Source organism: Patagioenas fasciata, chromosome 17, assembly GCF_037038585.1.
Source record: "Patagioenas fasciata isolate bPatFas1 chromosome 17, bPatFas1.hap1, whole genome shotgun sequence".
In the NCBI taxonomy this organism is placed as follows: Eukaryota; Metazoa; Chordata; class Aves; order Columbiformes; family Columbidae; genus Patagioenas; species Patagioenas fasciata.
The window spans coordinates 4,554,744-4,823,450 of NC_092536.1; the positions used below are offsets into that span (position 1 = coordinate 4,554,744).

The following is a 268,707-nucleotide window of genomic DNA, read 5'->3' on the forward strand; positions in this document are numbered from 1 at the left end:
CAGGGCTGTCTTCATGTGTACAAGAAGGGGAAGCAATGCTTGCTGGAGGTTTTTTTTTAACCTATATTTGCTCTCAGGAGCTCTGCTGTGTGTATTCTCTTCCCTGAGGGCTTTTTCCTCCTGAGGCTGCTCATCACCAGGAGGTGGGCAGGCAGTGGAAGCTGGGTGCCGGGAAGTTCCCTGTGTGCAAACACAGAAGAGTCCCTGTTGTCACCCGGATTGATCTTTAACGTGTTCCTATCTCAGAATAAGGTGTGTGTATCACAAACCCCAACATCTTTCCATCACAAAATGGAAACAAACCCACGAAAGACTAGACTCATCATGACCCTAAGTCCTGCTGCTGCCTGCCCTTTTGACACTTCTTACAAAACCCATCTGTGACTCCTCCATCTCAACTGTTAATTGCCCATAGGCCTTGAAAGCCAACAGCTTTGTTTTCCATCAGGGTAAATGAGGAACTGCATGTCAAGAACCCGCTCACTATCACAGCGGAGATGCAGCACATGGTACAGGTGAATTCCCCAACTCCCAGCCCTCCAGGGCTGAGGGGGATTTATCTGAGCCCTGACAATCCTGCACCAGGAAAACTACGGATCTGCAGATGTTGCCGGACTGTTCTGTCTGGGGATGGCAGCCTTCTCTTCTCAAGAGTGATTCAGTGAATGCTCAGGTCATGTTTTGAGGATCTCTGGGCTTCAGGGTGAGCTTTTGAGCACTTTGCCTAAGGGCTGAGCCGCAGAGGTCCTGAGAATCTCTTGCAAAGGAAGCCACACAACCACCTCTGCGTTAGGGCTAATGCTGGCTCTCGAGTTTTCTCTTTACTGCGCAGACCAAGCTTGGTCATCCAACACGTGGCTCTAACCTGTTTAATATCCCTGCCTTTTCTGAAGCTGCCCCATCTTCTTGGAAAAGTGGGAAGGGCTCTTCAAAAAAGACATGTGGCTGATGTTGAAGGGTGCCAACTGTATCAGTAGACAAAACGACAGTAACTGAGTGGCTCCACATGCAGAGGCTGCCTACAGAAGCTAAATATACTCCGTCTCACAACATCAGTGAGTGCTTGCTGTAGGAGCTTGCAGAAATGAGCATAAGGCAGATGTCAGAAGTGCTTTAGTGGTGCAGTTGTGTCACTTTGGGCATCAGACTGTCCGCAGTTGCTGTTTCTGTCTCACCCAGGCATGCGCTTACACTCTCGTTCTGACTCCTTGGTCATTCCTTCCTGACCTCAGCCCTTTGAAGTCTGATGCTCTGTTGTCAGCCTGTCTGTCCTGCTGCTCCCAAACGCTTGTGGCAAAGTCTGAGTCTCTTGCAAGCGCATGTGAGGAGAACACCGGCTCGACACAGCTTTGCATAAGCCTGTGTCTCCCTATTTCAGGTGTGTACCCTGTGTGCATGGACTCCAGCTCTCCAGGTAAGCTGAGTCTGCAGGGCCGTGCCCCCATGGGAAGAACAACTCCCTTCTTTTTTTCAGATTGCTCTTCCCATGACGTGAATTGGGACAGACAATCTGACTCAGCATCTTCGAGCTTCCGAGGAAATCTGTTTCCAAGGAAGACACTTTCGTGTAGCTATTTACATATTCAGAAGGTGAAAGAAAAGATGTGCATGAGAGAGAAAACCACAGGGAGTGGCCCTGTTTAAGTGGTTTGTGTCAACCACTGGAAACGGTGATGCCTAAGCCCTCAGGATGTAAACGTCTTCCTGCTTGTAGTGGTTTGCTGACCCTACCTGGGAAGGTCAGCAGATGTTGCTCCTGCCCTGGGGATGAGCCCGTCCCCAGCCAGTGATCCTGGTGCTCCATCCAAGTGTCTCTGTTACCAGCTCAGCCGCGTTTCGGTGCTGTGGTCGAGTCTGAGCTGGTGCTGATTGTGAACCGTGAGAAGGAGTAAACCCAGCCCAGACTCTGAAGCTGTGATGCAGAAGCTGCAAGAATTCAGCCATCAGAGGTGGGAGCTGCTTAGAAAACAATTTACCCACTGGTGGATCCAAATGAGAAACCGCTTGGGGTCTTAAGAAACAAAATCGCTGTGAGTAGAAATGGACAGGGAAGGAGGACGTGTGCTGTTTCTAATATCTTTAATAAGGACCAGAAACAACTAGTTAATTTGCTGTTTAATAAAAGGCTAGGTTTTCAGTGCAAAAATATTGTAAAAAAGAATGGCGTAGTAGAACAAGAATCCAGCAATATTAGTCTCATTTAATCTCATTTTAATTAAATTCCAGGTTTTATCCAAGTATAATGACAGAAAAATGAGTAAAACCATTCACCTACTAGGCAGCAAATACATAATTCTTCCCTTTCAGTATTAAAATATAAAAGCTAAAAATCTGAATAAATACATATAAACTATATAATCACTTAAATTTATAAAAAGAAATGTATTACATATATTCATAAATACGATTCGCTAGCAAAGAGAGAAGTACAAAATCAGTCTACTAACAACTTTTCTTTTGAAAACTAATTACTAGAGAAAAATATAAATGACATTGAAGTGACTGAAATCACACTTCCCTGTTTGCTTATTTATATAATGATTGGTTAATTAAATCACCCTGAGTTACATCGGTCCATCCTTTTTATATGCTGTTGCAAATAAAATGGTATAAATAGTTTTATAATAAATACAATCAATAACTTAAGGCGTTCATCCTTTAAATATTAAATTAGACTAGATGATATGTTATAATATGTAGAATAGAAAGTACATTATCGGTGGTGTTCCTGGCATCACACTGATCACAGAACTACTGGTAGGTCACATTTTGCCAAGTTTCTCATATCTTACAGTTACTTTTTCATCCTGGCGTATCACATTCCTGCTGAAGAGTAAATTTCTCTCATCTTTTGCATAACTTGTTCGTATTTCTGTAGAACTCTCCAGATGTACGTCTGCTTCCCCGCCGTGCCCATGCTCTGCACCCGACTCTGATCCACCTCCTTGTTCTGGCAGCTGTAGAGTGCAGCTCCTTCACTCACCGTCACGTTTAGCTGCTTGATATTTGCATCGACAGACGAAGTTAAATTCTTACCACACATTAATTCTATATTGCTTCTTACATTTTGCAAAACGTTGTAAAAAATGTGGAAAACGCAGCAATCTGCCTCAAAAGCTGGGCATTCGGGTATTCTCTCCACCATCTCTCTGGCCCGGGAGTTGGCTGTTAGCCAGCTCGCCGTTTGGGGTGCCACGGAGATACACGCGTTCTGTAGGGGAGGAAGAGGACAGAGCATTATTAATGTTTTGGTTTGCATCTTTCCTGGTAGTTGCTTCATGTTTGGATGTCTGGGTACATACACACACCTGCCTTTCAGTTTGTGTGTGCTTGGGGGTTTTTGTTGTTATTCAGTAGCTCTACTAACACCTACAATTCTTTTATCGAGCAGGTATTGCATGCTATCTGTGGCTGTAATTGTGCAGAACTTACTATCTTAATAGCCTGTTTAGCTTTTTTGGCATATGGGTAAAATTTACTTATGCAAGAGATTTGCTTTGCAGTGAAGTGGTTTTCATCTGTTTCAGCAGAGGTGGTTTTGATATCAAGAATGAATTCTGGTGAACTGTTTACATTGATTTTTATCAATGAGCTATTAGGAACGCGTTCCCAGTAATTGATATTCATCTGAACCGTTGACACTTGGGTTCAGTGCACGTTTTACCATCTCCAAGGAACGGATGTGCTGAGTAAGATTTTCGGCAGGAGTGCTCCTGACTGCTCTAGTGCCAGGATCAGACCAAAGACCAAGGCAATTCTCTCTGTGTTTCTAGTGTTTCATCCAAAAAGATGCCAGCGTCAAGCCCAGTGTGACTCAGGAGACCCAGAAGGAGCAACACAGTTAATTTAGAGGATCACATCTCGCAGCTGATTGAGGTGAAGCTGCCCCAGCTTTCCCCAGCTGTCTTAGACATTGCTCCAACTCCATCCTACATAATGCAATGTAAGTGCTTTCCTTCATGTATGGAATACAGAGGAGAGACCCAAATATTTCTTATAATCTTTCCAGTGTTTTATAATAATTCAAGAGATTTCTCCACAGACATAGACACAGCAAATGCGAATTGTATACTTACATAGTTTTTAAACAACGTAGTTGCTTTCGTTTCTATTATTGATGCTAATGACTTTATGCTGGTAGTAAAATGCTTCTGGCTGTGTCCTGTAGTAGTTTTGCTTTCTTCTGAGATGGCCGTTGGTGCCAAGGAGCCCAAAGGAACCAGTGAACAGAAGAGGAAGATTGCAAACCTGTTGATCTCTGCGTTCAAATGAAGAGCGGGGAAAAAAGAATACAATGATCATTCTCAAGCACCTACATCATTTTTGCAAAACTTCCTCATTTTGTGCAACGTGCTGAATTTCTAAAGTGTATAGATGTTAAATAACTGACCCTAGTGATGACCATCCACCAATGCACCCCTACAACCCGTACCAAGGCTGAGTCTCACCCACCTGTGTGGCGTCTCATGGCGGGCTGGGAGAGCAGTGGACTTGGCTGAAGCCTCGCTGGATGTGGGTGCTCAAGCTGCTGGTTGCCTGGAGTGCTGGAGATGCGGATGGCCAAACTGCGTTTAAGTACTGTGGAGTTGTGCGTCAGTGGCTCCTCCATGGGTTTTTCTGTGGGTGATAGTTTGGGGTTTTTTTCTTTTTTAAAAGATTACATCAAAAGTTGGTTCAAGTGCATCTTCACTGATAGTGATCTAGGTACAGTTTCAAACTGACAGATGGTGTCCTGTGTCATCTAGTTGACTAGTTCAGGATGCTTGGCTTGGCCATCCTATCTAAATCCTTGGGATCTCCAAAATGTAGGATTTAGAACAGAAGCTGTGTTGTGTTGTTTTAGAAAAAGATGGTTGGAACATGCAAGCACATTCTTGATGTCCAGGATCCCACCTCCCCATCTCTATCGCCCTTCTCTCTAACTCTCCTGAGGCTGTTTTCTATTTCCAATACCTAAGTGCAGGAAATTCTTACAGAGAAAAATCGTTCCTGGGATTGATGAGTACGTGGCTGCGATCAGACCACCTGCAGAACTACCGATAGTTTAGGACGGAAAGGAGGGCAGAGGAAACCCCTATGAACATAGCACTGTGGAAATGCAGAGTGACACATACACACTCTGTGATAAAAGATACACCTGGAAGGTAGTCAGAGATTCAGAGATGAATGCATATCAAGTCACCAGAAAACTGTCAAGGAACAACAGCTTGGTGTCAAAATAACCAGTTCTGTTTTCTATGTGAAATAATCTCTGAAAATAAAAAGCTTGGTGTGCGCGTGAACTCCTCTGAAGTGCCTGAGACTGGCACAATGACTGATGCCCAAGGCTTGGAATGGGAAGGGACATTTTCCCTGTGCCATGTTGTACTCAGGTCCCACCAGCCTCTAACTTCATGCCTCGGTTGTTTGCTTGAAGCCGCAATAATGGAGATTCACAAGCTGAAGGTGGTTCTGCTATGTGCTGCGAGGGAGCCCCGGGCAGCCAAGCAGAGAGGTGCAGCCATCCCAAGGGGATTCACTTCTACTTGCACGACCCGTGTTCCCAGATGTGCCAAATAATGCAAAGCAAAATGAGTTATCAGGGGCTGCAGCGTCAGGCAGCAGATAGAACAGCAGAGTGCTGGAGGAGAACCAGAAAAGAACACCTCTGGCAGATGTTATTTGAGGTTTTTATTATTGTTTGGGGGTAAATGGAGAGAGATGTTTCTCTGTGAAGGATTTTCCTTAGAAACATCCCTGCAAAGACAGTGATGGGTACAGATGGCTCCTTACAGGCAGAAGGGTGGACAGACAAGCACTCACAGCCAGTCTTCCCCAAGGGCAGGGAACATCTCTGTGCAGCACCAGTGGCAATAGGGCCCACTTATTTGTAGCAAGAAAGAAAAACGGCGTTCTTACAGCTTGGCTCTTCCACGAAACACGATTTAACCACTGTCAGTGCTTTTGCATAGATTTTTGGAAGATTTGACTTCATTTTCTACTGAGAATAGCGGTTTGCCTGGTTATTCCATTCCAGGGCATGCCGGTGTCTCTTGGTACGTACGTGCTCTACACATCCTTTCCAATCTGAACACAGCTGTGATAAGCTGCTGAGCTGATAAGGTTGCATATTGGCATCTGTCCTATAAAACCTGACTCAAGAGGAAGGTCAGCTTTCCACCACGTAATTAATTTAGTGAAGTTTTGCTGACACAGGCTGCTCTGTAGGCTTCCTAAAACCGAATTTGTAGCCATTGCCTCAACACCTATGGCTGGAAAAAGCAAATAAACCTCAGAGTGTGGAGACCTGAATCTGACCTGAGACAGAGCTGAGGCTCATCTACTTTTTCCAAGTGTAAGAGCCGGTATTTTTATCTGTGAACTTTGTTTTCCGATGGCCTTGTGCTGATGCGGTGGTAGCAAGTGAGTGAACAGCAGTGCTTTTACAGCAAACTGATAACCTGACTGCTTCCTCCCCGAAACCTGAGTGACACTCAGGATGTAGATGAGTGAAATGCCAAATGCCATGTCACAGGCCCTTGGCCAGGGGACAGGGCTGACACTGCACCCTGAAAACGCTGCACAAGGCCGCCCGCTCTTTCCATGGTGGGGGACAGCCCCCAGCCCCCAGGGTGAGATCTGAAAAAGCTGGGGATTTATTCCCAGCCTGAGGAGCTCGGTGCTGTCCCAGGCTCGCTCCACAGCTCTGAGTGCAGAGCCTGGTCCCCAGGGCACCCGCGCTGGTCCCCAAGGCATCCGCGTCCCTGCCATCTCCTAGCGACAGGGACGCTGCCACAGAGCCAGGGAATTCCCTGCTGGCCTGGGCTTGAATGGCAGGATATGGCCACCGCAGCTTCTCTGCTGCTTTTCAGGAGCACCTGGGGTGCCTGGGACTGCGGGACTTCCCCTGCGGCTTTGGCAGCTGGGTAGGCGACGCAGGCGACACAGCCGTTGGGGGGTCTGCAGGGCTGTCACTGTCTCTCCTCTCTCCCTCTCTGCAGAACAAGTCTCGCTTTGATGCATGCACGAGGCGCCACGGAGGGCGGCTGGGGCTGGGGACACAGCCCACAGGGCAGGAGGAGGCTGTGCCGCTGGGCGAGGAGAGCCCCGAGGCGCTGGTGGGGCTGCTGAGGGACCCGCGCAGCCCCTGGGCTCTGCCACCAGACTGCAGCCCCCAGGAGCAGCACCTGCGGGAAACAGCCGTGCTGACCCCTCAGATCGTCTGCGCCTCCAGTATCTTCCAGATCTTCAGGTCCCTGCGGATCACTGGCAAGGGAGTAAGTGCAGCTGCTGGGGCCCATAAAGCCACCAATCTCCAGGTCAGGAAACCGTGCCATAGAATCATAGAATCATTTTGGTTGGAAGAGACCCTTAAGATCATCGAGTCCAACCATAACCTAACTCTGGCACTAACCCATGTCCTTAAGAGCCTCATCTATGCGTCTTTTGACCACTTCCAGGGGTGGTGACTCCACCACTGTCCTGGGCAGCCTGTTCTAATGCCCGACAGCCCTTTCTGGAATAAATGTTTCCTAATATCCAACCTGAACCTTCCCTGGCGCAACGCGAGGTCACTTCCTCTCATCCTGTCACTTGCTACTCAGGAGAAGAGACCAACACCCTGCCTTCCTGCTGAGAAGGAAAACATCTTGGGAGAAGGACACCTTCTCCATCCTGAGGTCTTCCTGGATGACACTAATGCAGTGGGGGTAGAGCTGCTGCCGCCCCAGCTGCAGCGTGTTGCACAAATCCATGTTACACTTATGTCACGTGGATTAATGCTGCGTGTCCATGTCACCTTGGCCACCAGGTGGCTCAGGGAAGCGTTGGCCAAACCCAGCTCTCTGCAGGTGGAGGAGGTGGACAAGGGTCTGTTGCAGTTACAGCAGCTGGAGGAGCTCATCCTCAGCACCAACCAGATCAGCAGGATCACCTCAGCCAACCTGCCCCGGACACTGAAGGTGGGTGTCCCTGTGACAGTGGGATGGGGAGGGAGGTCCCATCTGCGAACACAGCTTGAGGGACCACCAAGAACAGCTTATTGCAAAAGGTGTTTGTTGTTCCCTCTGTCCCGGGCAGGTCCTGGAGCTCTGCGGCAACGCTGTGGCTGATCTGCAGGGCCTGTGCGCTCAGCCCCCTCCGGACCTGCAGCACCTGGGGCTGGGATACAACCGGCTGTGTGGCCCTTCGCAGGACAAGTACCTCACTGCGCACTTCTGGTAACGCCGCAGGCTGAACGTGGTGGGCTCCTGAAAGGGTGGTGGGCAGATATCAGATGGCCTCAAGCCATCAGGATGGTCCATGTTAAGAAACAACAGCCCTTCAGCAGAGTTGTTTTTGTGCTCTGTGTCCAACGCCTGTGCAGAGTGCTCTGTCTCCATTTGTTGTCTTCTGTCTCATGCTTAGAGGGTGTCTTGGTCAGTGGCCAAGTTGTGGAATGGGGACATCACCTGGGGACCTACCTTGACACCCTGCCCACTGCAGTTCCCGTGTCCCCGGGCAGCTTCCTTTTTCCATGCTCTTCCCAAATCTGCTCTGGGAAGGATCTAAAGTTTAGACTGCATCACCAATTGATGCAGTGGGGTGGTTAATGGATGCTAAAGGAACATGGCTTTGAGTTATGGGGCAGACTGGCGATGGACCATATGGCTCAGTAATTTGGAATTGGTCTCTTCAGACTGTACCACTGGATTCCCCAGTTTGACGTGGTTTGTGCTGGGGAAACACAATTTCTATTTCTTTTTTTTTTTCCCCAGAGCAGTAGCTCTCTATCTTCAGATGGATGCTGTTTGCCTAACTTTCTTCTCTGGGTTGTCTCCTTAGGCCAAATCTTGTCTCCCTTGACCTGAGCTTTAACAACCTCACGGATCTGCTGGGGCTCGTCTCCCAGCTGTCCAGCCTCCAGAAGCTCCGCATCCTGCTGCTCCAAGGGAACCCACTGGCTCTCATTCCCACGTACAGAGGCTTCCTCGTGGACAGCCTGCCCAAGCTCTCCATCCTCGATGACATCTACATATGGCCTGATGAGAGGCACCGGTTCCATGGTTTGGCGAGGCAGCCAGGTGAGCGTTCACCTTTGAACCTGACTGTGCTGACCCCGTGATTTGGGAGATGGTTTCATTGTAGTTGAGCTAGGAGTCCTCAGGGAAAGCTCTGCATGCAGTATTGGCTTCCTTTTTGCCTTACTGCAGGCAGAGATCTTCTTTGTGCCTTTTTACCCCACTAGTACAAGTGGGTAGACAGGCAGAGGACCCTGCAACAGTGTAACTGCAATCAAGGTAGTTTTAGCCTTAGTCAGGTCCAAAGATTGCAAGAACAACCTAATCCTAGCCTAGCCTTGGTGTCATGGCCTGCCCCCATCTTTGCTTCCTAGACACCGTCTGGTTTCAGACTGCTTTTTCCTCTCGAGCTGCTTGAAAGAGGAAACATCTCCACTGGAGAAGGTGCTCAAACGAGTGCTGCACTGTCAGCATGAAGCGGTGCCACCTCTGCAGCGCGGCATGTCCCCAGCTGGGACGAGGGGAGGGGCCTGGGGACACCCAGGGTGGGAAGCTCCTCTTAATGGCCCCTACTGAATGAGTTTATGCACTGGATGTTGCTCTTTGGAATCTAAAATGATGACCAGGGAGACGAGCAAACCAAGAGGTGTTTGTGTAGCTGTGGAGTGACCCCATGTGGCAGTGGCTTGTCACAGTGTTAGCACAGGGAGGGATGCCAGCTTGTGGGACACAGCATTCTGGGGGCTTCTGCTTGCTCTGTGCCTTCCTTGCTCTGGAAGGAGAACGCTGCAGCTTCATAATAAGATTATTTTCCTTTTAGAACTGATCCGGAGTGAAGTACGAGTGGTTGTGAGCATTGGGGAAATCAAGGGAGTCCCTGATCCCAGCGCCCATCAGCAGCTGGAGGTCAGCTCTGAGTTTCCGGTGATCACCTACAGCTACTGTGTGACATACGAGTTTGCAGAAGGAGAGGAGATCAAGGACAGCAGCAGCACTGAGGTTTGTGCTTAACTGAGCTCCTGCAAGCAACAGGCAGTGGCAGGTCACAGCAAGAGGGACTTCACCTCCGTGCTGTGGAGTGAGGCTGTTCCTAATGGACCTGGTGTGGGCAGCAGCAGTGCTGGGGACAGAATTCACATGTGGCCACATGTGGCAGAACAAGTCCCTGCTGCTTGCGTTCCCTGTCCCTCTCAGGGAGCCCAGAGCTGCTCTGCACCCGGGGTCGCACTTACAGTCCCTCTTCTGGAGCAGATCCTGTTCCTGGTGTCCCTTCTTCCAATGATGAGGGTGGTCTGGGGAATGGGATTTTGGAGGCAGCTCTGCTCACTGGTCCTGCAAATACAGACAGACATATTCTGCCAAGAGATCCCTCTCTGTTCCAGGTAACAAAAATCCATCAGAGTCCCGTGGTGGCCACCCTGGACGTGGACAGCTCTGCTCAGGACACAGGAGAAACAAAGGGCCAGCAGGAGCCTGCAGCCATGGAGGAGCCCAAGGCCCACTCTGGTAATGAGGATTAGCAGATTAATTGACACCGATCATGTCCCAGGGTCTGTTTCTGTCCTTGTGAAGGAGACTTCTCTCCTCAATAACTTTTTTGTGTCCTCACACAGCAAAGGTGTTTGTCACCCCTGGAAAGCCCTGGGCAGACACCATAGACTGCAGCTACAGGAAGGAACACACTGCCAAGGACTTAGTAGGGCTGAAGTCCTACCTGACAGCTGGAACAATCGTCTCGGTCGTGGAGGAGAAGGTGAGTGTTGTGGCAGCACTGGGTGAAGGGGAAAGGGCTGCTGGGCGGCCCTGCAGTGGGATTGTGTTCCCTCTGGGGGGCAGCCAGGGGTGGTGGTGACCTCAGACCAGGGTCCTGGGGCATCCCAGCCCCTGGATTTCCAGCTCCTCTCTCCGGCAGGTGCTTTCATGGCCTGTCGATGCTGACCCAGAAGAACCTGAAGTCATGAAGGGGAAGGCAAGACAGGGGACGCAGAAGAACAGTGCCAAGGTAGGGTTCTAGGAGACAACAATGTCCAAATAACATCTGAGTTGCAAAAATAATGATAGGGGAACAAGGGTCCTTCTCCTGGGCCTGTTTGGTGTGTTGGAGAATCTTTCCTCCGTCTCAGACCTCTCACCAAAGCCCCCATTGCTGTGGGAGGGAGGCAGCGGTGGTTTCACACACATCTTGGTCAGGGTGCAGTGGTGGGCAAGGGGCTGGATCAGGGTTGCTGCCTGATAAAGGGACCCCAGCCCTTTGCTGAGGTTTGTCCCCGTGCTGGTGCTATGCAGGGTCCTGCGCCCAAGGACAAGCAGAAAAAGAAGAAGAAGGAGACACCATGTGAACTCCGCAGTGATCCTCCCATTCGGAGGACCCTGGGCACCAGGAAGGTGACCCTGGAGACCTTGCTGGCCACCGAGGACCTGATGGCAACTGTGTGTGACTTTGGGATCCTGATCACCGAGCAGCCGCTGCAGCCACTCAATCTGGAGGAGAAGGTCAGGAGCGAGTCCTGGGGCAGGGGTTTAACATGTCCTGCGCTGCAGCTGGCCCAAGCATCCCTCCTGTCCCTTAGTTCTTCTCTCCATAAAATGGGGCTGGAATAATCCTTCCTGAGCACCACTCATCACTTCTGGTATCGTTATTTGTTGTTGATGCTAGCAATGAGTAGTGCTACTTTTTATAGGCCAAGATTAAGTAAATAGATGAGTTTATTGTTCCATCTGAGAATGTGAAAGTAACCCCTTCTGCTTCCTCTGATGCTTGCTCTCTCTCAGTGTGGCAACACGCACCAGCTGTACTGACACTTTCTGTTTCCTGGATTCTCTTCTCTGAGCAGCCCCACTGCTTCCCCTCACTCCTTTCCTTTGCCCTTTAAGTCCCAGTGACAAAACCCAGACAGCAGTGGCTGTCACAGGACTGACTGTGGCCAGTGAATTTCAACACAACCTAACATGTGGAAACATCTCTCTCCACAGGACAAGAAAAAAGGCAAAGACAAGGGCAAAAAAACGAAAGCGGAGCAAGAAAGTCAGGCCAGGCTGAAAACCACGGCGTCTGCCAAAGGTAACGGAGACTGGAGCTGCTGGGCTGAGGGTGGCATGTGTGAGAGCAAACAGAGCAAACACCAGTGGTGCCCGGCTGGGAGCAGCCACGGGTCCCCAAACCCTGCCAGCTCTGCCAAGCAGGCGCTTACTCACATCCTGAGCATCGGGCTGTGAATACATCCATTGACTGTGCGGGCTGGAGGGTTAGACACACGCCCGGACACCTTATTGAATCGGTGTCTGAACAAGCACCAAGCGTGGGCTACCAGCTCTCCCGGGAGCGACACACACCTCTCAGCTCTGTGTGCTGGGGGAGAAGGGCAAGGCAGGTTTTGGGATGAGAGATGTGCTGCCCACTGTGCTGGCTGCCAAATGTGGCCGGTGGTGTGGGCCGGCACGGGCAGCGGAGGGCGGCGCTGTCTGGGATGCATAATAGGGTCCTCATCTGTTTCCAGCTCACATCTCAAAGTGCTTTGTAGTGGGGATTATTGCTTTTTCTGCCTTAGAGATGAGATGCACAGAGAGCCCCAGGTGCCCCAGCCAGCGCATGGTGGGGCTGGGAGCAGACCCTGGTCTGCTGTCACCCGTGAAGAGACCACCCTGTCCCCTGATGGGTGTCCCCTGCCTCCCCAGTGCAGAGCTCGCGGTCTGCTCAGCCAGCAGCATTGCTTAAACCACTGGAGACAAATGTCACCCTGCTTTTTGCAGGCTATTTTTCCAGCAATCTTGTTTTGGCTACAAAAACAGCGGTGCCAGCACATTGAAGGGGTAATGCAAGAGGAAGCTGCGGGGAAGGGGTGGTGATGCTGAAAACCTGCTAATGGGTTGAGGGGAAGCATGGAGCGGGCCAGGCCTCTGCAGCACCGCTTGGAACTGCCAAAGGAGCCTTGAGTCCCCGCTCTAGCATCACATTTAGTCACTAATTTAAGAGAGCAATTAACCCCCTTTCTCAAGAGCTCCGGGTTGCTTTTCTATGCCCTGCCACCCATGGCAAGGTCCCCATCTCAGAGCTCGGCAGTGCTAGGCTTTGTCTGTGCTCCAGGAGGCCTCATGGCCTTCTCAGCTACCTGAAAAGACAAAAAACCCTTAAATTATTGTTCCCCACAAGAAGATGTGTATTTTCAACATATGCTCAGGCTGTTGCTGAAGCAGGGAGCTGCTGTCAAACAACTGCAGGTTAGCAGTGGTGTTTTTATTTCCTTTCTGCCCCAGTGCCTGTGGTCAGTGTGCATGCAGGAGGTCTTGCCTTCAGCCTGAGCGAGAACGAACCCTTTCTGCAGGGGTTTGTGTGGCTGGAGAAGGTGTTGGGTGCACAGAAAGCAGCTGCTGCTGCAAGAAACCTGGAGCAATTAGAGAATCGTGCTTAGTTTGGTGTCATCTTCTGCCTGTGCAGGTGGAGGCTGGCTGGCTGTACAACAAAGCCACCGAGTGCATGTTTCGAAAAGATGGTGCCTAAAAATCTGCTGCCCCCACAGCCTGCTCCACCCAGTGCCACAGTGTCCCGTGGCTGTGAGTCACAAGTACATGCTGATTGCAGCTGGGGTGACAGACACGGCTGGGAGGACAGGTGGGGTGCTGGAGCGCCGCTGCACGCGGTGTCTGCAAGCCCGGGCTGCTCCGTGAGTCACCAAATCGGTCGTTTGGCACTTGCTCATCACCTGGGTACCACGTACCACGTGGAGCTGCGGCGGTGGCCACGCTCTGAGGTGCAGGGGACGGCTCCCAGCCCCTGCCCCGCTGCAGCTGTGTGTCCGGCGAGGCTGCGGAGGGACCAGTGCTCTCACAGCCGGGAGCTGAGGCTGATTTGCATCCCTCAGTTGGCAAATGCACACAAATAATAAGTCTTCTCAGAGGAACTGGGATCCCTTCCAGACAGCTCAAAGAGGAAAGGCAGCAAGCTTTGTCTTGAGCAAACGCTTTGCCCAGACATTGAAGGATTTTGTCAGAAGTAGTCTCACGTAGGTCTCATTTTACCCCACACTTGGTTTTCCAGGATCCTCAAAATGATTTGGTTCTGCGTCTTTCTTTTTCTCCTGGGAATTATAGAGGAGTTTAATCACAAAAACCCAAATTCATTGCCTGCTTAAAGATGTTCTTTGGGCTTCTTACCCAAAGTCATATTCAAATAGGTTTTCCCTCAAGGCCCAGAAGTCTGTGCTAATGTGGTGGGCACAACCCCCCTGCATACTGCTGCTTTTAGGGTGATTTGTTCTGTCAAGACAGTGACAGATTCACTTCTTTCCACAGGAAAAGGAAAAAAGAAAGACTTGGCTGAACTGGAGGAAGGTCAAGTGCTCCAGCCGGTGCTGCTGACAGTTCAATTCCAGATGCAGCTGCTTCGGTGGCCCTGGGCAGCCGACACCCAGAGCCAGGAGAGCGCGGCCGTGGCAGGGGGGAAGGCTCCATGATGCAGCTGTAGCAGAACAGTGAGTGGGAAATAAAACCCACGGGGGTGCCGCGTAGATCGTGGTTCAGCTGAATCGCCAGGGCTGGGAGCTGGGGCTTTGTGGTTGTCTTGGGGCTGCAGCTGAGCTTCTGCAGGAGCTGCAGTGTGCGGGGGCTGGCGTGTGGTGTGCAGGGGGTGTGCAATGTGCAGGGGGTGTGCAATGTCCGTGATGCAAGGTGCGTGTGTGATATGCGTGTGCAGGGGCTGTGCAATGTGCAGGGTGCAGTGCCCGCTGTGCAGCACCATACACGCTGCTCCGGGTCCACAGTGACCTGTGCAACCCCCACTCCGCACGCGGGCGTCCCGGGGGCGGCGGGGCCGGTGGGCGGGGCTGGGCGGGGCCGGTGGGCGGGGCCAGGCGGGGTGGGGCCGGGCTCGGCTCCTCGGGCGGCGCGGAGCGGCGGCTGCTCCCGTTGAGTCCCGACGGCGGTTCCTCCCGGTGCGTCCTGGCGGCGGCTGCGTGGAGCGGCGGCTGCTCCCGGTGAGTCCCGACGGCGGTTCCTCCCGGTGCGTCCTGGCGGCGGCTGCGCGGAGCGGCGGCTGCTCCCGGTGAATCCCGACGGCGGTTCCTCCCGGTGGGTCCCGGCGGCGGTTCCTCCCGGTGAGTCCCGGCGGCGGCTGCGCGGAGCGGGGCGGGGGCTTCGCACCGGGGGGTTCGCACCGGGCGGTTCGCACCGCGCTCCGAGCCCCGGGCCAGGCGGGCTCTCCGCGGGCTGGGGGCGGGGCGGTTCCCCGCGGACTCCCGAGCCGTCCCGGAGACGAGCAGCCGCCGTGCCCGGCAGCGCGCTCCCGTCCTCACCGGCAGCACCTGGTCCCGGTGGGACACAAGAAACAACGGCGAAGGGAAACTCCAGGACCCGTCCCGGCGACTCCCCAGCCTGGGTCGTGCTCTCCATCCCGGCGTGGCTGCGGGTGTGGGAGTGCGGTGAGCACGAGTGGGAGGCGTGAGTGTGCAGAGCTCGTCCATAACCGGCTTGTCTTCCTCCGACCGCACAGGGGCTGGGTTCTGCACCAGAGGCTGCCATGTATCCCAGGACTAAAAACCTCGCACTTTACGTCTTTTCAATCATGCTGCTGGCGTGGGTTTTTTATATGAAGAAAGAGGCAAAGTTGGCAGCGTCGTCAGCAGACCCGAACGTGGATGTAGTGAATCACAAACTGAAGTCTTTGGTGCTGGACAATGCTGAACCTGGCAAGTGTTTGCCAAACTTAACCCTTGCCAATTCTTCTCTTGCCCTCCCAGAGCTTCACCGCGTCTTTTTAACATACAAGCACTGCCGGAACTTCTCGGTCCTGCTGAAACCTTCCAGGTGTAGCAAAGAGACGTTCCTCTTGCTGGCAATCAAGTCTTCCCCGATCAACATAGACCGACGGGTGGCGATCAGGAACACATGGGGGAAGGAGGTCTCCATCCATGGCAGGCGCGTCAGGCTGGTGTTCCTTCTAGGGCGCTCAAACGCCAAAATCCAGGCACAGCCCCTGCACCAGCTGCTGGCTTATGAGAGCCAGGAGTTTGATGACATCTTGCAGTGGGATTTTATTGACAATTTCTTCAATTTGACCCTCAAGGAGCTGCATTTCCTCCGCTGGTTCGTGGAGGACTGCCTGCAGGCCAGCTTTGTGCTGAAGGGCGATGATGATGTCTTTGTCAACACTTACAACATTGTTGAGTTCCTCCGAGAACTGGACCCTGAGCAGGATCTCTTTGTTGGGGATGTGATCACCAATGCCCGGCCCATCAGGAACACCAAGGTCAAGTATTTCATTCCAGAGTCCATGTACAGAGCCCCCTTCTATCCCCTGTATGCAGGTGGAGGGGGCTATGTGATGTCTAGAGAGACTGTGCGCCGCCTTCAGAGCACCGCAGAGGACATAGAGCTCTTCCCAATAGATGATGTCTTTGTGGGAATGTGTCTGGCAAAGCTGGCAGTGACCCCAAAGAACCACGCTGGATTTAAGACTTTTGGGATCCAGAAGCCTTTCAATCCTTTTGACCCATGCCTGTACAAAGAGCTGATGATTGTTCACAAACTAAACCCAACGGAGATGTGGATCATGTGGACGCTGGTAAAGGACGACAGCATTAGGTGTGCAGTGTCGGTAACACACAACTACAGAAGGCGTTGGACAAGAAGCTACTGATGAGCACTGGATTGTGACTGGTGACAGATACAGGGTATTTAAACTAAAAATCAGGTTGTGGTAGAAACATGTCCTCTACTAACAGACTGTACTTGAGCCGTAGGGGTTTGTTATGCAGTGAGTGTGTTTCTGTCAGTGTGTTCCTGACGCAGTTGAACTGTCGGGGTGTGGATGGGGCCGGTACCTCGGTGAGGCGCGGCGGAGGGGACTCGGCTCGGTGCCTCCGGCCAGCCTGCAGCAGGAGGGAGTCACAGCTGCCGCAGGGACGTGAGGGAGGTGCCACCTGCTATGGAGGCTCCGCAACACCGAGGCTGGTGTCTGACCGCCGGCCAAAATCAGCCTCACGTAGGAAAGCTGATGATGACAGAGCACTTGAAATTACTTGAAAAGGTGGAAGAAAGGCCAAGTGTGTGCTGCTGGGTCCACTTGTGACTCCGCTGTCCCAGGCCAGCAATCCCACAGGTCCTGCTGGGCAGCAGGAGAAAGGCAGTGGAGTGGGGGGAAAAAAAAAGCCTCAAAAATGTATTAACACAGCACGGTGATCCAAGGGACTGGGCTCCGACTCAAGCCCGTTAGATTTTACAGAAGTTTATTACAGGTTTACTTGCACTGGAAGCTTTTGCACAAGCATTTTCTGATTGGGTCTGAGAGGAGCAATAATGTCTTGAATAATCACGGTGGTAGATACAGTGGCTGTAGCTTTTCCTGTTGTGTGGGAGGTGTTTGGGTTTTTTTGTTGTTGTTGTAATGTTGGGTATAAATAAAATACAGTTTTGAAAAGTGTTTTCACAGGAGTATTCTTGAGTCTCCTGAAAGCTGAGAGAACTGAAAGCCAGAGAAGGCTGAGATCTGGTGCTGGGCATTTGCATTAAGGAGTCATTGATAATAAAGAGGATGAAGTTATGTGGTGATGGAAACTCACCACTTCCTTTGCCATGAGCAGCTGCTGTTCTCTGCCCATCCTGACAAGATGTATAGATATAGATGTGATTCATCTGTGAGTGCTCTGAAGTTACTAATTTGAGGAGAGATCACATTTTTACGGAGCTTATCATCTTCAGAGTGCCTTGCGGCTGGATCAGAAGCTGCTGTGCCGTGTTTGAGCAGGAAAAAGCAGCCTGGAAACTTTAGCAAAAGGTGGCGGGTAGAGAGGAAGGGTGTGATTACAGAAACGGGAGCGATTGGTGTTGTGCTATTGTCATTGCTGTCTCTTGTGTCAGCGGTCACCACCCACCAGGTGTGAGCTGGAGCATTCGGAGGTGCCGAGAAGCGCTTCCAGAGGTTCTTGCCTGTCCAGGATGCTGGTCTGTGGTCGATCCCTCCCTGCCTTGGCTTTGTGAAGCAATGGCTGTAGTTGTGGCTTAGCCCCACAGCCTGAGCCAGGCTCAGGAGCTGCCACTCTCACGTGAACTGTCTGTGTCACAAGCAAGTAGGTGTTTGTCTGACAAAATTGCTTTTCCAAGGGGTGATCCCTCAAGTGTGTGTGTTTGTCCATCCTCAGTGTGGTCTTGCACAAGCTGCTACTGTGTCCTCTCGCTGCAGCCCTAACAGGGCTTAATTAGCTGTATTAGCTGGGCCTGAGAACTTGCCTACTCATAATTTCAGATACGTTGGCTTTGTAAACAAGGCTGAGTATCAGCGGCAAAACCTGGTTTCTGGGCAGTGCTGCTTGTTGTAGAGGCTGGACAGAGCGGGTACCGTGGCACCTGTGAACAGCTGCAGCAACATTTTGTGATCCATGAAATTATTCCAAATGCAAACTCAGTAACACGATGCAGAGCGTGAGGTCACGTCTGCTGTGGGCTCACCCCTGACAAGCAACTCGCGCTTACTAATAAAGCTGTGGGGCTCTTTCCTACCTCCTTTTGGAGGTGATACGGGGCCAGATGTGCTCCTCACTTCCATTTTGACTTGTTTGAACTGGCTGGTCGGTTCATGTCACGTCTGACGGTCAGATGTGCGTGGGGACAACCTGTGTCTTGGGAAGTAAGAGCGGAACGTGCAGTGAAACAAGAAGTGGGCAGCAAAGGGGGCTGGGAGCAGGCTCAGAAAGGGGAAGAATGCATCACTTTGCAGACTCCCATACCGGTGCTCATCTGTCTGAAGCCTTATCTCTGCCACGCAGACATCCAAGCCTTGTGGCATCCTGAAAGGAACACAACCGATATGTGCATTTGGGTCAGCGGCTTGGCAGAGGTTCTTCAACTGCAGCACGTAACAAATCAGAGCCGTTGTGGTTAGAGGGTGAGCTGAAGCTGCATTTTTGGCTCCTGAGGGTGTGGTTGTGCCACTGCTGCACATAATCCTCTCCTGAGAGTGAGGTTTTTTTCCCTAACGCTCCAGCCCAAAGCTGTATCTGGGACCTCCTGATACCGGCATCTTCCTGTGAGCTTGTATTCCAGACTGTGCTGCCTTCCTCAGGTACAGCAGCACCCAGAGATGAGCAGGAGCAAGGAAAAGTGGTTTGTTAATCCCTTTTCTATTTAATCTATCAAAATACAGTGCTGTGCAGCTGAGATTGCATTTGTTCAAAAGGCAGACAAAATGAGACACAGACAGAAAGGCTTGTGCTAAAAAATTCCTAGTCGAGCACAACTCAATATAGTAACAGCAACCAGTGCATCAGATGCTGATCTGTGGTGAAAAACCTGGGAATTATGTGTGTTTCCTTACAAAACCTGATGAATGCAGAATAACTGGCTCAAATCAGCAGTGACAAAGTTCTAGTGGATGCTGTTCTACCAAACAATCTCAAGTTTACATTGTCTGTACAGTTACTATTGCAAATTTCACATTAAGCTGTCAAGTTAGAAAACAGAGTGAAAGACACCTGTGGTTTTGAAGCCTGCAGTAAAACATTAGGATTGCAAAAAGAGAGAATTATTTTCCTGAAACTTGTGCTGGAAAGCATTCAAATGTGTAAAACTCGCTTTTGCTCATTGCTTTTCAAAGAAGTACACAGCAGTTGCCACAACAACTTTGTTTATAACCACAGTATCTTGAAGATCAAATCTCCCTCTGCTTCCTGGGGAAGGCAGATGCGTTCAAGACTCTTGGGTGAAAGGGGCTGCTGCACTGAACTGCAGAGCTTCACTAAGAGGAGCCTGGGGAACTCCACAGAAAGTTTTCAGCTCTACAGCAAATATTTCCCCTCATTGCAGTTCTGTGTAATTTGATGTAGCTGTCAGACTCAGCTCTGCTATAAACTCTAAGTGCTGTTTGTATTTGAACTTCAATCTCTTGTCCAAATGGGCACACTCGCAATGAGATGTTTTTGCACAGTTTAATGAAGGTATCTCCTAAAGACATAATTTACTGCACACGTTAAAAATAATGACTTTTGAACCACAATTCTTTGGCTGATACCAAGTTACCCTCTAAGTTAGAGAACTCTCACAACCACATCAGACGACCGGCAGGACCCTCCCAGCAGAGAGACAATTAACAACAAGCTATCCTCGACAGCACTTTTCACATTTGCATAGTTAAACATTTAAATAATTGAATCCATAGGTATTACAAACTTGATAAGTTACAAACAAGACCAAGCCCTTTCAGATACTTGGAAGTGACTTGTAAAGCAATCCCGTTTGGGGAAAAAAATGGAATCATAGGGTTATTGCAGCAGTTTCCCACCATCACACAGTTAAAAGTTTGGGACCCTTCAATTTGCTACCGACTCTCACATATTGTTCAGTGACATTCAAGCTCTTTTCAGTCCTCTCGAAGATAAGGGTCCTCAGCTGTCTCTGTGTTTCCTAGAACACCCTGTGGCAACGACGAATCGTCCCCTTGAGCTTTTATGAGCTCTTCTGTTTGTGCTTCAGCTAACTTGGTCTCTGCTTTCTGGGACAGCTGTCGCACCTCTTGCACCTGCGATTTCACCAGCTGAATGTGGCTGCGGGCTGTCACTGAGGCTTGGTCTGCACCTGAAAAGGAATAATTTAAATATATTGGGTTAGACAAACACTCAGCAAACCTTCAATCAAAGAAAATATTGTCTATAATTATCATCTGCTTTGCTAATGGCTCTTGGGCAATATTAATGCCAATTTCTGTGGCTCCCTGAACCATGTTTCAACACTGCATTTAAAAATGATTAAAAGCTTCTCTCAAACATTTTTTGGCATGGTTGGTCTTGAGCTAAACCCCATGTGAAGTTTCCAGGCCTAGTTTTCAGAACACTTCTACTAGACTAGCAGCCAATCAAAGTTCTCAGCATTTCTAAAACCCAGGCACTAGTTGTAAATTGCTTTGTTAACTGAATGTATATTCTGTGTCGTTCTCAACTCCATTCTCATTCAATAAATACTGCCTAAAGGCTGGGAGAAAGAAATTCTCAGTATTCTGCATGTGCTTACCTGATTGATACGCAGCTTCTGCTGCCATCTCTGACAGACGTAACGCTGTCATCCAGCTGGACTCCAGCCTGAGGTATTCCTGCTGCTTTGTTGTCACCTAGGAGTAAACCACAGTATTAATTAATGAGAGGTCACACTATCTGAATGCCCTTCAAACAGCCTCTGTGAAAAGGTGAGCAAGCGAGAGGAGAACTTTCTAACAGAGTTGGAAGAGGCAGATCGCTGACTGCAGGGAGGCGAGTGCTTACATCAACTCTGGCTCCTATGACCACCTGCCAGATGGCATCCACCTCTTCCGAGTTCATCTTCCCGAGAAGATTTGCGTATTGCTTGTAGAGAGACACCAGCGTATAAACTGCCTGCGAAGGAATAATTTCACACAGTTACGTGATGATCTGTACAGCTCTGATGTTGCCTCTGTTAACTGGTGTTAATTAGCAAAATTGCTGAATGGTTCCAAAGGTGCTTTGTTCTCCAGTTCGCAGCACCTCTTCATATACTTGCCCTACTAAGAAGGAAGTAAACTGGAATGCAAATACTCAAATTGGCACTTATTTATAAAATCAAAACTGTATCTTCTCGTTTCAGTCTTAAATATAGTTCACGGCTTTAAAAATCGGCAGAGAGATAAACAAAATGCCAAAAATACAGGGTGGTATATCCTGCTTATTCAGGACACAGGTATCCAATAACTGCTCTGAGTTTCTTTAGCCCCAGTTCTGAGATGTGGGTCATTTCAGCTTAAGTTCAAGCTCAAAGCAACAGTCTAACAAAGCTAAAAATAACTTCTGTGTTTGGTGTATTAGAACAGTGAGCCCTACCTCATATACAACCCCCTACACCTCTTTTATTAAAATTAAAAGAAAACTCCAAACGACGTCAATTTTAAGTATGATTTAACATGTGCAGTTAGTGCCAAATAATTTAGTATTGACTTGCTAGGAAAGCGTGTAATCTCTCAGCTCACCTTTGTGTACTCTGTCAATGCTTCAATCAACGCGTACGTGGTTTGAGAGAGGAGCGTAGAAGTGCTGTCTGTTACCAAGGAAACGGCTCTTTTAATCAAGGCATCGTTACTGAGAGAAATCGGGTTCTGTTTCTGAAAGACAAGACATTTGCATCACCTTTACACTGATTCATATGGATGTTATTAGTAACCAATAACGGCAGGAAAAACACCGCTAGGAAGCTGGACAGCCCAGTGCTTGCAGCTGTTTGCCATTGCAAAACATGGCAACTGTTTTAGTGAGGTGTTGCTGAAGGCAGACATTGTCCTTCCCATTTCCTTAACAACTACATGGCTTAAAAACCTGAGATCCCCCGAAGGAAAGCAATTCCTGAAGGTAAGGGCCGCTCTGTGAAATGCTCAGCAAACGGGTTTGAATATTAAACTGCGTCTAATGAGCAGGTGCTGTTTGTCTCCCATCTCATACGTTACCTCGGCCACTGGGACTGCACACAAGGCGACTCCAAACCCCACACCCACCATCCGCTGCCAGCGCCCGCTCAGGCAGCGGCTCCTCACGCCCACCAGAGCGGGGAAGCTTTGTCTGGAAACGCAAGAAACAAAGTTAAGTGCAAGAAATAACCCGCCTATGGTGGGAAATAGGTACCGACAAGGAAAAGCGCACCCAGAAGGTGTTCTATGTGACCTGGTCTCTACCGAGCTTCCGTAGTGCAGCTGCATATTTGCCTTGAATTCAGTTATATTTTTATAAGTGCAAGAAAAGAAGACAAGCACAGGAACTAGTGCACTATTAATATTTTAAGGGAGGAAATGTATCTTATCTGGTACCAACACACTGTTATTATTCAATAGCAGCAAAAACCAGGTGAGCAATATGAGTGGTCATATTTTGCTGCGATCCAGTGACACTTTGGGTCTCCCGTTGTCAGGTTTATTCACATCCAGTGTTGTGGGAGTGTTCGTGGGCTCAGGGCCTGTCCCTGAAACACTCCTGCAGAAAACCAGAAGCGCTCAGTCATGAGAATTTTTTTGTTGTACAGCAATATTCCGAAAAAAGCTGGTCAGTTTTTCTTCTTTTATGCTCTTAAGCTACACAATCCCAGCAGCCACCGCTGTCCGGGCACTCAGCTCGTCCCCGTGCCGCTCCAGCCGTGCCGTGGCGGCCGGAGGCGGCTGAGCTGCGTTGTGGCTATTGCTGCGGCACGGGCCGGAGGCGGCGTGACCGCACCGGGCAAAGCAGGTGTGTACAGCGCTCAGCGGCAGGGAGCCGAGCGGGAGGCTGCGTGCAGCCCGGCAAACCGCTGCGGTCAGCGCGGCCCCGCCGAAACGCACCCGGGCCCGCGATACCTGAGGAGGGAGCAGCAGCTCCGGAGCCACCGACTGCCCGCCGCCATCTTGGGTCAGGCTGGCGCGCGGGAAGCTACGTCAGCGCGTCGCGGCGTGAGGGCGCGGAGTGGGTGGAGCCGGGTTTCCCGGCGTGGCGCGTGCGCAGAGGGGCGGGCACGTGGGGCCGCGCGGCGGGTCGCGCGGGCGGCCGTTGGTCGAAGGCGGGAGCGGCGCGCGCGTCGCTGTGAGGGCGGCTCGTGCGTGAGGCGGCTCCTCCGGCCCCGCGGGGACCGGCTGCTGCCGCACGGGGCTCCGGGCTCCTCCGCGCTGCTCCGGGCTGCTCTGCCCTGCAGGTAATGGCTCCCGTCTCGGGACACGCTGTCACGGGTCTTCGAGCGGAAACGGCGTTGGGAGCTTTGAGCTCAGGCCGCGCTCGGCCGGTTCCTCTGTGCCCAGAGGCGGCTGAGGGGCCGGGGCGGCTCGGCAGGGAACAGCCCTCAGCTGCCTGTCAGCTCACGAGTGTGGGCTGCAATTGCGCTGACCGCCACAGCTCCTACTCCCCACCTCCTCCCTTTAATTCAGCAGTGTGTTTCAAGAGTATATGGTGCTGTTTAGCTTTTGACTCCTTCCACAGCTTCTCCAGCAAAGGTTTCCTCTATAGTTTTACATGAAAGGCCTTGATTGGTTGAATCTGTTGGTTCTGCCTACACCAGAAATTCCCATCTGTTCTCTGTGAGACTCAGATTACTCAGCACAGTTGCAGTGAGGCAGGGCTGGATTGCAGGCACAGCTTGCAGAAAGCTCCATGTTTTTAGTGTTCATTGTAAAGTGTCATGCACGTGAGAGTGTTAAATAATAGGCCTGTAGATAAAGTGGTGTTGGTGCCCCCACCCCATGGAGCGTGCTTCATAAAACTGTAGGGAGAAGGAAACCTTGTGCTAATTTGAAATGTCTTTTTCCAGGACTTATTTAAAAAAAAATTACAAGTAATTTCTGCATTTCTGCCTTCACACCCTTAATGAGGCAAAGTCAGACAAGGCAGGACTTGTTTACTTGAGACGTTGGTCGCGTTTCAGCTGTGTTACATCCCATCCCTGTGCTTTTGGAAGGGAAATTCCGGTGGGAATCTCAGGAGAAAAATACTGGGAGGCTTTTAAATATTTTGGGGAACACGGGCAAATGTTTATAAGACACAAAGAATCTGCAAGAACCACAAAGATCAGTAAAGTACATGCATGTAGGCACTTTTTTTTAATCTTTATTCTTTTTACATAAGAAAATAAGATTGTGATTAGGCAGTAACGGAACAAAATGCTTGCAGAGCTGGCGCGGGAGGGAGGGACTGCGGTCCTGTGTGCTGAGCAGACGTGCAGGATGAGCTGCACGGAGGAGCCTGTGGCTCTGGCCAGCCCGTGGCTGCGGGAGCAGGATAGGAGCTGTCATTTAAGCACCAAGAAGTACGTTGTCCAGCCGGCGAGAAGCAGCGCCCCGACCAGCACAGTGTAACTGAACAGCACGAAGGCCAGGAGCTCCTTGAGCACCTTGAGGAAGTGGATGGTGAAGGAATCGGGCATGGCTCTGCCCGGCTCTGTAGCAGGTAGGGGGTCTGTGGGGCTGGCTGCCGCTGTGTTCCTGCAAGCAAAGGGACAGGATGAGTCTGAGCAAGGAGACTGCAGAGCTGAGGGAATGGCTCCGCTGTGGGGATAAATGGTTGTGTTCAGGAGGGTTGATGTCCTCCTGTCCTTCTGAGAAGATTGTTAGTGTCAGGTTGGACTTGCATGTGCTTGCTCAGAGTCCTGTACAGGGTTGCTGAGTTGTGCAGTGTTGAAATAGAGTTTGGGATCTGATCAAAGTCTCCAAATCAGGGCTGGTAACTAAGCAAAGTAAAATATAGACAGCCAGGCAGTGGATGCTGCCGTGTCGGTAGGGACCAGAGACCCTTCCAGAGTCCGTCTGGCTCCTCGTATCTACCCCCCCATGTTAGCGGCTGCACATCCAGAGCTTCCCGGTCAGAGCCGTGGCTGATGGTGCATTACCAACTGTGTTCTGATCAAAGTGGTCAATTCCTCCAAGGAAGCCACCATTAATATTTAATGATATAATTGCTTCTAATGGAGATACTGGCACAAACTGTGCGTTTTGTTTAAGAATGACGATAACTGAGGCTCAAGTACAAGTTTGCACAGGCAAATATTTATATTTATATTTCACATTAAAAATAACCTTTAAATGGGAGCCACGGGATAAGATGCTGTATTTTAAAGTCACACACGTCGCTTTAGAAGTGATTGCTCATTTGTTAGTTTAATATAAAATGTGAACTCTCACATAAGCTGTTGGTTCCTGAGACTTAAAAGCCATGAAGGCGCATCTAAAAAAATCTACCATCTCTCCAATTTACACGTTCTTTTAATTTTGATTATAACTGTGCATGGTCAAAAATATACACACTCTTGGTCAAGCACATGAAACTAGATTTAACATAAAGCTAGTCTAAAAGGATTATTTATTTTCTAAACAGTCTGAAGTCAGCCCCAGTAAACTGAATTCCCATCCTGCCACTTAGAATATTTTTTTAAAGAGTTGTTGTGATAAAGAGTTCACTTGTTGGTGTTGTTGAAGAGTTCAGTCATTTCATTCTAAGCTCAGGCACATGTGTACATTGTAAGAGCTATTGCATTCTAAAAGCAACCATGGTTTCCCGGTTGTTCAAAGCATTGAAGTTTTCTATTTATAGGCTTTATGTGATTTCTGATTATTTAAAAAGGTGTTGATAAAGAAATAAACTTACCCAGGCAGATGATGGGCTCTAATTTGTGAAGTTCCTATTCCTCTCTAGTTTTGTTCCCGTGAATTTCTGGCTTCTGGTCGGTTTGTGCTGTAGATCAATCCCCTTCTGCTCCGCTCGGCCGGGAGCGGGGAGTGATGAGGTTGTGTTTGCAGCCCACGGGAGGGCTAATGCACTAGGTGTGGTCAGGACAGTTCTGATATGACATAGCGCCTTTGTGCAGCACAGCAGAGCACGCCAAACAGCTCCCCTTCCCCACGGTGCTTCTGTCAACAGTATCTGGTGAATTTAAGTGCCATGGCTTTGTGCTACCAGGTCAAAAAACCTGCATTTGTTTAAATGTGTGTGGGGTTTTCCTCTAACAAAGCATTGTATCATATTATACTTTTCATTCTGCCGTTCGATGGAAGGCTGTTGTGTCTCTTGCTCCATTCTCTGAGAGCCCGGTGCTGCTGCGGGTCGCTTGAGGAGGAGGATGCTCCCACACAGCTGGGGATCACCCCACATCAGCACGGCACATGATGGAAGTGTGGACTGAGTCAGGGTCTTTTATCAGAAGTGAGTGAGCGCTGAAAACAGCCTCAGCTGCCCTGTCACTGGGTCACTGCTCTGGCTTCACCCTTGCACCACCAAAAAGTCACCCCTGCCTTTTAGAGAGCCAGGGCTACAACTCCTTTGCAGCAAGAGGGGAGGAGGAGGGCAAGCTATATGTTTATTTTTAGCAAAACTGCTTTCTGATATCTGTATATAAGAAGTGCAAGTCTTTTGGGCTGGAGGTTGGGTAATGTTTTCTTTTTTTGCTTGTAAACCAGACAAATGCAGAGAGCAGAGAAAAAGAAGCATATGTACTGCAAATCAAATCTCTTACCTACAAAGATATTATGATGTAGAAAATGGTCCCTTAATTTAATTAGGCTCTCTTGTTATCAAATTATTACCCGCGTGGTCAGCAAGGCCTGAGACAGAAGCAGAACATAATCAAGCTGCTCAGGAAGCCTGTTAAGTAGTAATTGCTCCTCTAGAGAATTGATCAACGTCAGGATGGGTTTTATTTTATGTTGTTGTTGTTGTTGAATAGTTCCAGGAAGAGACTTTGTCTGGTTTGAGGGTCCACAAGGCTCCTGCTTGGTGGTGGTGGTGGTTCAGGCTGCAAAAAAATACACAGCAGTGTTGTTGATAAATCAGAGTTTACCCAGTGTCTGACATAAGCTATTTTTGAAATAAGTTTGGGCCTTAGTGTTACTAACAAACACATTTGCTGGTCCAAGTGAAAAGCTAAGCAAGCTGTTGAATTCGTGCTTTGTGTGGTTTCCTTTATTTACTTGTGTTGCTTTTACATGTCATGAGCTTAGCTCACAAGCTAGTCTGATCAGTGCTATTAATTTCCTTGCAACTAGTTCAGTTTTTAAAGTTTTGGGAAAAAAAATAATCTGGAAATGTTGACAGTACAAAGACTCTTAGGGCCAAGCTAAGGACATTCTGTAACAATCGCACTGAATCACATATTGTTTCTTGTTTTTCTCTGCACAGTAACATTTCTGACCCAAAGCTGCTACTTCAGTTTTCTTTTTAAATACTGTGAAATTATGTAATTTACAATGGAACTGTGGAAATAATGCAGAGCAAGGCAATCCACATTTGCTCCTTGCATCTTTGTCAAAGTGGCAGCACGCTTTGTTTTGTAAGACACTTCTGCAAGTTGCCTACTCACCTGAACTAAAGTCTCAATGATTTAAAATGTTGGGTTTTTTTTATTTAAAACTCAAAAAAAATCTATAAATATTTCTGCTGTAGTATATTAAATGGCAGAGCAGAATGTAATTAGTATATAAGCTTAAAGAAAAAAAAATCTGGATGTTAGAAAAATGTTTTGACTTAAGTAATTCAGTTATCCTGGGACAGAGAGAGGAGGACGCAGCTACCACGGTGCATAGTTTAATTAATTAATTATTTTATTTATTCATTCCAGAGAGAGAGAAAGTGAGCACGTTCAAACAAAAAAGAATAAAATACATTTTCATTGTATTTTATTCTAATAAACCAACTGGAGTTAGAGGGGCTCTGTGAAGGAACTGGTTTGGCAGAGCTCAGTCTTACAGTCGTAACTGTAACAACTTGGAAAGATTAAGCATTTTTTGGGGGGGACATATTATGCATTACGCAGGATAACTAACTAAGAGCAAAAATGTTTGCCGAAGTAGTGATTTATGGTGTGGGGTGTGTGGTAGGGTTTTTCGTGTGGTTTTTTTTGTTTGTTTGTTTTGGGGGGGCGGTGTTGGGTGGTTGGTTCTTTTTGTTGTTTTTAAGTATTCAGGAGTGAAATGCAGTGTGAAATGGAGTCATGGTGGTAGCTGTTGAAGTGAGTACAGTGGCAGTGAGGAGAGGGCTGAGCACAGCACAGCGGCTCTGGCAGCTGCCCTGCTGCCTTCCCAGCCTCGGCAATTCGCAAGGCCGAGTCTGCACCAAGGGCCCAACCACCAACCCCATGGAAAATTCCATTTTATAATTTTGAGCTCTACAACAGCTTGTAGCAGCAAGTATCACAATTTATAAACTGAACAGGGCGGGGGGGGGGTGACAAAAGGTGTCTGTTTTAAACCTGCTGTTTACTGGGTCACTGACGTAGCTATTTCTGGCTCGAGTCCCATGCGGGGAGTGTCTGTGTCTCCAAACATAAGCTCTTGGCACACTGATGCGCTTCATACTCTGCAGTAGCTTTCAGAGTCAGGTGGGTGCACCCAGCACAAACAACTGACCTCCCACTGAGCCCTTGAGAGGGCGAGTGAAATAAAGGGCTTAATAATCTCCCTCATAATTTGGGTACAGTTGGTTGTATTCAGCCAGCGCTGTTGATGTGCATGCGGACAGTTCACGGTTTAGCTGTTGCTGCAGGAAACCCGATAGAATGCCTTGGCTAAATCCTGCAGGACAGCACTGTTTACAGCAGTTGCCTTTCTGTCATACAAACAGCTTCCAAGGATGTGAGAAAATTCAGCTTTTGTGGCCTGGCCCTTGCTGCTGCCTGTTGACATTAAGGTGCTGAAGCTGCACGAAACACAAGTTCCTTGGCTTCCATCAGAAAAATAACAGAAAACTGAACCCTGTGTACAGCAGAGACACAGCTGAGTATCAGACACCAGAGAAACACAGACTGTGAATATCGGTATGAAACCAGGAACAGAAGACATCCTGCATCCTCCGCATCCTGGGGCTAGAAGTAAAAAGAAGTAATCCCATCCCTCACTAAAACTAAACTGAAATTAAAAAAAAACAACACAATTTGCCAAATAGAAGGACCAGCACAAATCCCCACACCCCCAGCGCTTATTTGCCAGTTCAGACCACGAGCAGGGATCTCTCTTTCTCCCATTTTTAATTTTATTGTTAGTGCCTTTCTGCACTGCTCGTCTATGAGGCAGTTCCACACACAGAGCACAAAGAATACAAGTGCACAGAGGGATGAGGGTAACTGCATCATGAGCTGGTCTCAGGAGAGCTTCTCGCCCTGTCATGTTTCTCCGACGTTTGAGCAGCTGTGCCAGAAGACCAGAAGCTGACATGTCTGTGTCACACACGGCCTTGCACTTTCACTGTCTCTTGCCACAGACCCTAGAAAGGGGCAGGCTCCAGTTTTTCCATCAAGGATTTGATCCAACTTGTTCCATTGATCAGTTTTGTCGTGGCAATGACGTACTCAGTGCCTCCATCTTCCATTTGGGACAGAAACCTCAGCGCAGCTATTTCTGCATAAGTCACCCCTCCCAGGAAGAACACCAGAGTGACTCGGTTCTCACCATGTTGACCTGCGTATTCAAAGAAATAAACAGGTTGTCTTATTTTTATGTCTCCTATCTATCAACTATTAGTTAAACTCAAAATGAGCCTAACAGAGATGCATCTCCCTTTAAAAACAGGAAAACAAAGCAAAACTTACGCTTTTTCTGAAGGCCAGTAGGTAACTGCTGCCTCTCCTCAAAATGGGGACCCGGCAGCATCTTTAACACCTCTTCTATGCTCCGCCAGCCTGGCCGAGCCAGCAGCTGCGCCAGGCGAACGCTCAGTGGAGCGTAGCCACTGTACACGTAGGAGATGTCATTGGGGTTCTGCAAGAGAGAGAGAAGTGTGAGCAACAGGCGAGCGCTATCATGGAAATGAAGTGAAATGAAAGGAAATAAAATTAAATAATGAAATAAAATAAAAAAATAAAGATGAAGGTTTTCCTGCTGCACATAATTCGGTATTGTTAGATGCAACATTCACTGCTGAGGTGCCTGTTTACCTGTTCATTAACATCATCCATCCACAAGCGCAGGGTTTTCCTGATTGTTGGGTAGTTATTCCTACCACTTGTCTGAGGTTTCAGGAGTCCAGCCTTTTCTAAGTTGTTTAAGGTCAATATATGTTCATAGCCGTAAGTCTGAAATATGAAGAATTCACCTTTAATATACCATGTCAATAATCTGTGACCAGCGTGTTAAAAAAACCAAACCAAAACAACAAAGATATTAATTTTAAAAAGGTTTTTTTTTGTTAAGATCTCTGTAGATTGTATCCCATTTACAGAGTTTGAATTTTTTCAGAAATCTTATCAATTCAAAAGTCAGAGCCCAACCTGGAGAATCTCTCTTTTGTAATGGTCCAGAACCTTCTGTTTCAGTCCACTATTGCATACAGATTGCAAACAAACAAGGCGTAAGATCTTGATTAATGGATGTTTTTGAGCTATGCAGTCTTCAATATAATTATTAACCTATTTAAAAAAAACAACAACAAACAACATAAGCTGATATTTAAAGATCTGTTAAAGTACTTAGAAGACCTTGAAAGAAAGATCTAGTTTTGCCTAATGTGTCCAAAACAGCAAGAAAGAGGGTGCAGCTGCTCTCCAGGCAGCTCAAGCTTGTCCATAAAATAGCGATCCAGCACTGGTTCCCCCAGTATCTTTTCTAAAGCATGTCGATTCCACACTCAATTAGCTAGACTGTGTCTGGTGCATTGAAAAAGCTCTGACTAACAGTCCTGGATCTTTCGCTGATCCCTCAGGGCTTGAAGTGCCCCAGCTGCGTACACCTGTGTTACAGGCAACAATAGGAAAAAAACCTGCAAATGTGCACAAAGACATGTCAGAGCTCACAACCTCGACAATGGATGGAGACAGACATCATCTAGATCAGATTTCCTCTTTCAAAAACCCCAAATGGAAAAAAAAAAACAGAGAAATACATTGTTGGCTATTTTTGAGGACACAAGAGTCACTAGTTGTCATTACCTTGTCTGTGTCTATTCCAGACATGAACTCTTGTTCCACTGTTAAATTATCAAAGAAATCTTCAGATGCTGTGAGAGAAGAATGCAAATCAATAGAGTAGCAACCAATAGCTTATTTTCTACATTTAACATTTCAGCAGATGCACTGGATGGAGTAAAGCAAATTTTTGCCAAGCTGAATAACGTCCATCAAGTCGTCTTGCTATATTTAAATTACTCTGATAGACTGCTCAACATATACTCACTGGTGATGTCTTTGATGAGTTCTGCAATGGAGGTGTGGTTCGCTAGAGAACTTCTTGCCGCCTGCATGTGTGGCAACTGTGACACAAACTGCTTAATCTCTCCGACGGTTTTTGCGTGATGTCTTTCCTAAATAAATCCATTGCTCAGGTTAGGGCTTGTTCACATTAATTGGCCACACATCAACTCGATCATTTTATCATGAAAAAAAACTTCACTGTACTCACTGCAACTGTTAGAGATATGCAACCTTTAGAGAAAATACTTCAAATGCTTAGACTAAAGTCACAGCATTACCTGTAACAGCACTTTTACCATTAGAAGAGGCAGGACATAATACAACATGATCATTAGACTGCTTTTTTCCCATTAAACCAGTATTGCAAATCACCATTCTCCACCTTTGTCTGACTTCAGCCATCACTATCTGCTCATCAGTTTCCCTACCAGCAAAACTACCTTTTTCATGCAACAATGAATTTCTTTGCTAGCTGCCAGCAAACAGGGAGCTCTGGACACACGTGGTCAGAGATGGGGGATGTTTCCCCTCAAAGCAGTAGTGAAAGGTGCTGAGGAACTGGGCTGGCAGTGTCTGTGTCCCTCGCAAACAGAAGCCTGCCAGTCACCGTACCTGGTGGTAACAGTGCCCCAGGTTTAGGGCAAGGATGTGACGAAGCACAACGCAGACTTCAGCTCTCAGAGCAGTCCAGAGGTCTGTATTTCCTTTGGGCTACTTGGGATAAAAATCATAGTAATTTGACTCATATGTGAAGGACTTAAATGGGCAAGTGCAGGCAGGAGAGCGATAATGATGAAGCCTGCAACTTAAGAAGTCCTCTGCTGCTGTTTCATTATCACCTATTACCCCAGACAATTTCTTAATTTTTTTTTTTTTAATTAACAACTAGTATGAATAATCCATCTTTAGCACCGTCAGCACTAATATTGCAGTAACAGACATTTACTGAGAGCTGAGGCTGAACACACAGTATTTCAGTTAAGGTACCGCTACCTCACCTTATATGTGGCAGAAGTGAAGAGGCAAAGACAAAAATAAGGAAATACCATCAAACAGTGTAACAAGTTCTCTTGAGAATCACCATGAAGTCTGAAAGCAGAGATGTGGGATCTCAGGTTCTTATGAATCACCAGCAGGATGTTTTCAAACAAAACTGCAAACACACCTCACAGCACTCTCCAGCTTTGTCTAAGGTGACACATGAACATGAATTTACAGGTCAAACCTCCTGTAAGACAACTGTCTTCTTCCTATTCTTATCTGGTTTTATGCCAGCCATAAACTCTATGGAAGTACATTCTGGAGTTTTATTTCTTAAAGCCTTTTCTCTGCATCTTCAGTAAATACAAAGGGGAAAAGACCTTTCTGTTAACAGGTAACAGCAACAAAGTGGAATTGATCAGTTTGCTAAAATTCACCTTTGGCCTCTTGCAGAGGGAAGCAGCACCTGACTGTTCTGCAGACTTATCTGAGGACGAGAATGCCCTGGGGATGCACAGCTGGGTACAGGCCTCACCTCAAAGGCTGCTGAGATGATCTTGGCTTTCTTGCTCAGCACAGACCCCACAGCATTGAAGTTCTTGTCTCGGATTTCCGCATACAGCTCTTCAGCAGAGTTCAGCTGGAGCTTCTTGGGTTCCGTGGGGAGATCTTTCCCACCCTCGCCCTGCTTCTTCGGGGCAAACTTCTCAGGAGGGAGTTTCACATAAGCTGCCAAATGCAGAGAAATAACCCTTATAGAGACTGAAAGTTCAGCACCAGAAGTTAAGATAAGCAGGCTGTGGAGCTGGAAACAGTTCTGAGTAGCAAAGCTAATTGAACACCCAGATGACTCAGTCCATGTGTTAATTAAGGAGAGTCTCCCTGTACTCACCCAGGGACCCTAATACCTATACATACATACATTATCAGAACCCAAGTGCTAGCTACCCTGCTACCATGCACTGTCCTCAGCTCCTCTTCCTAGGAAAAAAGAGGCAGAACTGATCTTGACGGGCTCTAGCTTGGGACAGAACCATCCCTGCACCAAGTTCAGGTGAGCTGCTCCCATGTCACTGTCACTTAGTGAAACATGACACAGCACGACCTGCTCAAGCACACCAGAGACCTCCCCATTCCCCGGCTGTACTCACTGTTCTGAATTCCGTAGATTTCGTCTATCAGCCCTTCGTACGTCAGCTGCGTAGCTAATGGCGTCAGCAGATCGACGTTGCGGTCCAGCAACAACAGGGTATCAAAGACGGGAAATATTGAGTTCTGGCTTCCAGGGAACTCACGCTTCATCCTGATCATCATATTAGCCACGTGCTGAAAATAAATTGTGTTGGGGTGGTTATGGTGCAGGTCACAATAGAGGGATCCGATTTGTAGGCCACACAAGCACATGCTCATGCAAGTGTGGGGCACAGCCCTGTGTAAAGGAAGAGAATGGCACGAGGTACAAACCCGCTGACAGTCCCTGTCTGTCTCTGCACTTAGCAAGACAGCGACTATGGCTCAAGATCTGGGCTCATCTCAAGCCACTCATTCATTACAAAAGTTACTGATCATACGGTATTGATCAGAGAGAGGAAAAAAGGGTGAGTTATAGGGAGAGATGAAAAAGCAAAGGCACAAGCAGTATTTTACACGTTTCCTGCTTTATGCAGACATTCTGATACCAACAGAGCAACTGTTAAAATTTCACAGAAAGAACTGCTGAAAACATGAAGGCAGTGTACACGTGAACAAAACATATGAAATCAGATAAATCCTCCTGACAGGAAGACTTACGGAACAGCAAAAACTGATCTTTTGGCCAGACATGACAAAGAACCTAATGGCTGTGATCCCAAAATACCAATATGACAAAGATGGGTCCGTGGCTGGATTCAAAATCCCAGAGAGGCCACAACCAAACACACTTTAATGCAGTTCCAAAGAACAAGGTGCAGCATTTAAGTAGCAGTATTTGCCTTACCCGGGCACACTCGCCCTTCCCAAAAATCTGTGGGATGGTTCCATAGAGAGCTTGCAGCGTCATCAGCCCCTTTGCCGCGTGGTACAGACTTGTCTGGTCGCTCTCCAGGTAACATTCCTAAACAACAAGAAGGATTCCCCATGGAAGGTGTCAAAGCTGCTTCCACAGCAGAATGTGGTCCATGTGAACAGTTCAGAGGAGATGCAGGCTGGGCAAAAATTATGGCCATTGGCATATAGGCACCTTTTCTGTGATGTCACATCAAATTGTTTGATCAAACCAGAGACCAATATTTCCGAATCCCACACTCCCCGTTTGATGGAGAGTAGTAAGAGAGACAGAAAGTGAGTGCAAAGAGCCTCTCCCTTTAATTAGGCCACTCTGAGAGCACACCACCTCATCACAGCTGCTGACAAGCAGCTGCAAGTCCTGATGCATCCTCTGGGATCCGTTTAATAAGGCAGAGATGGCCAAAGAACTCTTAAACCTTTCTGTCCCCAGATGCATCGTTCTGAGAAAACAGGATACGCAGCTGGTATGGGGCAGCTAATTCTCAGTGCAGCTTACTGCACAGTTTTAACCATTATATGCGGCTCTTCGGCTGTGTATTCACACAAACTGTGCTGGCTCTTTGGAACAACTAAGCGTTTTAGGCCTCATAAATGCTCAATGTGTGACAACACCAGCAGTTCAATCTGGAGGAACTGGGATGCAGCTTGGTGTAGCGTGTAGTCAAAACAGAAAATTTCAGGCTCAACTTACCTTGAACGCGCTCTCGGACTCCATGGAGAGCAAGTCTCCATCGAAGGGTATCAGGTCCAGGCTGTACTGCTCCCGGTGGATGAAGGAGCCCAGCACGCCCTGCTCCTTCAGCCACTGCTCGCACAGCAGGCTGCGGCGCGGCACGAAGAGGATGTGGAAATCCCTCTGGGGAGAGCGGCCTCTGTCTTCCCTACAAGAGTCACAGGAGGAGCACAGCAAAGGGTAACTGTGCTGCACAGGTAACCAGCACAGACCATGGGCTGGAGCGCAGAATTCAGAGGAAACAGGAATGCCCAGAAGTGACTGTGCTGCAGTTTTGGTGTCTGCACGTAGTTCATAGAATCATAAAATGATTTTGGTTGGAAAAGACCCTCAAGATCGTGGGGCCCAACCATTAACCCACCCCCGGCACTACTCCATGTCCTGAGAACCTCATCTCTGTCTGTCCAACCCTCCAGGGATGGTGACTCCAGCACTGCCCTGGGCAGCCTGTTCCAATGCCCGACTGCCCTTTGGGGAAGAAATTGTTCCCCAGATGCAACCTCAACCTCCCCTGGCGCAACTTGAGGCCGTTTCCTTTGGTTCTGGTGCTTGTTCCTGGGGAGCAGAGCCCGACCCCCCTGGCTCCAAGCTCCTTTCAGGCAGTTCAGAGATCAGAAGGTCTCCCCTCAGCTCCTGTTCTCCAGCTGAAACCCCCAGCTCCCTCAGCCGCTCCCATCACACTTGTGCTCCAGCCCCTTCCCCAGCTCCGTTCCCTTCTCTCCACTCGCTCCAGCACCTCAAGCTCGTGATCTGAACCAAACTCGACCCACCGCACCTGAGCACGTTGTCAGTGATGATGTCCATCAGCTCCAGCTTGGGCCTCACGAAGAAGATGACGTTCTTGACGTCCGCCTGGGGCAGGCGGCCCGGCTTGAGCGTGAACATCTTTTCCACCTCATGCTCCTGCGTGCAGGCAGAGGCGCTGCTTAGCGGCGGGGAGCCGCGGTGACAGCCCCGGCCGCCAGCGACCGCCGCCCCCGGCCCCGCCGTTACCTTCAGGAGCGAATACTGCGCGATCAGCCCGAAGGGCCCGGTCAGGTACTCGTCCCACACGATGGCCTGCGGGAAGGGACAGAGGGGTCAGGCGGGCCCCGCCAGGCCCCGCGTCCCCCCGTCCCGCTCACCTTGGAGCCCGCGCACTTGTCCAGGAACTCGCGCAGCTCGCGCCGCCCGGCCTCCCGCAGCAGCGTCAGGTTCACCCGCCCCGAGCTCAGGTGCGCGGCCATGGCGGGGCGCCCGCTCACGTGACAGCGCCGGGTCACCTGACCGCCGCCGCGTGACGCGCGGGGCGGGGCCACCGCGGCAGCTCGGCGCCACAGCGCCCCCTGGCGGCGCCACACCCGCACTAAACCCCTTTCGCACCAAAACCCCTTTAATTCTGCACCGAATTCCCAGGTTTGTACCGGTTTGTTGTCACCGAAAGCCTCCCGCTCCCGTGAAGCGCCAGTAAAACCACCCCACTGTATTTACTGACAGTGGTTGCCCCCACACTGAGCCCGTTACCTCCCTAACAGAACCGAAAAATACAAAGGCAAACACACAAATTTTTTTCCCAAAATATAACTTTAATATATATATGCATATATACACACGCACACCACACACACGCTATATAGAAGCTGAAAGAATGCAGAAATAAAGGCTGTCCCACAAAGTGCGGCAGGTGCAGCACACGGGTCCGAGCACCCCACAGCTCTTACCTGCTCCGCGTTCGTGTCTCATGTCAAACCGCGACCCGCAGCGCGCCCACGCTCAGCGACACCACAACTCACGTGAGCAAACGGAAATAAAGATGAAACATTCCTCAACCCAGTCCAGTGTCAAAAAAAGCTTAAAAATCTAAATGTACAAATTCAGCCTTCAAATGGTTTAGTGCAAATACGAAAATTAACAGCATAATTTTAAGGTATTTAAATAAGCTTTAATATAACTATAGTGCTTCGTTCCTATACATGTTTTCCCATCAACAGATGCAACAGCATGGGGGCATTTCTTGATAAGAGTGGGGACAAACCCAGAACCTGGGAAGAAACAGCATAAAGTCATTTGTTAAATCATTTATTTATATTTAAGTTTAATAAAGGGGGATCGGGTATTTATTAGCGGAGGAGCAAAATACTTCTCAATTTACTGATTCTGGTGTGGATGGGCAGGGGAAGGGGAGTGAGGGGCTCAAGAAACGCCGTCCCTTTTCCTGACATTCAGCACGTACAAATGCTGGTGGCACAAGTGGTCCGATGGGGTGCGCAGACAGTCTCTCCTCCTGGCCGCAGCGCCATCAGAAGGTCTCGTCGTCGTTGCAGTCGGCCGTCCAGTGCCCGAACATCTCGCAGGTGTCGCAGTAGGGCCGCTCCTCGCGCCGGCTGCCGTGGTGAGCGGAGTGCGGCGGCTCCTCCAGCATCTGCGCCTGCGTGGGACAGTCCTCCGTGTCGTGGAGGTCGAAGCAGCCGCAGATGTCGCAGAACAGACGAGGTTTCTTCTTGGACAGGCTTTCCTCCTCACTGCAACAGCAGCACCAGTGTGGTCAGGAGGAGAAAGGCCCGACCCCCCCACCCTGCATCATAACCTGCCTCGTAATTATTGAGACTATGGAAGCACCACAGCAATCAACAAAAAAAGCCAAGACCTAAACCAACTCACCACAAACAAACAAACCGAACCCCTCCAAAACAAAAACAAAAGAGAAAATGAAACAAAAAAAATCAACCAAAAAACCAAAACAAACCAATACCAACCAACCCCAAAAAACCCCAAACAAACACAAAAAACCCAAACCAACCAACCAACCAACAAACCAAAACAAAACCACCAAACAAAACCCTTCTGAAGCTCTTCTGACACCTCGACCACCTTGCAGTACCCTTACACTATATTTACTAAAGAAACTGCTCTGTTTGTGTAAGTATTTGTGCAAATACAGATATTATTTTAAAAAGAAACATGTAAACTAGTTTCTCGTTTCTCCTGGTAGAAGAGATCCAAAGTCACAATATATCAAATAGGTTTAGCTGGATTTCTCCAGACTGGATCTCCTCAATGCCTATGAGAGCAAAGACGCCTCTACTGCCTTTGGAAAGGGCCAAGATTAACCAAGACTGACAATAAATATATTCAGCCACGTCAGTGTTTGCCATCGATAACTACAGAGGAGTGTTCTGCACCCCCAGGTACACCAGACTTCAAAAGAAGGCCGGGTTCAATCCTCCTAAATTCAAGAGAGGTCTCCGTTTCTCCTTCCCAACAGCCGAGCTCGGGCTGGTGCCTCGCACAGCCGACAGAACCCGGCGCGTTCCCAGAGCACACGACAGGGTTTCCTCTGGGGTTCGTACCTGTCATAGTTATTGATCTCCTCTTCATTGCCGTTGAGCGCGGCTTCACACATTCTTTGTATCTTCGAGTTCAATTCTTCGTTTCTCCTCTGCAGATCTACTATCACTGAGTTCAGGAAGTCGATCTGTGAGGGTTGAGGACAAGGACAGTCAGCAGGTTGGGGACTGCGCCCCAGAGAACGCGAGCAAAGGCAAAACCCTCCAAATGACACATGCAGATCTGCGTTAGTTCTCACCACCAGATCACTGTGTGACAGAGCACAAGGGACAGGGATGTCCCAAAGGCCCCTCAGACACCGGTGTGTTTCAACCCACCACTGATCCATCAAATTCTTTTCCTCATGTTACATTTTAAACATAAACGTAGTTGAGAAATTCTGCTCAGAGCAGCGTCTGTGTCCTCTGGCCCCGCCGCTCTGAGGACGCTCAGACACCCACACGGCACCTCCCAGTGCACCCCGAGCGCAGAGCAGCCAGCGCTGCTCAGTGTTCTCGGGTAACGCTCGGCAAATTGACCCCGCGGATAAAATGAAGGAAGCCAAGAAGTGGAACAAACCTCGTGCTGATTGGAAGGAAGTGTTGCCATCAGCAGGTGAGATCAAGGAGACAGAAAAACAGAAAAAGATTGGTGGTTTGTGTGTGTTGGTTACACTGTTTCTGATCTGTGTACAGACTAGGAAGGACATTTTTTAATCGACATGACTGAGATCAATGATCTGACGCGGACTTCTACAACAAGCAGAAAGTGCTTCTATTCTAACCGTGTTTCCCAGGCATTTGTTGTCACAGGCTGCCATGTTGCACGTTGTTATCATCATTGTATTCTTTCATAATTGCACATTTTTCCTAAATCCGTTACTGAGCACATGCTGAATAACTTCCTCGCCCCACAGCTGCCAACCCCCATTCTGAATGAAGTTCTGCAGTTCAGAAACAAAGACCAACATTTCCAACCGCAGCAGCTCAGCAGTGACCTGTGGGCTCATCAGCCCGTTTCTCCAGGATGGGAGATGCAGGTGAACCCACCTTCTTCCTCCATCACATCCGAGAAGCCTTTGGACAGATGAGCAGGTGACTCCGCGGGCTGTTCCTCCCCAGCAGCCACAACGCGTCACCCACCTTTTCCTGCTTTTGCTTCCTCACATTCCAATAACCTCAACTATCTCTCCACTATCACTTCATTCTTAATATTTCCCGTCATTAATATTTCCCTTCGGAAGCAGAAGGTTAGAAGATAGATCTGCCCATTGTAACCCCGAGCTACAGAATCTGATAGGAACCAGTTTTGGAAAAGTATTTCCCTCTGCCCATAGACACGCGGCTGGTTTAACATGCTGATGTTTCAGATCAAATACCTGCTTCTCTTTTGCAATTTCATCTTGAAGTTGGTTACCAGCAAAGTCACCTTTAAAGAAAAAACAAAAAACCTAAGTATCCAGTAATCTAAATTATGAAACATACAATGGTTTAGAGACTGAAATAATGTAGTAATCTCTAGCCTGCAAAATGTCTTATTCTCACTCCTTTCTAATAACTCAATATAATCTTCAATAAGGGTGACTTTTTTGGGGGAATTTTTGACCAGTGCATTACAGAAGCATATTCAATATTGCACATAACTTAGCAAAATACAAAAAAATGCACATATAGGTGACAGCTGAAGTTCATAAATCCGCAAGGGAACACTCCTCTCTTGCAGTGATAGCCTAGAGTGGTACGAAGCATAAGCAGCTCAGCTTAAGGTTAAGCCTGAGTACCAAAATGTGGGAGATTCCCAGTCCTGTGCTCAGGGGTGGTTTTGTTACCATTCCTACACGTTACTCCGCAGCTACGACAAGCAAAACCAAAATCAGTCAGAGAGGCTCTTGCACAGAAGCTGCACCATGAACAGATCAAGTGTTGTGGCTTTTGTGCATGTTTCGAGCCAAGTTCCCCTCTGCCCCGGTGTGATCGGGGTGAGCGGCAGTGCTGGGAGCTTTGAGGGCGCGCAGCCGCTCAGAGCTCTTTCCCTCGAGTCCCGTACGTGTCCTATAACAGGACACACGGCTCAGGACAGTCAGCCAGTTAAACCTCCCTTTCACTGCCTGGTTAACAGTTGCAGAAATGTGTGAGCTACAAGCAGAGGCACAGAGCCAGGGCGGACGCTCGCCCCGTTACCTGCGGAGCCGGTTACAGGTAAAGGCTGTTCGTTGTTTTCCTTGAGTTTTTGCTCCAAGTTCTTCACCTTTTCCTCAAGTTTCAGTTTGTCGGACTCCAGTGACTTAACCACCGACTGCAAGGTTTTTGCAGAAGCGTTTTCTCCGCGGAGCACCGTGATCTGTAAGAATTATTTACGAATCCTGAGATCTTCCAGAACCAAGTCAGAGCACCATGGCAACATCCTTACTAGTGAGGGCTGAAGAGCCACCAAAACCACGTGCCAGAGGTCACCAGAGTTGGCACAGATATCTAAGGATTTAATTCTAAGGTTCAACTATGCTAAATTAATAAAGAAAAATAATCAGCCCGCTCTTCAGCAGCAAGCACACAAAGCCATATGTTTCTAGCTGTAACTTAATCCAAAATTAAGAAGCATCCCACTGTTCGCGATTTACCTCATTTCGGAGTTTTTCCAGCTCCTCATCTTTCTGTGTGATCAAGGCACTAGTAACGCTGATGGACTGTTGTAACGATGCTCTCTCTTCATCAATTTCTTTTTTTAATGCTGATTCTCTAAAAGAAAACCAAATAGAACCAGAAATCATCTAAAGCACAGATTATTGTAGTCACCTAAAGAACTTTAACTTAATTTCAAGTATTAGACTACTGTAAGAAGTGGTTCTTAAAAAGCAAATTTCAATTGTGTACTTGACTAAGATTTTACAAATGTATAAACATTTCAGATGTTACAACTGTGGAAACAAAGCAAAAACTTTACCTAGGTAGTACATGCCAGAATCTGCATAGCATCGTATCCATTTCAATTTAAAGAAGCAAGTTAATAGACTGGGGAGATACAGGATAAACAAACAGGTTGCACAATGTTCCACAAAACCTAACTTCAGAGTTTTGTTACTTCTTGAAAATTAATAACAAGCAACAAAACACACATGCAAAGCTCATTATACAAATTGTCATGCAAAGCATGGATGATGCTGGAAATATCAGCTGGTCCTCACTAATTCCAGTGACATCGTTATTTCCCGAAACACGTACTTTTAGAGTTTCTGGGTCTTTAAAAATACTGTTTCAGCACAAAACCATGTGGGGTTTGTTTTACTTCAGGAAAGAAAGGTTAAAAATAAATCCTCCAGGGTGGGCACAACCCCTCTCTGTGTACGTATGTTCAGTTTTCCCAAGTGTTCCAGCTGATCTGGTAAGAGCCGTGACCTCTGCCTGCAAACCCTGTCCTGACAGTGACATCCTCACACTGGCGCTGACCGGTCACACAGTCCACATGGATGGGTGACTGTCCTGTGACGTGAAGACCGTTGCTACAGAAATTCCTCACAAGCTGAGAGGTTTTTGTTTGTTAAAATAAAAATCTACCTCTACTTATCTGGCAGAGAAACTGATTCTCAGAGCACCAGGTGGTGCCCAGCGCCCGGGTGCCAACCCTCAGAGCTTCTGCAGTGTGGCCAGTTTTCTATACAATTCCATGCATCTCAGTTTAGATGATCATGGTCCCACTGTCACTCCTCACAGGCTGAGAGGGCTGAAGACAAACTGGGTGACCTGAGCTTGTACCCACTACACAAAAAGCACGGAGTAAGCAGTGCTTCAAGGACACCAAATGACATAACGACTTCATTTAAGTAACTAAACTCCACTCCACTCCTAGGGCTGTTCAAGGGCTCATGAGCAGAACACATCTGTGTGACAATGCTCAGCAGGTGTGGGGCAGCTATTAAGTGGAAAACTTTTCATATCCATGGTATGTACGGTTAGTGAGAGCCATGATACCCAGGCCATGAAGTACAATACATCTCACCGACAAGATAAATCAGAAACTCAACAATGAGAGCACACTCAACGCAATTCTTTCATTGTTCAGATTGTACTTGGGAATGGAAGCAGCAAGTGGAGAATCTGGGGTTTAAAAAGCTGATGCAGCTACCAAACAAGAACCAAAAAGTTAATTTTAGTTTTGGTGTATTTTTACAATGAGAGAATTAATATAAGCAGAAACACAACAAACTGCAGACTGCACGATTTGCCTTCAAACACAAGTTATACTCCTGGTAGCAAAGCTCAAAGGGCGACGGATTTTAACAGATCTCCTCGCCAGCCCTGACTCAGCAAAGCACGGAAGCACAACCACAATCTCTGCTCCTTGGCAGCGCTACCCACGCTCCAGCCTGACCCGCGGGGTCAAACGCTTTGCTGAACGGGATCCAAGGCGCAGGTGGTGCTGCGGGAAGGCACCAGCGGCGCTGGGGCCACTGCTGCCGGTGCAGAGCTGCCCGCTCCAGCTGCAATTCCAGTGTTTGCTTCAGGAAAACGCAGCTGCAGGTGCTGCTCACAAGCGGTACCTGGGGCTTCACCCGCGGCTGCCGGAGGGCACACGGGAACATGGGGACTCATCTCGTGCTCAAGGACTTGGTTTCAGCCCATGTTTCCACTTTTGGGTCAGATCGTCATCTCGGAGATCAAGATCAAACAGATGCTCTTTGTACAAATATTATTTGTCTTGGTTTCAACCACGACAGGCATTTAGGTGGTTGTAAAAGGCAGTTTGTGAGCATAGAAACATAGATTTACAAATTCAGTATAGGAGTCTAGAATACTATAACACAAGGGGGGAGAAACAGGAGAAGAAAAAACAAGAGGGGGAAAAAGGTCCCTGCACTGTCACATTGCTTTTTCCTTTTCCAGGGCAGTCTCTCCAGGCCATACAGCTCTGATCAGAGGCCCTGAAGATGTTGAAACTGGAAAACCTACAAGAGCAGGTGTAAGTCACTGGTTATTTACACCTGTGTGTGGGTCACAGTTCACTTGCAGCATCAGCTCAGAGCCCACTCCACTGATGCTCTCGGCTTCAGTATCGTGTGTTGTACGATTCACAGGACAGATTGGAAGTGTAAGGAGCACGTGTGGAATGTGAAGTAACTGCAAAGTGGTAGAGTGCAAGAAAATCTTGTGGAAAGTATTTATTTTATCAGGAAACAAAAAAAAAGGAAATCAGTTCAGTGCACTTAAAACGTTTTCCCTGCCAATTCAAGTCCAAATAATTTGCTTGCCAGCAGGGACTAAATAAAAACAATAAAAACACCTGTCATTTCACACACCATTTAAAATTGTCACTTTGTTGAGGAGGTTAAACCACGTTCTGAGCAGCGTGCGGATGTCACGGGAGAGAGAGGCTTTGGTTTGCTTTTAACATTAAAAAAATCACCCAGATTCTTCCCTTACTACAAAAATAAGAAATTCTAAGAATGAAGCAAATACCTTAAAGTGTTACTGGGCAAGCTTTAAAAACGCAAGATAACAAGAACCACACGTTAGAAACATGGCGTAGAAATGCAAAATATTGTAAAGGAAGAACTAAATTTGCACCGAGGGGCTTGTCTGTTTTGATAAAAAATATAGACTATTTATATATATACATATATATATATAGCTGAGTATTTTATAAAACAAAAGCAAGACACCAAGGGACAAAGGCAGCCAAAATATGTACAACGACTTCACTTAAAAAAAATAAAATTATTTATTGTAACGTGGATAGACTTTCTTGAGTCTTACCATTAAAGACACACAGATATAGCAAAGGAAGCAAGGGCAGGAAAGGGAAGAGAGAGGAATGAAATGAGTATCGATAAATAGCGCAAGCTCAAAGACAGTAAGACAGTTGCAACCCACAATGAACCTCATGAGCTGAAGTAACACAGAACCCCCTTAGATCCACAAATATCACACTCTGGTTACTCCCAGCCAGACCATTTCATAGAGGGAGCTGCTAAAGTACAGGAAGAGAATTCCTGGGGGTGGGAGGAAGGTGGGAAAACTACTGCTTTCCACACATTTATTGCAGAAACAGAACATTTTCTAACATGGGACCATTTATTGAACAGCAGTTTCCAAATGGATGCCCCAGTCACCCAGGACCAATCTCCTGGTATTTAAAATCAGTGCTGAATAAACTGCCACACGAACTCCATATCCCCAAACTAAGAACAACCTGTCCAAGGCTCAATAACTGCTCTTCTAGGTTGGGTGGTTTGTTTGAATAACAATCCTTAGCATCACTGTATTTTTCCACTACTGTCAGATCCGTATGCACACACACTTATCAGACTGATGGACACTCCAATATTCCAGAGCAGACTAAAACCAAACACGAGAACTACTGCAATGCGAGAGGTGCAGAACTAAAGAGGAAATGGCAAATACCACTTCTTAACACGTTCTTACATTAATACAACGACATTCCCTTCTCAGTTTTAATAAAGAAAATGGGGAAGATATAATCTGTAAACCAATCTGTGTAACAACCTCTGGACTTTTAGCTACAATAGAATAGAAAATGGTTTTCTTAGTACTGTTTTTGTATTATGTTCTCTCAAGTTTTCTGTAGGACTTTATAGTTAAACACATCGGAAAAAACAACTTACCTCTTTTTCATCTCTAGTAACTGGTTATTGAGTACTGATCTCTCCTCTTCCAGCTAAAACACAAGTACAGAAAGACTGCAGTTAATACACTACGGATTAGTGTCCTTAGTATTATATAGCAGAGCATCATTATCATCATAAAACAAACATGGGAGAGGCTACAAAGCCTACAAATCCTCAAAATAATTGATTTTCTAGTAGGACAACACACACACACAAACACAAATTGGTCAGTGACCAAGAATATTGCTCAGTGAGGGGCTATTACTGCTTTATACGGTATTTTCACGCCGTGTGCGCACAGGTGACGTGTGGGGCTGGGATTGCTGTACACAGTATTTCTGCGTCCCATGCGCCCCAAAGAGAACCGCGAGCCTTTCTGCGCCTGGCTGTCGGGTTTAGCCCAGTATTGGTGAATTATTGGATTTGCTGTTGTTCTGACCTGGATAGCTGTGCTGCTGATCTGTGTTTGTTACTGCACCGTTATTTAGAGATAAATTATTGATCCCTAGCGCTGTTGGACTGGTGTGTGTTACAGCATCCTGAACCTGTACCTCGAGCTGTAAGCAACCAGCAAGAACTTCAGCTGAAAATATTGTTGCTGCAGGCTCTTGGGGTCCAAGTTGACAGACAGAGTAGGTTTAGGAAAAGCAAAACAAAACAATCAGCCATAATTTGTACGACGAAACAGTAAAGCCCCTCCACAGAAACACTGGGGGAACTGATAAAGTTAAGAAATCAAGTATTTTCCAGGCCAATTAATTATTCTTCACTATCTCAGTAATTACCACCTTACAGAACTGCCATACAGTCAGCAATAAATACAGTTATAATGGAAACCCTGGAGTCCCAGGAACAACAGCAAATAGTGTCTTACTGACTAAATACTCTCAGCACTTTGCAGACATCGTTTGGCACAGCCAAGCATACAAAGCGTTAAGCAAGTGTCAATGAAATGGAAGCTTGTCTGCTGGCCTTCAATTCTTGGCTAGATAAATTGCCTCCTCTGCATTTTCTGACAACTTACCCTCTCCTTTCACGTACTGCAGTGCTGTTAAGCCTTTCAGGTTTAAAATTAATTGGTATTATTTTGCTGGGGCTTAGTCAGACAACTTCACTGATACGAAAAAAGAGATGAGCATAAACCCTGCATCTCTCGTTTTTAGTGTCCTGGTTGGCTGTGGAGAGGTGAGTGGTTTTTATACAGACCAAGATAAAAACGGATTTAAAAGAGAAAAAAAGGACAAGATGTCAGGGGAGCGGAGCAGCTTCTAAACTCCTGTTGCAGCTGCATCGAGTTGCGGATCAAGCTTGGAGGGGAGAAAGGACAGCGCTTCTCACACCAGCGTTCTCCAGCAGTCACGCACTCCCAGCCTTGGAGCAGACGTCTCGGGTACCTTTGATAAAAGCTGCACCAGCTGAGCTGGTTGATGTTTCTACAGGTTTTCCAACAAAGTTAAAATGCCTGGGCAGGTCTCAGGCTCCTGAAATGCCACAACAAATAATTTGAAGCCAGAAAAGTTCCCTGAGCTCAGTATCTATCTGACTGGGAATCTTTAATTAATTACAAACAGCTAATTATTTACGGATCAATACAGAAAAGCACCCCTCAGCATCTTTAGTATAAGACACTTTAACCTTTATATGTCAGGATAAATCATTTATGAAAGAGTATTCATTAATTTTGCAAAGTGTGTCACATGCAGCCACAGATTCACCAACCCAATTGACTAACACACTTGCTAGAATTTATATCGTTACCATAGTGACTGTTCGAAATACTGGAAGCATATGTTTGCTACCTTTCCTGTTGTATTTCAACAGGCACATGCACAGGAACTCGCACAGACCGAACCACCGCTCCATTCTGTGCTTTCCTCCCTCATTTTTCAGTATCCGCTGCATGGAACGCAGCTCCATGAGCAATCCTGCTCCGTGTTGAACCTCTTCATTGCCACCTTGTTCTCCAAAATCTAACTGAGCAATTCTTCATAGTAACTTCTCTTTTAATTCCCCATTTATGAGCCAAGGAAGCACAAATCACACTGCAGCTTGGTGCCTAATCACGGTGTGCATCCAGCCAAGGGACGGCAAAGAGAGGCGGCCGTGGCGATCCCTGGGCTGTGCCAGCCCGAGGCTGGGCTGTCTGAGAATGCTCAACACCACCTGGTCTTCTTGCCATTTAATCAAGAGACCCCGGCAGAGTCAGAGGTATTCCCATGTTTCCAAGATTACATCTTCCTCGCAGAAGAGGACGCAACGCAACGCCAGTGGCTGAAGAAGGCAAGCAGAATGTTTCTCCAAGCTCTAGCCGATCTTCCAGATCTTTGATCTCAGAGCCATCTACTCATGGGCAGAAAACACCACGGTGCAAGCAAACTGAGAATATTTCAGTTCGCACGATGAGGGACTAATCCCTGCACTTCACAGGCTGAGCTTTCTGTCCTGGCCAGGAGGGAAGGATCCCTGCTGACAGATCCGCAGCAGGCAGGACACGAACAGTGGGATCGTTCCAGGTCATCCTGGAAATGATGGAGGTGACCACAGGCTGAGACCACAGAGACCACAGGAAGCCTGGAGGGTCCCGTCCCGCAGGGACTTGCTGTATGTCAATTCTGGCTCCATACAATAGGCAGGGAGATTTGACCAATGATGCCAAATCCTTTCCAAGTTACAACCCTTCCTGAAAATAACAGGTTGCCTCAAAGATTCTGAAACAATTTAAGCAAAGCTGTGGGAGGGGGGAGCAGAGCTCCGCTGGCTGCTGAGGATGACAGCGCTCTCCTGCCACACCGCCCCTCAGATGCAGCATGAGTCAGTGGCTGAGCCCACACGTCTGGGACTCTTGCGAATCATCTCCAAAGGCTCTTCAGGATGAAGGAGTTCATGCGTTACTCCTGTCAGCAGCCAAAAGGGCTTAGAAACTGGCCAGGTCTGTAGTCACTCATCCTCAGCATTTCAAAACTGGACTCCTGGGGAACCAAGTCAGCCGCTTGGCTTCAAAAACAGGGGGCTTTGTTGCAGGATGGATGAGATCTGTTCCACTGTTGCTGGGCACAGGCATCCCCCTCTTCTGCACGAGTGCCATCTCAGAAAGGCAAGACATAAACCCAGGTCTTTCATGTTCTTGCTTTTGGATGAGATCTTCCAAAGATGCCTTCATGGTGTGGCTGTCGCCAGATCCGCTCCACAAGAAATAAACCCTCCATATTTAACGGCTGTAAATCTAATTTATCTTTTGGCAAGTACCAGTGTTATAAGCTGTATAACTAAGCCCATACTTTAAGATTTCAACATGTTGAAATGTGATAGTAAAAAATAGATATGTATAAAAACTGAGGTTTTTTTTTCTCCTATAAACTGCCAAGAGTAAAATGCCTTACATCAATTCTCGTTCCCCCAGCGCCCGTTACCTGGCTGCAGTGCTGTTCATGTACATGCACAGTATGAACTTTAAGCGAGCACACACGTGCATAACACTATTTAGAGACAGAGTCCTACCAAGCAGTTTGAAATAGTATCCTGAAAAACATCTTAAATACTGGGGATTTTTGGTGGGGAGAGCAGGAATAAGGAGAACTAAATAGCTAGATTTCTTCCTTAGTACTGGGTAGATGGAGATTTACACAGTTGTATAACAAAATTACTCCTGACAGAAATAGCAAGTGTCTGTTAATACACTTGGCTAAAGCATATTTAATTTACGCTTATTCCCAAGCCTCCTAAGTATCCTTCACGGGTTACACAACCTTCTGTTAGCCTGCAGTTCCAACCTCCCAATGCAGGTGGCTTCCAAATTTATTTTAAAACATCCTCAGAACAACTCATCTTTCAAGCACAAACATGCAGCGCAGCGTCACCCGGGCACCAGCGGAAACGGCACGCGCAGAATGTCACCGCGGATCAGGAACCGTCCCAGCCACTCTACCTTCTGATGACTTGTGACTTCGTCTCTGCTCCTGCCCAGCTCCTCGGCAAGTTTCAGGTTCTCCTCTTGCAAAGCCGCGAGCTGCTGGGACTTCTGAGCTGCTGCCAGCTTGAGCGCCTCGCTGTGAGGACACAGAGTGCATCGTTACCATAGGAACGCGAGAGGCAAGAAAAAACTGGGGGAGAGATTCAGCTTCACAGCTCGGAAAAACGCATCCAGGTCACGTGCCTAACAGGAGCTATAATAAAGGTGACAATCTATAGCTCGGATGCGCAGGGAGAGGATTAACCCTGAAAAGCAGCAGCAGCACAAAACTCCTTTTCCTTTAAATGCATCAGATACCCACAGAAACGGGAGGCATTGCAGAACTGCCCGTTCTGCTGGTGCTGAGGGCTGGCAAGCGTTTGGGTTTAGAAACACAGGGGAGGGTTTGACAAGAGTGCTGGCGAGGTTTATTGCCTCCTCTTTCTCAGAAGTAAACTTTGTAGCCAGAGGTAAAGCAAGAGAATTATTTTGTTTAAAAAAAAAAAAAGAAAAAAAGGGTAAAGGAAAAAAAGAAAAATGAAAAAAAAACCCTTACCATTCTACTTATTTAAATACTCCCTGCAAGGTCTGACACCCAAACAGACAATGTGCAAGATCACGGCAGGAAAAACAGGAAAGTATCTAATCTACTCTCATTATTTTAACAGCTACAGAACTGAAAGCAAAACAAAACAAAAGCAGGAGAAAAAAATGGGTCTGCAGGTTTCATTAGCCTATGTTGCTACTACTATGTATGGTTTTCTTAAAGGAAGTTTATTTTCAACAAATTTTTGAAAAAACACTTTGCATGCCTGCCTGTAACACAAGTGACCAGCACAAGTTCTTTTAAGACTTGACAATGTCTTTCAAAAAGAAAAGATGCGCTTAGTTTCATTAAACAGTAATTTTTATGACCGTTTAGCTTTCATAAAAGGGAGTCTCAATTCCCCAATGTGCCAATATTACACAGAGTTAAGCCTGACTAGAATATTAAAAATACTTTTATAATTGTGGGAGCTGGAAGAAGCCGTAAGTCAGAAACTTACTCAAGCACTTCAGAATAAAAGGACTCTGTGGTCTATTATTGGGCACAGTTAAACAAAAGGAAGTTGGATTTACCTTTCGAATTCAGCACGAAATATGACTAAGATTTTCCAACCATTTCTTCCATCTGGTCTCACCTTGACCAATTTCCACTTGGATCCACCTGGATTAAACATGTGGCTCACATCCCTGAACATCCATTCAAACTATCTTGTAATAATCTAGGCGCTCATGCAGGACCAGACCTATTTTGAGCCGTGATAGTTCGCTGAGCTGCAGTACTAACCAGTTCTCCTTTTTTTGCTTTGGCACTAAGGCGCAGATTCAGGGCAGTGTAAAAAAAGCACACAAAGCACCGGGGTCAATTTGTGTGAAATGCTCCTTGTGTTTGTGCCGAGGAACATAAATCATCACAGCTCCATGGGCAAAACCTCTCCCCGCTCTCCTTGGCCAAGGCAATGGCACCTCCACCTCTCCGAGGTGTCCTCTCTGCCCATGATCAAGAAATGCCTATTATCAAGCTAATTCCTTATTTTAATTAAAACAAAGCAGCACACAAAATAATTATGACAACAAAGATTGGTTAAAAACCAACTAGATAAGCTTCCATTTATCCATAATGTCTCTTACCACTGATGATTAGAGATCACGTTCAGCAATACTCTTACGACTAAGATTAATCTTAAGGAAAAAACAACTAGAAAACCCCGCAGAGCAATGCGGGTCATGAGAACACCTTTCACTGCTGAAGACTTTCAAGGAAGTATCTTCTATAAATAACTTCAACTGGACAAATTCCAGTCCAACATGTTTTGTCTTCCCATGATACCAGAGTCTACGAGCACCGAGGCAGGTAGGAGGCACTCACAGAATTAAATCTGCCTTTCCCAAAGGAGAATGCTGTCTGAACAAGCACACAGGTTTCTAAAAGCAAGCAGTAAAAGCCAGCAGTTGTACAGAAACTCAGGATTAGCTCTGCGTGCTGATGTCCCTTGTGTCCTGCCTCCCGCTCGGAGCAGCGGTTGAGAACCATCCCAAAATGACTGATGGAACTAACAATAATGAGCCCAAGCTGCTCTCAGCTACCGGTCCAGATTCCAGCTCTCAATCCATGAGCCAAGAAATTCTTCTCGCAGTGCAGGTGGGAATTTGTGTCACATCTCTGGAGGTCGGGGGACATGTAGCTACTGCAGGGTGGCAATAACGAGGCAGGATCTTTATCCACAGTTTTGGCACACCAAAAGCTTGTATACAATGAGATTCCACAGGGCAAATCACCTCCTATCAGATGCTCTGCAGTTAATTTGTTTGTGTACAGCGTTACGCATCATTAGTTTGTAGTACATAAGAGGCCGCTTCTCAAATGAAGTAATTAATTCTAGTTTTCCATACTATATATGGCATTTGTATTGTACCAGTTAGGAAATAAATGCATAGTGGGGCAATAGCAACAAACTCGATAAAGCTGTCAATGACAAAAAAAAAGCAGAACCAGATTTTCTATTAACAAAGCCATGTAAAACTACTTAACACTCCAAATGTACCTGTATTAAACAAAAATAGAATTCCTTTATTATAAAGCTTTTAAAATTATCTGGTGCCCTCGAGTGGCCGAACTCTGTATTTCCCCCAACAAACATTATTTCAAACAATGCTTGGAGTGAACGATTTCCTTCAATGCCCTTCAGCACTCAGGAGGAACATCCTGATTTCAAGTTTAATGCATCTAAAACTAATATTTCTTTTTACCTAATATCTGCTTTGTAATTGAGGATACTGGAGAGATGCTGAAAGACAACATAACTACAAAGGAACAGTTGAACACATTTAACACTGCAATACTTACAATTCTTTTTTAAGTTCTTCCACTTTCTTGTTCTCCAGATTTAGAAGCTCTTTTGATTTGTTAAGTTCCTCTTCATTTTTCAGGTTGTTTTGTTTTAGCATGTCCAACTGAAAGAGGAAAAAACCACCTCATTACACTAATGAAACCACATGGTTCTTAGGGTAGCACTCAGAAAAGATACTCAGCAAAACAGGGGCCTGAGCGGAGCTGTTCCAGTTTTTCAATTTTAAATGAATCCAGGGTTTGTACTGAGAAGCATTTGTCTAACCAAAAGTGTTACGAGAATTTCTGCATCCAAGCTGAACAGCACAGGGAATTCAAAGTCCACCGAAGAGCAGCTTACGCTAATCTGATGTATATACCTTGATATAAAAGGTAAAGCTCCAAAGCACCTCAATTTTAAATGCTACACAACTCAAAGCACTTAGGAAAAATGCTTATTTCTAAAATTAGCTGTTCCCTTGCTCATTATTCCTCTAACATAACGAAGTTCTGCTTTTCCATACCTTAATTTGTGAGAGACAGGAGGCTGAATGTTGTGCTTGCAACTGTAAGAAATGAATTCCTTTCAGAGATCCTGCTTCATGGGACAAACTGCTGTATATCTATTTACTGAGCTTGCAGCTACCACGTAAACCCCATAAGCTTGAAAATCTTATTTGTTCGCATTCAGCAACACGTTATATTACATAACAGATAATCTTCAGCCATTCTATGGCATTACAGGACCCTGTGAATGATTTGGTTTTTTTAAATCCACAATATGAACCCTGCCATTATTCACGTCACTGCTTTTAATTCTCGAGTCATCAGAACTCGGTGGAAATCATTACTGCTCCAGCACAAGCTGTGGCATTTAGGTTAACCCAGCTGTTCACTGCCCATTAGTACAGGAGCAATAGATGAAAGAGCCATAAAAAGAGCCCTGCAGATCTCAGGATATGCAGAAAAGATGCCAGTGCAACCTTAGATTAGATGCTCTGGGGCAAAGAGCACAAAACAGATTAGTGAGGACATTTTTCCCTCTTTCAAAGCCTGAAGTATCACAAAGCGGTGGGAGGACACAGACTGCAGAACAGTCCGCAGAGGAACCGCTGCACATGTTGGACTGTGAAGTTCTTTGGGACCATTGTGCTCATGTATCTGTACAGTGCAAACTCAGCAGCATTTGTACCTTATCAGATCACAACTCTGATTAACAGAAAAGTGGAAACTAGAAGGCATGCCAACATGACATGTCATGATGACAAAGAGGATGTACAGAGCAAGGAGTGCATTATAGGTGAGCAACACAGCGATAACTGTTGTGGGTTAGGAGTAGCTACTCAGAGTCCGGCAGCACCTCACTGGAGCGCGAAGCGGCACCCGGACTCACAACCAGGGAACCGCGGCATGGCGGGGTCACATCGGAGCAACTCATCCAAACCAAACACCCAGACTGACTCAGCCTCAACTCAAACCCACATCTCCTGATTCTGTGATCGACAAAAGCTGCTGTAGCATCTAGAACTCCTATATTACACAAGACATTTTTGGTGGTGTTGTTGCTGCACCAAGATTTAAGGGACATGGCCTTATATGCTGTGAAGCACTTGAAACCACAGAAAATAACGCAGGTTATATGGCTATATAAAGCACCCAGAATTTCCATCAATATGCACTCATCCAGTGAGGTTTCACAAGCCAGTCAAGATGGTATTGTGATGGAAAATGTCAGAATCCACTCTTGCCTCAGCTAATTCTCTGTCATTCACTAGTTGTTCCTTACAAACTAGGCAAAACTTTTCACATAAAAGCATTTAAATGTGATTACTTCATTCTGTAGCTTCTCGTTTGTCTGTCTAGAGTTCTCCAAAGAGGCCAAAGTTTCGATCTTCTCTTTGTGAATGGCGTCCTTCTCTTTGGTCACCTTCTCCACCGTCTGCAGAACATCTTCTGCCATCTTGGCAGCCTGTACAGGAGGGGAGGTGCGGGAAAAAGGACAAAGTGTCACCAAAGGGAGCTCTGAAATCAAAAGATTAACCGCAATACTTCATGCACAGCTCCATGGTTTGCCAACTGCTTTCCAACTGAACTTCAGCTGCGAACTTTCTAATTCCAGGATTTCTAATTACCACCACTGCGATTGCCCTTAGACTTCTAACCACTTTAGACGGTAGTAGTTCAATAGATATTCACTTCCAACAGACTGCTCTATTTTCAGAACATGTGGAATCATAAAAAGCTGTTCAAAATTTGAAAAAGAATTAAAAACCAAATCAGAGATAAAGCCAATTATCACATTATTTCAGTGTTGTTCATTATGCCCTCATACAAGGAAATACTTCACAAGTATATTAAAATGCCTTGGTGGGCATGATACATTCCTACAGGGAATCTGGATTCCAATTTGTATTCAAAGGTATTTAATGGGCTTCAAGCCCCACGAACCGAAATTCAAAATAATATTCAGGATTTGTTGGTGGTGAATACAAGACACTTCTGTGAATAAAAAGAACACCAGAATTGCCACTGTCTTCAACAGACTGAAAGTCCTGTAGTGTAAATTTAAATGGTTCTTTTACACTGCTTTTTATCCAATTACATTTACAGGAGCAGTACGTTGTTTGATGTTTTGAGTAACCCAAATTTGTAATTTAGCATAAAACTGCACAAAGACTTAATCTAGAACCGTATCTATCACTACTCTCGCTTTCAATCTGCAGAGTACTTCAGAGGGGCTGCTCAATTCCTCCTACGAGATTCAGGAAACAAAACTTCCTTTTATTCACAGGTTATGTTGTTTTCTTGCAACATTCAGCAACAGCATAGGCTTTTCTATTTAGAAATATGTATTTTTTTTAATTAAAGTGTCTTTCAGACTCACAACTTGAAAAAAGGTAATATATTGAAAAGGATCATAATTCCAGCGTGTTTACACTGCGATGAAGTGCTGATTGTGCAATGAGGTGCAGAGAGGAAACCCCTGGGTTAGTGCTCACTGTTAGTATAACCATACTTGATTGTTTAACTATGCGTTTCAATACCTCAATTTTTTGCGCTACTGTTTGGGCCTGGAGAGTCTCAATTTCTTTTAGTTTCAAAGCCAGATTGTTCATCTCCTCCTGCAGCATCTGATTTTTGCCCTCAGAGACCAGCAATTTGCCCGAGAGGTCACTATTGGTTTGTTCTAAAAGTGCTACTTCCTCGCGCAGTCTATAATTATCGGTGGATAATTTCTCCTTCTCTTTCAGTATTTCTTCCTTCGCGACGAGCAGACTCTTCTGTTCAGCAAGCAGGCTGTCGTTTTCCTGGAGTAATTGTGTCTTCTCCTTCTCCGTGACCTCGTGCCTGTGTCGAAGCTCCTCCAGGCTCTCGGAGACAGCGCTATGCAGGTCCTGGAGCTCTGCTTTTGATTTAGACAAGGACACAAAGTCACTCTGGAGCCGTTTGATACTGGCAGCGAGCTGCTCCGTCTCTGCACAGAGGGCTTCTTTTTCTTTAATTATTTCTGCCAGTTTAGTTTCGGATTTTTCTTTCCCCTGAACTAAAAGTTCTTTCTCAGCCAGCAAGCCTTTATTTTTCTCTCGCAGCTCTTCTATCTCCTTCTCTAAGAAACTGATGTTGCTTTGAAGTTCCTTACGTTCCAACAAAAAGGATTCCTTGTCCAGTTTTCTAGCTTCCTTTTCTATGGTTAAGTTTTCTGTCATAATCTCAACCTCTCCATTTAATTTCTGACACTTATCTTGCAATTCAGACCTCTCTCTGCTCAGCATTTCCCTATCAGAGGAACAGGTCTTCAATGAAGACGACAGGACCTGCTTGGCCTGTGCTACAGCAGCCAGTTCATTTTCTATCATTCTTTTGGCATCCTGGGCCTCCGTCAGAAGATCTGAGAGGTCACGTTTACAGGCCATTAGCTCTTCATTTTCTAGAGTCTTCTTACTTAGCTCTTCCTTGAGGGCTTCAACGGAATCTTGGAGCGCGGTATTCTCTTGGGCCAGAGCGCTCCTGGCTGAGACATCCAGTTCACGTTCTCTTTTCATATCAGAAAGTGCATTTGCAGAAGACTTGATTTCATCAAGAAGCTCTGAGTATTTGTTCTCCAATTCCTTCTTCTCTTGAAGAAGAGCTTCATTGTGCCTTTCAAATTGCAACGACTTCTGAAAAGCAGATTCCTTTTCTAAATTCAGTTCGTTTATTTTCTCAGTAAAGACTTTCTCAGCAAGTATGGCATCTGCTGTGGCTTGAGCAAGCTTCTCAGCAACTGCCTTGTTTTCATTGGAAAGTTCTTCCCTTTCAGCCAAAAGCCTTCGTTCTGATGAAGAAAGAGCCTCTTTCTCTTGTCGTAACTGAACACATTCAGAATTGGATATCTCTCTTGAGGCTTTAATTTCCTCAAGAAGACGAGAGAGACCAGCAAGGGAATCCTTCAACTCCAGATTGTCTTTCAGCGCCGTTTTGAGTTCTTGCCGTTGAGTCTCCAGCTCCGTTTGCATCTCATCTGTTCTCAATTTCAGTGCCTGGTTGTCACTAACCGTACTGTCTAAACTCACTCGCAGCTCTTCTACACTTTTAAGGAGCGTCTCCTTCTCGGACTGCAGACTCTGACGTGTCTGCAACAGACTGTCCATTTCATTTTTTAAGGCTATATGTGTATTTTGAAGGTCTGAGTGTTTACCCAGGGCTGAGTCCCTCTCTGCAGTCAGAGCTGACACTTGCTGCAGCAGCTCTCTGCGCTCTCTGGCCAGGGCCTCACAAGAACTTTCTGCCTTCCGAATAACATCGTCTTTGTCTTTAACAGCTGCATCTTTCTCTTCCAAAAGCTTCTGATAATGCTCCAGTTCCTCCCGTTCCTTGATGTGTTTCTGACATACCACATCCATGGCATTTCTGTTGGCCCGAAGCTCTTCCAGCTGCTGGAGCAAGGTTGACTCTGAGGACCGGAGAGCATCATTTTCTTGAGTTATCCTCAGAAGCTCTGCCCGTGTTGCCGCTAATTCAGAGAGTAATTTGTTTTTCTCAGAAATGAGTGCTAACTTTTCTGTGCTCTCCTGCTGAATTTTGGCCTCGGCTTCTTTCTTCTGCTTTAGAATTTTTTTATTTTCCGAATTAAGTTCTTCATTTATTGTCCAAAGTTCTTCTTGGTCTCGTTGCATTAACAAAATCTCTGATTCCAGTTCTTGAAGTTTTGATAACAAGGAACCTCTCTCTAATCTTAAAGCATTTCCCTCCTGTGCCAGAGTCTCTTTTGCTGATATCAAACCCCTCATCTCGTCTGACATTAGTTCAATCTCTTTTCTGGCTGAAGCTAACAGAGAGCTTACGGACTAAAGAAACAAAGTCAGGAAGAAGGGAAAACAAACATGAAGTCAAGCAGACAAATGAGAAATGTGGCTTAAGGGCAAACAGAGCTACTGTAATTTAAGCTTTTTAAAAAGTGTATACACTGACACACAGTCCCTGTGTGAACTCAGCTGCTGACGGGCACCCCTGATAACTCGTGACCAAACACCCGCCCTCTGTAGGAAAACCTTTTAGTGGTTAAATAAAAATAATTAAATGGTTTGAAGGTTCCTCCTTACCAGACTCCATCATGGTTTTAAAACCACCCTCGACACATTTTCTGAGTGTAAATTACTCAGAAAAGAGCCACAAAATGACTTAATGAGAATCCAAGTGAACGCAAATGCAAGCAGTTATATTAGATACTGACTTCCATTCTCAAATTCACCATTTATAGCTAATTGTCCTCATGATTCTGTCCAAAATGTGTTGTCATAACCCACTCAATGTGAAGCACATCAGTGCTGTATTGAAAGTTAATTTGTGTGCCAATGTATACACTAAATATTTTGCTAAAAAACATAAGACAAACATTATAGCAAATAACTAATGAGGGATGAAAGCAAGCAGCAACGTCAAAGAAACAGCGGAAAAAAAGAAAACTACTGAAGTCAAGCTACGTACCAAGTAGTTCCACATAATATGAGATTTTACTACAGAACCAAGTTTCAGGTGTGTAACGCTTTTAAATGAAATGGTTCACAACATATCCCATTTAAAATTCATGCTTTTAAAAACCAGATAATAACATCTGGCTACAACTGATTGCGCTGAGCCAGATATCCACGAACACAAAACATTAACAGCCAAGAACCATATTTCATGGATTCTTGAGTAATCCAGGAAGACAATGAGTTAGTTGCATGTGCATCTTCCCTAACCTATATTCGTCTACCCTGGAAAAGTTCAGAAAAGAAACACTGTAAAAATCCTACTAGGAAATTAGGAAGCCCAGCAAAAAAGAGTGATTCGCTGTAACAGAAATATTTCGATTACCCACACAGTAACACAGGATACCTACCTGGGCCTGTTCCGCTTGCTTTCTCAGCTCCTCAGCCTGTGTTTCTAACTCATTGTTTTTCTTTTGTGCCATTTTCAGGGCCTCTTCTGCATCCAGCAAGTTCTGCTTAAACTCTTTGATATCCGCGTCATGTTTAGTGATCATCTCGGCAGTTTCTTTTTCATACTTTGCCTGAAGATCCTTATACTGATTCTGGCTACTCTCCACTTGCTTTTTCTGACAGAAGATAAAACAATTGGAGCACAATTAAGGCAGCAGTGGTACTACGTTCTGCACACAGTTAGCAAGTGCTTTTTCAAGTTCTTCTTACCATGTCTGTTAGTTGATCCTGCATATTTTTCAGTTCTGTTTGATGAATCTTGAGAGTTTCTTGCTGACTCTGCTCAGCTCTCTGTGTTGTCTGCTCCACATTTTTCTGAAGCTCAACAGCCTTTTCATTCGCTTTTGTGAGCTCAAGTTGTATTTGCTCCAACTCCCTAAAAAGACCAAATAAAAGAACATTACTTTTTGCTGACAGCACGGCAAGCACAGAGATGAAAGAGTTTAAATTATGCTGAAGTTCTATATTCTGTCCAAGCATTCAGAAAGAGATTTAATTATTTAACATATAGAGAATATTCTGCTAAATTAAGTGTACACAAGTGAGATGGAGCACTTGCTCATGTGCAGCACAACAGAGCTGCCAGTTACTTTGCTCCCAGTTTGGGGTTTTGCAAAGGTAAAGAGCAACTGTTCTATGTACAATTTTTATTTGAAACAAAACACATTTTCTATTGCTAGTCCAAAATGTGACTCAAGTCTTTTATATTCAAATAAACCAAACAAGCTTATCAGGTAATCAAATAATTAAGTAGGACAATCACAAAACAATCTAGATTATTGAAATATTAATTTACTCTGGACAATGAGAAGCACCTTACATAAGAATTTTAGAATTATAAATGTTAGATGCTCTTCAAATCGCTCTGAGGAGACTGTTTTGAGTAATTTAGTTTGATAGAATAAGTTCACCTGTCATATCAATGTGACACTCAGGAGCATCTTGTTCAGATATTTACAAAAAAGATAAATGAGAAGCTGGGAGTCCAGGAGCAGCGAATTAACGTGAAAATGTTCTGACAATAACGAATACCTTTCTTTTAACCGGAGCTCATCATTCATTTTCGTCAGCTGGGCAGAGCTGTCTCCTGAAGACTTCATGATCTCTGCAATATCATTTTCAAGTTTGGCTTTAGCTTCAATCAGTTGCTGCTCCTTCTCTTCTCGCTCCTTCAATTTCTTCTCCATCACTGAGCAAGACAAAGGTTAGCAGTCCAGTAAATTTAAGAGAAAGGGTGTATACAGAGTAGCTAGAAGATAGTGAAGAACTATAAGCAGAGCAATATTGATGCTAGAGAACTTGCAAATTACCCCTTTAAAATTAAAAATTACAACTGATTGACTTTTGAACTGTGAACTGCAGCAAAAGGTTCAGAACTCTTCAGGAGGAGTAAAAAAGCGATTAGTTAAGAAATCTTTCTTTCAGAAAAGATTCACTTAACTTCAGGCCATGAGAAGCTGATAGGAGCTGTACCCATGGCAGAGGGTAACCCAGGCCTGTGACAGCAGCTGCGCACATCCGACAGGCCAGACAACTCACCAGCTATTCAGCAGAGCAGCGGAAGAGAAACAGCACAAGCAATGTGAAACTACAGTGAAAAACCAACTCGGTCCAGGGCAGGCACTGCCCCCAAAGGGACAAGCAGCCCTGGGGGTGACTTCTACAGTCCTAACAATGCCTTGAAACATTTTTCTTACAGCGTTCTTAATACCTTTCTATATGGGTTTTAAATGGAGATGTACAACTAGACAGATAGAGCAAGACTCCCTGTATGAGAGAGGAAGAAGCAGAGAACCCAACTAACGCACAGTCTTTTGATGTCCTTAAAAAGAAAATGCTACTTATGGCCAAGGCTTCCGCAAACTAACTGTCTTACATTTGCAATGCCTCAGTCTGGGCCCCAAAGCCTTCGCCTGGTATCTGATCATTATCTCAGCATCACTTTGTTGTAAAATTGAACAAGAAGATTTGGAACATGCTCAACCAGGACATCTCCTGTCTTACAGCCCTATTTCACTAACATCATGGTCACCTTGCGGTGTCACTATACGTGGTGCCAAAACCTGGCTTCTGCCCGGACAAAAGGCTTTCTCTGGGAAAAGCACTGCACACTATGACGCGGTGAGCTGAGCAGGAGGCGTACAGAAGCACAAAGCTGACATATTTTTCAGAAGGTTCCATTTTATTTCTTCCTTACCAGTCAAACTAGACTTCAGCTGTTCCAGTTCTGAAGACATGAGTGCAAACTGTTCTTCTTTTTGGTTTAGTTTTTTTATTGTTTCTATGCAAGTAAAATTTTGAAAACAAAGTTAGTAACTACTTAACTACAGAGAATTCCACCTACTTACAAGGTATATTACTCTTAATAAGAGAGGTTACAAGTAATCCTGTCCTTTGCATAGCTGCTGAAAGTGCTGTACCACCAAGTGTAAATCTGAAGGCACATGGAAAAAAAGCTCTTTATTTTGCATTGATTTTCTGTAGCTTTTTAGTTCTTTGTTTCGTTTAGTAGCTGACATACCTTGCATAGTTTGTTGAACTTTCTCTGCTTCATCAGCTGCGCTAGTAAACTTTTCTTTCTGAAAAAAGGATAAAAACCTGGGGTAAGGTTTGGTAATAGCGGTATAATTCAGCCACTGAATTTATATTAGGTATTTCTGAAGTACAAAATAGAACAGTCTTCACTTCTGTCATGAACAGATCTGTGTTTGAATTACAGTTGCAACCAAGTCCCTAAACATTCAAAATCACTTCTCCATCAGCTACAACAGCAACACAACGGCAGCGCCAGAGCCCAGCGGAGGAGACGGGATTCTGGGTCTCAATGCAAGAAGCTGCACAGTGGACACCTGCGGCCCTGTATCAATCTCGTACCAGTATGTTCCAGCTTTACCAGTAGGAAAAGATGCTGGGTTGTAAAGAAAAGGGAGGATACTGAGGAAGATAAGAAGTGAGACTCTCCCACCAACTTCAAATATTTACTGGGGCCATGGAAAGATTTTATGACAGGGACAGCAAAACCTAAAAGCATGTCCTTTTGTTGCTAACTCTGGTGTAGTTTCTCAGGAAAATCCCACCCAACCACAGAATACTTGCAAACTTAATTAAATTTGCAAAACGAGAAATCAGATGAAAAAATGTCTTCAAAAACCATTTGTAAGGCACGTATAGCAAGCACTAATACGTACAACAGTTTAGTCTAAATTTAAACCACATGCTGCTTTTGATTTTGTTTAATGTTTTATCTGAAATCCATAAACAGACAAGTTCTATTTAGACAAAACACCTGATAACACAGAACTCAGGTGAAATGTTCTTTTCATTCCAAGACAGGTCCTATAAGCCATGAACCCTCCCCATCTTTGCATGAGTAAAGGAGCTCTGAAAGATCCACAGATTTCAGTGACACTCTCACCATGAAAACCAAAAGCCAAAGCATAAAGTCAAAATTTCGGGGTTTTACTCACCAAAACTTGAAGTTCCTTTTCCAAAGAATCTTTAACTTGATTTACTGCACTCAAGTTTTGCTCAAGGTCAAGAAGCTTTTGCTCTTTGCCCTGCAGTTCTTTGGCCAGATTACTAGCCTAACAAACATGATGAAATGGAGTAAAATAAAATTACAAACACAAATGAAAAAACAGGAAAATTAAAAGTTGAATCTGAAAAGTAACTATAACATTGCTGTAGGATGACAAAAATTAAAAAAACCAAACAAAACAAGCTGAAGAAAAAAATGTGATGTGTAACTGAGTGAAGCTGCTTTCCACTGATGACCACATACATCACAGTATTAATTGCACCCAGGAATATATTTGAAAGGCTCTGGACCACAGAACCACAGTGTGACCTCAAAAATAAGAGTCAAAGGTTTGTAAAAATCTTGCACCTTGGAACCATCTGTGAAGGGTTTAGGAAAGGAATTTCCAGTTACTTTCCACACTACTCTTACAATTAGAGCTCTAACTTGTCAGGTCATGTATAGATCTGATGTGTGGGGAACCCTAAAAAGAAATGAGATCTTAGCACTTGTATTCCTAGCTGGGGTGGAGGAACCACTTCCAAGCACTGAATGCCACACTAGCAACTATAAAATCTTGGTAAGATGTATCACATTGCAATCTGGGCTTCAAAATGCTGTGAAGCGGCACCTAACATCACCACTGCACACCCTTATCTTAAAGAAAACTTCCACCAGGATCTCCTCTGCTTGTCTTCTTTTTTTTAATAGCCTCTTCCATCACCTTGTTTGATGAGAGGCAAAGTAATGAAGGTGCAGTGGAAACATTTCTCCCCTGAACCCCGAGTAACTTGATCTGAATTCCTCTGTCACCAAAGGTTAAAAACTTCTCCCAAATGAGCCAAGAAACTAAGTCTTGCATCACACGAAGCTCTGGGCACAGGCAGGCTGGAGCCTGCACCAAGGAACTGCAGAAAGAATTGGTTTATTTTGTGTAATGGTGCAGCCCAATGACCCAGTTCACACTTTCTCTAAACCTCCTCAGACAGTACCAAGACACATTCAATAAACCCCGTTTTTTCTGTGATGTATTTGCTATGGCAGATTAGAACAGTACAAACGTAAAATGAAAGCAAAAAGTAAAAATGAAAGGATGGATGTTGATACAAACCTTGCTACTTCCATCAACCTTTTCAGTCTCTAAATTCTGAATTTGTTTCTCGGCTGCCTCAAGCTGCTTGCTAAGTTTCTGGATTTCCAATTTACCTTCAGAATTGGCTTTCTGAAGTGCAGCAAGGTCCAAAAGCTTTTCTTCAGCAGCTTTGATCTGTGGTGTAAGACTATCAATAACTTTGGTTTGTTCATTGTACTTGGCTTGCAGTACCTCTAGCTCCTTTACCTTTATTTCAGCTTCCTGCAATTTGTTTAAAGTGTCTTCCATTTCTACTAGATGCTGATCTTCCACACTTTCCAATTTGGTCTTCAGGCTTTCCAGGTTTTGTTCTTTCTCCTCTGTGACTGCCAACAGTTTTGCTTTCAGGGATTCAATCTCTTTTAAATAATGAGATTTTTCATTTTCCTGCTTCAGTTTTAAATTGGACATTTCATTTTCATAGTCTAATTTAATCTTCTCGATCTGAGTCTTTAACTCTGCAAATTCCGCTGTCTGAGCCCCTACACCTTTGCTGAAAGAAACTTTTAGTTCTTCCATCGCTTGCTGGTGGGAGGCGATCGCAGATTCCAGCTTTGATTTCCACAGCTCTATTACATCTGAATTCTCCTTGTTGGCGTGATCCAGCTTAGTTTTCAAGGATTCATTTTCTTTTGCCATTCTCTCATTTGAAGCTGAAAGCGATTTGATCTCTTTCTGCAATGTTTCTTCACTAATCCCGAACTTCTCTTTCAATGAATTCACCTCATTCTCATGTTCTTTGCTAACCGCTGCCATTTTTTCTTGCAAAGAACTTATTTCTTGTAACAACGAAAGAGAAGTGTCCACATCATCCATGTGTTTACTAGACTCTAATCTCCCTCGGAGTTCAGCTACTTCCTTCACCCGCAACGCTAGATCTCTCTCTAGTTCCATGATGCGAGACTTTTCTGACACCGTGGCCACCTATGATTAGCAGCATTTTAAGGAAAGAAGAAAGAATTATAAAAGATATGTTTAATACAAAGACATATTGGCTTCACCGAAAAGAAACTGCCGAGTGTTGCAAACTAACGTTCGTGTATTCTCACCAGGTGACTGTTGATGCAGCTTGTGGTACGGAAAAGCACGCAAAGCTACCACAATTATTTCTAATTAGGAAGTTGCTGTTTCAACATCCTGAAAAAGATACCACTTACCTGCAATTGCCCTTTAAAAGTACTTATTACAGAGTAGATTCTTGGTTTTATAATATTCATCATACCTCAGCTTCAACAAAAGCCACGTGTATGCATGAATATAAAAGTATTTATCTGTTCTTAAGAACTGACACCTGCTGAACTTCTGACTTGGGACAAAGTATGTCCAGTAATATTTTGACAGGTGACAGTATTACTTATGCTACTGGGATATCTATGAAAATATTATGTCATGGGTACAAAAAAAGAACTAAAAAGCCACAGCAAACCATGATTTAGTAAAGCAAGTAAGTATAACAACTATTTAAGACATCAAAAACCAATCCTCAAATACTAAATTTGTGGTAAAAGTACTGGCATGGTCGATCTTACTTTTCTTACTTTTAATGAAATTTACTCCTCCTAAAAATGAACCACTGAACATCCGTGAAGGTCAATTCACAGCCCCATTTGTTACTTTTGACATGGATTCAAGCAGTAATTTTGCAGGTTTAAGACATCTTACCTGAATCCTTCTGAAGAAATGAGTACACATATACAGGCAAACACACACACACAACACCAAAGCTCAGAAATAATGTTAATTTTTAAAGTGTTCCAGCTGGATCTATTGCAGGTACCGATGACGGCAGGATCTGTTTCAGCGTGTGTTACACCCAGCAGCCTGTGCCATCAGAAATCTTCCACAACACAAATCAGTCTTGTTATTTAAATAGTGAAAACCATTACCCTAGTGTCTTCTAACTCCCTCTGGAGTTTGTCAGCTTTGGTCTTTTCAAAGAGCAGGCTCTGTTCAAGCTCCTTAATGCGGGCATGCTCCAGTTTGGTCTGCGTCTGTTAGTAAAAAGGGAAAGGAAGAGAACACAACGGTGCCACCATCACATGCCAGCACAAGAGGAGGGAGCCACATGCAGGCCGTGCTGCCAGAGTCTTCTACCCATGATGAGCAGAGAAGATGCAGTGGATAAAATGACCAGGGAAACGCTACGGATGAGGAAGATGGACTGAAAGTGTAAATGGACTGACGTGGAAAAAAAAATTTAAAAGCAAAATAAAAAAAAAAAGTCACAAACGAAAAAATATGGACAAAAAAGTTTCATGCAGCCAAGTAGAAGTTATTTATCAGTACATGAAGTTTTCAGCACAAATTAGAATAGTTATGTAAAAAAAAATATATGTGTATATATATCTGTACCTCTTTTAATATGATACTAAGTCCCTTTCCTTTTCATCCCACTAACTTTTTGCTTTAAAGTATTTGGTTTATTTTATAAATGATCTTTTTATTAACCAGGGGACAAAATTCACCATGGAAGCTCATGTGACAGATCCAAACTTTTTTTTTAATAGTAGCTGTATCTCAAGTCTCAGCCATAAAAATTCCTTTGGTCAAGACCTGGGAACATGGATGCTCATTTGTCATTACAGTATGAATTACCTCAATAGAAAGAGAATGGTTTTCTACAAGTGCAGAACCCTCCTAGTTTTGCCCCCTCCTCCTCTTTCAGGAAGGAAGGAAGGAAGCAACAAGTAAGACTCTCCAAAATCAGGGAAAAGAGCGAATTGGTCTGGTTGCTCTATAGTTACTGAAGTCGAAATACATGGAACAAGATGCAGAAGTAAGGAAAAACAAAGCCTAATTTTAATAGGTTCCTAAACAGAAGCACAAAGCAAATGAAAGTAAGTGCTTACCAAGAGGTAGAATTTTTAGCGAGAACACAGAATGTTGGATATTCTGATAACCAGATATTCCCAGAGGCCCACAAGACAGCCTGATGCTTGAGAGATGCAGGTAAAGCCCAGCAGCTGGTTCAAATCTGACCTGCACCTCTGAAGTGGTTACGGGGAGGAAAAAGAAATATCAAGAGGTAAGAACCAGGTGCCATGCTTATTCCTGAGGTGCCATGATTCCAGTTTTATGTCAGTCTTGGCAGGTTACTGTTAGTTTGAATTTACTAAAAAATCCAAATTAAAAGGATTATGAAAGGCTATTGTTGCTTCAGAGTGTCTTTTCCAAAAAGAGCACCTTTTCAGGGCTTGCCCACACGCTGAGAGTGAGGTGGATGTCCATAAGAAGAATGAATGAAGTTCTGCCTGGGTGAGCTGAGATGTGTTTATCAACCAAAGAAATGCATCCACCAGTCCTCATGAAAAGTTCTCCACACAGCTTCACTGCCACAGTTTATTTACTGTGGAACAAGGCAACACAGAAACCCCCAAACCCTATGAACTGCTATTAACAGAATAAGAGGCCTGAATTCTGAGCAGCCACCCATTGAACATCGGACTGAAAGAATCCCAAAAGGCAGGAAGACGCATGAATAATTACACAGCCACAGCTGGCAGGACGCTACTGCTCCTCTGATCTTTGTAATATGATATTTAAAAAGCGCTACGGAACTGCGTTATTTATAGTGACAAGCTGGTAGTGCTGCCTCCAAACCAGGCACAGCAGTTAAAGATCTGATGTGGTCTCTGCAGAGCCAGTGAGATGGGGATGAGCCTCTTGTTTTGCTTCAGGCCTGTTCTCCTCCAAGCACCGTATTCCTCCTGACGGCATGGAGTTATCTTCTTATGCCCAAGAGCAGACAGCTGGTGGTTCAATTTTTGAAACATTTTTCCAGTTGAAAACAATTTACTATGTAGTTACCGGATCCACAAGTGTTAAACGTTGCTTCTCAGATTTGTCTGGTTTTTGAAATTCCATAGCAGATCCTCTATCAGTGTAAGATCTTCAATGTGTACAGGGTAAAAAACCCCATGAGGACACAGATTGCTCTTTGTGCCTCCCACAGATTTTGAAAATGGAACTAAGTATTCTAAGGGAAATAACAAGATGTTATAAGTAGCTATAATTCAGTCCCCTCTCTCAGACGGGTTAGTAAATTAGTTCTCATCCACAACAAAATTCGAAGTCTGAAAGCCATCTATTTTTAAAAATTGATAATTCATTCCTTGCTTGCTCTAATTCAAAGGGATCTGCTAAAAACCAAGAAACCCCAAATCTATGGTTGCGTAATTTTCCCTGCATGACTCTGCAAAATGCGCTATCTGAAGTTTTCGTATGCTGCACAACACCCAAACCACTTTGTTCATTGATTTTATAGACATTGCTTTACTATGGTAAAGATCAGAGGTATTAATACCATCACTGATTACTGTTTGTTTGTCGTTTTTTTTTAAAATCCCACCTCTTATATATTACCAAGGGGAAATTAGCTAAAATCCTAGCAAAATGGAAATAAAAGATTAAAAACATACTACAGAGATCTTGGCTGGCCACCTTTTCCGCTAATTTTTAGCATCATCCGTTAACCGAGTCTGATTTCCAAGGGACAGGTGCCAATTCCCCTGAGGTAAAAATCACTGCGAAATTTTGAATCACTCAAGTTTCACTCCTGATCATTTAGAGAGAAACATCTAAACGATTCTGTGGAAACCCAGAGCACAGCAAACTGAGAAGAGCAGAGTATTATGAAAAGAATTTGACTATAAACTTGAACTTGGATGGAAAAGAAAAACAGGAAAGAAAAAAAGGAAAAACCAAAACAACAAAGGAAGCATCTTCACCTTCTCCAAAGCTTTGCAGTTAATGATTAAGAGTGACAGGGAAGTGGGACGAGTCTTACTCTGCCTTGAACCTTAAAGAATTCCACTCAAATAAACTTCAGAGACCAGTCATCAGCTATTTTCAGCATTTATGTATTCTAGTTACTCTTCCACTTCAAAATAAACCTTACTCTTAAGTTCTCCATCTATAGATCCAACTGTGAAACTGTCCTGAAGCCATAAATGCTGATCATTGCCTATAGGATAGGGGCAAAACGACCTTCAGCCCCTTCGTGCTGGGGTAACAATCGCAAAACACAACTGAGATATTGAGCATTAGCCTAGAAACTCAGGGATCCCCCACTTCTCTCCTTCCAAGAGTGAAGATGTCCATTTTTATGGAAAACTTAGAATAGGGAAATCAGGAATAAAGAGGGGATTAAACAAGGAGTGCACAAAACAAGAGAAAGGAAGGGCACATGCAGATTTACTTCTAACACACCGTGAGCCTGATTGGAAGAATAGAGGAGAGCCAGATCTCAGCTGAAGTAGCTTCGCAAAGGGAACACCTAAGGATGCACAGCAGGAAACCAGTTTTAGTCTTGGGCACTTCCTATCTCAGCTGGGGATGCAGCAGGAGGCGGCCTGGCCTTCATTTTCCTGAGTCCAATCTAAGAGAGGGTTTTCAAATTCCTCTATTCTGAGCTACGGAGGCAAGAGGGCTGCTCAAACCTCTCCTAGGGCAATTTCTGTTATCCGGTAACATATATTTTTCCTAAATAATTCAAAGAGAAGCTACGTGAAGATAATGTAAAAACATACAGCTTTGCACGCTAATTCTTCAGATGTTTTCAATCATCCCTCCCCTTAGCATTTCATACCAAAAAAAGAGAAACAGATAAGGGGAGGTGGGGAACATACCGATTTATTTCCTCAGAAAAATTAATCGGCTAATTACATCCTGCATCTATTGAACAGCAGTAGGAGCTCATAGGAGAGCGTGCAGGATTTTGTGAAGCAAGCAACTATTAATAAAATCCTCCATTTAAATGAAAGACATTTCAGGATGCTGGACAGTCATTTTCTACAAGCTCCTCTGCTCTTCAATGAGTTGTAAAGCTTTTGACCCTCAAGAATTCTAAGGACACATTCGCCCTCTCTTCAGTTAATGGGGGATTACGACATTTAGTCATTACACACATTCTTTTCAATAAATGTTGTAATTGCTCTGAAAGCAACATGCACACAAATACCAGAGTCAATGTTTCAATAACAGATTATGCAGTTAGTGAATAAGTATAAGCATTTTCTGCACACAATCTGTTAACATGGGATGTCTCCGCACATTTAAGTGCCCTCTTACATTTTCTGGGTCTTCCGAAATCTGCCTCTTTCGCTATCAGTAAAATTAAAAAAACAAACAAACAAAAATGTTTCACCTGCAGACTTAACACTATCATTCCAACACAAGCAACAGGATACATTTCATTATCTTCAATTCATTTTTACCTCTAGAAGTTGCTTGACAAACCAGAGGCTTTTAACATGGTTTGCCATGACTATTAACAGATTTAACAAAAAATAAAAAACTTAAATTTTTCCATGGACTAAACAATAAAAGGAGCATTCTATGAGAAGTCTAGATAGGTATCTTAAAATGAATGGAAGACTAAAATAAAAGAAATGTTATATGAAATGAATCATTTTCATCAGGCTAGCACTTTAATCAGAAATGGTTCACAGGAACACAAGTTCGTACTTTACACTGTGCGAGATGTTCTAATATTTTTCTGATTAGACAGAGTAGAACAATAAAAAGTATTTTTAATTTGAAATTTGGGATAAAAACTGGCAGTGTTCAAATATCCGAGAGTAATTTTTCACTGAAAGTTTTCTATTCTGATCGTGTAATAACATACTGTGGTTTAGCCCCATGTTATAGTTATACAAGCAGCAGAAAGATAAAGATAGCACACATTAATTGCTGTTTAGATTTTGTGTGCAGTAACTCTCAAGGCAAACCACTCTGGTTTTCGATCTTCTCTAAGGAAAGCATAGGGTTTACTAAAAAAACAATAGATCGAAGACAAACAGGACCAGTCTTCAATATTAATTTTCCAAAGCATAAATATTAACTTGTCATTTTGTGTTGGTGGTTACTTTTAAGCAATTTCAGAAACATTAATAAGTTATAATATAAATAATGTAAAATAGCAAAAGGTAGAGTTTTCTATTAATTAATTACTACAGCCATCCCACAGTACAACTTTTGCTAAAATATGTAACTGAATTAAAGCTGCAATCCCGTAGTTTCAGTTTACTCAAGGACTGCAGAATTGGGAATCACTTCCACGTGCTTTGCATATGCTTGGACTGGTATTGCATCTATCGGTAATTTCTGCCTTTCTCTTGTAGAGAACAGCACACTTAATCAGAACTGATTGCATTTCTGTGTCCTACTAGATACCCTGTTCACTAAGCTGGAGCTATTTTACCTCTAGGTCTCCTTTGGTAATGGATTCTTCTTCCACACGGAACTGAAGATCTTCAACTTTCCTGTGGGGACAATTCATCAAAATTCAGGTAACTTCTAAAGAAAATGCTTTCAAGCTCACTTTTCAGTGGAAATCAGTATCACCCTTGCTAGCCTGCCCCTTAACTTTCACCCATAGACGATGAACCCTAAAATGCAGAATGGGAGCACAAGCAAGAACACTGCCTTGCCTCTACAGGAGTCTTAAAATGAGAAGACAGATGTGAGAAGCTAATATCTGACTTAAAATCAAATTTGTAAAAAGTTATTTCTTCCCATCCCCTGATTCTGGTTATACCGCAATGAGCAAGGGGACAAATCTCCTCCTTTTCCCCTTGATGCTTTCAACACTGTAAGATGTTGCAAAGGAAGAGACAAGCATGTCTTCTTTCCTTTGAATTGCACACGCTGCTAGTGCCCGCAGCTGGGCTGACAGATGTAGAAATCATTGCATCAAAGGGAGTTACAAGTGATGGATGTCTAAAATAAAAGGACAATAAGAACTTATTTCTGGAAACAGGTCTCACCAATGTGCTTTGGGAAATGCAATTAAAGATTATTTGACTTCAAGTCACTACTGAGACTGACTTGAATCAACATCACAGAGAACTTGCAATATAAATAAGCCTAAAGTGGTTAGGAGGGAGGAGAAGTATTACCCTGTGAAGCCGTGCGATGTTTTCCTGGCTGCGGGATGTCAGTTGGTGGCAGCAGGCGCTGCAGGCTGCCTGGCAACACGCTGAAGGTGAGCTCAAGGCCAGGGAGGATTGCGGTAAAACAGACCCCACTGACCTGGCATGCAGCAAAAGTAGGTCCACAGCCCGGCTACCGGAGCTGCTGCAAAGCTTTTTGTGTTTTAAATTTAGAACCCCGCTGCATTATTTTGTAGAGAACACACAAGTAACTCCAGACCTAATTCTACTGCTTGTTTTGAAAATTCAGTTAGAATAGGTCCCATAAAAAAGCAGGATGAAAATGGTAAAGGAATTGCTGAAGGTTTACCGTTGCATTTTGTCATCTCTCATTTTGAGTTTTGGGGAGGCCTCTCGGAGAGGCTGCCATCTGACTGATTTCAGGGGTGCACACACACCTACAGGGCAGGCTCACAGGGGGGTTCTAAACAGGCTCGCTTTTCCAAAGCATTCCAAATCCACCAAAACAATCTATCAGATTATTTCCTCACCTAACCTTGCCCCAACAATTTATCAGATTATTTCCTTTCCTAACCTCACTCTACCTATTTGCTAACTTCAGTTCCTTTCCTCAAGTGGTTACAAGAGGCCATTAGAAAAGGCATTAAAATGTATGGCTTTGATGATTTTCCTGTAAGAGACAGATACTACCTAGTAATAATAAATTATTCACAAGAGAACTGTAAATTCTTAATCCAGCACTGTCAGGAAATGAGATTATCAAAATCTGCATTTTGAAGTGGACGAGTGTTTCAAGATCAGGCATGATCCATTCATTTCATATGAGTAGGAATAAAATCCTTTATAACAGAAAGCAATAATAAAAGGAATGAGTAGCATGAAATTCAGCTATAAACAAGAGTTAAAGCTTCTAAACGAGTCCACTTTCTTTGGTTTTCTCTCCTCAAACGTAAGAGTTTCTTTTTTAGTTTTAATTTTAAGAAACTGCAATATGATTTTATACAATAATTACCCATATCTGCATTATTCAAAACTTGTTTCATGTTTCAAAGTCACCATAGCATTTTCTTTTAATGCTAAGTTTGTTTTTAACAGTTGTACCAACAAAGGCAGTTTTCAGTTACCTCTTCTCTTCCTCGAGCTGATTGAGAAGCTCCACTTTCTCCCTGTCAGCAGCCTCCACCATGGCTCGTAGCTGGTCCATTTTTGCTTCCATCTCCAGTACATGCTAATTAGCAGGAAGAATAAGAATAAAATCTTGGAATTTTTTTTCCAAGTTAGGTATCTATACCTCAGTAATCACAATTTGGTAAAGTGATGGGTCAAGGCACAGGAATGTTATCACATTGAAATATGCATATAATAAAGGAAAACCATCACTAACTGACACATACAACCAAAATTAGTTAAGTGAAACAGATTTGCTATCTCATCAAACCGAAGTTCCCACAAGGAAGATCTCACAGGTATGGATTGCTTCACTTTTGGAACACCATGTCTTACTCCCAGACCTCTTCAATAAGAGGACACAATTTTGGAAATTAAGTCAATTGTCTAAAAGTCTCTATTTTAAGAACAGCATCACTGCTCTTACCCGATCATGCCCGTCGCGAACCAGTGCTAACTCCTGCTCCATTTCCCCTACATGACTGGTTGCTTTTGCAACCTCTGCCCTCTCCAGGTCCCTTTCTGCCAGGAGCTGTTCGATGTGTTGCTGCTTCTCCTTCAGGGCCTCCTGCAGGGCTGTGGTACCAGAAATTTTCCTTGCATACCGGGAGGATGTTTCTGTCAACTTCACAAAGTAAACACATTAAAAACCATTCTGTGTCAAGTGAGAACGAGGGATATCTCCAGACTCAAGAGGCACTGGGTTAGTAAACAAAATGCTTTCTGTAACCTACTGTACCTTCTCTCCTTTTACATTTTAATTACTTCATTTTCTATAATTAAATAACAGCCACGCATGTGTAGTAACGCTTTTTGGTAGCAATTGGCAGGTAGTGTGTAGGAGACAGAAGGGCTGAAGTGAAAACAAAATGCTGGCCTCAGCTGAAGGTGTCCTTAGTAGACTCACACAAAGGCCAGGTCATTGTGTTTCCAAGCAGGTCTTTGCATTAAAAAAAGAAAAGCAGCCTTTTAGCAAGTTAAAAACATTGTGCCTTTAGTTATCAAGTCATTATCTTGGGTCGCCAGCAACAGTATAACATTTTCAAATGCTCTATCAAAAGCTTTTGGAATTCAACCAGCATTTGGCACCTCTACTATGGCAATAAAACATCCAGGAGGAAAAGCATTTACCTTGACCTAAAAAGCCAGCCTTACAGCTAAAACCTTGTTAAGAACAACAATTGGTATCTGATTAAAACATATGTTTATATCACTCGGAATTAAATTACTTAGGGAAAAAATCTGAAAGATTAAACATAAAGAGCTTAGATAAACATGAATCAGTCTGGAGAACTACAGCTATAATGAACCTTGGGGTTTTCCTCGACCTTGCATGATCTCTGTTCCACTGAATGGAACCAGCGTGAGTGAAAATCCAGCATGGCCCTGTCTTCTACTTCCTCAGGAGTTTTTGAGCAAGGACAAAACAGCAGCAGCCCTGAATAACTGAGAAGATTATGGAAAAGTCCAACAACTTCCAGATAAGTTATAAATTTCCTAGAAACTGAAGCACCAAAGAGTCTGCTGTGTCAAAACTGATTTCAGGAAATCTTGTTTCTCCAGCAGCTAAACTTTTAAAGAAAGAGTGTCAGAATTATTTTGACAGTCCCTTTAACTTGGATGGTAACCAAACATTCATGTTGCCTGGGGAAAAAAATATTGGAAGAAAGCTGGAATTTTAATTCCAGAACTAATGGATTACAGAAGCTTTCTATTTTATGGCCAAAAACATGCAAAAGCCCTGAGGCAAAACACAGAGGCAAAAGAAGCAAAGATATTATAGACATTTACAATGTGTAACTGTGCTCTCTTGTTACTTAAGAGCATCATAGCACACCGAATAAAACGTAGAGGTTTGCCCTGAACCTGTGGCAGGCACCACGTTAGTGCACCGACTTCAGACTAGAGGGCACTCTGCAGCTGGAAGTGCAACTTCCAGCATGGATTAAAGTCCCACTGTTTGTGCCAAATAAAAATCCTTTACGCTTTTTGTGATACGGTATTAACCTTGTTGCCCTGACCAACTGTTGACCTCTGCTCACTTGTAATCTGCTTCGGTTGGGAAGGACGAGGGCAAAGTCACCTCCTGCGTCCCACCCAGCGGGTCAGTGGGAGAGCGCTGGCTGGCTGGTCCCATCTCAGTGGGACTGAGTTCTTTTTAAGGACATACATTTATATACTTGGGTTTAGAAAAAAAAGGAAAAATCTAGGGTGACTGTGGAAAAAACCCAATTATTTCTATGCTTTTAATTGCCTTCAAAGAGAGACTCTCTAAAATTCAGCTTTCCCAGAAGATTTCCGTTTTACTGCTGCAACCCAAGATTAGGACATTTATGTAACAGAGCAACTTTAAAAGAATCCATAGTAAGTGTATTAGATGGAATTAATGCTGTGTTAGAACTCACCTGAGCCACTGTGCTTTACAACATTTAGCCTTTATGCATTCATAGGTTTAAAACCAAACGTAAAATAAAAGAAAGAGGCTTCTTTTCAGCAAAGACTTGACAATTGCTACGTGTGTATTTCTCAGCTGACTCATCTCTTTGCAGTAAAAGAAAATCTTCTACATTTTAGACAATTTGAGGCTTCCTGCTTAATAAAACAAGTTTGGTCTATGGAAGCTTTAGCACATACCAGATCCTCAAACACAGACCACATATGACAGGGTAGTGCCAGGAAAATGAACAACTAAGTGGAGATTCCAGCCAGAGAACACTGATGCCTTTTCAGGTTGCTGGCTTCACAAGCCCCTTTCTTATTGCAATCACTCCGTTAGCCTGAATTAACTGTGTAAGTGTAAATATTCCAACATTCAGCTGCTCTTCAGGGCTAGCTAAGATTTCCTTCCTTCATGCATGCTTTAAATGAAAACGAGAGCACAAGTGATTGTATATTGTGCTCTCCCCAAGATCTGTTCTATTCTCAGTTTATGCAAGTAGACCACAGGCAAGTGCCACGTGGATCCCTGCTCAGGAAGGTAAAGCATGCAACAGAAAAAGAAGCTTACTAGTCCTGTACGGCTTGGCTTGCTGCTTACTGAAGATGCCACAGAACTGAGCGAGCTCAGGGAAGATGCGCTCGGACTACGCTTCAGGGCTGTGGGAGTTGCAACCACTTTTCGCACGGTTGTCTTGGCTTTCGCCGGTGTGGTTGATGGGAATCCGATCTTCGTGACTTTGTGGACTGGGGCAAATAAACCATATTTTGGCTGACATTGAAAATACCTTTAAAAAAGCAAAGCAGACAGATGAGAATTATTAATTAACTTCCATCTTTTCAGATACATGGTATGGCTTCACAAATAATCCTACATCAATAATGGAGAAGTATTAAAGAATAGATTATTTGATTATACAGAACATATCTTCAGTTATATATAAAGAAAAGCCACTTAAAATTTTAAGTTGTGATCACCTATGTTAAGGCACCACAGTCCTTGTAAAATCTCTTTTTAATGAGTCAAAGGATTGTTCCTTATACCAAATGAGAAAGAATATTAAATTGTCATGTGAATTAATGCTTTCTAAGTGTGACTTATTGGAGGAAGCCGCTGTACTGTTCCCAATCTCTACAACGAGGCATAGGTATAGGAGTTTTCAGTTCCTGTGATACTGGAATATTTCCCTTAAGTTCAGCTACTGGATACCCAGAGATATTTTCTTAACTGAGCATTCATTCCAAGCTGAGAAACCAAGCAGACATTCAAAAAGCAGGAAATTGTGTTTTCCATTAACAGTCTATGAATAAAATTCACATGGGAGAAGGAGAGAGCAACTAATCCCATGAACGTGGGGTTGGTGCAGACTTTCAGAGATGTGTAGGCGTCATAAAATTCAAATCAGTGTTTAACGATCCCCCACCACCATCAGCAGAGAGTCAGGCTTACAGCCTAACTTACATTCAACTTCATATCAAGGGAAGTAGACAGAAAAACAAACAAAACCCCAGAATATAGAGATGTAAACTCTTGAAGACAGCTGCGATCTGATAGTGGACTAACCTCGTTCCAGCAACAGCTCCATCATTCTTTCCCAGAGGCTCATCCAGCTCTACTCCGCACCACTCTCCTTTAGCAAAATCAGTTTCTCCCAAGAAACGCACAACTCCAGCTTTTGTTCCACCAACCTAAAGCAATGAGAGACGCAACTGCATTTACTGCATTTCCAAATTAAAATACCAAATAGAGTGAAAACATTTTCAGTATTATCATGTTCAAAAAGCACATTAATGATGCGACCAATCCTTATTGCAAGTATTTCAAGCTGCATATTCTTTTGACTATGAGTTTGTTTTAACGTTGGATAGATCTTTGCAACCAAATCGTTCATACAAGGAAAAAAAAAGAAGAAAAAAGAGACAAGAAAAGAAAAATCACTGTCCAATTTGGTATTCATGAAGTTTGTCATGATTGAAGGCCACAATTCTATTAGGTGACTTGATATGGCTCTAAGATTCAAAATACATTTAACAAGACTCAGTATAACCACTGTACTGAATGCAACAGATTTGTACTATAGCTTCATACATATTTTGATCAGCATTATGGATTTCTAAGAACTGTTTATTTCTTATTCTAATTCTGCGAGGAGAAGTAAAAGAAATGAGAGCAAAGTCTTTCATATTTTCTCCAAGGAATAGTTCAGATAAACTACACAGCACAGCCCTCTTGCATTTAAAAGAACTGATACAGAGCACTTTGCAGAACTGGAGAGGCAAACAGCTTTTGAATTCTTGGAAAGGGGAGAATAATTTTCTCTATTGCTTTTTCACTTAAAAAAACCCCAAAACAAACAAAGTAAAAAAAACCAAAACACATACCAAAAAACCACACATAGAAACAACCCAAAAAATCCCAAACACTCCTAAACGGAAGACTAGAAATCAGTTGTTTTCAAGCTTATCATATTAAATATTTACAGCCATTCCCATTACTTGCAATGTCTGCAAGATATAGCTTTTCATAATGCCCAGGGGAGGGAAGAATTAAATTAAGTGAAGAAGCCAAATGTGCTCAGTGTGGCTGACACTTGCCAAGAGGGGCCACACGCCAGAACTGCCGGATCCCCGCGGGTCAGAATGACGAGATGTGCCCCATTTGTGTGAAAAATCTGTTCAGCCTGCATCCAGCATTATGAGAACGAGCAAATGTTAATGAAAACCTCTTTGAGAGGTTCACTGTATTCAACATGGACATTTTCAGGGCCATTGGATTTTTTTCTGCTTGTGTTTTCCAGCACACATTATACAACAAGAAATACTCTATAGCGTCGGCAGAGAGCTTGGATGTAACCTGCTAACACAGAGATTGTGATTTTCCTTTTTATATACTAAGAAGTATATTAGGATTTCATATAATTTTTAAATTATTCTGTTTCTTAGTGAGAACATCCCAGGATAACTAGAGAACAGCAAGCTTCTTGTGCCATAAATGAAGGTGCATGATCACAGTACACTGGATAATTCATATTAATACACGCGGGAAGCATTCACCAAGAGGTTAAGTGTGAGGACTCTAGGACCGGAGAACATTATCTTGCATGAAAGCACTAAGTGTCCACCAAGCACAAAGTGGGTGCACACGAGCTGCCACACACATTTGTGTCCAGTTTGTGGCTCATCCCCTTCGCAGAGCTGACAGCTCTGGGAGCAACGAGGCTTTGGCTGATGGGAAACAAATCCTAATCCACACAACCCTCAGAAAACCAGGGAAGAGTAATCACCCCTTTTGGATATCACTAAAGTGAGAAAGCTGACAGCGACATCTTTCATCCATATTTCAGGTGGTGGTGCCCTTCTCTCATTAGTCTAGAAATAATGTTTAAGCTGTAAATTACCGTTACATCTTGCTTTAAGTGGCACTGTATCAAATTATTATTCTTGATGGAATCAAAATACACAAAGTTTACAGTTATCATGACTCAGCCTAATATAGTAACTAGTAGAACGTTTGGTATTTGGTGTTCTTGGCAGAGAACAGACAAACTTCCCCTCTCACAAAAACAAGCCTGAGTACAGCCTTAAAACAAAATAATTGTAACCAAGCAAAACAGTGCCATGGAATCCAGATCTCCTCTGGGCACAGTGGTGAAGGGGGAATATATAACACCGGTTACAAGTATTTCTTGGGAAGAACTATCCTTTAAGTCAACACATGTCATCCACTTTCAGACATAACCAACTTTTTCTAAAGGATAAATATCATTAACCTAAGTAAAACCACAAAAATAAAATTTAACTGAGAAGCATAAGAGATAAACAAGCGCTTGTCTGGGCTGTCCGTCCATACTGGGTCTTCCAAGTTGCCCTCTCCTTATTCCTTTTCTACCAAGTTGGGTGCATTTGGTTGTTGGTTGTTTTCTTTATTTTTTTCTCTTTAAATCCAGAAGACATCTTGAGGTGAAAAGACTGGTTAGCTCTGTGTGCACTGTTTCCCTACTCAATTCTGTACTGTTGTCTACCTGAATAAACAGAGTTAATCAAAGGAGGTTGCAAAAAACCCGTTAAAGAAATGAGACATGAAAGTTAGAACAATGGTCTGGATGAGGAGCATCCCTTCAAAGCCAACAGTGGGTTTGGGGTTGCACAGAGGATTCGTCATTCCTCAGCTCCTCTTACTCAACTGTTTGGCCGGGCCAAGGAATTTTGCTGTAGTTTTGTAGAGTGGTGTTTTCTTTTTTAAATAAGCAATATAAGTTGATTACCAAAACACACGGACCTTTCACAGGAAGGGGAATGGGGTACCCAAGATCAGAGCTTTCTGAAACGCGGTAGTGGAAAAGGATAATTAGATGCAAAGACTCCCAGAGAGGAAAAACTGTTGCAATCTGTTCCCTTCAACTCCAACTGTAAATAAACCTCTAGATAAGTAAAGCTAGCTCCAGGATAATACAGATTTAACTTGGGTGTGGAATATTTATTTCTGTTTGGTTGGTTGGTTTTTACCCCCATACCTTGGCTCTCTCCATTTTCCATATTTAGGTAAAAAAATGTGTGGCATTTACTTTGAAGAAATTGCATCCCAATCACAAACCAGGAGACACGATCCCGAAGCGAAGCTTTGGCACAGGCCAGTCCGTGTTGGATGCGATGCCAGAGGATCTGCACCGGACAGAACCCAGGGCACGGGAAGAACTCAGCTCCCCGCAGCATATGGGGATGCACAACATGAGATCCCCCAGCAGAAAAAGCAACATGACTGCTCTTGTAACCATGGTACCAGGGTTATTTTAAAACAAGACGCAAGGAAGAATGCAGGTTTTTTTCCCCCAAAATTAGTCAAGCTTCTTTGAATAACCGGCTACTACGTTCCTGCTTTCTGCAAATATTGAAATGTGTATTCTTACCGATATCGGGAATTAGAGCACACTGTGGCAGTAAAGAGCTCACAGCTTTGACGAACGTTTGTATACACAGTTTTGCTCCATTTTAAATTTCAGCTCTGAAGACCAAGTCACCATTGCTCTATAAAGCCTGAATCTATTTCAGACCTACAACCATTCACAGCCATGTGCTCCAAGAGTGGCAATTAAGTACCCTGAGTGTGACAACACAGCTACCTTGAAAACATTTAAGAAAATAATCACTTCTTCCCTTGGTAGTACAATGGGAGGTGCTACTGTACAGCACAGTATGGTAAAGGCTTTTCTATGAATAAAAGTTGCTGTATATGTACAGACTGGCACTCTGTGCTCTAAAGGGGAAAAAAGATTAAGACGTGATGATGCTAACCTGTGTATACCAATATAAAAAAAGAATTGTGCTTACAGAATTATAGCAAAATTATTAATCTTATAGGAATTATAGAAAAAAATTTTAAAAATAAGGACAAAGAAAAGGAAGCCCAGTTTCTAAAAGAAACAGGAAAAAAAGTTCATTAAAACATTTCTGAAACATTTCTGAAAGTTACATGGAAAAATAGGGCATCACTACCATGCCGACAGTTTTTCATGACCTTCATTCACACTAAGGCAGGTCACTAAATAATAGAGCAGAGAAAAGGACTGCCAGACCTCTTTTTAGTCAGTTATCACAATCAATATAATCAAGCTGTAAAATATGAAGTGATAACGTGACAGAGAATCTAGGTTAGGCTAGACTGTGGGGTGAGGAAAACTGCTTGGAATTCACTCCTGTTATGTCAAACCCATGGGAAAAGTGATAAAATTCCATTTATTGAACTATAACTATGCTTACATTAATTTGCTGCAATGTAAAGTGAAGGAGCAAAATGGGTTTGTAAACGTGAAGCAGTTAAAAAGTTCCTGATGAAAGCACATCAGGATGAGCACCTCAAACCCCTGTAGAGCCGCGTTTCCAAAGGTAAGTAGGAAACAAATACACCAGCGTAATCCAGGAAATCAAAAAAAGGGAGATGGTCTAAAAAATGAGACTGCTATTTAAACAGTATTCATTGAAAAATACAGATCTCTTTGAAAAGAGCATAGCCACTGTCTGCCACTTTGTCAGCACAACAATATCGCTGTCGCAGACCAGCTGAGCAGAGTTTAAAGGTGAGTAACAATTGCTCTGTCTCTCCTTCTGCCTGAGCACACACGGTGACTCCTGAAAAGCACCGCATGGGTATTTCTGTGTTAGTCACACAGATCAGCCATTTTCAGAACCATTCAAACCGCAGCACCCATAATATGCGACACCTGAAAACGCAAAAAGCATCCAAACAAACAAACAAACACTGCCTTTGAAAAACCTGGCACCTACTAATCAGAATCTCTTTCCAGCTGGCAAAAGCAACTGTATTTAATTGATCTGTTCACCCATTCAAAGCCAGAGGGAACCAGCAGATCGTCTCCTCTGGCTCTCCTGGAACAGGTCTTTCCATCTCACCCAGTCACATCTGTAATTAACCCTGAGCTGGATGTGTGGATGATTCTAGATCAGGGCTGATTTCCATCAGCAAACACGCTTCCACCAACAGTCTGTTTTCATAGTTAACCACTCCATTGTTAGAAGCATGTTTGATTTTGAAATGAAGCAAAGTTCAAAAGCGAGGGCAAAGCTGGTAGAACAGCTAACGTGCAATAAGACACAGACACGGTGCTAACGCACGGCCCTTCGCTGCCAGAGGAAGACAGCTAATAATTAAAAATGATGGGCTATTGAGGTTCAATTCATTCAACCAATTCATTCAGTCACACAGGAAGCAGTACAAAACAGAGCAATTCCATCCTACGAAAGCCACATGTGAATTTGCCACCACAACAAAAAAAAGCAAAGACTAAAATAAGTAAATAAATAAACTGTTCTTTCGCCCATCCTGTGAGTAAGGACAACACGTTCCTGGATATCACTCCCCTTGGGAAGGCAAGGGAAGGGGAAGGGAGACAGCCCACATACACACAAAAAAACCATCTTGCATGAACAACCTATTAACAAAGCATGCGGAGAAGTCACCTATTGCTGCCATTATATCCCAGTAACTCACATGCAACTTAAGTTAAATAAGGAGTTGCCAAAACAAAATGACTCACTGTTAGACACAACTCACACCTTGCTGCAATAAATTTACAGTCTTATTTCTCCGTGAACAGACAGGCAACCACGTCCTGAAAAATGCTTAAATGTAACACTAAAAGAAAGCTGCAGCTTGAGCAGAGAACATCATGAAGATAATGAACGACAGACAAAAACCTCTGGATACTCTCTGTACTTCAGCTATATTGTCACACATATATCTCATGCTGCAGCAACCACTTTGCAAACTAATCTACATTATACTTTACAGCACCCAAAATACTATGTATAAATATACAAATTCCTTTCATCCTTAACAGGACAAGGCCATAAAAACACAGTCAACACAGCTTAAGGGTAAAGCAAAAGCATAACTGAGCAGTTCAACACTGCTACATTCACTGTTCAGGCAAACGAGGTTTGGGGAGACAGCTCCTGCAGAGCAAAAACAGCCACGTGTTCTCAACTTTCAAATTTTTCTTCCTTTTCTGTCCTCATATGCATTGCAGCAAGATATTTTTGCATTGCTTTAACTGTAACAGCGCAAATGAACATTTGTTTTTCTAACAGTTAAATATTATTATAGATTTTTAAACAGACTAAACTCAGAAATGCATTTTGTATTAAAAATGTCATAGAAACTAGAAAACTTGAAAATGCCATGTAGTCCATGCCAGGTTATTTCTAAAGAGAGAAACTTCTGTCTACATGTGAAGTTTCTTTCCCCGTGTTGCTTTTAAGAGCCCTGGAATTTAATCAGTTGACAGCCTTACGTCATGTTTACTTGCAGATAGGTTACATGGGTGGAAACAAATCTGACAATAATCTCCTGTCAGTCTTTGCCTATTACATCACCGGAGAACTTGGCAAGCAATAACGAAGAAAGAAATAGCTCACAGTGAGCAGCGTAAAACAGACAATAAGAAGAAATTAGATGTTACTCATGCACAGAGAATAACTTTGCAGAAAGGCCACAGCAGCATATGCCTGTAAATCTAGTTTGTAACCTTTTGTGAACATATGGACGGAGGCCCAAGTTCCAGCTTTGCAGCTCAGCTCCAGAAGCATCAGATTTGGCAGCCCACGATGAGGCTGTAACTGGTTAAATGAATGAAAGCACTTTAATCCCTTGAGAAGGCTAAGGCCCCTAGGTTGATAAGATTTTTGTTTATTTATTTATTTAAAATACAGCATCTGGTCCCTTCAGGAAAAAGCCTAAGATGCTCTCAAAGCTGCTCCAACTTCTGGTAGGTGCAACGGCTGCCACACAAAGCAAGTTTCACTGTTTTATTTCAACAAGCTGGTTGGTTAGTTCAGGGGTTTTTTGTTTGTTTGTTTTGTAAATCAACTTTGCACTGGGTTCTTAAGAAATCCCAAGTGTTCGCAACAGCAGGGCAAGCAGGTTCTCTGGCTGCAACTCAAACAGGAAACAGAAACTGGCCTTGCCTGAAAGCGTTTTGTTTTCCGAATTAGTTTTCAGTTATTCTTTCCCCACCTGGTTTAGCACCTAGTGACACCACTTCCCCTGGCACAAGAGGGACTTTTGCATAGGAATTCTTATTCATATAAGATTCAAGATGCTGAAACCGTAGCTTAATTTTCAGCAGGCAAATCAACTCCAGTTGTGCTGAAGACCTTGCCCTCTGTCATTACCCCTGTAAAGGCCGGACGAGTGTAATGAAGGAAATGAAGATTTCCCCATTAACATTTCCTACTTTACAGGAATCCCCAAATATGAGATCAGACTGCCCAGAGTTCACGTCCTCCCTCTAACAACTACATCATATCCAAATTCCAGAACACAGTTCAGATGTTAAGAATGCAAATTATGGTTAATACAGAGCTATTTGCATTACTCATGTCATTCATAACTTTTTCTTTGGTTTAGCTATATTATTTTTTTCCAGTAAATTATACATCAATGCAACAAACGAAAAGGTGAATAGTAAGGAGCTACGTATCAGAAACCATGATTCTTCTAAATATGTACTTTATCTCCCTATATTTTCAACATTTCTACATATTAACATGAAGTATTTCTGAATACTTGTTAGACAAAGGACAATTACTGCTCAGCTTCAAGTCAACGAGGCAATTAAGCACATGCTTGTTGAATATGGCTCAGATATACGGGGATTTGAGGGAGACAGACTTCTTATCAGAGATTTCCAAGACAGCAGAGGGTTTGTGTGCTGTTTTAACCTAATCGCCTTTGATAGGGAGTAAACTACAGAAAGGCAAAGGACCTCTCCTTTTGCACTGGAACATCCATTTTGGGGTAGAATACTTCAGCTCATGTGTTCACATCCTTTGGTTTGCTCTTGATTTGCCAAGATAACAGATCAATTCCAGGTAGCTCATATCAAGTACATTTAAAAAATCAAAGTTAGAGGAAAAAATACAGCAGATTGAAACACTCCAGCATAACACTCCACACCCTCAGAACACACACACAGATCAACACAGTTGAGCCACATCTGAAGTCCATTCCAGAATGTAATATTGGCTGATGAGCTGCGTCTCACCCACCTCTGAATTTGCCCTTAAGGACATACTTTTCCAGTTAAGTATTTTAATAAGACTCCCAGATGAGCTTTCGTCTATCATGAATTCATTGTTCGCTGAACTGTAGTTCTACGCTGCTGGAAGCTCGCTGTTCTCAAGATGCAACTCTGAACAGTTGTATTCAATATAACAGTCCAAACTGCAAGAACTGATGAATGTGAGCAGCATTCAGTCGCCAGAGTTCTGCAATGGTACGGTCAGACTGGAGCACATCTCAGGCCTATGATGCTACTCTGTCACTTACAGGGGAAATTCTATGAAAAGTTGCTTCTGTCAGTGTAAATAAAAGACAAATGACATGGGGCAATCCAGATGCATTTCTACCTGTGTTGGAGATGGAACGGCTAAGCAACCTACAGTGAGTGACAGGCAGGTCTTTCACAACACCCAGTGCTACCTGTGGGCTCGTAGGACACTTCCAGCAATTACTCAGTAAAAGCTCAATTCAGGAGTTCAGTGGCAGAGAAAAAAAATAACAGATGAATGGACTATTTGGTCAATTTTACTGTTATTTGAACTAATATGGGGGTTCAAAATATTTACATCTGAATTATTTTAAACATGATATCAGAGGCTGGGATATACTACAAAAAATTAGCATGGGACCCAAAAGGGTTAAAAACCAGCAGACACGAATCCTGTCCATTTAAGATTCATATTTCTATGTGCACACTCTCTTATACTGGCATATAAATTACAGATATGCATCACTGACATGCTGTGCTAGGAATTGCCTCAAAACCTCAACCTACAATTTGATGATTCAACAGGAAGACTTAAGGCAACCAGAGGAAGCAGGAAGGATGAAATACTAAGTGAAATCTGTTCTGCTTAACAAACAGAATTTGGGACATTACTATCAAACTGTGGCACTTGGGATATTCTCCTTCTGCAATCTGTACTAATAAGACAGAGGAAAAACAGAGCAATGCCTTCACAGGCATCAGAGAACATTCCCACCCAGAGAGGACAGTGCAGAAGATCTCACAAAGGTCCTTGAGAAAAGAGGAAACAAGAGGTTAAAAAGACAACAGTGACTGGAAGAGACAGGGCTCTAGTCCCTAACAGAAACAGTCAGGGATAAACAGTAAATCTTTGTTTCCATTGTCACTCCAAGAAAACACAGCTCAACTCCAGCTGTCAGCCAAACCCTGACCTCGCTTCACCGGAAATGTAAAAAAACATATTGTAAATAAAAAGATATTGTATCAAAATAACAGTAAGACAACTCTTCAGCAGAGAGTACACTCGTCCAAGCCATGGGCTACCAGCTTTTGCAGGAGTATATTATGGGAGACAGTGTCAAAAGCTTTGCTGAAGTCTAGATGGACCACATCTACAGCTTTCCCCTCATCCACCAGGTGGGTCACCTGATCACAAAAGGAGATCAAGTTGGTCAGACAGGACCTGTCCCTCCTATACCCATGCTGGCTGGGCCTGATCCTTTGTCCATCCTGAAGGTGCTGTGTGCATTCAGGATGATCTGCTCCATAACCCTGCCAGGCACCGAGGTCAGGCTGACAGGCGTGGAGTTGCCAGGGTCAGCTTTGCAGTGCTTTTTGTGGATTGGGGTAACGTCCACCAATTTCCAATCGTATGGGACCTCCCCAGTGAGCCAGGACTGTTGGAAGATGATGGAAAGCGGCTTGGCGAGCTCTTCTGCTAGCTCTGTTGTTGTATACAAATATCATTCGGGTTATATCTGAGGGCTACATACATAGCCTTTAAATAAAGAGTACAACATAAACAATGTATTGGCAGCTTTCTACTGCCTTTTCAAGCAAAAGCTAGTGTTTCAAGGCCAAGTTCCCACTTTTCTTACTAGGTGTACGTCAGATCAGTTATCAAAAATAACCTGTTCTCTATTATATCAACCCAAAGATAAAATATATACGATGTAATTATTTTTAAAAAATGTTTAAACTAAGAAAACTTAACTCTCTTTTAAAAGAGTGAAATGATACGTCAGCAGAAGCATTCATGGTTCTGAGTTTAGGAAGGGCAGCCAAGTAACATGGCACATCACCAATGGAACACGTAATTCCTAGGTGATCAGTGGCATTATGTGACTACTTCTGTTGCTGCCCATCTCAGGGGAACAATCAATTATTGAACTGTTGGCTTTCTAAAGACACGGCCATGAATAGGGCAAAAGAGCTGCACAGAAATCTCACAAGCTCATTTTTTATTTAGCATGACTGTCGTTCTTGAAGTTACAGAAAGATATGCTGTTGTTAAAAGACCCTTTTTTGTTTTTTAAACATTGGCAAAACATAACAGACTAAAAACTGTCAGATTAACCTTTTTATCTTGGTAATGCAAAGATCTTTCCTACAGTGTGCTACACCACATAGGAAGAGCTTGTCTACAGAAGACACCCAACGAAAAGAAAGCTCGAATGTAAATTTACATTACCTTGCCCAAGGAAACATTAGAAAAGTTTTGACTATTAGCAGAAGTCACAATTAATCAATCAACCAAAAGCAGACACAGAGGCAGTAGGTGAATCTTACCAGAACTCGATCTCCAATTTTGAGCTCCCTTTCTCCTTTCTTTAGCGATCCAGCTTCAGATAGATTTGATATAGATTCACTTGCAGTTTTTGAAAGATTGCTAATCTGAGGAGTTGAATGTTCCTTAGCAGCAAGCGGTGAAGTTTTCTGTGGAATTCCCGAAGGGGGAAGTGCGGCAGCGGCTGAAGACACCACACTAGCAGCTGATGTGGAAGTTGGGGATGTAGCTCTAGAAGGATGAGCTGTCTGTGTTCCATTGGCTTCATCTTCTGTCAGCACTTTTCTTGTCAATTTTGATGGTCTTGTAAATATGCCCCTCAAGGGTTCACACTGGAAATAGCGAATTCCAGCCACACAGCCATCGTTCTTACCAATGGGTTCATCTAGAACAATCCCTGCCCACTGTCCTGGAGCAAACTGGGTTTCACCAAGGAACTGAATAAAGCCAGGTTTATTTCCATTGACCCAAACACGCTCCCCAACTCTGAAATCATCCACAAACTCTTCATGTGCATCTGCAGTGGTTGCGCTTGAGGCCTTTTCACTAGAAGCGGCTTTTTCTGCTGGAGCTGGAATCAATGAGAAAGCAAAAACGCTATAATATCCCAGAGAGCGTCATTCCATAGTTTCATTGCAACAAGCTTTGGAAAAGCACGATTTCAGATTTTCCTACTTTTCAAAATACTGTAATCTCTGGAATACAATAATTCAAAATCTAAGGACAGAGATACTGAATGAGTTTAATGTAAGTTTTGGTAAAATCCTTGTAAAGATTACAAGTCTTACCTCAGAAACTACACAATCATTTTTATCATGACAAGCTTTTTCCAAGGGATATCGCTTGATCACATCCAATTAATAACTTTGAATTTTTTTCATGCAGTACACATAATTTTTGTTAGAAATACTAGCAAAAATACCTCGGTGTAACAGAAAAAATAGTGTGTACTCATAGCTTTCAAGGTACTTTTTGTTAAAGGATGACTGAGGGAAAAGTTACTTAAAGATGCCTTACCAGTTGCAACAGGAGTTTTCAGCAATGTACTCCCATGCTTGATGGTCTTCGAAGGAGCCTTAAGTCCACTTGGTTTTAACATACTCATCTTTTTGCAATACCGGTGGTAATCCTCTTTGTCTGTAGCCAACTATCTTTTTCCACACATGAATAAAATATATTATTGGAGTTTTTCCAGCTCTGGAATAAACCTGCAGGTAAAAATATTAGACATGAAACAAAAATCAGTATTTTAACTCCTGCAGAATTTTTTACATATACACATAGTCTGTATATGAAATGCATGATAGACTCTTTACAATAACAACCAGAAGCATTTTGCAGGACAGCATTTCCAACCCTTGGTCTTTTGAAGGCCATTTCCTATCAAAAGACACCAAGTCTGAACCTAAAACATCAAAATAAGTCACTTTGTTGAATGCTGCTGTACGCATCCTGAGCTTTAAACTAAAAGGCTATTTTAAGAAAGAAAAACAAAGCCCTTAACAGCATTACTAACATTACACACAGATATAACCACCCTGCGCACCATGCTGTTTTCAGTCACATTTTTCAAGTGTTGCAACATCCCAGCAAAACAAACTTGAGACTAGAGAATGAACTGCAAGAGAAATCAAGAGAACCGGGAATTTCAGGATAAAAGCAATATGGCTTTTAAGAGAGACTGGAACTGAAAAACGAAGACTGATGGACAGAGTTAGATGATGACGGCCAGAAAGCAAACATCCACCTCAGCTGTCTGTGACCCTCTGGATCACAAGATGGGTTGGCTGGCAGCCCCCAGCACAGCGCTCAGCTCCGCTCCTGGGCCAGGAGGAGGAGGGAAACCTCCCACGTTGCTAGGATGGAGCGCAGCTCTGCCTTGGAAGCCAGCTCGAAGCTTTTCAGGGAACTATGTCATCAGGGTTTTGCCACAGAAGGCATCTTCCTTCTGATTACAAAAGCTTTAGAAAGGCTCTTTCATCTATAATCATTTTTTTTTCTGTAAAGTGAATTCAAAGCCAAACTGTAAGCTGACTGGTCTCCCCACCATATTCAAAACCGTAAAGTGTTCTGCATGAACACAGCTTGGATATTTGCTAAGTTTTGTATATAAAAGCACTGACAGAACAGCTATGCTCGCTTAAAAAAGAAAAAGAAGTATGCATCTAAACAAACACCTGAAAAAAACAAAAAAAAGGAAACACAGACATGTAGCAATAGACTGTTTGCTCAATTGTTTGCTCAGAACATGACAAACAAGAACTGTCAGGCCATTTACTCAGCATTTTGGCACCAGTCAGTGCACACAGAGGCAGAAAGCCGATCGCAGACGGCCCAGACCCGTTCCCAGCAGTGCCCTGGTACCGGGTGTACAGGATGTTTAAAGGCAAACACTGCCATGATATGGGAAAGAAGACCAAACAGACAAGCCAGCCATGTCTTTTACCTACCAGCAGAAATTTCACCCCTCATGTATTATTAATAGCCAGTACATTAGTGTTCCTAAAAATCAATTCACTGTGGAAAAAAAAGTACCAGGCACACTGCTCTGTGAACCTAAATAACAAAGTGAAACATTCCTTCTGCTGTTCCGAGCTCAGCCGTGCCAAATTCAAGCCATTTTCTAAGAAGTCTGCAAAAAGCCTATCCTTTAAAAAGCATTAATTACCACCTTGCCTGGATGGTGTTTGTCTACAATTTAAGTTATGCTCCATGAAAACTCTGAAGTAGTGCTGTGAAGATCGCTGAACACTTCTCCTAGCCTTGCCAGAAGTATGTCACCCGCCCATCTGCAGAGTTATGACTACTGGAGAGAAAAATTTCCCTATTGTGTTTGCAAGACCTATGCCAGTTTACTATTAACTTTTAAGTGAGAGCTTTCATGTTCATGAACATGAAAGTGGAGTTCACTCTCTAAAATCAAAGCAGGAAGATAGGCATGAAATATGACAAAGCTCTGAAGAACTGAGAGGCATAGAGTTATACAGCAGAACAACTAGAGGATCACATAAAATGTCACTTTGGAGACAGAGGGAACACTGTCATTTTTTTCCCCCTCCTACTACATACCTGCCCTCCTTGCTAAATCCAAGTGCATTGTATTTCTTCATATTTTGTTTTAGAGGTCTTCTAAGACTGCACTTCACTTTGACATGCCAAGGACTTGAAAAGCCTTCCTCTTCTCTCACAGATGTGCTACGTCCCTGTTCTCCCTCACACCGCAGGCCCTACTCCCGCCAACGCCACCATCTCCACTCACGCCTCCGTTACTGTCCTCAACCCATCAGAATCCATGGCATGGAAAAACTGTACATAATTAAGAAGGATTTGGTACAAATACAGAAATGTGAAAAGTATCGAGATCAGTTCTTTTTAGTTCACAGCCTTCTCTGCCAGTGTCGAACACCAAATTCATTGAAATTCAACCACCTCACCAGGGACAAAGGCTTAAGAAAGGCTGCCTCGTAAAACCACTACTCCTTTCCATGTATTACCTCTTTTTTTGCCCCCAAAGAGCATTCCAGCACCACACAGGTAGTCATCATCTATATTGTACAGATTGGTATATGAAAAGAAAACAAACACTAAATTACCCCCCCCAAATTACATTTTGCTAGTTTCAAATAATTATTTATTAGTAGATGTTTAACAAACCTCTGTTCATCAGCGAGTTAGAATGTTCTAATATTGCATCTCTTGGCTCAGGGTACTCATTCACATTTTAATCTTGCTCTCCGCAGTCATGGCTTATATATTTGCTGTGTCATTTGCTTTTCTCAATACAGAGGCGTTCAGCTAGGCCACAAGTAACACAATCCCTGTGCCCTGGTTTCAGAGTTACTGAAATTGTAGCTTGATTCAAAAAACTGCTCGAATATAAGCAACACATTTCAGTAAAATACTGCCTTATTGGAACAGTGGAAATGCAACTTTCAGTCTTTGAAATGGTAGCATTTCCTAATAGAATTCACATAACACTGAATGCATGTAAATTTGCATCAAGTGATTTTAAGCATCGCACACTCCAGCATTTCCTAACAGGTTCCAGATGTCAATTAGCTCATTTGAGTTCTCCTGCGAGAGCGCAGCCAGCCACTTGTCGCAATTTGTTCTCTTTCCTTCCTTGCATCTGCCTCAGCTCTTCTGAAAAAGAATCTTAATAACCAATAGGCAATGACATTAACTGTAAGTTTCTCAAAAGATCCAAGAGGAACCTAAGGAAATGCCCAGAAAGAGGCTGATTATACTGCTTAAGTGTTCAAAAAACCACAAGTTCCCATAAAAAACAGATTTTAAACACAAGCTTTACACTTGTGCCATTACTAGCAAATACATCATTTCGTGCCATATGAAAATGTGGTACATTCTCAAATAAATTGCAATTTGTGTATGTGTGTTGACTACTAAAAAATTTCAAACACAGATAAGAATCCCTGCAGTGGCCCTTTTAGTTGATCAGTAATAACCTTATTCTTCTTATTTACCTTTACAGACCTTGAAGTACTGGATGGATCGAAGTGATCCACGAGCAACCAGTTGAGAACCATTGGTTTAAGAAAATAAATCATATTAGTCTGATAATAGATACAAAATCTCTTGGCAAGTTGAGATTTAAAATAAAGAAATAAAATTTAACCACATAACCATGAACTAAAAAAGCAGAATATTTTCCAACTGTCAGAAAAGGAATTCCTATAATAAAAACAGATGTCCACCACTGTTTCTTTGAAGGCTGTATTTTCAACAACTAGTACAGAATCACAGAATGTTAGGGATTGGAAGGGACCTCGAAAGCTCATCCAGTGCAATCCCCCCGCCAGAGCAGGAACACCCAGATGAGGTTTCACAGGAAGGCATCCAGGCGGGTTTGAATGTCTGCAGAGGAGACTCCACAACCTCCCTGGGCAGCCTGGGCCAGTGTTCTGTCACCCTTACTGAGAAGTTTCTTCTCAAATTTAAGTGGAATCTCTTGTGTTCCAGTTTGAACCCTTTACCCCTTGTCCTATCATTGGTTGTCACCAAGAAGAGCCTGGCTCCATCCTCCTGACACTCACCCTTTATATATCTGTAAACATTAATGAGGTCACCCCTCAGCCTCCTCTTCTCCAACCTAAAGAGCCCCAGCTCCCTCAGCCTTTCCTCATAAGGGAGATGCTCCACTCCATTCAGCATCTTCGTTGCTCTACACTGGACTCTCTCCAGCAGTTCCCTGTCCTTCTGGAACTGAGGGGCCCAGAACTGGACACAATATTCCAGGTGTGGTCTCACCAGGGCAGAGTAGAGGTGAAGGAGAACCTCTCTCTGTGTACTAACCACCCCCCTTCTAATACACCCCAGGTACCATTGGCCTTCCTGGCCACAAGGGCCCAGTGCTGGCTCATGCTCATCCTGCTGTTCACCAGGTCCCCCAGGTCCCTTTCCCCTACGCTGCTCTCTAATAGGTCATTCCCCAACTTATGCTGGAACTTGGGGTTGTTCCTACCCAGATGCAGGACTCTACACTTGCCCTTGTTATATTTCATTCAATTTTTCCCTGCCCAACTCTCCAGCCTGTCCAGGTCTCTGGATGGCAGCACAGCTTCCAGTGTCAGCCACTCCTCCCAGCTTGGTGTCATCAGCAAACTTGCTGATAGTACACTCTATTCCCTCGTCCAAATCATTGATGAATATATTGAATAATATAGGCCCCAGTACTGACCCCTGTGGCACTGCACTAGATCCAGGCCTCAACTGGACTCTGCCCCATTGACCATGACTCTCTGGCTTCTTCCCTTCAGCCAGTTCGCAGTCCACCTCACTACCCGGTCATCCAGACCGCACTCCCTCAGTTTAGCTGTAAGGATGCTGTGGGAGACTGTTTCAAATGCCGTACTCCAAAAAGAACTAAACCACAATTAGATAGGAAAACAGGGAAAAAAAGTTAAAGCCTCAGTTCACTCCCTTTAAGAGCCCTATAGCCATGACAAGAATACAATAGTACCAATAGTTTTTTTTAAGCTCAGTTGGTATCCGACAATCATGCTGCCACCATCACACTCTCCTTCCTCAGGACAGGTAGTGCCAATATTCAAAGTAAAACCTTTAATCTGATAAACATTTGAAACAATGACTTGATAATTTAAGGAAGAAACATTTGCTGCCATCACTAACTCAGTCCCATGGAACAGATGCAGTGTTTCCATGGAGAAAAGCGAGTTGTCTGTCCATTTCAGGGGAACAAAGAGGACATTCTAGAACAGATCAGCACAATGTGTGAATGGACTCACACCAGACGGTATCATCTCGGTCCTCTGCGCGCAGACACACGGGCGGGCTCTGTGCACTGGGAGGCTGGAACGCTGCTCGCATGCTTTAGTTGTATAATAAAGTGAAAGCATTATTTTAATTGATGATCATCTGCTATGGCTCATGCACAAGCTCTTCAAAACATTTCAAATTAAATGAAGTTTATTATTAATATTTTAACACCTTTAAGAGTCTAAATATTGTTGGAAAATGCCTTTCAATGCCAGCACATTTCTAAGCTCAAAAAAGAGATCACTTCAATTTGTTTATTCTGCTAAGCACACCAATGTTTTGCAAAACACATATAAACATTAAGACTAATAGATACAGAGTAAATATTCTAAAAGGATTGTGTAGAATAAAAAAACTGCTGGAAATCTCCTGTAACCAGAGATCACATACAATCCCTGTTGTAGACAACTAGTAGCTATCTAGAAAACAAATTCTGACCATACCATGAAGAAAATATAACATGTACAAAATAAGTCAGAAAATCCCTCCTGTAGAAATGAGATATGGAAAACATATTTCAAAGACCACCACAATCCAGGAACTTAACTTTCCTGAGAGAAAAACAAACTCACCACATGAAACACTACGAAACAACAGCCTGGACAGCATTTCTTAAATATGTTTCATACTCTTTATGTCCCTACCACTATTGCCAAGCTTTCAGAAGCTCATGAATCATTCCTCAAATATCCTGGCAATGGTTTATAGAAAATAACTTGGAATTTTGAACCTGGAAAGTTTTCTCCACTGGTCCATGAGTTACTCTAAGAGCTCAGACTCTGCACAGTTACAAATGCTTACAACTCCTGAAATTATTGCAGTCTTAAAACTTTAAGACGTGTAAGCATCTTCTGTATGACCCAGATCTAATTCTTACTATAGCTCTAGAAGTTGTATTTGTGGTCTCCTGGGCTGGTGTTACATTTCTGTAAAAAGTGAGTATATGTATTTCCATAAGTGCTTAAAATAACTCCTTCACACAGTTTAAAAATACAACCACATTACAGCTTTAAACAAAATAAATGCCTTTGCAAATACCTCTTGCTACCTTTTTGAGAGTAGTTCTCTCTGTGCGAGAACGTGCCAGATCACAGCGACCAAATTTCTGGAAGGTTCAAACAGAAATTAGATTAATTCATCCACAGCAGGTCCACAAACTGACCAGACTGGGACATATCGACCAACATCCTCAGTGAAACAATTCTGGACCAGGTGGACAGGGAGGGATGAGCGGGCAGTGTCCCCACTGGTATGACACAGCTCTTCTGACAGTGTCACTCACTTGATGCATAGAACCTGAACCGAAGAGCAGCTGACCAATTGCTCAGACTGAATCATATCTATACGATCACTAACGCAGATCCTGAAAAATCTTCCAACTCTATTTTAGAAGGCATTTGTTTAGATAAACACTACTTAGTTTGTAGCAACTAGTATGTTCAGAGAAACAAAGATACCCAGAGAATATTCAAAGCAGTCCCAACACTGTATCACAAACACTGCGCCTTGTCATCACTCATCCCCCCATCAAGCACCATCACTCGCAGGATAAGGACGTGCCCATAAATAGCTGCTGGGTTTCTCTCACTTCAAAGAGTGAATCTCTGTTTCCTTAAGAGCTCAGGACACACTCCTGTTTTCTTGCACACACAGACGGACTGGGGAAAACCAAGATTTATGGTTTGGGAATCAATCCAAATGCCCCACAGCGCTGTCCCTCATTAAAGACACAGCTAATCTAGAGCTCAACCAGCAACTTTAGAGTTATCTCTTAACTGACACAGACAGTAGACTCTGTATTTCAATATCATGGAAATAACCTGAACTGTAGCATATTCAGGATCAAAGACACTCAGATTAACTTTCAACATCAGGGCTTTTATGGCAGTCAGTCCTGCATATGAATCTGTATTTCACCTTTGATTTTGAACCTGCTGAGTAATCTCAACTAAATAAAACAAAATGCAAGAGATTTCTAGAAACAAATATTATATTATTCCAAGTTTCACAGAAGTAGGCCAACTGGTAGGAGGGAGACTTGTGTTCAAATAATCTTGAGTTTCTCCCAATGACTTTAGATCAGACAAACTAATTTCTGAAGCAAAGTGGAAAAATCAAAGTATTACCATTAATACACTTGGTAGGAGCAGGTTATCAATATGTTTGGAGATAATACAAAACTTGAATATAATGTAGTTAGGAAGGCAACCATTATGAGATGCTAATCCACTGAAAGTTAGAGGGTTTTAGTGATATTGCTAAGTTGGTACATAAGATACATAGCTGGTTTTCTACCTTGGAAAGCGCAGGATATTCACTGCAAGCTGGATAAACAGGATTCTCCCAGCATATGCTTGGGAAAGGGAAAAGGCAGGGTAAATTCCTATAACTTAGAAACTGTACTAAGAACAAAATGAATCAGATCAAAGATCGTAAGAGGTTTAGGACCTCAAACCATCAGTCAGATATTACCCCAACGCTATGAGAAAGATAATGCATTAAAGCTTCTGCTCTGCTTCTGGATTTTAACTCTGCATCAAGGACATTTCAAGTCACCTCATTTTATCATTCTGTAACAGTCTGTCCAATTTTTTAAAAAGACTCCCATCTTTAATTGATAAGGAAGAGCTGATAGCTGTTAAAAAGCTTAAAAAAAAATAATAGAAATTATGATGCAAACTCTAACACTTCAAGTTGCCACCATACACATGCATTATAAAAATGTCACTGCTATAGTCTATTAAAAGATCAGAAAGCACATGATCCTCCTAAGCACACATCATTCTCTACAGAATGAGTCAAGGATGGAGAAGCAGAGAGTTTTCACCTGAGAAAGTAAATAATTGCCACCTCTTCTGGTAAGCCCACTGTCAATACTTACTACTTTTCCTACATTTTTCCAAGGAAATTCTTGGCTTTCCCAAAAGCTTCCATTTAAATGACAAGAAGAGTAATTTGACTGTCCACACTCACTTTTTCTGATGAAAATACACTTTAACCATCTCAGTAAGTGCATTCAGTCCACAATAACAATTATGATTTCAGAACAGCAGAACATAAAGTTTAAGTTATTTGGGATCTAAAGCTTAAATGAAAGTTTGAGAACAAAAATATAATCTCCTGTCAGCCTCAAACCCAAATGCATATAAGCAAAGACACAGAGCTTCTCCCTAATACAATTACAACTGAAAGAGCTGAAACAAAGATGCTGCTTTTTATAGTAAGAATTTAATTTTGATAGACTTGGGTGAAACTGTAACTGTTTCACACTCTTTGAAAACACCAAGTCAGCAATCCCTTTTTAGCTCTCCATGTTCTTAGCCTTTTAAATTAGCACCATGACTGCTATACGGCTGGCATATGATAAAGTAGAAATACAAATACAGAACTTAGATAAATATCGCTGTGATTGAGCGGATGCCGCCACCAAGCAGAGAGGCAGAACAAGAATGTCAGATAAGTTAACTCTATCAAATAGAGAGGTTTTTCTCTTTGCCTTGTAATTTTCCCTCAAAATAAGCCCAAAATACAAACAGTATGATTATAAAGATCAGGAAAACTGAACAGCTTTTAATGGTGGTTGAATACTCCTTGAAACAGTAGAGTGAAGACATCTTGGGAATTAAAAGAATACACAGTATTATCCACCCAAGGGTCTTCCATTTGAGTTGGTACAAATAATTAATGAGATGTCCAGGTGGAAAACAGTCTGGCTGATGCTAAGGTAGAAACTTGCTGAGTCTTCTTAGATCCATCTTCTAAATCCTTTCCAGCCTTTTGGAGGCCAGGAGAAGATACCGGATTTGTGTGTGTTTCTAAGGGTCAGTAGTACCGCTATAATTCATGCGAGTGCAACATCACCCTGCAAAAATAAATGTGTGTAGCGGACAGACACCTGGACAAGCCCAGACATATTGTTAGATGTCTGAAATCACGGGGACCATGCTGCTGACAGAGCTGGCTTCAGTTCTGCTGGTCAAGAAGGACGAAATGTTTGCTCCAGCAGAAATTGGCATCTAGCTGAGGGCAGCTGAGATTACAGCTAATGCAGTATATAATTGCCTTTCATTAAATAACAAAACACCATCCATCTGAGGCATTTCTAAACATGCCAGTCCAATAAGGATTCCAGTACGTTACTTTTTAGACGTGCCAGCAGAGCCAGTAGTCTCCAAGAAATGCCAAAAGATTAAACAAGAGCTGCATTCATTCACGGTCATCATGTTCAAACATTAGAAAACTTGCATTCAACATACAGAGCTAACATTTGACCTGAACGTTTTAGAGAAAGAAAGAAAAGTAGTTTTGAAAAATCATACTGGCAAGACAGATCGCTCGTTTTCTTTTGAAGGAAGACCTATTCTGAAATATTCTCAGTCACTCCCAAGAAAAACTTCAACAGGGCTAAAAGGATAAAGGGAGGAACACTAAAGGAATTACCCAATCTGTCCAAGCTAAGTAAATAAAGGCTGTCCTGGATACTCACATTCAGAAGATGATAAACATTTACAGCCTATAGCTCAGACAGGAAAACTACGGAAGCTCTAGAAAGTCACAGCAATCAGCAGTGCTCCTTCCTACAGCATAATCACAGGAGGAGAGAGCGTTTTTATTTCCTACAGTACACATCTGTGATAAGGATACAAGACAGCTGGTTTTCTGCCCCTCACCAGAAAGTCAATATCTTCTCTTTAAAGGAAACCATACAAATTATATCAAACTTTATTTTTTTTTTCCCAAATAAAATCTCCCTCCTGATCCATAAAGATACTGACATTTGAGGTCACATTTCCAAGCTTTTCTGCCCCAGCCGACACATCCCTCTCCCTTCAATACACACAAAGCTTCGGTGCACTTCAGCACAGACAGAAAACCCTGAAGCACGTGGAAGGACTGGACAGGAAAAGCACCTTAAAAATCTCATGATTTTAAACCAAGAACTAATAATCCTCTGCACGTTTTCCAGTCATTTTCCATTCAGAATGCAAATGAAGAAGTTTTGTCCCTGAACAGTTACACGTTCCTTAAGACTAAGATATGTTGCTCTTGGGCCAACAGGAAAGTTATTTACTTTTCCTCCACAGTATCTCATTTGCTATCTTGTTACATGGCTGCAGCAGGTGCAAACAGACACACACTGAAGAAAAATCACTCTGACATCACTAGTCAGAGAATTATATGCATATTTCTGTTCTTTAAATAAAATTCTTCACCAAGCAGCAGGCATGAAGGCATTTCCTCTTTTGTACCTCCTTTCTTCTCCCTACATATTAATACAGATATCGCATGTCTTGCAATCTTTCTGCACAAACATCTCAAAGCAACCTGTGAACTTCCATAAAACCCAACCCGTACAGCACACGGGGTGAGTGAAGGGACAGGGAGGAGAGAGTCTTAATTTCACGGTCATATTTTTAATCACAAATGTATGCAGTCATGGACTACATCTTCTTCCTTATGCTGTGTTTTGGAATTTTTTATTTGTGGTGTTGGCTTTTGTTAGTTTTTATATTGTAATTATTTAAAACATATCCACAAAGATGCTACAATGAAAGGGAAAATTAACACCAGACTTTAATGCAGCAGAAGCCACGTTAACATGTGAGTAACAGCAACAATTACCTTGTGCCCCATGATAGCTGAGGCACAGAAAAGAGAACCCTGAATGGCCTTAGGTAGCAGCAGTAGGGATCTAGCGGGAAGCAGGAAGGGCCTTACAGCACCGCCTTTGGATCCCACAGCTCGAACCTGGGCTGTAAGCATGGCAGCAAACTCTGGCAGAGCCACCCAGAACTGTAGGGTGATAGAAAGGCAGCTCACCTGGAAACTGGTAGCTCTGAAAACAACACAGGTGTAGGGAGTAGACATAAAACTAGGCAATGCCATGGTAAATTATAAGCCGAATCATTAATGGGTGAAATATTGACATGCGAGATGCTGAGAACTGCAGGTCAGAATTTACTCAGACACCTTCTCTACAAAGTCATGCACTCAAGCCACCAATAAACACAATGTTACATTCAAGGGTGAGGCTCGAGCAGGTCTATTCGAGACCCTCATGTCCCCACCTGCTCCTCACGAACCACGAGGACATCCAAGGAACCTGTGCAGTGACAAACGAGGCCGGGGAGGCCCCGGCCCACCCGGGATACTGCACCCGCCGCCTCAGAGTTCACCGAGTGCGGCTGTCCCGGGACACGGCGGGCGGCCAGCGCCGTCCCACCGCGGGCACGGCGGGAGAGGGGACCCCACAAGAGCGGAACGAGCCCGGTAAAGCCCGAACACACGGCTCCGGAACCAGCCAAACCGGCTGCTGTCACCGCGGCCCCGGCAGAGGCGCAGGCACGTGTGGCGGAGGCCAACAGCTCCCCGGGGGTGCCCGCCCGCCCCGGCTCCCGGGGCCTCGCCACACCCAGCCAAGCATCGCCCCTCCGGGGCTGCCCGCCGCCCTACGCCCTGCTCAGGGACCCACACAGGGTCCCGCCACCCACACGAGTCCCTCAGCGTGAGGTCCTCCAGCACTTCCAGTCACGGCCGCCCCCCGTCCCCTCACAGCGCCTCACCGCCGGCCGCGCCGCCTCGCTTCCTCACCGCCCGCCGCCTCCGCCCCGAGTCCGCCGTCCGCTGAAGCGCCCGGACGGGAAGCGGAGGCCCCAAGGCGGGAGGCAGCCGGCGGCTCCCCCCGCCCTCAGACAGCTCCGCCGCGAGCCCTGCAGCGCCGCCGCCCTCCCCGCGCGGCCCCAACGGCGGCCTCACCCTTGCCGCCTTCGGCTCCGCGCCGCCGCCTTCCCCGGCCGCCCCGAGCCGCCGGGCGCAGCTCCTGCCGCCACCGCCGCCTCCTTCCCCTCTGCAGCGGCGGCAGCGCCTCCCCGGCTCGCAGGGGGCGGAGCGGGCGGATTAACGTCTGCGCCCGGCCGGGCCCGCGGCACCGCGAGGCGGAGACTGCAGCAGCGGGAACCGCGCCTCCCTCCGCGCCCCTGCCTCGCTCCCGCTCCCCCGCGTTCTGCTCGCGCCCCCTCCTCGCCTCTTTTCCCTTTGTCTCCCCCTCTTTGTTCGCCCCGGGGCAGCCCCGGGTCCCCGCCACCGCGGGGCTGAGGGGGAAGCAGCGGCATTTCGGTCTGTCCCGGGCGGGCGGGGAGGGCAGGCCCCGGGGGCATCCGCCCGTCCCGGCGGCCGGTGCGGAGCGGCCATGGGCCGGTGCGGAGGCTCGTCCCGGTCTCCGCAGCGGGGAGAGGGCCCGAGCCCTTGGGGAAGGCGCTGCGGCAGCAGGGAGGGGGAGGAGAGGCGGCGGTGTGAAGCACAGAGCTCTCAGTGAATAACTTCACTGTGGCTTCTTTTCTCCATTTTTCTTTTGTCCTGATGCCTAGAAATGTATAAATTCCTTCTCTTGCTCTGAAGTACTAAGTATTTTATTTTTCATTGTGTTTGTGAAGCAACACATTGGAACCTGGCGTTATCCCACTGCTGAAGTTTAAACAGCTGTAGCAGTAGCTCCAATGCCATCATCCACAATTTAATACCGGTTTTCAAGGCTGACTCAAACAGCTCTGCTTCACTTCTTTACCTCTTATAAATAGGCAACAGAGCCCAGCCAGAGCCGGCCAGTAACTGCTGAATTCATCACAAAGCAAACCTCGGTTTGCAGTCTCATAGATCATTTAATTTCTGCATGATGCCATTCAAACAAAAGGGTGATGAGAAAGCAGTTCCATTGCTGGAGCCTGATTGCAAATTGTGTTTCATTTTGGCTCCATTCTTTGGCATTAATCCAGCATGGTAAAGCACAAAATGGTGTGACGCAGACTCCCAAATAACAGGTTTCAACTAGACCAGCATTTAGCAATGTTTGTTAGAATTTCACTTCCTAAATGTTAAATGGAATCTCTTACCACGGCCATTAGATGGTCAAACAGACACTCAGAGGGATGTACAGCCACCCTTCCTCCTGCAAAATTTGGTAAAAGTTACACTGAATAAGGGTTTAAATATTTGATTGCATTTAGAAGTGCAGAGCTAGCAAATGATTGCTTAAACCGAAAAATTGATCCTGCAACCTCTAGCTATGGAAATAATTCCTAACACAATTGCAATCAGGGTAAAAGCTACAGCCAGACTTCACAGAACACTTGCCCAAAATACCTGTTGACTCAACAGCTACAGCTGTGTACCTTTGTCCTTGTTTTCTGCTATCGTAGATTTGAGCTTTCTGTTCATCTTGATTGTGAGTGTTTTATTTCACAGGTAACTTGAGAAACCATAGCCTGTTAAAAAAGGATGGACTATGCAAATCATTCTACCACTTATGTAAATACCAATAAAAGACAAATTCTCACCTCTAGAGAAGCAAAGCAGAAGAGTTCTGTTCCTATTAAGAGTGTTGAGTTCTAAAGAAAGGGTAAATAATTTTTTCTTCAGTCATTGGATGACAGCTAAATATACATTGCAAAAAAAACAAGTCAAATCTTTGTGGCTTATAGTTAACTAAAGTTTAGGAAGCGTTCAACTGTCACACATTAATTACCATGTTATTAAATCCATCCTGTTCATACACTTCTCCAAGAACTGAGACCAGTTCCTACCTCTGACTCAACCCCTCCCACCCCCCAAAATGCAACCAAGACTCTAGGAAGTATTCTTAGGAACAGCAGCAATCTCCAATGGCATTTACTTACCAGGGGCAATACAGCCGTGTTACAAAATGAAGGCACTACCAAGTTCCATAGCAACTACCACCACATTTCAAACACTTTAATTATATTTGAGCTTTTTCCTCCTCTTTGTGCCTTTTTTCCCCCGCCATCCTGCCTTACAGACGTTGCAGCAAAAATGATTCTTCTTAGCAGCTAACACATCTTCCAGATATCTCCTAGAATCTCAGCTATTTCTCTTTTCATGACAGATTAAGCGCTATGAATTAGGTTATAAAAATGTTAAGTTAGACATTCAAATATTTTAAAGATACAACTAGGCACCTGGTACCCGGAATATTTTTCACGGATTAGATACTTTCAGATGTGCATAAACATTTAAAAATACTGTTCCAAAAGCTGTAAACAAACATGAGTACTATGCCAACAGGAATCTGTGGGAAAATTTGAGTGATGCCTACTCACACTATACCCACCTCATTACAAATTTTATTACTCATTCATTTTAGTAAGCTCTAATCTAGGTTATTATGCCACACCCATCACCATGGGAAGGTAGCTTAAAAGTAGCAGAAATACTTTGCTATTCAGCTTTTTCTCAGACCTTGTAGCATGATCATATTGCACATCCAGAGCGCTAAAGGTTACTAAGCATATAAAGATGATGTGCATCTTGTGGCACCCGTAAGCCAGGCAGAAGTACACAAATGCTCCTGAAAAATTGCGGCTACGTGGCGTTCTAAAGCAGCAGCGTTTCCTAAGGGCGATTAAAAAAGGATCATCGTAGGTGTGGAGAGAGAATGGCATGTTTAAAATATGAGCACCTCAACACACCCAAAAGGTGTGTCCCCTTGAAATCATTACCTCATGCCCTGCACCACATTATCATTCCCATGTGAATGATCTAGCAACAATAGCTGGTGTAAACTGCCATTACTGGCTCCTAATTCCATGGGAGGAGGAGGAGGCGACAGGGAGATCTCTATATGGTTCCCAACTGACATTTTTTGTAAAGCGCGTACAAGCTGGAAACAACGTATTATTTCATTATCCATTCCTGTTACAGAAAGTAATACTATTTCTCCTATGAAACATTAAAAACAAAAACAAAAAACAAAACAAAGAAAGCACAAAAACCCCACGAAAACAAACACCTTTCATTTTAGCACATACAATGAACATTTACCTTGATCACTGCTTTCCAAATGCAACCAGGCAAACTGAACTGGTATATGCTGCAAACGTTACCTTTTTTTCGGCCTCTCAGAAGACAAGCAGTTCATATAAAAAGACACTTTGGTTTTTCCTTCCTGTAAATTTAGAGAAAAAAAAAATATATATATAAAAGCTTTAACTACAAAAAGCCTTCAAATGCAGAGTGTACTAGTATCATACATTATAAGGATCTTTGGGAAATACATGCTATCTGCAAAGTCAAGATTTTAAAGAATAAATTCAGTCTCTGAAGTTATTTTATCACAAACACTTTGAATATCCCCCCCTTCACAGATCTTTTCTAAAATACTTGAAAATGCTCTGGTTTACTATGCCCCTCGCTTGCCTAGGAAAACCTTTTCCCTGCATTTACACAACGACAAACAAATGCTTTACCAGCTCCACCGAATAGTGTTGAGTCCACCTAGAACTCCCTCTGTTGGCAATGCAAATAACATACAGTCATTTCGCCTACAGGTCCCTCTGAAGACAATTAGAGGAAAAAAAAGTGTTAGAACAATTAATTAGCAGAATTATAACACTTCTAAGCTTTCAGAAGTGGGCAATCCTTCAGGTTATGAAAATTGAATGGCATGGCAAGGTTCTATTTAAGTAGCTGAAATAATTTTAACAGCTTCTTGATTATGAACACCTGAACCCAACAGCTGTGACTCTTCCTAAAATATTTAACTTTATTCATCTTATTTAAATCAGCTTGTTTTTCTAATTATCCTCAGCAGCTAATTGTAAAAAATCAGCAGTTTGATGGTTTAGGATTCAAGTTAAAAAAAAAATCTTTATATAAAAGCTCATTTATTAAACCTCTGTACACAACAACGAACACGTATGTACAGCAATTTTACACGAAGGATGATCTTACAAAAGATACAGTGGTAATTAAAACTGACCCACATAAATAATTTATAAAAATATCTGAAATGGTGAATATAATGCTGGTAATCCCCAATTATTTTCATCCAATTGTCAGGATTTTTGCGTGGGAAATCTTAACGTTACACCTTTTTTAAAAACATTCTGAATATATTAAACTTATCTACAGGATAATTAGCAAAACGTATAAAGTATAGATTATTGTACAAAGGACAAATATTTAAAAAATCACCAATACACCTGAAACTCAAGGACAATAGAAATCTTAGCCAAAGTAACGAACAGCAAACCACAAACTCTTTTTAGAGTTTCATGTATTGGCAAGTAAATTGCTCTTAACAAAACAACAGTCCTGTCACTCCTTAGTGAAAGGATGCAAACTGGGAAAATTCTTCTACATTTTCTGGCTACATCGGTGGTCCTGGTCAATATGGAAGCCCTGCGCTAACTTCGGTTCCAAGGAAGAACGGGGTACAACTGTATTTGTCAAGATTTTCTCCTTTCTGCAAAAGGATGAGGAAGGTCATCTGTGTTTGTAAAACTGGTGGAGAAGGAAGCAGGGATTTGGATATAATGAACCAGAGGAAGACCAGTTACGATTAAGTCTTTTTCTTTTGCTGGTTTCTTGGAGAATTTTTTAACACACTTCTTATTCGGAGATAAACACCTGTTGACTCTGCCATGTTTTCAAATTCAAATGGTGTTATGCCTACAGCAAACTTGCTCATATCAGGAACAAGATTGGAGTTTTTTGCAGATGATTCAATCCTTGTGACCACTTTATCACCGCCTGTATTTTCTCCATCATTCACCTCATGGTTGGGAGCAGGCATGGTGTTATCCAGCAAGCCTTCAGAATCCGTATTATCAGGATTTTCCTTTGAGTTAAGTAAACTATCTCCTGGATGAGAACTAGTTACAGAATGTTCATTTTCTGGTATCTGCTCACCGATGTTGGAAAACTCAGTTTCCACCATAATCACCTTATCAGATGATCTTTCTTCTGCAACAAGATCTACTTCGTTCCTAGAAGGTGAGGATGTAACAGAATTTCCAGTTAAAGGTGTATCAACAGGAATATCAGAGTCACTGTTCGTGCTTTCTGCCTGCTCTAGTGCTGCCCAGATTAATCGCTGCTGTTCCTCTAGCTCTTCCAAGGTCAGAGTATCCTCATCCATGACTGAATCGACTATTTTTGGCTGAGGAATATCACGGGAAGGATTTGAGGGCGCAGCAGTCCTAGGAAGAGGAGGGTGGGTGGGTGCTGAAGATGGAGTTGGTGGAGGTGTTTCCTGTGGTAAAGGAGGAGGAGTTGGCATGGATGGACACCCAGGTGGCAGCGGAGGTTGGAACTGAAAACTGTTTTGAGATCTTTGTGACACTTCCAGATCTAGAAACAGATTGAAAGATGTTTATTAAAACCTGAAATCTGACTAGGACAAGGTTCAACATGCCAATGCTCTGATTAACAAGCAGACTTTTGTCTTCTCACCCTTGGTTTTCAGCTGAGATAGAACAAACTTTTTGAAGGTTTTAATATCCACTATGTTTTTGGGAATTTCAACTCTGCTACCCATTCATGAAAAAAATACTCTAGAATGTATTGAGAACAACCTTATTCCATGCACACGTCTTCACAGGAAATCCAAAAGGAAAGACACAAGTTCCTCCAGCTATTCTAACATTTAAACAACACTCTAAGTCCTCCTGTGAGTTCGACTCATTTTTAAGCAGCCATGACCTTATAACTTCCTGTATTATTTCATCCAAATATTTAAGGATTTGGAAGTCTTCATAACAGAAGTTTCTTTACAGTATACTTGAAGAGACTGGAATTTGTAACTTAACATTTCAATTGCTCTAGCATGCTTGGAACATCCTGCTTGGTATTGGAAGATACGACATTTCTTGTAGAGGCCCAAATGCAGCTACAGCAGGACTCTGCTAGCACGTGCCAGCAGTTACATTAAACCACCACAACAAATATTAACACATTGGTTTCTCTTTATCGACACTGATATTTCAACTCAGAGTAAGTCATTTTGAAAATAAAAAGTGAAACTAAGAAAAAAAATGCAGAATAATTATACCAGAATCTAGGTCCATGTCAGTTGCTGGTACCTCTGAATTTTCTTCTTTTGGTCGTTTTGAATGACGAGAGCTTGACTGAGATGCAGCCCTTTTATTGCTAGATTTTGGACTTGGCTGAAGAGAAATTACCCAGGAAAACAAAATAAATTAGTATTAAATTGTACAAGGTAACATTTCCAGCCGTAAGAACATATTTAAAGCAATTTCATAACTGCACAGTAATTCAGTGACTCAGTGTGTAAAGTAGACATCAAAGTTTGCGAGACAATGCAACTGAACAGAACTGTAATCTCATTCAGGTGCAAGCAGCAAAAGAAGAGATTCTGTATTCCTAACACAGTATTATGACCAAGCTTCCACGTGGACATGTAGATCTTATAAGACCCATCACAACGCAAGTATTGTGCTTCCTTTCGTGGCAGGCTTCGAAATTACTGTTTAATTCCATATAGCATTACGCTTTGGGACTGGGGGCAGAGCATACACCTTAAATCCTTACCTGGCAGTGTTCTGCAGCAGCTAACACTAGGCTAGAGTCACATTAGAGAAGACCTGAGAATGACACAGGACTGGACTACCATGTGTTTTCTCAATTCATGGTAATAACTTTACTGTAAATCATTACTATGGCAAGTAAGCTCTTCACTTATTAGGGAAGTCTGGAACTGAGATTGTTTTTAGGCTGTAAAAATGTATAGCAAACGTTTTGCACAACTGTTTATAAAATATTGCACAATTGGCATCTGCTTATATTAACTGAAATAATGGAATTTGTTCTAAACATGAAGCTCCTTTTTGTTAGAATAGTTAAGCCAAGCATCAGCATTTCACACTTGGCAGTGTCAATAGGAAAGTCCATTCCTTTGTGCAAAAAAAGAAGATATACAGAAGAGATCATAATTAGCTACATTAACTACAAGACTTTTTTTCCAAATAACAAAAAAATATTCACCGCATGAAAATTAGAAAGGTAGTTGGCAAAAACATCCTTCTGTTGAGACGGCTGCATGGGGATGGAACCAAATATCTGCCATTCCTACAGAAAAAAAAAAAAAAAGAGAAATAATGTTGCATATGGTTGGCTAATAAAATGACAGAGAAACACTGAGGCCACTAAATGCAGAAATGTAAAGCTGCAAAAGAAAATGCACAAGTGCTTCTTTTTAATGTATAGGCATTAAAATCAGTTATAAAGTTCACTGCTAAGAATAAGTAATTTTCATATTCCAAGAACATTCCAAAAATTTAGATATATAGAAGGAACAGGCACTTGTAAGGAAAATGGTGAGATGCAGAACACAAAACATTAAAGCTGACTAAAAGCAACTAACGTTACTCAGCAGGTTGTTGATAAGGTACAGGACAGTCACTTACATCTGGGATCCCACTTGGAGTGGATATATTAAAGCCTGGATAGTTTATCAACTTTGAGACATCGTAAGTGATGTGTTTTGCTTGATGAGATCCTTCATCTTCTGTCCCACCATCATCTATAATGAAATATAATTATTACTGATGCTAATTAAGAATGTTACTGAAAAATATCCATGTGATTTAAGAACAGGGTTTTGGTTTTCAGAATGCAAGCACTGATAGAAGGTTTTGTAATCCACAAAGGCAATAACAGCAACCATATCTACCAGATACACACATGAAGCTTCCCCAGAAACCTAACCTGGTATTCATAATACTACTATTTATGTACCATTAGTAGCCTCAAATCTTGCACAGTTTCACAGGAACTCCATGTTCTAATATCAAGGGAAAATTAGAGTGAAATCACAGAATTGACTGGGTTGGAAAAGACCTGAGAGATCATCAAGTCCAACCCTTGGTTCAACTCCAGTCCATTTACTAGATCATGGCACTAAGTGCCATGTCCAATCTCAGTTTAAAAACCTCCAGGGATGGTGAGTCCAGCACCTCCCTGGGCAGCCATTCCAATGCCTGACCACTCTCCCTCAGAATGTCCCTGTTTAGCCAAGCTGGTTGTCTTCCCCGCCGGCTGGCCTTTCAGCACACTGGTATAGCCTGTTCCTGTGCACTCAAAACCTCCATCCTGGTTGGGCGGTCTATAACAGACACCCATGAGGATGTCAGCCTTGTTGGACTTCCCCCTGATTCTGGTCCACAGGCACTCAACCTTGTCACTACTGACCTCAAGTTTACCAGAGTCAAGAGACTCTCTAACATATAAAGCCACCCCTCCACCTCTCCTACCCTGCCTGTCTTTTCTGAAGAGCTTGTAGCCACACATAGCAGCACTCCAGTCACATGAGTCATCCCACCATGTTTCTGTGATGGCAACTCTGTCATAGCTTTCCTGCTGCACGATGGGTTCCAGCACTTTACAAGCACTTCAAGTGGGCTGTTGATTTCACTCTTAATTCAGGCTTTCCATCCTTAGGCTGATCTTTGGAGAGCCCAGTTTCAACCCCTTCCCTGACAGAGAGTCTTGATCTATGTAATCTAATCATTACAGAAGCTTTTTCACTGTCGCAGCACAGCTAGGTGAAAGGGGAGTATTTTTACATGTCTTTAGAAAACTTGATTTACAACTTTCTCACCCTCCCATGAGGAAGAAGAAGGTTTACAAACTGGGTGCATTATTGGCTCCTGAATAGGGTGCAACCAGTGAATAGCCTGCATACCAAAAACTGCATTCCTGCAGCACGTTCCTTACCTTTTCCGTCATAAAGTGCCAGTCCTGAGTGCTCCATTTCAGCCTCCTTGAGCCAGCCTGGAGGATAACCCAGCTGGCGCATGCGATATATAAATGGAGGAAGACTCTTACTTGTGACACCAAGTGCATCCTGAAGTTCCCCACTGAGTTAAGAAAACACAAAACAAAAAGTCCTCCAGTAAAAACCCATAATTGAGTTTTGACAAAAGGAAGTTATGAACATTTTGTTGAATTTTAATCTGTCAAGTTAAAATAACTTAGTTCTAGCTCAAACTATGTTGCCTGTCAATCCCAGACATAACAAATTTAGGTCAAAAGCAGCTTCAATGTTAAAGATAACTTTTAACACTTTCGTTTCTCCATACAAGTGTACATATGCTTAACCATTTTATGAGAATTAATTTTACACTGAGAACGACTTAATCAAACTGTTACTTCTCATTCATGGCCTTAACTGTAGCTATGGGTGGAACTTAATGCAACACTAAATTTACCAATGATTTATTTGGAGATCGCTACAGACACATGATTTTTTAAAACATTTTGAGTAGAGAGAAAAAGAGAGGAAGGGACACTCAAAGCTCAAAATTTTCAGAATCTTGCATGCATTTTTAGCTTCTTAGGAGCATAATAAATTTGCAATTTGAGTAGCCAAAAAGTAAAGTTTGTCTCCCTTCCCTGGCCTAAGTGCCACAAGAAAGGGCAGGACTATTACGCTAGCAATGAGTTTTCACTTGAAAAATATCTGTGTAATTTATCAAACAAAATTTTATCTAGCAAATAAATTCGAACATAATACACCCATAGTTAAGAGTAGCAGATGGACTTATAGAACTCTGGAAAACAGTGGCTGGCAGTCCAAAGGTAGAAAAGGTATTCCAGAAAAGCAGTACAACAGTTAGAGGAAGGAAAAGAGATACCTAATTACTCCTGGTTTAAATTTTCCAAACCTCTCTTCTACTTCTTCTGCATGATAACGCTGCTGAAAATTCTGATTGCTCGCTTCGCCACAAGCTTCCATAAACTCCTTTCTCTTCTCACTTATACGAGCTGCATTTCGTGGCTTAAAGATAATACAATTGGGAAGTTTAGATGTGGACAATTTACAATGTATGAACCTAACTGATACTCCTTGCCCTCAGCATGCTTCATCATTTGCCACAGGGACATGTGATACAACTACAGCTGCAATGAAAACTACACACCAAAAAACCAAGAGTATTTGCACTGGATCGAACAGAGCTCTAAAACACAAGAAAGAGTGTTCAAACTGAAAAGTGTCCCTCCGTAAATTAAAGGAGACATTCAAACCATTGTGCAACAAAATTAATTGATGTTCTGATTTAGTATGTTAGAATTTATAAGTATGAACAGTAAAATCTAATCACAGAATCACAGAATGTTAGGGATTGGAACGGACCTCAAAAGTTCATCCAGTCCAATCCCCCCGCCAGAGCAGGAACACCCAGATGAGGTTACACAGGAAGGTGTCCAGGCAGGTTTTGAATGTCTGCAGAGTAGGAGACTCCACAACCTCCCTGGGCAGCCTGGGCCAGTGTTCTGTCACCCTTACTGAGAAGTTTCTTCTCAAATTTAAGTGGAATCTCTTGTGTTTCAGTTTGAACCCATTACTCCTTGTTCTATCATTGGTTGTCACCAAGAAGAGCCTGGCTCCATCCTCCTGACACTCACCCTTTATATATCTGTAAACATTAATGAGGTCACCCCTCAGCCTCCTCTTCTCCAAGCTGAAGGGATCCAGCTCCCTCAGCCTTTCCTCATAAGGGAGATGCTCCACTCCTTTCAGCATCTTCGTTGCCCTGCGCTGGACTCCCTCCAGCAGTTCCCTGTCCTTCTGGAACTGAGGGGCCCAGAACTGGACACAATATTCCAGGTGTGGTCTCACCAGGGCAGAGTAGAGGGGCAGGAGAACCTCTCTCGACCTACTAATCACCCCCTTCTAATACACCCCAGGATGCCATTGGCCTTCCTGGCCACAAGGGCCCAGTGCTGGCTCATGCTCATCCTGCTGTTCACCAGGACCCCCAGGTCCCTTTCCCCTATACTGCTCTCCAATAGGTCATTCCCCAACTTACACTGGAACCTGGGGTTGTTCCTGCCCAGATGCAGGACTCTACACTTGCCCCTGTTATATTTCATTCAATTTTTCCCTGCCCAACTCTCCAGCCTGTCCAGGTCTCTGGATGTCAGCACAGCCTCTGGCGTGTCAGCCACTCCTCCCACTTGGTGTCATCAGCAAACTTGCTGATAGTACACTCTAATCATCAGAGATAAATTATCATTTGTACATCCTGACCCTAATGCATCTAATTGTTTTTTTTTTTAATGGCGCAGTTACACCAAAACATTTCTTGGAGTGCACCAGTCTTTGGAATACTGATGTAGACTTTACCTTTGGACAGTCTTTCATTTGATGGTCTTCGGAACCACAATTGAAACAGTGCGGTTTTGGCCTGATTAAAAAATGCACAAGAATTAAAATGTGAAAATCATTTGGAAATATTAAATGCACTTCATTATTATAAATCTTGTTGGACTTTCAGACAGAATGAAAAATGTGTGAGCATTGCTTGCTAATTTCACATGCTGTCTTCTGCTTCTCTTAAATTGACTGATTAACGTCAGTCTTCAAAACAGAGTAACAGAATGTTGTGAGTTTTTTTCACAGCCCTAAGTAGAACACAAGAAATGAGAAAAACACAGGCACAACAGTGGGGGAATACATGACAGCAATAACAGGATGTGGAGGAGAAAGAGCTAACTAAAATTACAGAGGAAAAGTTGTACTTCCAGGCAGAAATGGAGCCTTTATATCCCATGTAATAGAGATCTATTTCTCTAGGTAACAGAATAGTCATAGAATAATTCAGACTGGATTTCAGGAGATCTCTAATCTGATCCCTTCATCGAAGCCGGGTCACCTATGAGATCAGAACAAGTTGCTCAGGGCTTTATCCAGTTGGGTCTTGAAAACCTCTAAGGATGGAACTGCGTAACCTCTCTAGTCAACCTGATCCAATAGTTTACTGTCCTCCAGGTGGAAAAGCTTTTCCTTACATCATGCTGCAGATAGAAGAGTATTCACTGAAGGATTTCTGCTTCTGATTAAAGATGTAAACATTTGATTAGATAGAATCAATAAAGTAAAACAAAACCTACATACTAAAGCAAGAATGATGATAGTACACCAGTGCAAGGATGATAAAGCAATCACTAAAAAGGCAAGCAACAGAAGGAACTGAGCATAAACTTCAGAAAGTTTTTACACATTGTTTTAGGTCCTTCCTAAAGAAAGTCAATAAACAAGAAAGACCTTCTGACTGCAAATATCAGCATTTGTTTGCTTCCTTTAAACTCATTGCTCAAGTATGTTAAGGGTTTAGTATACTGGGGAATAAGCACAGTGTACATCTGAACTTTTCAGCTCAAAACTTTATATTTAAGGATAATACAAACCTTTTTGGTTTTACTTGTATTTCTTGTCCATCTAGGGAGAGAATCTGGCTGAAAACTTGCTGATATCTTTAGATTTCAATAAGGAACTGCTACTGGATGAAGCAAAATTTCAATCTTGTTTAAAATATCAGTGAAAACCTAACAGTGCTTTGAATAGAATACTGACTCTACCCAATTAAGCTGTAGATGGGTCCTTGATATGAAGTCTATAGTATAAACTATAAAACTCTATCAACTACAAACCATTCACTATGATGGGCTTATGTTGTTTCTTCCTACCCAATTTATATCCGATAACCTAAAACTACAACCCCCTTGTTTATAGGCAGAAGTTTCAAGCTAGTGATTCTGATATGCTTCACAGCAACCTTATTAGTAACATATTTTGATGAGAGTTTCAAAAATATAACTCACTTCTCAGGTAGGTGGAGATAGGTCCTATCATGCTATTAGTGTGTGCTTTTGGATTGCAGTGTCAGCTGCTCTGCCCGTTTCTCTAAAAATGTTTGAGAAGACAAGAGGGCCGCAAAAGTAAAGGCTAAGAGGTTCAGTAGAGCAGGGAAGCACAGCAGTTTCCAGAATCTAACAGCTGCTTTTAAAAAGAAAAGCAGATGCCAGACATGTTAATTGAGTGCAGTACTTCACGCTCGCAGAATCACAGTCCCTGATACACCATTTCACTCCAAGGTGCTATTTTAGGCTTAATATCATCTACGTGAGCTCTAAAGAAAGATGCAGTGTGTACATTTAAAGAACAATATCAAAGCTAAGCTGGTAGACATGAAAGTTGAGCCACACTTAACTTTGCATTTTAGGAGAAATTCACCTGTTAGGCATGTACCTTCTTCAGCTAGAGGTTAGGAGAGAGTATAAATATCATCTGGAGAACAGGATATCTTAATGCACCTTAACAGAGGCAGCTTTCCCAATTTAAGTTTACAGCACAGTGCATACACAGTCAAAGGTAGGCACAAGAAAACCCAGGTTAGCTGGTTTGTAAATCTGCAATTTTTGTTCGCATACAAGTAATCTTTAAACACTAGCAATGACCTTTATTATAAGCTTGGTAACTAGATATTGCAGGAATTAACTGTGAAAGTGGTTCTTGTCCCGACTCCTTCTGGGGCAGAAGCAATACTGGAAAACTGTGGAGATGAGATTGAGAAAAATGGAGAAATTTCTTGTCTAATTTCTTTTTGTCATGGAAGACTACAATATTAAAACACACTTTTTCCAACATTTCTTTCAACCCAACCTTTCAAATACTGGCTTTAGTAAGCAGTAAAGAACCAACTTTAAAATACATTAGTTAAGAGTATTCAATAATTAAATTTTAATAAAATACTTTCTCTCTGGTTTCCTCATTTAGAAAAACATCACCTTGACGCATAAGTGAGTTTGCCAAGCCCTTTTCTTCTCCAGATAGCAGATTTGATAGAGGGAGAATGCTTATTCATATCTGGAATGAGCTGCCATTCCAAAACTGACTGCAGACTAGCTCAGAAAATTCCTACAGTCACAAGATGTATTTATGGGGATATGGCATTCGCTCCTCGCAAGCACAAGCCTTCTAAAAAATCAACAAGCCAATCTTATCAAAATACATGTATGTCTTGAATAAAGAAGTCATTAATTACTTATTAAAACTTTTCACTTGAAATGACTGATACAGTTCTGATAGAAACGTACAATCTACTAAACAGGAATTGAGTTCAATTTACCGACTGGAATTCTTTGGATTTGACAAACAGAAAAAACCCTTGTTTTAGTAAACAGGATACTTAGGTATTTCCCATCCATCTGTCAGCTGTGGATTCTCATTTAATATAGGCTGTCCCAGTTTATCAAGACAAAAATTGGTAAAATACAGAACACTTCCTACAACCTGTAGAAAAAAAGTCAGAAAATTGTAAGAAATGTGTCAGTATTTAAGTGAGATTGGTAGCACTTCTACAAATTTATGCTGCCTGAAATACTTCCAGGTTTTTTCCCCCACTCTGTTAAGAATTTAACAATAATACATACCCACACCTGTACAAGTATTTTTTCCATTGATATAACCAAAACATGCTGAACTTAACTGCTATTACACTGATAAATGAAATTTAACAAGATCTTATTTTAATGGCAGCGTATATTGGATAGGTAGAATGAAGAGTCAGACCTACCATTGAAGAGTATAGAGTCAAAAACTTACACTAAAAGCTTCTTTAATTTTTTTAACAGAATGTGAGCTCGTTGTTTTATAGTCCTCTTCCAAAAGAACACTGGAGGGCTGACATGAAAAGTGAAAACACAAATAATTAATTTAAAATAACAGTAAAAGGAAGAGCTCCTAAATTACTAGATTAAGTAAAAGGCAATAAATCTTCTATTCGCTCATGGAACAGTAGTTAAACAGGAGAATGGAGATGTCTACATTAGTCATAAAGCTTTTCACAGTATGACACGGCTCAATTCTAATGTTTTCTTTGACGAGAAATATGCTGCATAAGAACATCTTTATTCTTATCACAAAACTTAAGAGAAAGATGGAGAGAAACCTGCCATTGCCCTTTCTAATTCAAAGTGAACGCTAGAAAGTGGTTGTTAAGTAAAACTCAAAATTCTAAACTAACAGAAGAAAGTGGAAGTTTCCAGCTGCTGTTGTTCATCTGGACTCATATGTACTAAAAGTTGGGCCAAATACATTGGATACATTAAGTCTGTATCTTACAACCTTTTCTTGATTATTTAAGCCAACTTATTACTTTGCTTTTACTAAAATTTCAATAGAAACAATTTCAAAGAAGCGTTTTCATGGGCAGAAAGGATATTTTTTTTGTCCCGGTCCTCTCGTTTTGGAACAAATAGTTATATAACATCTGTTCGATAGGTAATTGATCTGCAAATTAAGCAGGAAAAGCCATCTAGAATTCACCTATTTAGCAGTGTAATATTTCAATATTCCCACTACAAAGATGCAAGCGAAGGAGCAGCTAAAAACAATTTGATTTTAAAGTACCTGTGGCTTAACATTGATGTGTGTTGTTTCTTCTTCACATCTCTTCTGCTCCTCATATTTCTGAACTAAATTAAAAACAAAATCTTCAATTTCTTGATGATACCGCCTATAACAAAGTAAAGAAGTATACAGATACAAAGAAATTAGAAAGACTGAAATACATGTCAAACGTCCATTTTCAAAGTATTTATCATTTACTACTTCTTAAGAACTCAGAAAAGGGACAATCTAGTTCACTCTATTCCCTTGTCCAAATCGTTGATGAATATATTGAATAATATAGGCCCCAGCACTGACCCCTGAGGCACTGCACTAGATTCAGGCCTCTAACTGGATTCTGCCCCATTGACCACGACTCTCTGGCTTCTTCCCTTCAGCCAGTTCGCAGTCCACCTCACTACCTGGTCATCCAGACCGCACTCCCTCAGTTTAGCTGTAAGGATGCTGTGGGAGATTGTGGGAGACATGATCTACATGACATGACGTGGACGTGATCTTAACTCAACGGCAGGGAAAATTTAATTTAGTCTATTTGCCCACAACACTCATGATACTCCAACTGCTATTCAGACTGACTCCAAGTTGCTGGAAGTCACACTTAATTTCATGATAAAAACAGATACTACTAATGAAAGCAACAGAGCTCCTACCATATCGCTCATTATCCTTTCTCCCCTTCAAGCTTACAAGTTCATGTTATTAAATAAAACATTCTTTCGGCAAACACAAACATATCCCAATAAACAATTGAAAAAGTCCCACTTCCTGTCAAGATTGCTCTTCCTTGGAAAGTACTTACTTAGAAATTACATTGTTCATAAATAAAATCTGTAACAGAGGTCCATCAAATTTGGAGCTGTCCACTGAAATTCCACTAGAAAAACAGAACAGAGACACAATTGCTACCGTTATTAACTTTACTGTAAATATTCTTTATCCATTTTATCACAGCAAAGAGTCTGTAGTCCACAGAAAGAGGAAGGTTTGGCCAATACGAGTCCTGTTGTTTTAAGAAGTTCCTGTTCACTTAAACAGAAATCATTCTCGTCCAAGCAAAGCAGTTTGTCTGGTGTGAGGAAGAAAGAAAATGAAAGAGAACACAACAGTACAGAAGTTTTCTTCTAACTGTGGTAAACTGCTATAAGCCCTTATAAATAATATCTCTTATTCATTCAACCATTTAAATGTACTTGTTCTCACTGCTGAACTTTGCAAAAACCTGTTTTCCTAAAGGCCACATAAGTCTCATGGACACACACACACACATAAATAAACCTACAGCAATGCAAACTAAATTCTAAATACTCAAGTGTAAAAGACCATTCATGAATGATAACGGCATTTTGAAAGTGCAACATCTGAGCAGGGATGGGGCTGTAGAAACCAGGTTTCTAAAAGATGTGGCAGACATTGTTACCTCAGGCAGCTGTTATCTTGGACAAACTCTATTTCAAACACATATAGGTCATACAAAGTGTTTTAAGTCAGCATTAACATACCTAGGACGAGTCAAAATATTCAGCTTCCTTTTAAGTTCCTGATGTTAGCTTATTGTTAAGGAATGTTACTTTCTTCAGATGACACAGACTCTTAATTAAAGGATCAAAACAAAAAGGAAAAAAACCTAACAAGAATTCCACAGAATAACAAACATAGTTTCAGAGTTTCCTCTTCACTGCACAGAGGATTACTTACTAATCCACCTGTTGCTAAAGAAACACAATAAAATAATCATAAAAAATTTAAAATATATAAATTTAAAACTCCAATACACCACCAAAACAGATGAAAGAGGACTAGCTGTGACAATCCAAATGGTGTAATTCATTACATGCACTAAGGTTGAATCGTCACATTTATAATATTTTATTTTAAAATACCTACAATCATCACAAAAAGTCAACAGTAAGACATAAACACTTGTAAATAGAAAACAAAACTATAAAAAAACACTTCAGATTCCACTCTGCTACAATATCTAACCCAAAACTCGTTTAGGGAACCAGTCCAAATATAACAGTCTAAGATTGTTTCTAGGTATGTTAAAATGGATTTTCAAAGTGAACGTACAGCTATTTTCCTTAGAAAAACAGAACGAAGGAGTCGAGCGTCAAGTGTTTTAACAGTCACCTCAGCAATTCAGAACTCAACCACCTCCTTTGCCAACTGGAACGAAACTGACACGGACCCGGCCATTCTAAGAATGAGAGCTATCCGTGAAAACTTCCTCTGAAGTGACAGAAGCCAGAAAAAAAGAGCCACCGCCCCGAAACGCTGGCTCGCAGCTCCCGGGGAGAGGAGCCGCCGGGGAGAGGCTGCCCCGCCAGCCCAGCTCGGCTCGCAGCGCCCGGCAGGCCGCGCCAGGGCCCCGGCTGCACAGAGAGGCCACAGGGCCCGGCCTCACAGAGGGACCTGGGTGGCGGGAAAGGCCGGAGCCGTCAAGGCTGGCCCGGAAGGGAACCGGCGGCAGGAGCGGGGCCCACTCTCCCCCCCGCGCCTTCCCCGGAGCAGGCCCTGCCTCTCCCGTCAGGATATTCTCCGCCCGGAGCCGCCGCACCGTCTCCTCACGGTCCTGCAGCCGCGCGTACAGCTCCTCCAGAGCTTTCTCGGGTCCCTCCTCCTCCTCTTCCCCTTCGAAGCCGAGGCGAGGCGGTGGGGGCGGCCCGTCCTCTTCCTCGAGCTGCTCGAAGAGCTCGCGGTCCCCAAAATCCACCTCAGCCGCCATCTTAAGCTGCAGCAGGAAGGGAGGGGCTGGAGGGGCGGGGGAGCTGCCGCGAGGGCAAAGGGCAGGAGGAGCCGCCGCTCTCAGCGGGAAGCGCCGGGCGAGCGGGCCCGTGTCCCCTTGTGGTGGCGGAGGACCACAACTCCCAGCATGCAATGGGCGCAGCCCGCCGCGGCGGCGCCCGGCCACGGCCGCTATGCCTGCTGGGAGTTGTAGTCCGCACTCTGCGGGCGGGCGCGGTGCGTGTCGGGCTCTCAGCAGCGCAAGGCACGCTGGGAGCTGCAGTTCTGTGGAGAAGGGTCCCCAAAATGGGAGGCGGCAGCTTTACCCCCTGCAACCACCTGCTGCGTTGGTACCTGCCTCACCCAGGGCTTTGAATCCCCCTCTCTTCACTAAAATTTACAAGTATCAACGTGACCCAAAACAAGAAAAACAAAACCTCAACATCCGAGTTGTGCCGTACACTGCAAATCTTATTTTAGAATATATCCTACTTCAAAATCTTCCAAATAAGCAAAAGAACAAAGTGAAACAAACACTCCTCCTGCCTTCACAACTAGTTTTCCTGACTTGCCTTCACTACTTTCCTCAAAATCTAATTAACATAAAGAAAGACCTTAGAGAAAAAATGTCTTTATTATTAACCAGGTTTTTTGCACTGGATTATGTGCCTATTGGCCCAGACTGCTAAATAACATCTACACAATGTTTCTTTTATGTTTCAAGAATTGAAAATAACTGTACAAGGTTAAAGTACAAAAGTACACAAGACAGTGGACACGAAATATTCATGTATGAGCATTTCCCATCTGCTGCGTGGTTTGAAAAGTAGAACTTTAACTAAAAAATACTGTCCTTCTATAGTTCTCTCAAGTTTAATGGAAGTGGGTATAACCTGATTACAACACTAACACCAGTATCACTGATCTGATATTTACAAAAAAATTGTATTTTTCAATAAATTAAAGTCAATGCAACACCCATGCAAGCTAGAATGCTAGCTTTTTGGTGAACAAGGACCCAACATTTGAACAAGAACCTTCCATAGTCCCAAACTTTAAAACTGCCTCTTTTTTTTTTACTTTTTTCAAACTGCATCCATTCCTCGCATTGAAGATGTAAACCCCAATCCCATTCCTCTTTGCGTATGAGTCTGTGATCTCGCCATTTCATACTGTGCATCTAGATTTCTGAAAACCTCTTCCTGTTGTTTCAGCGTTTTGTAACTCTCTTCATCAACTGAACTACATCCAGCTTCATCTTCACTCTAGAAACCAAACAGAATGAAACAAACGTTAGCTGTGTAGGAAGCGGTGTTTTCATATACTGCAGGTGTCACAAGTGTCACAATTTTTCATTATTGTTTTCAAAAGCTAGTAAGAATTCAAGCATTTGCTTTTATTGGACCATTATTCTAGTGCAGCTTTCCTCCTACTGTCACAAACCACACAGTTCCTTTGCTAACTCATTCAAATAAATGTCTCCAATTAACTCATCTATACAAACAATACTACTTAGAGTAGGAATACTGGTCACAGTTCCCACTGATGTTACAGATCATTACAGTTGCCTTGTTAAACAGAAACATAATGAAATTCTAGAATTTGGATTGAATTCAGATTTACATAGTGCTTCTGAACTTTAATCAGAAATACTTAAAGTTTGTCACTACAACAGGCAGTACCAGGTGAACATCTTTACTGGTACAGGTACACTTTAAAATAAAAAAAAAGAAATTACTGTCCTACAAGTAATAATACACTTAATTACACATTCAGAACTCTTTACCTTAATGCCCATCAGCTTTCTGAATTTGACATTTTGGTCCTTGTTTCCAAAATTTAATTTTTCCCATATTTCTGCAGACTGTGATTTATCCTGTCAAGTTTAAAAAAAAAAAAGATGTATCACTTTTTTACATAATTTTCCATTATTATCACAATACAGTAGCAAGCAAAAAAGCAATATTAAAAACAGAGTGGTCAATTATAGTTTTTAATAGCTTAGTCATCACTTTTCAGTAAAAAGAGGTCATCTATATTTGATACTCAGTTGCAAGCTGTAGGCAAACTGACAAAAGTAGAATTAAGATCGAGCTACACCTCTTGAGCTTTATGACATTAGGGGGTTTCCTAGGCCTAGTTATCTCAGTCCTTTGCCTCCTGAAGTTTTGGGCTGCTGCTAATAGGGAAACTTTGTAACAGATATGAAAGCAATTTTACTAGAAATAACATTGATAAGTATCCTTAAACTGTCTTGAGTGCAAGATGTTTCCAAACAAGTTCTATGAAAATGAGAAAAGACATTACCCCTTCCTTTTTGCCTTGCCAAAGCATCTTCCGCTTTTTCTCTTGCTCAGCAAATTTCATTGGATTCACAGCTGCTGGGTTGTAATAGCTCGGGACAGCTATTCCAGTCTCTGCGAGTGCTTTTGCTTGCAGTGCTGCCATCTGAGCTGCCATTGCTATCTGAGGAGTTACTTGTGTTCCCGATGCCAGCAGAGCAGCAACGTTAATAACAGAACCTCCAGTGGCTGCAGCTGCTGAAGAAGAAAGGTAATTTTCTATCAGATTTTACTGGGCAAAAACAAACAAGAAACAAACAAAAGAAGCCTCAAACACTTCCCTTCATCAGAAATAAGTTGAAAGTGTCCAAATAATAAATGCACAATAAAATACATGTTGTTCGTAAATTAAGAAACATGTCTCCAATATTTTTGGGAAACCAGAACTGAAAGTGAAACTAACGTACCTCATGCATCTAAATATGCCTGAGCTAGTAACAGATTTCAAACTCTTGCTTAATGATGCATAAAGGAAGGGTCCAATGACTACCACAAAATCATCTACCAGCCTAACATACAACATTTTTGTTGTATACCCGGTAAGTGACAAGAAATCGTGATTGTTTTTATCGGGGTTTTATGTCTAGTTTGGTTGGGTTTGTGTTGGATTTGTTTTTTCAAATGAGTTCTAGTTATGGTTCTTATACATGGACCAAGTTAACAATTATACAGACAACCTGCACATCTGTTGGACAGGACTGTAACACTCGGCACAGGAGTCTCCACTACATTCCACTCACACTACTGTTTAGGAATGAATGTAACACACATGCACTACCTGCAGCCATTTCCTGTTGCTTCTGTTTTTCAACCATTTCCTTCTCTCTCTGTTCTTGTAGTTTCTTTGCTCTTTCCAGTCTAGAAGTAAGCACGTGAGAATAAAAATATTTAGACATGCAAAATGAACAGCAGCAGCAGCTTACTTATGTCACATATCATTAAAATAGTAACAATTTCTGACCTTCTGGCTAATGCTTCCTGTGCATCCATAGCTGTATTTCGTCCCCGAAAAGGTGGTGGACTTGGACTCCGGCTATGACTCCTGCTGAACCTTCGGGGCTTTTCAATTCTTTTCTTTCGCTCTCTGCAACCAAATTTAACAGAGTTGCTAAAACAATGAAGGTACATATCTACCTTAACATTTAATTAAGTTATCTGATCATAACTCCAAAACAGAGCTTAATGATTAATTTTGAGAGGTCTCAAGAACAGCTTTCACAGAGATTGTACTAAAACGAGTCACACTTGCCTTGTTACAAGATAGAGCTAAAACTGAAGATTTCCAACTGCAAATATAACAGAATATGTAATTCTGGGTATTCATTTACCCTCTTATACTTGATGTTTAGAATAAATAGATCTGGCTTTAGAGATTTTCACTCTAAAACCTGACAAGGAAAAACACTGTGTAACTTTTGGTAAAGTCAATAGCAAGAGAACTCTACAATGGTTCAAGTTACAAGAATGCTTTAAAAACCACAAAAGACCTCACAGCACTATAATTATGTAAAAAAAGGAGCATTTTTAACAGGTCCAATTAAAAAACTGGAACAGTCCTCAGGGAAATTATTATTTCTCTCCCCTCTGTATAGTCTTCACTACATGTGCTTTGGACAACTGTTTGAGGATGGCTAAATGGGAGAGCTGGTTTAAACACATGCCGTTTGTCTTGGGTTTGCTCTTGGAAAGGACACTACTGTACAGAGAAGTATGAAGCATGCATTATCTGGAGCCTGATAATCTGAAAAGAACCCAGTAAAAATATGTTTTTAAGCAAAATACCAAAATATTCTGCTCAATTCTCCTTTAGTAACTTTCGCCCCACCTCCTCCCAAATAGAAGTCGTTCTTATGACATATACATCAAGTCCCACCTAAGCAACAGCTGCTCAAAATACACATATCAAGTGCTAATAGCAGTGTCTCTGTCAGGATCATTAATATCTACATTTCAGAAGATAAGGGTTTATGCCTGTTTAAGCCTCTGACACTGATGTTTTAAACAAAAACGTCACAGATACTGGAAGTGTCCAAGAAAGCTTAAATGACAGGAGATATCACTCACGGTTTCCCCAGATTTGCCATAAACAGTAAGTTGTGATGTACAAAAATATTTCTGCAATTTTATACTTAAATGTTACTATCAACCATTTGAGATAATAGCTAACTTGACAACAGCCACTCTAAATGGCATTCAGATATTCTGTTTCTTCTGTTTGCAACTTGGGCAGCATCTACAAACATCACAAAACACAGACTGAAGTTATAAAAAGAGATCCTTGTTTACATGACAAATCTGGTAGAATACAAAGGAGGCGAGACTTATCTTTTCATAGAAGATGACAAGATGCAGATTCAGGCACTGGGAAGTGACAGATCTGCATTCCTGAGATAGGATGTAATGCATGTTTCAAAGATACCTTCATTTTTCCCGTGCTGACTATTGTAGTTTGGTCTTGTCTTTGGTCTGATGCTTTATTGCACTGGTAAACATCAAGGAAATAAATATTTGAGCTTTTGTATTTAAGTATTTCCATTTGAAACAAGCAGATGGTGTCATGTTTTCCACCCAGCATTTCATCAGAGCAATGCTACAAAAGAACTGCCAGGAGGGTCTACATGCCCACAGAATGAAAAGGTTAGTCTAAACACTAGTGAGCACAGATCACTTGAAAACATGAGCTTGAGATTATGCAAAGAACCCTCAAGAGAAGGCCCAGTTTTACTATTTACAAATGCTTCTGTCATAGCCTGCTAACTGTAACACACCAAATATTGCATGTCATGAATAAGGGGGATCATTCCACAGTTCAGTTTTAATAGGGTAGGTTTCCACATCCTGTTTATCTGGATTGTGAAGTTTTCCTTGAGGCTTGCCCCATAACTTGAACCCAGAACTTGATGAAGCATCCTAGCTACTGCTCAAAAATACTTATGCCTCACTTATTTTCCTTCTCTAGGATCTGTGAGACAATAACAGTACTCACAAGAAACGGATTCTTGCAGTATATCCATCACTATCCAACAAGCCATGTCTCCAGTTGAAGAAATTCCTAAACTATGACTATTCCTTACTTTTTCTTCCCACATTTGCTGTTCTGTTTCAGGCTATATTATTCAATATATTCATCAATGATTTGGACGAGGGAATAGAGTGTACTATCAGTAAGTTTGCTGATGACACCAAGCTGGGAGGAGTGGCTGACACGCCAGAGGCTGTGCTGCCATCCAGAGACCTGGACAGGCTGGAGAGTTGAGTGGGGAAAAATTGAATGAAATATAACAAAGGTAAGTGTAGAGTCCTGCATCTGGGCAGGAACAACCCCAGGTTCCAGTATAAGTTGGGGAATGACCTATTAGAGAGCAGCATAGGTGAAAAGGACCTGGGGAACTTGGTGTACAGCAGGATGAGCATGAGCCAGCACTGGGCCCTTGTGGCCAGGAAGGCCAATGGCATCCTGGGGTGTATTAGAAGGGGGGTGGTTAGTAGGTCGAGAGAGGTTCTCCTGCCCCTCTACTCTGCCCTGGTGAGACCACACCTGGAATATTGTGTCCAGTTCTGGGCCCCTCAGTTCCAGAAGGACAGGGAACTGCTGGAGAGAATCCAGCGCAGGGCAGCAAAGATGATCAAGGGAGTGGAGCATCTCCCGTGTGAGGAAAGGCTGAGGGAGCTGGGGCTCTATAGCTTAGAGAAGAGGAGACTGAGGGGTGACTTCATTAATGTTTACAGATATATAAAGTGAGAGCGTCAGGAGGATGGAGCCAGGCTCTTCTTTGTGACAACCAATGATAGGACAAGGGGTAATGGGTTCAAACTGGAACACAAAAGGTTCCACTTAAATTTGAGAAGAAACTTTTTCTCAGTAAGGGTGACAGAACACTGGCCCAGGCTGTCCAGGGAGGTTGTGGAGTCTCCTTCTCTGCAGACATTCAAAACCCGCCCGGACGCCTTCCTGTGTAACCTCATCTGGGTGTTCCTGCTCTGGCAGGGGGAGTGGACTAGATGATCTTTCGAGGTCCCTTCCAATCCCTAACACTCTGTGATTCTGTAATTTGAATTCGCCTGCAGAAACAAAAAACTCTTTGCGATGTGAAGTTTTCACAGAAGTGTTCAAAGTGACTTTCAGTAAGTGCACATCATCTATAATAAATGGAAATAATGGGGAACTTAAGCCTTATATATCATGCTGAAGGTGGTTTAAATAACCATTAAATGCAAGTAACATGTACACCAATTGAAAACCCAGCTCTACTCACCCCAGCTGAAAGTTTGGTAGAAAGTGCACGCCAAAATAAAATGTGACACAAACACTGTAATTCAACTACTTCTTCAGTAAGATAAGTCTTCTTAACAGCTTCACAAGTGGTGATGGAGCATTACGCAAGTGTGCTAGATTCTTAAGTCTCCAACGATCCATTGTAATGTTGAGTAGTCATAACCAACTTCTACATCCTTTAAATATGCAATTTGAAATACTCTAGAGAAAACACTACTAAATGAACTGGAACACTGTCAACACTTTCTTGGGAGCACTGAAGGGACACCAATTTGTATCCAAACTACTTGTTTTACTTTAAACAAGCAGTAAGGAAAAAACAGAACTGTAGCAGTCATTATATTTCAGCTTACTCATTCAGAAAATCCTACAGGGTTTAAGAACGCAAAGGTGATACATACAAATAGGCTCACAACTCTGCATAGAGATACTGAATGATTAATCAGTATCGGAAAACATTAACTTCTACACAGTGAAGAAAACCTCAATTCTAGCATATTCCAGGTGAGGCACGGATTTCATCTCTGTCAAACAGACCCAGAATAAGCCAGTACATGTCTAGCTAGTGTTTCAATCTGTGCTTCAAGAATTTAAGGAAGAAACGAAAGCACCCAAGACAGCGAGAAAAATTAACATGATAAATATTCTCACATTTAACCTGACAAAAAGGAGCTGGTAATCACTAACACAGAATAGTACACTCAGAGCAGAAACATCCCATCCGATGCAAAATCTCCATTAGCACTACACTAACTGCTAGCTCACAGACGACAATTTAAGTAAAGTCTGTGGAGCTGATCAGGTTTAGCTTCTGATCAGTGTTATCTGCTCTTACAGCCAGTGCTTTCCAGTTAAACTTCCCTTTTACAATATATAAACAGAGAGGTAAATACAGTACTATTCTTAAACTAGTCTTTTGCCCACCACACTACTTTCATATTAAGCACACGAAATGGCTAGTTTTATCTTATTCTTTAGTTTTTTGCACTTAGCTATCATTTACATATCCTATTAAAACCAGTAAATTCAGTTGTGGTACAAGAAACCAAAAAGAACTTGAACTGTGGTCATGACTACTACCCAATACTTAACCCACTGTATCGGTACAGCTGAGAAAACACCAAACACATCTAGTTACACAAACACACATTAACTGGCAAACCCATCATTCTTCTATACAACAGCCCGCCACAGAACGTTCAACCAAGTATCACCAGTAAGTGTATACAAAAGTTAACACTTACCTGCTTCTACTCCTAGTTCTGCTTTTACTTCTACTTCTATGTCTGTGTCTAGATCTTGATCTAGAACGAGATCTTATACGTCGTTTTCTCTCTCTGCTGCGAGATCGGGATTTTTTCCTATCACGACTTCTACTACGATGACGTCTGAAACACACGTCCCAAATTCTTACATATATTCTCATGTTTAAACTCAGCTTCTGCTTAAGGGTTTATATACAGATTTGTCACCACAGGGCAAAGAGCATCAGGCAGGGTGGGGAGACTGTAAACTACACATGAAGAGTTCATGCCTTGAACAGTTTAAGTTGTAAGACTGAGATGAAATGGGAAAGGAACTAAACACTCCCACCAGCCACAACAGACAAATGAGTTACGCAGATTTTATGTAAACAATCATACTCATCAATACAGCTGTTTTGAGTTGTTCATTACAGTGTACATTTCAAAACAAATACACAGCCAAACAAATTTAAGAATCTTGCATCAGATTAAAGGCAACAAAACTCTCCTCCTCCCCATGGTATTCCAACACTTTAGGGAATGGATGCCCAAATTTCACTTTGTGAGTCACACACAGTCCCTCAGCGTATTATTAGCTGAAGCCTGTTCCTTGCCATCATGTCTGCTGTAGATCCCTCAGCTTTGAGCAGAGCTGGCTGAAAAGTTCTGCTGGCAGCAATCTGCTTGTCCCGAGCGATTCTCCTACCAGCAGTGTACCAGGTGGCCTACAGCACAGGGAGGCTTAGACAGCACTGCGTCTGGGCAAGGCCTTGATTTAGGAGGTAAAAAGCCAAACCATTGCTAAAGTGTACTTTCTTTCCTGCCACTGACAACAGGGAACATTCAATACATTCTGTTTACATATTTTCTATACTCTGTATACTAATTATAAATGAGACAGATCACCTACATAAGTAATTTTACGCAGAACCAGTCTGAAAAAAACAAGTAGCAGCAAATCCACTACCTAATGAAAACTGAAGCATGCAATATAAATTGGTGTTTTAGCATTAAATTAGGTCAAGAATGTAATTCAGCTGTACTTCAGAGCCTACACAAATCCCAAACACTGCTTTTGCAAATGCTCTTGGAGAATAATCATGTAAAACAACTCACCTTTCACGAGATCTGGATCTTGAATGACTCCTCCCTCTTGATGATTTTCTCTCTTTACGTTTGTGTCGATCCTCACCATTTTCAGATGAATTTAGACTCTCTCTTCCTTTGTCAGAAGAATGTTCTTTGTCATTGTGGTCTTCAGATTTGTGCTTCTTGGAGGACTTCTCTTTGGATTCATGTCTTCTTGCCTGTTTTAAGAAGAAGTTGGTTCTTTCAGGAAAATAGTGCAACAAAGAGAGTTAGTATGGGTATCAGAAGATAAAAAATGATAAGTTGTGATGCAACATTAGTAACCTTAGGAGTGTGACTCAATCATCAGTGATGGTTGTTTTACCTAATGCCACCAACTACCCAAAGTTGCAAATGCACGCTATAACTTTTTCCCCTTTTCCCTCCTCCCCACTGCCTAAAAGATTTCTAAAGCATCCATCAGGTATCTTTACAGTGTTTCCATATAAGAGTTCACAACATTGTAACAAAAACAACTGTCATTCTCAGTTACTGTCTCCATTCCAAACACATAATAAGTATCTATCTTTAAGTATCTGATAATTTCTGAATGTGCATATATGCATACATTTGTAATGAATATTCAATATTTGCCTATGGCTACCACATAGAAAGTTACTGAAATCCATACATAGTTGCAGACATATACTATTTTGTTTGTTTTTAGAACTAAAACAATCTCCTATCCATCACTAGATAATTAATTTTTAGACCACAACTCTTCTGCCAGTAAATACCAAGAGTTTTCAAAAAGCAAAGTAATAAGCAACATAGTTGACATCCCATTTTTAGTATTTAAAACTAACATGCATCACTCTGAGACCTCCCACAGTAGCTTTAAATTACATATATGCTGCTTGCTACACTGCAATTTCTTCCTGCAGTGCCTCTTAAAAAAGATTCCTTTTTATAGCCACAACGCCAAAAATACTTAGCAAGGTCAGGTCTGATTTTTGCCAGTGTTTTCCTTAGAGACTAAGTCATGACATCAACACCTTTTCTTAGTATATCCAGTTTATTTTGAAATCTTTCTAGCACAAAAGCATAGCTCACTTAAGTCTCATTTCTAAATAATGTTTTGTTTCAATTTAAGCATGATACATTCATTTTAGAGTAAACCCCAATTCTTCAGGTTTGTTTTTTTTCCTTACATAAATCTGTTAACCACTCATAAAACCTTTCCTACAATCATAACTCTCTCAAAAGAAACAAGTCTGGAGAAGATGCTACAACTGGCTTACTCAAGCCTTTCTAACTCCTTATTAACATATATCAATTTCTAAATATATTTAATTATAGTTCTTCAAGAATACAATAATATTTTTCCTGCTTTTACAGTATATTATTAACTCCTTGAATAATCAGTTGTTACATAAAAACACATCTGAAGTTTGTGATGTTACCTGTATATTAACTTTAAGTATGTATTTACGTAAGTAGTTGTTCTGGTAGACAAAAATAATTACTGATACGCAGTATTTAGGCTACAGACGAAGAGCTTAATCTTGCAAATGAATGAAAACAGTAAATCTACTGTGAGACATTATTCCTTATCTGCTCACTCCGTGAAACTTAGGAACTGTTAAATGAATTGTGTAAGATTAGATGCAACAGCATGGCAAAACACTGGACATAATTTTAAGCAAGGACCTTTATTTTCAATATTAACAGATCTATATATATTTTTAACCACGTCTTCCAGGCACACACTTAGTAATAAACCACCATGATATCCCATAACGGATTTAAGATATTTTTAAGGGAAATATGAGTTTGAATGACTAATAGTTACCTTATCATGAAGTAGGCTTATAATTTTGCTATCTGAGTCTGCAGCGTCTTCAGTTCAGTCTCTTCGCGCATTAGCACGCTGAGTATGATTTATTATAGAAATGTTATCATGTGAGCTAAACAATATATTCAATTTCACAAAAACTCTCCTAGATTATTTTTCTTTTCCTGCTTTTTTATTTTTTTCCTCCTCATTTTTTAAACAGAGCTTCCATTGGCATGAGGGAAGTAGAAGTTCCTGATCTGGGTCAAAATTTAAAAAGTCCCTCATCTGACCCAGCCTGCTATTGCCCCACATGGCTTAAGGGTTTTTTGTGACGATTTTGATGTCCCTGGGTTGCTCATAACCGGCTTGCACACCAGAGAAAAGATTACATTTTTAAGTTATTATTCATGCTGTCTCTTCTCACTTTCCTGTATACACACACGCATTTATCTAAAAAAAAAAGAGACAGCCCTCTGAAATTTTTGCTGCTACTGCCATGTTCCCAGCCGACTCAGTTTGTTTGTCAAGCTATGACAGTCTTTACAATTAAAGGACCCAATAAACAGAGCTCAGTCATGTGGGGTATTACTTTTAATATACTTAAGCAATGGGTATGTGTCATTGAAAGTCCTAAACATCAGCCAGGAATAAAACTATTCAAGGCTTTTGGTTAATGGAAGCTCTGTGAAAGTCATCAAGAACACCATTCTACTTCTCCACATGAATTCTTTCTTTTGGCTGTTTCCATGAAAAAAGAAATTAAGTTACTAGTTTCTGAAAGCATTTTTATATAAAACTATTACCTTGTCAACATGATGGCTGCAATCATGCTTCACTATGAAAGGATCTCCATATCCATTTTTAAGCTTAAAGTTTCCAATTTCTTGTACTTACCATAAAGTCATTTATACAGATTTACACATATGCGCATTACTACAAGATACTTTAAGATGTACTGTACAATTACCTAAACGCTACAAAGTGTTAATTACCTCTTTGCTTCTGCTCCGGCTTCTGTGTTTTCTTCCTTCAGTATCTGTAAAATAAAACATTTATTGTTTTTTACCAAGTTAAAGAGAAGAACAGCTGGCTATAATGTTTCTAGTTCTTTTTAGTTATTCCACCCGCTCTAAAGTCAAGATCAGAGACTTAGCAAACAAACAGCACTATCTGAATATCTACTGCAGAAAGTAAACTCTAGATGTTATACCCTGTTCTTTGTTCACATTTCTTTTAGCTCCAACAGTGAAAAACTAGCCCATGTCATATCCCAGTCACATTCTTCAGCCAGGTAATCTTATTTTTACTACAACCATGCAAAAGTATCCCAGTTTAAGCATATCAAATTAAAGACAAAATAGCATGGGTTTCTGTTTGGCCTTGTCCTCCCCACAGCCCCTGAACACTGATACCCTTTTCCTTGGCACTTCTATCACTGAAACAGAAAAGTTTCAAAACAAGACATTTAAGATACAAAACCAAAATTAGTAGCTACTTCCACCCCCACCCCCCCCCCAATTCTAACAAGTTACTAGAGCCAAATCTGTATGTTTCTTCCAAAAAGCTTTAAAGAGATTTCAGTTCTACAAGCACACACCAGAACATTACTAAGCAACTTCGCTTATATGAAGACCATACCTGACTTCCGTCTTCTTTCCCTTGACCGTGAGCGTGATCTTGAATAATGATGCTTTGATGTTCTGGGAGAACTAGAGGCATCTGATTGTTCCTTTTTCTTCTCTCTTTCTGGAGAGGATTTTTCTGGGGCTACTCCATCTCGTTCTGTATCACTACCCTGCACATGGGAACAGAATGTTTAGAAAAGAAAAACTCAGGACTGAAGAACAGGAAAAACTATTTCCTTAGTACTTCCTCTGAAGACAAAACTATTTTCTGTAAAGACAAACTCAAGAGTAGCCGTGAGTAGTCCTAACAGTTCTAAGTCACAGAGGACTTGAACTTGCATGGTCTTCTACCAGCTGCAGTTTTATTTGCAAACGGAACAAGACACATGAGAACTTCTCAAATGACGAGTTAAATACATTATTTTGAGAACAAAGCAGTTAGTTTTTCTTAAACAACAGATGTTATAGACTGTCAGTAATACATTATGTATTAGTTGCAGACTTTGTTCATAGCATGCTGTAAGTAAATCTTTGGATTTATTCTTCAGTAACTACTCTTTAGTCTGCCCAATTTGTTATGAATTTGCAACTGTACAAAGACATATCTATAGGAAAAAAGAGTGAGAGATAAAGCAGCTCTTAATTTCTCTGTTTGTATGGTATACTGATATCTAGTTCAAAACACATCAGTATATGGACATCTGCAGTAGAGCTTGAACTATAGTCTGTGACACATCAGAACATTAGATAAAGAGTAGAAACTGACTACCCTCTTTGCGATCTTTGCCATCACAATCCTTGGCATTCCACATCTATCACCTGCTTATCTACACTTCCCCACCTTCTACTCAGACCCTCCCTTTTCCACCTAAGGCTTCCAAAAGACTCAGTTACAAGAAGTTTTAAAGGAATTTCGGTATTTCTATAAAAATACATTTTGAAGTCACGTGATGTCCTGGTTTCAGTTGGGATAGGGTTGATTTTCTTTCAAGGAGTTGTGTTTTGGATTCAGTATGAGAAGAACACTGATAATACACTGATGTTTTTGCTGTTACTGAGTAGCCAAGGACTTTTCAGCTTTCCATGTTCTACCAGGTGCACAAGAAGCTGGTAGGGAGCAAAGCCAGGACAGCTGACCCAAGCCAGCCAAAGGGGCATTTGACACCATATGGCATCATGCCCAGTACATATTTTTAGGGAAAAAGGAGGAACGAGGGGATGTTCAGAGTTACGGCATTTGTCTTCCCAAGTAACCACTATTTGCGATGGAGCCCTGCTTCCCAGGAGATGGCTGAACAGCTGGCTGATGGGACCAAGTGAATGAATTTCTTGTTTTGCTTTGCTTGCATGTGTAGCTTTTGCTTTACTTATTAAACTGCCTTCACCTCAACCCATGCATTTCCTCGCTATTCTGATTCTCGCCCCCATCCCACCGGGGGAGAGTGAGCAAGCAGCTGAGTGGTGCTTAGTCGCTGATCGAGGTTAAACCACAACACTTGAGAAAGGCACAGAGAATACCAGCTAACAGTCCAAGCGAAACAGGTTTTTAAACATACTACCCAACTGAACTTCAGACTACTGCCACATTTACCAAGGCTACCAGTCTCATTATTTATATGCATTGCTACTCACTAATGCCCTTGTGCATTGCACCTTAGAGAAATCTCTCAGCTCTACAAAAACACAGGAAAAAAAAAGGCTGACAGACTTCAACTAGATGGCTACAGGGTCTTGAACACACCCCTCACTTACTGCTTTAGAGGAACCTCAAAGATAGTGCCTATAACCTAGATGCAAAACTACAAGTCCATAATTCTTCAAACCATTTTACAAAAAAAAAAAATCTATCTTAACAAGCTAAGTTATATAAACCTAAACAGCATCACAAAAAGAAAAAAAAAGGGGGGGGGGATTAATTATTTCCAGAAGTTTTCAGTCCTCTTGTTTCACCACTGACAGGCCAAAGTTTCAAAACAAGAACTTAAAATACCAGATTAAACACCACAAAGTATTTAAAGCCAACTTTGAAGATTTTAATCAGCTAGAATCCGATTTGTTTGGCATTTTCTTTTCTTGCACTCAAAACTACTTAACTTTTGTAAAAAATTAACCACTTCGGGTTTGATAACTATTCATATTGGTTCTTCAACTCAATTAGCGGACAAATACCTTTATATATTACCAGGCCACACGAACACTTTTATACGTTAACAGGCCACAGAGACTTTTAAAAGAGAATAAAATTACACTCTTAGGTCGTGTATGAACATAAAGGGCTGTGATAACTACAGCAGATGCACTTCCTACCGATATTAATAATAAATACACTAGGACAGTAGACCTGTGTCTAAACACAAAGAGAAATAATAGGGCAAGGAAAGCTACAGGAATGTGAACTGAGTACGGCTCAGCCAGCCTGGCTGCTCCCTCAGTCCCCCTGAGAAACGCCTGCTCCTATCACAGCAACACTTCTCTCCCCAGCCACAAAATGACAAGGCCTAAGCCACAAGGCTTCTTCGCTTCTCTCTAAGTCCAGAGAAGTAAACCAGAAACTTCTGGAAACGAGGAGAAAAGTAACGGGTGAAAAGCGGCCACCCCCTCCCCGAGGCCCATCATGGCGCCGACAAGCGAAGGAGCGGCGGGCGCCATTTTGTCTCTCCGCGCACACGGCCGCCCGACCCAGCCCTCCCCGTCTCACACGCTCTTCCCTCCCGCTCCGCGGCAGCCCCCTTCCCAATCCATCTACTCTGCAAAAATCCCGGCGGCGAACGCCACTCACCGCCATAATCAAGCGCCCGGGACGTCGCTTCCCCCACGACAACTCCTCACAAGCGGCTCAACCTCCCTCAGCGGCCGCAACGCTCACAAACCGAGACGACAAACCCCGCCCTCCCTCTCCCTTCAGGCGCCCGGATGTAACCGCGGGGCGGGGGCAGGCGGCTGGACGCGCGGGAGCCGCGGTGCATTCTGGGGGCGCACAGGGATTAGGTGGTATCTTAGCAACGGTGCCGTTCGCGTTTGGAGGTGGTTTGGCCGCGCTGCGATCCGTAGCGTTAGTCGGAACTCCCGCCAATTTGAAAGCCTGAGGCAGCGGCGGGACGGCGGTCGCAGTTTGTCACCGGCCTCCGGGGTCGTGGTGAGGAAATGGGAGGGCGGGTCACGGTCCCTGTGGGCAGGGATGTCCGCTGCTCGGTGTGGGGGGCTCTCTGGCACGGGATTTGCCTCAGCCTCGGGCGCAAAACCTGTCCTGCGTTCGGTCGGGCCCGCCGGGGACATCAGCTGGGAGTCACATTGCTCTTGTGACTTAACTTTGTCTTTTTTAGACATGTAATTTACCTTTAGGAGGCTTATTGTACTACTCTACCTCCTGGGCGCAGAATCACAATAGAATAACAAAATAGTGTGTGGTCATATATCTTTTTAAAACCTTTACAGCATGTTCCTTTATTGCAGGTAAACATGTGGAATGAAATTGAACTTCTGGCAAATGATGACACAGGGACTGTGCAGCTCCCCGTAGGTTTAGGACACGAATGTGGAACTGCGTTGTACCAAGTGAATATGCTCCTTCAGATCAAATCTTCAGAAAAAGTAGCGTTCATCAGAACTGCATTTTTATTTTTCTTAATTATTACCAGAGCTTTGTCATATTATATTCAAGATCCTTTTTCTTCTTAGGTCTCTGTTAACCCGCAGCTGTATGCATGCAGCTCAAGGGATGGCAGTATCATTGCTGTTGACAGATCCGTGACACTTCTGGACAGCACTGGGCAGCTCCTCCAGATGTACTTTCAGCTTGGTAAGTTCATTCCTTTGGAATTCCACTGGAAGTTAAAACTGACCCATAACATAACTATGTAAGGTTTATATAGGAAACTAGCAAGTATCTCGCATCTCTAACTAGCCTGTAAAATAAAGCATTATAATAAATACCTAAGTAATAACGATTGCTGATTCTGTATACTATTAACTAAGTAATCTGTACAATTAAATTAGAAGACTTACTAACTTTTCACTGAAATGGGAATAATGGATACCAAAACCACTCCCGGTATGCCCTTTCCTGTACATAGTTTAATCAAAATAAATAATTTTGAAGAAATCAAGGACACTGTATTTTTCAATTCCTGTGTTTCAAATATGAATGTCTATTAAAAAATAAATCTTAATGTTTGACATTTTGCCATGGAACTTTTCAGATTCTGATGTGGATGTAGTTGGTACATGTCAAGAAAACCAATTTCTTGTGGTGGGTGAGAGAAGTGGCAATTTCCATCTTATTCACATACCATCTAAACAAACCTTGCTAACCAAGGTACAGTAATTTTTCTGCTCTAATTTTGCTGAAAACCTTTTGTTCTTAGAATGTCTTGAGCTGTTTTTTCCTTTCTTTCAAATATCAAATTATAAACATTCTTGTTTTGTGAACACATCTTGTAGTTTAAACAAACAGATTAAAGGGACACTTTTGTTCCCATAAGTAACAAATCAGCACAATATCACAGAAAAACAGAATGTTAGGGATAGGAAGGGACCTCAAACGATCATCCAGTCCAATGCCCCCGCCAGAGCAGGAACACCCAGCTGAGGTTACACAGGAAGGCATCCAGGCGGGTTTGAATGTCTGCAGAGGAGGAGACTCCACAACCTCCCTGGGCAGCCTGGTCCAGTGTTCTGTCACCCTTACTGAGAAAAAGTTTCTTCTCAAATTTAAGTGGAACCTCTTGTGTTCCAGTTTGAACCCTTTACCCCTTGTCCTACCATTGGTTGTCACCAAGAAGAGCCTGGCTCCATCCTCCTGACACTCACCCTTTATATATCTGTAAACATTAATGAAGTCACCCCTCAGCCTCCTCTTCTCCAACCTAAAGAGCCCCAGCTCCCTCAGCCTTTCCTCACATGGGAGATGCTCCACTCCCTTTGTCATCTTTGTTGCCCTGCGCTGGACTCTCTCCAGCAGTTCCCTGTCCTTCTGGAACTGAGGGGCCCAGAACTGGACACAATATTCCAGCTGTAGTCTCACCAGGGCAGAGTAGAGGGGGAGGAGAACCTCTCTCGACCTACTAACCACCCCCCTTGTAATCCATCCCAGGATGCCATTGGCTTTCCTGGCCACAAGGGCCCAGTGCTGGCTCATGTTCATCCTGCTGTCCACCAGGTCCTTTTCCCCTACACTGCTCTCCAATAGGTCATTCCCCAACTTATACTGGAACCTGGGGTTGTTCCTACACAGATGCAGGACTCTACACTTGCCTTTGTTACATTTCATTAAATTTTTCCCTGCCCAACTCTCCAGCCTGTCCAGGTCTCTGGATGGCAGCACAGCCTCTGGCGTGTCAGCCACTCCTCCCAGCTTGGTGTCATCAGCAAACTTGCTGATAGTGCACTCTATTCCCTCATCCAAATCATTGATGAATATATTGAATAATATAGGCCCCAGTCCTGACTCCTGAGGCACTCCACTAGATACAGGCCTCCAACTGGACTCCACCCCATTGACGACGACTCTCTGGCTTCTTCCCTTCAGCCAGTTCGCAGTCCACCTCACTACCCGGTCATCCAGACCGCACTCCCTCAGTTTAGCTGTAAGGATGCTGTGGGAGACTGTGTCAAATGCCGTACTCAAGTCAAGGTAGATCACATCCACCGCAATGGGATGACATGTTTAAACAAGAACCAGTTCTTCATGACAGAAAAAAGTTTAAAGTTTGAACTGATGATCAATATGCAAAATATTTTTCCAATAAAATACAGAACAATATTCTAATAGTCTTTATGTTGATCCTATTTTAGATTTTGGCTGAAAAATCTTCAAGTGAAAAGACTTACTTAAATCTATTTATTGAAAAAGATAACGCAAATGCAGGTAGGAATTTGATTTTTCTTTTCCCCCTTGTCTCAATTTTTGGGATTTTATTCTCCTTTAATATTTCTCGGAGAAAGACACTACAAAATACGTAATACATAAAACAAAATAAATAATACAACTTTATTTGCATCGTACACATTAAATGCACTTTACTTAATAGTTTCCTTTAAAGATACTGGAACAGAACAAGACTGGGATCTTATAGAACAACACGTAGTTTTTTAAATGTAGTTTTGCCATGAAAACAGAATTTGCAGTCTTATGGATGCATACAATTATTATAATTTCAAACAAAACTCTTAAGATGTACAGACTTACTCTGCTCTTCATCGAAAGTGACAAAATTTTTGAGTAAAAATAGCCTAATTTATTGGTCAGATTTTTTTTCCCAATTATTTCACTGTCCTACCCAGGAACAAGTAGTCTCTTTGCGGTTATTGAATACTTCAGTTTGAAATATTTGTATTGGATTTTTTTAGGTGTTTATCATGTGTTCACTCTCACAAGAAATGGATTCTTCTGCATTACGTGTCTCCCACTTGCTAAAATGCAGGAGGGTAAGAGGATCTACAAACCACTTGGAGTTTCCATTTGAACAGAAAGAGCTGTATTGAAAAAGCTTTTCCGTGCATCTTCCTAATGGGAATAAGATACCGAGTTGGGATTTTCTGTGTAATCTTTGTTTTTAAAGGGAAACTGATATACGACTACTTCTGTAATACAATTATTTTTGTACTCTTTTCATAATTCCTTTAGTTTATGTTTCTCTGAGTCACTTTAGAGAGAGTACCAAATACTATGGAAATGGGATTTTAGGCTATAATCAGTCTTGATTGTGCTGAAGAATATTGGGAATAACTTAAACTTTTAATACTGTATAAGTGTAGTTATTAGTTAATTTTTTGTAACTCAATACTGTGGCTTGATAGAAACAGACCCTGTCAAAGATCCTGGCTGAAGTGTTTTTCAGCATAGTTCCGTTAGGACTAAACTATCTTATATAACATTTAGTGGCTTTTTCCATTTTTTAAACATTTATTTAACACCTTTTTTTTTTTTTTATGCAGCAATCGACAAGATGGATATGATAACAGCAAAGAAAGTAAGAAATACCTGCTAGCTTGTAACATATGTCTTAAGTGTACATTTCATTCACTACTTACCAGTTTATTATTACAACTCATAATTATGATTCTTACTTTTTCTGTACATGGAGAAGTGAGCAGTTCAAGGTTTTACCCACTGACTCCCCCTTTTGTTTCCTTTCCCTTCATCTTCTGCCCCACAAGCTACAAGGACAGATAAAGACAGTTTTCATTTCCACAGAAGAGTATCACAGCCTTGGCTGTCAGAATTTTGCGATAAGTAACTCAGCCAACAAAATCCATTTGATAGTTGGGGTAAGTACTAAGAATATGTTCATAACAATCGTTATGGGATCAGTGACATTTTTTGAGCTGCAGCAAAACTTTTTCTCTAGCTGGTTGAAAAATAAGACAGTGAGCTTTCTGCACTAAGACTTGTCTTTCATTTCCCTCACTGTATATTTAAAGGTTATCAGTTCTGCAACCTGTCCATGGTTTTTCTTGTGAGGAAATCACTGTTGTAATTTCAGAACTTGCTCTGTTCTGATGGATCGGGGAAAAATATTTTCAGCCTGGTTGCATGACCTTAGTAAATCACTGTAGTTCCTAGCCTGCACAGCCTGGTCTAATTATAGTCTCAACCTCGAGCTCAGAGACAAAGCCAAAGCTGGCAAGAACTTTCCAGTCAGGTTCACATTCAACATCGGCTTGCCCAAGTAACAATTAAGGTCCTAATTGAACAAAACTCTTAAGCTTGAATTAAGTGCAGGAACTAATGAAAAAATAAAAATACAGACATATTTTGAAATGTTATTTTGGATTAAAAACAAATTTTCTGAGTCCATTCACTGAAGCCTGTTGAATTCAATGCAGTTTTTCGCAGCAGGTTCAGTGTACATTTCTTTCAGGTTTTATGTTCTATGAGAATGGAAAGAGGATGTTTTCAGAAGAGTCAAAAATGTTTGGGGATGCTGACTATAACAGTTACTATAGTAAAGGCCACTCTTTAAAGGAGAAAGGAAAAAATTTAAATAAATAACAGATAAATATATTTTTTTCTGAACATCAACATCACCCAGTAATAAAGTTTAAATTAGTTTTGCAGCATTCCAAGTGTGTTTATAAGTTAAAGGATTGATTGAAGAAGCAGACCTGTCAATGGCCTAATTTCTAATGTATAACTGCATTTTACTTTGCCTTTACTGACAGGGTAAAGGTGATTATGTACTCTCCACGTGGGAGGTAGACACTACCAATAACCTGGTGTCTGTTCGAAGTTTTGCTGATTCAAGTCTGATCAAAGGTAAAGAGTTTTCTTTACTTTTTATAGACAAGCATAGAATTCATAGATCATTTATAGATCATGGCAGGAGGGGCTGGCCACTTGGGGAGAATATAAGGCTGTTGTCGGAGGGTGTAGGGAGGCAACTCGGAAAGCTAAGGCCTCCTCAGAATTAAACATGGCAAGAGGGGTCAAGGACAACAGGAAGAGCTTTTTCCAATACGTGGCAGATAAAACTAGAAGGCAGAGTTACTGAATGCCTTCTTTGTCTGTCTACTCTGCCCGAGCCTGTCCTGAGGAACCCCGTACCGCTGAGGACCCAGAGGAAGGCAGGACAATGGGGGAGTTTGCCTGGGTTGATGAGGACTGGGTTAGGGAGCATCCATATCTGGACATCCATAAATCCATGGGTCCAGATGGGATGCACCCGTGGGTGCTGAGGGAGCTGGCTGAGGTCATTGCTGGGCCACTCTCCATCATCTTTGCTAAGTCTGGGGAAACGGGAGAGGTGCCTGAGGACATGTTTTTTCTTCAAATACATTTCTATGTATTTGAACTATGTATTTGACTATGGATATTTTTTAGATGCAGCAAAATTTCAAATTCTGGACAATCTACTGTTTGTTTTAGACACAGAGGTGAGTATAATGATTTGGTTTAATCTTCATTTTACAGCATTCTTGAACCAACTTATAAAATATTTTTTACAGACGTAGCTTTAAAATATGTTTCTATAAAATAAAGATGGTTATATTTACAGGGGATCTTGATCTTACTGTGTTTTTTTTAACTCTACTCCTAGTTGTTATGTAAGCTATGGAATGTGTTAATATTCTACTCAAAAAAAGACAACAAAATTATTTTATGAAGAAAATATGAAATCCCTGATAATTTTCTTTTTTAATATCTAGAATATCTTAAGCATGTGGGATGTTTATTCTCTTACTCTTGTTTGGAATTGGCCTTTAATATATATTGAAGAATTTCTTCTAAGTACAGAGTCAGAGTCTTCTCCAGTCATACGGTAAGTAAAGCACCAGTTCTGAAAACTGCAAAGTTCTTTATCATTACAGGAAACATGCCACAAACACTTGATTTTCTGTGGTAGTGAATTCTTAGAAATCTTGTTGAAATCTTTCTAGTCACTAGGACAAAATAATTAGACTGCAGGTACCATTAGCTCTGTGTTGTGGAAAAGAAAACCTTGGTGCTTTCTGCTTTCTCTTGGTTTATCTGTTGTTTACTGCTAAGGGATCTTGCATGTAACCTGTATCATTTAGGAAGTGCTCGTCTAAAATGTGGTGTGTAATATTGCTTACAAGTCTGATGTTATAGAAAAAGCTTGTTTGTCTTTTGGAGAGATAAATAGTAAGATCTTCATTCTGCAGATAGAGAAGCCAAAATCTCTGTGTGTGTGTATTGTTAAAATACAAAAGGAATTAACAGCAATGAAGACTAGAAGACTTTTGGGTCTTTCTGTTGCTCTGTGACAGGTTAAAAACATAAGAATCAGATCAATTTGAAAAGCTTAAAAATGCCAGAAGGAGCAGTTTTAGGGCGCAGTTTAGGGAGCAGTTAGGCAATCTGGACATCCATAAATCCATGGGTCCGGATGGGATGCACCCGCGGGTGCTGAGGGAGCTGGCTGAGGTCATTGCTGGACCGCTCTCCACCATCTTTTCCAAGTCTTGGGAAACAGGAGAGGTGCCTGAGGACTGGAGGAAAGCAAATGTCACTGCAGTCTTCAAAAAGGGCAAGAAGGAGGACCCGGGTAACTCTAGACTGGTCAGGCTCACCTCCATCCCTGGAAAACTGCTCTGGCAGGGGAATTGGACTGGATGATCTTTCGAGGTCCCTTCCAATCCCTAACATTCTGTGATTCTGAGAAATAAATGCATGTCCTCCACATGCTGAAACACTGTTATTTTTGGGTGCACTGTGGAGTTTCTAAAATGTACCACTTTCCATGGAAAACTAAATTTTCTAAAACTCAGAAGCAAGAATATTTCATGCTTTTAATGTAAGATTTATATAATATTTTGTTTTCTTTTTTCTTGTTCTCTAGGCAAGGGCTTGCCAACGCTAAACTGATAGTCATGACGATACCGGATAGCAGACAGGTATAAGCTCTTTATCAGGGTTCTGTTCCTCAATTGTTATGCTGTCACTCATGGGAAAAAGAGGGGAGGGGGAGAAGAAAAGAAAATGGCTCAAAATTAGGAGGAAACTGAATTCTTAGGAGCTCAAAGTCAAAACTGAAATGTCACTATCTATATTTGAAGATACAGTGAGTGAGGGGCTTTTTTTTTTTAGTGGTAGGCAGATAGAGGAGAGTAACAAAATATGCTATTGTCTTATATGCATTCACAGAGTTTTTTAGAGCAGTATCTACTCCATGTAGTCAGTGGAGGTAGCTGAAATAGCATGCCAGGATGAACACGATACAGTTTTAAAAATGAAACTTATCTAATTATATATAATTGGCCTATATATACAGCCAACGTCTAAAACTTCGTTAAACTTTCTCAAATTGTAGAGATCTGCTTTTTGATAAAAACTTCTAAAAACCGTGTCTTCTATCTAATTCCACAAAAATCCAGAAGTTATTCTGCAAGCATAACTCTGTCACCAATGAATGAGGAAAGAAATATTCTGACTTCTGTTTTCCCTTTTTTTTAATAGATGAGAAGTCTAATGGTTTTTGCATTGTCCACTATGCAACCACTCTATTCTTTGGAAGTATCTGTTGTTTCTTCACTTGTTCAAAGTGGGATTGGCACAGTATGTTTAGATCATTTTTGTTGTTTGAATAAATATAGTTGTCTTAATAGGTATAATTATTAAAGAGAGTACTGTGTTATGATTGTTAGATTACAATGAATTTGTGCTTGAAACTGTGCAGGAACTATACAAGGACGGATTAAATGATGTCCCCAAAGGATGGAGAAAAAGATACAGTATCCAGCAAATGGAACAGTTTAATTCTAGGCCCAGGTCTATTGCAATGTTTAATGGTCCTTATAAAGACTTTAACACAAGAAGGTCAAAAAAGATGGTGAGAACTTTATGAATTAGGAACATTGTAAAGACTGGTGGAGTTCGTGTGTGAGAAGACACCAAGTCAGAAGCCTAAGCAGCAGCTCGTCATTGTAGTCGTGACAGTAAATGTAGTAAGCTCTGGATCTGATAAGCAATAAAACACAAAGCTGTTGAAACTGCTTGCCTTGTATGAAGCACTTGGCAGAAAAGACTATATATGCAGCTCCATAGTGGAGAAAATAATGCCTATTATGTCCCTTTTCTTTGATCTGAGGTGATAAGGTCAAGGTGGGAAATGCCAAGGCATATATTGCCTCTGTGGAATGTAGCAGAGAGATCAGATTCTAAAAGATGTGAAGATGAACAGAGTGTGACCTGCTTATGGCTTGGACACAATCAAAGTGTGTAATTTTGAGAAGCTGATTCACTCGTGTGGAGGGTGCACTGATGCTCACTGGACTGGGGTAGCAGAGCGGTTTCAGTCCGAAGTGTCCAGTTAAGGCCCTCAGAAATTTTAGATGGTGCAAACTATCCAGGAGATACCATGATAAGCATTCAAAAAAACCCTAACTTATCTGAGAGAAAAGTAGTCATTTGTTTTTAGGTTAAGGAACACTTAATGTATTACAGTTGTGCTTTCTTATGACTAATTTCCCTTGCCACCTAATGATTTCTGTTATTGCACATTACAGGATACAATATACTTCTTGGAAGGAATTCATGAAAAACATCAGATGTAAGATAATGTTTTGTTTCTTACCAGATCATTATTATAAAAATGGCAGATTACTTCTACATATAGTTGTTTCACAGCTGATAAGCTCACATAGTTCGCTCTCATCCTTAGACCCTCTGAAGGCCCAGTTTCTATCGTTGTGATGAGAAGTTTGACTGAAGCCTTGCCAGAAAACAGGTACTAGTTTTGATTAAATACCTTCTTTTTTTAAATCTGTGGTTTGACACATATTAAAGCAGTATGCTTTACTGTATTTCACCCCTAGACTAAGTCGCTTACTTCACAAACACAAATTCACTGAAGCAGAGAATTTTGCTATTCAGTTTGGACTAGATGTTGAGGTAAGCTGTTCGTTCTTGATAAATACATTTGGAGATTAATTTGTATAACTGAACTTACGAGTAAGTTTCTTGCCGTATAACCCAACAAAAAATGTTTAAAAAGTATTACAAATGTAGTGGAACGTTACCTCACAAAGCAACTCGCTGTTCTTGAATGCTGATTCAAAACTAGATGACTACATGGTAAACTATGTTTTTCCTTTACAATAAGTAACCAACCTTGCAATGAGAAGTGGTGCTGAGGTACATCTGATCAAGATAAGCACTGCTGGTTCAGGAGAAGGCACATTTATCCCTTTAAGTAGCAGGAAAAAGTGTTGCTCTAAAAAAATTAAAAGAATTTTCACATGCATTTATTGACACATAGTCTGGCTTAATTAACTTGTGTTTTAATAAAAACACAGGCTTAGCTGGTGACATAAAACTTGTCAGGGACTAATTGGTGATTCGTTCCTGTAATGAAATCATTCAATGTACATGGACACACTTCATCTGAAAAACATTGTGAAGGAAACTGGAGTTTTCAGGTGAAAACTGCTTACGACTTCATTGTGTCAAACTGAAAACTGTGTTTCTTCTCTTTAAACAGCTTGTATACAAAGTGAAAGCAAACACTATTTTAGAGAAACTTGCTTCAGCTTCTGTTGGGAGTTATGGTCATGAAGTCTGGCTGGATCTTGTGAATGAAGCCAAAGAAAATTTACAAAAAATTCAGGTATGGTTTGATTTCTACCCTCTTTCTCTTACAAAGTAACTGAAATTATAAATGAGCTTGGAATTAATGTCAGTTGTGTCCTTATGCAAACAGGATAGCCAATTTGTTGTGGATTACTGCATAAATGCTCCATGGCCGCTCTATGAAACTGCTCAAGAAATGTTGAACTACGCTAAAGCCAAAGTAAGCGAGGTTATTTCTTTAAATTGCTTATACCCATCCATTCCTATTCCATGCCTCTGTCCAACTTGAGAGGGAGGACAACTTCAAACCAGTTACAGTGATTCAAAATGTAAATGCATTATAAATTGTATGTTATCAAACAGGAAGCAGCAGCAAGACTTGTTCCAACCTTGTTCTTACTATTGCTTACAGACAAAAAAGTCTACGGTTTTATTTTCACATCAGAAAGCTGGTTTTAGTTTTGAGCAGTAGTCTTATTTTAAAATACCTTTTAAATATTAATTTCAGCACTAAAATCTCAAAATATACCACCTTTTTTGTTTTCATTATTTTCACCTTTCCTGCCTTATCAAACAGAATCAGAGAGATACGTATTATCTGTCTGATCCTGCACATATGTAGAAATCCAGTCTGGGTCTAACATTGCAAAATAAGGAGTTCAGTTTACAGAGTTACTAAGTTTTTGCTTGCTTCTTTATTAAATCTGTAGTACTATCTGGCTTGTTCTACATGTAGTGAGTTGTCAGCCAATCCATTTCATGTATTTCTATCCCTGGGAAACTGATGGAACGACTTCTCCTTGGTGCCATCTCAAGGCATATCAGGGATAAGAGGGTCATTAGGGGCACTCAACATGGCTTCACCAAGGGGAAGTCATGCTTGACCAACCTCATTGACTTTTATGAGGACATAACAAGATGGATGGATGGATGATGGCAGAGCGGTGGACATGATCTACCTTGACTTGAGTAAGGCGTTTGACACAGTCTCCCACAGCATCCTTACAGCTAAACTGAGGGAGTGCGGTCTGGATGACCGGGTAGTGAGGTGGACTGCGAACTGGCTGAAGGGAAGAAGCCAGAGAGTCGTGGTCAATGGGGCAGAGTCCAGTTGAGGCCTGGATCTAGTGCAGTGCCTCAGGGGTCAGTACTGGGGCCTATATTATTCAATATATTCATCAGTGATTTGGACAAGAGAACAGAGTGTACTATCAGCAAGTTTGCTGATGACACCAAGCTGGGAGGAGTGGCTAACACTGGAAGCTGTGCTGCCATCCAGAGACCTGGACAGGCTGGAGAGTTGGGTGGGGAGTCTCCTTCTCTGGAGACATTCAAAACCCAGCTGAATGCCTTCCTGTGTAACCTCATCTGGGTGTTCCTGGTCTGGCAGGGAGATTGGACTGGATGATCTTTCAAGGTCCCTTCCAATCTCTAACATTCTGTGATTCTGTGATTTGTTTCAGATCATGAAGAAAGATGATAAAACCATTGCTCAGTCATCTGATGGAGCTCCGGTCTCCATAACTGAGGTGAGGACAAACTTCTGGGCCCTACAGTACCATATAATAAACAATTACGATGTAGAGTTTTAAAAGCTGTATTACTGTTGAACTTTTGAAAAGTCTAAACAAGAATATATTTTAGAGTATGAAAGAGAACCATAGAAATTATAAGCTTCTGAAATAAGTGATTCTTTCAGTCATAGAAGATTCATTTTCAGATGCTCTAGAAATTGAAGGGAGAAGCTTTCTTAAGTGCTCTTAGGTATTTAATTTTGTTTCTTATTTAGTCCTGAACAGGCCTCACCTGTCTTCAAGGCAATTCAGTGTAGTGTTTACACTATTGAATTTTTGCATTAATGCTTTATTAAACAAACTTACATATGTAATTAAATGGAATTATTGAAAATTCTTTCTTTTCCTCCATTTTTCAACTTTGTGATGATTATTCTAGCCGTATAATATAACTGGTAAGCTAGATATTGACCTTAAATCTCTTGTCTGCATTCAGGTATTGAGAGCTCAGGCAAGGCTCACAACTTTTTATGGAGCTTTTGGACTAGAGAAATTCAGGTTTGCTTCTGTTTCTTTGTTAAAATTTAAAGTAAATTTAATTGTAATGGTTAAGTATGTGCCATTGAAACTAACTTTTTTATTTTTCTTTACATTTGCAGTCATTAATCTTTAAACCCTTCCCTGTCTTCCTGCAGTTTCCTATCCTTTACTGTGGCAAAGGGAGGATGCAGAGAGGTTCAGTCATCCTATATGTTGAAAACATACATTATCTGTCCCACGTGCACTATCTTGTATAGATTTTTGGTTTTTAACACATAGAGGAGGGGATGTGATTCTGTGCACGCACAATCTGACACTGCTGTTGTCTATTAGAGCATATAGTACTACCTAGAAGAGCTTTGAGGTTCTCTCCTGAACTCCTTTAATGTTGACATGTATCGATAACAGTTTCCTTTCCTCCTCTCACTTCTAGTGGTATTGCTTGGACAGAATTCTTGAACAACAAAGACATTTTCAAGACTATCCTTTTCGAGCTAGAAGAAGGAAATTTATCTTGTGCACAGTACCTCTGGCTTAGGCATCAGGTGAGATGGCATAGACATTTCTTTGGTATTTCTGGAGAATGTTAAATCTTTTAAATTTACCATCCTATTTAACAGAATCAGACTGATGCAGAAGCAAAAGAAGAAAAGAAGCAAAGATCTATGGCAGAATCTCATCTAATATCATATAGGTCCTTAGAAGGCTGAACTTATTGATTTAAAAATAAGTGGTATTTCTGATGTCAGACCACATACTTCTAGGTCTGAAAGCTGATGATTCTTTGATCTATTCTATGGTGGTTATAATCTTCCATTCACTTTTTTGCAAGCACAGCTCTCAGAATTTTTAAGTGGACATTTTCTGGGTACCTTAAAATCGTTTAAGAAGAACCACAGATTTCTTACTGTGAGTGACATGTTCATAATAGTGGCTATGGGCTATTATACTCTTTAGTTCAGGACTTCAGGTCCACGCCTGTTCTTTTCTTAATAAGGCAGGACTATAGAGTAAGCCCTAAAGTGATAGGACATGATCCTGCCACTGTAATTTACAAAGAAATTGCTTGAATTAGCTCTTTTTCAAGAAGACCAAGCTCTAGATTTTTCTGAACAGGACTGTTCTTTTAAATTCCTATCTATGATTACTGAGATTTTATCTTTATATTTGTGAACTACATTGCTTCTTCCTATTAGTGAAACAGCTTTACAAAGTACCAAGTAAACATATACTTCATATTTCTGTAATTGTTTTGGTATTTTAGGCAGATTTTGAGAGCAGCTTTGATGAGAAAATGCTGGAGAACTTGCTGAATGCCATTCACTTCACTGTTCCTCTGAAGCAACTGTGTTTATGGCTTAAAAATGTTGTGATCCCTTTCTCAAGAAGAGTTGTACCAAAGGGACAGGTAGGTGTCTTAATAAATGCAAAATATCATTTTTCTCAGGCTAAGGTAGTTTTATAGACAGACCTACAGACTTTAATTTTTGAATGTCAGGACCTCATTCATCTATCTTTTAAATGACTTTTTCCCCTACAGTTTATATTTCACGTGATTTCTAATGGCAAATTTTGTTCTTATAGATAGCATAACTCTACTTATAATGGTATTTTTTTCAGAAAATGTTAGCAAAATGGCTGGAACAAGGTGCTCGAAATCTTGAATTAACTGATAAGGTAAGTCATATGGCAGAAACTTTGCATGTCTTATATTTCTATACGTCTAGTACAGTTTGCTAATATCAGTTCTTTCGGACAGGCAAATTGGCCAGAAAATGGACTCCAAATGGCAGAGGTTTTTTTTACAAGTAAAAATCAAGGTGAAATGGGACTGGCAGCTTTTGACCATTGGACTCCTTTGGTAAGAAATGTAGCAAATATAAGGATTTACTACTAAGAGACTTCAGAACATAGGCCCTGTGCTAGAGTTGGAATGGATGATAACAAGGTCACTAATGTTTTCGGTGAAAATTGACTCAATTCCATGAAAGGAAGGAACTGAGTTCCAGGTATTAAAAATCAGTTTGCTGTAAGGTTACAAACACTGAATTTGTGCAAGCACAAGTAAATTATACATGTTATATATCCTAGTTATACTGGCAGCTATAAAAGTGGTAGTATGAAAGTGGCGAAAGATAAAACTTAAAGCTAACCAGCTGTGCATTTTAAAAATTGGAAACACTGACATTCTATGTTAGTCAGACCTGCTGTCGTAAACTGCCAAATCCCACGTTCAAAGTGCATATTGGAAAGAAGACACATTTACTCTAAGTCCCACATTCAACCTGTACTTGATTTGCCTTTGTTATATGCCATATGAATGTAACAGTTCAGCGTGCATATTCATAACATCTTTAAGACTGCAAGGCACGAAAAATTGTGAGGTTTCTTAGAAAATCACATTAAAAATAGGGTTCCTACTCCAAAGAAAACACCAGCTGTAGGTACCTCGTTCCCAGCCATTTGTCTTACCTGTCCTGTAGACTTCAGTGAGTGAAGTGCTCACCCCTCTTCCCTGTGCAGGCTCTTCTAGTGCATCGCTGTCTTTATGTTTAGGGAGAATCTTTTCCTAATATCTTACTTCCTCACTGCATTGTAAGTCAACTCCTCTTGTCTTACACCAGCAATGTGGAGAATAATTTTTCTTCTTGTTTATTAAAGCACTTAATGGTCTTGAAGATTGTAGTAAGTCTTCTAATGTTTCACTTCTAAACACTGTTTCAGAGATGTAGTGACTGCGAAGAAGTACGTAGGTTAAAGAAGCTGGTAAATGATTTACAAGAACTGATAAATCTGTACAGGAAATACAACTGCAGGCTGGCACTCTATGATGTTGAAAAGGTAATTCTGCAGGCACTTTGAAAAGTGCTTTTGGGTAGTGGATTGTTCCGAGAATGAGAAAAATCTTGTAGAAAAATCTTGCAGAAGGATGCTAGTTCTTAAAATCATTCAATTCATTTCAATGACACTGGGTGTTGAATTATTCATTAGAAATATAAAGGATCGTGTTCTAACATGTCATTGCTCTACTTGCCACCCAGGAAAATGCAACTACTATTGTGTTTCGCATGTTTGATAAAATTTGGGCACCAGAGCTTGTCCCTTCCATTTTGGAGAAGTTTATAAAACCCTACCTGTGTGAGCATCATCTACAAAAGGATGAATTACTTCTACAGTATATAAAGGTATATATATTTTCTTTCTTTTCAAGAAAACTATTTAAACATGAGTAAGCAGAAAATGAATCTGATGACCATTCTTATCTGCACTTGAATTTTAGGGCAAGCTTTCAGATTAGCTTACTCCTATCAATTTATTTATAGTTACTGTTTCTGTAATAAGGCATTAACGGATACAAGGGAAGATAGCCAAATCTGCCCCTTAATGTCCAAAGAACTTTTATTTTTTATGTCGTAAGATATTCCTATGTTTTCTGAATTCAAATATCCTAATAATTTATATCAAAACATACAGGATTTGCTAGAACGTTGTCGTACACGGTCTGCTTCAGTGTTTGAAACTGCATGGGAGGCAAAGGCAATTGCTGTCATTGGCTGTATCTCTGATACAGATGTAAGTATATTTTACAAAATAGGCATCAAGTGGCTCTAATACGTCAGTTCAGAATGAAACACATAGTTTTTTACATAAACATACGTGTGCATTTTTACATGAGGGGTATGAGATCAAATAGCATGCCATCCTAGTAATCTTCTTCCATGTGATGTTCTTTGCTTGAGAATTCAATTGTAGTTTTGATGTCATCACGTGGAAAATTCACCAACTTTAATATGTATGAAACTCAAGCTTCACAGTGTCATAAATTACTATAAGCATTTTCTGATCTAACTTGACGCATCATATTACCATAATGAATGCCCCTTATGCAAGTCAAGATTGGATCACGAAATAAAGTGAACAACACATCAAGAGATTACCTTGTAGCTTATTTTTTAAAGTGAGTTTATGTTCCTTTTATAGTTGAAATTTGATGCAGTTGTCCAGATAGTGCACGCTGCTGTGGTACCATGGAGCGCAGCAATGGAGCAGCTGGTAAAACAGCATTTGGAAATGAATCATGTCAAGTAAGGCAAAGTTCACAGTCTGCACCTCAGTTCTGTGTGTAGTTTCAATTAGAATTCTGGTTTAGGGGTGGGAAATACTGTGTATCTGACATAATAGGATGATTAAATCACATACCTGTAGGTAGCAAATAAATTAATAATAGTCTCATTTGTCCGTAGAGTAAAGTTACTACATGAAAGTTACCAACTGATGGAGATGAAGAAGCTTTTGCGAGCCTATAGTATAAGAGATACTAATCTTTTAAAGGACAAACAGACGATAATGGTAAGTGATCAGCATTGCTCTTCTTTCTATTAAACAAAAATCCCTACACTTACCTGCACATAAAGAAGCAAGACTTCAAAAAATCTTAGCAACTGGTAGCTCCCACTTGTCATCAATATCCATTTTTCATGTCCTGTTGGGACATTTTTTTTGCCTGAAAGCCCACTCTTTTTTTGAGAATTAGCAGATTAACTTAGCCCAACCTAAATAGCACAGCACTGATAATATAGTGCTCTCTGTATGGGGGGTGGGAAAGAAAAGAAGAAACTAAAAAATAGAAGGATAGATGCTCTCTAGACTTCAGATCCTAAGGTCACAGTGAGCGATACTTGGTGATTTCTTTTTTTAATTATTTATTTTTAATTTTTTGCATCTCCTTTTATGAGTGAGAAAATGTGTATTTCTGGAGAAGTTCCTTGCTATCCTGTGGAGCCAGATGAGTTCCCTGAATTTTGAGAGTTCCCAGGATAATTCTCTTCCCCAAGCCCAGTTCTCTCCCACTCGTGCTTTACTCAGGTTTTCTCTAGACAGAAGTTTTAAACTCCTGGGTAACCTCCTTGGTACGAGCTGTACAACTGCAATGCAGAAGTAGTGTGTATATATGACTTCCATTGTTGTCCTGTACATCAACAAACTCAAGTGTGTATCTGTTTTCTTCTTACAGAGGCTAGTGAAATACATTCTGCAACAAGATACCCCTGCTTCTTTGGAGGATGCTTTGAAGATTGCAGCAGCATACACATTGCCCGCTGTGAAAGTCTATGTTCTGAGGATGATAGACCTGATTGACAAAGAGAAGGTATAAAATACTTCATGTCAGTTGATCTTAGAATTTAAAGACACTAAGGCCTATTTTCAAACAGGGGCCTACTTACAGAAATCTTATATACAGTTTACATATAATTTTTTTCCTTAAGGTTCTATTAATTATGCACATAACTGCCTATACTTAACACTGAAAATTACACCTTTGTCAGAGTTTTAAACATCATGAGCCATCCTTCATTCCCGGCAAGAAAGGGTGAAAATTATGACTTGCAATATACAAGTTTGGAATTGAAGTCTCTACATATTTTCACATACTGTTTTTGCTAGAGTTGGTTTTGGACACGTTGCTTTCTTGTTGTCAACAGCAACAACAACAAAGATTCTTCTGGGAAATGCTTTCTTCTAATGCAATGGTGCCCCACATGAGTATAAACCTGCCCCTTTAGCTGATGTCCTAACTAGAAATATTTAACTTTGCTTGCTACATTATAGTAGGTGAGATGACCTTTATACCCCGTGTTTTCCCTGTGTTGTTATTGGGATCTCTTTGACCTGCAGAAAAGCTTTTTGATTAAAGAAATCAAATTAACTCCCCTGCAAAATTGTGTTTCTCATATTAACATTTGATCTACCTTATTAGCACATGGTATTCTCGATAATCCTACTGTTTTAAAAGTACTGCATAATTGCCAATGAGCAAACCTGGGTTTTAATTTGCCTATTATAATTCTTAGCGAGCAAGCACATGGATTTTACTGAAAGCCTAATAGATTTAGTAAAAAACTATTCAGGGAGTTTCAGGAAGTCATGTCATAGTAAATGTATTTTGTAAAGAGATTTGAAGTTCATCAGCAGAAGGTTAATTTTACCCAATTGGCCATCATTGTATCAAAGCAAGAAAGTACACATAACGAAGCTTTTCCAAAGGAAATGCCTCCCCCCACCCCCCTTTTGAAATTATTTCTGGTTTTCCTTTCATTTTTTTTTCTTCAGGGAGCGGAATGTCTGACTCTGTTAAAATCTCTGACTCTTGCCGAAGCTGAGAAAGTTGCAGAGAGATTGGCTGCATGGGGAACACTGGTATTACAGAATAAAGCAGATAATTCTGAAGAGGTACCAAGTCATTTCACACAGTAAAGTGTGTGCACAGACTATTCTAAATACTATTCTTACTCAGATGGTTAAAAAATATGAGGGATGCAAATGTAAAAACTGTCTTCCAGCAAAAAGGGATGATGAACTGGTCCTGTTTTGAACTATGTAACATCTTGAAGTCCTTCTAGCTTCAGTTTATTCTGATTCTGTGTGCTATGTAATTATTTTGAGTTATTTTTAAAGGCCTCTCCACACAGTGGCATGTCTGTCTGAATTAAATTAATCATTTATAAATCCTGCTGCATTATTATGCCTCTAGTCCTATGTAGTTTCCTATTCTTTCTTTAGTTGCTTGGAAAACATTAGGTTAAAAACTGTAGGTGTGGCTTTGCCAGGCACCAGAGTGGGTTGAAGCTTCATAGTTGACAGTACACTTCATGCTGAGCAAGGGAAGGAAGGAAAAAGAGAGAAGGGCGGATATTTTCAAAACCCCTGCGAGAGCTAACATACTGTGGAATGCATGTATTTTACAGCTGTAAAATATATGATATTTCTATACAGGAGGCATACAAACTAATAACTTTCTGCTCCCTTGCTTTTCAACTGGTTGTATCTTAGACTTGATAATTGTTGCATGAGGCTTTTGTAGAGCACTGTGTAGTATTTTCGTAGAGCAGAAACCTGAGGGTCTCTGTTACTCGCAACTTTTTGACCAAACAAAACATTAACCTCTTCCTTTCCTGCAGCAAAAACCACAAATGTTTATGACTAAGACGCTCGTGGAAATCCTTAAGTTCTTGTTCAGCATTCAAAAAGGTGAGCTACAGCTTAATCTTATCTTTTGCTTGTAAATGGAGTTAGGAAGTAATTGTTTTTCTCCTCCAACAGATAATCCTCTGAAGAAAGATGAATGTGAAGCAAACCTGAAAATGTTTGAAACACTCGCAACCCTGCAGGTATCTTTATAGTTTCAAACTGCTTTTGATTTACTGTAGTTATTCCAATTGTTCTTATAACATGGATGATATTAAAAAATAATTCTATTTACAACTTATATGCAAAGGTTGTTTTTATTATTGACTTCAAAGAGATTCTGAGGGTAATCTAGCAATTTAAATAGCACCTTGGAAGGTTCCCCATTACTCAGTTGTCCATATGAATGAAAAAAGTAGATACTCTCCCAAAAGTCTTAATTGCTAACACTTCAAAGATTTCATAGTTGAGTACTGTAATATTATATTAAGGATCTAGCATGGTTTGTAAACTTAAACAGGAGAGGTGCCGGAGGACTGGAGGAAAGCAAATGTCACTCCAGTCTTCAAAAAGGGCAAGAAGGAGGACCTGGGTAACTCTAGACCGGTCAGCCTCACCTCCATCCCTGGGAAACAGATGGAATGACTTCTCCTTGGTGCCATCTCAAGGCATATCAGGGATAAGAGGGTCATTAGGGGCAGTCAACATGGCTTCACCAAGGGGAAGTCATGCATGACCAACCTCATTGACTTTTATGAGGACATAACAAGATGGATGGATGGATGATGGCAGAGCGGTGGACGAGATCTATCCTGACTTGAGTAAGGCATTTGACACAGTCTCCCTCAGCATCCTTACAGCTAAACTGAGGGAGTGCGGTCTGGACGATCAGAACACCTCAGATGAGTGTTCCTTCTCCGGCAGGGGGATTGGACTGGATGATCTTTCGAGGTCCCTTCCAATTCCTAACATTCTGTGATTCTGTGATTCTATTTAATGCATTTAAGCATGCAGTATCCTTCAGGTTTTTTTGTTTTGCTTAGCTACTGCCTAGCAAAATTCTCTAATCTATGACATAAATCAGTAATTGGTAGAAACTAGTAAAGTCAACTCTGTACTGGAAGTATTCCTCAGAATGAAGCAAGAAATAAAAACATTAAAAAAAATTAAGTTACATGAATACTAATACATAATCTTTTGTTGTTGTTGTTGCAGGAAGATTTTGAAATCTTTCTTTCAGTCGAAGAATTTAGGAACCCTTCACTGATGTCCAGGCTTCTTGAAATGCACATAAAAGCTTATGAAATGGTCAGATCTCTGTCAAAGTCTAGAAAAGAACAAACAACGAACTGTAATTCAGAAGATGGTAAAACCAAGACCCGCTCTACAGAGTCAAGGTTGTACAAACTGGCTTTGCTCCTACAAAGGTCAGAGCAAGAACTGGGAGAAAAACTGGCCTTGAGAGCACTAGATGCTGGAAAAGTTGAAGATGCTGTAAAAATATGCAGGTAAAGCTGCAGAGGTTTTCAGGATTATAACTTTTAATGGGCTTCTCTGTACTATTTCTGATACTTTGCAGAATTAAGTAGATGTAGAGCAAAGGAAAGTGTATTTTGTTTTAGTTTTTTTTTTTATAAAAACGAGTGTCTCAGCAATATGCTTATGGTCCTTGTATACAATATTGAGTGGAGAGTTAAGTCATAGTCTCTGAAGATTGCCATTGGTTCTGCCATCACATGATTACTAACTAAAAAGAATTCCTACAGTTTTATAGTGAGAAATAAGTAGGGCACAATATTAAATAACCATTTTGAGAGCTTCTCAACTTACACTGTTGTGCACTGACTGTACATACCATGTCATGGTTTCCAGCTGATCTCTGCCTCATGCTCAGGTTGTCAGATAATTTAAACTTACTACCAAATCCCCCCAAAAGAGATGAGATGAAAATGCTAGATATATTTCTAATTATTGCCATATTCTGTGTGCTTCAGTATTTATCTTTAAGGTAGGCTCCATTGTATTCTTTCACTTCAGTCACAGAAGTTTCAGATGCAGTGACTCATATAGATGAAATAAGTAAAAGACAATTAAATAATTAGAACAGAATGTGGCCTTAAGTGAAAGCCCTAAGGACTAGGTTTTTTTATTTTTAACCCCTTTTTTTTAATAGGTACTTCTATGAAAATCACTGTAATGAAGAAACAGGGAAGCTGCTGTTTTCGGCATGTCAAAGGCTTTGTCATATGTTGGGAACTGATGTTCCAATGATCACTCCTAATGACATGAACCTTCCAGCAGTGATCTATGAACTGGCTTGCCAAGCAGCTACCATATGTAGCCCAGGTAATTACTATTATCACTTATTTGTTTTCATGCTGGGAATCCAACTTTTCAAATAGTATTTAATAAACAGGAAAACAAAGTGAATTCCTATATATGCCTCTGTAAAAATAGGCGCTGCAAAAAATTGTTTCCTTATAATACGACATATGAACCGTCCATTCATAGTATGCTAATGATCTTAATATTTTTACAGATGTATTATTAGATTCTCTGGAACTATGTAAATATACTTTGGCTGCCAAGGAAATTTACACACAGTGCCAAGTAGAAAACTATGGATTTACAGCAAAGGTATTTTCTGCTAACTTAGATATATTTTTTTTTTAACATACATCTTGATTGACTGAATAGTGTTCACTGTAGATACAGTTTCTTCCTCCCATTTTCCTAGCAATATTTCATCAGCTTTTTTAAAAAACAACCACCACCACCCCATACAGCTCTACAGATAAAAATGTCTCTGAATATTTCTGTACATCAGCATAAAGAGTAAACTGATTTGAGTACTAAAAACGGTGCAGCTCTGGCACAAGCATCATTCTCCACTTACGTTTCAGTATAATAGATCTGGCTAACATGCCTGAAATTATTAAGTGGTCTACCTTGACTTGAGTACGGCATTTGACACAGTCTCCCACAGCATCCTTACAGCTAAACTGAGGGAGTGCGGTCTGGATGACCGGGTGGTGAGGTGGACTGCGAACTGGCTGGAGGAAAGAAGCCAGAGAGTCGTGGTCAATGGGGTGGAGTCCAGTTGAGGCCTGGATCTAGTGCAGTGCCTCAGGGGTCAGTACTGGGGCCTGTATTATTCAATATATTCATCAGTGATTTGGACAAGGGAATAGAGTGTACTATGGAATGAAATAGATCAAAGTGGCTGGGCAAGCATATTTATGCACAAAATGTTATTTTTCTAAAAATGATCCATTTGAAATATTTGCTTATGGTATTTGGTCAAGAGTGTTTATGAAAGCCTCGATTAAATTAATTAAGAATGCATTTTGACTGTACAACTAAATAACTGCAACATTTAGGAGAAATGTGACCACTCCTAGTAGGAAACCTGTTTAGTGCTACTGGCCATTTAACAAAAAGTAGTATAGTAGAATCCATTTTCAAATAGGAGGTTGTGTTCTGTTCCTGTATTTGAAACCTGGAACCCCTTGCAGAGTTCAGTTTGTCAATTGACTTAGCTGTTCTTTTTATTTTGTGTACTTTTGACAATGTTCTTATTTAGACAACATCTTTTGGAAGAGATAAAGATCCTTATGAAGAGTGGACTTACGATGACTTCTTTAATGAAGATGGGGTGGTTCTTGATCCACAGACAGCTCTTCCAGTTGCATATGAAACTATTTCTTCTCTTCTGCCTCTATGTGGTAAAGTTGCTTTCCTCAATGTTGAGTCAATATACAATCTGTATTTCATACTGATTTTTATCTAGGAATAGAAATAATTCAGCACTTGTGTGGAAATTACAACCTCAAATCTTGATTAGACAAACTCATGGAAGAAATTTCCATTGGGGAGGATGTAGAATGTAAAGATGACTTTGGTTTTTGTTCTGGTTCAGGAGGAGTCTGAATGTCAAATACCTGAAGACACGGAGAATGCTCTGGAGAAGTGTTACTATAAACTTGCCATGTTCTTATGATCTTCTCTAGACATCTTCTAGTAGCCATGGATGGAGATGGGATTTTAGCAATATGAATTTCAGCTTATTCTAAAAGGATTGTCCTTGTACTATACACCATTGTAGATACACACAACTTTTTGAATATTTCAAGTATTATGAACAGAACTCTACAACATTTTAAGTGCTGAAAAAGACACTTTCAGGTCTCTAAAAAAAGTGCTGAATATTTTACATTATTTATTTTTAATATTTGTAGTAAATGCTTTCTCATTGGTGTATTAAGAAGCATATAACTGCAAATACTGTTGCACAGTGCAAAATCTACCTATAAAGGATATTCCGAGTTATTTGAATAGATTTATTACCTTCACAGATTAACTGTTTATGTTGACTGTCTTATCAAGACAAAGGCATTTGTACACAAAGTAGTTACTGCAAACAATTGGCTTGTATTACTTTATGTGCTTGAAAAGATATTCCCTCCTGTAAAATAACTTCTGATTAGGCATGGTAAAATACAGCAGTCCTGGCTCTTAGAGGTGATGTGTCTTTATTTTATGTACCGTCCCTGAAGTATCATGTTTTTAAGGTACTTCCAGGCTTCCTAGTGTTGCTGAGATCCTGGCACACTGCTGATGTGTTTGTCTGTCTTTCAGAGAACAAGCTGTATCCTTTGGACTCCACAAGCCTGGCAAACTGTGCATTTATTAAAGGTATTGTGATGGCAGACTCACCATGCTTAAAGTATAAACCAGACCACTAGAAAACGTGAAGTTTAAATTAAACCATAGCTTTTTAAATAGATGTCTGGGTGTTCCACTTCAAGCCATGTTGTAGGGGAATAGCACAGAAGACAGCAGTTTGGATGGTGATTGCTACAATTCAGCCCTGTGATTTTGGGCATGTTGTCAAAGCCTGTACTTCAGCACAGAAATTCTGCCACTGCGTGCTAGGATCCATTAGAACCTTTCCAAGAGGATGACCATATTAATTAGTCTGTATTAAATTAAAAGCCCTGAAAATTTAAGGTTTCAAAGGAAGCTAACACTGATCTTGTGTCATAAATTTAATGAAGAAGAAGAGAAACTGCACCGATATTAATTCCATGAATAATATGCTTAATATGAAGATACTAATTATTTTCTGGATTTGGTTTTGAAATATATTACAGGACAGAGCCTTCTACTGCCAGCTCGAACTCCCATCTGTGCGGTGCTACAGAACCTCATAGAGTGCAGTCAGTGCGAGTTAGCTTTGCGAGTAATCGTCTGTTCATTTGGATCCTGTCTTCAGCACGGGATATCAAACAGCATGGATTTGTCCCTGAGTGAAAAGGTATGGCAAGGACACTGCTGAATTTTGCTGAGAATAAGTCTTACAAATATGCTATTAACAACTATATAGTAGTTCCATAAGAATTTGATACGTATGAGAGAGGCTATTGCCACGACCTTATAAAAATCGCTACCGCTTGATCAGATGTCAAGTCATTTTGTGAAAGGAGCTGGTAATTTCTTCCCTATTTTTCAAGGTCTTCTGTTTCTCTTTGCAAAGTAGGTTCCGGCCTAGACTTCTGGTCTTTGCAGAGAGCTCAGGAATAAAATGAATGCTAACAATGGTTGATTACGTTCTTTCACATTGTTTTCTCATTGGTTAGGATGGGAAAAGTTGCAAGTAGTCAGTTCAAAAGCACTTGGAAACAAAGATCCTTTTTCTATGGAGAAGAGATTTTTATAAGACCTTCATTAAATCTGAAAATACAATTACTGTAGTACCTCCTATTATGCTATAAATAGCAAGAGAAGTTGAAGGCTTAGAATTTATTTTTAGCCGTGTGCTCTCTTTTTTTGTACTAGCTACATGATGACCATATGCTAGCTGAAACCAAAAGCTTTCTCACTGCTCTGAAACCAAAGTGTACTTCAGGAATTATGACCATTATCCTAACCTTACTACACAAGGTAAGAATGCCCTGAAAAGGCTAAGAGTTGAGCCCCTTTCCTCTGCTCTGTCACAAAAAGCGCTGCCCTTCCTATTGCAAAAGCATATTCTGAAATTGTTCTGTGGCCAAACACCATGAAACTCACACACCTTCAAAAATCACAGACCTTGGAAAACCACAGAGAAGGGGAAGGGAAGTATTGACAGTATTTTAGTGGTGGGAAGGGACTGGGTTCCACAGCCTCATGTCTTGATACCAGAACAGGGCAAGGGCGGGCTGGATGGCCTGAGAACATCAGCCTCTGCAGCCCCAGCTGCTCTGCTGGGAGCTTCATCTTTGTGGGATTCTTTAAGGACTCCTAAATTATTATCACAGAATCACATCATACCAGGTCGGAAGGGACCACAGGATCATCTGGTCCAACCTTTCCTGGCAAAAGCACAGTCTAGACAAGATGGTCCAGCAGCCTATCTGAAGTATCTGTAAAAATGGCCTTTATGACCTGTAGGTTTTCTCTGTCTCACTTTCAGTCCTGGTTTCATTTTAGATTTGTAGATTTCTAGTTGACGAGAGTTTTTTAAAAAAGGCATCTGCAAAACCTGCCATATGTCATTTTCTAAGGCAGTTTAGACTAAGGGAAGTGACTTTTAGCTTGGCTTCAGCATATTTAGATTTTAAGTTCTAAAACCTGAAATGCATTTTTAATCTTTTTCTCCCCCTCTAACTTAAATGCCAAATACACTTCCAAATTACAGAGCACTTTTCATGTGTTATACTTTATACAAAGAAACCTATTGAAATATTAATTCCGAAAGTTTATAACTTGTTCTTTTTTTTTTTCCCTGAAACACAGGTGTTCAATTGTCGTGTCATAGATCAGAACCTGGCATTGGGATATTGCACAGTCTTGCCCAAGGAAGACATGTTCAATAAGCTGTGGGATGTCATAAACAACACATGGCAAAATTACAGAAAAGTTTTGGTAAATCCACAAGGCAATTTATTTCTTCAGCAAACAGAGAATGTTAAGCAGTTTATTTAAAAAAAGACATCAGCAATGTAATGTGGACATGCACTAGTTTGCCATTAATAAGTGTATAGCTGATACTACCACCTGTGAGGTTTGTTTTCATTTTACGCAGTTGCGTGATCGTCTATGAATTGTTTTAAGTACCCCTGAGGATTTAGACCTTAGGATTCCGGATTTTCTGATTATTTATTATACTTGTATTAACCTCCCTTCTCACTCCTTATAGGCAGTAGCTCTGGTTGGAGCACAGCTCGCTAACCATTGTGGTGAAACAGAAGAAAAACAAAAATTCCAAGAATTGATTACTGATGCAGAATGGGGTATCCAACTGAGTACGTTTGGTGTAAGTTAGAGGTTTTTTTTCTTTTTTATTTATTTACTGTGGGGCTTTAGTTACTATTTAAATGTCAGCATATTCTGAGATGTATCGTGATTTTTAGACAGATTTCCCATTCAAATGTAAGGAAAGTTGGGGTTTTGGTTTAGTTTTAAATTTTCATTCTGCTTGTCTGCTTAAATAAACCTCAGAAACTGAGAAATGTAATAACTGAGGGTGCTATAAAAAGAATTTTTAAGTGCTCAAGTATTATTTGGCACAGGACATAGTAAGCAAATGCACTGCTTTTTCCTGCTCTGAAAATCTCTGGATTGAAACTAAAGAAAACATAAAAGGTTGACAATATAAGGAATTAGTCTTGATATTGTCTAGAAGACTTCTTTGAGATGAAGCTAAAAATGTTTCTTTATCTGTAGATTTCTTTCGAGACTGTATTTAGACAACCACCCATAAGAAAGAAGGAACTCTTAAGAACACTGGTACAAAATCCAAAAGTAGACACAGCTCTTATATTGAATTACTGCAGGTAATAACTGAAGCAAATCAATTGTCTTTAGTTGTTGCTGGAATAAAACCTATGCTTACTGAAATCTCTTTTAGTTTAAATAGATCCTAATCAATGTAATATGCAAATTGTTTGGGGGTTTTGGTTGTGGGGCTTGTTTGGCTGTTGTGTTTGGGATTTGTTTTAAATACACACTGGTCTCTGGTGAATTTATTAATAGGGAAATAAGCACCTTGACAACACCAAAGGGCACAGAGAAAATAATATTCTGTTCTTTTCTAGTACTTTCATGCTGGACAGCGATGCCGCACTGCAGCTCTGCATCGAAACGCTTCTTCTCCAGAATGCTAATACAAATCATGTTGAAGATGACTCTGCAGAACACAGCGAGAAGCAACCTCATTCCACATTACTCGCTAGAGCACTAGACATAATTCCTCTGCTGAAAAGCACAAAAGACCTGGTCACTAGCCTCAGTGGAATATTGTACAAGGTAAAGAAATTATTAAAAATACAAGACAAAACAAAAAAGCAACACACCAAAACAAAAAGAATCCCTGAAGAATGCATCTAGTCTCAAATGCTGCACATCACTTGAATAACCGATTAATAATTCCATAGAAATTCAAAAAGGTTTTTGTTTTAAATGTCCTAAAGAATGTAAAAGTTAAGTTTCAGTTTTCTGCTTCTGCAGGAATAAAAATAAAGAACGACATATCTAATTTTCTTTAAAGACAGGTAGAGTATTACCTCCCTTAAAACACAACCAGAAAATAATCGAACAAAAGAAGTAATTTAATACTGTTTCTTCAGTGTTATGTCAATATATTTAGTATTAACATTTGAAAAAGTTAACTCAGTGTTATGTTCTTATAAAACAAAGCATATAAAATGGTTGTTTTGAACAGCTTGAGCCTTATGACTATGAAACCATTGGAATTGTCCTGAAAGTGATACAAAGTGCAGATGAAAAGAACACCAGCATCCAGCTGAATCAGGTACGTCCAAACATGTTGCTGTTACCTTGCTGATAGCATCTGTATTCTGTTTTGCCTGTTTACTAGTGTAGTTATTCAAGAGTCCGTTGAAATTAATTGAGTTATTCTGTCTACACCTCTCTCATTCATAAAATACCATTCAAGAAAGCGATCTCCAGCTTGTTTGTTTGTTGGTTGGGTTTTGGGTTTGTTTGTGGGTTGGAGGAGGGATTTTTTGGAGGTTTTTTTACTGTGTGTGGGCTTTGTTATTTTTTTTCTTTCCCCAGGCTTTGAGCCTCCTCAAACATCTGGAATCTTATCAAAGAATTTCTCCACCTGTGGACCTAGAACACCAATATGTTTTAGAGCACGGGATTCCCTTACCTCCAGCCGCACAAACCAGACTGCCCTTTCATCTGCTGTTCTTTAGAACCACACAATGTTTCTGGAATATTATATGTATGTTCAGTATTTTTTTTTTGAAGGCATAATTCCCTTTCTCTGCTATAATGGATATACAGCAGACGTTTCATATTAATTGTATTTCTTTATTAGAGCAGTTTTCGTCCCAAGTACTTGTGAAAGCACTTGTGCTCCCAAATTGATACTGGTGAGGTAACTGACTATCAGTGGAGCTAAGAAGGACAATATATACAATGCAGAATTCTGTCCTCAAGTCCTTTTCTAAGGACTTCTCAAGGACCAAAGTAATCCATGTATCCCACTTCCCAGGCCAGTGTGGATAATTAAGATTGTATTCTTTGAACAGGGAAAAATTTAATGAAATATAACAAGGGCAAGTGTAGAGTCTTGCATCTGGGTAGGAACAACCCCAGGTTCCAGTATAAGTTGGGGAATGACCTATTAGAGAGCAGCGTAGGGGAAAGGGACCTGAGGGTTCTGGTGGACAGCAGGATGACCACGAACAAAAACCAATGACAGGACAAGGGGTAACGGGTTCAAACTGGAACACAAAAGGTTCCACATAAATTTGAGAAGAAACTTCTTCTCAGTAAGGGTGACAGAACACTGGACCAGGCTGCCCACAGAGGTTGTGGAGTCTCCTACTCTGCAGACATTCAAACCCGCCTGGACGCCTTCCTGTGTAACCTCATCTGGGTGTTCCTGCTCTGGCAGGGGGATTGGACCGAATGAGCTTTCAAGGTCCCTTCCAATCCCTAACATTCTGTGATTCTTTCTCTCTCAGTTGAGGTCTGCATCTAGCAATAAAAGGAAAGTGCTTAATTTCATAGAGAAAGCTGCAAGTGGACTGTGACACTATCATAGGCAGCTCTTTTTCCTTTCAGCTGCAGAGCTCAGCGAGGAATCCTTCCCGACACTTCTGTTGATTTCCAAACTAATGAAGGTAAAGTAGCATCTTGAAATAATTTATTTCAAAATTATTCTTTTTCCTCCTCCACAAAAAAAGAGCTTTCATCTTTCTTTTGTGTGATTTTGGTCTCCCTCTAGAACTTCTGACAATACGTAATCTACTTTAATGTTTTTCTAGGTTTCACTGGATACCTTACACATGTCTGCTGCTCGACACGTCTTTGAAAAAAAATTGAAACCAAAAATAATTGAAATGAAAAGCAGTGGATATACATCAGTTGTTAACAAGGAAACAACTAAAACAGTGCAGACAATTCAGTCTTATCTGCTGTCTATAATTAATCCAGAGTGGGCTGTAGCTATTGCTCACAAGATTGCACAAGAATTTCCAACAGGTAAGGGACTTATGTGATGACCTGAGGGGTGAAGTAATGGATACAGGACATTAGGTTTGAGGAAAGAAGAGCTAACCTGTGACCAAGCACTTGTTCAGTGTTCTTGGATAGAAGATGGGAAAGTTTGAGAATAAAAATGCATTTGTCTCCTAAATGCAATTTTGACAGGTAGGCTGGAAAAACAGCCACTTTGTAACACAGCATCTCTATTGAATCTTTTTTTTTCTCTCTTTTTAAACCATCTTGTCTTGCTTCAAGTTTCTGCATGTTCAGAACATCTTCAGACAGGTTTTTCAGCAAAAGCAAATATTTCAGCCAAATTTAAGCTTGCTTCTCCATTACCTGAATCCAGATAGATAATTTTTTTTTTCTTCTCTTTGGGCTTTCCTAATATTTTAAATAGTTTCTGTTTTTTAACTCTTTGAAATAAAATAGATATAGTGTATACTGCAGAAAGGATTAATGAAAACTTATTTTATTTACTTCCTTCCTGCTTTTTTTTTTTTGTTTAAAAAAGGTCCTGACCAGATTCAGGCATTGAAATTCTGTCTCTACCTGGCTGAGAAGTGGCTAAAGAACACTACAGCTAAGGTAACGGTAAAGTGCTTGCAAGACTGTTGTTGTATAGCCAGGTACCTATGTCAGTGTTTTGTCTTTTGATATTTTGGATAGCGATGTGTAAATTGTCCCATAACCAACCCTGATTTGGGAAGTACTTTCTTTTCGGGAAGTGACTGTGTAGGTGACCCCTCAGAAGAACCTTCTCTGTCCAGTAACGTTCTCCTGTTCACAACCGTGCAAAAATGAAGCTTACGGATCTTGGATGCTGGGCAAAAAAGATACCATTTTAAGGAAGAATAATTTGTTCTTTCTCTTGTTGTGTGCATTTTTCTTGCTGCAGGAGAATGAGTTGGAATCTGTTCCAGCTGTGAGATCAATAGCATTATTAACTTTTGCTTTGGGTTCCAAGACTCTTTAGCTATTTTTAGTAGGATATTTAAAGAAAATCTGCTTTTACTTGATTCTCAGGCTCATTTTTACGTGGTTGGTAGGGAAAGGTGACTAAGAATCTCAGCCTTGCTTATAAATATCAAATTTGCTATGGAGTTGCTGAGGTACAATGAACACTAAATAGTTCTCTGATACTTACTCACATCTTTGAATAGATTTGTGCTGAAATTAAACTGTAATTCTAGCAGCCAAGGTTTTACATTAAATCCTTTTGTTCTCCATCTTACCTCAAAATGTCTTAATGTTACATACTGCTGCATGTGGTACATATTTTATTTGGCTTTTTCACAACATATCTTTGTTTACAGTTTTTTTACAAATACTTTTTTGTGCTAGAGCAGCATGGTTGATACTGTCTGTTTACATTAAAATATATTTGTAGATACAGGTATGGGGACACAGTTGTAGAACAGATTGTGCTACCCAGCTCACTTGTTTAGACTATTAAAAGGTGATTTTTCTAGAGCTTTTGAGTATAAGAAGGTTGTTTTCTATAAAACTGGTGTTTTGCTAAAGGGTGATTCACATGAAAAAGCAGAAGTCCTGCAGAAGAAATTATATATGCAGTACAAGCGATCAGCAACAGAAAATGTTCTAATAACACATAACTTGAACACTGGGGAGCATTTAAAGTCTATTGGGAAACCAGCAAATCTTATCATTTTACTATACGAACATCACAGCATAGACCAAAGAATCCAAAATCCAACTGGGAGAGATTATCCAGGTCAGTATCCACAATCTAATTTCAAATAAGTTCTTTAAAAACATGGTAAGCAGGATAATACAAGTTTGTAAATATGTTATCTCTACCAATTTACGTAGATATCCATATGGCAGCCAAGGAAATAGCTGAAATTAACTGTTTGGATATGAACAAAATTTGGGATAAACTGCTGGATAAATGGCTGTGTCCAAGTATTCAGCCCTCAGAGGTAAGTCATTGCTGGAGATTTGGGGTTGAAGAAAAAGGCCAATTACATATATATATATTTAATCACTTGTTCAAAAGACTAAGGCTATTTTGCACAATTTTCCTTTAGTACTCATGAATCTATTTAAGATGCATCTGAATTCAGATAACTAATAATGTCAGTACCTTTCCGATTTTGTTGCACACCGCTGTCTCTAGCAAGAATGATTTGAAATGCTTTCCCTTCTCTTTGTGTAGAGATTAAAATCTCATCTTCGATGCTACAGCAAGGTTGTGTAGCCAGCCTAAAGGAGTTGCAAATATATTCACCTCAAACACTGATTCTGGAATCAGAAAGCGTTAACAGAGTTAATCGCTGTCTGTGCGGTATACAGCTGGGTGAGAAAGGGCAGGGAGCTTCAAAATTCCAGTTAGCAGGCTGAGGAATGGTGTTGACATTACAGATAGAGAAAAAAAGGACTGATAAAACCTTGGCTGCATTAGCAGAGGCTCCCATCTTTTAAGACAGGGTTTTAGCAAGGATACAACCAAGCTATTTATCCAAACAATTCAGAGAACTCTCACAACTAGATTTTCATGTCTGTTTAAAGCAAACGCCAGAAATCTTTGGAGGTGCACAGGAAGATGAAGAACTCCGAAGGTATGTGTGTATTTCTTATGTATAATACGGCAAATTATTGTTAACTTGCAAGTTTAACTACACCTGGCTTTTTCAAGAAATCTGTGTGTGATTCAGAATTAACTGTAGTGTTTTTACTTTCTGATGACATCAGTTTTGAGTCATCAGGTACTTCTGCAATGAAATTCCACTTGCGATAACTTACAGATGTAAGTGCGTGCTTATGAGCAGCTATTTGGAGGTTTTCTTGTCATTTCTATATCCTTGGAATCTCTTATCCTTAATCTCTTTTTGACAGTGAAATATATTTATATTTGAATGAACATTGCTACATTGTATTTCAGCAGCTACACTGTACTTGTCTTAAAAACAAATATATTTTTGCAGAGTTATATATCTATTTCAGTCACGCCCAATGGATTATACTTCAAGAATGCTTTTTGCAATTACAACATCTGCCACATCTGTAAGTTTCTAAATTCTTGGTTTAGCTTGCTTCTTATTAATTTTTTACCTCTAGTTGAAATCAAGTGGTGCCTGCATAACCGTATGGGTTTCAACCTAAGGCCTTTGCATCTGTGAGAGTTTATATATGTGTATGAGATCTATGCTTCTCCCCTCCCACCTTTGGGGTAAAACTGTGGTGTTCATTGAATTTTGCTATTGACTGTCAAAAGCAGCCCTTGAACTCTGCGTGTTTCAAATTTATTGTTGATATTACCTGAAAGTAATTCAAGTAAATGGTTTCTAGAATGTGCTTTGAACTGGCGTAATACATTGGCTCACTTCGGGTGGAAGTAAAGCAGAGGGTAAAATTATTTAGCAGAACCCTAACCTTCATTTTCCACATTTACTAAATGTATTTGTGGTACTATATATCACTAATATTTTTCTTGCCTGCATTAATAGTCTTTAAGGTATAAAACCACCAGGTTTAGCAGGGTTCTTTGAGGCTGACAAAATATATCAACTGGTTAATACAAAAGTTGAATGGGAACCAGTCTGTTACTTAGAATATATGAATCAAAAAAAGCTTAGAAAGGACCATATTAGACATTTAAAACCCTCTCTGGTTGTTCAGCCAACTGTTGTGACTTTCACCGTGTTTTCTCTCTCAGCCAATTGGTGTTACTCAGCTGACATTTGCTCACAGGAGCAGAGCACTGAAGTGTCTGCTCTACTTGGCTGATACCAACACGGTGGAATCACTCTTCAAGAAACCCATTGAGAAAGTCAGGTAAGGTGATTTTTCCTTAAGGTGTTCATTAATAATGATTTTTTTTTCTTCAACAGCCATTGGGAAGAAATATAAGATATTTGGAGAATTATTTTTTACCGATCTGTTTTTGACAACTACCTGAAGGGAAGTTTAGCCAGGTGGGGATTGGGCTCTTCTCCCAGGCAGTCAGCAATAGGACAAGGGGGCATGGGCTTCAACTCTGCCAGGGGAAATTTAGGCTGGCTATTAGAAAGCAATTCTGTGCAGAGAGAGTGGTCAGGCATTGGAATGGCTGCCCAGAGAGGTGCTGGACTCACCGGCCCTGGAGATTTTTAAACTGAGATTGGACATGGCACTTAGTGCCATGATCTGGTCAATGGACTGGAGTTGGACCAAGAGTTGGACTTGATGATCTCTGAGGTCTTTTCCAACCCAGTCGATTCTGTGAACTGAAACATTTTCCCTACCCATATATACAGTGTTCTGTTTATCAGAGTCCAGAGCTGGTCACCTTGCAAAGACGAAGTCCTCTGCAACAGTGACGAACCAAAATCCTGGTAGATAACGTTTCTCCTAAAATATCTCTAGAACTAACGTCCTTAGAAAAAAGCCTAGATTAGCATTTCTCTGCTGGTAATCTGGAATTAGGGCCTTTTTAATGGAAAGTGATGTTTTCAGAGTACATCGTGCCAAATAGCTACATATGGGTTTCTGTAAATATGCAATCTCTGTGCACGAATACAGTCTACATTATATTTTCCTTACTTTTTTTAAAGCAACAGAACAACACTTGTCCAATATTATCCTGAGCTTGATTATGTGAGTTATAATGTAATAATCACTGTAAATACCATTAACTCCTGGCTTTGGGGGAACTTTTTTTACAGGTATTTTCTAAAATGCTGCATTTATCTAGCGGAGTTTGAAATCTTGAATATCCCATATACTTATGAATCATTTCATAAGAGTCCTAAGGAAGGAATGATTAAGGGGCTATGGAAGAATCACTGCCATGAACCCACGGTATGATTTTTCAAACATTTGCAATTTCTTGTTTGTTACTCATTGTGTAAAATCTGCACCTTTCTACGTAGAACATTCATTTCTAAAGAGATGTTGCTCCAATGTACTTTGTCCCATTTATATGCTACTCATATTTAAAAATACCAGCGAATGTGCAGTTACCCCAAAGACTCTCCTCTACGGAGGGACCAAAAAACCCAAACCTGTTGATATGCTCCCTACTGCTTATCACGTAATCATTCCCTAGTACTTGCCCACCTTTGTGGGCTTCTCTGGGAAACAAGATCTTTGGTGCAGAAGCCTTTTTTTGAAGTTGCTTGAACCTCAAACTTACTATGAGTTAAGTATACACCTTCAGAGTCGCTGTTATTTGCATATGGGGTTTAAGTTATGCTCTGCTTAGGAATTCAACTTTGACAATTACTTTCTGTTACCAAATATCTTTTGTAAACAGCTAACTTAACTCTGAAGACAAGGACAGGTAAATGTAATATTTCTGATTTAGAGCCATAAAATAGAGGTGATCTGTTCTTTAGTTGGAATATACACATACTAGTCTAAAACTTGAAAATGACAGGTAAAAAAAGCTTTAGCTCTAGAAAATAAAGTAAATCACATATTAGTGGGGGTTTTTTTGTTTTAATTCTCCTCACGTTTAAAATAATTTTGATGGTAGTTTGGTTGTGGCCTTTCAGGAGTTAAAGATCCTGGTAATGCTGTAAAAATCTACAATTATGCTGGTAAGTAGCAAAGACTTGAAGATCCTGAATGTATGTAAAATACAGCATGTCCTTGCTCTCCTTTAGGCTGTTAGACTGGTGACAGAACTCAGTCTGGAATATAAAGTATATGATTCCCAGCTGTGGAATGGGCTACTACAGAAACTCCTTGGTTTCAACATGGTAAGGAATTTTTAAGCATAAAGTTCTGCAGCAAGGTGAGAAAAAGACAGTTCTGTAGATTATCATCAAATCTTCAAAAACACTGTAGCACTTTATAATTTTTTTTTTCAGATTCAATATCTAAGAAGAGTTTTGATAGCAATTACTGGGATTCATTCGTTATGGGAGGTAAGCAAATATTCTGCAACTCCTAGCATCCTATTTGTGTGTGTGTGAATGGCAGCCATCTGTGCCATGGAGTGTTATGCACAAGAAGATTCTTTTTGAAATATTATGTTCATGACAATGCAATATGCAGATGAGTATCTTTATTATATTTTGCACTTGTGGTTCCTTCAGTAAACACTTACTTGGAGGCCTTTGTAAAGTTGGACAGAATAATTTTAACGTAAGTCAAAATATGGCTAAATCTTAGACTTTGAGAGGAGGAAAACAATGCTATGGAATAGGATAAAAAGAAAATAAAATGGACAGGTTTCTTCCACCTACAGTGGGTCAGATGTCTGTGCATCTGGGTTTACAAGTACACTTAGTTACAACCACATTTGGCTATAATTATACTTTAAAACTTTGTTGTCAACAGATCCCAAACTTCAGTCGAGCTTGGCGAAGTGTAGTTCTGTCACCATTTCTCACAGGTAGGGTTGTTATTATAATAGCTATCATGCCTCTGCAGCAACTTGGTTATGTATTTACTTTATCATGTTTTCTTTTTACCTTAGCTTCATGTCCACCGAGTCCTAAACAGTTAGAGGAATGTCGCGAGTGTTTTGTGATTCTGGTCAAGTAAGTAGATAATACGTTTGCATTAGTTTGAGTGGGAATGCCCATGTTTAATTTCTCGTCCAACGACTTGTCCTGGGAACAGGCGTGGGAGCTCTGAACGCTGGGGAACCTGGGGCACGAGGAAGAACCTTGTGCCTCTTGGGGAAACGACAGGATCAGGGCACATATCCAAACAGAAATTCTGTGTTTGCTCACAGACTGTTGACAACATGTGCTGGAACTTGGTACCTTTGCTGTTTAAACTGTACTGGGAACTGCTCTCGAAACTGGGACTCAGAATCAGCAGCACAGACTGCCAAAAAACAATTCAACTGCCCCCACAAGGGATATCTGTTCCTGTCCTGACACTTTTAAAGGACTTATGGTCAGCCCTAAAAGTCCAGTTAATATTTTTCTTAGCCCAAAATATAGCACATTTCCTAAACATTAGCACAGAATATGAGAAAGAAATCATTTCTATTCCTACAAAGAATAAATCCGAGATGACAAAAATCTAATACCTGCACATCTATAAGCATGGTTAACCTATGGTAATAATGTTCCAAAACATTCCATACACAAACCAGTTTTGCATTGCTTCTACAATGCAAAAAAAAAAAAAAACACAATAAACCACCTTATTCACCACAATGCTCTGACTTGCTCAAGAGGAAAACCAGAGGTCAGAAAGCCTGACTTGAACCAAAAGTTAGTCAGGAAATACTGGAAAAGGATCCAGCTGAAGAATGTACCTGCACTACAGTGCATACACACGAGTACCAAAGCATTACTCTGGGCAGTTGGCCAACACTCCCCCTTGAGATAGTTTTGGGTGTGTAGAAAGAGAAATTGGGGTTGGTTGGTTGTTTTTCCAAGCTAGGAAATCATCGTGTTCTGTGAAACTTCAGCTCACATAGCTTGGCTGTTTCTGAAAATGAGATGAGGTAAGAATGTGTTGTTCTACCTGGCTTCAGAATCTCGGTGCAGTTTGCTTGACAGTACTAAGCCGTCCAGTTGGACATATAGCTGAAAACATTACTTCTAATCTTCTGAAGGTGTCCTGTCCTGGCTGACTTGGATGTCATCGGAATAGCTAAACAATATGCACAGTTGGACCTTCCAGCTTTTGCTTTGGGATGCCTGTTACTGATTCCCCAGCCTGAGAAGCGAGAGCAGCAAATTCAGGTAAATAATCTGCGCCAGGGAAACATCTTTGAGCATGTTGTGTTCAACAGAGACTGTGAAAGATGGTAACTTGGAATTCCAGCTTATTTAGACATGTCATTGCTGGCCGCTGCTCGCTGTTTCCCACCCTCTGAGGCTATTCCCTGAGTTTGTCCTTCTGAAAGGGATCATGTGAACACTTGCTCCTTTTCTTAATTTAAAAAAAAAAAAAAAAAAGGCAAAACCAGCTTCAAGTCATCCTCAGCAGCTTTGTCGTATGACTTTGCCTTTTGTGGACTGGAGGACATTTGGTGGGATCCCACACATCACATAAAACCCATGGAAAAGACCAACAAAACCCAAGCTGTAGCCATACGTCTGCTAGACCAGTGTGTGATGATGAGATACATAACTGCTGAGGAGCTGCCAGTGGGCTGGTTTCACAGCACATTTTAAGAAAAGTCCCAAATCCTACTTCAGAAAAGTGTTAAGTTGAAATCTCCTGACTTCTCAGAAGGATACTTGATGTGAATCACAAGTTCTGATGTAAACCTTTTGCCTTAAAGCCACATCCTCACTAACCATGGATCCTGAGTTTCCTTTCTCATTTGCTTCCATTAATTTACGCTCTGTGTTATTTTCCTAGATGAAGCATTATAGGCTGTTCCCATACTTGTCATGAACAAACCGGCACTAGTAAAGGCATCTTAAATTCTTAGACTTTCAGTCATTGAAGTTAAGCTCAGAAAGATTTCCCAGATCACAGCATTAGTGTAACATACATATTCTGCTGGCAATGAGTCAAAAAATATATAACAGATACAGCAAAACACCCTTTGAGAGTTAATAACTAGCACTACCCTTTCAGTCAGACTGCACAGACCCTGGTTTGATAATTTCATATTTGTACCTAGAACTTCAAAATATTAAGTCCCAAGTAAATCAAATACTTGCTCTGAAGGGAGATTTTCTACTTTAATCATTCTCTTTTTAACTTATTTTTGCAAGGGTTTCTTATCAACATGTAACACAGAAACCGTGCTGCAGCAAATAGATGAACAGATGAACACCGGAGAACTAGTGGCATTTGCTTCTCAGGTAAATAAATACAATTTACTTAATTTGCCTTTGATTCAAGGCTTTTTTGATATGTGTACACAGAACCTTTTCTCTCTCTCTCTCTTCTGATCCTGCCAAGCATGAGCTGACATAACACACACTTCTAAAAATGTAGCAACATTTCTTAACTCATTCCCCTATCTGAATCTAAGATTAGTCTTTATAAAATGTGCCATTTCACAACATTATAAAAAATAGCAATTTAAAACAAAAAAAAATCTTGCTCTGTAGGCGTACAATAAGAAAAGTCTGAGCTCTTTTCACTCAAAAGTACAATTTCTTATGTTTAAATTATTAATACTTTTCCACAACTAAAATCTACAGATTAGATCCTCTGTTTTGGACAGTATCATAAATGAGAAACAATATGAAAAGTTCTTGAAAACAAAGTATTTTCCACAGTTGAAGCAACAACTGATGAGTAGTCACCGAATGAAAGAACTGGTGGATTATTTTGCCAAAAAGAACCGGTAAGTTAATAAAAGGTAAAATATGTGATGCATTACTGATAGCAATTATAGAAATTGAATCTTCATTTATTTGAAGTCAAGATTCTTTGTGCCACCATGGAGTCACAGCTTCAGCGATAAGAACACTCCGAAAAAATAAACTAACTGCCTCTACTCAAGACTTAGGAATTAGTGGTTTTACTGTTAAGCTTTTCAAGAGTTAACTCTCTTCTGTTCCACTTAAATAAAACAAAGGCTCTCAGCTCTGAACCTACTGCTGGCATTTCTCAATCAGCAATCAGTGACTCACAGCACCTGGGCTGATTGCACACAGCTGCAAACTTGCATTTCAGACCCCAAATACTACGTATTGCATCATTTTGTTACCATTTATCCTGCAATCAAAATGACAGGAACCAATAAATAACCATTTAAATTCTAGTAGATATTGGTTTTATTAACAGCCCCATGTTAATGGCTCAGCTCCTCATGGCTTGATTTCCTCTACAGGGAAATGACAGGACCTGACTTCAAAAATGTGGGGCCTTGCCTTATTTTTATACTTCAGTGTTTGTAGTCTGAATTCCTGGCTAGTTAGAGAACTCATTGACAAAGCTGGTGAACTTTTGCCTCCTACAGCATTGACGATGCAACAGCCCTAATTCGAGAATATCAAGAGAAATGTGGGTATCCTGCTCTGGTAGACACATCATCATCTGACCTTCTGAAGGTAAAACCAACCACTTCTGTACATCATGCAGCATTTTCTCCTTTTTCTCTAAACTACGACTTTCACTCAGCTTTTAGCAAAAATACTTGTTAGCCAATTTATTTTACTAAAATATATTGAATAGAAGAACCCTTTATCAGTTCAAATAATTCATTTTACTTGAACCAAATCTAAACCTTCTGAAGCACATTCACAGCACATTCTTGGATTATATCCTGTTTTCCTAAGCCCTATTAATAGTGTTCTCTGACCTTCCAGATGTATCTGACTGGACCAGAGGAGATCCATGCACAGAACTGTCATCGATAAGGTCTTGATTTACCCTTTTCTCCCTGTATTGGCAAGATGGGGACCATGGACTGAGAAGGCTCGGACTGGTCAGGTGACCATAAAACTGAACCCTCAATGCTCTTTTACCAAAAGCCACCGCAAGCTTTCCACATTTTTTTACTGTTCTAGGCTGTTTCTTCTCCATACTCTGTCCCCATAGAAACAGTTTAGATTTACAGCAGAATTCCCTCTTTTTATTCAATAGTAACGTTCTTATTCAGCACTTTGATTTTTAAGAAGAATTAAAGTTTATTTCCTTCACTTCTATATTTGTTAGCAGGATCACTAAGATTTCATTCACACAAACATAACCTTGTGTAATTGTGATAAAGCTTCTTAAAAAATGTAAGTGATGTACTTCATGTAAAATACACTTTGTAGACAAATTTGTAATTTTAACTACAGCGACCACAAATAAAGAGACTTAAAGATCCATTTTGGCCTTGCAGTATTCTATGAGCCTTTTTCAATGATGAAGTTGTCAGCAAATTGATGTTTGGCAAGGCTTTTCTTTTCAACTTTGTTCTTTCTGTACATCTGCAGCAGGATAAGGCAGGAGTTTCACTGCAGGAAGCAGCAGTTAACCAAAGGTTCCTAAGATACCAGGCTGAAAATGCTTTGTCCTTTTCTAATGTAAAGCAGGTTGATTTTGCTAGAAGTTAAACTTTCTAGAGTGAAATGACTACTATAACTTATGAGTTAAGTGTAATATTTTCAGAATCTATCCATCCGTTTTATTCTTTTAACTTGATTAGGAACATTAAGTTGAAAAAATTGAAGCAAATATAACATGGCCCCAGAGCCCTCAATTTTTCTGTTCAAGCCCTTTACAAGTCACCAAACCAGGGAGAGCATCTGGCGTTTGAAAAGCAACTACAACTGTTGCATTTTTTTCCAACAACAGTGCATAGAGCTTAGTTTTTTTCTATGAAGTGGAGTTTATTACAACATAAAGGAACAGTAATTAAACAGTTACTTTAATGGAATATCTTACAAATCAATTCATACAGAGAAAAGCAAACACAATGTTGGTTTAAAGTTATTACCAATAAGCTACGTTGTTAAGCTGTTAGCGAGTAAGTGTAGTACTGTAAACTAGCAATCAAGTACTGTAGTAACTTGCAGTTCAGAACGAGATGGTAAAAATACCAGAGAAACAAAGACATTTTTAAGACTTTTTGTACTCAATTCTTTCTACTTTCACATCATCTCCAATTAGTTGATAGACATATGTAACTACTGTAGAGGCCTGGATATCCATCAGCACAAATGAAGGAATGATGTTGCTAGAAAGAAAGGAAAAAATCCGTATTAATTGTACATATATAATGGCCTGAGCAGTGTTTCACCGCTACTTAATAGGAATCACTCTAATAAAAATGGATATTATTTTTTAAGCACAGATAAGAAGCTTTAAGTATTTTGTCTGTTTTGGTCAAGGAGATCTGGCAAGTGCTACCAACCCTTCCCCTCCCTGACATTTAGAATGGAAACATGAACCTTCACAAGGAGTTTTGTTATCAAAAAGAAACCCCCACGGGTGTTTTTCATACTTCACTTACTTCTCTAAGGCATGATAAGCTCCTGTAGCTGATCCTGGATTTATATAGAACTTGTTTTCATGTTCAAATGCCTCAAATTTGTGTGTGTGTCCCGAAATGAGGATGTCCACGTCAAACTGCCTCTGTAGCAGCGCCAGGCTGGCCATATCACCCCAAGGAATGACCTGGTGGCCATGAATCAGCCCGATTTTGAACTGTCCAACAGTTACAACTTTCTGTTCAGGATAATTCAGGTTCTAAAAATACAAAGAAAGAACATACCACAGGTTAGATGTACAGATCTATATTTAAAAATCTCTATGCAACACAAAGAAGATGGGGGAAGCTTATGGAAATATTCAATAAAACTGGCCCTACCACTACAAAATGAGAGCTACAAAGCTGCTTTTGTGAACACTGGAAAATGTGGTAGGATACAAGGAACTTCAAAGATGTGACAACAGCAGGTCCTGTCTGCTGCAGTCCTAGACACAGCCAAGTATGCAAATTACTTTTAATCATTCTGATGACAGATGAGAACTTACTCTGCAATTCACACTATTGATTGCAACCCCAAATCTTTTGCCCAGTTTGCTTGTCAGGTGCTCTTAGTGCCACAAAACCTCAGTTTGCCCACTTGTACTTGAACTACAAATAAGCCAAATGTTGCCTTTATATTAAAAAAAATGTAATTATCAAGAGAGGCCACTACCTCATCGAAGTCCCCTCTGACAACATGAACATCCCCAGCCAGAGTCTTGAGGTAGTCATAAGTGTCCTTGGTGCAGAGGTTTCCTGTGCAGAGGATGTGTTGGATCTTCCCTGGAACCAGCAGTTTTTTGAATTTGGCTGGGAGGCTGTTGCAGCGATGTGGGATGTGAAGATCTCCTAATACTAACACCAACTTATCGGGTGTCACGACAGGAAAGAAAGGTCATTATAGACGCTTATCAAACAAGAATCACTGGCAACCAGAAACACTGCAATGTTTTCTTCAGTTTCATACTTTGCATTTTGATGTAAAAGCTACTAAAATAAGGATGAAATGATGATGGAATACTGCTATATTGAGGGAAAACAGGGGACCTTGCTAATGCAGAACATTATCCAGCCTTAAAAGAGCCTACAGAATATTTTATTTTTGTTGCTGAAAGCCATTGCAAGGTGTAAAAACCTTTACTTGATCTTAAAGGCCTTTTACAGAATCGTTTTGGTTGGAACAGAAGTGTAACTACTTGATGTATTTTACATAAATTTGGGAACAACCATAAACTCTCCCACATTTTCCTCTCCTTAAGCATAAAAGACATCTCTACTACATGTTCTTAAGCACAGACCTGGCTAAACCATGGCCACTTCCCTTTAGAACTCTTTATCCAAATTTCTTTCTACTTTAATTTCTGTTTTGTCCCCTATCAAAAGAAAAGTGGCAAATGTGCAACAAGTGTTAACAGCTGACCAGAACAGGAACCTTGTTCAGAGTCCATATTGTAGGAACCACTGAACTGTAACAGGATAAGAGGAACAGTTTAAAGTAATAAAACAAACAAAAAAAGGGGACACTGCAGAAAATAAGCCAGACAACCACACAGAGTGGTTCTATTACCAGTTCTATATATTCATTCATTAGTTGCAGCACAACAGATGCCAGGGGAATACAAGTTTAACGGGGGCTTCAAAATTACAGATTCAGATGAAGCAAGACCATAGTTTAATATCACAGGCTTTAAATCTACAAATAAAGAAATAATTAATGCAAGCAACACAGCAATAAATTAACTATGCAAAAAGGGGATGAAAAGTTCTACAAAGCATGGGGTGTTACACCACTGTACCGTAAAAACACTGCAACTAGAGCCAGTCATCCCTGTGAACTTGATAAATAGCTCCATATTGACAAGAGGCAGTTTATCTTCCAACTGTAATGCTTTGTTAGTAACACAGTTCCTGAAATGGCAGCCCTCAAATGGCCTTGTAAAAGATACAGCCCAGATACATATAAAAGCAGTATTAAGCATGCTAAGAAATTTCATTTTTTAATATTTGCTTTTTACATTTTCAGGCTATGCAGCCATCTTTATGCTAACAGTGATCAAAAAAGGCACAGGGAACCTGGGTGCACTTCTTGTTTGGATTTTGGGGTGGTTTTTTTTAGATTAAGAATGTCCCAGTGCCATCATCAAAGCCACGCGTCTTTGGAGAATAATCGGTAAAGCAATACAAGATTTTTTTAATCAATGAGCTGCCAATTTTAAACTAACCCAAGAGAGACCAAAATAAGAGACACATTTTTTATGGTCTTTCAAGAGTTCCCAGTGAAAAACACTCTCACTGCCATCAATCTAGAGATTATATACTTGAATGCAAGTAAAAAATGGATGTTGCTGATTTATTAAAGTGGCTACAGATAGATTATCTTAATGACACTTAAGGGACTTGACATACAATACCAGTTATGTATTTAATGTTCAATAAAATTATACTGCCACTTAAAGCAAAGAACTCTACTGAAATCAGCAGAGTTTGTGCATTCAACACAGACCGTTTCCCTCGCTGACCAACTGGCTGCCCCATAATCATGTTTGAACTCCTGTTAATTAAAGAAAAGCTCAGCAAGCTACAATAACACAAATTAATTAAAAGCACTGAAGTGTGTTAAATAATCACGGGTATCTGCAACGTTAAATAGTGGCAAAGAATGTTATGATATCGGGCTTTAATGGGGATTTAGATGCGATGCTATGAAGAGCAGCCTCTGATTCGGATGTACCGTCTGACATGAATTTATATCACGTAGTAAAAATTACCAAGCCCTTACCCCCGGTGTGAGCAACAGCCAAGAGGAGGAAACTTACTCTGTGCCCAGCCTGAGCGGGGTGGAGGAGTTGATTGCAGACAGGGGGGATGAAAAACAGGGCGAAACATGATCAATGTTAAGCAAAAGAAAGCAACAGAAAAAGAAAACATAGCCAAATGAACAGGCAAATCATAATTAATGGATTGTCGATGTTATGAAAGAAGCGTTAAAAAAATAAACACGGTTTAAGATGGGCTCCAGTTCTCCCTCAGCGCGGCCTCCGCGGGGCTTCCCCGCCTCGCAGCGCCCCCCGCCCGCCCCCCATCCACCCCAGCCCGGCTGTAACCGCGGTTCTGGGCGGCCGCTGACAGAAAACGGACCCTGCCCCAGCGGGGCCGTCCCGCCCGCCGCGCTGCTGACTCAGGCCCGCCGGGCAGCGGCCGGAGGAAAGAGGCCGAGGGCCCCCCGGCGCCGTGGGGCGAACCCCGCTAGGCAGAGAACCCCGTTGTGGAGAGGACCCCGGGGCCGGGCCGCCGCTCACCATCCTGCCCGGCGCCGCGTCCCTCACACCGCCGCTGCGGCTGCTCCCGGAAGCGAGGCCGCCGCCAATCACCCGCTACGGCTCCTCCAAAGGGCCAAGGGAGCCTGAAACGCGTTTCTCCGCAGCCAGCCCGCTGATTACATCCGGGTCTCTGAGGCCCCGCCCCTCGCCCACAGCGAGGCGTTTCCCGCCCTTTTCGCAGCCGTCGTGTGCGGAGAAGGGCAGCGGGAGCCATGAAGTGTGTCATTGGGGGGGCTCACCTCAGAGGTACCCATGGCCCCAGGGGAGGCAGCAAGCCTGAGACAAAGGGCTGTGTTTGTGAGAAACGGGGCTGCCTCAGGGTGGCACAGCTCAGTGGCCATGAGGGTGTGAACGGCCTCCTGACGCTGCCCTCAGCAGTGTCCCGGGGCTGCCACAGGGTGTAAAATGGGGCACAGAGCAACGGGAACTGCTTCCAGTGCCATGGCAGTCACAGAAGCGCTGAGGAGCTGCCTCTTTCTCATCCCCAGGACTAAGGTGGTTTTGCAGGGCCACACGCAGCCTGTGAAGATTGTGCAGAGCAGAGGGCTGGAGCTGTGGGACCTCAGGTGGAGAAGGAACCGCTTCCCCGGGTGCCTCCCAATGCACACAGTTCTCCTTCCAGGGGCCCGGCTCAACCTCCCACACACAGCATTCCCTGCAAAATACTGCTCTGCCACTGTCAGTGGGCTGAGGCAAATTCTGAGGCCCACTATCTGTTCCTTCTGTGTTTCTTAGGGCTTCATCTTTACAGGTGTCCAACTGCTTGCCACGTGCTCAGACTTGTTGCCATCTACAAAGTGTAATTTCTAACTTGAGCGGTGTTTGGTTTGATTAGATGGAATTAATTTGTAGTGGCATCAAGTCATACCAGCTGCTGCAAAGGTGGCGTGTGAGGTACACCTTGTTGGAGGCAGCTTCCAAAAACATAAAGGTGTTTGTGCTACTAAAAAGGAAAGAATGTTTTCCATCATGTCATCAGTGTAGGAAATTTGTAATGTTTCCTTTTAAACTGTTCTGGAGAAAATGCAGTATAACTTCTTTTTACCTCATTATACATATTGCACTCTCTTCTTTCCCTGCTAGTGTTCGGAAGAGCAATACATGCCCTAGCACGTATTAGTGATGAATTTTGGTTTGACCCCATAGAAAAAGGCGTAAGTTAATTTGATATATTGTAATTTTTAAATCTTTCTTGGAAGCGTGGTATTTATATTGTGGGATATTGTGGTGTTTTCCTTCAGATACCTTTCAGTCCAAGTTACATTCTCTCTCAGCTTTCTCCACTTTCAATATGGACAAATGCCATGTTTTCTGTGATTGTAATTATGCCGTTTCCATCATGGAAGGTTCATTCCTACTCTGCCCCTAATATTCTTCACGTTTTTGTTACCTAAGCTGAAGCTTGTCCAGGACATCCGGGTTAATACCAAGGGTGTTATTTCTATTGTCATGCGTCAAAAGGTTTGTGTTTTGTACCACATCAGGAGCTGCCTCTAAACATGGTTTTGTACTGGTGTGACTCAACAGGAAGAATGCAGCCATTAATGTGCCTCTAATTAATGAAACACCATTTCCAGCAGAATTAGGGTTTTCTCTAGAGGTTTCTTAGTAAAAGTGATCAACTCAACTTGCTGATAGGCTGGAAAATGAGAAGTAGAGATAATTTCTTTTTATACCTGAAGGATTTTTGTGGTGCTAGTAATGTTGTTGCTCATCTGTATGTATCATGTGGGTGGGTTTACAGGAAGATTGTTCTAGAATAAACTCCAGTCCTTCAAATGCCTCAAACACGAGCTGAGCTTTAAGTGTTTCAGTAACTCACACTTCAGGGCCACTCAAACGACTGTGGATTGAATTCCTACGCTTGACTCATACCAGTGACTTTGGAGCAGTAATAATGAAGGTGATTAGTTTGAACATGAATGTCTGCATGATGCATCTGCATTTATTTTGAGATATACACATTTAAAGGTTTTGTGTCTTAGGCATGGCACCAAAGCAGAGAGATAGCTTTTTTGTTAAAAGATTTGATATTAAATGATTTTGAGTTAACACATTGTTTTATTTCTGTTTTCAGCTTGCCTTAAGATCGGTGAATTCTTCAAGGTCCGCATATGCATGTGTCTTCTTCTCATCTATGTTTTTTCAGCATTACTGCTGGGCAGCTGTGTCTCAGCCGTGTCAGAAGGAAAAACAGTTCTCCCTTCCATGTAAATTGATAATTAAGGTACCTTTTAATGAATTGTCATGCACAGCTTTGTAAGCAGCAAATTAACCCAGTTTCCAAATTAAATGATAGGGGGAGGCTCTTGTGGGCATGCGGATGGCTTTAAACTCGAGTGCTTCTGAGCAGTTCTGCAAAAGAGAGCGTTGGTGTTTAATGATGCTTGGAAGTTGTGTGTCCTGAGCTGCGCCCTGCGGTGTCCGAATGCTGAACCAGCTTCATCACAGGGTGAAGGAAAAGCACATTTCTGCCTCTGGAGCATTTCTCCTGCAGCCTTCAAAACCAGTCTGGGGCAGGAGAGCTCTGACCAGTCATTTAGCAAACGGATCTGTTGACCACGTCTTAGAATCGCGGGTGAGGATGGTGAGGATCAGCGCCGGCCACCCCAGTGTCTGCTTACAGAGCATTAAGAGCAGGAGCTTGGGATAAACTGTACAAAACTCAGGAAACAATATTGCAAAATTGCTTGGTGAGTAACCTCTGTGCTGATTTTTCTGTTTTTGTTTTACAGTCAGTCCTTCCTGTATTTAGATGTGTAAATGTGCTGGAAAGGAATGTAGAGAAGTGCAGCATTTATACAAATATTAACGATCATCACATAACTTTTCAGCTCCTCTGCAAACACGGTAGGTTACAAATAAAGTGACTTGACAGAAACAGTTTAGAACAGCAGGGCAACACAATGTTCACTGTCATTAACTGAGTGTCATTGGGTTTTGTTCATATCCTTTATACATAGGTGTTGTAAAAACATATAACCTGATGTTTCAAGACTGTGATCCATTGCAGGCTGTTTTTGCGAAGCACTTGTGTCCAAATGTACTCAAAGTCCACTCGAGGTAATGAATACAAATATATTTTTCTGAAAGAAAAAATAAAAAATCATACAAGAGGCAATATTGCTCTCATAGGCGCTGATCAAAACCTGATTAGGGGACAGTGAAAAACAGCAGATTCCTAAATCCTGTATCCTACTGCTTCATTTTTCACATTACAACTTAAGAAATTCGGATCATGCTGCCATTAATGCTACTCAGTCTAACCTTGAGAAGTGTGCGATGTGTAATTTGAATACACATCTTTGAGCAAATTCCACCTATGACAAATAAAGTCGTGCTTTTATTTTATAGGCAAAGAATCCAGTGGTAACAGTACCATTTTTTAATGGAATAAGGCAAAGTTCTGGTTCAAGAAGCAGCTCCGGGCAGAATCCCAGAGTTGGTTTGTTGCAAACAAAGGCAAAGGATGGTTAAGACTCTGCTTTTCCTGACAGGGTTTCTGTTAAATGTGTTTCTTGTGCACAGGAGCTCTTGTCACAATAATTAACCATTAAAGCAATCAAGGTGGATGAAGTATCTCCGTATAAATGTTACGTATCATGTTTATAAAAAGATTATGCAACTTTTAAAACTGCAAGCAAGTATAGGACGCTGAGTTTTGCTCAGAATTGTGATACACACATAGACAAAGGAAGCAGCAATATGTGTGCGTGCGAGACCAATTTGACAGTGTACACAGGCATTAAATTTGCTTTAGTAATTATTGGTTGTGTTTTTAGATTCCTATGTTGGTGTATAAATCAATTAAGATACAGAACACTGTAAGGAGAGCACATTTCCAAGGCAGTTTTTCAAGCAGTATTGCCAAGTAACAGTTTTCATTTCTAATGTGAGGAACAAATGCTGGCTAAGTAATCCATGGCATGTAAAATAATGTTAATGTTGAATAAAATGTTGTAGGCTGCTGGCTGAAATAATGATTCACTTTCCGACCAGTCAAGAAGAAGTAACCTTATCAGTGACTCCAATGAAAGTTTGTTTCAAGAGTTACACTGAGGAGGACACTGGTAAGGAAATTCAAAATATGAAACAATGTTGGGATTTTAAAGCAGGTGAACTGAAGGCATCATAACTATTGCAGCATAAATGGAGAATGCATTTTATGGCTGAATGAGATTTGTATGAGAGGGAATATATATAGGGTGATTTTAAGTCATACTGCCACCCTCTGGTTTTAATATACATATATTTAATAACATTTTCCTAGTATCAGTAGCAGATACCAGATTCAGCATCCAATTCACATCAATTAAGCCATGTGCTGTAGGCTTGAACAGAGGTAATTACTGTGCTGCAAGAGCAGAAGCACAGCAACAGACAGGAAAAATGAGATAATTTTATGTTTTAAAAAGAATTATTTAAATCTGAATACCATAATTATAGAATTGATATAATTACGGAGTATATTTTAGTAGAAGGGCAATAGGGGGTGTCAGCTGGCCTGGTGCTGTTACACTGCCGTCTTCACATCTCCAGCCAACATGGAGAAGTATCTGGATTCTCCAGGTGTGACTCAAAGTAATTTTAAAGATATAATTGTGGTTTTGAAGCAGAGGTTCTTGTATATCGTATAATAAAGGGATGTTTTTTGTACTTGCTTGTGACCAAAGCTGAGGATAATGACCTGGAAAAAGATGAGTCCCTAGAGCGTAGGGTTGGGGATGGGGCTAAGGCTAAAGCGGTGCTGAGCGAGAAGGATGGAGTGAAACAGGGAAGAAATTACTGAAAATAAAGAGACACTTAAAAAGAGCACATTTTGAATGACAAATTTTGTTAGTTTAGAAGCATACAAGGGTTATTGTAGGACAGAAAGTGAAAAAAATAGCAGTTAAAAAATTTATGAGATACCAGAAACCAAGCAGTCAAGGATAAAAAGGAGGAATTACAAGCGTTGTTCTTGTGTAGTATGTGATACGATCCACTGCCTGCAGCAAACGTTCTGGGAAACAAAACGTGTCCTTTGAACAGATCTCCTGCCCAGGGCTTGGGTTTTTCCACCGTCGGGTTTAATTTTCACAGAAAGAAATTCCACCTTCTGCCCGGACTTGTTTTGGTTTGCGTGCAGTAGGCTCTGCTGTGCAGAAGCTGTGCTAGAAATAGATGTTTCTACAGTTTTTAGGAGCTTTACAAGAGTATATTTGAACACCCTCATTGTAGGCTGAGATTAAAAAAACCCTCTTGAGCAGAGAAACAGAAGACTGGGAATAGTTTGTGAGGCTTGTGAGGAGTCTGGCTGTTCAAACTGCCGTAGCATTTTTGTTAATGTCTCTGGGACTATAGCACATCAGGGACATGCCCTTGTACTTTCTTTCCACACACCTAATATCAACTAAGGCCTAATCTAATGATAACAAGCAACAAATACCTGAAACTGAAGAGCCTGTTTCCTGTCACTACTTACATATCAGGAAAAGATTTTAATTGAAAACAAAGAACCCAAGTTCACCTTAATTGTCCTCTGATGAGTGTCAGCAATTATGATTCAGCTGTTAAAGCCATGCTGCAGTTTGGTCTTCCCGTCTACAGGACAATAAGCAGCCGGTAATGCTATTTGTGATGAACGTCTGTCAACAAAGCAGATTTGCAAGAACAGCAGCAGGTATCAGGTCAGATCACACGGTAGAACATAAAACAGGTTCTGTTAAAAGCCATTTAAATCTACATAATACACTGTAAATAAATACAGGACTTAATTATGGAATAAATTTAGGTAAGCTAAATATCTATTACTGTTAGTCACTATAAAAATACAATTATTTGTTCAAATGATACTGATGTAAATATCTCATGGTTATAATAATCATTTTGTTGAGTTCAAACTTAATTCCTTTGAGTCCTGCACCTTTCTATTATTTTAAACAGATTTTTCAAAGACAGTGCTCACTGAAATACAACTAAATCCAGAAGAATTTGACTACTTTCAAGTTGGAGTCGATTCTGAAGTGACATTTTGCCTTAAAGAATTGAGGGTAAAGTACGAATTTTTTTTAAATAAACTGTTTCCCATTAACTTGCCTGCCACAACCAAGATGGTGCAGAATGGCCCTGGGACGTTCCACCAGGTCCTGACCAGCATTTCACCAGCTGGTTGAGGCTCAAGCTTTACAAACCAGGATCTTCAGGACACTGCAGAGTCCCGCACAGAACAAAAATGCCGTTTTAGTGCTGGGCAGACATGCAGTAACTGTACTGCAAAAAATACTGTGGCAACGTTCAGAAGTTTCTCTGTCAAAGCCCCAGGCAGGGAAGGCAAGAAACTTGTTCTAGAAGCAGTCGACTTTCTTTTTGCCAGTAAACAACAGCTGGGATAAACTTCCATTCTAATATTAATCTTCTGGTTTTAAAACAGCATCTAACCCCCCACCCCTTCTTTTCAGGGACTGCTGGCATTTTCAGAATCAACCAGTGTTCCTGTCTCAATCCATTTTGACGTGTCTGGAAAGTACGTTTCGGAACACGCCTGTCTAGACCTGCTGCAGTTACAGCTCTACACCTGATTTTTGTCTGTGGGTTATTCAATCTATATTGAACTGGAACAGAAAAATAGATTGTCATTTTATACCAAAAGCTGTATTTCGAATCTGCAAGCCAGAGTTAAGTAGTTTGTTATTATGCATAAAGCATTTAATGTAGGCACCAGTATTACTGCAGCAGCCATGCTGACTGGTGAGCACCTGTATATGTTACCTGGATACAGAGCCTGAAGTGTGCAATGATTTAATAGTCTACAGAAATAATACATTTTCTGTTTAAAACATAATTTTAACAGTTCCATATTTAAAACTGTAATTTAACCAAGTAGAATATTGGATGGCATTTGCTCACTGGTGCATTTATATCTAGCAGGAAGCCATCTCATAGCCTTCAGCAGCAAATATATTTGATTTTCAGCTTTTCAGCAAAGGCATTTTTAAATGTGTGTATAGAATTCCATGAGCTCTATTTCCTCCTACAACATGTGGAATTATGCCTGCTGGTTTAATCTCTGAATATTTGTGTTTAGACCGATTGCTTTCAGCATTGAGGACATGGTGCTAGAAGCCAACTTTATTTTGGCCACCCTGTCGGACATTGAAAAGGAGAGGGCGTCCCAGCAGGCTCCGGAAAGGTAACGCTGAGACTCAGGGGCAGGAGGCAACTGCCTTAGGAGCATCCAAAATGGAACTTTAAGGTTTTCCAGCTGAGTCAGATTAAGATGGAAGCAATTTGCTCATTCTTGCGGGGTATCAATAAGCACCATATGGATCCTGGATTCTTTGTTAACGGGAAAACTGATCTAGACAGGGTCGGGAACATCTTGGCTTCATGCAGTGATAGAACCCGGTGCCAGAGAGCGCTCCGTACCAGCGTCTGCTTTCCTGTGTCTCCACGGGGTTCTCTTGTATTGGGAGGGGAAGTCACTTGTTGAGAATCTCTTCTGAAGTTATAATGCTTTTCACAAACAGAAAATAAAGACATTCTAACAAAAACACGTTAAAGCCAGTTACTAACCTGACCTACTCTTTCCAATCCAGCTCGAAGACGCACACAGGTAAATCTGACAAAACCTCCGTGGACAGAGAGAACAGCGGAGCAGTTGCTTCCAAAAAGCCACAGTGGAACAGCAACACAGCGCCAGCAAAACCCGCAAGTCCTTTGGCAAAACAAGAGATTAAAGATATTCCCAGAGCTGCAAAGAGAGAGGTGACAGGGACAGAAGGAACAGCCATGACCAAGGCAGAGGAGCGGGCGGCGCTGGGAGAGGCCACAGGGGCTCAGTACCAGAAGGTAAGGAGACCGCGACCCCAGTTACAGGGAATCCCTCAGCGGCATCACCCAAACGCTGCTGCATGTTGAGTTTCAGTTCTGCATGTGGCGTTTCCACAGAACCGGCCTTCCCAGCAGCACAGTGGACCGAAAACACCACTACCGTGTTTAACTGTAATGCTGGAAATACTCGGGAGGGGTATTTTACCAAGAATCACTGTAGACTGATAAAGATTTTGAAGTGGCAAAAGCTTCAGAAATAATTAACCCCCAAATTCTGTATCACATGCAGTTTCTTACTTCCATAAATGTTGCGTTTTGCAGTTTCATTCCTTATTTTTCGGAGCAGTTTCTTGTCAGAAGGATGCCCCCAGTCACTCCTTCCATAGTTTAGCTACAGCGAGTGACACCGAAGAGGATTTTGGCAACGCACAGAGCTCCCCGGTTCTCTAGGGACACAAAGCGTTGGAGTCCAGGTAAAGACTATAAAGGATTGCCTTGAAAGATAAAAGAGTGTTTGACGTGGCATTTGTGGAGCTGTTTCTCATTTTAGAAGTTTAATTGCAGTTCTTCAGCAAGTTAGAACTCGATGGAAGCTATTTGTACTCCAAGCTTGTGGGGTGAGCTGCATTTCACAAACACCTATTCAGACACTCTGGCGAGTGGGAATCCTACGCACATGGTGCTTGTTTCATTTTTTTGCAAGACAGATATAAGAGAAGGACAAAACTCAACTCTGTACCGAGTTCTTTATCAGCTCCTGCTCTGCCAGTCCAGGTTCGGTATTCAGTTACTTTAACCACCAGCAAGGGTCATTCTAGAACTGTTAAATGCTGTCAGAACGCAATATAAATTTAGGTCACGATCTACAAGATTGAGGTTTGTGTCTCACCTATTCTGTAGGTGAAAAGCCTGGGAGATTCAGCTCTCCCATATGTTCTCAGGGAGTTCTGTTACCACTTCAGGCCAATTAACCTGCTGTTGTGAAGTGCTGGAAAAATAAACCCACCCCCAAACACCTAACAGCTGGTATTCTTACAGAAACTTTGCAGAGCTCGTAGTTACCTGAATAACCCACATTGTCACAGAAATGTGTTTAAAAAAAAAATAAACTTGTGCTGTCAAACATTGGTTTGAGGAGGCTTTTGTTTCAGACTTGCATTAATCTTTCCCCTCTCCTGCCTCTTCATCCAAACGCGGCTTTGAGAACAACGTGTGAAGGTCTGAACGAGAGCCCAACGCCACAGGTACCGGTGGTGGCTGCGCAGCTCTGCGCTGCCAACGACACCACTGCGTTAACAAACGGAGCTTTTGCAGTCTACCTTAAAAAACACGTTTTAGTATAAATACTATATTTATTAAATATCTTTACAATTCATTTAAATGTATTTACAGAACTATTCCTGCATAAGTTATACCTCAGACATGAAATTCACATAATTGCCTCTTAGGTAAGCATAGATGATAGTCTCATTTTAACAACAACAAAAAAGCATCCTCATTAGATACAGACTGAAATTTGCTTCATTATTTCAGCTATCTTTGTAAGACACCACTTCATACAGCCACTTTCCACACACACAATCTCTTTTTTCCCCTGGAGAAAGGACGCCCATCAGTGAGAGATGGGAATTCCATCACAAAACCCTTCCCATCTTTGCCAGACCTTCCCCTCTCCCTTCTCCTTGACTCAGTCCTAACTGTGTGGTCCCAAAATCTGGGTTTGGTTTTGTTTTGCAGCCACACCTTCTTCATAACCCCAAAAAAGTACATTTAGAGGACAACTGTATATTGCGGGTCTCCCAAAGATAGCCAAAGTAGCAAGAAACCACAGAGTTTTTCCAATTCACCACATTTTAGCCCTGTTTTACCCAAATACCAGTAACGCTGCTGCAGGAATCCCAACCCGTGCCCGTGGCGGGACGTTACGTGGTTACTGGTGTAGAAAACTCTCCTTTTCCTTCAGATCCCAAACCCGCTCCCACTAACAGGCTGAGCAGCAGCCTGCGCTCCACTCCCCACCCCGCATCACAGAACACCTTCCTTGAACCCTCCTCTCGTGAATAGTCACAATAATCTAAAATTCCTAGGAAGTGTTACTGCTTCATGCATCGTTTAACATTATTTTGATAGTATGGGCCCTGTCATTTCCTTTTCCAAAAATTCATTGTGCGCAGACAGCTTAAGTTCATAGGAAGAAATTAGGTTTGATATGTTTAGAGTGCACATCTTAAAAAAAAAAAATAACAGCGAAACAAAACCAAAACCAATCAAGCATGTGATAAAAATATCAATTCTTTATAATACAGTATTGCTTTATAAACAGATGGAAAAGCTATAAGCTTTACTGGTCTTTGGTGTGTCCAGTGAGGGATAAACTCATGATTTGTAAATCAAAATCCAAATTTGTTCTTTGTTAAAAACAAAACAAAACAATCCCGATGCGATATGAGGCGAATGGCTCTAAGGGCTCTAAGAGCGCGCGGCTCAGCACCGGGCGGGCGGCCGAGTCCCTCCGCTCGGGGATGCCAGACCCCGGCCGAGCCGCGTACGGCACAGGTGACGCCTCACATGGGGGTGAGCGCCTTCACCATCCTCTGTACCCGCCCCATATACGTCTCAACGTATAGATCTAGAAAGCGGGGGGGAAAAACACCGAGGGTTGGGGACGAGCGTGCAGAGGGCGAGGGGTCAGAGCGCAGCACAGCCCCGGTCTGCGGGGAATCGGCAAAAGGGAAGTTCGAGGGAAAGAATAATTGATCAAATCTGCTCTAATCGAGAAGCGTGAGAGTAAATACTGAAGAATAAAATGTAAAGACACCCAGATTTGAGAGGGGAACCCCCCTCCCAAATGCTAGAAACAAAGCCCTGTACTGCAGCGTGATACATTCCTCCCAACGAGACAGCTACAAACAGCTTGTTCAATTTTAAAATACAACGAGGACTGACAATTTGTGCAAAGTTATTCCACCACTCACTGTTCCATGGATGGCAAAACTAATTAATTTTTCTTCATTAATATAATCCTCCCCGTACCCTCACCAAAATAGTATTTTGGTCAAGTTAGGGTAGTTAAGGCATTTTGACGAGTAATTACAAGGTGATTTAAAATAGATAGCTAACATGATGCCAATTTAGGAATAGCAGATAAATTACCAAAGAGCTTCCAAATTAATCGCTTATTATAAATGAAATGCCTGTTACAAGCATGATGCATTGAAATATAGTAAAATGACATGTACATGGTACATGTTAAATGATCTTAAATAAAAGCTTGACATAGTTACGCAAATATACAGTACAAGTCCACAAAAAATTCTTTAAACAAGTTGAGGTAACCTCAAACTTAAACAGTTTTAATACAATAAACCAGGTAGTAAAAATCTCCTTTTGAGAGCAGGTAAGATTACTTACTGACCAAGTTTAACTGCACTCACCTAAACAGCAACATTACCCGACTTTTTATATATAAAAACATGGCTTTAATTTATTTCTACATACTTTTCTACCAGCAAAAAAGTTAATGAAAAACTGACCAAAAATATATATATCTTTACAGCTATCAGCTTTTTGTATGAACCTCGGGAACGAAAAAGGAAAGCTTGCTGGAAGAGGGGGAACGAATGCGAGCTACTGTCATCCAAAAGGAAATGTAATATTGCAAAGTGGCTGTTAGGTGACTGTAAACATCATTAAGGTTCATTCCAAAAACCCTACACTTTAGTTACTGAAATGTAAATTTTGCTGATTATTCATTAATAGTTTCGTTTCCGTACTTACTGCTGCTGCCACAGCATAAGCAGAGGTGTTTGGTTGAGTCGGAAAGAGAAGGGTCGACTGGACTTAAACTGGTGCAGCGTATTCTGTTCTACATAAGCGAGAATGACAATTATTAACAGAAAGTATGTTTCGTTAACAACAGAATTCGCTACCAAAATGAAGACGTTGAGAGCTGAGGATGATCTGTTCTTTGTGCAACCTCCCACTGTAGCATTTATGCCGTATCATCCGCGCTGGTGAAATGGGTTAAAATGCTGAAAGGATCTCAATTTTGGCCAGCTCGGCTTTTCGAGACTGAGTTACGATTTTTGTTTTAAAAAAAAATAATTATTATTATCCACAGCCATAACATCCAGAGACCAGGCCCATTATGGACGAATGATCTGCAGAACTTTGAAGATCACAGTTAAGCACCTGAAATCACAAAACACATTTGCATCCATATAACTTGAATTATGTTTTTTTGAAATTTCGTACTAGAAAAGGCTCCTAGACTGACACCATGTATGGCAAGAGCAGAATGTTTACAGCAGTTATAAACCTCCTGAAAACTGGAGCTTAGAAACACGAAACCTCAGCTACCACTGTAACAAGACTATGCTTATGAAACTGTGTTCTGTAACATACCCTTAATGAAGAGTGAACGTTTCTAGTAAATAGAGTAATATGCCCCTTTGCAGAGGTTTTACCTATTGAATCTAGTTTGAAAGATGCTAAACCAATTCTACTCCTTGGAAAGTCACATTTCAAACGCAGTAACGATGTGGGATTGATCCTCCCCTCCTTAAGGACGAGGACTAAGCTCTGAAAGACATGCTTCGAGCCTCGAGCTTCTTTATTTCTGGCTGGCAAAGCCCGGCGTACTAGAGTGGTTCTCAACAAGGACGTCAGTTGTGTCTCAAGACAGGCAACAAGCTGGAGAACTGGCTGCCGAGATCGGCTGCGAAGGACGAAAGCAAATCCTGCCAGCAGGAAACCGTACGGGTGAAGCTGGGAGCTCGGGGACAACAAAAACGTCAGAACCTGACGCTCCGGGCAGATCAGTCTGTGTACTCAGCTACGATCGAAAGAAGGACGGTGATGTCGTCTGGTTTTCCCCCTGCAATACAAGAAAAATACAATTATTTCATCAAACCACAGTGGGTCATCATCCTATAGCCCGTGACATTCCCCATGGAAAGCTCTTTAAAAAAATAGTTCAGATATCCAAAAAGTGGTTTGTGTAGAACTCTGCTTCCTCCACCTCCTTTCCAAAATGCAACTGAGGGTAACAGTGACATTTAACACAACAAAAAACACTCTCCTTTTAACCTGTAACAAGAGCACAAACTACTAGAAGGAGTAAGAAACTTGAACACTGTCAGCTGGTGGAGCAAAGCCTGATTTCTAGCAGACTATGTATTTATTTAACACACACAAAAAAACCCTGACATTGCTTTGTTAAACAGAATCTGCTCAGGAATTTCTACTGCAACTCAAACACCTCTCCAGCAGCTGCTCCAGCTCTGTATCACCACCGATCTTTCTAAAAGCTACTTCACATTTTTTGTAGTCACTTCTCAAACCTCAGTGAGAGCAATACACTCAAATCCCAGAGAAACAGGCATTTTGTTACACAGGAGCCACACCAGCACGCTGGACTCTATCTCCTGATACGGAGATCATATATTACTAGCGAAATTGTGTTTATTAAAAAAGGAAAAAAGAAAGAAAGGTGTTTGATAGGACTCTGAACTCTGCCAGGTGTATCTTTCTAGAGCATAGGAAATAGAACCAGAGAGATCAGGACAGGGATGCGAATGGTACAAGGGTCAGAAATTTGAACAAACAAACCAAACCAAAACGACACCAAAGAGCAGGCAGCAGCTCAACCAAAAAGGATCAATAACAGAAAATCTAAAATAAAATAATAATAGTAATAAAAAAAACCCCACACCACAACACACCCAGCCCACCACCCAAATCCAAGGAACAAGTCAAGTACAGTGTCCCTAAGAGGCTGCAAACTTGTGTCAGGCAGGAGTGGACATATTAGGATTTAAAATACAGAAAATGAGCGTGCTGTGTTCTCTGCGTTCCAGCTGCTTCCCCACAGGAGGCTGCTGATCGGCCAGGAATGACCCACATCAGGAGCCGGCGTTCTTGCCAAACCCAGCGCGTGAGCTCAACGCTCCACTGCCAACCACGTTTCTTACCACCCTGTTCTCCTATCAGAGTTTGGAACGACAGAACTGCACTTTGCTGAAGGTTTCTCAAAGATAGTAGGAGTGGGAGGGGAAAAAACCAATTCTTACCTCTCACATTCAATCCATTGTCACACGCAAACTGTGCAAACGGTGACATGTAAGTGGGATCATACGCCAGCTCGTGAGCTTGCTCAGCGATGCTTCTCGCAGTCTGCTGTATGCTCTCATAGTTGGAGTTCTAAATGAACAAGGAAAAGAGGTTATTCTTACCAGAAAGCCTACCGGTAGCTCTTTTGCCGATGTGTGTCAGCACCTTCGCTTCCAAATAGAACACTCATGATCTTTTAGGTTTTGTAAATTTGGGTTAGAACTGCACAGCTTCACAGAGTCCAGACCTGTACTCCCTACCAGCAGCAACGAGACTTGGGTTTGGAGGACTTCTAGAATTTAGAAGCTTAGACGGCTGATACCCCAAATAGACTAAACCTGACGGAAACAGGATATTTGATACACCAGCAGCTCACACTGACAGAACCAGCCTTCCCTCACAAGCAGATCTGTGGAGGTAATTACGCTTTACCTTGAATGGGAAGTTTCACTTCTCTGACCCTCTTACCCAAATCAACACATGCGCAGTTGGGGAGAAGGGGCACTTCGAAAGTTAGATGAGAAAAAAATATCAAGCACAAAAACCTTCTATAAACTACATTTTAAGAGCCTTTTTTTCCCCTCCTGTTCCAGTAACTCTGCTGCTTTACTCCAAGACTTTTCTTACTCAAGCCAACACGACACAACCACCACTGCTCTTTTTGTTTGTAATTATTTTGAAATGCCTCATCGTTTCAAGAGTCTTCCCTGCACTTTGGGGAATTAACAGGCATTTACATGATTAACTTTTGGCTCAGCCTCGCGGGGAATTTTCACAAACACGCCAAAAGGTGGAGCTCAACTTTTTTCCACTGGGAATTCCATCTCCAGTGTCCGCCCAGGGGAAGCTCAGACAGGGGAGGAACCACAGCCCTGCAGGTTGGTGACCAGGCCCTTCTATACATCGCTGATACATCTCTGGTGCCGTCACCGCCTTTGCTGACCAGACTAAAGCGTCTGCGACAGCTTGTGCCGCGGTACCATCACATTTTCCGCATCCTCATATTCTATGCTCCTCAATTTCAGACCTGAATGTTGCCCCGAGGGGAAGGTGACAGTGGGAAGTGCAGGGAGGGAAACCAGGCGCCTGCCTGAGGGACACATTTTCTGCACGGACCCATTCTCTGACACCACCTTTCAGTTACGTAGCTGCAGGATAAGAGCAGGCAAAAATTTTTAAAAGCGCATTATAATTCTACATGTTAATCTTATTTGCATTTGGTAACATCAAAATAGTTTCCTCAGGGAGGTTATGCATATTGACACCTCCTAAGCATACTCTCCTTTCTGCAAGTAAATAGCCTCAAGCTAAATGCTCTCATCCAAATTAGAATATTTTAATGGCTTTTTACTATTTAAAGAGAACATCTGTATTCAACTAACCTGGAAAAATTGCCAGGAAAGTTTTTTTTCAGGACATAAAAGACTTTCAAGCACACACAAGCTACAATTCAGAGAGCCCATACTGTTTTAGAATTACTGTTTTCTAAGTGTGGAGAGAAACTTCAAATGGTTTTTAAGTACACAGCTCACCCCCTCAAATAACCCGTAGTACGCTGTATTTTCATATATATTATCTAGAACCTGCAAGTACAGGTAAAATACAAGGAGCAGCCTGGGTGCGGATGCAAGAGCCAGTGCCTGGGGGTCAGTGTCCCCTTGTACTGTTGACATGTGGAATTAAGTGACAAGTCTCTAAACGACAGCACTTTGTGGTGGGTCTTTTATATAAAATACCAAAGTTATGTGCATAAAAAGTAACAGCAGCAACTACGAGGGATAACTAGCGCAAAAGATGTGAAAGGTTCTGAATACACACAACGAACCTTGAGCTTTTTTAACTCCTGCAGGATCATGTAGTCAGGCATGTTGTCAAACAGTCCGTCTGTTGCAGTCAAAATGATGTCTCCGAGTTGGACGTCAAAAGAAGTGCTATCAGCAGCATCAGGGCTGTGGACATGACAGATTTGTTAACGACAGGGACTCCAGCTTTCACTAAAACACCGGGAAATGTCAAACTAGCACATCAACAGCTTTTTTTAAATTCACTACTGCTCCGTGTTTTTCTGCTAAAGAAAGAAATAATCACTAACTGTGGAGCTTTTGCACCGGGACAACTTGTCAGGGAAACTACAACAGAAGAGCTGTGATTGCAAACAGGTAAATGCTCCAGCTATTACACAAAGGGTTTGCATTTAAAATTCCCAGATGAACCATCCTGCCATCTAATCTGCTTCACAAGTGTATCGCCATGGAAACCATTAAGCAGAATGGCAGCTCAGGGCATCCTTCTCAGCTTCAATATGTAAAAGAGCAATACTTGAAAGGACAATTTGTAATAGGAATGGCCAAAACACTCAGGGATTCTGAATGACTTTCTAATGCAATGGAATATGAAACATGTCTGGAAATCGCTACAAGGAGACCACAGTTGGTTGGTCTACTTATGTCTAATATATTACACAATATCACGAGGAGAAAAATATCCATTTTGGGCATGAATATTGCTGCAAAATCCGATTCTCAGAAGCCGCATAATGTCAAACCCTTCCTTTTTTAAGATTCTTCAGGGGTCTTTAAAAGGGAGAAAGTGCTGCATCCCATGCCATTTGGCTGTGTCTAACAGCCGGAAGCTGCTTTGCTCAACTGATTTGTAGTTTCGGGAAGGTTAATAAAGCGAATAGCGCTCGCCTATTCCCATATGTAGCCAAATTTAACATTTAACTCAGACAAGAAATAAAAAAAAAGTACTGGAGAAGCATTTAGACAACACACGAGTACTAATTAATGTCAAGAACAGTGCAGAAACTAGCCAGAAAGCTATAATCATGATTCAGAACTGAAGTGTGGGAGCTCATTTATCTTGTGCTTTCCTTATTATGTGATGACTCAGATTACTTTGCTTTCTTGACTTCCACTGGACATTATCGATTATTCTTGTGCTTTTTGGGTTTTTGTGTTCTCACGGATGAGACAGAATCTTAGTCTAATAAAGAGGTGAGATTATTTAAGGCTTTAGTTTCAGAGATCCACCCTGGCTTCCTCTCTGCAGTCTTATGATGAAGAAATAAAACCACATGTGAGAATGGTCAGGTGTTTCAACAACTTAACCAACATTCAGATACCTATTGCACTCCCTGGATACTCTGGTCACTCTGAAGATCCCTTTATCATTTGCCTGTATTCAGAATGGGCATCTCACTTTAATGAATCTATATTCATTGATTTGACATCTGTGTTTTAATACATATTTGAAACCTGATTTTTTTTTTTTCCCCCCCAATATTTTATTTTACTCACAAAGTCAGAGGATGGATCAGCCTGACATTCTTCGGGGAAAACACAAGTACAAGTCTGCCTTTGAATCGACTCATTTCTGTGAACAGATTGTCCTTTCCTAATACTCTCATTTCCCAGCTTGATGTTCCGCCAAACAGTTTTTTTTTCTGCTCGTTTTGCTCAAATACAATATGCTGCGGGAAACACAGCTATTTGGAAACACAAGTTACAGTCACATGTCCCTCTGCTTTATTCTTCAAGTACTTGCTACTTCATTGCCAAAACATCTAAATTAGCGTACTCCAAACAGCCCCAGGAGAGCACAGACAGGGACTGGGGACGAAAGCCGCTGATAAGAGCGGGATGACCAGTGCGCAGACCAGCCACAGCGCCGCTGCAGCAGCTTCATGGCGTAACGTCTTCCCACAGGTCAGAACACGCCTTGTGCGCACCACAGACTATGGGAATAGACCGTCACGAATGAATAATCATTAGCCCGATAAATCTGAACTGTGCAACAACATACAAAATTTGTTACGTACGAGGTGAGAAATGTTTGCATTATCTGAAGATGGGAGGCGGGTATAAGAGCTTTTGATTGGGCACATGGTTAAATACGCTGCATTATACAGAGAGCACTGCAGCAGCAAAACCGCAGCCTTCTGGGAGCTGATCGCACAGGCAGATTAAAAATTTAAGACCCTCTCCCATCTTACCTGTCACTTAAGACAACTCCTTCTGCTTCGGGTGGAGCTATCGACAGTTGGAACGGAGTGTTGAAGTAATGCTGTTGCTCATCGGATCGATGTACTACTTCTCCTCCTCTGACTACCAAAAATCCAGAATCTCCCAAGTTGGCTGTATGTAAACGGTGACTTGTTCTGTCCAGAACGACTATACAGGCTGTACTGCTTCCTGCAAGCAAACAGAACGGGGAAATGGAGTCAGCCTCACAGAAACTCTTTATTCTTTCACCAATTTGATTCATAGTCCAATTCTTCAAATATTTATCACAGCTTACAAATCAGGAGAAATGGAAATACTCAACGACATACACTAAAGCCAGCAAAATGCTAGAAATCTTTGCAAGACAAACTATTATTTTTTTATAGAACTTACTTTTCCTGCTTCGATTTTGGCAAACACATTATGCTGACAAATACCTGTTTTGTTCCACTTTATTTACAGTTTTCCACCCCAACATATGTCAGCACATTCTGCTATAGGACTGGATTTACAGAAGTCACATAAAATACTGAAATTCCAAAATCATTGAGATAATAGAATTCTAGTAGCATCCATACAATGGTAGGTGCTCTCCACACAGTTTCACTCATCAGCTGTAAATAAACCACACCCAGTAAAGAACTGCTTGCAATTAAGGATTAGGTATAATTGCATTTCTCTTGTCAGAACATTAACATATTTTTCTTCATAGTACGGCTCTGTAGAGCTATCTTCATGTGTAACAAAATAATAATCCTGTCGCATCTTCAGGATACTAATTTCACAAGCTTAAAGAAAACATGTTTCAGAGACAAATACTATTCTGGATTAAAGTCAGACAGAATGGAAATGTATCAGCTTGTTAACCATGCTCAGAACTACCCCAGCCATGCTTGAGGGCACTGAGGAATTCTTGATTCATTCACTGGGAAGCAGCCACCAACTGTTCTTGGTTGCAAGCCACAAAAATAACTGTATTGCAAAGATATCCATCCACAGACTAAGTCCTTCCCAGCAAGCAGCAAGCATTTGATTTCTGCAAATAGGGCAGCACATCCACCAAGAGAACTTTCACTTCTGAAGAGGGTGAAATACAGCTAAAGCATTTCTTCTGCCTCTTAGTATAATCCCCCACGTCACCAGCTGGTGAATAGTCTTCATCTTCCATCCTAACACTCATCCAGCAGGAGTTTCCAAGCACAGCCACACGTTGGACAGGCCACAAGCTCTCAATGAGCTGAACTTACAATCAGGCTTGCAGTGCAGAAATCCAGCTGGCTCTAGGCATCACTTATTCCAGATGTTTCCCTTTCTAATACAGGGAGTTCCCTGCAATACACTTGCACTTAATTTGTTCTCTAGTGAATATATAGAACCCTCTCCACTCCTAGTCAATGGAAAGTCCAAGCAGTATCTTATGAAAAACTCAGATTTTATATGTGACAGCACCCAATATTGTTCTGCAATAGAAGAACAGCATTTAAATAAACCACATAGCTTCCTCCCACTTCAGTTTTATTTTGAAATATTTGCTAGATTCAGTTCTGATGAACTAAGTGTCAGGAATTCAAGCACAACGGCAAGGAAAAGTTATTGCCTAATTAATCCTCCTTAATGAAGCTCTCTCCTTCCACTCTATTTTAAATAAACTCTGAATGCTCATTGCTGTGATAATTCCAGGGTTTTATTTCTCCTTCTAAAAATACTGTTCTCAGTTAAAGGAGAAACACTAAGGATCATTAGTTTCAAATTCTAACTCTATTAGCAGAGTGTAACTAGGAGGCCATGTGTGGAATGCAGATCTTGTGACTCAGCATACGCCACTTTTCAGAATTCGAAAGGTCAAGCCAAGCAGAGCTGCCTCCGTCTACAAAGCCATGGCCAGAGCTCTCACCAGTGGCCCACTTTGTAGGTCACTTACAGCTACAACTGCTTTGCGCAAATAAGCATTATTAAACACACAAAATCCTAATGTAATTACTGACCACTGCTATTTTAGTGATACTTAAGGTCACTTCTGAGGTTTGAACCTATTCTTTAGGCGTATAATGCGAGAACATCTGTTCCGAAGCTCAGCAGGCAAGTTAAATATAGCTTACACAGCGCTCCGCTGGCACCCAAGTTTAAGGTCAGGTGAGAAGCATGCGTATCACGCAGGGGAACACTTTCTTGGTGCAAAAGAGGTCACACGCCCTTTAGAAAAGCATTCTGGTTTCAAGGTTGTCAGCTGAGGGCAAATGTTGCCTCTCTATCTGCTCAGCACTCCCGAGGCGGCTGGATGCCCCCTCTGAAATCACCTTTGATCTAGAAGATGCTCACCATCTACCTGAGTTTGCTTTCAAAAAAAATACCTGTAATGAAGCCCCCCCAAGAACTATAAAAAAATACGGCAGCAGTGATTGTATGATATAAACTACTTAAGTCAACCACTTAGGTTTAAAGTTCACTGGACATAAAAGGCAACGGGAGCAGCAAGGCAAGGAATGAGCAGAACTGCATCCAATTATCGTCAGAAAATATTTCTGCCTGCATAGCTTAAGCAAAGAGCCACAAGCAACCATTAAGAGTTTTCAACGGAGAACAGTTATTTACACATACATAACAGAGAGAACGAGCGCACATGCCATAGCCACATGCCATAGCATGTTCTGCTGAACTCATCCTGCAAACTCCCTGCGAGTGCTGGTGAATTACCACCCTTCACGCAGTAAGGCTGTTTGCTTTTTTTAAGATACAAATGTACACACACAAACATTGCCTGCATTACTGCATTTTTAAACATGCAAAACAAAATAAGTATGCTATCAAGGCAACTACATTTCTACGTTTTTTTGGTCAATTAAGATAACTGCCTGTAAACTTGATGCAGAAGCTGACGACAGATTTAAGCAACCTTGACTGAGTATACGTCCTAGATAACATACAACACAGATCAACTTTATATATTTTTGCTCTCTTACCAAGCAAAGGTACTTTGTTCTGCAGCAGCTCACAATAACCTGTGGTGAGAATCCCAACAGGATTACTTGGTACAAACCGTCCTTCTTTTACTAAACGTTCACATGTTCGCATTAGAGTCCCTGAGAACTGCGAAGGGTCAACCCCATAGTCTCTCCAGCCACCTACACCATCTGCTACCCCTAGAAGAAAACAGAGAACAAGATTTATATGAACATAAATAGTTTTCAAAACAATGTTTTTAATTTTTTACATCATTTATGATACTCAGTAACTAAAAAGGAGACAGCCCGTGTGTGAAAAACATTTTTGATCAAGAAAAAAATATTGAGCATTTGTAAGACAAATTCTGACATCAGCTCCCAGACAAATCTCTAAATACAATCTGAGTTGCTAAAGAGAAGGTAAAAGTCTAATGCTGAGAACTCTGAGGAGGCTGATTTCATTTGAGAACAGCTAATGAGGAATTTAGGGGGGAAGCAGGAGGATTCAATCACATTAACCTTTGATTAGCCCATTAAAAAGGAAGAAGAGTTTTTATTAGTTTTAAATATAAAGGTTAAGACTTTAAATAGGAGAGAAAAGACAAAGAAACTCTTCCCCACCGAGTTTTTTCTCAAGCTGCCTGCTCACATGAAGGATAATGCTTTCTATCTGGCAATATCAATTCCTGTAGAAAACGAACTCCCATGTTAAAGTGTGTTCAAAAACCCACGAAACCAACACAATGCTGGGACCTACCCGTGCAAGGATAGTTTGTCGCTTACAGCTTCAGTCAAGCAAGAGAATGAAAACTGACTGTGATCCAGTCAATTTTCATTTGGTTATTCAAAACAACCTCGACAGCAGAAAGTTAGACCCATTCTGCCAAAGCTTGGGAAGCTTCTGCGCAACTACGGAGCCAAACAGCCAAGGCGCACATAGAAAACGGGGCTGGTCAGAGGAAGATATTCTGCTGCCCACTTGGTATTTTGAACTTCCTCAATTTGCTTTATGATAAAATACTGAATGAAGGTATTATTTATGAGATAAAAGCATTTCTACTTGGAAATTTTTCCAAAAATCTTTTTGATCCTCAGCATGTAAGGGAGTAAGCACTCCAAGCACAGGTCTTTGTAACATTATAAAGCTAAAATACTATATTCATCATAAAAGTACAAAGAGCCAATTTCAGAGCTCAGATCGTGCTGAAGAACAGCAGCCTCCTTGGGGAAAAAATTATTATTATACTCTTACACTATAAGCAAAGGCACAAAAACTTGACCAACAAGGTAAACCCAAGTTTGCTTCATCTACAAATGCCCTTCACACGGGACATCATCTGAAACTGAGACGGAAGGTTTAGAGCCGACCTTGGCACGAACTATAATCTGACAGGAGGTTATAGCCAGATTCTGAACAGCCTATCAACATTAATCAGATTTCTCCCAAAAATAGTGCACAACCTTTTAGACACCTGCTTTGTCTGTTTGCTTTCTTAAAAGAATGCTAAAGGAAGGTGGATCCCTGTATTCGTCTCTTCAGAGCAGACTCTGGGAAGCAGCCCATGCAAAAGTCAGCCCGGCATTCTCAGAAATACCTTTTCCAGCTTTTTCAAGAACAAACCAATCCTCTGAGCTGCAGGTCTCACAACTTTGGGTTGAAGCTGGATTAACCCTTTGTTTTCTGCTGCCATGCAGACAAGTCTAGAATAAGAGATTACTACCAAGAAGTTCTAGATCTACAACTTGAAACTAAACTTCAGTTGGGATGACGATTCTTGCTTTATATGAAGTTACCAGATAAGTGGCTTTTTTTTCCCTTTAAGATGGACAATCCAGATATGCTTTTGTGAGCTGAATACAGCACCGATTCACCAACAACAGGGTTAATAATGCAAGGAAAAGATGATGTTTGACAAGTACTGTCCAAAGCTTCTGGCTCTGAAGGTGGTTACAAAACAAGCTCATCAGAAGTTAGGGAGTTCCCTCAAGCCATCAGTAAAGCCCCTTTTTCTCATTATTTAAACAGAAACACTACAGCATTAGCATACAGTACATGAAAGCCGTCATGGCAAACACCTAATAACGTTAATTATCAAAAGCTATTTCAATCCTTTAAGCAAAAATAGGAGTATGGCACCTGATTTTCTTAGCTCACTTCTCACTCTAGGCAGGGAATCTGTTATCATGGCAGCTCCCTTCATCCCCATCCTGAGCCTGTCTGCTTTTTGCAAGCTATAAATGGCTTTAAGTCCATTCTGCCAGTGCCTTCCAAAACAATCACCCCCTAGATCCCAAGCAGGTGATCTGACTTTGCTTTGTGCCCTCCTTATGAGAACAGGATGGTCATGTGTTCCTTCTCCATCGCTGGCACAGAGGCAAACGAAATCATCGCACTCATGAGCGGGAGAAGATTCTTACATTCCCTAAAATCTTTTGCAGTCCTGTCCCACCTTCAGAATAGTTCTAAAATAAAAACGGTATCTTTGCAGTCTTATGGGAAAGGAACCTGTGATTTTAAAACAGATTGAATAAACTGCTACTGAAATAGGTGCAAAGTAAATGAGAATAAAGTTTAAGAAAACTTTGTGGTATTTGATACAGCAAACAAGGAACAAAACTATTTGTAAGGTCTCAAACTCCAGAAGTAGCAAGAACTGAAAATCCAACTCATAAAAATGGACTAGTTTTTATGTAATAGCACATTTTCCCCCATCACCAAAAGAAAATTCAAAGGTACTGCTATTGGCAGTATCACCGCCAAGGAATAACACCAAGCTCTATTCATTTACAGTATATTTTCATCTGAGACCAAAAAAACCTATAAATATTCAAAATAACTACTGTTTTAACAAGCGCAAAAGATTACTCAGGTTTTCATTTTCTTAGATTTCACCATAAAACGTTCAGTATCGTCTTCCAGCATCCACCATTTAACTTAAAACAACTATCTTACAGAAGAGGAATCACAGGGCATTCAAGATAAACTGCATGGCTGAGAAGAGCTGCCAAAATTGAACTGTACATGATCCTTGATTTTTTTCTAAGCTATACAGTAAATCAGTACTTTTTATAGGAAGAATATTTCTTTGGATATACCCTGTTTAGGACTATGCAGAAATCACACAAATGTCCACATGACACAGTGAAATGCCTGTGGCCAGATGAACAATCACTGTAAATAAAGCAATTGAAAATTTCACAACTATTTACTTCAAAAGACTAAATGCTTCTCAAGTATTTAACTATATTATGGAGCCCTTTCAGAATCTTTGAGAGTTAACACTCCACTCCATTGCCTTCTGTTGGAAAATACACAAATCCTACTGCCAGATTAAATACTCACTGCATGTGTCAGCCCCAAAACTGGCTCTAACTTCTTTAAGATTCAGCATATCAAGATCTCCGAGAGGGAGGCAGTTGTCATGAAGTTTCAAGACGAAGCACAAGCGAGTGATGCTGCAGCACTGACACCGAGCGAGCGAAGACACTGGCACTGAAACCTGTTAAAATTTATTTGAAAATGCTACAAGCGCCTGGGATAAAATACCACTTGAAATGCAAACGCGAAGTTGTTTTGCCTGCCAGCACGTAAGGTTAACTGCAGAAGCCCAGGGAACAGTCAGTGCCAAGATTTGTAATATGTGCTTTTCAGCACACACTTTTTAAAGTCAGATCCAGATGTTTATCTAGTTCAGAGCAAACACAAAATAAACAAGCTTAAAGCGCAGGGAAAGAAAAAAAAGAACACGACACTAATAAAACCCTGTTGAATATAAATAAATTATGAGTGGAAGTTCTGGCTATCTGGCAAACTAACCTGCCCCTGGTAAGAGCCCAAAAGTATCACCCTGTCCCAAAAATCTCTTGAAAGATGGATACTGATGATACGTTGCATCAACTAAGAATAATCATCGTGCCCAGAAGCACCAGGCAGGCACGTGTGTGCCAGCAGGAATTGCTTTTGCATGCAACCACGACTGACTTTAAGACACTGCATAAATCCTACTGAACTTCAAATTTCTTGACACCCTTACCTGAACTGGCAATGAATCACTGACAAAAGATCACCAAAAGGATATTTACTTTGCATCAAATATAGAGGAAACGCTAAAGTGGTAACGCAGTGCAATCTGCTGCACTACATGAGTTTGAAATGCAGCACCTACTGTTTGTCAACACATCAAATTGAGATAAACTGATAAGATTTGTTGTTTCATCAGCGATGAGATTAATCACACACCTGGCTGGGTTCCCCATCCAAAGCAGGTCCCGTGCTCGGAGCCAGCACCGACTCTCCAAGCAGCTTCACTGGCAGCGACCACGGGATCACAATGTTACAGCCAAACCAGGGCTACTTCCCCTCTTCCACGTTTTGACAAAGAAATAACCTGGTTAAATACAAATCCCTGAAGGCAGATTGTGTGTGACTGATAACTCATTACAAAACAAAAGGCTACTTATTCACAATATGCATTTTAGAAGTTACAGTAGACCTTAAACTACCTTTGCATTAGATAGAAATGTGCTGGAAGAATAATTGGCCAAGTTTTTTTCCTCATTAGAGGAATAAAAAGCAAAGCGAGAGATGATGTTGAAGAACAGACTGAAGGAGAAACAAGGAACTGAAAACATTAAATTGTGCATCTACTTTCAGGAAAAAGCAGTAGTTCCTTGTATCATCTTTTAGCTGCTATAGTACATGGTTCCTGAAACAGGTTTTTAACAGATAGATCTCTTACCTGTTTCATTTAAGTCTGAGAAATTGCTCAACAGATTTTGGGAGCTACATGAGAACAATGAACTGTTATTTATCTTGGCGAGTCTTGTAAAAACTTCCTTATGTGGTTGTAACTACTTATTCTCTCAAGGTGTTGAGCAACCCTGGGACTTATTTTCGCAGCTGAACTAGTAGTGGCGTTTGGCGTGTAAATGATGAAAAGGGAGAGGTACTGCAGACAGACATCAGTCAAGCTGGACAGAGTTACTTACGGCCTCAACAGTCTCAGGCTCACAATGTTAACGGCGCGGATGAACCAAAGTAAACAGCTGGAGATTTTTGCAACGTTTCCTGCGACATAGGTATGATTAACGCCGCACCTACTGTATTGTGTTCAGCTTTGCTTATTTCCTTCTGTGATTTCTGACAGAACCTGCTTTTCATTCCTGCCAAGATCTGCATATAAATGGAAAACTGTTTGCTATCCACAAGTATCAATAGCACTTAAAATTAGAATTAGTGCTCAATTGCAAATTCTGATGAGAATACACTGAGTGCAGTGCCCTTCCAGAAACTGTGGTAAAGATGAATAACCAGATTTCAGTTTCATTCTCAGAAAGAGAGCCACCACATTTCTAAGAGGTTACATTCAATGCTACTTCAGAACAGCTCTGCTGACATTTGCATTAGCTGCACTGATAAGAATGTCAGTGAATATGATTCCTAATGGGGACCTTTCTCAGCAATCTGTAGTTTCTCTACAAATGACAGTATTTGTGTTATCACATTAAAAAGAAAATTTCATCTGGTCTATTACAAACCAAGACACATGATACAATATATTTCAAATTACCGTTACTCCCTCTAAGATGTCCTTAGTTCTCTCAACAGTGTAGGTGAAAGGCTACTCCGAAGTAAGCAGATGACTTACCTCCTTCAGTGTGATAAGTTGTGATAAGGCAGCAATCTCTTTAATAGGTATGATACCAAATAAACCACTTAACATAGTCTTATATGACCTTCAGGCAAAGCAAGAATCCCTTCCTCCTCTAGAAATGCCTTGATGTTTCACCTACAAATCCTTTCACCTTGTGTGTAGTTCACTTTTGTTGATGACAGTGAGACTAACAATACTCCAGGGGCTTTGCAACTCGAGGTTTCCACACCTCCTACGCAGGCTGCTGACAAACTTCGTTTTAAAATCAAGTGCAACTCCTTTCTGTTTAGAGTAGCTGCCCTACAATATCCTACAATATAAAATATTTGAAGTAGATAGAACAGCGGCCAAATTTTAACTTTGCAGTGGACAAACAGGCCCCTGCTGCCCGATAATTTTTTCCTACTACTGCTGGGGGACAGAAATAGTTTGGAAGACTGGTCAAGTCACACTGGCTACACCCAAACTTCTACCCAGCACAGACATTGTATAAGTGATGCTGTCACGGGATGCACATTGGTTGCTGCAATGTTTCAATAATGAGTCACACAACAGCTTGGAAAATCCATAAAAAAATAGCAAAGACACGAGGAGCCCGATAACGCAGGAACAGGCAAAAAAATAAAAGGCAGATCCCAACAAGAGAAAAAAGATCACCAACACAAGACATCTCAACATTTATAAACAAGCTTCAATGTTTACTTTTGTTAAATAAGTAAAATCTTTATATCAAGTGTTTACATTAATTTTTTAAAATTGTGTTTTGCTCCCTATGCACTAAAAATTCCACTTGTGCTGATTATGAAAAAAAACAGAGCTGTCAGTTTCTGAAGAGTTTTGCTTTTCAACTTAGAAACACAGTATTCCTGTCCTCAAAAGCTGCAAAGGCATGCGTTCAGATGTGAACAAGAACATCATGCCTATGAAGTCTCAGGAAGATACCTGAATATTCTGAGGCTCTGGACAAACAACATTGCCAGTGAGCATGCAGAAAGGTACAATATGGTAAACGCAGCAGCAAGAAGGAAATATGGGCCTGAATCATAAAGCTCTAGAGATTAACATTAGCAATAAAGCCATTTCCTTTCCAAAGCAAACACTCTGGTTTTGAGTTTCTTGTTTCTCCCTGTGCTCAGGATGGGAAGAAAACATGCAAATTTAACAAGTATATACCTGACAGAAGTAAAAATAAGAGACAAAAACTCTAAGGATTCAAGTACACCAATAGCAGGCCTTTTCATGCCTTTAACTATGGGTTGGAAATAACAGAAAGCTCATGAAGATTCATGTTATCTTACTATGAAAAGATCAAGCACAGACTAGAAGACACTGTTAAATTACCAGCCTTAAGACCATCCAGTATACATATAACAAAAGAAGTGTTTAACATTCTTCTGTTTGCTATAAACACACTGCCCAGTCAACTTTTGTTTGACCTAAGAAAATGAATCCCCAAGCACTCCTGCCAAGTGGCTGGGAGTTGTTACACCACACCCGTATCCATCCCGCACAGGCACGCTTCCCGTACACTGGCTCTAGAAAAAACTGGCACAGAAGAAATTTCAAATTAATTACCTGGAATGGCTTTGTCACTGATGACTACTAGGGCACACTAACTCTAAGGGATGCATTTGAAATTTACTATTCTCTAAAAGCACTCTTACTAGGGCTAAAACCACGTGAGCCTCTTCATTAAACTACTACTGAAAAATTAAGCTTGAAAAGCAGCAGCTCAGTAAGTTTTGTTGAGGTGTAGAGTAAGGCAGGTATTGAGTCCGTACAAAATTTATGAGGGTCTTTAATAAAATCAGGTATAGAACCTCAGATTTGTGATGAGAGTAAGAGGAACCAAAGGCAGGAAAGCGCTGGTGCTGAAACACTTTTAGCAGCAGCACAGAAGAGCTGACTGAGAAAGGGAGAGCAGAGAGGTGATCACAGTAGCAGAAACAACAAGAAAACAACTATTTCTGCAAGCTTAAGAACTCCAGATGAAGAAAAAGTACCAACTTAGATTGCATCAAAATGCATCCTGAGTGGTACCATTTGGACAGTGCACAGTGACCTTGGGTTTTTAGTATGTATATTAGAAAAACAATGAAGAACTACATGAGAACAGTTTTACAAGGGAAACAAAAACCCCACACAACAGCTTTTCTATTTAAATTATTTTCTTCTTGGTACATAAGACATCCTGGTCTGAAGCCGCCTTTGCTGTTTGATCCTTAAATGGAGCTACAATTCAGTTTGTTTTCAAGTTGCTGTGAAAACTAATGCAAACACCAACTTAGAAATGCAATTCTCTGCTGATTCCAGCAGGAAGGCAAGACAAGCTGTAGGTCCACATATGGTAATTACCAAATATGGCCAAAACCCCTAAACATCAGCAAATGGGTCTACATCTACCTGCTTCCCCATGCAAGAGAGTCCATCTCTAAGTAGGGGAGATTCTGCACTTCTCATGGCCAAATAGAAATTGCTCAGTTATTTATCAGTGCTGGCCCAGTATGAACTTTCAAGGCAGGCAGCCTTAGTCACATGTTAATGTAACATCGTCCAACAGCTCATTCTACTAGGAAAAAAGTTTATCTGGAACAGGCACAACAGAAAAGGTGCAAAGTATCCCAAATGCACTGAGCAGTTTTCCACATCTCCTTGTAAGCTGTAGTATCACCCTCGGAGTAACAGCCCCCTTGAGACCCCGCAGCAACCCTGTTACCTAGCACCAAGTTCCAGCTTCCTGAAAAAACGTCTCAGCTATATTAAACGGCAACCAAGTTACAATGACAGCACCGAATTGTGAAGAATCACCAAGCGCCATCACATCATGAGACACTGCAGTGCAATCCCACCAGTTTTAATTAAAAAATAAAAAAGGGGGGGAGGCAGGGTGGGAGCAGGTTTGTGGGGGTTTTTTTTAATGTCAAAGTTTTGGTGGAAATTTCGTTCTGTCAGTTAGCCAAAAACTAACTCCTGCAGAGTGTCCGTTAGCCAAATTCCACCTTGACTACCCAGGACAAAGGTCAAGCACTGTCAAAAGCACTGCTGCTCACAAACTGCAGAGTCCATTGATTACCTGTAATTATTCACTACTTCTAAAATTTGAGCCCTTAAGATTCATTTTGCACGACTCCAAACCAGAGAGTGTAATCAGGACAGAACAAACACTGCAACTGAAGTCTGACATTTGAAACCAGTCTCAATGTCACTTTGCCTTTCACTTGACAAGGACACAGCACATGCTAAAATCAGGAAGTGTCTGGTCCCAATGATCCTTGCAACATATACATAAGGGGCGTTTTAAAGGCAAAGTGAAATGCACTACAAGCTGTTTCTCTGGCTTTCGGAGTCACTTGGCCTTACAAGCACCTACAGGTGAAACGCTAAGGTCGGGCCCAGACCCCCCCACGCCACAGGCCAGCTGAGCGAGGCAGGCGTCGCTCTGCAGCTGAGAGCATGAGCGCCTTCTTGTCAAACTAAAAAATGAGAACTCATGCTGACATTTACATGCGGAACGGGCTCCTTTGTCTGCGACCAAAGCCTGAGCCACTCCACCCCGTGCGGCTCAAGGAGAAGAGGTTGTGACACTGACACCAAAGCCACCCGGGCAGGGCCCCGCCAGCACTCACCCAGCACATCTGCCGTCCGGTGCCGGGCCACGAAGCAGGCGTCATCCCCGTAGCACATGCCTTTCTTGAGGATGCCCTTGCGGAAATCTTTGCCAAAGCCACAGCTGGCTGTCACCAAGCTGTAGTCACGGGAGTCCGTCTGCGAGAGGCCGCCCAGGACTGCCCGGGCCACCAGCCTGCCATAGGAGAGCACCGAGAACATGGCGTGGGGCGCCCAGCAGCCCAGAGCCAGGAACGCGGGGAGCCACCGGCGCAGCCGCCTCCGGAGCTGCGAGCGCCCGCCGCAGGGAGCCAGCGTTCCCCTGCCCGCCGGCCAGCCCCGCTGCCGCTCGGCGTTCGGCCCCTCACCCCACCCCGGGCCGCCTCGCCCCTCCGGGCCGGCTCCCGCCCTCGCCGCTTCTCACGCGCCGGCCCCTCACAGCCGGGCTCGCCGGTAGCACCCCCGCCTTCCGCGCCACCCCGCCCCGAGCGGGGGGCTCTGCCTCCTCCCCGGCCGGCCGGCGCTGCCTCGCGAAAGCCTCCGGGCGCCCTCCCGCCGCGCCGTAGGGTGTCACGGTCAGAGCCGGCGGTGCCCGCTGTGCCTCCCCCGCGCCCCACCGGCCGCATCCGCCATCTTCGCCCGCAGCGTGCTTAAGGCCCCAGCGCTCGGCGAAGCGAGCGAGCGGGCGGGCGGGCCGGCGGGCGGACGGTCGGGGAGGTCAGCCCCGCCCCCCGGCCAGCGCGCCTGCGCACCAGCCAGCGGCCGCCCCTCATTGGCTCCCCGCCACGCCTCATTTGCATGTTGCGGGACAATAACACCGGGTGCCTCCCGGCAGCCCCTGCGGCGGCGGCACGAAGGGTCGGACGGGGCCTCACACTCCGTAGGCCCCGGTACCCAAACGGGGGGTTGACGGGGCCGGGGAGACGGTTTCCCGGCTTGCTGGGTTTTCACCTGTAATTATCCCAATTACAACACTGGGGCGAGCGAGGCTGCACCTAACCCAGATACTTGCCCTACACACCCATATCGGGCCGCATGTCTTGCGTGCTCCGAATAACTTGAAGGGACTTGGTGGCCGTTTGTACTTTCTGGCTATTAAGGCCGGTTATGTGAGTCATACCGCACAATAAATTATATTTAAAGTACAACTCGTCCTGTTTTTCCCCAGCAGGGTGCAGTTGTGGATAAAGCCAGCTCACTGCAGTGCATGATTTTGATGTGGTTTCTGTGGAAATCCATGAAAGTGCAAACCATGAATCCGTTTTGGGTAAGGGACATGAGATGTCAAACAAAACCCGCACGAGAAGGCCATAGCGTGCACTCACTGGACAAAAAAACCACCAAAATAATCATAATTGCAGCTGATCGTGTGATACAAAGGCAGCAAGCCAGGTTTCAGGTGTGTCCCTGGACAACTTCAAAACATCAACAACTTTGGGGCATCAACACTTTTAAACCCTCACTGTGTTCAAAAAGACCAAATTCCTTCTCTTTTTGCAGCTCGTTTTTCTGTGCTGCCTGTAGGTGTGCAAAACGGGTTGTCCCTCTGGAAGTTCCTAGCAGGTGGCTGTGCACAACATGCACAAATTCATTTAATGTTCCACGCACAGATGCGTAAAGAGGCTACTGCTGCGTTAGATAACCCGAGAGACGTAAATAACAAAATAGATGGGTGTAAATAAAGCAGAGGTGGGTGTGAAACCTAAACCCCACGCTGACTCCAGTGAAAGGAAGAGCTGTGCGACACACTCTGCTGACCCAACCCACGGGGAACATTATCAAATGCGTCATTATAATGGCATTAAGACATGGCAGGAATTTCACTTGCTGTGTGTCTCAACAGAGACGATATTCCTCCCCTTTAGGCTGCTAAAGGCTTAGCAAAGCAGAAAATTTTCTGCCTAAAGCGGAAATTGTATCCAAACTTACTAAAAAATTAATCTGCCCGTTAGAATGTGGACAAGGAAAGTTCAGGGAACACAAAGCCGAGCCCTGGTGAATTAGGAAGCTGCCGCAGAGCCGAATTTGCCAACACGCTGGAGATAAGGCTGTGCTGCTGCCAAGGCCCATTGGGGTGTGTGAGATGACAAACAGTGCTGGCAAGGTAGCTCCCCTCTGCAGCAAACGTCGCTGCCTCACCCCCTCCCGTATCTCCAGCAGGAAAGGGAAACACATATTTGCAGAGTTTCCCCCACAGAGTCATTCTTTCCCTCCCTTCTTTCTCATTCTTCCTCCTTCTTGTCCAGCTCCCTTCTAGAGTAAGTCCAGCCTGGCCTAAACCCTTTAACACCACAGATTCCCATCCTGCTGCAGTGCAGGGTGCCCCGCGGCAGCTCTGGTTAGTGCCAGGTGACCTGTCTCACCGCGGCTGGGTGTGCGTGGCTTCTCAACCTTCCCGCACTTCCAGCAAACCCGAGTTCTCCACGCCTCATCACAACACATTTCCCAGAGCTGGCCAGGATGCTTTCCGTACCGCTTTGCCAATCGAAGATTGAGAAAGTCAGTATGAGCACAAACATGCTTGGCAGAGCGTGACTCCGTGTTTTGGTAAGAGCTCCCACGCCAAGGTGTACCGGGAGCAGTTCATCCTCCCTCCAGCCCTGGTCACCCACCCAGGTTTGCCCAGCCAGCCAAGGAAGACAACATCATTTACGTAATAATTAATAACCTTTGCTGAACTCCTTCACTCCTGCATGACGACGCTGTACCCAGATGAAAAAATTGCTATTGGTTTTCATTCATTCAGTCACTCAGCTCCTGTGAGACAAACAACAACCATTTTTAATGAAACAGGAGATAATTGGTTTTCCCCACTGCTCAGTATCCTCACTGATTGCTCTCCTTGTAAATCCCTCCCAGGACATGCCCTGCTCTCTCACTCACTGTTATTCTTGTACCCTGTGAGTCGATATCCTGCCAAGTGATATTTGTTTGAAATTCTCGAACGCACAAATTTGGCACAAAAACTGGAGCAAAGGGCATCCCCCTGGTTACTGCAGCTGGGTGGAATCTTCCCACTTCAAAGTCCAAGATCCACACGCAGCCGTTCATTTAAGCTGCAGAACAAAGTGAACTCTTCCTGCTCGGCTCGCTCCGACAGACTAATAAATGCAGCAGGTAGCGGTAAGCAGAAGTGCTGTACAAAGGAATCAACTGTTGAAGGCACAAGCAGTTTTTCAGCTTGTATTAAGACTGATTCACTTGTCGCTGACGTCAATCCTCGCTGTAGTATCTCAGCCTGGGGACTGGAGTATGATAAATACTACCTGTAATGCCATCTGCTGTACAGAGACAGCCCAGGCGTCTCACTATTTATTTAAGGGCTAATGTGCTACAGCAGAATACAGTTTATTTCAGCCTGATTTGACTTTGTTTTGACTCTGATTAAAAAGGCCTGTCCACTTGAATTTTTAAAGTCATCTGGCATAGAGCAAAACCAATGCTTGCCTTGAAAAGACGAAGAAGTTCAGACAACAGAGTCAGCATCAAACAGAAAACTAATGTGAAAAGGACGATACCAAACTTCTCCACCTGAAGAGTCAAGAGGAGATGCAGAGTCAGATGATCAGCACCTCAGGATGGGGAACTGGGACATCCCAAATCCTGGCTGTCTGAAATCCTGGAGAGCTGATTTATTTTATCAGTTTCTCCCTCAGTTCCTTTAGAACCTCACCCAAGTCATCCAGCTTCTCTATAAAACACAAATTGCTGTAGTTTAATGGTGACTGTGACTTTTGGTCAGTGGTAAAATTGTTTTGAATGGCATCAAACTGAAAAATATGTATTTAGATCAAGTAATACACATACAAAACTGCTTCCTCTTAGGATTTTCTCCTCATTTTAAAAGCTTAAAGGAACTACATGACTTCCTAGATAACTTAATTCACTATAGTAGTTCTTTTGAGCATTTCTTATCACTAAAAACTTCTAACAGCAAAACCTGAGCCAGTTAAAAGCCTTGTATATGGTTTGTTCAAAACAACCATGCTCTGAACACACCATATGTCCAGCTGACAAATAACCTGAACACCTCATCCATCATCATTTAGAGAGACTGTGGTTAATACACTAATTCTGCTCAGAGTTAGTTTCAATGTCCGCAAATAAACTGTTTAATCAAAAGGCTCTGTGTCTAGGGGCAGAATTTCTGTCATTGTCCCACTGCAGAGACACATGTTGACTTTGCGAGTTTATTCACTCAGATTTGCATCTTCATAGCTACGTTCAGGACAGATATTGGTGCGCTATTCTGAAAACTCTAGTGTCTTTTGTGCTGAAGAACGGCAGTAATTTTGTATGTGTAAAAGTAATTAAATTATTTAAATTGCAAGTAATTTTAAAAGGGAATGGCTATGGTAAAAGTTATACAGTTAAAAATTTTAATTTAACTGAATTATTAAAATAAGCCTGGATGAGAGAAACTGAAATATAAATATGGCTTTTTGCTTAGTCTTAGCATTTCAAAAAAGACATCTGCATTAGTTTTATTGGTGTTTATAATCAGCTACTTCCCCTGATTTTACTGTACTTGATGGGACTTAATCCTGCAATGTTTGGATTGCAAATGCCATGCTATAATGCTTAAACGCACATCAAAATCTTGATGCTTAAAATATAATTAAAATAGTAATGCAGTAAATCCCTGAACATGTTTTTTAATAGACAGCAATCTAGTGCATCTTAAACTGCTTGAATTTTCATTTTATAGGAACTCCCACATGAGGATCGCAGTGCCCTTTTTAATTATGAATTAACTCATGTTGATAGGATAAATTTAAATCTCTGTCATGGAGAACATGCATAATTTATTTATGTCCTGATCTTGTCCTACACACTGTGGAGTTTGCTCTTTGGAACCTGCTTCAGAAGTCTAACACAAGGGTGTTTTCTGTGGTGATGGGATTATCCAAATGGTTTCTCTTACACTCAGCTTTTGTTTTGCCTTTCTTCTCTGTAAGACAAAGGTTTATTTATATATTTATTTTCTTTATGTTTCTTTCTGCAGGGACTTACTGCATTCTGTATGTATTTCTGGAAATGCTTCATTGCTTTATTGAACTATCACATCCTACAATTAAGGAATTCAAAGTTAGTCACTTAAACATTAACAAAGAAGAAACTGAAGTGACACAACAGCAATGTTCATTTTATTCTTCTGCTACAGCAGGTAACAGAATGGAGTCAGGTGAACTGTGGGTCCAAGTAAAGCCCTAACTTACTTCTGAAAAAAAAAGGTCATAAGCAAAACATATTAATTACTTTGTACTTTGCTATTGAATGGTTGCCCAGTTCTGTTCTATTTGAATGGTAGATGCAGTAAGAAATAATACCTCCTTATTCATCCAGCTCCTGCCCACATGCATTCAGGGAGCAACCTGTGCTGGGGAATAGCTCATGGATTTCAGCAAGGCTTGGCTTTCCTCTAGGAGTTTGGTCTCCTGTGCATCATCAGCTTTGCAAAGTAATTCTGCATGCAAAAAGAATGTATTAAGTTATATTTTCCCTTGTGCATTGTCAACAGCCTACTGATTTTAAATCCATCAAAAATGTGTAAACTAACAAGCAGGGATGCTTAAATATTAATTATCTCATCACACTGCAGTTGAACAAGTGATACAGAAAACAGAACAGGACCAGCCTGCAAGCCTGCAAACTAAATTCCAAGTTTCAAAATCTGCAGGACTTCTAGGCAGGAGAAACATCTTCATCCTTGTTAACTGACCATACGTGGTAACGGGAACAGATTAGTCAAGGAGAGATGTGACCTCTAACCCACAGCAGCAAAGGAGAGAGCAGCCACAGGCTCCAGCTGTTCCTTCCTGCAAGTTTGTCCCTCGCAGCTGGGACAAGCACCACAGCAATTACAGTAAAACTCCAGAATCTGTTTTACTTCCCCTCAAGCAAGAGGATGTGGAAACTTCACTCACTTAATAGTGAGAAAAGTAAAGAGCTTTACTCACCTTTTCACTCACTTTAAAACAAAAGCTGCTTTTACGTCGAGAACTGCTCCCTACCTAAGGCCTCCTCTTCTTGAAGCTGCAAGACTTTTAACTCTGCCAGCAGCAAACAGGTCCTCGGCTGATGGCTACAACCTCTGCCAATCTGCTTCATTGAAAGGGGCCAAAGACACAAGAGTTTTCAGAGTAGTGCACCAGCATCTGACCTGAACATAGCTACAAAGACACAAATCGGAGTAAACTGGCAAAGTCGACATTTTTCTCTGCTGTGGGACAAGGAAAGACACTACTTTTTGTAAAGATCCGATAACTTCCTCCAAATACAGGCACACCCTCTCCTCGAAGGCTGCTGCCCGTCCTGGTGCAGCCTTAGTGAGAAGAAAAAGGAGGAGCCCTATGATGCCATTTTTACAGCCACTTCTCAAAATGGAAATGGACTGGATGTTACTGCTACTCCTCGAGCCTGAAGAAAACCCCCAACACCAGTAACGTCATTTAGGAGCATGATCAAAAGGAAATGTGTGAATGTTTCCAATTGACACAAAATAATCTCAGAAACAGCAAAGAAACAAAGAGACTAAACACATCAGTTGTTCCTCCCCAAGGAAGAAGGTACATACAGTAGCTCTGAGTTATTTTAACAGAAGGAATGCAGAAGGGAGACCCAGGTGAGACTATAATTGGATGTGACCACACAGAGGTCTGAGGTACGATGCTGTTACACTGGATCCTCACCTTCATGTCACCGTGTCCTTGGAAGAATGAGGAGTTTCGAAGGGGAAGGATGACTCCAGGACTTCCACGTGATATCCATACTGTAACCAGCTCAAATGACCTTGGTAGCCTTGTACTGTGTGAGGCAGACAAGAGTCTGTCTTGCATAACTCATCAACACCTTTGTCAATAATTGGCTGTTGTGCAGCAGAGGACGGTGCGAAGAAGTGACAAGAACGCTGTACGCACTGTGGAATTATTTCAGTTTTCAATAGAAGCAGTTGGACTGTTCTCCAACATACTAAATCTGGACACCGGTGTAAAGTTGTGCTGTTCAGATGCTGTGACTGGCACAGGGAGCAGTCAAGTTTATTAAAAGAGAACATGCCCTCTTGTGGTCTTAAAGCTTTTGTCAGCTTCCCTTCATGACGATAGGAATGAACCTGGTCAGAAAAATAAGCAGCACTGTGTGACACTGTACTTGTCAGCTTCATGCAGGAACAAACATTGTAAAGTTGCTTTTGAACAGATAAGGCAGAACACAAACTTCAGTAACTTTAAAACATTGTCTCTGGTTGGAACTGAAGCCTGGATGTGAACATTTGTAAGATAACCTCAAGGAACCTTGATCACTCAGTCACTTTCTAGCTCAGTTTTCCCAAATAGTACAAAAATACCTGTGTATATGTAAGATTACTAACAAGAGTAATTAATATGCACATCGAGTATTAAGGACTTGTGGCATTTTCAAAAGGACAAAAAAAATGGTAAGACTTTGAAAATCAGTTTAAAAATAGCTGATTCCCAAAGTTGCAAAAATACGCTGAACAAAGGATTCTGTAGCTCACAAGGGGCCATTCCCCGCATTTTTTTGTGTATGGCCTTCCAGCAGCGTTTTTGCACAGAACAGGTACGTGGCTTACACTTACATCGCTACATCTTAAACCTTTTCTCGTTGCCCTTGGGCTGGTACTGCCGGGCCACTGGCTCCGGGTTCCCGCCGCGCTGGGCTGTTTCTGAGGGGACACCTGAGAACACGACGATGGCGAGTGGGGCGGCCTCACAGGAGGCCATGTCCAGCCGAAGTCCCGGTGTGTGGCCTCACCCCAAACCTCCCTCCGCTGAGGGGGGCTCAGGGGGGCTGGGGAAGGCGGCCCGGCCCGGCCCGGCCGCCATGGTGCCCGGCCCGCACAGCCCCTGCCCAGCGTGCCCCGCGGCCGCACACCCTCTCGTTCCCGTGATGCCCCGCGGCGGCCGCGCCCTTCCCGTGATGCTCCGCGCTCCTTAGTAACCGCACCGTTGCTAGGGGCGGCCGCCATGGCGGCGGCGCTGAGCTGCTGGGCTCATCTCTTCCCCGTCCTATTCCTGGCGACTGCCCAGCCCGCCCCCGAGCCTGTGGCCAGCTCGGAGGGCCCCGCGGAGCCACCGGAGACCCGCGCTGCCGCCTGGGCGCGCCCCCGCAGCGGGCCGGCCCCGGTCACAGACGGTGGGTGCTGCGGGACACCGGCCGCGCTTCCCGGGCCAAGGGAAGCCCCGCTCACGGCGTCTTTTGGGCCACCTGTCGTCGTTGGGCTCTCAGTCCCCCTCCAGGTCCCATTGCAGCCACCCAGGGCCGGGACAAGCTCTGTGGTTACATAGTGGTGCTATGGCAATATTGATCACAAGTTATTGTGCTATCAGAAGGTGTTTCCCGCTGTCTTCTACTTGGCAGGGAGTCTTTTATTTAACTTTTGATTGTTGCCATCGGTTCTGCTTCCCTAGATCCCTTGCCAAATGAAACATGTCCGAAGTGCGTGTCTCCTTAGGGAAAAGAGACTTAAATCAGCGATCTCAGAGACATAACTGCACAAGCTAATAATCTGTGTTTAAACTTCTCTTGTTTACAAGGTGAACTAAGGATTCCAGTGCTAAACGCAACTAATGGAACAGTCAGAACTTCAGAGGTTCCAGGAAATGCCTGGATACTGTTCAGATGGTCAGAGAGCAGCCAGGAGGCTGTACAGGAGTGGGCAACAGTCAAATTGAAATGAAAGAAGCACTGGTTATGAAAATAAACCTTTGATTGTCCTAACTATGGAGCACTGGTCTTCATTTTCTTCAATCTGTGCTATTCTTAAGTCTAGATTTACTATAGAACAGCAACTCTCAAAAACAGTTCAGCAGAGTAATCTGTTCTTCAAGTTTATAAACCTGAAAACCTAAGAATGTTTTGAGAGGTTGGTGGATGTATTTTATCAAGACAGTTTACAGTATTGCTAGCAGTTACTTTCCGTATCATTACAATATTTCACAGTATGTAAAGACAGAAAGAAAAAACAACTTTGAAGAAGTCAGCTACAGTTATATTTTCCTGATATGCCAACATATTACTGGACCATGGGACATGCTCAATACCTGAAACATCTCGCTGCTCTATCAGCATGTTTCTTTTTAATTTCCTTTTGCCCAATAAGCTGAAACAAGGAGATAAGCCTACCTTGTTTGTATTTTTTCCCTCTGCAGGGCTGAGTATATTTTCATAACATCAAAACTCCTATTAAGTTGCTTTTTTAGTTTTCAGGGAAAACGTCATCAGATTTTAGCATGCTCTTGGTTTTGTTATAGTGTTCCAAATACATTTGCTAAGTAGCCACAAAGATGGCTTTTAAAAAGGACTTTAAATACATGGATTTGGATATAGGCTTTTGACCATTGTCAAAAACAGGGCGAGGTGAAAAACGAAAGTGTCAGGGAACATGCTGTACTGTGTAAGGTTCTAATTCTATTTTAAATCTCTCCTCCAGTTGCCAAGCTGTGTGTTTGTGATCTGTTGGTGGCACAGTGTGATGTAAATTGCTGCTGTGACCCTGACTGCAGCGCAGCCGATTTCAGTCTCTTTACTACATGTTCCATTCCTATTGTCACGTAAGTGGATAAAAAGCTATGGGGAATACAAAAATCCTGTTTTATTTGCTGCATGTCTTTGTAAGGGTTCTGTGCTCTCTTCTTAACAATTCCTAATTCTTCTCCCCCTGCCACCCCTCTCACCACTCATTCCTGCTCAGGCCTGTGAACTTTTGGCCCCAAACAGCTAACGCAGCAAATTGGCCTCTCAGCCCAGTTTCTCACTCACTTATTCCCCCTTTCCCAAACTTGCGCTCCTTGTTTTTACCCTGTTTCCCTGTGCTGGCATCTGTGGGTGCGTAGGATCCTAGTTCTCCAAGTCAGCATCCCAACCTGCTGCCTCACTGCCACTCTGTGGCTTTACAAACAATAAAATGTAACTCATGAACAAAATAATGCCAATGGTTGTTTCTTTGCTATTTAGTTTACCTGAAAACACCTTCACCCAATTTCATCCTCTCAAAAAGGAGTTAAGAAAGTTCACTTCAAAATCATAATTAAAAAAGCTCTCTGTGACTTTTCAGAACACTAAGTACAGCTCTTCAACCCACCTTCTGTATAAATTATGCCAATCTGAACACTGGGGTTTATTCTTGGTGCTTTGAAATTTGAATTAGCAGTCATCCCAGACCGTGGTTTCTTATTGTTCTCACACACAATGACTACTGCTACCCATTTATAGATATTTATATATATCAGAAAGGTCTAATCAACGCCTTCCTGAGTGACAGTTTAATTGTCTCAGGTGACTACTCTATCTTTGTCAACTAGAAATGCATAAAATGGAGTTGCATTTCTTTCCCCAGATTCTTTTGTGTAAAATATTCATTTTTCATAAAAAATCCATTGGATTTTCAGTTACTGCAAGTATTGTGGATCTCATTTGTACATCTAGATTTATATACATCTGCATAACTGTGTAAGTTACTGAAAGGGTTTGACTGATTGGAAGTAAGAAGCTATGTGGTCTCTGAAACAGCAGAAAAAAAGTGATTTATGATGTGATCCTGTTAACAAATGATTCACCTCATGGAACAGTTTAACTCCATGCTTAAAAAGTAATTTCTAAAGGTCATTTCACTTCTTCAGTATCTGTCCTTGACTGTTTTAACTCCACCTAAGTACCCATTTCCCAAGGATCATCATTTTGTATTTCTGGCATGTAGGACACACCAGTTCTTTTCAGGGTATGAACCAGCACATTGTCTGCGCAGCCTCCTGTGGTTCTGCTGCTGGTGAGGAACCCACAGCTCACCTGCAAATACTTTTCCTACATCGGATGGGTTATTTCACCTCTCCATTTCTCACTCTGCCATTTCATTTACATGCATTTCAAGCAGGATGTTTTCCCTCTTTACCCCTCAAAGTGAATATTATTCCAGTATTCACAAAACTGACCTTTTTTTCTGACCTACATGCCATCACATTACCCTAGAAGTCACACTTCCCACTCGTGTTGTATAAATGAAAGTGCTTCTGAGCTGTGCATAGCCTGTGGTGCACCCAGCACAGTATAAAACAATATAAACCTAAGGAGGCACAATTGATGCTGCCTCAATGCATAAAAAGAACTTTAAAATATGGTCAATACTAACTTCTAGTGGATTCTTGATTTTATTATTGTTGTTTGCAGAGGTGACAGCCGTCTTTGTAGTCAGAAAGCTGCTACATATTCACTTGATGTTGAAGCAAATCCACCGGAAAGGATATTTAAAGTAATTGACCAAGTCAATCCCAGTGTTTTCTGCATTCATGCTACAAACTGTAAGTGGAGTTGTTTTTATAAACTCTTGAAGTACCAGAAACAGGCTAAAACTAGCTCAACCTGTCAGAAAACTGGTTGTTCTATATGTTCACAGCCCTTAGTCCCTTCGCTTGTAAAACTAAGGGGTTTTTTCTGTCACTGAGTTTTTAACAACTCTAGAAAAATAATTTTTACTAAATACCATTTCTGTATCTTTTATCCTAAAAGTTATCACATTCTTTCAAATGTTTTGACAGATAAACAAGCGCTCTCCTTCAGGTCCCCTGAAATGCCTACTTCTGAAAATTTTGATCTATTGCTTAAACAGTTTGGAAGTGCTGCTTTCAGTGCTGAGCCTGACAGCTGGAACATCAACACAGATGCACAAAATCCTTCTGATGCAAATGAAACGTATAGATATGAGGTAAATGATTATATGACTCATTTAGTATGAGGTTCCATAAAAGATCAAGGGAATATTGTTTGCATCTGCTTGTAAAAAAAAATAAAAAAATCACAGTTCTTCTGGAACAAGCGAACATTTTGATCTTGAAATACAAAAATGTAAAAATAACAAGTGTAGCATTTTGTGTTAGCTTAATTAAAAGTGAACTACATTTTTAAGATCTGTGAAAAATAAGCAGCTGTTTTGCTATTGTAAGTATAAAGCTGCTAGCTGCTGATGCACATAGTAGTATGGAGTATTGACAGATAGAGTGGAAATAAGTGCTTCTTTTATGCAGATTTATAGTTAATACAAGTGCTCTAAAACTTTCCATGGACCAGAACACACCTACATACTTGAATGTGTTGCTTTATTTCACAGTACGGTGTTCCTATACAGACAGCGGATGCATTTCTGAGACTGCCTAGTCCTGTTGTCTCCTCTCGGTGCTCCGATGCAAATCCTGCAGGTTGGAAATTGCTTTTGAATTCCAGTTTATTTGCTTCAGAGTGTGCCGCTCTGACTTGAGCTTAATCAGTCAGTAAATCAGCACACGCACAAGTGTAAATTCAGATAAAGATCCATGAACAAATATTTTTCAAATAGCTTCTGTTTCTCTGGGAGTTTTTTAGACATAGGTTGTAGGTTGCACTGTATCTGTATTAAACATTCAAAGTTAGATATATAAATCCCTGAGAGTCTTGTTAATGGGTTGTTTATCCAACAGTAAAACATCCTAATTGGCTTAATAAAACAGTACAAGGGTGACACCATGAGGGAAGAGGGTATTACACACAGCAAGACCTCACCGGGCAACCTTTGTTAAGTTGTCCCTCTGGTATAATGAGGTTCCTTTCACAACCTCAATGCAACTCAAGTCAGACGTGCAGGCTTGAGCTCTACAACCTTTCACAGAGTTTTCTGAAAATCTGCAGAGTGGGGGAAAAAAAGCAAAAAAAGCAGCCACATCCACAACTGCACATCTGCCTTTTCCAAACCACACTGTTGTTATCAAATATGGTATCATAACTATCATGATGATGATCATAGGAAAAGTCTCTTGTGAAAGGAAAAAAGAGTCTTATGAGATCTCAAAAATGAAGTAATAAATCTTCTAGCTTTTATTAAGCTTCTGTTGTTAAGAAATAAGATTTTTTGACTCATAGCATTTCTGGAGAATCTAAGAAAGTATCATTCTTCAGAACTCACATAAAACCTTATCTGCAATAGAAATCATGTTTACTTCTGCTTATACTTGAGGTTCTTATATTTCTGCTTTTTGTAATTACTCTTTAATTTCATTCAGTAATACTCTGTGACTTTTTTCCAGGGTTTTTAGTAAACCAGGCTACAAAATGCACTAGATCAGTAAGTGTGGAAAAGTGTGGCAACATTCAAGCAGTTAGTATGCTGTTCTATATCAACTCCAGCATTTTAGCAGTAAGTATCATTTGAAAAAGTCATATAGCTGACTGTTGATAGTACATATCTTTCTGTGTCCCCAGAATTAAGTCACTTCTATTTAATAAAGGATACGGTGGTTTATTTGGATTTTTAAATTGTGGGTTGGGGGAAAAAGAAATCTCTGTATGTAACAGACTTCTATGCAGAAAGCCTTCGGAAGTGTTTTTACTTCAAGCTTGGGTAGCAGAAGCATTTACTGTTTTCTGCTTAGCAAACAAAAATAATGGTCTTGAAGAGACAAGTTTGTGCTGCTGAGCTAACACTTGCTGCAATGGCAGCAGTTTTATGCTTCTATGCAAGTCTAAGCTTTTTCCAAGCAGCCTATTACCAGAGTGCCCATTTCTAAGAAGTCTGGGTTTTAAAGAGTTGGTAGACATTCATACTTAAAGAAGAGCCTGTACAGTTTAATCCTCTGCGTACGTACTTTTCTTACAAGCCTTAATTTTTAATAGCAAGGCGCAAAGCCTTCCTTTACTCCTCAAATAACGTGAGCTTTTACCCTACTGAGAGCAAACGTATTTGTATCCAGCCTATGGTTATTCTTCAAAGCTAAACTTTCTTTTTTGAACTGGAGGCTGATGCCTTATGTACATATAAACACCCTTCACAAATATTCAGAAAGACAAAGAAACCATACATGGAAAATTGAAACTGAAATATAGAATACCTTATCCTGGTATCTCCTTGCTGAAGGTCATTGAGAACCAGCATAGTCTCCACTATTTAAATGGCTTTGATTTACATAATTATTTAAATTAATTTAATTAGTACTCCATAGTGAATCACTGCTTAAAGACCCTTCCACTCTCCTCAGAGAATCCAAAGCTATCAGCAATAAAGGAAACCTGCTGAGTAGTTCACATTCTCACAGGTGGGACCATTCTGATCATTGAGGAGAAATCAGCAAAGGGGCGCTCACAGGTGTTACCTTTTCATCATCCTGCTGTGGAAGAGGTGGGCAAAACTTCCCTTCAGAAAGGCTTTGAGTGTTTCCATGTGCACCCAAAATTAGAGTTCTGGGTGGCTGCAGAACCAGGAAAGAGTGAGCATGCCTCAGGACAGACTCCGAGCAGCCGAATGTTTTTGAATTGAAAGAGAGATTCTCCTTCATCCCTAGAACTGTACATAACACATTACCCACGTGTTGCTGCCACTTCCAACGGCCCAGCTTAGGAGAGGTCAGATCTCTGTCCAAAGGACATTCAGGAAGCACCAGATGCAAGAACTGGAGAAGGCTGAATAGATGCTAGAGATGGTCTGTAGGAACCAACCCCCTTCCCAAAGGCAGCTGAAGATGGGATGTGACAATGGAAAAGTGACTTGGTATTGGGGACAGGGCGGTCACCCTTCCAGTGCCAGCAGGTGGAGCTGGCAGCAAAAGAAATGGCAAAACACATCAACCCAGGGAATCAAATACTCATTGGGGAGTCAGAAAAATAAAACTTTTGACAAAATGCTGCTCTGTGTGAGTATTTTCCAGGCCTGATTGATGACCTTGGCCTGACATTTCTGCCTTTCCATGAAAATTTGGTGGAAACTTTCCAGTGGAGCAACTGTATGTGTCCATGTGCTGTATAACAAGAGGGATATTTACTTCTCATTCCTTTGTTTAGACACCATTAAACTATTTGACTCATTACTGTCAGAATGGAACAGCAAAAGCTCTTCTGTGCGTACGAGCAGGCTGACAGTTCCTGAACTGGCAGTCGAGGAGTAGTTACAAGTGGTTTTGCACAGATCTGCGATAGGAACGATATTCTCTGACACCCTCAATAGCTCAAACAATACGATGCACAATAACAGTCATACCAAGCTGAGATCCCTTTCTCAGGTCACCTTTCTGATGCAAATACATTTTCTTCAGTGTTTCTGAAACACTAGATTCATCTACTACTTATTGCATACACGGTATGTTTATTGGGAATGTAGTCAAAGCTTGCCCTGATGGAAAATGATGGAAGGCACTAAGAAATTTTCCATCTACTGTCATGGGAAGAAGAGGCTTGGACTGTAAGACTGTGCCTACTAGCCACAAAGAACAGCAATTATTTTCACCCTGCCTGGATACTGTAGTGTCTATCCAATCACTTCCTTTATGTAAAAGTTACTGTAATGATAGAGAGTTAAATAGGCAAAGCAGTTAAGCCTTAACGGCTTTATTTAATGGCTACTTTAAGGTAATAGGTCATATACCTTTGCTATTGTTTGAATTTGTTCTTTTATTCTCCTCCAGGTGCCCAAATCAAGTCAGATGGTAAGTATCCTTCTAACTTACCTGGAACAACTGGGGGTAAAAGTCTTACTCAGTTATAGTCAGTGGGAGTTTTTCACTGACTTTGTCAGAACAGGGACTTTATCCTTAATCTTTAAATTTTAAAAAATGTCTATAATTTGCTATCAGTAGTGATACTTAGCAACTCCAAGATAACATGCTACCTGGGAAGATTTAAGCCTGGTGCATTCCCCTCAGATAAAACTCTCTGTTTTTAAGTCACTCTCTCTAGTGACTTAAAAACATAACTGCTTGTTGAACTTCAAAACATAGCAGTTCAGAAGATTATTGCCTGCTGCCCCTGTGGAACAGAACCTGGAAGGGTCACAAGTATAATAATACAGAAAACGCCAAAAATAATTATACACAATATTCAGAAATGACATGAATTTGTTTTTCAGGTTAATATTACTGTCCAGTCCATAGTTGTCCAGTCCCTGAATGGAATGCGGACTTTACTTAATGGGAGTGATGCTCTCAGGCTCCCTGTGATTTTGGATGAACTGTGCATAAATATAGTTCTTGGGGTAGGTATGACAGTTCTTTTCCTCCTCATGTTTGATGGAAAGCATGGATGCATCAAACATTTTCTGATTTGCAAATTATGAAGATGTGAGAAGGGCCTTGCACAGTTTTCATATATTGTAACATCTCCAAATGTGACAGGAGAAACGCTGACTTTGGGATAAAATGAGAGTGTTTTGCAACAAAACAGTAACTGTATGCAACATAACACAGACAGGATGAAATCCTTTTGTATTATTACTGTGCATTTATGGCATAACAGACAATAACATGAGTTTAGCATCTACATTATGCGTGGGAGAAGATGACTTCAGGCACAGGGGTGGCCGAGACAGGACTACACAGTGCAAATCATCTCATCTTAAATAGGTGAACGTTGGGCTTGTGCTGAGAAGAGGTTTATCAACTACAACTGAGGATATAATGTATCTCTCCCATGTAGTTGGGTGTTTTTTCAGCAAGGAAGAAAACGATACTTAAAAAGCTTTAAGTTCCTTTCTTTCTTTTCTAGTTTCATCCTCTTTTGTATTCGTTCTAATTAATATCTAAAATGTTTAATTTTCAGGTGAGTTATCACATTACATACACAGATGCAGGAGAAATAATAGAAGCAGCTGCTTCTTTTGTCTTGGGGGCAATTACCAAAGAAGCACTTTCAATCCAGCAGAGCTTTGACATCAGCTTTACTCAGGTAACTGCTGGAGATGTTACGGATGACTTGTTGAAAGACATTTAATTACAAAACTTATTAAACTTGAATCAGAACAATTGTTAGCAGCAAGGTAAAATGTAACTTGCCCTGGATACACAAATGAGGCAGCATTTCAGAATGGGGCAATAAAGGTCTCTGAAGTCTGTTGTTCACATTTAGAAGCGTCACCTTGTGACTCTCTAACTGTATCCAGTGAAAGCAAAGCCTGCCCCAGTGCTAAAGAACTGTTATAATCTTACAGTCTTATTACTATCATTGTTCCAGGTAGTTAATAATCCTGAAATAAGTAAAATATTTCTGTGTTTTCCAACCATTTCAGTACAGGATAAGAGCTAATTTTGTACTTCTGCATTGCAGGTAAATACAAAGCCAGTTCCCCTCAGTGGTAATCCTGGTTACGTTGTTGGGCTGCCTCTCAGAGCGGGCTTCCAGCCACAAGGATATCCTTTCCCTGGTGAAATTTTGTTTGCAGCACTTATTCTGGTCCATCTTCACAAACACTTTCTTGCATGGATATCTATAAAATATATCTGTTTTTTAGCAAAAGTGTGGTTTTTTGGCTGTGTTTTAAAAGTAGCGAATGACTCAGTCCTGACTGCAGTCTCCTGGGACTGTTTAGTGAGATAGATTTAGACTTTCATTGTACACTCTAGTGCTTCTGCACAGTGTAAGAGGAGTTGAGCTATTATATTTTAAGGCTATGATTAAGGATTCTTTCGTCATGATATACACCAAGTATTGAATTTCACTTTAACTCTGTGTTACATCTGGCATCATTCAGAATACGAACAAATACAATCAACTTACCATTCTGCAAAGTACACCCAACCAGGACTGCCTGGCAGCACAGGGAGCCAGAACCCCAATATTATTTGGTTATAACATGGTATCAGGCTGTCAGTTACGGTAAGAGGGCTCTTTTTTCTTTAGAGCTTTTTAACCTTCTGACAATCCTTTCCATTAGGATCTGTTCATGTCCTGGGACACTTACACTGGTGTATTTCATTATAAAAAATGTCATTTAATTAACAATGGTCTTTTCTATTGAAAATATTATGTACATTAGCAACTGTAGCCAGAAGGCTTCAACAGTCCATGGGTGCAAGGAGGAAATATTACTGTGCCAAAGCAATACATATTGCTTTAACATTTTTTCTCCTTTTTTTGTCCTCTGGAAGAATTACTGCAGCTATGAAGTGCCAGCCTTTGACTCAGACTCTCCTAGATTTACTGAAGGGACAAAGCTTTCCTGAGTATGTGGCATCTTTTGGTAATTCTCAAGCCCAGGATGTGCTCGACTGGGTGCCGATAATTCACCTCCGCACCTCAGAACAGGTAAAAATTACACCGCCACCCCCATCGCTCTGACTGTCCTCTCTCCCGAGAGCTGTACCTGTGCTGCAGCATCAGCTTAGGTTTCTCAGACCCATGGAATAAAAACCCCAAAACTGCAGAAACAAACTGGAGGGAAGTCCTCCTAGAATATTCACAAATGAGGAGTTTCACTCTTGCTGTAGAAGACAGAGTTTACTTTTAATCCAATTGGTATCCAGGCACCTCGGTTGTGGATCAGGGCAGCATGTTAGGTACAAAATGAGTTTTAGCCACAGTTTAGAGCTTTGCTTTTCAGATCGGATGAAGCAAAAGGGGCAGGTTTGAAAGAGGGAAGTAACAGAATCAGTGTTTCTGCTTGGTGCTCTTATGGCAGGTTCACGTAAGAGAGCAAGAATCCTTTATAGCATAGAAACAGTATATTTGAGTGACCCAAACACTACATTTATTCTTAACCCCACCTGAACTAGCCCTTTTCCTCCCGCTGCCGCGCAGTCCCTGCTGTTGGTGGCAGTCAGTGCTGCTTGGCACGTGCTGAATGACAGCACCCCCTCAACAACAGCTTGTAGATTGGTTTTTTGCGTGCTTTTGCAACAGTGAATTATTTCTGTAACTAAAAACTTGGCAGTTCAATAAAAGAGAAGCCTAAAAATATTTGCGATTGTAAGCTTCCTACTAAAAAGAGCCAGCTCAGCATTGTCACTGAGAGCCAAGTCCAGCACAGGTAGAACAGTCCGGGTGAAGTGCAGGTACAGAGTTGGTTTGTCACCTACAGAGAAACCTCATTTGGGGGGAATTCTGCCATTCTAATAAGATGAATAATTAACAGGGTTGCTTCTGGCCAAGTCAGACAATGAAAGAATTTATAACCCTTTTCAGAGCCCATGCCAAATACCGATATCTCTTGAAATAGAAGTGAAGTGGACTAAATATGGATCCCTAGTCAATCCACAAGCCAGAATAGTGAATGTTACGGCAACGATCACTACTACCACATTGAAACAGGTACGTAATTAAATTACAGGGTTTAAGATAAAAAGAATGGCTTGTTTTGCTTCAGTATCAGCTGTGCAATAGTGACCCAGTTAATCTCTTTATCGAAAGGTGGCACTTCATATTGGAATGTATTACACGCAACCCTTTCTGTTCCAACTCAGGCAAAACTGTGGGCTGCTTGCCAAAACACACTTCAATAAAGATCTATACATCATTCATTAGAAGCAGCATTGAACTATATATGAAAAAAACCTTTTCACAAATAACAGCTGAAAATATAACCCAGTCCAAACAAAGCAGTCGTGCAAAGAGAAGACTGAAGCTAATGAGCATTTGTACTTTCATTGCAGCTTCCCCCAGGAAGGGAAAGGACTATTCCTGTAACAAGTTCTGTTGTGTTCACTGATATTTCTTCACCTGCAGAGCCAGGCTATAAAGCTTGGCCCACCATTAATGTCAAGTTACCCTTTGATTTTTTCTTCCCATTTGTCTAAGGTAAGTATGCATTAAAAAACAAAACAAAACACAACCATATTTCTGCCTTTATCTGATTTTTAGCTCATTTCCTAAAGAAGCAAGCTATATTCAGCCACTGTGATGGGCTATCAGCTCCTCCTAAATTGTAGACACACTGGGTTAAAATTCACAAAGGGAGAAAGGGTGTGAGCCTTAGTGAGGGTTCTCAGCAGCTTTAAAGCAGATAAAAACCCCATATTAAGCAGAAATTTTCCAATTATACCTCTGCCGAGAGGGAAAAAGGCTGCAGGACGAACGTGATGGTGGCTCTGAGTGGCCAGTCCGCACACGTGCAGCCTCCAGCTCTGAAGCAGCGCTCGCCCAGCTGCCCGCGGAGCAGCGCGGAGGGGAAGGGAAGGGCACAGGGACACGGAACGCTCCGAAGGAAAGTAGGTTTCATCATTCTGTGAACAACAAAGCTAAATTGTTAATTAAAGTAATTGTGCTATTAGAGATGGCCTCTGCTTTCTCTGTTTTCATAGATTAATAAGCCACATATTTCTAGCTATTTTTCCCAAACCACTAATTAATTACTTTTCTTTAAAAATCCGAACAGTTAAGTTATGCTTTCAGAAAAGCTCAATGACCCTTCCAGCTGAAATCACCTGGAGACGCCTGCTACAGCCAACACCTTTCCAAATTCCCACTTACTGAATCTGGCTCTTCAGCTGTGAAACAGTCTCACCCCAGGGACCTTCTAGTACCTGAAAAAGTTCATGTTGTGTTCAAACACCAGCCTGGTCTTTTAGAACACACTTTCTAATGGCTTTTCTGCAGTCTAACTGTTCCCAGCAGTCCACTCGCCTACATCTGTTCTTACATATTCTAATTCTTTTAATGTGTTGATTTATGAGCTGTGGAAGCAGGAAGAACTTTGGAGCCCAGGAGGCCACAAACGAACACTTGAACTGGAAGAAGAGATGAGAGAACACGGTATCACAACTCCGATCTGCTGCTGAGAACAAGGCATTGTCTGACGTAAAATGGCACGTGTTTGCCTCTGTTTTGGTCCCGATTTGATTGTGGGCTAAAGGAGTGGTACGTTGGTATTTTTGAAATGAACGTTTTATAAATAACAAAGTGGCACAAGCAGCAACAGAAATGAGGAAACTAACAACAACGCGAAAAGAATGGTTGGCAAAGAGAAGTACTCATGGTGAACGGTCAGCTTGGAGAGAAGTGACCTTTCCAGCCTCGATTCTTATCGTTTGTGCTGCAAGTTTCTACAAGATGTTGCAAACGAAGAACATTATCACAGAAAAATTCAGTTATTTTAAATCTCGTACTGTTGTGGATGTACAGCTTGTAAAGATGTGTCTTTATTAAATTATTTTGCAGTTTTGACTGTACAACTGTACAAGAAACGTTTTATAAAATCACTGTTTACCGGGAGTGCGTGTGATTAATTTTCCAGCAACATTTTTTTTTCAATCCCAAGATCTAATCTAAGTGTGGTCAAATAGAGAAACGTTTACAGACAACATTATACAAGAGAAAGCAAAGAGACGGGAAAACCTTTCAGGTCAAACTGGTAGATTGCTACACTGCTCTCTCCAGGGCAGACGTCCCCACCTCGAAAACCAGCCTCCTACTTTTGCTCGCTGATAAGTCCGTGCTGTTTTAGTATCTTGTTAAGCCTCTCAATTTCTTGCTCCTGTAGGGAACAAAAGTCAAATCATTATTATTATATTATTATATACAGCAGCAGGAAGATCTGTGGGAACCTGGGAAACTATTTTAAGGTCTCTCATGCTGCAGTAAAACAGCACAACCTGGCTAAAGTAAGTAGGACAGAGGTGGCCATCGTTCCTTCGCAAGAGAGGCGGCGAGGGAAGCACGGGCAGGGCTGTGGTTCTTCACCCCCACACTTTCTGGTGAGGAAACTGGGCTGACAGTGGCAAATCTTGCAAAAGGAGCCCAGGCCAGATTGTCCGGGGGAGCAGCCAGCGGGTACATCTTTAAATTAAAAGCGTTTTCTCACCTTCTCTATACAGCTCTGTTCCAGTTGTTCAACCTTTGTTGCAAGTTTCAGGTTTGCTTGCTTTAGCTTGGACACTTGTTGTTCAGAGCGGGTCTTTACCGACAGAATTATTCCTGTGAAACAATTCACAGCAGATTCGTTTTACAATGTAAAACAGCCACTAGCAGGAGGCTGACAGTACCCAGGGTCTGTACTCGAGTTAAATGTGTTCCTCTGCAGCTCTGCTTCTGTCCCCTTCAAACCACCCTTCCCAAGTGCTTTTCTTAATGAGGAGAGTGTTAAATCAGCTCCCCCTACCCCAGGATTCAGATGCCAACGTTGCTGGGAAGTGCAGTCTGCCCTGGGAGCTGAATTAATCAGTCAAACTGTCACTCAAGTCCTGAATTTGAATTGTCCCTTGGCAGAGCCTGGGGGGATGTAACTGGCAGCTTTGTTGCATTTTAGCCCGTTTTGTGTAGTCGGGAGCTTTGCTGTAAGGACACAGCCTGGGGCACCAGGCTCCTGTCCCTGCCCCGGGGCCGGTGGCTCCTGCCCGAGTCACAGGTGGCACATCAGGCACATCAGCGGCTCCTGACGGTTTTGGCTGCACCTCACACGTTTCTCATTACGGCAGAGGTGTCACTTCTCCACTGAAACATTCTGAGGTTATTACATGTGAACTCAGGCCCCACAGCAAAGGCATTTTCTTCCCACCCTTTTCGGAGGGGAAAAGAAGAAAATGAAAAGCTTGGTAGGAGCAGCAAGAACATCGCGTTCTTCCTACACAGAGCTCTGCAGAAAGAGCCGCGAGCGCAGGCACCAATGTGTGCCCGTGTTTCTAGTGCTACAGGCAGCAGGTTTGGGGTTTGGGGGTTCATTGCTCTGCAGACAAAGCAGTGACGCTGCTTATTTGCATTGGTAACATCAGACAGCCCCCACCTGCCTGTAATCCTGTCCCTATCGGCCAAGAGCGACTGAAGGCAGTGAACCGTGCCTGGGTTTAGACACGTAGCACCCCAAGCTCGGGGCAGGTTTTCTTTGTCCCCCTGTCCCTCCAAGCGGGTGGGCACAGAGAGAAACCTGGGCACCCAAGGATAAGGAGAGTTACTTGTAAATGCAACACTGCTTCTCTGCTGTAAAAACGAGGTTTCTGTGGCTCATGCAGCTGCACATGAATCCGGTTTCTCTCTGACTTTCACTCTGAACTACAAAGAGCCACAAGCTGCTCTCACGTCTTCCCCGTTCCTGGCCGGTGCCACCGATCAGATACGTCCTCCCCATCGCAATGGCAGCGGGGGCTGCAGGTGACAGACTCGGCCCGGCCATCCTTTCCTTTTGTTCCAACTCACAAGATTAACAGCTGCATCAAGTGCAGAGCAGCACCAGAAGTGCACTCCTAGGCCCAGGATGGCACTTGGGCTGAGGTTTCATGTGGGAATTAGGGATAATTCTATCGCCACATTTTTCGAATCTCAAAATCCCTTCCCAGCCAAGGCAGAAAGTGTTCCCAGCTATGGTCATTTCAGAAGTGTCTGAATTTACATCTATTTGCAACTATTTACAGAATCAGTAGTGTCTTGCTGGGAGAGCAAGACCCTGGTGTCTCGCAGATGGCTTTGAGAAGGGAACAAAGATGCCATCCCAGATAATTCAGGGAAGGTTGGCAAATCCAGCCCACACTCAAGGGAAAGCTCCCGACCGGCCGCACACACCTACCATTGATAATCCTGGCCACGCGCCACAGCCGCAGGAGAATCAGGAGCCCAACGGCTTCAAACTCGTGCTCCCGGAAGATGAGGATGACGTCGAGGATGAAGGACACGATGACGACGACCCCGTCCAGCACTTCAAACTTGTGGTGGAAGAATTCCCAGCGGTAGATGAAGACTTTGAACCCCACCTCCACCAGGAAGATGGTTAAAATGGACAGGGAGAGATAGTGGAAAACCTGGGAAAAGACAACGTGAGTTTAGGGTCAGGAAACCCCCGTGTGCACTTGAGCCGGGCAGGCTGGACAAGCTCCACCGCTGCTGGGCACGTCTGGTCTGAGTCTACGAGGAGGAGGGCTGGGGACTTTCCTTCTGCTCTATAGGACAACCAGAGCGAGCACGGCTGGGCAGCCAGAGGCTCTGGGTAAGCCGGACCAGGAGGTGAGAAGATGACCTGGACAAAGGTGATGAGAGCGATTCAGCTCCGCCACAGCCCAAGAAAACACGAAGCTGCTGCACGGACCAACACAAGCCAGGTCAGCCCCGCACGCTGCAGGGCTGTCACACACACCCCTGCGAGACCTTTGTCCGTGTGCCTGCAGCTGCCAGAGCAAGGCTGAAGGTCCAGGTCCTGCCTGCCCAGCCACCCCAGCTAGTGAGCTTCGAACCACCGAAGAGGGAAATCACAGTTCACGTTGACATTTCCCTGCATTTTACCTTTGGGGTTATTTTATACTTGTCCGGATGGATGATTTTCAAGTCCATAAGCAATTCCCCCAGGACCAACAAGGCATCCAGGATGACCAAGCAGACAACCAGGATCTGTTGGAGGAAAAGAACTGGCGATAACCCCTTCCCAGCACGGATGGATCAGCAAGACGAGCAGACGCAGCCTTCACCTAAACATGCCGCAACCCCCTGCATCCCCACTTTGGCTGGTTGTGTTTCATGGACCTTTCTGTTGCTCCCACCCAGGACCCCCACTCGAACAGCCCCCGATCGGTGGGTTATTCTTGCAAAGTCTTGCCCGCACAAAACCACTGGGCTCCCACCATTCGACATGGGAATCTCGGGGAGCAGGAGCCGTGGGAGAGCAGGTGCCTCCAGCCGCGCCGTGCTGAGCGCGCGCCGAGGCTTATCACCGCTCAGGAAACATCTGCACCGGCTGCAGAGCGGCTTGTTTCCGACAGGACGGCCCCGCTCCGAGGCAGCAGCCGCTGTCGCAGGCACCGCGAGCGCTCAGGAGCTCAGTGCTGCTCCCAGGCCGCCCTGAGCTCCATCCCACATGGGCTCTGCTGTCACAGGTGCCTTTGGCCACATCTCGCTCTCATCTCCCTTCAGCCTGGGTGTGTTCTGCCTCACCTGAAACCTGTGGGAGCTGAAGAGCCTTTTCATCATGATCTGGAAGGAGACACGGCTCCTGGCGGGCTCCAGCTTGATCTCTGAATCCGGCTGCTTCTCCCCAGCCTCCTCCTCCTCCTCCCATTTCCGATAGTCGTTGCTCCATTGCACAGGGTCGTCCCCCACCACCGTGAAGTGCTTCAGGTACCTGGACATGGCTCTGGATCAAGCTGGCATCACCCGGCCAGTGTCTGAAGGACAAGAGCAGAGAGTCAACTCCCTGCTCAGGACTGACCAAGGATGCCAAATCTCCCCCGTTTCACCACAGCGAGCGTGACAAGAGCGTGATGCTTCATTCAGACACAGCTGGATGGTGTGGACCGGCCCTGCTGACGGGAAATTGCTTAACGGTGGTGCTGCTTGTTTTGCATCACCTCCCACAGCGCGAGGTGAAGCCCCCGCCACCCTCCCCGGTGCTGCTTGCACCCCGTTGGGCTGCTCTACAATGAGGAACTTCCCCACGAGGTATTTCTAAACATCCCAAAACAAAGCATCAACTACAGGAGAAAAAAAATGCATCACAAGATGCGAGATAAGGGCTGGCAAGAGGAGGCAGCTGCCGATTTCCCGTTGGAAAGAGCCATTGTGTTTCTAGTAGACACGGATGGATGGAGGGTATCGGTCAGAAGCTGGATGCAGGTGGTTTCCTCTCCCCCATGCCCCACCTGCCCTGGCAGGTTGCTGTTAGCAGCGTCCAAGCCAAACCTCCCGCTATGCCCCCAGAGCTGCCCACGTTCCTTCAGGTGGCCACAGCAGCCCAGCTGCCCCTGGGCTAACTGGGGCATCATCACCCTCCAGCCACACCGCCAAGCTGAACAACGTCATTTCCCTTCACTAACATCCAAGACCCCTATGTTTTCAGCCTCCACAGGCAAAATAAACAGGTGACCTCTCACTTTTTGTCGTGGTCAGTGTGTGACGCTGTCCCAGCACACGGCTCCCCCATCTCCTCTCCCACACCCCCCAGAGCTGACCTCACCCTTGGGCATCCCAGCTTCAGCCCGTCCCTGTGGGCACTCAGTGAGGACCAAGCCCAAACCTGCAGACGATCCCAGTTGCAGCTCGGCGCTGAGAACAGCGCAGGGAGAGGCTCCGTCTGCGCCCGCTCTGGCGTTCCCGTGTCACAGCCTCACCAGCTTGCCCTTCCTCTTCGGGCAACCTGGCGAGATCGCCTGGCCCACAAACCCGCCCCAAAACCGCTACTGCCGCCGGCAGACAAACATGTCCCGGTCCCCGGTGGGGCTCTCCATGCACCCGGCCTTGCCCAGAGCTGACTGGGGGCTCAGCACAAGCCACTCTTGGCCCACTGGAGCTGCCATGCCCCCTGCTGCTCTCCCTCCCCTCCGCTCCCTGCAAACGGGGTTCTCTGGGGGTCCCGGTGGGATCCACTCAGGGCAGCCGTGGCTGCTGGAGGCCACGTGGGCTCCGGGCCACTTTGTCACTCGCTATAGGGGACAGAGACGGCCCCGCGCTGCTGTCACAGCGACAGCTCCTTCGTTCCCCGCCGCCGGGGGCTGAGTGGAGCCCCCCAGGGAGCTGCCCCGGCCGTGGAGCCCCCGGCCCGTTACGGAACAGCCTCTGCGCTCGCCCGAGCCGCGGGGCCTGGAGCCGTCACCGGCGGGAGGAGCGGCCGGGGCTGCGGTTTGGGCTCCCCAACCTGCCCCGTCCGCACCGCCGGCCGGAACGACCGCGTCGGCTCCGCACTCCCGAGGCGGAACGGAGCCCCCGGCCCCGGCGGGACCCCCGCGGGGAAGGACGCGGCGGCCCCGGGTGGGGGGCCCGCTGCAAACCCCCCACCCCAAAGAGACACTCACCGATCCAAACACCGGGAGCGCCACGGCCACCCCCGCCCGCTCGGTCCCGCTCCCCCCGGTTCCGTGCGCGTCCCGGCTGCGCCCACCGCCGCCCTGCGCCTCCCCCGGCTCCGCGGGGCCGCCCCCGGCCCAGCCCGGTCCCGCCTCCCCCGGCCGGGCCGGCCCCGCCGCCTCCTTCCCCATCGCGCCCCCGGGGTCCACACTCCGACATTTGCCGTTTTCGCAGCTTTTTCACCGCAGGCTCGCAGCGATCCGTCCCCGAGCGGGAGCTGCCGGAACCGGACACGCCGGATGGAGTTTAAACTTTTCTAAAACTTTTAAAAATCATTCCCCTCAGCCCACCGAGTAAACCAAGCGGACACCCAGGATAGACACGAAATGAAATCATGAGCCGCTGCTGAGATCAGAGCTTGGCTGCTGTGCGGGGGCACAGATTAGTCCCACAAAGTAGGTGGAGGTCCAGGGATCAAAAGGATTACAAAAGTGTAAACCCTAGAAATTAGGCCTGGATTAACCTGCCTCCATTTATAGGCTCAGGCTTTATCAGGCAGCCTCTTATTGAGGGTTCCCCTTGCTTTTTCAAACACAAGCTGGATTTGGAAGCACCCTAAGCAAACTCAACTGCAGAAAGGATCAAGGACACATCTCTATTGCATCTCCAAGACAAACCTGAAACATTTCCAATTCTTCCCTAATTAAGAGGTGTATCTCAGTTTTTACACTTTTAAAGCCTAAATATGTTTTTTGGAAAGGGTTTTCTCCTGGAGACAGCCTAAAACTTTACCTGGAAGTTTTCTATCACCTCATCCCAAAGTGCACAGGCCCATCCCCATCCTCCTCCCTGGGGTGATGGGGACTCAGCACAGGCAACACCCTCCCTGAGCTCCAAACCCCCTCCACCATCACCCCAAAACACCTACTTGCAGAGATCAGCCCAGGATGAAGATGCAGCCCTGCAGCAGCACCAAGGAGGGGTTTTATCTTGGGAGTTTCCAGATAATTGAGGCATTTTGGTCTCAGCTGGCTCCAGTAAACACCAACACAATCAGCTAAAGGTGAAAGGCACCAGCTGGAGACTAGAAATGCAGGTGGCAGATCTGAGAGCTCAGCAGGCCTGACTCTCTTTTCAGTAAGGAGAGCAGGTTTTAAGGAGAAAACAGCCAGGTTCTGCTCCCCGTGAGCTGTCTTCGTGCTCCATGGGCTCGCTGGCCCCATGCACCGCTGCTGAGTGGAGCTACCAGGGTGATCACAAATGTGAAGCTGCATTGTCAGAGCTTCAATGAAATCCCAATAATCAGTGTGTGCCCCCAGAGCTCTGAGGGGCTGCATGTTAACCACGGCTGCAAGGCACCACAGAGCGCTTGCCAGTGCCCAGCACATGATTTCAGGGTGAATCCAGCGTTACAGGGCTGGAGCAGGGGAGGCTCAGCTGCCTCATGCCAGGGCTTCACCTCAAACCTCTTCCCCAAGCTGCCAGTGGGTTGAACTCCCAGTTTCTACACTTCACAGTAACAGCACAATTTTTATCAAGCCAATTTCTTCCTTATATCTGACCTAAATCTTGCCTTTTTCAGTTTAAAGCCATCATCCCTTGTCCTGTCACTAGGTGCCCTTGTAAAAAGTCCCTCTCCAGCTTTCCTGTAGGTCCTCTTCAGCGACTGGAGACCACAATAAGGTGTCCCCAGAGCCTTCTCTTCTCCAGCTGAACACCCCAGCTCTCTCAGCCTGTCCCACAGCAGAGCTGTTCCAGCCTCACATCATTTCTGTGGCTCCTCCTGCCCCTCTCCAGCAGGTCCACATGTGTCCTGTGCTGGTGACCCCAGAGCTGGACCAGTGCTGCAGGGGGGTCTCACCAGAGCAGAGCAGAGGGACAGAGCTCTGGTCACGCTCCTGGAGATGCAGCCCAGGACACGGTTGACTTTCTGGGCTGCGAGCACACATTGCTCAGTTGTGCTGAGCTTCCCATCAACCAACACCCCCAAGTCCTTCTCCACTGGGCTGCTCTCCATCCCCAGCCTGGATTGATACTGGGGGTTGCCCCGACGCAGGGGCAGGACCTTGCCCTTGTTGAACCTCGTAAGGTTCACATCTGAGCTTCAGGTCACAACCCATAGCGAGAGCAGCAGCTCTTCTCTCCTTCCTGCCTCTGCGGTGGAGCAGGAATCTTTCCACCTCCACTTCCTTCCCCCCCAGCAGCTGGGGAGCCCACGGGACACGAAGCAGCCCGGGGAACGCAGCCAAGCAGAAAGCGCAGCCCAGAATAGGCGCGTGTGTCGCTGAAACCGCATTTGAGGAGAGGAAAAAATACAAGTCACAGAGGAAAATGGTGTGACATGGTGACACGCAGAGCTAATGGTTACAGAGATGGGTCAATGCGTTCCTTGAGACACAAGTCAAATAGAAACTGGTTCCATATGTGCTCTGTTACTTGCCAGATCAATAAAAGACATGCGGGTGACTATTTTACAAGGAGGGAGAAAAATTACAGAGCTATACAGAAAACCACAGATGTGGTGAAAGTAGGTTTGTGAGAAAGCCTTCAGCAGGCAATCGCTAACACTTATCTAATGAGCTCATCAAGAGTTACCAAGAGGTGGTTTGGTTAATTAGCTTTAGAGGGAGGGGAAAGGAAAAATAAAAGGCTTCAGAATAGGAAAAAGGTTATTTGATTTGGCAGAGAAATACATTAAAAATCAAAATCAGTGGCTGGGGACTGCTGAGATGTTACATTATTGTCAAAAGAATTCAGCTGACTCCAGCAGTGAAGGGAAACTCAGTCAAGCAGGACAGCTGGTGGTTTCTCTGAGCCAGGCACTTCTTCAGAACCAGACTGCACCAAGCCCCAGTTCATCGCTGCAGCAGTTTTAGAACAGGCTGAACAAGCCACCTCATTTGACTCTCAAAATTGCCACTTCATTTGACTCAAATATCAGAGTTTTTTCCAGAACTGGACCTAAACCCAATGCTCCTGTTTAAAAACCTTCCTCTCATGCTTGTAGCTCAGACAAATCCAAACCGAGAATTTGTGGGTTTCCAGAACAATTTATTTCTCTAAGTCAGGTCCTCTGATAGCGGTCGTGTATATGTTGTGATAAACCGACACGGAGAAGATTTAACAATTTCTTCATTTAATAAGTGATTTTCACTACATGGTATTGTACACTGTTATCTGTTCAAAAAAGATTAACAGTTTTTAAAAAACAAGATTCTGTGAGAGATTTATATAAACTGGTGATCAAGATCAATGCCTCTGGTTGGCTTATCAAGCTATTTTCTAGGTTTCTTTGTGAAACAAAGTCTTTAGGCTAAAATGCACAAAACCATTCAGGCCGATCTAGAACCATTTCCGTCACTTGCAGCTTTCTGACGCCACTGTAAAACCATCCACTTGAGCGAACATATGGAAACTGTACAAAGACGTGTTTACTTTTACCATGAATAGAATTAACAGCACAGCGTTTCTACTTGCTATTTCAAGTCCGGACTTCCTTTAATCTCCGAGAGGAGGGCGGGAATGCAAAGCCCTGCCAAACCAGCGTGGTGGGTCGCGTACAAACAGTTTTCTAAGCGAACTTTGGCTTCAGTAAAGAGACACAAACACTTAAAATAATGGCTTTTAATTGTCATTTTTCAGTATTCGGAGAGGGATGTGTGTCTGAATTAAATATACATCATACCAGTGATGCAAGGTTGAAGGTTATTCCTACTGTTGACAGCAATAAAACTAACTAAAAGAAAAGCAATCCCTTTAAAACAAATTTCAACGTAAAAAAGTTCACAGTGGTTTGTATAAACAGTATGTAATTTCCGACAGTAACAAATCTCTACTCTTGCAGCACACTAGTGCCCTCTTTAGATCCTAAAGAAGAAAACAAGCATTTACACTACTCATTGTACAGGTTCTGAAAGTCAGTTGTACAATTACCCATCATGACAGGAGAAGATGCTGCGGAGTGTACAGCTGTAACACCAAAAGGAAAACTTCCAGCTCTTCCTGGGAGGGAGAAAAGTCTTTCATTCGCTGTTACAACCAGCAAATGCCATTCATCAAATCAAAAGGAAAACCACAAAACACGTTATCTATTTTGAGCAAGCTGAACAGTACACATTACAGTTTTAAAAATGGAGGTTATATACTATGATACAAGTCCCAACAAGGCAGTGCCAAAGTGACTATTTCTTCGCTTGTTTTGTGATCATACCCCTGGGAGGTGTAACAGGTCTGCTGGAATTGGGTTTCTTTTTCTCTGCAGGTTTCAAAATCTGAAAAGATAGTTTAAGCCATTTAGCAAAACGTTTTCGCTTTCTTACCATCACTTAATTCACTAGTAAAGCACTACACAGCTCATCTGGACTAGTCATAAACACACCAAGAAATAAATCTGTTTTTTTCTCAGAGCTCCAACAGGGCTTAGAGCAGCTGATCTGTGAGGCCATGCCAACCGACACAGGCTAACGGCTGATAACTGTGCTCAGACGATTTAATTCCAGGGTAAAACAGTTCATCTGCTCACACGGGCAAGGGCTTATCACATTTCTGAAGGCATGAGTGCAAACACAGCCCTGTCTACATGTGGTCTCTGTAAAGACCTATTTGAAAAAAGCATGATGGTTCTGGAAAAGTAAAGTATTGATTTGAAATAGAGCAAATGTAAAGTGTGACTATACAAACAAGAAGGTAAAACCTTCAGATACCATACCTGAAAAGAGCACATTAGAGTTTCGTCCACACTCATCATGGCACCCGCATTATCAAATTCTCCACAGTAATTTGGGGCAGAAAAGAGAGTTACCAATTGCCTTTTTGCAAAAAACTCATATCCATCTTCAACAACCTTTAGAGAAAAAAGCAGAAATATTAGACTGGACATCATCTTGCCAAGGTGCAAAGCAGCTTAAACAGAACCAGCAGCCGAAAAAACCAGCAGATATTTAAAACTTGGCTGGACAAGATCCTCAGCAACTCAGGCTTATGCTGGTTTGTCCTGTGTTGAGTATGTGTGTGTAGGGTTGGATCAGATGATCACCTCAGGTCCCTCTGAACCTAAATTATTCTATGGCTTAATCTATAAAATTAAGATACCTGATGAGCTCGACATATGAGATCCAAATCATGTTTGTGAAGAAACTTAGCAACGACTTCAGCACCAAATGTGAAGGACACTCCTCTGTCGTTTTCACCCCATCCTAAGACATCCTTGTCAGGGTCAGACCAGAGGAGATCACAAAGGAGCCCCTGATCTGGTACATCAGTGGGGCGCATAATTCTCCTGATCTGTTCCATCGACTGAAGGTCTGGTGACAAGCCTGTTCAGAGTTAAGACACATGCAGTCCGCATTTCAGTCCAACTTCGTAAGACTGAGGTATTAATGCAAGACAAAAATAGCTTGTATTCAAACTGATTCACCACTGCAATTTTATGTAGTTCAATGGCAATGTTAACTGGCATTTTTTTAATCTAGCATTTGTTTTAAAGCTTTTGTAACAGAAGGTGAGTCACTTTCTAGAAGATTTTCTGGGAATAAGGCAAGCAAAGCCATTTTCACATTTTACAGGATTACAATAATCTCACTGTAATATTTTGCCAGTGTCTGTTAAAAGAGCCGTTAAGTAAAAGAGGCATTAATACTAGAAATTACAGGGTATGTTTATTTACATGATCAGGCCCTAGTAAGATGAAATACAATATCAAACAGACCTTGTACCATTTTTCACTGATATATCTTCCTGGGCAACTTTAATTACTTCCAAGCGATGAAACATTTAAGGTGTAATACGTATTTTATTACTTTGAAAAGTTGCATGAAGCAGGTATAACACAGCATAACAGCTGATTTCTACAAATGAAACAGCAAAGCCACTGCAGTGGACAGGGCTCTGAGTAACTTCATCTAGTGAAAGATGTCCCTGTCCACAGCTGGGGGATTCTGCTCGACCATCTTTAAAGGTGCCTTCCAATGCAAACCACTCTACGAAAATATGTTCTCAGAATGTACATAAAACTCATAGTAATAGAAGCCTAAACAGACCTACAAGGATTTTACACGCAAAAGGAGACACTATTAAATATGCTTTTTGGTAGAAAAGGAAAAGCAGATAATTCTGTCTGAATCTACAAAACTAATGGCTCAATGATTCACAAAACTGACACTAACCAAGCTCAGCCTTACCTCATACCTGAACCAAAGCAGAGAAAAATCCCTGAAGTTTTGAATCCTCAGCAACATAAACATGAAATTGCTATGACTGATATTACAGTACTAGAGTTTCTCAAATGTTAACTAAGGAACTGTTACTTACCCCCATGACAGCAGAATATTTTCTCATCCACAATAGCTGCAATAGGTAAACAGTTAAAACAGTCTGTGAAGGTTTTCCACAGCTTAATATTGTATCTTCTCTTACCTAGAAGACATTTTGGAGGAAAAACAGTCAATACGCTTTTCCAACACAACTACAATAAATGTATCATAGCTGCCTAAGTTACTAAGGCTTGCAAAAAGCATTAAAGTCTCTACACAGTTTATCTTCTCTGATATCCACTGACATTTTATTGCTTGCAACAAAGTTGCAAAGGTCTCTTTCAGTGTGGCAGAGTGCTCTGAAGATGGCACAAGCCCATTCAACAGAACGACATTACGCTGTTGGCAGCCAGACTTTCCAGGCCCAACTGCGCTTTGGAAAATCATCCCTTGGAGAATTTGATTAATTTCAGAAAGTTTTACCACTTGCTGCTTTCTTCAGGGGAAGACAGCAATTCTTGGAAAGCAGATTTTCTTTAAACTTCTACTAGTGCTTTACCACATGAAGTCTCTCTAAGCAAAGAAAAGGACTACAAAATGAAACCAAGGCAGTTTTGCTTTTCAAGGGACTCTCTCAACAGATATGAACCCTGAACATATTTGTGATATATGACTAAGCCTGTGATTAATCTCTGAGGAGTCAACTCCAAAATACCACATATCTTTGTATCCTCATTGCAGGAGAACAAGCCATGGCGAGTACATCTTGTAAGCTACAAGCCAAGTATGTTCCAACACAGAAGTCATGAGAATGCTTCAACGCACAATTAACAGTTTTATCTGGATTTATTAAGTCACACCCCTTGAAACATGAAAAAACGTTTCTACCTCACAGCAAAATTGCTTGTTATCTTAAGGAAAAGTCTATATATAGTCTCCATCACAATAGATCTTAACACACCCTGCAGTGACAGAGCTGGCACATTAACCGCACAGCAACACTGCCTTTGTTCAAAGGAGAAGGAACACTCACGATGCCAAAAAAAAAGGGGGGCATATTTCCTTATTAAAAGGCTGATGCACTGGTTCAAGTAACAAGTTTTGGAGCTGAAGCCACCTACTAAAAGAGCGAGTATCAGGTGCTCAATCCAAGTACGCATCACGTGAAGGTGTCACACTCGCTTTGCCCCATTTATGAAAGGAAATACTGATTTTGGCCAAAGCAACAGCACACAATACAGCAGGACTGCATCCAGAGAAGGGTGAAGTTTGTTTTTTTAACCTTACAAAGTTACAAGTATTTATATAAGTAGATTGCAAGCACTGTAACATAATCACAGTGAAGACCAGTCCATTCTCCAAGCTAAGTTCTAACATAAATATAAGTCATCATCACTCAGGTGAAAGAAACCGAGGAGAACTTTTGTAAAACACATCAAGTAAAATTCTCTCATCCCTCACTAGGTGACTTTACGAACTTTAACAATACGTACCAGTGGGAACTGTTTGTTAACTTCACGGCCAATAAATAAAACTGCCTGCTTGCATGCTGCTTTGTACTGTGAGTACCGGACTCCAATAGTATCAGGGCAAGTACACATTTCCCTTCCTAAAACAGACCCTGGGCCCCCCTGAAGTGTGCAAAGGGAATCGCAATTAGGAAAGAATCATCTGACACTGCAAGACTGGCACCTCCTACCCTGCTCTCCCAAGCCAAAGATGCACACGTCAGTATCACTTACATTCATCATAAAACCCATAAATTCTATTAATGCTGGCACATTCGTGGTTCCCTCTGAGGAGGAAAAAATTCTCTGGGTATTTAATTTTGTAGGCCAATAGAAGACAAATGGTTTCTAAAGACTGTTTTCCTCTGTCGACATAATCACCAAGGAACAGGTAGTTGCTTTCTGGTGGAAAACCTCCATATTCAAAGAGTCGCAACAAATCGTAGTACTGTCCATGGATGTCACCTGTAAAGAGTATTCAGAAATGACATGTAAGTGTCCCTTTGCTACATGCTTTCATTGATTCTAGAGAAAGAACAAATGAATGATGCTTCATAAACAGAAAAAGCTTGCAATTAGATATGGCCTACAACATACTTGAAAATCAGACTTTATGTTAGTGCATATAAAATTACTGCGTTCCAAAGTTTGACATCTATGTAATGCAATGCCTAACTGCACTAAGACGAAGTGAGTAGCTACTTAAAAATGTTGTGTGCAAAACAAAACCAAGATTCCAAGAAACCAATTCTGAGTGTTTAAGTGAAAATCTGACATCCAGTTAAATCTTTTACTTGACTAGTGGCTGTGAGATCAGGAACTTTTACCTCATTTTCGATATTTCCACTGAGCATTAGTAATATTGATGGAAAATTGACCACTTGGAGAATTTGCTTTCCTTTTACCATCTCTGGTATTTTCCTGAAACACTCAGGAATTCACATTCTAGCAGTGAAGTTGTATTGAAAATGAAATTGGTATTTCTGCCTTTGGTTTAAATCATGGTTTTGTTTCTGACAAGCAGAACACTAAATCATGGTTTTAGACTACCAATGTCATAAATATTGAAGAAGGTACTTCAATTTGATGTAAATCCCCAGTGTTAAGAGTAGGATAAAATATGGTTTGCTGGAAGCTTTTTCTAAAGTGCCTTTATGGAGGTTTTTATTTTTACATTTTTCATTCTTTTAGCATAGCTAGACATGTATATGTGTGCAAAGTGGGCACCACTGTGTACAAGTACAGTGAAACCACACTAGAAAGTAATTCCAAAAAAGAATATAAAAATTTAAGTTCCCAGCAGGATTTTAAAACATTGTCAAACCACAGCTCAACTCTGAATAGCAGCTACAATAAACTATTGTAGTTCTCCTTTGTTGCCCCTTGTTCCGCTGTGACCAGGCCAAGCATTACTTAATGGATACAAAAGCCCCTTTCCAAAACTTCATGTGAATCCCTTCCCCAAGAGACCTGGTGAAAGTGGACCAATTACTTTTTGGGTTTGGATTATTTTGGTCCCCACTCCCCACGCATCAAAACAGAAGTCACAGTACTCACCACATATTTTCAGCGGAGCTTCAAGTTCTAGTAAAATAGGCTGACTGAGAAAGATTTCTCTGGATTTCAAGCACAGACCTCTAATTTCATTCTCCTGAAGCTGGACATTTTTCCCTGGTTTTGATCCTCGCACTGTTGGAAGGAGTCAGAAGTCAGTTATCAAAATCAACAATATGCCCAGTGTTATTTTAAGAGCCTGACTAAATGCCACTGTAATACAGAACAGAATGAGAAGATAACAGGCCAATATCAGTCTGTTGAGGTGAAACTGCACTGCCACATCACCACAGAAAGGGTACTGTGTTCTGTTTCAGCTGTCTGTTACTTTCATTTAACAGAATTCATGGCTCAACACTTCCCCCGTTAAATGTCACATTTTAAATAGCATCGTTTTAGTTCTATTTAGTTATAAAACTCATCTTGGAGAATGCGACTGTTTATATATATATATATATATTTTTTTTTTTTAAATGAAGCAGTTATACACTTCTTCTCTGGAAAGCTATCTAAACTTGAGAAAAGGAAGCCTCCCATTTAATTATCAACATCATAGCTCAAATGTACAAGCTTCCCTAAACTCTCATTTAACCTTGCCCAAGGCAGTCTCTAAACAAGACTACAATACCAATAAATACTGTACTCCCCCATTCTACACCGCAGTTAGAAAACACAGAAGAAAACATATGATTAGAAGGTCAGAAGCATTTTTGGATCACAATGACAAAACAGCTTGCCTTACCACTGCCTTTGAGCACAGTAAAAGTCAAGCTAGTAGGAGATCCATCTCCCAGTCCCAGACCACTTCCCCCATACCAATCAGGGTTAGGATAAGACTACATAAAAACTTGTCATGGTGCCATTACCAGTAAAGCTTATTTTTATTTGGTGTCAAAACCAGTGCCAACATGGAGCACTGATAAAGCTGAAGAAAAAAACAAAACAAACAACCCTGTAGCAAATTCCATTAAGATTATGGAATAAGAGCAGTCATCTCCTGCAACATAACCCATTGGTTTAGCAGCATCAAAGTCGAATGACCTCAGATGCCTGGAAACACTCTGACAACACCTCCAGAAATGAAAACACTACACTAGTAATATTGCCTGGCTAGGCTGCTTACTGAGTACAACTCATATTGCACTGAGACTGAAGAATCTATGCTCTTATCCAAAAAGACTTGGTCTTTAGTTGCAAAAGCAAGCAACAAGCCCCAAACCCTTTCAAACCTAAGAACCTATGCAATATCATCTTCCTGAATTCCTAAATAACTTTTTAGGTACTATTTCAGTCTAATTCCCTTGATGCTGTTTAACCTCAGAGTGAGAAATCTGGGAGCTACAGATGACTCAAATCTCTGTATTGTCACTGTGGGCCTTGCACGGTATGAAATCCAGAAGTGAGAACTGCAGTAGGAAAGGCCGAGGGGGGTGGGCAGGGGACATGTTTTAGGAAGAGTAAAAACAACAATGGTTGCGTTCTGAAGGGTTTACAATTTCTCGTTAGCACAGAAGTTTCCTATTTTAGTGCAAGCCTCTGATCAAAAGCAGAGAACATTGTTGAGTCAGCATGCATCTTATCCAGAGAAAGAATAAAATAGTGACTCTGTAATATCCATCCACTCGACACAACCTCTACCGGCACTTAACAGTGTTGTTACCCAAACAGTTCTCTCCTGCACACTGACTCCCAGAGACCCCAGTCATGGTGGCAGAGGCTGCCCTGCAGAATCATTGACAATACACTAAAACACACCACCTTTCCTCAAACTAGCTTAAAAATTAAACTTTTGTTAAAGTGTATACTGACAGTGACATGAAGCTAACCGTAGGTCAAAAGTCTGATGTTATTTTTCAGGCAATCCACGCTCCTTTATTATTCACTGCATATGCGTTATCACCCAACACTGACATTACATGGCAACACTGGAATTACCACTGAACTTCATGTCTTCCATTAAAATATTAGAAGTAATGAAGCATATAAATGAAAGTTAAATCTTTGTCACAGCAGTTTATCACGCATGAGGCTTTTCATCCAGCCATTTTTTCATCTATACAGTAATTTTCCAAATGCTCTTGAGCAATGAGCAAGTTATTTTAAATGTCAAATATCCAGAAGCAATAAAAAACAGAAATGTACAGAATAAAGTGATGAGCTGGATGAATTATGTTATTTCCCTCCCTACTCTTAGATTCTACAATTCACCTTTGTTTCTGAGATAACAGAATTGACTTGTATTTAGTTTCTGAGCAGCCAAAAATCAAACTTTCCATGATTTGGTCTTGTTAGAAATTGCTAAAAAACAAACCCTGTATATCTCACATCCATAACTCTAAAAGTATAAAAAAAGTATACAGACTATGTAATGCACTTAGTCACTAAAGCTCATGAATAAAGCATATGGATTCATTTTTGCTGAAGATTAAATTAAACTCTGAAAACTGACTGTTTCAGATCGCTTCCTATGTTTCTCCAATATATTTTAAAGGAACCAGTATAATCTTCATGCAGTTTTAGTCATGTGCTTGCAGAAAACTTTGACAAGATAAAATGATGCCTCGTTGCAGTTCACAAACTCACTAGAGCACAGAAAAACAGGATAATTTGATGCAGTTCTGTAGCACGTTGCCTGCCAATGACATTTTGACCCTTTCTGTCCAACACGGAATCAGCATAGAAGAAACAAGAGTCTTCAATTTCTTCTAACATTGACCTATATATCCTGGAAAGCTGCAAAAACTATTTTTGGCTTCAGAAGAATCAAATATGCAGAAGCGCACGTTGGTTTGAGCAATCTATACTTTTCGTGCAAGGATTTTCTCATCCGCAATGAAAGACCTGGCAAAGAAACACAGGATATTCAGTCTGAATGACTTCTCAAAAGGTTCCTCTGATTGAGTCTTCAAGCTACTTAGTCCTGCTAAGAAAGGCAAAAATAATATACTATGAAAAATGTGTTGTGTTTACAGTTTCTTTTCTCTGCTTTGGAAAAAAACAAGGCAGCTTGTAGGGATCGGACAGTACGATACTAATTGGCAGCTTGGTCATAATGTCAAAAGAGCAGCTCAATAGTACTGTACATGCTTATTTGTTCTCTCAGTGCATAAAAAATAACCTCTCAGAAGTGACAGTCTGGAACTGACAGCAGAACAAGCTAAAGATTAATCAGTTGAGGAAAAAAGTCAGCCTATTTCAAATATTTTATTTATGCTGCACCATTTCCAGACAATAATATATCCCCATCCTCTTTTAGGCAGAGATGGTCTTGTTCTTAAAAATAATTTTTTGAAAATTTGAATTTCAGTGTCCAGTCTGGGCAGTTTTCTAACATGTAAAATCTTCTCCACTGTACGAGTTTTGGAAAAATAAGCTCTCCAGTGGATGGAAAAGACTCCAGAAAAAGATCCCTCCCTGGAGCTGGGATGATCTCTGCAGCGGTACTGACCTGAACATAGGTTCCAACTATTAAAATGAGTGTTGCTTTCCAAGACAAGGAGAAAAACTGCTGGGAGTTCAAACACTGCATGACGGCTAGAATAACTTTTATACATATTGTTGTGAAGGATAAACGACTCAAGAACTGTGGGATCTAGAACATACAGCAGTCAGGTGACCACATGCACATATAGTACAACAGACCTGTATACTACATCCCATCCAGCAGCATTTTCCAGTGCTCAGCTTGGTGTCACACAATCCTTTAATGAAGGCAAACGCTATGGCAAAACAGAGTATATTGCCTCATTCAAGGTTCGTATGAAAGGGATGGATACTTAGGAAAGTATTCAAAAATAACATTATATTAAAAGTGATCCAAACGTCTCATTTTCCTTCAGTACTACATAAAAGAAGCAACTGAAATGCTTTCAATTGAAGTGCTGGAATCAGGTTCACATGCAGAAAATGTTTTAAAGTAAAATAGACTATCAGCAGGTCAGTTCATTTTTCAGCTTATTAAATGCGTCTCCCAGGTTTACCATATTTTATGTTAAAATGTCTGCAATCCTAGAGACATGTCCAAAAATACTGCAAGTTGTTTTTAATCTTGTTTTTAGCAGTTCCTGATGACAGTTTCACATTCAGTTTTGTACCAAAGGCACAAAGGGAATAAATAAGTTGAAAGTGGTTGATGTAAAAAAAGGTTTTACTTTACTGCAGGCACAACTAACTTTGATCAGATTATTTCCAATTCAAAATTGAAACTGAAAAGCAACTCCTCAGGGCCCAAGCTGGCAAAAAGAAAAAAGTTCTAGTCTACTTTTAATACGACAAAAGTTCACAGCAGCATTATCAAACAGAAGATTCTGCATGACTGCGAAATTTTCATATTGCAACATACTTTAACCCTGGAAAGAGCTATACAGCAACAGGTACTCATGCCGATCAGAAATACTCAGAGATGACAAATTTCTCCATTTTACTGACTGGGCAAACACAGAAATTAACTGACTTATTTCAATGCACATCAGTGACAGGAATCTAATCCTCATCTTCCAAGTGCAGAGCTCCTATTTCCCATTATTAGAAACTGCTGCAACACAGCAGGAAGCTATTAACATTAAACTACACAAACTATGGAAAATTATATGGTTTCAGGTCAACAAGTGCTGCTTGTCTATTAGAAACTTTATCACAGTATGTCAACTAATCAACAAGTGAAATCTGACCACATTTCAGATTAACATCTGTCAGAATCAGAGACTTAGATAAGTATATGAAGCTACACAGCCAACAGCTCTTCAGACCCTATCAATGCTGTATTTAGCAGAATGGTGAAAGAAAAAATTAGAGAACCAAATTCCTATGAAATCATTTTTGTTGCCAGCAAAAGTTTATCCATAGTCTTCGGATCAACTATTTTTAATAACTGGATGATCCTCTTTCCCCACTTAAAGTAAATTAGAGATAATTTCTCCTTCACAGCTATAAAACATACCTTACCGGGAATAGAAATCTGGGGGTGTATAAACAGGAAAGTTTGAGGACTTAGAGTCTTTTTGCTGATTTTAGTGCACTAGCCAGGATTCCAGCTTTCAGAATGGCTACCACCATTCTAGCCTCATGTGGCTTTAACCAGAGTAGCCTCCATTCATCTCTTAGTTTTCCCTCAATAGCACTTGCAGGGGCTGCAGTACAGAAAAGACATTCAGAAACAGACATCAACTCAGGTTCCACTTACACATGTTGAAATTGTGCTATTTTACCCTGTTATTTATCACTACCATGGTAAGACTAGTACATTTCAATCTTGTTTTCTACATATTTACTCTGAGCTCCGTTCTGCAAAAATGCACTAGATGAAGGAAAAAGATAAAGGGCTCAAGTTATAGAACAACATCTGACTTGACAAGGCAAGGAAGCAATGCTTACACTCGGGGAATCTCAGGATTTGTCACTCATTCTTTGCCCAGAGCTGAGCAGGAATTCTGCCATTTCCTGGATCCTCTTCCATGACCACAAGGATGCCACTGATTTTTCATCTTGCAGGGAGCTTTTCTAGCATCTTCTTGTCTACTGGCAGTTCTGACTTAACAGACACGCACAGCCGCAAGCTCAGAATCATGAAGTTACTGCTTACAAACCTCCTAGGAGAGAAATTTGCTCTCATGCATGCCCCTTCTTATTCCTTAGTGAAGTGAGTTAGTTCCATAAATATTCAAGCTGTTACCTACTACCAAGGACACTTAGGAAACATTTAAATGCTCAGTGCAGGATATTGTCATTTAGTATACTTTAGAAGCCTTATTCTTGTGAAAATTTTTGTTAGTACAGTTATTAAAAGTGACAAAATTAGACAGCCTGTACTCATAAAATTGCTCCTAGCAGAACACAACCATCATTAGTAAAGAAGGCAACAAATACAAATTCAATTATAGCAAAAAAAAAAAAAAATCAGTACATTCAATGTTTTCATAGAATGGTTTTCCAAGGTTGAGAACAATGTTACAGAAAAATGTTTTTGTGACATTTCAACGCCAAAAGGCTCTGTACTATAAACAGTCGGATCAAGACTCTTCAAGTATTTGTCTTAGAATTAGAAGCTGAATATATACTTTCAGGCCTTTTAAAGAACAAATTAATAATTTCAGCTAACTAGCCTAATGTGTGCGGGAGAATATCAACTACTTGGGGAAAAAGAATAATGTAATCTGATCAGTCAGGATAGAAAAGAATAAAACCCCCTCAAAAATCCATTATTAATACCCCATATTAAGAACAAAAGCGAGACTAATTTATTATTCACTCTTTAACCATTCTACCTCAGCCATTTGACTAGATTCACTACTCATGTAGATCTCGGTCTCTTCCACCAGGGCAATGCTAAGGCATGTTATAAAACACAAATACCTGCTTAAATGTATTTTCTCATTGAATTGACATATTGCATGAAGTATTTCCTTAATACTTTGGTTTATTACCTTTAAAAAGAAAGGGGCAATGACCCCTGTTCACATCCTTTGCATTTTACTAGCAAAATCACCAAATGTTAACTGCTACAAAAATATTTAAGTATACAGTTTAAAGATGGCTGTAATGAAATACCAAATTGCTCTAAAAATTAAAGCTTGCATAAGGATTTGGGCAATTTAGTTTGTGAGTAAACTGATTAAAGAGATTTTGGAGTGTTTTCATACTTGAGTGTGATTTTAATCTGTGTGCAACCTTGTCTGTAAAGGATATCACTTGAGACAGAGTTCTGGTGCAGACAGAACTAATATAACTAATATTATATAACTAATATAGTTATAGATATATTAGTTATATATAGTTATACAGTTATATATATATTATACATATAAGAGATATATATGAGTTATCTATATATATAACTAATATTATACAGTTGCTCTACCAGAATCGCACTGAAAAATAATTTCTCATTTGCTCCAAATCTAAATAGGATGAGAATTCTTACACATACTTCAGATGTTTTTCCCTCCATTTAATACCATGCCAACCTCCACTTTGGAAATTCAGTCCTGTCATCCACACAGTTGGACCTTTATCATTTCAGGGAAAGGATGAGTGAAGAAAATTTTAAACAACTGAAGAGAACGGCATTTGCAAAGTAAATCGCAAAACTTAGTTCTTTATCAAAAGTGCAGCATTTGCTAAAATACAGTATCATCTTCCCTTTCTGGAAAAAAAGAAAGTATAAAAATGACAGACTGCCACAAAGGTCAATCACTACTCTGCCTTGAAAAGATATTTATAACAGACAATTAATAAGCAACAAAAAAGCACTAGCACAGGTCACTAACACTGGCAATTGTTTTAAATATTGAAAGACAATCATTGCCTCAAGGAATTCAAAATCCCAGTTGAAATGTCAATGAAGGAAAAAAAAATTAATTTCAGTTCTGGCAGCTGATGCAACCTCAGGTAACATCTTTAGCTGCATGGACCACCTTTTAAAAGATCTTGTCAATAAGCCTTCTGAAGCCTGATTTATGAACTCTCATCTTCTCCAAGTGTACAATACTGATATAAGCTGAATAAGAACATAACATACTGATGTAGTACTTCTTACTACTTTTTGAAACTTTAATCGTTCAAAAATCATTCAGGTCTCTTTCTAGGATTATCATATTCCATGTTTTTAAGAACTTACACTTTGAGGAAATCGCAATAGCTACACTAGGGAAAATCAAGTACAAATTGTAACTAATACCTGCAGTAAAACTGAGCATGTATTAATATGTCACCAAACATACAACATACAGGATCCGACATCTACAAATTGTACTACTGGACTTTCAGGAAAATCCTGGTCTAAATTTACAAAGGGAAGCCTTTAAATAATTGAAACCAGGGCAGTTTAAATTGGTAACAGGCAAAACCCAAAACGGATCAAAGGAAAAGCCCTATTTACTTTTACTTATTCTAGTTCAATAATCCCCTAGCACATCTATAGGGTTTTTAACTCCAAATTATGTCCAGAGTAGCATTATTGTTCCTCTGACCTTTTACTATCCAAGACATTACACAAGCAGCATCTTGTAAGAGGGGTGTAATACAGCTGAAAGACATTTCTTCACCATTTGTCTCAACATCTCAGACGACTTTGTGCCAAATGGAAAAAAGTTAAATCCCTGACCAAGCTCTTCAAGCACAAGTCCTGATGAGATGCCTGTTCTGACATACGTGAAATAAAGCTTCCTTCTCTGAATAATTATCACTTTCTTTGATGCCTGGAAGAATATTTGGCATTGGCTACTTTGCAGCCTTTTGCCTTAAGAAAGATCAGTCGACAACTGTAGCCCCGCACTGATCCCTGCAACCAAAGGGATGATGCTGAAGACACCCCTCCGACTTCCAGCTTTTCCTTTGATTCAGAAACTCCCCTGCAACTCTTTGCAACCCAAAGCACTCACACCACAAGACAATAAGCCCTTCCACAGACTGCCTGAAACACCAAACCCCAACCCTCTATTCACACCTAAAAAAGCCACCATATGTTACGAATTAGGAGCCAAAATCCTCCAGCAGGGCTAATACAAGCGGCTCATCAAAGCTAAAACCACCATAACCCGAAGTTTCCTCCCGACTTGCTGAAAAGCTGCCCCAAGACTCTTTAAACACGCCAGGTCTCCCCAGAGCCCGGCCAAGCAGACCCCATGTGCACGTGTGGAAGAGAAAAAGCCATTTTTTTTTAAAACACTTTCCTACGAAAATAATACTAAATTAAGCATCTCCGTAGAGGAGGAGAAGGGCGGCAGGCGGCCGGTCCCAGCACCGGCCCGGGAGCGACGAGGGGCTCAGAGGGCACCAACAGCTCGGGAACACACGGGCTGAGCTCAGGACGCAAAAGTTGGGGCCGAAGGGCTGAGCCGCCCGGGGCGGTGGAGGAGACGAGCCCCGGGGAGGACAAAGCGCCTCGGCGCCCCCTCCATGTCGGTCCCCCCGGGCGGGCGGGACGCGGCGCAGCCCCCGGCGTTGCCTGGGGCGGGAGCGCGGAGGCGCCGCACGGGCACCGGCTCGGCCGCCACCCACCCCACGGCCACCCGCCCCGCGCCTTCCCGGCCCTCACCCTCCAGCAGCCGTTGGATGATGCTGTCGATGTTGAGTTTGTCTATATCCGCCATCGCCTCTCAGCGGCCGGGCGGACCCCTCCCCGCGGCACCCCTCCCTCCGATCGCTGCTTGGCCGGCCCGACTTCTCTCTTCGTTCTGTCTCGTTTTTCCCCTTCCTTCTCTCCTCCCCGCTCGCCTTCTTCCCTCTCTCTCTTCCCCCCCGCCCCCCCCTCGGCCGCCGGTCTCAGCAGAGACCCAGCACTGAACAAAATGGCCGCCGTCTCCTCAGCGAGCTCGACCAGCGCATGGATACTACGAGCGCGAGGCGGCTCACCGGAAACCCTTTATAGGGCGGGCGGGAAGAGTGGGGCGGAGACGCACTTCTCGTCTCGCGGAATCCTTCCGCTCATGGGAGGTGAAATAGTGCGGCGCTAGCATAGGATCGTTTTGGTTGGAAGAGACGCTTAAGACCTCGGAGTCCAACCAGAACCTAAATCTAGCACCTAAATCTGCGGAATTTCTGCAGCCTGAGCAAGCCTTTCAGCTCCTGAACAACTTCAGATACATTTTTCTCTCCTTGAGAATTCCTTATGTGCAAATATTCAGCACTTCAACATCCTTACAGAGCCTATATGGAGAAATTACCCAACTCTTTCAAGTGCATCTTGCTATTTTGTTTCACTCCTCTGCTATTATTTTATACTACATGTAGCAACAGCGTGGCTGCAAGCAATTACACGATGTTCAGCTTGTAAATCAGGTCGTGTTTGCAAGGGAGATGGGCTGCGCGGCCCCTTCATGCTGCTCCGTTTACATCTCTGATTGAACATTGCTTAATTGCTTTATTTACTCCTACTTTAATTTGCAGGGATGGCTGTGTCAACCTCCTTCCTCCCCATCTCCCTCCCCCGTGTGAATTGCTCCCGCTGTCCGTGCCGGATTCCTCCCGCCGACAGTTATATTGCAATATTCATAACATCTTATTACCGCGGTGGGGCCGGAGCAGAGTTCGTGAGGGCGATAAGCGAAGGGCTCGTGATCCCAGCACACCTTAGATGTGCTGGGAGGAAGGAGACCGGAGGACGCAGACTCCACACAAAGCTCAGGCGCTCGCCCGTTGCAAAACGCAGCTTCAACGCTCGACTTCGCCGAGCCAACGCTACGCTAATCTGAGTCACGCTGGTGTAAGCCCGAAGTAACCCTGTTGAAGACAATAGTTACTTTAGATCTGCTTCAACGTAACGGCATTTACGGATTTACGTCTGTTTTTGTGCTCCACCTTCCCAGGGAACAGCCAACCCCCCATGCTCTTTGGCACTCAATGTTTTCTTTCTCTTTCAAATCCTTTCTAATTCTGCCGGGCGAGTTGCTCTCTTGGACTTGGCTGAATTATTTAAAAAGGGAAATTGCGTTTCCAGAGGAACCTTCCTGGCCTTGTTTTCCTAGCTGGAAATCTCTTCATCTTATCTCATCCTTCAGCTGTTACCCCCTCCCCAGGGATGTGTCCTGCGAGGATCTGAGCGCCTTTGGTGGGTGCTGAGTCCCTTTCATTCCCATTAATGCTCTGGAAATGGGGTGGAAGGGGGGAGCTCAGCACCTTCCAGAGCGCGACCGAGGAGGCGCGCTCAGGAATTCACCGGAAACGCTGTGTTCTGGGAGGCAAAGAATGGTTCTCGCTTGCTGAACCGCATCAGGCGAGGTCCAAAGCACCATCAGTTCTTGTTCAAAGAGCTGTAGCCAGGAGGGCAGGAGAGAAGCGACAGATAAAGGCGAATCTGTTGAGGCTCCATCATCGCCTCCGTAACCAGCGTGTCTTGCAGCAGCTCCGTGTCGCGACAGCAGCCGCCGGCCCTCGGTGTCCTGTTCGGAGGGGGCTGTATCTTTGCACAGGGACTTTGGCATTGCCATAAAAAATAAGGGCCCTTCTGTAGCGGCAGTAAACTCTGCGATAAGCCAGAGCTATTAAAATGCCACGGCAAAATTATCTTTTTAATAAGCTAACTTTGTTGGAAATAACAAGCCTCGCCCCACAGCAGCTTCTCTGATTAGAAAAGGGACCAAGCCAACGTGTTATAAATATCCTGAAACTATTTTGTTCTCCGGTGTTGCTCACAACAATGATTTATTTCTAGAGGGGGAACAATCAGGGAAATCCCTTTGTCCTTAAACTCTGCACACGGACTTGAAGCATTCAATAGTTTCAAAGCTTACAGTTCATATGTTCTCCCCTTCTTTCTATTTGTCTACAATTTGCATTCTAGTTTGCTAAATACACGATAATGTATGGCTTGTCTCGCTCGCAGCTCTGAGACCTTTGTGTCCTTTCCTCCTTTCCTCTCCCGAAATGCCACAAATAAATCACTGCTTTGGTAACACTCCTTGGAAACCTCCATGTAAAATATCTTTCCCCACTGATTTGTCCCCACTGTCTCATGCGCATGTCACTTCTTTTTATTGTGCGGTTGCTCATAATCCAGCTATGTTTAAAAAAATAATAATAATAAAAAAATTAGATACCCACCTACCTACAGGAGCAAAATAAGGAGCGTTTCATCATTGTTCTGTATTTATATATATACATAATATATGCACACACATACATATGCTGTGTGTATAATATAATAGGTAGATACACACACTTGCACGTGTATATATATGCAGATAATAATGAAATGCTCCTTATTTTATCCCTGTACGTAGGTGGATCCTAAGAAATGCGGGTCACCCACACTTCCCCTCGCCTTAGATTACATATTTGCTAAGTCGGTGAAATTCAATGTGTTTGTGTACATTTGAAACAAAGATCTCCACAGGCTGTTCAAACACTGCAAAAACAAGAACCGGTGACTCGTGGGTCAAATGTTATTTTTCCTAACACGATACACAGCCGTGATTTAAATGTTTTTATAACTCCTACTGTTTGCATCCAAATTTCCTTGTGTTGCCATCAAGATAAAGCTTCTATGCATGCTTCTTGCCTCTGATGTCTAAAATAATTTGCTGACCCTCCAATTTCAGAAGCTGCGGAGTTTTGCAGGGAGACGGTGCCAATTTGTCGGACAAAAGACGAGCAGCTGGAACACGTCGCGAGGCTCATCGGGAGACGTCGGGGTCCGTGTCCTGTTTGGAAGGGATTTGATGACGCACAGGCAGGTGTTTTCTTAGGGTCGGATTTTATTTACAAAACACACAGCGCAACCATCTCCCTCCTGCACCAAAACCTGCCGACGCGGCGAGGAGCTCAGGGCTGGACGCTGCGCCGGAGCCTCCGGCTTCACCTTGGGGCTCACCAAGGACTCCAACCATGTGCAGAAGCTGAATGAAACCCCATCCGCGGACACACAGCAGCAGGATCCCTGCCAGAGACGTTAGTTACACGCTCTCTGCTCGCTGTTGTACCCTATGCACCGCAACCTGGCCTTGATTTCCACTGAGCCGAACGTTTTGCAGTCTCAACAGCTGGTTTCCATCTGAAACCTCCCACCAACAGAAGCTGTCAGCGACAATGAGGAGTCCATCTCAAGTTTAAAATCACATTTTTGATTAAAAATGTTAAAGGATTCTGCTCAAAAAAAATCTCAAGATGGGCTCTTTTCACATGCAAGAAATGTAATTTGCCATTCCTTCTTTCCTACTTCTTTTTTTTTTGTTAAGTTGGTGTGCTTCATTGATTTCTTCTGAAAGGTGTTTACAAATGGAAAAACATTCTGTTGGTGACTTTTGGAAAGTTCATACTGGCAAAAATACTACCAATAAAATCCTTCTACATATAAAAATGTCCTGAGTTGCTTTTTTTTTTCCCCTAACATAGAAGTGACCACAACAGGATTTTTCCTGCTATAGCTGTTTAGATTAAGAAAACAGCACATTCCTCTCGCTGAATTTCTTACACGAATCTGACCTTCAAGGCTGGACCAGACACAAGAGAACTGCTCAACTGCTGCGTCCTGCCCCCGTTGAGCATCCCTGGGCAAGCACGGCACAGGTCTGCTCCGTCGCCTAGAAAAAGAGGAGAAATGGGGCTAGAGGAGACTGTGTCCTACTTTAAGTGGAGAACAGCCGTAGCGGATCAGTTGACGCTGCTTTGGCAAGGAGCGGAGCCCCCAGCTTCCCCTTTTCCATCAGGAATCTCTACGCTCCGCCAAAACCTGAGTTTCGTAACCGGCTCAAAAGCTCTTGCGGGTTTTCACGGGGCTCAGCTGAGCCGATCACAGAGGGGAAGAGAAAAAACCATACATGGAAGCCAGTGTTACACATCCAGCAAAGGGCTTTTCAGTCCTTCTTCAGCCGGTTCATGGTGGGGCAAGAGTAATTTTGCCTTTTCTCATTGCTGGGTGAGGGGAGAGGTGTTGGGGAGCGTGGCTACCTCGGTCTGCTGGGATGGAGCTACATGGGAATCGTCCCGTGGTTTGGAACATACCTTGCAAGATAGGGAGAGGCAACCGCTTCTCAGGAAGACCGAGAGATTTTTGTGTAGCTTCAGCTTCATGTGGTGGCTTGAAGAGAAGAACACTTGGTGGATGTGCCTCATTGTATTGGCCAGAAGTGTGGGTTTGCAGCCCAGGACACGGCCAGCTCTGTTTCCTCTGGTTTTACCCCAGTGTGACTGTGCTTCATGGATGAGCTGCTTCTCTAATTAAAACTGATGAAAAAGGAGGACCAGGAGGGCTGCCAGGGGAGTGAGAAAGTGGAAATAAGATGAAGGTCTCTTGATTTGCTGTTGGTCAGACGGCTGCTGTGTCTCTGCAGACCCCAGTGAGAGCCACATCACTGAACACAAGATGCAGGAGCAAGAAAGAGCCTCCACACACCCTGGGGATCCCGAATTCCACTGGGGATTTTGAAATGCAGAGGAAATACGTGGGAATCCCACCTGCAGGTGCCTGCAGGCTTCCCAAAGGCTGGTGCACTGAAACCTTCCCAGGCCTGGGACAGGGAACAAATGTTCAGAGGGCAGTGGCTTTGCTGGGCCAGGTTTTATTTTCCCTTGTGCTCCTAAAAATCCAGAACAATCCCACTGATGGCTCTCGCACACCTGGAATTTCTGCTTACGTGCAGTGTTTGGAAACGTGGTCCACTGTGGAAGTAGCTGCCACGTGTGCTTGTTTATTTGTTTCTGTTCTCACCTCCTCCTTGCTGCTCGCTGCAAGCAAGCCTGGCAGATTTTCAGGAGCTGGGCTGCTCCTACATAATTTTACACCAAAATCGGTACAAAAAGATTCGGAGGAATTTGTGGTTTGATTCACCTTTGATCCCTGCATTCCCTTCTGGTTTGTCTGTACAGCTCGTGGGTTTGAAACCAATTTAACTCTGAAGCTCTCAGCCCGAGTTGCACTGAGCTGTGTCCTCAGCTCCACAGACCTGCACCCGTGTCCAGGGGATGCTGTGGGGTGGGCACCACTCACTGCAGCACCCACGGGGCTTTGGGTGCTGGCATGAGCTGTTTGAAAGCAAACATGACCTGGGCAGCTGCAATCGCATCCTTGGATCGCAGCACAGAGAGACCCAAAGCGACGGAGCTGAGCTCGTTCCCACACCAGCCTCCAGCCTTTGGTGGTAAATCACCAGGGTCTTGGTTTGGTTGCGGTGATAAATCTTAGGGCTGCAAATGGTAGTGTACACAATAGTGTTTTTTAGCCAATAAATAGGGCTTTTACGTCAATGTTTCCATACGCGCCTATGCGTCAGGTGGCAGGTGAGACGGGAGAGTCAGAAACATTAATCTGCAGAGAAAAGGGAGCGCTGGAAGCTTGCCACTTTTGTCTGAGTCTCTGCTCTCCGGGAACTTGATTTTCTCCTTCTTTCCCACCATGTTTTACTTCACGTGATTTTTGTGCCTTTTAAAATAGATACCTTGGAGCAGGGAAGAGACACCCCACGAGGGGCTCTACAGACTGGGTGAGGATCTGACCGAACCTTCTCGTGGCACCTCCTGATGCTCTCAGTGATTCAGCACATGCCACTTGCCCAAACCTGCTGCAGGGACAGGTCCCCTCCCATCGCTCAAGAGAAGGAAAAGCAATTTTGAGGCCAAGAGGCAGTATTTTAGAAGGAAAGTAGTTTGTGAAAGAGCTAATCTTGCTGTGAATTTAACTTTTCTGAGACGAGGTTTCTAGGATGGGGCACCCCAGCTCCTGCCTCAGTGACCCCTCATCTGCCGAGCTGTCCTGCCTTTGACACATCTCCCAATGAAACCTCAAACAAGTGTTGGGTATATTTTTTTCTCGATAGCATGTAGGTCATTGGAGAGCCTTAGGGACCTGACAGCTGACATTCATCCTTGATTTCGAATCCGTGCGTCAAACTTTCTGGAGGCAATAGGAGCGCAGTTGCTGGTGAGACCGATTTGCCTTTTGTGTAGCTTCAATTAAAAGCCTTTCTCAGCACGGGATAGTTGCCAGATCTCTTTTTTCTTTTTTTTTTTTTATTTGATAAAAGAAATAGTTTTATTTAGATATATATAGAAAAAGTCCCACCCGGCTTTTTGGAAGGGTTTCAGCTGGAATGTGACAGATCCCATATTCTTCTATAAAAAGGTGAGCTGTATTTTTCACAGCTGAACTTTTCTGCCTTTTATAGCTGCGATTTGGCACACGCGAGGTGTGAGCGGCGGCAAGGTCGCTGCCCTTCCCCGGCCAAGGAAGGGAAGTCACAGCACATGCCGGGACTGGTGATACGGGGACAGCTGCTGAGGACAAGCACGGAGGAGGACACGAGCTGTGGGGCTGGACCCTGAGACCTACTCATCACTGGGGTCTGCACAGGAGCCCTGGGGTGACTCGGGGACCCCAGGAGATGTGTGTCCTGGCCACTGCCATGCCACTGGGATGCCTTCACAGCCGTGACCCCCATGGACCTGCTCCTTCTCCCAGCCTTTTATTTGCTTTGCATTCACCAGCTCACTCTCTATTTTAACATCAGTGTAAGCACAGGCAACAGGTTTAAACAAGGTAAACAGCCACCGTTTCCTCTGTTTTCTTTCTTCCTGCACCCTTTTAAATTTTGGTCATTCAAATGACATTTTCCAGACCTGGGTGTCCTCCCTGTCATGACCTGTGCTGCCTGATGTGCCCTGCGCTGTGACCGGGTGCTTTGGCCCCTGCTGACAAGGAGGTAGAAAGCAGCAGCTCTTCGCTGCAGTGTTACATTGCTCGGCTGCAGATGCATTTTAATTTATTTAATTAGTTACTTTAAATTAAGATGACACACTTAGTTTTACTGTGCCTTTACTTATGACCAAGGGTGCACATTGCAGTCTCTTCCAGCCCCAGCTGCTGAAGCGACCTGTCCCATCTCACCCAGACTTGCTCCTTCCAGAAGCACCGGCAATGCCAGAAACGCTCCAGGAGCTGCAGCATCTCAGCCCAGGAGTAACATTTGCATGAGAAAGAGGGAACCGGTGAGGAAATCAAGTCCGAAGACCAAGCGGAGTGAGTCACTTGGTGAAACTGCGGTAACTCTGCTGAATTCCCTGGGGCTTAAAACCAGGGCTCAAGGAGGGGCTGGAAATCCCAGTGATGCAGGTGACCAGGATGATGAGAAAACACCTGATCCCTGTGGGCCAACGAGCTCGTTTCTGTTTGGTGTTTTTTATTGTGGTCTGATTAATATGGCAATTGTCCTGTATGCTCAGGCTGGGTGACCGCACATCCCTGCACTGTTACTGATCTGAAAATGTATTTCAGGCTTTGGGGTGTCCCCGGCTCCCCAGGGTTGCAGTGGGAGCACAAAGTGATGCTTTAAATCCCCTGCTCACTCCTCCCAGGTTCTCCCAAGCACAGCTCTTAAATGCTGTGCCAGCAACCGCTTGATTAATTAATGCTCTTCTGTTTCATTTGTTTGATGATGGTATTTGGTGATTCGAATGAAACTCACCTCCCAGGGTGGAGGCGGTCTCATGCACTGAGAAGGGCTGGACATGTATTTTTAGTAAAACACTATTTTCAGCTCAGGATTTGAAGTTTCTGGTCATTTCCTTGTCCCTTTCTGAGTCACACGCCACATCCTCTCTGTTGTTTATTGCAGATGTTGAAGGCTACAATAACGTGGGAGCTAAGTGGGAGCTTTTGGAGGGAGAAGAAGCGAGGAACAGGATGAACTCTTCTTGCTCATCAGCACCAGGCACCTCAACTTATGGCAGAACTTCAGAGAGCTTCAGTTTGTGTATATTATTATAGAAATAATGTATTGGAAAAGGCACGCGGCAGGGTTTAAGGCCATTCCACATTTTTGCTCAGCTCAGCCAAAAGAGGTGAGGGATCAGTGCCATTGTCCTGGCCTGGAGATGAGCACAGCAGGGCGATCTGTCCGTCCGTCTGTCCATCTGCCTGTCCAGCCAGGGCTCCTGTGGCTGGTCCCAGGTCCCTGAAGCCGCAGGCTTGTGGGGTGGGTGAGCACCAGGTGTGTGAGCCAGGGTGCTCTCCTCTACTACCACTTCAGCAAATATTCCTTAACGTGGCTTCTCATCTCTGCCTGTAGGCAAGGATTTAAGCCAGAAACGCTGTCAGTCTTGTTTGTCCTGCCAGCGTCAGCTCATCTTGGAGGTGCCACCCGCAATGGTGCTTAACCCGTGTTGCATCTCCCGAGTGTTCCCAGGGGGATGCTGGTACCTGTCAGGTCTGTGATCCTAAAAGCTGGTACCCTGGTGTTTCCACCCTTACCCTTACATGTCAAATTTCCAAACTCTCCATGAGTCAATAGATGTTCAAAGCACTGAGAAGCTTCAACACAGGGATGAGACGGGGATCTGCGAGCTGCTGGCGCGCTGGGTTAGTGTTGCGGTGCCAAAAGGGAGCAATGCAGTTGTGGTTGGGTCCCCCGGCAGGACCAGCTGTATCCAGGAGGATGCTCTCTGCTGGAGCAGAGGAGCTGCTGGAAAATCTCCCTCCCAAGCCCAGCAGCACCAGTTGGCTGCAGGCGGCAGGAGCAGGATGAGCTCTCCCCATTAGGACACGTGTTCTTCCCGCTCCAGTGGCTCTGTGCTCTACTCGCCGTCACTCAGAGAAAGGGGACGTGTGTGGGGACGAGTGTGTGCGGCAATGCGGGACCTTCCCAAAGCGTCAGGCTCTTGCAGATCCAGAGAGGACCAGACAGGCTGTCAGGAGCCCTGAGCATCAAACCCACCGTGCAGCCTCCGGAGCTTCGGGGTTGGGTTTCTTCTCCCCAGGGGTGCATTCCAGAGCGTAAAGCCCCCATTTCCAATGCTGCGTTGCCTCACCCACTACCAGCCTTGGAGACGCTAGTTTGTTCCATAAGGATGGGTGGGACTCCCTGCAGAGCCCAGGTGGGCAGGGGTGCCTCCCTCCCCACCTCCCCCTGGGGTTTTCTGAGCCCATTGGACCATTTTACAACCCAAAAGAGGATTTCCCATTGGTGAGGGCTGCACCTGCAGAGTGTCCAGCTACCTCCTTTCTTCCTCTTGCAGAAACAAAAACATTGACATTTTGGAGCTGACAAGAGCGTTAATTGCTCAAGAGATGGTGTGGTGGCCTGGGACTGGGGGATGGCACACTGTGGGGTTTTAAAACCACAGGTGAGTGCCCAATGGGATATTTTACCTGCTCAGAAGGACATGGGAGAGGACTCTGCGCTGAACCAGGGAACACACTGCACAGGCGGGTTTCTAGAAGCAGCACAAGTTGAGCTGGTAAATTATAAAATGCCACACTTGAGGTCTGTTATATAACGTCCCTTTACAGAACCTGGGAGCTAAATATAAAAGAGAATTACATTTTGGGCTGGTGTAAAACGATGCTCCAGAACAGTTTTGTGTGGGAAGGAGCACTTTGCAGCGCTGCAAGAATCGGAAAGGCTTTCGGGACTCTGGGTTCGCTCCCGCCTCCATCGCTTGTTTTCTCTGCAACCTTGTAAGAAGCGTTTACTCCCCGGATCTCAGTTTCCCTCTCTTTAAATCAGGAACAATAAAACCTCCATTTCCTTGCAGCTGCGTTGTCAAGATTAATTAATCTTTGCAAAGTGACCTGAGAATCTGTAGAAACCCGGACAGTATATCATTATCCTGATCTAAACTGGGCGAATAATATCAGTGGGCCAAATTCCCCTCCCACATTGGAGGAGAAGGGGTTGTGTCAGCATAACTGAGAAAAAAATGCCCGTCACCATTCCAAACCAAAAAATCCAGAAGAGAAAAGCCTTTTGGGGCTGAGATTGTTTTGTTTTCCTTGAGGAAATTCCCCCTTTCATTAGCTTCAAGCAGAAGGATCAGCTCCCATACAGATCAGCTCATGCTGAAGTGTGGAGGGTGTTAACGGGAGTTTTGGATGGCTCATCTTTCCCCTCCGGATGGTATTAGTGACACTGGGCTCCTGCAGGACCTGCTGCCACCATCACCAGCTCCTGCAGGTGACAAAGCCAGGAGCATCTCCTGTGGGAAATGCAGAGAGATGCAAAGTAGAAATGCAGAGAGATGCTGTGTGTGATATGATGTGTATATGATATGATATGTTTGTGGTATGGCAATGCTTGGCAATGTTTTTGGCCATTTTGCCCTCCTTCAGCTCCTGCCCTCTTTCTCTTCAGCTCTATTTTCACCACCAAGCCCAGCGTGGTCCCCAGTGTCCCGCCCTGCTCGGAGGGTGCTCCTTGTGTCCCTGTTCTCCATGAAGCGCTGGGAACAGCCCAGCCCGGCTTCCTTCTCCTCCCTCTCTGCACTCAGAGTGAAGGTTGCGGCTGCTGGGCAGTCACAGAAAAGCTCTGTGGATTTTCAGGTCAGGTTTGATTGCTCAGTTTGGGGGCCCAGGGGATCCAGGTACATCCTGAAGGATGTCGGAGGAATGCTCGGCAGCGGATGGCACTGCTGCAGCCTTGCTCCCATGGTGATGGAGGGATGCGAAGATTAAACTAGACTCAGCCTGGTTCAGCTTCTCCCTCAGCCTAGAGAGAGCAAGGTGCAGCTAATGGAAGGTTCCCTGGCCAGAGGGACCAAGGAGCAGCTCTCCTGGGCTAGCGTCGCTGCTGATTTCCCCTGTGGAGGTGGCTCATACCGCATTGCCTGCAGAGAGAGGTGGAGGCCACTACACTCCCTGTCTTTTGCTAGGATGCCGATGATGCAGAACATGGTGGTCCCTAAGCAGAAGCCAAAATGGGGATGTAGGAGCTCCGGGAAACCCCTGCACCCCCATTGCAGCCCTCCCCACTGTGCAGTGCCTGTCAGGAGCTGTGTTTTGCAGTCTGTGCTGGGCTGCAGAGCCGGGACCTGGCCAAAGTGGATCTGCAGCCCCTCCAGGTATAGTGTGTGTTTTCTTAAAACCACCTGAACAGCAAGGCCTGATCCTGCGCCTGTGAAATCCATCTGAATCGCTGGAAAAAATGGTTTCTGACAGGATGGAGATTTGCAGGGGAGTTGCCAAGCAACTGGCACAGCTCTGCCGCCTCCCGCTCCTCTCCTCCCTCTGAGCAGTGAGCAGGCAGGGGATGGCTGCATCCCTGAATCCCTGCGTCCCCGCACCCCTGCAACCTTGCATCTCTGTCTCCCTGCATTCCCACATCCCTTCATCCTTGCCTCCATGCATCCCTGTATCCCTGGCCATGCCACCCTGCCTCTGCTTGTCCGTGGAGGTACGGCTGGGAAGGGCAGGGACCACTTGCTGCTGTTGGGACAGGACACTCCTGGCTGGTGGGGCCGAGCACTCCTGCACGCCCGACCCATGGAAAATCAGCATCAGCAGCAGGATTAGAAACAGGTTCTCTCTTCCAACCCATCTCCAAACTGTGCAGCTTCCTTTTGAACTAGTCCCAGCAATGTGTGCTAACACACCGAGCAAAACACCCAGGAGGACTCATTATAACCCAACTTTGATTAGCGTCACCTCTGCATTTCCTTGGAAGTCGCTTCAGATTTACACTGTCGAGAGAAATATGTAGCACAAACCCTTGGGGTTTTCTTTTTTAAAGCTTTAATTTAAACCAATTCTTGAGTAACAACTGCCTGTTACAAAAATCAGCTGATGTCCCTTGTAACGCCTTGGACCTGCAGCAAGGGGCATAAAGCAACGGCTGTCAGGAGGGGAGGCAGCCGATAGTTCTGATCTTGCAAAAGATCAGTTGCTGAGTGGCAAAAAACAGCAAATCCAGCCAGCTCATAGAAATGGCAAATGGACCAGACTGTTCAGAACAATCTGTTCCTTCTCCAGGGAAGGACTCGGTGCTGGCAGTGGGCTGGGAAAGCGGCTATTCTCGGCGTTGAGCTGGTCTGAAATTCTGCTTCAGAAAAATGGCAGGGCCAAGAACAGGGTAATTACAAGGAGACATGTCCTAAATCAAAGGAAAAGGCTGCGGGTGGCTTTTCTGGGCCGACTCTTTTACTTGTGCTGAAGGAGCCCGGCTCTGCCTCGTCCCACAGACCTGCTCACTGCCGTGTCCACGGCTTTCTGCTGCGGCAGGGAAACCCTGCCGATCCACCTCGGGTCATTTGTGCACTTCACCATCTCCCACCATCATCTACTTAATTGGATATTGTCACTGAGCCAGAAGAAAAACGATTAATACACCCAGTTTCTTGCCTGGTGCAGTTTCTGATGGAAGGGGACACTGCAGAGTGCTCAAACCTCTCCCATAAAGCCAAAACTGGGGAGACAGAAAGGTCTGGGAGCGTACAGACAAACGTGGTGCCAGGCTGGACCTGCGGTGCAATTTCTCCAGGCAGTTTTATTCCAGTTGTCCTGCTTTCCTTGGGGCTTGTGAGCTCCCCAAGGATCCTTTCCTCCTGTGCCCAACCCAGAGATCAAGTGGCCCTCATCTGATTTGGAAAAGAAAATTATAAGAAGATAAAATGAATGCAGATGGTTCAGAACACACATACAGCAATTTAATTAATTGCCTTTAAATGTTAATTCAAAATAGTTTCCCTGAGTGATCTTACACAGGCAAATCCTCAAGCTGCCTTCCAGAGTGTCTTCAACTAACAAGGTATTCTTAGTCCTGATCAAGAAAATTGCACAGAATGATTAATTGGAAATAGCTCTTGTAAACCAGGCTGTTCCCACTGCTGCCCAGCTCTGCCCTGGGGGGTCACAGGGAAGGAACCCTCCCATGATGTGCTGCTTTCACAGCCCAAATCACCCTCCCATCCCTCTCCCCAGTGCTCTCCAGCTGTGTCTGGCATGGAGAGTTTCCAGCACAGCATCTGGACCTGCCAACAAGCTTCCCTGGGGGAGAACAGGATCTAGGAGGTCACAGTAGGAATTTATCAGCTGGGCTTAGCCACAGCCAAGTGTCTCGCCGGACCTTCCGAGCTCTTGCATTGCATATCCCAGCCCTGGGCAGGGCTGCCTCCTGCTGGGGTTTCGTGCTGTAAAATGGCTGCATCCCTCCAGAACTGCTGCGGGACCAGCTACCCTGCTAAGAGCATTACTTTGTGCAGCTTTGCCTAAATCACAGGAAGGAAAACTCCACACAGAGAAACGTCATGCCTGGTCAGGCAGCTTCTGCGGTGGCTCCGTCCTTGAGTCCTCTGTCCTCTTGCTTTAGCTAAAACCTTCCCGCAGCGTGTGAGTCCCTGCTACGTGCCAGGTTTGACCTCAGGCCGGTCAAATTTTCTGAGGTCTTTTCTTGCTTTCAGATACCAGCACGTCCTCAGCTATTTTGCTTCTGCGTTTTCCCACCCGCGGCGGCAGCTTTTGAGCAGTAATTCAGCACCAGGTACCTGCTGCAGTCAAAGGCGTCTGTAAGTTAGCACATAAAGATGAAGCAAATCCATGTTATTAGGCTCTGTCAGAGTGGCTGAGCCTGCAGTGGGAAAGAGTTTTACTTTCCCAAAGCCAAGGCCTGGGGAACTTGATCCTAAAATGACCCTTTAAAAAATACCAGGCAATGCCACGAAGGAGTCAGTTCGCTGCTGGAAATCACATTTCGCTTGGTGTCAGCGATTCAGAAGAAACCCATCTGCAGGAAATTATGATGACAAGTTCCTCTGAGCGAAGAGGAATTACAGCTGTAATTCCTCATTGCTGTAATAATCAAGGAAGCAGAGAACAGCCTCCTTTCTCCCTGTTTAATACCAATTACTCTTAAAACTCGTAGCCATGTGTCCATACAGGCCTGTCTCAGTCCCATCCTGCTGCCTAGAGACTGCTGCACTTGTAAGAAAAACATACCCAGAGGTGAAAATCAGCTACTTTTGTGCTATTTTGTTGTCTCTAATGATGGATACGCACTTGTTATTTCTACACTGTAATTTTTCAATGTGAGGAGGATGTCCTGCTGCATGCTGGTAGAGTGTCTGGTGTATTTGGCTCCATTTTCTTGAGATTTCAAGTGTTAAATAAGGGAAACAGCATCAGAAATTTGCAGTGTTGTTTCAGATGCTGGGCATGAGACCACCTCTCCAAGGAAGGGCAGGCAAGAAGTGGTATCGTGCCAAGAGAGAACGGCTTGGCATTGGCAGACTAGATGATGTGTATTTTGAAATACACCTTTTCTCTAAGAGGCACATGGAGCAAAACTCAGGCCAGCTGGAAAAATTACATGTCTACAAGTCTCAATGTGTTTGCAATGGTTTTGGGACCAAAACTGGTCTTGCCCATCAAAGGCTGGTATGGTTCATGCATATATGAAGATAACCATTGATCGGAGGAAAGAAATAAAAACTGGGTAGAGTGTGCCACTGCCACACAAAGTCTTGGGAAGGTGACATCTTGAGGCCAAGGTACCACTCCAGGTTCACGTGGTGACATTTTAGCAAGGAGGTACTCAGTGTATGTCCGAATTTGGGACCTCTGTGTATGGTTTTGCCATCGGACCGCTGCCTGAGAAGATCTTTCCCCATCACCAGCTGCCTTAGGACTCATCAGCATCTCCCTGTTCCTCCCAGCACCGCTGCTGTAGCTGACGGGAGTTTGATTCTGATTTAATCCAGGCTTTTCGAGGAGGGAAAAAAGAAAGTTTTGACAGTTCCATATATAGTCCTCTGACTCACAGATTTCATATGTCAAGCACTGAAGACGGGTTAAGTAGAATTAAGTTCTGAATTTGTTATAAATAGGCATTAAGTAACATAAATGTTTTACATTTGCATGAGAATATGGGCCTGATTCTCTAGTTTATCCCAGAGATTTTCTTTGATGCTCCCAGGTAGGTGACCTCAGATCAGAGCCGGCCCAGCTCTGACCAGCCACCATTCAACTGGACCCAGTGAAACCAAGAAATCATTACTGAAATCAGGAAGGTTTTATGCTGCTTGCACAGACCAGAATTTGTCCTTTAAAACAGTACAACCAGTTTTAATTAAACCCCAAATCTGCAGCTGAAGGAATAATTTCTCCATGTCAATCAGCACTAAATGTACCTATTAAATCAGGGAAGAAGGGTAAAGATTAAAATTGCATAAAAAGTCACTTTTATTCTGTTTCTTTCAGAAGCTGGAGATGTATTGGATTCAAATGTTACAGATGATCTCTTGCTGCTCCGATTACCGTTCTGCTCAGCCACAGCTTAAAAGTCCATCCAGACAATGAAGTCACCCTAACTCAGAGCAAGTCTGACAGCTGAGTATTGTGTGGGTGAAAACAGTCCCCTTTAGTAAAATAAATGCTTTTGCAATGAGTGTGACAGACACAGACTCTACCAAATCAGATCACTCCTCAATAGTTTAATTTACTGACTTGTTCATTGCTAAACAATTGAGAATTGGTCCATGGAGAGGGAACCAAAAAGGACAGACAATATGGGCTGTATTTGGAGGCTGGACTGGTCCAAACCAAGGGAAACCAGGCTTTTGAGCCCCTCAGCAGCATTGTTTCTGGAAAAATAATGTCCTGCCCTGCAGCTCTGCTGTTTTTCTGAACTGGGAGTTTGGCCTTAGTTCTGCCAAGAGTGAAGAGAAGCAAACTTAGAGAGAAGGGAGCTGGA

General features: G+C 42.6%; 15 protein-coding genes and 3 long non-coding RNA genes across 45 annotated transcripts; 6 read left to right on the forward strand and 12 right to left on the reverse strand.

The window, feature by feature from the left end:
• Positions 1-6,809: 6,809 nt before the first annotated feature.
• LRRC43 (leucine rich repeat containing 43) lies at positions 6,810-15,545 on the forward strand. Its single transcript, XM_065851497.2, has 13 exons — positions 6,810-6,905; positions 6,981-7,256; positions 7,830-7,940; positions 8,059-8,198; positions 8,803-9,041; positions 9,799-9,977; positions 10,361-10,484; positions 10,592-10,731; positions 10,891-10,980; positions 11,265-11,471; positions 11,952-12,039; positions 14,268-14,446; positions 15,463-15,545. Exons 1-12 carry the CDS (start codon positions 6,810-6,812, stop codon positions 14,426-14,428), a joined length of 1,851 nt encoding a protein of 616 aa, XP_065707569.1. The 3' UTR covers positions 14,429-14,446; positions 15,463-15,545.
• Positions 14,642-17,393, forward strand: B3GNT4 (UDP-GlcNAc:betaGal beta-1,3-N-acetylglucosaminyltransferase 4). The gene is given in 3 exon segments (XM_065851498.2): positions 14,642-14,790; positions 14,792-14,947; positions 15,463-17,393. Coding segments are annotated over 3 exon segments (1,437 nt in total). The 5' UTR covers positions 14,642-14,655; the 3' UTR covers positions 16,609-17,393.
• A 2,484-nt stretch (positions 17,394-19,877) lies between these two features.
• On the reverse strand, positions 19,878-23,402 carry DIABLO (diablo IAP-binding mitochondrial protein). The gene is made up of 6 exons (XM_065851546.2): positions 23,284-23,402; positions 22,408-22,519; positions 21,937-22,068; positions 21,218-21,328; positions 20,970-21,066; positions 19,878-20,537 (listed from the first exon to the last, which is right to left on the reverse strand). The coding sequence occupies exons 1-6, from the start codon at positions 23,328-23,330 to the stop codon at positions 20,323-20,325; spliced, it is 714 nt and encodes a 237-aa protein (XP_065707618.1). The 5' UTR covers positions 23,331-23,402; the 3' UTR covers positions 19,878-20,322.
• Positions 23,403-23,484: 82 nt separating this feature from the next.
• LOC139829277 (uncharacterized) lies at positions 23,485-30,257 on the forward strand. Its single transcript, XR_011741697.1, has 2 exons — positions 23,485-23,615; positions 29,021-30,257. It is a non-coding gene; the product is annotated as an uncharacterized lncRNA (long non-coding RNA).
• On the reverse strand, positions 24,499-26,243 carry LOC136109351 (uncharacterized). Its single transcript, XM_065851943.2, has 2 exons — positions 26,054-26,243; positions 24,499-24,894 (listed from the first exon to the last, which is right to left on the reverse strand). Exon 2 carries the CDS (start codon positions 24,834-24,836, stop codon positions 24,702-24,704), a length of 135 nt encoding a protein of 44 aa, XP_065708015.1. The 5' UTR covers positions 24,837-24,894; positions 26,054-26,243; the 3' UTR covers positions 24,499-24,701.
• Positions 29,407-36,609, reverse strand: VPS33A (VPS33A core subunit of CORVET and HOPS complexes). The gene is made up of 13 exons (XM_065851545.2): positions 36,468-36,609; positions 36,337-36,402; positions 36,119-36,246; positions 35,302-35,491; positions 34,540-34,656; positions 33,713-33,887; positions 33,097-33,290; positions 31,564-31,690; positions 31,320-31,387; positions 30,663-30,800; positions 30,330-30,467; positions 29,985-30,153; positions 29,407-29,853 (listed from the first exon to the last, which is right to left on the reverse strand). Exons 1-13 carry the CDS (start codon positions 36,567-36,569, stop codon positions 29,660-29,662), a joined length of 1,806 nt encoding a protein of 601 aa, XP_065707617.1. The 5' UTR covers positions 36,570-36,609; the 3' UTR covers positions 29,407-29,659.
• A 278-nt stretch (positions 36,610-36,887) lies between these two features.
• On the reverse strand, positions 36,888-99,997 carry CLIP1 (CAP-Gly domain containing linker protein 1). Of its 15 annotated transcripts, none has more exons than XM_065851247.2 (27): positions 99,862-99,997; positions 87,826-88,016; positions 86,811-87,379; positions 76,262-76,386; positions 75,269-75,485; positions 72,689-72,886; positions 72,219-72,322; positions 70,404-70,464; positions 69,272-69,304; positions 65,089-65,193; positions 63,182-64,126; positions 62,021-62,137; positions 61,075-61,132; positions 60,751-60,834; positions 59,586-59,742; positions 58,764-58,929; positions 58,454-58,669; positions 55,134-57,416; positions 53,921-54,058; positions 52,108-52,214; positions 49,194-49,314; positions 45,266-45,318; positions 41,267-41,384; positions 40,830-40,989; positions 40,028-40,077; positions 38,673-38,797; positions 36,888-37,844 (listed from the first exon to the last, which is right to left on the reverse strand). In XM_065851247.2, the coding sequence occupies exons 2-27, from the start codon at positions 87,911-87,913 to the stop codon at positions 37,622-37,624; spliced, it is 6,621 nt and encodes a 2,206-aa protein (XP_065707319.2). In that variant the 5' UTR covers positions 87,914-88,016; positions 99,862-99,997; the 3' UTR covers positions 36,888-37,621. The 15 variants fall into 15 exon arrangements, with proteins under 15 accessions (XP_065707319.2, XP_071672120.1, XP_071672119.1 ...); XM_071816019.1 differs by lacking the exon at positions 99,862-99,997 and adding an exon at positions 99,669-99,744; XM_071816018.1 differs by lacking the exon at positions 99,862-99,997 and adding an exon at positions 89,878-90,762.
• Positions 99,998-103,764: 3,767 nt separating this feature from the next.
• ZCCHC8 (zinc finger CCHC-type containing 8) lies at positions 103,765-117,966 on the reverse strand. Of its 3 annotated transcripts, XM_065851516.2 has the most exons (14): positions 117,648-117,966; positions 116,614-116,654; positions 115,914-115,988; positions 115,115-115,220; positions 114,308-114,385; positions 113,892-113,995; positions 112,111-112,176; positions 111,047-111,107; positions 109,554-109,696; positions 108,634-108,776; positions 107,325-107,440; positions 106,903-106,986; positions 105,950-106,064; positions 103,765-105,249 (listed from the first exon to the last, which is right to left on the reverse strand). In XM_065851516.2, the coding sequence occupies exons 1-14, from the start codon at positions 117,837-117,839 to the stop codon at positions 104,459-104,461; spliced, it is 2,115 nt and encodes a 704-aa protein (XP_065707588.1). In that variant the 5' UTR covers positions 117,840-117,966; the 3' UTR covers positions 103,765-104,458. The 3 variants fall into 3 exon arrangements, with proteins under 3 accessions (XP_065707588.1, XP_071672016.1, XP_071672017.1); XM_071815915.1 differs by lacking the exons at positions 116,614-116,654; positions 117,648-117,966 and adding an exon at positions 117,185-117,632; XM_071815916.1 differs by lacking the exons at positions 112,111-112,176; positions 114,308-114,385; positions 115,115-115,220; ... (1 more) ...; positions 116,614-116,654; positions 117,648-117,966 and having other exon boundaries at positions 113,832-113,970.
• Positions 117,967-118,453: 487 nt separating this feature from the next.
• Positions 118,454-133,145, reverse strand: RSRC2 (arginine and serine rich coiled-coil 2). 3 transcript variants are annotated; one of them, XM_065851332.2, is made up of 10 exons: positions 133,010-133,145; positions 130,244-130,400; positions 129,598-129,641; positions 126,817-127,007; positions 125,701-125,844; positions 121,142-121,264; positions 120,959-121,038; positions 120,146-120,375; positions 119,625-119,714; positions 118,454-119,103 (listed from the first exon to the last, which is right to left on the reverse strand). In XM_065851332.2, exons 1-10 carry the CDS (start codon positions 133,013-133,015, stop codon positions 118,924-118,926), a joined length of 1,245 nt encoding a protein of 414 aa, XP_065707404.1. In that variant the 5' UTR covers positions 133,016-133,145; the 3' UTR covers positions 118,454-118,923. The 3 variants fall into 3 exon arrangements, with proteins under 3 accessions (XP_065707404.1, XP_065707403.1, XP_065707405.1); XM_065851331.2 differs by having other exon boundaries at positions 120,146-120,378; XM_065851333.2 differs by lacking the exon at positions 133,010-133,145 and adding an exon at positions 128,621-128,698 and having other exon boundaries at positions 120,146-120,378; positions 126,817-127,029; positions 130,244-130,341.
• A 102-nt stretch (positions 133,146-133,247) lies between these two features.
• KNTC1 (kinetochore associated 1) lies at positions 133,248-173,480 on the forward strand. Of its 5 annotated transcripts, none has more exons than XM_065851251.2 (64): positions 133,248-133,366; positions 133,684-133,821; positions 133,909-134,029; positions 134,430-134,545; positions 136,024-136,096; positions 136,579-136,656; positions 137,167-137,201; positions 137,389-137,499; positions 138,394-138,487; positions 139,052-139,104; positions 139,378-139,490; positions 140,532-140,586; positions 141,149-141,247; positions 142,198-142,241; positions 142,353-142,418; positions 142,507-142,582; positions 143,172-143,297; positions 143,391-143,480; positions 144,724-144,789; positions 145,271-145,332; positions 145,748-145,859; positions 146,579-146,722; positions 146,935-146,991; positions 147,074-147,175; positions 148,039-148,155; positions 148,356-148,499; positions 148,789-148,887; positions 149,296-149,399; positions 149,559-149,664; positions 150,329-150,463; positions 151,426-151,545; positions 152,274-152,343; positions 152,416-152,483; positions 153,496-153,788; positions 154,454-154,626; positions 154,820-154,917; positions 155,864-156,005; positions 156,919-156,975; positions 157,434-157,597; positions 158,119-158,223; positions 159,058-159,186; positions 159,461-159,577; positions 159,988-160,097; positions 160,359-160,569; positions 160,985-161,074; positions 161,341-161,512; positions 162,361-162,419; positions 162,564-162,780; positions 163,298-163,371; positions 164,308-164,518; positions 164,617-164,726; positions 165,316-165,365; positions 165,732-165,810; positions 166,463-166,581; positions 167,451-167,586; positions 168,393-168,488; positions 168,600-168,656; positions 169,072-169,126; positions 169,211-169,274; positions 170,309-170,438; positions 171,426-171,515; positions 171,861-172,006; positions 172,625-172,715; positions 172,974-173,480. In XM_065851251.2, the coding sequence occupies exons 2-64, from the start codon at positions 133,690-133,692 to the stop codon at positions 173,022-173,024; spliced, it is 6,684 nt and encodes a 2,227-aa protein (XP_065707323.1). In that variant the 5' UTR covers positions 133,248-133,366; positions 133,684-133,689; the 3' UTR covers positions 173,025-173,480. The 5 variants fall into 5 exon arrangements, with proteins under 5 accessions (XP_065707323.1, XP_065707325.1, XP_071672014.1 ...); XM_065851253.2 differs by having other exon boundaries at positions 133,289-133,366; positions 133,684-133,785; XM_071815913.1 differs by lacking the exon at positions 141,149-141,247 and having other exon boundaries at positions 133,289-133,366.
• LOC139829257 (uncharacterized) lies at positions 133,648-148,044 on the reverse strand. Its single transcript, XR_011741666.1, has 3 exons — positions 147,787-148,044; positions 142,802-142,904; positions 133,648-134,067 (listed from the first exon to the last, which is right to left on the reverse strand). It is a non-coding gene; the product is annotated as an uncharacterized lncRNA (long non-coding RNA).
• Positions 173,481-174,005: 525 nt separating the features above from the next.
• Positions 174,006-178,049, reverse strand: VPS29 (VPS29 retromer complex component). 2 transcript variants are annotated; one of them, XM_071815917.1, is made up of 5 exons: positions 177,925-177,942; positions 177,442-177,453; positions 175,299-175,490; positions 174,608-174,843; positions 174,006-174,331 (listed from the first exon to the last, which is right to left on the reverse strand). In XM_071815917.1, the coding sequence occupies exons 1-5, from the start codon at positions 177,925-177,927 to the stop codon at positions 174,214-174,216; spliced, it is 561 nt and encodes a 186-aa protein (XP_071672018.1). In that variant the 5' UTR covers positions 177,928-177,942; the 3' UTR covers positions 174,006-174,213. The 2 variants fall into 2 exon arrangements, with proteins under 2 accessions (XP_071672018.1, XP_065707328.1); XM_065851256.2 differs by lacking the exon at positions 177,442-177,453 and having other exon boundaries at positions 177,925-178,049.
• A 61-nt stretch (positions 178,050-178,110) lies between these two features.
• RAD9B (RAD9 checkpoint clamp component B) lies at positions 178,111-186,882 on the forward strand. 3 transcript variants are annotated; one of them, XM_065851645.2, is made up of 12 exons: positions 178,111-178,191; positions 179,029-179,099; positions 180,023-180,172; positions 180,681-180,795; positions 180,909-181,008; positions 181,909-182,015; positions 183,871-183,977; positions 184,386-184,450; positions 185,012-185,116; positions 185,523-185,775; positions 186,079-186,230; positions 186,322-186,882. In XM_065851645.2, exons 1-11 carry the CDS (start codon positions 178,158-178,160, stop codon positions 186,205-186,207), a joined length of 1,236 nt encoding a protein of 411 aa, XP_065707717.1. In that variant the 5' UTR covers positions 178,111-178,157; the 3' UTR covers positions 186,208-186,230; positions 186,322-186,882. The 3 variants fall into 3 exon arrangements, with proteins under 3 accessions (XP_065707717.1, XP_065707716.1, XP_071671928.1); XM_065851644.2 differs by having other exon boundaries at positions 186,079-186,882; XM_071815827.1 differs by lacking the exons at positions 178,111-178,191; positions 179,029-179,099 and adding an exon at positions 179,684-179,848 and having other exon boundaries at positions 186,079-186,882.
• Positions 186,883-187,089: 207 nt separating this feature from the next.
• PPTC7 (protein phosphatase targeting COQ7) lies at positions 187,090-208,791 on the reverse strand. The gene is made up of 6 exons (XM_065851520.2): positions 208,095-208,791; positions 198,833-199,012; positions 195,863-196,061; positions 193,694-193,817; positions 191,829-191,958; positions 187,090-190,633 (listed from the first exon to the last, which is right to left on the reverse strand). Exons 1-6 carry the CDS (start codon positions 208,294-208,296, stop codon positions 190,575-190,577), a joined length of 894 nt encoding a protein of 297 aa, XP_065707592.1. The 5' UTR covers positions 208,297-208,791; the 3' UTR covers positions 187,090-190,574.
• A 4,419-nt stretch (positions 208,792-213,210) lies between these two features.
• On the reverse strand, positions 213,211-215,941 carry LOC139829259 (uncharacterized). 2 transcript variants are annotated; one of them, XR_011741669.1, is made up of 3 exons: positions 215,675-215,941; positions 214,767-215,188; positions 213,211-214,247 (listed from the first exon to the last, which is right to left on the reverse strand). It is a non-coding gene; the product is annotated as an uncharacterized lncRNA (long non-coding RNA). The 2 variants fall into 2 exon arrangements; XR_011741668.1 differs by having other exon boundaries at positions 213,211-213,541; positions 214,047-214,247; positions 214,767-215,941.
• Positions 215,942-216,043: 102 nt separating this feature from the next.
• On the forward strand, positions 216,044-229,026 carry TCTN1 (tectonic family member 1). Of its 2 annotated transcripts, none has more exons than XM_065851735.2 (15): positions 216,044-216,231; positions 217,529-217,649; positions 219,262-219,392; positions 219,630-219,796; positions 220,199-220,286; positions 221,148-221,257; positions 223,515-223,535; positions 223,955-224,080; positions 224,644-224,769; positions 225,148-225,230; positions 225,556-225,696; positions 225,969-226,125; positions 227,002-227,127; positions 227,469-227,613; positions 228,191-229,026. In XM_065851735.2, exons 1-14 carry the CDS (start codon positions 216,063-216,065, stop codon positions 227,610-227,612), a joined length of 1,710 nt encoding a protein of 569 aa, XP_065707807.1. In that variant the 5' UTR covers positions 216,044-216,062; the 3' UTR covers position 227,613; positions 228,191-229,026. The 2 variants fall into 2 exon arrangements, with proteins under 2 accessions (XP_065707807.1, XP_065707808.1); XM_065851736.2 differs by having other exon boundaries at positions 228,489-229,026.
• Positions 228,932-234,610, reverse strand: HVCN1 (hydrogen voltage gated channel 1). The gene is made up of 6 exons (XM_065851738.2): positions 234,519-234,610; positions 232,666-232,895; positions 232,021-232,125; positions 231,311-231,542; positions 229,616-229,728; positions 228,932-229,288 (listed from the first exon to the last, which is right to left on the reverse strand). The coding sequence occupies exons 2-6, from the start codon at positions 232,858-232,860 to the stop codon at positions 229,223-229,225; spliced, it is 711 nt and encodes a 236-aa protein (XP_065707810.1). The 5' UTR covers positions 232,861-232,895; positions 234,519-234,610; the 3' UTR covers positions 228,932-229,222.
• A 3,019-nt stretch (positions 234,611-237,629) lies between these two features.
• On the reverse strand, positions 237,630-253,035 carry PPP1CC (protein phosphatase 1 catalytic subunit gamma). Its single transcript, XM_065851486.2, has 7 exons — positions 252,858-253,035; positions 243,827-243,958; positions 242,504-242,734; positions 240,820-240,924; positions 239,602-239,825; positions 239,219-239,353; positions 237,630-238,781 (listed from the first exon to the last, which is right to left on the reverse strand). Exons 1-7 carry the CDS (start codon positions 252,910-252,912, stop codon positions 238,692-238,694), a joined length of 972 nt encoding a protein of 323 aa, XP_065707558.1. The 5' UTR covers positions 252,913-253,035; the 3' UTR covers positions 237,630-238,691.
• Positions 253,036-268,707: the final 15,672 nt, after the last annotated feature.

Coding starts and splice junctions, on each gene's coding strand:
- RAD9B (XM_065851644.2), top strand. CDS start 178,158: ATGAAGTGTGTCATTGGGGGGGCTCACCTCAGAG. Junction 184,451..185,011: donor CATTTTGACGTGTCTGGAAA/GTACGTTTCGGA, acceptor ATTTGTGTTTAG/ACCGATTGCTTTCAGCATTG. Junction 185,117..185,522: donor TCCCAGCAGGCTCCGGAAAG/GTAACGCTGAGA, acceptor TTTCCAATCCAG/CTCGAAGACGCACACAGGTA.
- KNTC1 (XM_065851251.2), top strand. CDS start 133,690: ATGTGGAATGAAATTGAACTTCTGGCAAATGATGACACAGGGACTGTG. Junction 136,097..136,578: donor AAAAGATAACGCAAATGCAG/GTAGGAATTTGA, acceptor GGATTTTTTTAG/GTGTTTATCATGTGTTCACT. Junction 145,860..146,578: donor ACCTCTGGCTTAGGCATCAG/GTGAGATGGCAT, acceptor TTGGTATTTTAG/GCAGATTTTGAGAGCAGCTT.
- PPTC7 (XM_065851520.2), bottom strand. CDS start 208,296: ATGTTCTCGGTGCTCTCCTATGGCAGGCTGGTGGCCCGGGCAGTCCTG. Junction 196,062..198,832: donor GAACAAAGTACCTTTGCTTG/GTAAGAGAGCAA, acceptor GTTTGCTTGCAG/GAAGCAGTACAGCCTGTATA. Junction 191,959..193,693: donor AGGAGTTAAAAAAGCTCAAG/GTTCGTTGTGTG, acceptor TTGTTCATTTAG/AACTCCAACTATGAGAGCAT.
- TCTN1 (XM_065851735.2), top strand. CDS start 216,063: ATGGCGGCGGCGCTGAGCTGCTGGGCTCATCTCTTCCCCGTCCTATTC. Junction 220,287..221,147: donor CTCCGATGCAAATCCTGCAG/GTTGGAAATTGC, acceptor ACTTTTTTCCAG/GGTTTTTAGTAAACCAGGCT. Junction 224,770..225,147: donor TTGACATCAGCTTTACTCAG/GTAACTGCTGGA, acceptor TCTGCATTGCAG/GTAAATACAAAGCCAGTTCC.
- CLIP1 (XM_065851247.2), bottom strand. CDS start 87,913: ATGAGTATGTTAAAACCAAGTGGACTTAAGGCTCCTTCGAAGACCATC. Junction 59,743..60,750: donor GCTGAAGTCTAGTTTGACTG/GTAAGGAAGAAA, acceptor TGTCTTGCTCAG/TGATGGAGAAGAAATTGAAG. Junction 38,798..40,027: donor AAATTGCAAAAGAGAAGCAG/GTATTTGATCTG, acceptor CAACCCTCACAG/ATCGACTTCCTGAACTCAGT.
- ZCCHC8 (XM_065851516.2), bottom strand. CDS start 117,839: ATGGCGGCTGAGGTGGATTTTGGGGACCGCGAGCTCTTCGAGCAGCTC. Junction 114,386..115,114: donor ACATCAATGTTAAGCCACAG/GTACTTTAAAAT, acceptor TTTTCATGTCAG/CCCTCCAGTGTTCTTTTGGA. Junction 112,177..113,891: donor GATGGATGGGAAATACCTAA/GTATCCTGTTTA, acceptor TGAAATCTAAAG/ATATCAGCAAGTTTTCAGCC.
- RSRC2 (XM_065851331.2), bottom strand. Junction 125,845..126,816: donor AGATCCAGATCTCGTGAAAG/GTGAGTTGTTTT, acceptor CGTGTGTTTCAG/ACGTCATCGTAGTAGAAGTC. Junction 119,715..120,145: donor GGCAAGGCAAAAAGGAAGGG/GTAATGTCTTTT, acceptor TAAACTTGACAG/GATAAATCACAGTCTGCAGA.
- LOC136109351 (XM_065851943.2), bottom strand. CDS start 24,836: ATGCCCGATTCCTTCACCATCCACTTCCTCAAGGTGCTCAAGGAGCTC.
- VPS33A (XM_065851545.2), bottom strand. CDS start 36,569: ATGGCCGCGCACCTGAGCTCGGGGCGGGTGAACCTGACGCTGCTGCGG. Junction 36,247..36,336: donor CGCAGTATTCGCTCCTGAAG/GTAACGGCGGGG, acceptor GCCTGCACGCAG/GAGCATGAGGTGGAAAAGAT. Junction 30,801..31,319: donor CTGGAATAGACACAGACAAG/GTAATGACAACT, acceptor TTTTTTAAATAG/GTTAATAATTATATTGAAGA.
- VPS29 (XM_071815917.1), bottom strand. Junction 174,844..175,298: donor TCAGAGGGGACTTCGATGAG/GTAGTGGCCTCT, acceptor TTGTATTTTTAG/AACCTGAATTATCCTGAACA. Junction 174,332..174,607: donor GCTTATCATGCCTTAGAGAA/GTAAGTGAAGTA, acceptor CTTTCTTTCTAG/CAACATCATTCCTTCATTTG.
- HVCN1 (XM_065851738.2), bottom strand. CDS start 232,860: ATGTCCAGGTACCTGAAGCACTTCACGGTGGTGGGGGACGACCCTGTG. Junction 232,126..232,665: donor TCAGCTCCCACAGGTTTCAG/GTGAGGCAGAAC, acceptor TTCCTCCAACAG/ATCCTGGTTGTCTGCTTGGT. Junction 229,729..231,310: donor CGTGGCCAGGATTATCAATG/GTAGGTGTGTGC, acceptor ATTGTTTCACAG/GAATAATTCTGTCGGTAAAG.
- LRRC43 (XM_065851497.2), top strand. CDS start 6,810: ATGGCAGGATATGGCCACCGCAGCTTCTCTGCTGCTTTTCAGGAGCAC. Junction 9,978..10,360: donor AGGACAGCAGCAGCACTGAG/GTTTGTGCTTAA, acceptor TCTCTGTTCCAG/GTAACAAAAATCCATCAGAG. Junction 12,040..14,267: donor AACCACGGCGTCTGCCAAAG/GTAACGGAGACT, acceptor TTCTTTCCACAG/GAAAAGGAAAAAAGAAAGAC.
- PPP1CC (XM_065851486.2), bottom strand. CDS start 252,912: ATGGCGGATATAGACAAACTCAACATCGACAGCATCATCCAACGGCTG. Junction 243,959..252,857: donor CATCCAACGGCTGCTGGAGG/GTGAGGGCCGGG, acceptor TCCTTCCAACAG/TGCGAGGATCAAAACCAGGG. Junction 239,826..240,819: donor AATATTCTGCTGTCATGGGG/GTAAGTAACAGT, acceptor AACTCTGAACAG/GCTTGTCACCAGACCTTCAG.
- DIABLO (XM_065851546.2), bottom strand. CDS start 23,330: ATGGCGGCGGGCAGTCGGTGGCTCCGGAGCTGCTGCTCCCTCCTCAG. Junction 21,067..21,217: donor TCATAGGAGCCAGAGTTGAT/GTAAGCACTCGC, acceptor GTTTACTCCTAG/GTGACAACAAAGCAGCAGGA. Junction 20,538..20,969: donor AGAAGCTGCGTATCAATCAG/GTAAGCACATGC, acceptor ATTCCTTTTCAG/GTGCAGACCAAGCCTCAGTG.